A 247637-nucleotide genomic window follows, 5' to 3' on the forward strand; every position below is an offset into this window, starting at 1 on the left:
AGTGCCCTCTCCTTAATGCGAGCTGGAAAAAATTCAAGAAGTTCAAATTTTAAACAAATGAAACATTATTTGATGGGATGTGGGGAGAGTAAGTGAGTGAAAGCGAGAGAGATTAAGTGAGTGAGTGAGTGAATGAATGAGCGAGTGAGAGAGATGGAGTATGTGGTTGAATGAAAAAGTGAGTGAAAGCGAGATACAGTAAGTGAGTGTAAGACATAGAGAGAGTTAATGAATAGGAGAGAGAAAGTAAGAGAGAAATTGAGTGAGAGAGTGAGTCATACCAGCCCTGTCGAATAAAAAATAATGAAATGTTAAATTTGCCTAAAAAAATGCTTACATTTTTCTTTTATTAAGTATAATATAGAGAGATTTAGTGAGTGAGAGAAATAGAGTAAGTGGGTGAGTGAATAAGTGAGAGAGAGTAAGTGCGTGAGAGAGATTGAGTGATTGAATGAGTGAGCAATTGAAAGAGATAGAGTGGGTTAGTGACTGAGTGTGATTGATTGATTGATTGAGAGAGAGAGTGAGAGAGAGTGACAGAGAGAGAGAGAGAAAGTGAGACGAAAGAACTGCCCAGCTTAAACGATCTTAATTTTCGCGAATTTCTTCTAAAAGAAATGCTTAGTGAATGAATGGGGAGATAGTGATTGCGAGTGTGAGTTTCGCTGAGAGAGAGTGAGTAAGTAGTGATTGAGAGAGTGATTGAGTGAGAGAGTGAGCCATAGAAAGACCAAGAATTTAGACGTTAGACTACTAACAAACAATGAAATGTTAGATCAACTTACATTTTTGTTTTGTTAAGTATAATATACCTACTGCAAGTGAGAGAAAAAGAGGAAGAAGCAATGAAGAAAATGCTAAATAAAATTTAGTGAAAAAACTTATTTTTAAAGAGAAATTGACAGTATGAATATGTTGAAAATGTTTTTGAAACGTATGTATTTTTTTAACACCCTGTGTAATCCGATTTTTTCAGTAATCCGAATACCCCGTGCAGGGATTAGTTCGGATTACCGAGAGAGCACTGTTCTTAGTAGAACAATAGGTATATTAAGTTTTAAACATACATTTTAAAATGTGTAGATCAATAGGTTAGGAACATCAAGTAACGCTTTGACAAAAAGGAAATTTGCCTCTCCCTGCTTATATCCATGATTTTCTTTTGTAAAACCCATAGCTTTTATTATATAAAATAGTTTTAATCTACGTTTTAAAATGTGATATTCAATGCAGTGAGTGTGTTTCTCTTTTGTAAGGAGGATTGATTATGTTTAATTCAAGGCCAGAAATTTCCATGAATCTCGGACTAACTCGTTTAAAACAATTATGTTGAAATCGATAGAACAACACCGTCCCTTCTACTGTTCGATATTTGGACATTTTGGCCGATTCCAAACCCAACAGATTGATAACTGACACGCTTTGTTATTAATTAAATATAAAAATTGTTAAAATTTGTGTTGGGGGTCTGAATTAGCTTGGAGTATCTGGGTCAATTTTGAAAGGAATTTACAAAAATCTCTTTTAAAAAAATTTTAGAAAAGCCAGAATTCTAACTTTTCACTCTTGCACACCAGTTTTACAAATACTTTTTAATTGGCTTAAAATCGATTTTTCGATTAACACGACAATTCGCGTCCTTTTCCCTTATTTACAATGACCGTGTGCTACTTCTTGAAAGATAGCCTTGCCCATTTGGGGTTCCAGTTTTAATTGTTTTTGGCCCGTTTTTATGCCGAAACTGAAAGATTAAAATGTAATATCGGGGCTTATCTGAAATTAAAATGTTAATTTATGATGGTCGGTTTGTAAATGTTATTATAATTCTTTAAACTATAGTTTACTGCGCATTACTGTAGTTGTATATCCCAGCTCGAACTTTCCTTTATTTTTTAACCTTGAGAAATCAAACTTGTATTTTGTTTGGTTAAGTGAAAAAGGTGCAACTAAGCCACTGGAACCAGCTTAGTATATAATTAAAACGCTTTCTCCCTAATCCGAACGTCGGCAATCCGAATTGGGCAAAAATTCATGAAGTTGGAATTTTAAAGGAAATAAATGAAACATTATTTTGGGGAAAGGGGCAGTGTGTATGTGATAGAGTGAGTGAGTGAGTGTTGAGTGTGTGAGTGAATGAGTGGGTGAGTGAGTGAGTGATAGTGAGAATAAGAGAGTTGAGCATGTGAGCTATGAGTGAGTAGGTTAGTAAGTTAGAAAGAGCGAAAGAGAGAGTGAATGAGGGAGAGTATCAGAGAGAGAAAAAGAAAAGAGAGTGAGAGAGAGAGAGAAAGAGAAAGAATAAGTGAGTGAATGTGTTAGTGAAAGAGAAAGAGAGTAACGGAGTGTAATTGAGCGAGTGAGAGAGTAAATGAGTGAAAGAGATAGATTGGGTTTAAAGAAGTGAGTGAGTTATAGAGAGAATAAGAGAGCGAGAGAGAGAGAGAGAGAGGGGGGGGGAGTTGAGTATGTGAGGTATGAGTGAGTAGGTTAGTAAGTTAGTAAGAGCGAAAGAGGGAATGAGTGAGTGAGTGATAGGCAGAATAAGAGAGAGAGAGAGAGGGGTGGAGTTGAGTATGTGATCTATGAGTGAGTAGGTTAGTAAGTTAGTAAGAGCGAAAGAGAGAATGAGTGAGTGAGTGAGTGATAGGCAGAATAAGAAAGAGGGAGAGGAGGGGGAGTTGAGTATGTGATCTATGAGTGAGTAGGTTAGTAAGTTAGTGAGAGCGAAAGAGAGAATGAGTGAGTGAGTGGGTGAGTGAGTGAGTGATAGGCAGAATAAGAGAGAGGGGGGAGTTGAGTATGTGATATATGAGTGAGTAGGTTAGTAAGTTAGAAAGAGCGAAAGAGAGAGTGAGGGAGAGAGTGAATGAGGGAGAGAGAGAGTGAGTGATAGGCAGAATAAGAGAGAGGGGGGAGTTGAGTATGTGATCTATGAGTGAGTAGGTTAGTAAGTTTGTGAGAGCGAAAGAGAGAATGAGTGAGTGAGTGAGTGGGTGAGTGAGTGAGTGATAGGCAGAATAAGAGAGAGGGGGGAGTTGAGTATGTGATCTATGAGTGAGTAGGTTAGTAAGTTAGTAAGAGCGAAAGATTGATTGATTGATTGATACCGCTTTATTTACATAATCTCTCAAGATTTGGTCTCAAGGACCACTCTTACATCTAAAGAGAAATACAGATTTATTTTTACAATTACACTACTCAATCTTTTAGAAGTACATAAAACTAAAATATTCCTTGGTTTTACACTTTGACCAATTCATTGTATAATATTATATAATCTGTTTACATATTTATAATAAGGTGAACGAAAGATAACATAACAATAACTAAGTAAATTAAATTTTGCTTTTCAAAATAAAACATAAAATTTCTTCAGCATAAAGTGAAATAAGTTAACTTTCTTTTACAAGGTATTTACCACTACTTATTAACACAGGTATATTAAAATGTCTGACAGAATTATGATTTAAATTAAGCATAGTTTTAAATTGAATTAACTTTAATTTTAACATCTCTTATAACAGTAATTAAACTAACAATAATAATTAACATAATAAAAATAAAAGAACAGAGAGAAAAGAGACATTTTTTAAAAATTTTCTGACAATGTTACACATACTTTGAAAGTAGCCGAGCTTTTAATTGTTTTTTAAAACTTTCTATTTTATTGCATTTCTGGATGCAGTTTGGGAGTTTAGAGAACATTTTGGTACCTTTTACTATAAACGAATTACTAAAAGTTTTTGTTCTATATTTTTGTACATACATATGCCTGTCTTTATATCTAGTGTTAATATTATGTATTTCAGAAGTGAATTTAATGTTCTCATATATAAGCTGGGTAAAGAGAGAGTGAGGGAGAGAGTGAATGAGGGAGAGCATCAGAGAGAGAAAAATAAAAGAGAGTGAGAGAGAGAGAGAGAAAGAGATAGAATAAGTGAGTGAATGAGTTAGTGAGAGAGAAAGAGAGTAACAGAGTGTAACTGAGCGAGTGAGAGTGAGTATGAGAGAGAGAAAAAAGTTAATGAGAGAGAATAAGTGAGTGAAAGAAGTTGAGCAAGAGAGAGTGATTGAAAGAGATAGAAAGTGTGTGAGTAAAAGAGTGAGCTGTAGAGAGAGTAAGAGAGTTAATGAGAGTGAGAGAGAGTGTGAGTAAGCGAGTGAGACATAAAGAGAGAGTGAAGGAGAATGTGTGAGTGTGTGTGTGTGAGAGAGAGAGAGCGAGAGTGAGCGAGAGAGAAAGACAGAGTGAGTTGGTCAAAGTGCAAGTGATTGACGGAAGTGAATGAGCGTCGTGTTAAAAACCAAGACAAGCTTAGACTACTAAAAAATTAAATGGTAGATTCCACTACATTTTTTTGTGTTACAAATAATATACTTAGTGCAAGTGAGAGAAAAAGAGGAAGAAGCAATGATGATATATCGCTCCACGTTTTCTCTAGCTCATAGATGTATTTCTTGTAGTCAAAGTTTAAGACGTCAGACAGTAAAAACTATCGTTACACTAGATTTTGGGGTTTTTAGGTTTAAGGATGAGAAGTTTGTACAACTTGTTGAGGATGTTTTTGTACTTTTAGCTTTTGCGATAATGTCGTTCAACTATCTTTCTAAGTACTGAATACTGAATTATGTTCCTAACCCTTGCGCTAGGTGTTATTCTATTTAATAACAGTTTTATCTCAATTTATATTCTCCAGGAAAAGATAAAAAGCAGCCTTCAGTTTCAAATAGTTTCAAGGGGAAAAAAACTAAAACAATTTTGTGTAATTCCAGCAATACCAATAAGCATTAAACCCCTCTATCGCTGTGCGAAGGATAGAAAAATTAGGAAGTTAGGAAACGAGACATTGTGGCTGAAAGATGTTAACGACTATTATTACGCTAGTTCGTCGTTATTGACTAGAATTTAAATATCCTGAGGGTCCATTATCCCTCCTCCTGGAACTTGAGAAAAGGACAAGCACAAGGACTTTCGCACATACTTAGGAAAGAATGTCTTTACCGGGAGACTAGAGTGAAATCTCACGTCGAAAAATGTCAGAATAACAATTGAAATTGGCAAGAAGTGAAAATAAAAGGGCGGGTTTTCTTTTGTTCGATAAAAGTCATTATAATGCAAGGATTCGAACCCAGGACCGCAAATACGAGTCGGACGTCCTAACTATTCGGCCACCGCGGTCCGGTAATACAACAATATGTCCTGAAACGGACCACGTCATCGTCGTGTGCCCTAAAAACACGGAGAACAAGGAAATATATAAAACTGCGGAAAAATATTTCCCACAAATATTCACGGTATACTGGCGCACAGAAAAAAAGTTCTTCAACGAATCCACCTCCCTTCACTATTAAAAAATGAAATGTTGGGTGAATGAATGATAAGTGAGTGAGAGATTGAATGAGTAAGAAGGAGAACCACACGAAAGAAACAGACCACCTTAGACGATACGAATTTCTGAGAATTTCTTTTTTTCAGTGAATCCTTCACCTCCCTTCACTATTAAAAAATGAAATGTTGAGGTTTTTTCTTTTGTATAGCTTTCCTTCTTACTCATTCAATCTCTCACTCACTCACGCACTCAACATTTCATTTTCTAGTAGTGAAGGAAGGTGAAGGATTGACTAAACAAAATAAATTCTCAAAAATTCGTATTGTCTAAGCAGGTTTTTTCATTTCATTCAATCTCTCTCTCTCTCTCTCTCTCTCTCTCTCTCTCTCTCTCTCTCTCCTCCNCTCACCCTCACTCACTCCCTCTCTCTCTTCCCCCAAATAATTGTTCCTTTTCAGATTCCTTTAAAATTCTGACTTTTTGAAATTTTGTTCAGTTCAGATGACTGTAAAGTTCCAAGTACCGAAAGATTACCGGGAGAGAGCGTTAAAATTACACACTAAGCCTGTTCAAGGGGCTTAGTTCAGTAGACTTTTCGACTTACGCTTTGAATAAGGATTAGAGAAATAATTCAATCATTCAGTACTTGCAAAGACTATTGTGAATTGACATTATGGAAAAAGCTAAAAGTACATAAGCATCCTCAACAAGTTGTACAAACTGTTAATCATTAAACATAAAAAGTCACCAAAAAATCCAGTCTAACTATAGTTATTTCTGTCTGAAGTCTTAAACTTCGGCCACAAAAAAAGATTGTTTACGAAGAAAAGCTATTTTTGACTAGTCATTGTTTGACAATGTGACTATTTCATCGTAGGATATTAAAGGGAGTAGAGGTCAAATCGTTAGCTGTTTTACACTCGTCGTTACTCAATCTGATTTATCAGGCGGAATGCATCACATCATAAATAAATAAAATTATTTTGACAGCGCTGTGTTATTTTCAAACGTTACATAATCAATTAGGAAGCAAGCAATAATACTGACATTCTTCGAAACCGGGTCACAAAGGAAAACAAAATAGAACAATAAAATGGAGACGGGATTTTATTGAAATACAGGTGGAGGGACGACACGGGCATCGTCAAGATCTGATTTGCGAGGGTCGGGAACAAAACAGTGTGCACTCGCTATAAAATCATAACGTTATTTTGAGATGGGTTATTGCTGGTGGCCGGGGATTGAGTCATACACGGATTTATCAGTACCCCGGGTGCCCGCATTCCGCTTCTATTTTATCCGCCTATTTAATTCCCACTTCCTACCTAAGTTAGTTATCACTTTAGAGCTTTTCGCGGAGGAAAATTTGCAATTGGCAATCCGAATGTAATGGTTTTTCTGGCTTGCACAGTCAAACTGCTCCGTTTTTCTACTGATTCGACAAATTTCGATTTCAGCTTATTAGCTTTCTTCATATATGGGCGGAGTTAGCTTTAAAACCCTTCTTCATAATGCAAGTCGAGTTTCAAATGCGAAAAGTCTGCACAAGGCTCAAAACCCGAGGAGGCAACGGGGGAGTGCGCAGGCAGACTTAAGGGGTTGTAAAAAGGTTAAATTCTTATAGGGATGGTAGAAACAGATCCAATCAAATCTCTGCATTTGCTTCGGACAAGTTCACATCCACATGAGATCCGGAAGCCACACAAGACGAGAAGGATTCACTGATCAAAAGAAATTCCCAAAAATTTGTATTGTCTAAGCTGGTCTTTTCTTTCGAATGGCTCTCCTTCTTACTCATCCAATCTCTAACTCACTTACTCAACATTTCATTCAAAAAGGTGAAGGAATTCCTTTGGATCAGTGAACCATTCACCTTCTTCACTAATAAAAAATGAAATGTCGAGTGAGTGAGAGATTGAATGAGTAAGAAAGACAGGCATACGAAAGAAAAACAACTTAGACAGTACGAATTTTCGAGAATTTCTTTTGTTCAGTGAATCCTTCACCTCTCTTCACTATTAATAAATGAAATGTTGAGTGAATGAGTGAGTGGATGAGTGAGAGATTGAACGAGTAAAAAGGAAAACCATACAAAAGAAAAAAACAACTTGGACAATACGAATTTTCGAGAATTTCTTTTTTCAGTCAATCCTTCACCTCCCTTCACTATTAATAAATGAAATGTTGAGTGAATGAGTGAGTGAGTGGATGAGTGAGAGATTGAATGGTTAAAAAGGAGAACCATTCAAAAGAAAAAAACAACTTGGACAATACGAATTTTCGAGAATTTCTTTTTTCAGTCAATCCTTCACCTCCTTTCACTATTAATAAATGAAATGTTGAGTGAATGAGTGAGTGGGTGAGTGAGAGATTGAACGAGTAAGAAAGAGAGGCCTTTCTTTACTACCGATGCTGAAATCGCCCACAGTGATGGCTCGTCATTTGTTATCGATACCAATCATTTTAATCTCATTAGCGCTATCTTAACTCTTCCAGCTACACTTGCCTCCAGCTAGAGAATTTACTTGCTTTTTATGTACATCGCATTTCTATTTGGAACGGTACACTTTAGCAATGTTTTAAATGCTTTCATTGTTCCTTTTTTCATCTTATACATTTTGTTTTGATCTTGTCATTCTATTTTAATCATTTCGAGATCACACAAGACTTTTATTATAGTCTAAGTGACTTGCTCTCCCTCCCCCATCCTATAGTAACTTTCTGTGCTAGCAGTCAGACAATTGAGTTAACATTCAACATATCAATATTTCTATTACTTGGAAGTCAGTGAGGTAGATTCGAAGGATTAGGTAGTAGGTAGATGGAAGTGGATGGCGTGAGGCGCGTGACAAAAAGACTCCCAACAATACCTTCCCAGCCTGCTGATGGTACTGATGGTCGGGAGTAATATGTTAAGCATTAAGTAATGAAGGATTTGTTTTAAGAGAAGCTGTTTTAGTTGCTTTTCCTAGAATTGGTATCAGACTGATGTGCCTGTAGGAAGTAGGATGTGTGTTCTTTTAAGTTTGAGAATCATAGGGATGACGGAATTCCTGGGAAGATATTTAAGATTTGAGGTGTTAGCAGGTTGAATCAGGGAAATTTATTTGGTCTAAGGTGACATACAGCATACCGAAGTGGTATGGGATCTTGGGTTGCTTTTGCTACAAGGATAGCAGCAGATTGTGAAGAGAGGATTGCAGTGTCGTCCGCGAAGGTTGAGATGTGAGTGTTAGGGTGTAAAATGCGTAGAGGAATGATCCTAGGATACTTCCGTGCATAACGACTTGATTTAAAATTCACTTTAAATTTAAAGTTAACCTGCAACTATGTCATAACAAAAGATAAAATATCGCTAATGACCACAAGAAGAACCCTAGACAAATCTTGGGGACTAAAACCGAAAATTGCCCACTGGCTATACACGGCAGTAATAAGACCCAAAATAACCTATGGATCAGTTATCTGGTGGACTGGCTTATTGGCTCGACAACAACTAGCTACCTAAGCACTAGGCAGCCCACAAAGATTAGCAAAACCTATGTATCACATGGGCTAGAGAACAACCACTACAAGTGCACTAGAAACTCTGCTAAACTTATCTCCATTGGAAACTCATATAAAGAACAGCTAGGAAAACCTCATTTAGGCTCCTAAAACAATCCAATTGGATGGCAACTAAACAATTCGATCATTCAACTATGAACTTAGACACCCATTCTTAGATATGGGGATTGACTACATGATCGAGAGGAAAACTCAGATACAATGATATGGTATACAGATGGCTCTAAAACAAACAAAGGATTCGTATCGTGTGTTTTTTGTACAAACCCAAAAAACGAACAATCAAACTCATTAGGGAAGTACACTTCGCTTAAGCCTTCAATGCTTGTTCCCTATGAAAAAAGAGGTTACACTGGTACAAGAATCCTCATAAATCCGCATAACCAAGCAGCTATTAAAGCATTAACGTGTAAAAATATCACATCAAAACTTTCTCAACAAAGGAATTTTGGGTACGAAAAAGCAGACACACTGGCCATAGGAGGATCTGCAAGACCATACATAGACCCCGAACCTATACTTGGGATAACAAAAACAAATACAGAATCCTAGAGATCATCAAATCACAGACAGGATACAAATAAAACAAAAAAGAAGTGGTTAAAATCTTGGTGTGCTAGATACAGTAAACTAATGCTGAAAAAAATCTCACCATGACTGGAAATCTCTCTGCTGTAATTGGGGAGGGCAAGACTCAGAGGAAGTGATAGGACTATTTACCGGTCATGATTCCATCTGCAGTTTATGCACTGAGGAGGAGGAAACAGCCATCAAAAGTATATTCGAATGCGAAGCAACGGCTCATTGTAGACAACCTATGATATAAAAAACACACACCAGAGAATGAAAATGTAGCAGCGACAATCGATGATGTGAGAATAAGAAGGTAAATATCGCACGAACCAGGTAACTAGGAAGGTACAACAAGCCAGAGGCTGCAGTGCTTTGGAACAAAAATTCGTATTCATCATCATCAACGTATTGATGTGATGCCTGAAAATTCCTAGCCATTTTTCACCTTGAACCAGCGATCTGGTAGGAAGGACTTGTACTACATAAGTAATAAATATTTTGGATTTTCTGTGGAGATATTTCAGGATTTGATGGATTAGCAGGTCGAATCCAGGAGCTTTTCTATGCTTGAGGTGGCGCATCTGGAGGTGCATCAATCATTAATATGGTAATACTTTTTTGCATTTTTCAAATAACTTTTTCATGGCATAAATAAAACTTTTACTAATCAAAGTCGGCAGAATGGCGGTGTACATGTCCACTTATTTCTATTCTACTGCTAAAAAATCAATATATACGCTGTCAAACAATTTCTTTATAAGGGTTCACCAAACTTGATCAGCTTTGATGGCCAATCATGATCAAACGACATTTTATCGACTCTCAGAGGCCAAAGGATTTCGCAATATTTCTTTTTTCTTTAAGAATGAATAAATTAACCATATGTACAAGGGTTTTTTGTAATAATTGAATTGCCTAAGCACCAGAAGATTCTCCCTCTCTTCCCCATCCCTGTTTCTCACAGAATCACTCCATCACTCACCATTTTTATTTAGTAGTGAATGGGGGTGAGGGATTCACCGAACAAAAGAAATTCTCGAAAAATGGTATTGTCTAAGATAGTTTTTTCTTTCGTATGACTCACCTCCCTCTTATTCACTCACTCTCTCTCTCTCTCACACTCTCTCTCACACACACTCTCTCTCACACACACTCTCTCACTCACTCTCACACACACTCTCTCACTCACTCTCTCTCTCTCACACACACACACACACTCTCACTCTCTCTCACACTCTCACACTCTCTCTATCACTCATCTACTCACCACTTTTATTTAGCAGTGAAGGGAGGTGAGCGATTCACCGAACAAATGAAATTCTCGAAAATTGGTACTGTCTAAGATAGTCTTTTCTTTCGTATGACTCTCGTCCCTCTTATTAACTCTCTCTCTCTCTCTCTCTCTCTCTCTCTCTCTCTCACACACACACACACACACTCTCTCGCTCACTCTCACACACACACTCTCACTCACTCTCTCTCTCACACACACTCTCACTCTCTCTCTCTCTCTCTCTCTCTCTCTCTTACACACACACTCACACACTTACTCAACAGCTTATATTCGTTCAATTACTCAATCTCTTACTCACTCATTCAATTTCTCTCACTCACTGACTTTCTCAATATCTTTCTTTCACTCACGATCTCTGTCATTCTTTGTAGGTAAAAAACAGTGATAGATAAAATATATAAAGCAGCAGCATAGATGTAATATATAAAATGTATAAAGCTTGCAAAGAAAAAGTAAAGACGATGCTCTATATTATTGTTTAATCGAAACAGCTTTAAGAGTGAATATTTCGTCGCAGTCAAAACTGCTCGATTTCGCAATGTTTCTTGTTAGTACCTGTCATAAACGGCAACGGGGCCATTTAATTGGGTCAAAATAATATTTACCTGTTCCCTCAAAGGCATTCGTTAGGTCTGCAGTTAATTGGGTCAATTTACTTAAACCACGTCTCGTCACGAGATATTTGTTGAATGTTCTCGGAGGGGAGGCTCAACTCTTCAAGAGTCAGTGGCCTGCTTCTCAAAAAGAAGACCACGAGGTCACAACTCGTCTGTTCCTCTATCAATGAAGGAATGCTCACCAATTAATAAAGTTTGTCACGTCTTTAGATCAATGAATGTATAGAGCTACGAGTAAAAAAACGGCCGACACTAGAGGAAATCTCTTGACCACCGGAATTGCAATAGAGAGAGGGTATTTCAAGTCGTTTCAAACCGTCCTTTCACACCTGAAGGTTCTGTCACAAAAGAACACAAACAGAAAGTACAATCACTATTAAAATGCTAAAATATTAATTGCGAAAATGTGGAAACTATTCAATATTCAACAAGGTAACAAGGTACAATATGTTGTGCTGAACACTGCCACATTGGGATGAACTTACCTAAATTTAATACGCAATAAAAATTTGCAGGTGTATTACTGTGCAGTTAAAAAAGTAGAAATCACCACAATTAGCCAAAAGTGGCAGGCAAAAAACGACAACAAAATTTAAAACTTTTTTATTGAATAATGGTTCCTGTCTGGGTAACCGGATACATAGGTTGAAGGGTATCGAAAAAGCGGCTAAAGCCGGGACGTCCCAACCTCTCGACTTAACCACCTCGATCTTGAAGATAAAAATGCAATAAAAAACACGATTAAAAGAAAGTGCAGGGAAGGTGGGCAGGATCGGAAGAAGCCTCTCACGTATCAAGAGCACTATCGATGCCTTTGGAGGATGTGTCTCTATCTGGAAGGATCATCTTCATCCTATTAATAATAGCTCATGAAAGGTTGACACACTTTTGAAAAAGGTAGCTCGATGGGTCCCACTTAATTGAAGTCATTACTTAGATCCATGTAGAGAGAGTGAATGTGTACATTGAGGGCAGATTAAGTAAATTCACTGGCTGGAGGTGAATATCGATAGAAGAGTTTAGATAAGGCCCGGGAAATTGAAAGGCCGGGTATTGTTAACAGAAGCATAGCCATAGCACTGAGGGCAATTAATAAATTCCACTCTGACTCTATACATGGAGCAAAATGAACTCAAGATCACTTACTACTTCTGTATGCTAGATGCCACTTCAGGCCTAAAAAAGCACATTGATTCAACCTGCTGACCCAAATTCTGACTATGGCTCTCATTGAACTCTAACTCTAATTCTGGCCCCATCACAACTGACACTCGCTCTGACTTTTACTCAAATTCCGACTTTGGCTCTTATTGAACTCTAACTCTTGTTCTGACTCCATCTCAACTGACCATGACTGGCTCTGACTTTTACTCAGATTCCGACTATGGCTCTTATTGAGCTCTAACTCTAATTCTGACTCCATCACAACTGACACTGGATCTGACTCTTACTCAGATTCTGACTATGGCTCTTATTGAGCTCTTACTCTAGTTCTGTCTCCATCTCAACTGACCTGGCTCTGACTTTTACTCAGATTCCGACTATGGCTCTTATTGAGCTCTAACTCTAATTCTGACCCCATCACAACTGACCATGACTGGCTCCGACTTTAACTCAGATTCTGACTTCGCAGAAACTAACGGCAGAAATACGTGTCTAGGACGTGTTACGACTAAAATAATAGACACAGATTAGCAGCCCGTGCAGATATTGCCAGAAAGAAGAAGAAACAGCAGAACATGTCGTCTGTCGGTGCGAAGGCATATGATAGCTAAGTTACCTACTCCTGGGAGAGGAAAAGCCCCGGCCAGAAGGATACACACGGAAGAAAAAGCGTTGGGATCTGGTAAAAAGCCAACTAACCCACTGTAGACCTGGTCGCGGTGCGCAGGCCGTAAAAAGGCCGACTCCTTTTCTAATCTTTATCTTAATCAAATCGAAAACCCGCGATTCTCAGCATCACATCAACAGAATAAAATAAATAAACTATTTGATCCTTTTTTTAAGATGATTGAGTTGCTCAGTAGTTAGTAGTATCCAATGTTCTTCTGTGTTGAGCCTTAAACCGTCGGATATTTCGAAATTCAACCTTCTGTGCAATATTATAAACAATTTTTTTGACAGAACATGTGTTAACGGTCATTTATCATTTAGAACTAATAATGTAACGATTTATACGAAATATTTCACGCAAGGCGCCGTGGCTTAGTTGGTTAAAGCGCCTGTCTAGTAAACAGGAGATCGTGAGTTCGAATCTCGCCGGTGCCTATTTTTTTTTTTTTTTTTTAAATCAACGCCCATAGTTAATAAAATCTGAATGGTTATGTTTTAGCTTTGACTTTCGGATTTACACCACAATTTAAATTATATTTTTAAATGTCCAAAACAACATTCGGTCGATTTTTATTCCAATGAGAATAATTGAATTAAGTTGCCTCCTGTCCAAAATGCAATGCTCTGGCAATAATCCGAAAAAATACATGCATATGTAAAAAAAATTTCAATACAACAATTTTTTATTATTAAACACACAAAACGTTAAACCTGTTAGAATAGAGAACTATGTGTACTTTCAGTTCTTCTTATTATTTTTTAAATTTATGTAACATTTTCTTCATTGCTTCTTCCTCTTTTTCTCTCAATTTTAAGCAATGGATGCATTACACTTAACAGGGGAAAAACATAGAAGTTCATTTTTTAGTAGTGAAGAGAGGTAAGGGATACCATGAACAATAGAAATTTCCAAAAATTAATATAGTCTAAGCTAGTTTTGGTCTATCTTTGTACTCACACTCTCACTCGTTTTCTTTTAATCCCATTCTTAATCTTTCACTCACTTTCGTTTAATATCATTCTTAATCTATATTGCTCACNGATCGTGGGTTCGAATCCCGCTCGTGACATTGACTTTTTATCTCACTAAACACCTTTATTAATTGAAAGATTTTAATAAAAGTATTCATGGAACATTTAATTATTTCATACTTAATATTCTCTCTATCAAGTTCTCTCATTCTCTCCCTCTCACTCCCTCTCTCTCTCTCTCTCTCTCTCTCTCTCTCTCTCTCTCTCTCTCTCTCTCTCTCATTTCAGTCATTTTAGAAAAATCCACGGTACACAAGCATCTCTAGTTCATCTAACTGACTCTATTAGAAAAAACGATGATAATAGTCAAGTGACTGTGCTCACTGCTGTAGGTTTTAAACATGCTTTTAATAGTTTAAAACAAAAATTATTATCAGCCATTTGGAAATCTCTCAATTTCTCTGAGGGGACAATCCAACGGTTCGGAAATCAATCCATCGAAAAATGTTTACAAAGATGGGTAAAGTTGTAATGTCTAGTTGGATAACTATCAAACATAGAATTTCACAAGAAACCTCTTTGTCCTTTAGGCTGTTTATTGTGTTTATGTTACTTTATATGTAGTTCTATTAAATACTGTCAATATACATGTTTGCAGTCGATCATAACTTATTTAACTGTTAGTTGCACTTTGAGTGAGTAGAAATACTTTGATTAAATATAAAAAATATTTTTTTTTTTGCATTGTATAAATTCACTTTTTTCCACATCCAACATGTATTTGTTAAATTTAAACAATGTTTGTAAATCCCAGGGCCTGAAGATGATCGTTTTACTGAAACCTACGTCACACCAGACTGCATCTCACGATTTCCGAATAAAATTGTAAAATGTTTGTTTCTCGTTGAGTGTAAGAAAGGTCAAATTGACCATTGATCAGATATATCCTGAACCTGAAATATAATAGTTGTTCGCAACTAAAATTTCTCAAACTTAAAGATTTAATTTATTTCAATCTATCATGTAACGTTTTAAAATTTTAAAACTTCAAAAACCAAAATATCTATTTGTGAAATTTAAGTACAGGTCTCAGATTCATGATGGAGATACTAGGTTTGCAAACTATCATCTGCAAGTCGTTAAAAACAAAATCAAAACGTTTAATAGGACATTCTGTGTAAAAGGTGCAATAACTTTTCGAGAATCCCTATACACATAAAACTATATAAAAATATCAAAGATTTCCTGTATAGACTTACAAATCATATCTTATCTAGTTATGATTGATGTCTTAAATTTAACTATTTTGTTGTTTTGTCTTGTTTTAGTTTTTTTATTACTATTTAGTGAGTAGAAGTTTTATTTCTACATTTATATTAGCAATTTATAATTCATGATTTGTTCTGCATTGTATTGAAAAGTATTTTTGTTCACTTATTTAATTTTGTTAGTAATTTACTTTTTAATTGCTCAATTATTATGTAAATTAGAATATTTATTTCAAAAGCAATTTTAAGGAAATACCTACAAAGTTCAAAGTAAAATGAATCGGTGAAACATATTGGTCACAAAAATAAGGTTATTCGAAGTAATTGATGTTTAATAAATTAGAAGTAGAGTAAAATTAGTAACCATTGTATTTCACATTAGATGTAAGAATGGTACTTGAGACCAAATCTTTTGTGATTGATACATAAAGTGTTCATCATCATTATCATCATCATCTCTCTTGGTGTGTCAGGAAACTTGATTGGAAAGGTCATATTAATAACATATACAGGAAAGGCACAATATCAATGGTACAATGTAGGAGAATTGTCGGTAAAACATGGGGCCTCAAACCATGGGTAGCCAAATGGCTATATACTGCAATTATTCTACATAGATTATTGTTCGCAGCTGTAGTATGGTGGAAAGGTCTAGAAAATAAAGGGAATAGTAACAAATTAAAGTCATTTCAAAGACTAGGTTGTTTGATGATGACAGGAGCATTTTCAACTAGACCCACCCTAGCATTTGAAATCATAACCAATACCACATTTCTTCACATTGAGGTTAAGGTCAGAGCACTAATCAGCTGCTACAGATTATTTAGCGAAGGCAGCTAGAATCATAAGTGCAATAACATAGGTCACTCGAAAATCTTTCAACTATTGAGTAATGTTAACGGCCAATTATTAAGCATTAGTGATAAAAAGATTAAAACCCCTTCGGGGAAAAAGTACTTTCAGCTAGTCACCCTAGAATATAATTATAGTTTGGATGATGACCATCGCAACATAGACTGCTGGTTCACTTATCAAAGGTAAAGGGAGCGGTGCAGGAATCTACATACCTAAATTAGGAATCAACATCTCCTCCCCTCTTGATAATAACACCTCCATTTTTCAGGCGGAAATCTGGGCCATTGATGTGTGTTGTAGAACACTTATAGTAAATAAAATCAAGGAAAAAATTATTAGAATTTTTTCTGACAGTCCGGCTAGTCTTAGATCATTACAAAAAGATTTGTCAAACTCTAGACTGGTAAACCGTAGATCTTATCAATAGGATCTCTTCCAGGTTTGAGAATAAGGTGACCCTTATTTGGATACCAGCACATAAAGGACACCATGGCAATGAAAAGGCAGATGGCCTGGCCAAAGAAGGTTCTAATACTGCGTTTGTCGGGCCACAACCGGTATTACCTCACTCTATGAGCACAGCGAAAGAGAGTATTAATAACTGGGGCATGATACAATTCCTTAGGAAGTGGAATTTATCCCCTGGACACAGGCAATCGAAAGAGTTTGTTAAGGCGATCGAACCAGCAGAATCGAAATGGCTATTCTCTATCTCAAGGAAGGGAATTAGGAGGCTGATAGGTATCCTTACGGGCCACTGCCCACTGAGAAGGCACCTCTCCGTAATGGGTATTCTACCAGATCTTTTTTGACATTTTTGCGAAATAAAAGAAGAAACGGCAAGGCACTACCTCGCAGAGTGTGATAGGTATGCTAGGTCTAGATTTGAAATCTTTGAAGGAAGGACATCACCAAATCACTTCCCGAGATTAAATGGTCCAAAATCTTGGGGTTTGTGAACAAGTCCAAAATCCAAGAGATTTATGCTGTACACGTGAGCTGACCAAGTCCCAGACCTTTTAGGGATCAGGTACGAGTTTACCCAGGCATTTAACCCCTCGGGACTTGGTCGCCCACCCTATATANTTTCTCTCTCACTCAGTATCAACAAGACAAGTTAAAAATCAAAAACTTAAAGTATAAAGCCCATTTCTGCTTGATATGTAAATTAAGCACAAAGAATAATTAGTTTTTCAAAGATAATATAATTTATGTACCCTATAATATCATACAATTATTACGTTACATTGCTGTTTGCCTTTTTTGTTGTCTTTTGAAATTAGGTCGGATTTTTTTTTTTTACTCATTACTGTGCAATAACTAAACCTTGTAAAATACTACGTATAAATTAACTATTTTTTCTATTCTTATCTTATACTCATATATAATAACGTAGTAGATTATCATCTCTAAGTCTCTCGCAAGATAATGAAACAGGGTGTTTACAGCCTTTTTAAAGAATTTCAGTCCAGTACAAACCGGATTTTTCTTCCAGTACAATACAAGCTACATTTGTAAACGTACGACTGTCTTTTCTTTTACAAATAATTTTTTTTATACGGCTTATTTTTAATATATAAAAATCTCTTAAATGGCAACAATAAAATAACAAATAGTAAAACAATATTTTTTTAAAATTAAATATGTAATTACACTTTCAATGATTATCAGGTAAAATGAATATGCAGAATGCTTTATTTTTTGGTTAAACAATAAAGTGAAAGCTTTAGTTGATATAATTGTTGGTTATTTGGCTTTGACTTAAACAGAAAGATGACAATAAGTCGTCAACAATACCATGCATTTTTTGACTAATATATTAGCATTTTTATTATTCCTCCAAAGAAATGTATCTACTACATAATATGAATCATAGCAATTTCTGTGTCTTATTTCTAAAAAGTGCAACACATCCAGGTCTCAACTAATACCTTCATAGGAGAATAGGATTTTGTTTCTACTGTCTTCAAATGCTGAGAAATCCCAATTAAAACCTTACACAGTCAATTTTTATCATTAGATTTTTTTTACATAGATTGAAACAGTGTAAAAATTAATTTGCACACAGCATAGGTTTAGTGGATGATTTCAGGCTTTGAGAGCTTAAAATTGTTGTTTATCATTAACACAAAAATATGCCAACTTAACTATACACATAAAATAAAAACTCCATTGAACCTCAAAAATAAGAGGTTTTTATCCATCATTTGAAAAGCTTAAACTTATGACTATTTTATAGGGAAAAAAATCAGTTTATGTCCCTTTTGCTACCTTGGTTCTCCTAGTTTATAAATTAATTATTCAAAGCCCGTGGGACACATAATTAAATGAGACATCAGAGGCTGTTTCCTCTGGTAATTGTGGTTTAAATTGGCTTAAACAACTTGATATTGTAGACGCTTTGATCTCGTACACTGTGCTTCTGCATAACTATTTTCCACTCGAAAGCATAGCAAATTTATGGGAAATATTCTTAAGAAATAATCTATTGTATCTATGTATATGTGAATCTATCTAGGTATTCTAAAATTGGACAGGCTATTGCTTAAACATTGTTGCTGCATTTTAAATTATTTTGTAACTCTATGTATGAAACCTAAAATTTGATTAGTCTTATTAATTATTGAAGTGAAATGTCATGTTAGAATGCGTGATTCCAAGGTCTTTAAAGGTAGTTTGCCTGTCCAATTTTTGTACGGCGCAATTTAAAAGATTACGCTGTCCAAAATTATAACTAACAACTTTACATTTGCATATAGTGCCATGCCATATGAACACCATTCTACAAGATTATCTAAAGATTTTTGCAGAAGATCAGCATCATGAATGGAACTTGGAAGTACAGATCTTCAGGACATCAGAAAAGACGGAGAGCTGAGTAAAAATGAAGGGAAATATCATTAATAAATACTTTGAAAATGAATAGGCCGAGTAACAACCTTGAAGTACACCAGACAAGACTATTCTTTTGGATGTTACTGGATTCGTTTTCACAATTTTATCTATCATGCAAATAGGAGGTAAACCAGTCGAGGATAGAAACGTGTATTTCGAGGTTGTTGAGTTTTCAGATAAGTAGACAATGATCAATGCTTTGATTTGAAAACCATTAAAAAAGAAAGAAACTAATATTGAGATTGTAATGTTGACGTCACCGAGGTTAGAAATTTTACCACAATATAAGTCTTGTAGAGTATTACGGCAATCTAACAAATTTGAAAAATGCTTTTTTTTACATTCAATATGATGCCAACGATGTGTTTCCTTTAGAGTCTGGTCTTCAATGCACATATACACATACAAATTATGACACGATTTATATGTTGATGTTTTTGTCCTCTAATTTTTTTTTCTTCTTATTACCTGGTAAGGATTTGTAATGTTTAATTCAATATCACAATAATTATTGTATGGTAATTATTAACAATTAATAATTAACTAATTATTTCATGTACTCCGAGGTATTTGGTGGCATCTGAGAGGTCTTGCTTAGAGAGAAGAGAGGGCAATTTAAGTAAGATTGACATCATAGAAAGACTAAAATTGCCAATATGAAATTGACTTCAAATTTATTTTGCTTAAATATTAAACAGTACTAATAACACAAGGGACTATTATTAAGTGTATAAAAGTTTTACACAGATATTATACATCAAGATTAGTTTTATTTTATTATTATTATTTTTTTAACAAAGTTTATCAGGAAATTTAAAAAATGTTTAAAAAAAACAATAAGTATTTATTCTTAATATATACATAGGTAAGTTTACAGATAAATGAATGAATAATATTTAAACACTTCATTTTTATAAAAAATTAAATTTTATTTTTACGCTTTTAAACTACACAAGTATTTGCTTTTATATGGCATACATATCATGCTGACATACTGTTGAGTAGGTAACAGAGGCCGGTGCAAGTACCATAGAATGAGCACCATAACACTGAAACAAAAATTTCCTTTAATATAAATTCTATAATTTATGTCATTTTACTATTTTATGTCTCGAGAAGATTCATTTTTTTTTTTTTATGATATCGATTACATGAATGTTTTGTGTAATTTACAACCGGCAGGTCTCGAGAATCACCCACCTTTGGTGTCAGACCTTGCTCTTATCCGTCCAGCCATCGAGGTTTTTCTCCAGAGGTTTTCAACGGTCATTTCACCCTGCCCCCCATCACAATCAGTCTCCAATTCACACTCTACTCAAAGGCAACCGCAACAGAACCAGGATTTTGGTTGAACTCCTGAGCACGCATATGCACCGGATAAGAGTACAAACAGATGAAATACTGTGCAGATACTGCCAGGAATAAGAATTCAGAGAACACATTCTATGTTTTTGTGAGGGTTTGTGTAGGCATAGATTCTTGCAACTAGGAGAGGAAATGGAAGCAAGATCTGCGAGCAGGAGCCCCTAGCAAGGCTATGGAAGTTGATTAGCAATTTGAAGGTGGACAGTGAGTTATAAAAAAACTCACTCTTAAATACATTCTTTCCTATTACATACCGTTCACTCAGGAGTACTTATTATTCCGCCATCAATCCTCTCATGCTACATATTCATGCTAATAAAGACATTAACTTTCAACACACAATTGAGGACACAAAAATAACTACAATCCTCCTTACCAGCCACATATTTTTAATAGCGTAGCAAATGCATTACAAATTTTGCAGTTTTTTTCTCTACTTTTTAATTCTCTATTAAGAACAGAATTGCTATAAATGTCCTTACATTTCTTTCATAGGACAATTGTTATAAATAATAAATCCATATAGAATTAAAAATTTATTGTAAAACTTCTCTAGGATTGGAGTGTGAGTTTTCAACAAATTACTTTATTACTCTCAATTACTTTTGATGTATCACAGTTCTCCAAGATATCTCGCGCAAATGTTAAAAATTTATTTCATATTTACCTGGCTGTACTTTGCTCTAAGGGCACCTCTGTAACGATGCCTTGCCTTTTCACTTTGACATATACACAGTATTCTTGCAAAAGCTCTGTAAAACAAAAATCAATAAATTATCATCAAATAACAAAAAAAAAAAATTAGTTTTAGATGAAAATTCTCCATGCAACAATGCAGTTTCTAAAACATCTCACAAATTTGTAGTAATTTACCATGTACAATCACACATATTTACAATGTGAAATTTTTTGACATTTTCTTGCTAAAAATTTCCAATTATTACTTTATATTTATGATATTGGGAGGCTGTGGTGGCTGACTGGTTAAGGGTAAGGTATTTCTGAGTCAAATTATCATATTTCTGATTTTATGAATCATATTTTTTATTCTGGATTCAAAACAAATTCAAAATGGAGTTTTAATCGGTAATATGTAAAAGGTATTGTAAAGTGTTTTTCATATGCTTCAAGCTCAAAACTAGTCTGGGAATGCCTAAATTGTCTAATGATCCTAGGAAAACCCAAGGCTACCAAGCTGAGCAACTAGCCAAAAAAAGAGAGCGCCCTCTCATCATTGGGACCGGAACCGTCCAAACACCAGAGAGTGTGTTTAAAGTTGGAGCTGGAAAACTCAACAGTAGACCCTTCCAACTGGTCACAGAAATCTTTGAAAGAAAGGCAATCCTAAGTTTCAGGAAGGTATACTGATGGAATAAAGATGGAACAGGAGTAAAAGGGATGAATTACCAGAGCAAAACCCCTTGAACTGGTTCCAATACTATTCCATTCTGAGGTCCATGCAATCTCTGTGCACAGAAGTTGTGATAAAGAATAAAACTAAGTTTATTTATTTAGAATTCGTGAGATGCGGTCTGGTGTGATGTAGGTTTCAGAAAAACATGTTCTTTATCGTGCCAACATTTCGATCTTTATTGAGATCATCTTCAGGGCCTGGGATTTACAAACATTGTTTATATTTAACAAATACATGTAGGATGTGGAAAAAAGTGAATTTATACAATGCAAAATATATTTTTATATATATTGAATTATATTTTGCATTGTGTAAATTCACTTTTTCACATTCAAAATGTAATTGTTATATGTAAACAATGTTTGTAAATCCCAGGCCCTGAAGATGATCTCAATAAAGATCGAAATGTTGGCACGATAAAGAAAATGTTTTTCTGAAACCTACATCACACCAGACCGCATCTCACGATTTCCAAATAAATATTGATTAACGGTCACTAAACACCACACAAAATAAAACAAAGGAAGCATCTACAAACTTTTGGACAGTCATGCATCTATAAAACACTAAATATGTTTTTAGCTCCAAAAATTGGTCTGGGAATGCCTAAATTGTCTAATGGCCCTAGGAGAAAAACAAGGTTGCCTTTAGGTGTGTTCCTGAAGTTTATGAAGGCATAGAAGGATATGAACAGGCTGAACAATTAGCCATACAACCCTCTTACCCATGGGACCAGAACCAATACTGGGTGCACCAGAATGTGTGCTAAAGTTAGAATTGGAAAAATGGCTCAAGAAAGAAAAACTCAAACACTGGATAAAAGCACGAGGTAAGAGTCAAGCTGAGAGATTACCAGCAATCTTTAAAAAAGGAAGGCGATGGAACTCCTCCGATTTGAAGAACATTATATGCCCCTATACGATCCACTTCCTGTTAACTACCTCCTGATGTGTTATGATATAGTAACACATATAAAAGATCAAAAATTATTAAATCTATTGGTATAATTCATAATCTAAGTCCATCGTTTTTTTTTTTTTTTTTTTTTTTTTTTAACAAATCTTGGAACTAGATTTGATTGAAAAATGTGAATGAAAATAAAAAGGGATCCGGCGAGATGAAATTTTAGTCATTAAATCCAACCTAATATACCAGGAAAATTAATAATACGATAAAATTAAGCCTAATACACCAACTTGTGTAAGTAACCCACCATTAAAAATGGCAAAAAACCAAAGCACCAAGAATACACAGATTAAAATGATGAGAAACGACCAAACTATTACTCTATATAAGTATGAGCTATAGTAAAATTATGAAAGCTAAAAAAAAAGTTTAAATCTGTTGACATTCCCATTCAGTTTTTTAACAAATCTTAGACCTAGATTTGTTATGAAAAAATGCAAGTTATCATACAAGTAACTTTAGTCATTACACCCTTCATAATTAATCTGCAACATTAATAATACAAGCCAAATTTAATCTGACGCACCAATTTTATTTTTTTAGAAATATAAAATTACGTGACGGACCGGACTTTTTTTATAAACATTATATAGCTTCTTTCATCATGTATACAAAATATCAAAACAAACATTTTAAAAGTAAAATCACATTTATTATCACAAATGAACTAACATTAGTACAATATTAATATGGTATTTAACAAAAAAAACATGCCTGAGAGGCCAAGTGGTTTAAAGACAAACCAGTTCATCTGAAAATAACACTGTAAACATTTATAAGTATTTTTTTTTAAACCTACATAACAACAATGTATTAAGTACATACATTAAAACAATTTTCATTTTTTTGTGTTTTTTTTGTTGTAATAAAATGTCAAAAAAAAAGTAAAACGAACAATGTATAAAACGAAACAAGGCCTATATGAACAAAAGATTTATAAACCATGAGATTCAATTAATAATATTGATTGAATCATTAAAACTTGTATTATGAACTGATACAATAAGATTTTAAAAAATCTTTGAAATTGAGTAACTTTTTTTTAACAACAATGTATTAAGTACATGCATTAAAACAATTTTCATTTTTGATATATATATATATATATATATATATTGTAATAAAATGTCAAAAAAAGTAAAATGAACAATGTATAAAACGAAATAAGGCCTATATGAACAAAAGGTTTATAAACCATGAGATTCAATTATATAATATTGATGATTGAATAATTAAAACTTGTATTATGAACTGATACAATAAGATTTAAAAAAATCTTTGAAATTGAGTAACTTTTTTTAACAACAATGTATTAAGTACATACATTAAAACAATTTTCATTTTTGATATATATGTATATTATATATATTGTTGTAATAAAATGTCAAAAAAATGTAAAACAAACAATGTATAAAACGAAATAAGGCCTATATGAACGAAAGGTTTATAATCCATGAGATTCAATTATATAATACTGATTGAATCATTAAAACTTGGATTATGAACTGATACAATAAGATTTAAAAAAATCATTGAAATTGTTTTTTTTTTTTTTTTTTTCAAGTAAACAGAATACTTTTAAAGTTTTAAAATATACTTTGACAATATTTTAATAAAAAAATAGCCTTAGGACCATTTGACTTCTCACACATTTCATAAAATTGAGTGAGTTGACAATAAAAAAAATACATAGATGCGATGTCTATCGCAAGTCGAGTCCGCTACTGCTTGGAAGAAAGCCTGCACACTTCTTGCTACGGCAGTAACAGCGGGTTGAACTCAAATTCTCGCTCTGAGAGTTGTAGTGGTATGTGAGCTCCTCTCCTTTGCGAATGTTTCGCTTTGCAAATATACAAATCCTCGGGATTGTGTTGCCGGTGCGAACCGGTACGAGAATGCAGTTTGGATCGCAAGAGTGGTTCAGGTAGCGTCCGATGTTGCCGAAAAGCCTCGCGTCGACGCAAGTGTCGATGATGCAGTCTTCGCAATGCTCCCTGAGAGTGAGTATGTAGTTGTTCTTGTCTTTGGAAGCGAGCCTGTCCTCGGCTTCCTGATAACCGATCAACTCGCCTGTGTACTCGCATACAAACGTGCCCGCTTCGAGGCTCGCCTTAGTTATAACCCCTTTACCTTTGTTCCGTACGTCGACTATTTCCAGAGTCTTGCAAGGGCCTTTCTGTACGAGGAAGTTGTTGCAGCTGGGAGCGCATTCGCAAGTGTTCCAACCGCATTCGAATACGATGAGGTTCCCGAACATTTTCTCCTCGACGAGCCGGCCGTCTTTGTAGTTGGGCTTGAACTGGTCGACACAGATGCAAAAACTGCCCGCGTTGCATGTGCCGACCGACGTGCTAGGGCATGAGCATCTGGTCAGATAATAGTTGTTCATCTCTTCTGGATCTATGCCCCACCCCCGGACGCACTCTTTAACGTAGATGATCTTCTTATCCGGGTGGTTGTAATTGTCGACGACTGACATATTTTGAGTTTTAAGGCTTTGAGAGACTTGGAACTCTATCATGGCAAACTGTAAGGCTTAGAGTGATGGCAAAAGCGGAAAACGGGCCTAAGCGACTTGAGTGGAAATAGACAAAACTGTTATCACGACTGTTACCCGACAGGACGGCACTACAATAATTATTTGAACACTTTTCTCATCTTTTGAATAGACATTAGAAATTGTTTAGAACGACACCGGTTATAACGTACAAAATCTCCGATCCACTGAAATTTCATAAGGAAAAAACATAAGGAATTATGGATCCGTTTACAACGAAAAATCGGTTATAGCGGACGCCGGGCCGCACGCAAAAGTAACCCCAACTACTTAATGATTCTAGGAAAGATTATTCCCCCTTTTTTAACTCTAAATGTATTTTTCTTTTCTTTTTTAAAGGACAGGAACCACCAAGGGTTATTTTCGCCCAGAAACTTTGGCCTGGGGCATCAATCCAGCGCCATTCCGACAGGCAAAAAATTCCACCCAATTTGATTTCTATCGGATAAACGCCGTGTAGTTAGTATGTTTTTAAACTATTGTACTATTCAACGGATGGATTCGAAATCTCATGACCTAGTTTAGGACAAAGCTGTAGGTTTTATAAGCGTTACTTCAGGACTTTAAGCAGGGAGAGGCAAAGACGAGCCTTCCGTTTCAAACTGTGGTAGTTCAAAGTGCACCTCACGAAGGTCAACAACTGCTGAAATGTGAAACGAGTACTGAACTAAAACGTGATCAGAATACTGATTTTTTTCGTTTTTTAACGAGGGTCGTAACAGCAGGGGTCATATCAATCCTCAGGGTGCCGGTGTTTTTGAAAAAAAAGCCCATTTGTAAGTATGTCGGGTTCGAATGCAGGGCCGCTAGATTCGAACCCGGGATCTTTACCTTACAGTGATGAGCGCGGTGTCAACGCCTAAGCCGACACCCCGCAGAGTACTGTTGCAGGAATGAATGGAGAAGTCATCATCTAGGAATTTGTCTAGGATTTTACTCATTATAGACAATAGATTAATTGGACGGTAGAAGGATTGTTACGAGGTTTTTTAGGCTTTGGTATCACCTCGATTAGGAAAAATGTCTATTGGGTCAATTTTCATCAACTTTATGCGTATAATAATTATAGCACACAATCAAAGAGACAGAAAATACACTGACAGGCGAAAAAATCCACCCAATTTGATTTCTATTGGATGAACGCCGTGTAGTTAGTATTTTTTTAAATATTCTACGATTCAACGCATAGATTCAAAATCTCATGACCTCGTTTAGGATAAAGCTGTAGGTTTTATAGACACTACGTCAGGGTTTTAAGCAGGGAGAGGCAAAGACGAGCCTTCCGTTTCAAGCTGTGGAAGTTCAAAGTGCACTCCTCACGAAGGTCAACAACTGATGAATGTTAAGGAAGGAGAGCGTCTGAACTCAAAAGGGATCAGAATACTGTTGCTGCAATGAATGGACATGTCATTAAGTAGGAATTTGTCTAGGATTTTACTCATTATAGACAATAGACTAATTGGACGGTAGAAGGATTGTTATGAGGTTTTTTCGGCTGTGGTATCATCTCGATTAGGGAAAATTTCCATTGGGTCAATTTTGATCAACTTACGCCTATAGTAATTATAGCACACAATTAAGGAGACAGAAAATATAAAACAAAAGAGTTATTCCTGTTTAAAAGGCGTCATGTCTTTCTTCAGAACCTAATAAATTCCATTTTTCAACTTATGCCAATATCAATTTTAGTAGAAACAAAATTTGTCTGCAGAGACGGAATTGGACGGTAGACGGATTGTCATGAGGTTTTGTAGACTTTGGTATCATTTCTTTTCTTTTGACCTTATCACAGATACTCGGCCAAAGGTCATACAGGTGGCGGGAAGCAGAAAACCAGGGGAAGGGGACTTTATCAGTTTATGTCATTTTCTATTTTTACTGTGACCAACTCGGGGATATGGATAATAACCATTTACAAAGAAATCAACATGTAAAAGTTCACATCCCTTAGGTCACAGGGGCTAACGCGCCCGGTTTCCCCGCCTGTCCCGGACGAACCACCCCCGACGACCCTCGGCCCCACGCATCCCCAGCACCCTGCACAGCCACTAAATTTCCAACTTATACACTTTCAAAAATTTAAAAAGATATTTGTAGACGGGAATACTGCTGGATAAAACAATGGTGTTGAAATTGAACGGTTTTACTAGCTCTTTGAAAAAAATTAATTAGATGGAATTGATCGAGTGAAAGGGAATCCAAAAGACGCTCTCTTTGACTACCGTATTTTGTACAGTATAGAAAAATATGTTCTATATCCTCAATCACACCACATTCACTACAGTACGGATTAGGCCTTAGACCAGTCTTATGCAGATGCCATGCCCCGTTTTCAATTTTGAAAAAGTGGAAAAGAAGAATTTTCCGTTACAAACTTTTTTGCTCACTTTAGGGAACAAGGAACGGTAATGTTTGCCAACCTCCGCTGAGTTATACCAATCTTGCCATTTTTCCATAAATTTTCGATTATTAGTATTTTCAAAATCCCCTTTAGTTATTAGTACATTCAACTGCGTTCCTGCTATTGTGGCAGCTCTGGCCATTTCATCTACCTTCTGCAATCCCTGCATGCCCTCTGACCCAGCATATAAATATTTCTTTACCTCCCCTCATGAGAGTTTAGATTTTCTGGGCGATACCAGTCAGTATATATTCATATCTACTATTACTTATGCCGAAATTCCGAAGCTGGGAGACTGTACTCAAACTGTCTGTGAATATGCAAATCTTTGTGTAGTCTAAAGTCGCACTGTACTCTAAAGCGTTGGAAATAGCTAAAACTTCAGCAGTGTATACACTGAATAAACTTGGGAGACGAAACAGTTCACCATAATCTCTTTGGGGGTCATAAAATGCACATCCCGTGCCCCTCTTCGATTTTGAACCGTCCGTAAAAATTAAGGGGAAGGGGACTTTATCAGTTTATGTCATTTTCTACTTATACTGTGACCAACTCGGGGATATGGATAATAACCATTTACAAAGAAATAAACATGTAAAAGTTCACATCCCTTAGGAATTTTTAGGAATCCTTAGGAAAAATTTGGAAAATTTTCGTATATGTTAGCCCTAAACATTGATTCGATTACGTGAGGAGGTTAATTAGTGTAATCACTCCATACGTAACACTGAATTTTGTTACTAATTTCTTCGTAATCAATTTTAAATAAAGTTAAACTTCTGTACAAAGAATATATCTCAGAAACCGATGATAAAAATGACTAGGAGGGAGTCTTTTCTTCTGCAATTTGGTATCATCTCGATTAGGGAAAATTTCCATTTGGTCAAATTTCATCAACTTTATGCCTATAATACATACAGCACATGATTAAAGAAGCTGAAAATTCCATCTAATTAATTTTTTTCATTTTCTCCATAAAATAAAATTCTGCATTTATTTGTCTCATTGTTTTTCCAATAAATATTTGTTTATGCTGTTTTAAATATCAATTAGATCCTTAATCGAAAACAAGAATAAACGATTTTTCACTCTTTACTTTTTACGGAATTTAAAATGTTTATTCAGTCTCATTTGAATTCTGAAGCAATAAACTGTTTTTCTTAATTTCAATTTTTAAACCTGAAAATGCCTCTTAGTGCTGAGAATGTTGCGCGTGGTGTGGCACTTATCGATGATGGACGTTCCATCAGGTATGCGGCCAAAGCCATCGGAGTTCTCTACGAAACACTGCGAGACGCCGTTAGACGTTTTCGAAAAACTGCATCCTACCAAAGAAGGCCCTAGGGTAACAGAACCACAGGATGATCGTTTTTTGCTCTTGTGAAATTTGCGAAATTTCACCTTACTGTTGTTCAAGCGATTTATCACCTCCAGGAAGTTCGAGGTAACCAAATTTCTGAACGCACTGCTCGAAGAAGATGAAATCAGTATTGACTGATGGCTTTTCGCCCCGTAAGAGAACCAGAATCGACCAGACCACACGGAGTTGCACGGCTCGCATTTGCTCGAGAACGCACCCATTGGTCTTTGGTCAATTGGTCTGCTGTACTTTTTACAAATGAGTGTAAATTTGTTCTATGGTCTCCAGATGGACGTGAAAGAGTGTGGAGAAGGCGAAATGAAAGGTACGAAGTCTGTGATTTTTCCCAGAGCTGACCTTTTCAATGTAGCTCAGTGTTGGTGTGGGCGGGAATTTCAATGGAGAGTCGGACAGAGTTGGTTGTTGTTCGTGGAGGGTCTTTGACTGCTATGTGGATGAAATTTTGGAACATCATGCGTGTCGTATCCTCGATGAAATCAGCGACAATCCTATTCTAATGCACGATAGTGCCCGTCCACATGTCGCTCGCTTAGTATAAACGTACCTTCAACAGCATAACATCTTGGCCTCGCCTCCAGAGTTGAACCCCATCGAACATTTATGGGACAACCTCAAAAGACGAATAAGAGCACGTCCATCACCTCTTGGTGAAGAATTGGCTAACTTCCAGCAAAGGTACATTTCCAGAGTGGTAGAAGGAATGCCGAGGCGTCCTCGAGATGAAATTAAGGCAAGAGGAGGAAATATTCGATACGGAAATGCTAATTAAAAATCTAATTAAAACAAATTTTATCTGTGCGTCTTTTTCATTTTCCTTAGATGTAGATATATTAGTCGGGGTGTAATATACTGCTTCCTTTAAGAGTTATTGCAACCCCCCCACCGTTCTGTGCTCATAGTACACCGGTAAGTCCTATTTCATCAAGGGACTTGATTAGTAGGCCCGGTTTCAGCGGTTGAATTTCTTCTATGGTTACATTGTACGTCTCACAACACTTCCTCCTGCGGGCAAATGTAGCGGTTTGTTAATAGGTGTGTTGGTGTCTCCTCTGCTTATTTGCAGAATCTGCCGTCTTGGGTTATGCCAATCTTCTTTAAATGTGTGGAGATTATTGACATTCTTTAAATGTCCGTTTAGTTTGCAGTGTCCTGCTAAGAATCCTGTTAGGATTCGCAGTTTTTTCCTGATTTTTTTGATACATTCTATTACTTCTTTCCTTCCGAAATTTCTTAAGAGGATCTTGGATTGTTTGTGTCCAATGTGTGAGTTCCATTGCTCCGTAATATTCTGTTTATCCTTCTATCTGAGGTACTCATTGATATTGTGGGTTCCTATGCCACAGAAGGGTTCTGATCCTATCAGCGGTATAGCAGCCCATTTTCTTGCAAGGGTGTCCGCTTTCTCGTTGCCTTCTTCTCCCATGTGTCCTGGCACCCAGCAGAGGCTGGCTTTGTTCTGTGTACCTAATATGTTTAATTTGGTTTTGCAGTTCAACACCATCTTTGAACTAATGATGTTTGAGTTTAGTGTTTTGACGGCTGCTTGGCTATCTGACATGACAGCTGTTCTTGTTTTTGTACCCTTTAGTCAATCTGGAAGATACTGTATTTTCCCATGAGTTCCAGGACCGAATACTCCTGCCCCTGTACCTTCTTGTGTTCTAGATCCATCTGTGTACCAAAAGATGGTGCCATTCTTAAAGGAGGTGTTTTCCTCTCGTTTCCATTCTTTTTTGGTACCTAAGTCTATTTGAAAGTTTTGATTAACTTCAAACATCCTGTTCTTGGGGCCATGAGTATCGGATGGTCTTTCATTATTTTGTTGCTATCTCTCCATTTTAGTTTTATTCCTGTTGAAGGTTTCTCTTGTTCTGTCCTCATTATTATGTGGTGTAGGGGGATTAGTCCCAGTATCGTTTCATTTTCCTTAGCTATTTACATTTTTTTTTTTAACTTTTTTAGGCAAAGAATTATTAAGCGTTAAAAACGTGAAACTTTGATTAATATGTAAAAATATATACAAATCAAGTTATATTACATACAAGAGGATGGAATTTTTTGCCTGTCAGTGTATTTACTTTTTATTCATTTATTTATTTAATTCCTGTCGTATAGTAGATCATATTTTATTATTAAATTTGTTCCTGTCAAAAAGCTGAATAATTTGGCAATATTTTTTTGGTTGTCCCACCATTTTGTTGGTGGGTGGAAGAAGAAGAAATTGCTTCGAGCGCCTTTTCCTGTTTTTAATAACTTGATGGTTCTTCATTCCACCATGGAACTTTATTTTTCCTATAGGCGAGGATCTGTGGTGTTCGTCGAGAGTCTAAACCTTGAAATTGAAAGGTCAAAGGAAATAGGAATTTCTTTACCACTAAAAGCAGGTGGAGACCCAACCACACCCATCCCGTCTACATAAAATAGGGATTCGACCATCCAGTAAATGCCCATAAATCTCAACGGCGGATGGAACCACATCATACTGGCGTACACATTGGAATCTTCCGAAAGGGAACATATTTTTAAGGCTCTCAAGTACAAAATCCCTCTGCCTAACTCGATAAATCTAATCGAAATACATCGACGTTTTCGACTCCATCTACAAATTCATCTCCAAAAATGATATGTAATGCAATTCCGGGGGTTGCGGCACTGCGGGGACAAATCGGCTGGGGTACCGGTGGGAAATTCATCAAAGGGCCATCGCAGAAACTAACGGCAGGACTACTAAATCAAGGGCATGTTAGTACTAGAATAATAGTTGGCTTGCTAACTAGACCCTGCAAACTCCGTAGACATATAGACTCAAGAGCAGCCTGTGCAGATATTGCCAGGAAGAGGAGACAGCGGAACTTGTCATCTGTCGATGCGAAGGTTTATGTAGACTAAGACACTCCTGGGAGAGGAAAAGCCTGGGCCTGAAGGATAACTTAGAAGTATATGATTTTTTTAACTTTGTTAATTAAAATTTTATTCTTGTGTTTTTATTATTATTATTGACTAATGAATTTCTGACATGAAACAGTATGCTGCTGGGTCAAGCATTCCGAAGGTGAAACTATGTATAACTGAAACGGTTTTGCCTGCTTGAAGGTCTCTATGTCGAAATTAATCCTTCAAGAAATAAGTGGCAAAGTTTGCTTCATAGATAGTAAAGTATCGGAAAGGGCTGGAAGCTGAGGAAACTTAAAGTGTAATTGATTTGAGGCATAGAAGTTGAAGGACCTAATATGGCAAAACTGCATCAAAACCACGCTTCGTCGTTTCAACATTGATCCCTTGAAAACGTTTTTCACATATTGAAATGTTCAAGCTAACTGGTTGTAATTGAAATAAAACGAAACCTCTGCAGTGTTCCCAATTTGGAAAAAAGATGATTTGTACTCACCTTCTGAAATCTTTGCTCCAGCAGACGTAAATGACAGGGTTCATTCCAGAGTTGATCCATCCAAGCCAAGTAACTATAGCCGACACGAGTTCCTCTTCGTAAATGCAGTAAGTGCAAAATCCAGACAAGAGGTTGACGACGAAAAATGGAAGCCAGCAGATAATAAATACTCCCATGACTATGCCCAAAGTTTTGGCGGCTTTTTTCTCTTTGGCGAATTTGGACAGTTTCCTACTCAAGGAAAAGTTCTTTCCGAGATGGCGGCCTTGGACGAAATTCTCGTTATTTTTATTGTTGGGGTCTTTCTGGTTTTTAGAAGTGCCATTGAGGGACAAGGTTTTTTCTTCGTCCATGTCGTCAGACAGCTCCTTGTCGATGGTTTCACACCCGAGCCCCTTGCCGCGATGGATCCTGAGTGTCAGTTCCATTTCTCCCCTGGTGAAGTTCATCATGACCTGTTTGGTGCCCAATTTTAACGATCTCGTCTGTTCCACGGCGGCCCTATAGATCTTGTAGTAGGTGAAGACCATGACGAATAGAGGCAGATAGAAGGATATTGTGGAAGAGAATATCAAGTAGCCGAGATTGTCTGTGAAAGGGCATTTGGAGACCGGGACCGTTTCGGTCCTCACGGCTCGCCACCAGAGAATTGCCGGGAACGAGATTGCTCCCGAGCAGATCCAGATTCCGGCGATGAGTATGCAGGCGCGATGATCGCTCATTCGCGACGGATAGATAAAAGGATCAGTGATGGCCCAGTACCTGTCCAAAGATATGACGCAAAGGTTCAAAATGGAAGCCGTGCTGAACAGGACGTCCAAAGACCTCCAGACGTCGCACCAGTTGAGCCCGAAAAACCAATTGTGTTGGAACACTTCGTATATGGCCGAAAATGGCATCACCACCAGGCCGACGAGACAGTCGGCGAAAGCGAGGGAGGTGACGAAGTAATTGGTCGCGGTGTGCAAGTAACGCTCGCGGACGACTGCAGCGATGACGAGGCTGTTCCCGAAGACCGTGGCCATCGAGAAGAGCAAAAGGACCGACGCTAAAATCGCTTTGCTCTGACTCATCGAGGAGAACTTTTCCCATATCTCGCTCTCCGTCAAGTTGTCGGACGCGTTGATTTTATTCTCGAAATCGAAACCGGTCAAGTTCATCGTCAGAGTCGATGGACGATACACTCGAGTTCGACTCAACCGTTACTCCAACAGCTGAAACGTCAGACGGGCACACGGCGAGGGACCATCTCGCCCTCCGAAGACCTTCCGAGTGGGAGGACGCGGGTGGAAATTAAACCCACCGCTTCCCAGGACAAACGCATGCGTGCCACATCCATCTCATCCCATAATCGGGAGAAATGAACTCGTTCTCGCTTGAGAAAGCTTTTCCTCTGCCCCGTACACTAATATTATTATTAACACTCCCTTTGATGGCCGGTCGAACGGAAACGAGTGAGACGTCCTCTCCCGTGTCACTTTATACCGCATAACGGGTAAATTTGCATAATACTTCCATGCACAATCCACCCTGCTCAAATTGGACGCAACTGACCACTTGTTAAACAAACATGACCCGAAAATGTCATTTTCTTTGACAAAACAGCCTAGGGACAAAGGGTCAGAAATATATATATTTTTTTTTAATTTGCAAGCCTGACTGACCTTTTGCAAATGGCGGAACATGTACTGATATAGTGCGGATATATACCAGCCAGTTTATAATTTATTTTTTTAAGAAATCTTCAAATCTTTACTTAATTTTCTAATATGCAGTATTATTTTTACTTATTTCAAAGTATTTCCTCGTGGTATACAAGACTTCCCTTTTCCAAACTGAACGCCATGCCTGGGCGAGATTGTTAAGTTCATTTTCAAGACAACCCCTACTAAATCATTATCCAATCATGAACCCTTTTTGATATATTTCCCTTATTGTTGATTATTCGTTAAGTCGTTTCCGAGTCTTCGAGCCCATGCCATAGCTTCCTGTCCGTCACCAACCCCGTTCCACATGGTTGAATCCGTCACCTCCAGGATATCATCGATCTTGCCCTTTGTCGGCTCCTATTTCTTTTTCCTTCCACTTTCCCAAACAGCTTCTTCTCCAGGGTATCCTGTCTTCTCATTATGTGGCCAAAGTACTTTGCCTTTAATATTTTAGTGACCGGAAGTTTTTGAGTAGATCCAATGGTCGAAGCCCGTGATGAGCCGGATGTTGATGCAGCAGGAGTCGGTAGACTCGTTAGTTAGCGCGAAGGGGCTCTTGCAGTATGCAGCCTATGCTGTTGAGAGTACGCGAGATGATGCTGCGAGTACTCTTGCTGCTGTAGCTAGTGCTGACGGCTTTCTCCATTAATGAAAGTTGAGACCTCGTCGACGAGTCTAAAATAAGCAGGTTGAGCCCCGGTATAAACAGAGGTGGAAGGTGAAGACATTGTTGAAGCAGTGATGACACTTAGTGGATAACTTTTCATTCTCTCAAATGAGCAGTCCGACTTTATTTCCTGGAGTATGACTGGTTTGATTTTCCTGTAGTACAAGGCACTCTGAGAATTTTCCTACAGTTCAAAACGCTGTGCCGGCCACCTGAAGTTACCACGGTCCCCGCTAGGTGCCACCAGTTCTGGAATGGTCTGCCCTCCACTCTGCAGCCAATCAGAGTAGAATCATTATATAATCAGGGGCACTGCCCCACTGACTCCAGAGTCCAGAGTCCAGTCTCGTCTCCCCGACGAGTTCCCGACAATCACTAATTGAGCACCGACAGCGACAGCAAGGGGTATTCGCAGCATTAGCCGCGAACTCGCTTTTCAACACAGCCGACTTGGCTACTGGCCAACTGCTGCAACCAGAGTCCCTTCAACCGCTGCACAGTCAACACGGTCCCGGCCTCATCCATCGCCTCAATAATACAAAACAACACCAGCCCTTGTCAGGGCCACCAAACGTCTATCTTCCTTCGCTCAGCTTTCCTTATTTATTTACGGATCGAAATCCACTATAAAAAAGACATTTTACAATAACAAAAAATATAATAATATATGTAAAAATACAAATAATATATATAAAAAGAATAAGGACGTATATACATGGTAATAATATAAATGGTAAATATAAATGATAAATATATAAATACAATTAAAGAGTAAAAACTGAAAAACAAAAATGAAAGACATAATTACTAACCAAAAAAGGCAGAGAAAACAAAATAAAGCTGAAAGACAATTGAAACTACAATAATTAGGTACATATTTAATGAAAATAATGCTCTTTGTAAATATATAATAAGACTAGAGTGCGAGAATTAGTTGAACCAGTAAATGAAATAAATTGTAATAATTTTGTACATATGAAATATAAAAGCATTCAACTAAGGTTGTAGGATAAGGTTTTTCATAGATTGCACAGAACTATTGAAGAAGTCAATGCTATTGCAGATGTTGTTACTCTTGATCATCATTCTGTGTAGAGGAGAAGAGAGCATGTAGTTAGAGCTTTGGAATTCAATATAAAATAATTTATAGGTTTTAAAAGAGTACGAAGGGACATGTAGCTGTAGTTGAGAGAGGAGATAAGGACTATCAATGAGATTGTTTAATATTTAATTTAAATACAAAAACAATATCAAAGTAATCCCTTCTTAGTGCCAGTTCGAAAAGTTTAAATTCAGAGCGGATTCCAGGGTAGGCAGAATTCGGAGGAAGATAGAGTTTGTAGGAAAGTTTTTTTAAAAATTTGTTTTGTACAGATTGAAGAATTTTTTGATAATTTAGATAGAATGGGTTCCAAACAGGTGTAGCATATTCTAGTATGGGTTGTACAAAAGCTTTATAAAAATGGACAAAACATAGAGGATTTTTAAATTTATAGGTGTTCTGGATGATAAAACCTAGCATCTTCATAGATCTATTTTTTATTGAAGAAATATGTTGTTTAAACTTGAGCTTTTGATCAAAAAGTACACCAAGATCCTTTACGACCTCAACTCGCGTTAAAAGAGCATCATGGAGAGTATAGAGACAAATAAAAGGTTGTTTCTTATGAGATATTATGGTCCAGCTTTCGCAGCCATATGTTACTACTGGGAATACAATTGTTTTAACCATGAGGACCTTTGTTGTCGTACAATGTCTGCTCTTAACGTTTTTTTATAAAGATTTGCCTTTACACTCTTCCCAAGAAGTAGATGTCTTCTGATTTCTTGGCTGCAGTCAGCGACTTGCAATAATCTTTGTGCCTAGAACATCCACTTTTTCTCCCTCTATTTGCCAATTATTAATCAATATGGTCCTTATATTTTTTTTACTCCTTCCTGGCTCCACTTTTGGGGACTCGCAACATGTGTGAGAATTGAGCCCAGGGTATACTTTCACCAAAGAAACTCATTTTCAAATGGGGTTGTTACCAAATTCAGGGTCCTTGAGATCCAGTCCCGCCCCAGACCTTCCATTGATGAGTGCCATGTCAATTTTCATTATGGCCACCGTTCTCATTAGACGTCGAAAAAAAGTCCAAAGGTGACAGTGCGCATCGAACCATCACGGGATGTAATGGCCGAAAGTCTGAAGCCTTAACCTGTCTCCAAAAATCACAGGGATCCTCCAATATATCACTAAAATTAAAATGAATTAATAATTAAACTGTTCCACGAGCTCTCTGCAGCCTCGTTGTCTGAAATTCCCGCATGACCTTTGCCTTTATTCGTAATCCCAGTTTTTGTTTCCCAAAGTTTTGAGTTGATTTCGTACCTTTAGGTATTCCCCACTCCATTTTGGCCCCCTTTCGGATTTCAACTTTCGTCAGCTCATGATTTTCCTGGGAGATTTTCATTTATTTAATAAAGTATAGAATTATTTGCAGGTGTGTGTGTGGTATTGAGGTCTTTATTGATCAAGAATGGCTTTACATAAATTAGTATTTTTTTATTTGATTGGTTATGTGAAAAACTCCGAGGCATGTAAATTTTATTTTTGTCTAGTTTCTCTTGAGCCAAAAAGTTGATCTAACTCTCCAGAAAACTAAATATTTCAAATAGCAAGATACTCAACAATTTATATTTTTTCGAAGGTATTATGACCCTGAATTCAACGGTGCAAAGAGTTTTTTATCCTCAAGTTACGATTTTGGTATGGTCGCCTGGCAACACGAAGGTCGAGTCTCACCTGTCGCCTGAGTGAACGGGTATAGGACTTTTACCTTATGAAAAGCGTGCTGCATCGTGCCTCCTCTAGCTAATGAAAAGAAGGAAAAAACGAATCTGTCATATAAACTTCATATATTGCATCTGCAATTCTAAATTTTTTTTTTTTTTAATTGACAGCTGGAGATGAAAAGTTTGTCCTTTAACAACTCCAAAAGCAGATTACACCCCATGGTATGCATTTGGTGAGAATGTAAGGGGTGGTTTATTATGAGCTTCTTTCAGCCAAACTGCTAATTCTAGTGCATATTGGAACGAAGTCAGCAAATTGATCAAAATGACCGGCATTGGCTAATTGTGTGAATATTGTTTTCCACCAGAGCGTCAGAAATTGGTTGTGCAACCCTACCCACTGTATTTGCCCGGCCATTTCACTTTACCACTACAGAAAGCTCAATGCCTCAAAATCTGAGACGTACTGGGAGGACAGAATTACAAAATGGTTAATATATTGTTGAATAAATTTGTTTCCAAGTGCCTACAATTTTCATGGAATCTACCATTAAAAAACGCTATGGACCTATTTTACAGATCTATTCCAAAATGGTTTACATTTTTGATATGTAAAATAGTGGTTTTGAAAAAACTATTATACAAATTGTTTTCCAATAACAATTAAATGATCAATTTATTATTTACTGATTTATATAAGCCCCACTCTGCACATGGATGTATATACATATGGATGCCAAGCTAAGTGATCACTTCTCGCAGTCTACCAGCAATTTCAGTTTTTTGAAATTTATAATAAATTTCAAGCAGGCTTTGAGAATAATCACCGAACCCGGGTGGTGGCAATCTTATCCATCCAGCTGCCGAGGTTGGGATACAAGGGCTAACAACGCTAGGTCATTTCAGCACAATCAATTTCTAGATCCAACACCACTTACACTCTCATTTACCCTAAAATGCATGACGATAAGAGGGTTGATGGGTTTCTCAATATTCCACCATCAAAGGCCGATTATGCCAATAAATATATTCATTCTCGACACTTAATAGGTACTTAAAACTATCAGTACAATATGCAATAAAACAACCGTTTCCAGAATCCATACAGTGGATCCAAATACTCACTGCTGGGCTCAAGCACAATTCATTCCTACATGCTCCCTATGTAGAGCCAAGGAATGGCTCTGTAGACAATCAACCTTTCCCTATATGTGGGCTTTAGCCTAAAAGTGTGTCAACCTCGCACAGCCTATTCCTAATCAGGTGAGGATGACCCCCCTCTGCGAGTCACATCCTTCAAGGGCCTCCTATCAACAGTGTAATTTATTAATTGATAGTATATAAAACAATAATATTTTGATGGTCAAATGGAATAAATAAAATTGTAAAAATATAATTATATTAAATCAGAAATAAGGCCTCGTTCAGATGAGGCAACTAGTTGAATCCAGCGGCCCTGCATGGCTTTTTTTTCAAAAACACCGACACGCTGAGGGTTATATAACCACATAATTAAAATCCTCTCACAAAAAAAAATTATTATTAACTGAAATGCATATTTAAATATACTGGACCTCACCTCCTGTGTGATAAATTTTATTGGTTTTATGTTTATTATTATTGTTCTGTTCCTTATTTTCTACTCTTTTATACATGCAAATGCCGTTCAGTTAGCTAGTCAAAATTTGGCTCTTAGACCCCACAGTCGTCAGTTTGCTTATCACCGTTGCCCCTGGAATTTTGTTTCAACTCCCCTAACCTCCAAAATAAGTTTTCTTCCTAATATTAAAAACCTAAGGCAATAAAAAAAATAAAAAATACATTCAATGTTACCACTATATCATTACAAACATATTATTATTATAAAAATAGATAAGAAATTCATAACAAATTGTAAAATTAATAATATACAATAATAAACTACTTTAAAAAAAATTCATTTTAATGTACTTAGTCATTACACCATATGATAAATATAATAGCAAAAGTAAAAACAACATTGATTGAAAAAAAAAAGTCAACTATTTTAGTCTGTTCGTTAGAGGGACTTTGCTGGCGGCTGGATTAAGTAAATGCAACCATTTTTCTCCACCTGAAAATAAAAAAAATATACACATAACTAAATAATTATACTAATAATATTTTATAAGTGTGCTTTTGGAGTGGAATGGGAGCGGCTGCACATTTGTTCTCCACACTTTGCAGAGAGGCAAAAACATACAGACTGATTAGTCTAACATCCTTTCTACTCAAAACAGATGAGGGACTAATTGAAAATCACATAAACTTGCCGACCAAAACGTAAAATCGTGTGAACCAGCATTACATCAAATAACTATAAAAATAGAAGACTCACCAAACAACAGTAGAATAGAGTTAGAAGTTTTGTTGGATATTGAAGGATCATTTGATAATAAAGTAAAATCTCGGTGCTGGTCCCTTGAAAAAATCTTATTAAATCGTATAAAGCCAATGCATTTTAGTCCCCTCAGTGTAACATATTTTTTTCCGCCTTCAAGGTCGACAAAACATCTTTTAATTCGTGTTTAGCAATGAAATCCCAAATGTATTGACAGAGTGGTACAGGTTTCCTTATAAGGATGGACTGCAAGCTCCATGTCACATAGACCACAAGGGTCTATTGTGACCAGTGGTGGGTTGCGTCTAGAAAATAAAAAGGGCTCAACAAACTGCAAACAGGGACAACAGGGACTTAAAGCAAGCCCCTGAAAAACTAAACTGCATTTACCAAGAAAATAAAAATAGAAATACATGGCTTATGCTTCTCTAATGAAATGCTGAAGTTAAAAAATGAGGTTAAATACCTAAATATCTTTGATAAAAAATTCATTTGAAGCATATCAAAAACCAAACTATTGTTAATGAACCCAATAAGTCTAGGCAAAGCTTGGAGACTAAAGTCGAAAACAGCCTATTAGCTATGGCAATAAGACCCAAAATAACCTATGGATCATTAATCTGGTGGACCAAAACTCAGCAAAAACAAGCTACCCAAACATTAAGCAGCATACAATGGCAGATCCATCACAGGTGCAATGAAAACGACCCTGTCATTTCACTAGAATACTCCATTCGAAATGAACAGGTTTGACAAAGCTGAACTTGCTAACAGTTCTGTACCGACTACTGTCCAAAGAATCAGGGATGTCGGTATGCAACAAGTGCCTTATTTATAACACAGTTTTGGTTTTTTTACCCATCCACCTCCCCGCCGTACCTGAGGGAGACCCTATACCGGCGATATAACACGGTTGTCAAACCCATGCTATTACATGCGTGTCCTGTATGGAGTCTCACCTGCAAATCAAATATTCTAAAACTTCGAAGAATGCAGAACGTGTGACATCTTGCAGACGGACCAGGCTAGAGTAACTCCAAGAATAGACCGCAATTTCTTGGATCTACAACGCAGTGAAAACCCGCACAAAAATATTTTATTGTAAGCTCACCTCAAGCAAAAATCTTCTCTGCAGATCCATAGGAAAGTACGACACCCTGATTCAATGGAAGCATAAACATATAAAAGCTATTCTATGATAAATAATTTGTATATACATAATATATTGATTTGTCTTCATAGACAAATTTATTTATTCATCTCTTTATCTACTTATTTAATTATTGTTACTTTCCTATACATTTACATACTTACTTATTCCATATTTATTTATACATTTAATTAAAATTTATGTATGTATTTACTTATGTATATATAAATTATTTAATTCTATATATGTTTCATACAAGTTGTAAGGATTCCACTTAACTCTAAATTAAAAGTGTGAGCGGGTTTTTCTCTAATTTTCCATGCCAATTGTGTACTGTATACTGTACTGCCAGCAAAGAAAATGAAGTAAAAATGCCAAAATACATTTAGCTGAAGGTCATAAAGCACAGATGCTTTTAGCACTTCAATTTAAAAAGAGTCAGAATGCATACTGTGATGTTATAATCATTATTTTAATAAATGTTTAATTATTATTACACTCTATGTGAAATATTTATCCAAAGAGAAGCAAGGCATTTAGGCTCCAGAAGCAATCAAATCAGATGGGAACCAAATCTTCTGGCACATAATAATCAATAAAATCAGTTATTAAAAAATGGAGAGTGACTACATGATCCCGGAAACATTCTTTACAACATCCAATAAAGTCTCAAATGTCTACGGAGGAGAAGAAGAATTCAGGAGGAAATCAGGTACAATCAGTATATAGATGGCTTCAAAACAAATTAAGGAACCAGATCAGGGGTTATTACGTACAAGCCCAAAACATGAGCACTCAAATTCATTAGGGAAGTACACATTGGTCTTTCAAGCTAAACTAACAACGCTTGAGCCTTAGAAAATTTTAAAAGAGGTTAACTGACAAAAAATCCTCAAAATTATACAGTGAATGCATCCATAATCTCCAAAACCTGGGAAATCACAACAGCCTCATATTTTGAGTACCCAGGACTCAAAGGAATTTTGGGTAAAGAGAAGGCAAATACACTGGCAGAGGATCTGTAAGACCATAGGTCCCTGCACCTATATTTAAAATGACAAAAACAAAAATAGAATCCTCCGTCTCAGAATGGATAAAAAAGATAAAAGGAGTTATTAAACTCTAGAAGTGCTAAAACACAAGTGTATGTCAAAAGAACTCTCACCAAAACTAACAAAATCTCTGTCGGAGAGAGCTAAACTCAGAAGAGTGATGTACCGGTCACTGACATCTGAGAAACCATCTATATAACATGGGTACATTCAATGATGACCCTATTTGTAGGTTTTGCAATGAGGAGGAAGAAACAGCCACCCATAACATCTTCGAATGTGAACAGCTCAGTGGAGACATAACCTGGGATTCAAAGAAAACCAGGAAAAGTAACTATCTGTATGACAGTCAATGATGATTGCACTGAACTAAGGATCTAGGAAAAGATAAGCCAGAACACTGCAGTGCTTGGGAACACAAAACCCTGACTTGAAAGCATCCACATTCATCACCTCCACACTCATCACTTCTCATAACTGAATATGTATTTATTTGTTGTTTTGTTTTGGTTGTTTATCGGCTACAGCAAGTTAAGTTTGGGTGATAAGATCTTCTTAAGTTACCCGATATTTGTGTCAATTTGGTTTTTTAATAAACAGGCCCTGGTAATGGTGGAATAAACCACCAAAATCTTGGCACAGCTCAAAAAGTTATTTTTGCTCCGTATGACCTCCGAAGATCTTATCACCCAAACTTTGATAATTTTATTTAAAAATGATAGGTAGGAAATAAATTGACTTTTCCACAATAGGTAGAAAAGACAATTTATTTCATACCCATCGTATTATTACGGAGTTTCACAAAATCAGGATGGACACCATAAAAAAATTAAAAATTTTGTTTAAAATTTACAATAAGGGAAAATAGTGATTTACTTACATTGAATGGAAAACCCCGCAAGGGAGGAGAAAAAAGAAATTAATCAGTCTCGTCAATGGAAGTTATCGTCTTCTTCCATAAATTCATATGAAACTTCTGAGATGTCGTCTAGCAATATTAAATCTGATGATAGATCAAATCTGCTGCGATCTGGTTCCTCTAAGGAAACAAAAACAAAACAAAAAAATATATAGTGAAATAATGATGGAAAGGCAGCCTTTATTTTAAAATTATGTTTTTCCCATTGTTTTGGGAGAGAAAAATCTTTTTTATGTTAAACCCAGACCCTTTCAGAGTCCCAGTGTCGGTGCTCTAACCGTTGTGGCCACTGACACCCCCCCCCCCGTTAGCTAGATTTATATTCTGTCATAATTGACAGACATGAGTGGAAGAAAGTAGTACGTCCTTTTTTTTTTTTAAATAGTTTTATTAATGAATGAAGGTGCTAAGTGTTGATAGCAACATAACATATTGAATGGATGAAAGAGATTAAACGTCAAATTTAATTTAATTATGGAATGGAAGAAAACGTTATAGGCTTTCATTCACAAGAAATTACGTACATTGAGGACAAAAATGAGAATCAGGAATTAACAGAATGAAGCTGTAGTATTCATTCTACACTAAAAGTGACCTGCTAAAACCGAAAACAAAATAAAAAACATTTTCTTACATAGGAAAATAAATCTAAAAAACAGAAATGCGATACACATAGAAAAAAGAAAGGCCGCCATTTGTAGAGAAAAACTTGGTCTACTATGCATACAATTCTAAACTTTCGGCTACAAAGGAACCCAAAGAAGGTGTGCTTTGTCGAGACAAGAACGGTTTTCTATGAATCATACAGTAAACATTTTGGACGAGTTTTAAAACTTAACATCAACATAAGAAATGCCCCACTTTTTAAATGTACAACTAGGTAAGACGGCCAGAAGTTAAAAAGGTACCAAGAAACATAAATATACAGTATTACAAAAAAAGGACACAAACAAGTGTGCAAAGGCACTTACTTTTTTACTGTGTGCGTGTGTACGCAGAAAACAAACACTTTGAGTGAGTAGAAATACTTTGATTGAATATAAAATTTTTTGGATTGTATAAATTCACTTTTTTCCACATCCTACTTGTCCTACGTAAATTTAAACAATGTTTGTAAATCCCAGGCCCTGAAGATGATCTCAATAAAGAACGAAACGTTGGCAAGATAAAGAAAATGTTTTTTTGAAACCTACATCACACCAGACCGCATCTCACGATATCTGAATAATTACTTTCTTACTCTGAACCAGATTGTAAGAAAAAAAATTAATATCAAATTTCAAGTTGAAAAGTTGAAACCCCATCACCTGACCAAAGAGGTCAGAATTCAAACAAGCCACTTAAAATGAACAAAGATGTAAAAACGTATTGATCATACTGGCCAATTTCCTGTAGAAGAATTACATTATTCTAGAAACAGAAATCCCCTCAAAAAATATTTTTAAAATAACACTAATGGATAATGCACATTTATGGCTTTAACCCTCACACTATCAACAAAATTATCTACTATTACCCCTTCTAGGTTAAACAAATCCTCATGCTAAATCTTCGATGGAAAGCATATTTTCACCTTAAATTTTACCATCAAGCTGACTGATTCAAGAAGAAATACATCATTTTCTGTTATAAATAACAAATCAGCACTTAAATCAGAAGAATTGTTAATAAATGTAAAATCAATTATATTACATATTACAATTTTTCCATTCGTGATTTTTTTTTTTTTTTTTTTTTTTTTTTTTTTTTTTTTTTTTTTTTTTTTTTTTTTTTTTTTTTTTTTTTTTTTTTTTTTTTTTTTTTTTTTTTTTTTTTTTTTTTTTTTTTTTTTTTTTTTTTTTTTTTTTTTTTTTTTTTTTTTTTTTTTTTTTTTTTTTTTTTTTTTTTTTTTTTTTTTTTTTTTTTTTTTTTTTTTTTTTTTTTTTTTTTTTTTTTTTTTTTTTTTTTTTTTTTTTTTTTTTTTTTTTTTTTTTATTTGTACCCTATACATATTCGTATATATTACAAATGTGATTACAATACTTTTTTTTTCACACGGTCACAAAACTAACACTAACTGAAATTAATTAAGGTTTTTAGTTGAGATGAAAAAAAGCTAATGGCACGAGAGGGATTCGAACCCACAACCTTCGGCTAGATACGCCGCTGCTCTACCACCTGAGCTATCGTGACCTCATCTAAACTAAAAACCTTAATTAATTTCATGTATTAATTGGTCAAGCGGACCACGAAATTAGTGAATTAATGATTTAAAAATGAAGTACACTTCACTAAAGCTCTCCGTCACCATTTCAATTGTCGTCGAGAATCCAAACCGATTACACGAGATTTGAAAAATGGCAAAAGGAGGGAAAACTCATAAGGTGGGGTTGAGATGGGGAGTTGGTGTCCGAGTGGATCGAGGTCACGATAGCTCAGGTGGTAGAGCAGTGGCGTATCTAGCCGAAGGTCGTGGGTTCGAATCCCTCTTGTGCCATTAGCTTTTTTTCATCTCAACTAAAAACCTTAATTAATTTCATGTATTAATTGGTAAAGCGGACCACGAAATTAGTGAACTAACACTAACACTAGCGCTGTACTCGGAGGACACATGCTATGAGGAACCAGCCAATGCTGGCACTCAGTGTGAGGGATTAAGGGGCAAAGAGGTCCCAAGGCCATTGTCGACTAAGGCAATGCGGCGGATTCTCGGGATGGGAATGTGTAAAGAAGGCTCAGGTAGTAAGGTTAGGATGGGTCGAGAGGTTGGTATGAAAATTTTTGACTTCTTGATTCTTTGACAAAAGGACTGTTGAGGTCATTGTGGATAGTGAGGTTAGTGATGTAATAAGTAGCTGTGACAATTTGTCTAAGGTCTTTTGATTGGAAGGATTGTATTGGATGTTGGATGGCTTCGCAGAACCCCACAGTTCTACTCCGTTGTCCAAAGTGGTCACCGTATACAAATAAGATTAGTTTAGTTTTGACAGTCAAGGCAGATTGTGAGTAATTGAAAATGAATCTTGACCAATCTCTATTGTCTCCATTGTTATATACTCGCTTGACTTTATCTGCTTTATTTTTCATCCTTTTTTTTAAGATCTAACATTACTGAGAGATTCCGAGCATTTTCAGACCATGAGGAAATTTTGTTTCCAATACAAAACAATGCTTTCATGTCATCACAGAAGTGATAGCAAAACATTGCTGTCACTAAATTATGGTTTTTCTACAATGTCATTGTTTACAACGTTCAAGTTAAAGTTTGTTTTGCTCTCTTTACATCCTTCAAAATTTGGAATGTCTTCAAGACTAACCTTCATTTTGTTCAACAGAGAAAACAATTCTGTATAAAAAAATATGTCTCTTCTAGAACTTTGTTAAGATGAAGTTCTCCCATCAACCTTTGATTTTCTAACATGCTTGAGCAAGTCGTGCACATAACACTAATGTATAATCTACATATCTAAGATTGCCAGCAACAAAAACTTTCGGAAGAATTATTAAACTGTGTTCATACTCAACATTTTTTTCAACAGAACTTAATGTGTTTTTTGGTTACTAAAAAAGTAGCACATGCAGCAGTTTTGACAGTGGGGAGTCATCAACCGTTCATAAAAAAAAAATACACGGGAGCAAATGAAGCTCTTAAGTTTGACAGGCAGAGAGCAAAAACAATCGACAACGTAATATTAACAAATGCTAGGAATTAGTGCTGCAAAGAAGAAGCTGTGCCTGCTTGCAGATTTTAAACAACTTCTAACGCACAGTAGTGGTTATAATAAGTAGTTGTTTCAATACCTGAAGAACAAAATGTATACGCATATAGGGAGCCCTTTGGTATATAGGTTCATATAATATCCTTAATTTTGAGTGAATGTATTTATTAGTGTGAAAAATGTTTGGGTGTGTTTGTGATGAAATATTGTAGTATAGGTTATTTACTTTTATATATATTAGCAGTGTGAAGTCGCTGGCATAATATCAAAAACATGGTGACTACCCAAATTGTGTGAATGTATTCATTAGTATTACTAATAACATTATTGTAGTAATAATATAAAATATTAATTTTTAAGGAACGCTTTCTGTACGTCCAAGCCTTTATTTTATGCCATTTTTTAAATATAAAATTATAGTATCAAAGACTGATAACAAATTACACCAGATATCATAAAAGCAACTGTTTTCTATTACCACAAAAAAATAACTCATCTTCTTCATTGGTAAAATTATTACATTCACCAGATCCAGGAGGATATATGCCCAAAACGAAGCAGTTCAATTCTTCATGAGTTGGCAACAATTTGCTAGGAAGGATGTCTTGAAAATCATCTGAAAAATATATACCAATATTTAAATTTTTTTACAAAAATAATTCTTATAACAAATAATAATAATAATAATAATAAAATATATACACAGGGTTTCAGCTAGCAATAATAGAATCTCAGTACAACTTGATTGTCAGTGCTCAAGGTTAAGATGGTAATAACATACTGATGTCCTACTAACCTGTAACTAATGTAAAAAGATAATTTAATTTTAAACTAAATAAATTGAGTAGTGCATTAAATTTATCCATCAGTGTAGTATGAATGTGTATTTTAATTGACTTAGGACACTTTAATCGTGTGTTCAAAGGTTAAACGTCAAACAGAGAGGTAAACCCTGTATATATTATTTACAACATATAAACAGATTTAACAAAATAAAATAAAATGTTGCGCTTACCTATCAAATTGTTCTCTGGATATTTTAGGTCATCAATGATATCGTCATAATCGTCTCTAGCTAATTCCTTGACAGTAGATTTACAGGCAAGTTTCAGATTGGGGCTGTTCATAAGTTGCTGCTCTGAAGGTTTGATCGTATTTTTTACATCGAGAAGCGGCCTCTTTAACAACATTGGTCTGGTTACATCTGATTAAGTGAAAAAAAATGTATTTATCTTCAATAAATATGAATATCTTAAAAGACTTGCAATAACTGCTTGATTACAAGTTTAAGTAACTAAAAAATTAAATTAAATTTTCAAAATTAACAGTACAGTTTCTAAGTCCATGGGCTTAAATCCCATCTGTGACAGTGACCTTTTTATCCCAAATGTTTTGTTTAAAAATTAACATATATAATTAACAATTATTTCAAACAGGAAGACAAAAATCTAAGAAAAATTCTGGTCTCTTTACTGGTCACTGTCAAGTAAAATGGTACCTAAAGAAAATGAGCAAATTCTGAGCCAGATACTTGCCGACTCTGAATCGGAATATGTTCTTTGAACCTGGGGGAAACACTAACAGCCCAGCCCAGATTAAAATATTAAGGCAGGAAAAGGAGTAGACCTTTTTATGACCGGTGCACCGTGATTATTGGTATCTCCTCTGTTCTCTAGTTCTCGTCATTAAGCAGAGTTTTCACCAGGCCCCAAAGTTTTTGAAGGACTCGCGTGTTCCTCTCCCAGTAGGATTCTCAGCCTACATAAATCTTCGCACCGACAGATGACATGTTCCGTTGTCTTTTTTTCCTAGCAATGTCTGTGTAGTCTATACATATGCCTCTGGAGTCTGTAGTGTCCAACTATTATCCTAGTGCATCCTTGATGAACTTTTTGCTCTGTCCTGGGCTACTTGGGTACTGGGTGTCTTCATCAAACTTTCCTTGGCCATTTTACTGTCCTACTCGTTGCCCCTCTGCCCTGTGTTTTCCAACAACCACGTGGTTGTAGAAATCCTTCAACCTGCTGATGAGTTAAGGGCTCAAAATCCGGATCGATGGAAAACAACTTACTGTGAGTAGGAACTATTTAAAAAAAAAAAAAAAAACTGAACACCGCACTCACTCCATCGTTCATCATTTCTAAGAGGTAAATAGACTGGTGGTTTCCAATCATTTCGGTCTGTCTGGTGCATTTTGACTATTTGCCATGTTTAGAGCTGGGTTTGAAAAACTTGAGTAAGAAAAATAATGCAGGTTGTAATAATGGCTCGCCAACCTAGTAGGGAACAAACATTGAGAGTTCTGTTTAATTATAAAGGTCTTTGCCCACTAGAACGTATCATACTAGGACCGTAACCATACCGACACATGCAAACAAATATTCTTTACATCAGTTAGTATTAGAAAATGCCCACTACACTGTTCCGTCACCGGCCAACACGTGTAGGCCATGAACATTCAGTCAACAATCGGCTACCGAAAATATTTTGCAGGTGTCGGCCCGCGCCGTGTATGACATGTGACCATTGTGCGCATCCGGCCTACTGCGTTGCTGTCCTGTTCCACACAAGTTCTTTGCATTTGACAAAGAGATCTGTGTTTGTGTTCTATTGTATTGTGAGTGTTTGTGTCGTAATAAAAATGGACGATGAACAACTAATAGAATAGTTGTTGTTACTCGATTTCATAGAGTTTCGTGGATCCAGTAGCATCTAGTGTTTTTTTTTTCCTCTTCCTCGTCCAAAATAATGGCAATCATGGCCAATTCTCGTATAGATAATTTTCTAATAGCCATACTTTATTTAACAAATATCACTTCTCACACGAAAACAAAAGTTGACAAACGACGCTTTTTAAAAAAGAAATGTATGACAGCCAAAGCAGAGCGGCTACGAAACGTTTTTACATACGCGATACATACAGGTATAGAACGCGGTTCATCCGTTGCAGTGGGCATAGTAGCGACCGGAGCGTTTTTTTTTGTTTTTTGTTTTTTCGTGCCTGACACGATCCTAGTATGTTACGTTCTAGTGGGCAGAGACCTTAAGGTGGCGCACTGGCGGCCAGATTATGACCAACCATTGCAAGGAGGATGGTGACTGTCTCCAATGGAATTTGCCTTTCCTTCCCTAGTTGGTAAACCAATATAAAAGAGGATGATTGGAAAAGCAAAAATGCTCATTCAGTCGACTGTACAACTGAATCAAGACACATGACCAAGGCACAACGTCGATCGTCACGGGCCTAGACATGAAGAGATTGTCGGGTGTACAGGATGCAGCAGAAAAGGGACGAATTCAGTCAGTCAGCAATACTCAATCATTCAGCCAGATTCAGAAGGCTCAGTCAGTCAGCAATACTCAGTCATTCAGCCAGAGTCAGAGGACTCAAAAGTCGACACGGTTTTATACCTCATAAACAATAAAAAAAAATAAAACTAAAATAATAAAAAAATGAAACGTACTCTTTTTCACTGACGGTGTGTTGGCGTCGTACGCGTTTTCTTTATTTACCAATTTTCCAACCATTTTTGTTGATTATTTGAACGAATATGTTAAAAGTTGTCTTTGGAAAGCTTTTTTTTTACGGGCAAAACTGGATTCTGCGTTTGGAAAGAAAAATCGTTAATAGACAAATAGAATTAAAGTACAGAACACCAACGGCAAAAACCTGTTCAAACTTTAAGCTCCCTTCAATCATTGGCTGGTCGGAAGGTTCCAGAACTTCAGAACTTCTTCCAAAACAACTCCACCACCAGGCACCAACACTGTTCTGTATGACGCATCATTGAATTGTAAATATCTGGACGAATTTCAAAAACAAGATTTATAAAATTAAAATAAATCTCAAAAATCAACTTTAGAATAAATATTCTAAAGATGTTACCAAATGAAACATTTACTTTACGTTCATTAATTTTTATCTAGATGATTCTCCAAAAGCCCAAACAATATGACAAAGGAAAATATTTCTTCCTAGAAACTGTTTAAACTGATATATATTTCATATTAGATGTCATTTTTTAACTCCCGAATAATCTGGACTTTGGTATGGTCTGGGTGAAGAACAAATTTACACTCATTTGTAAAAAGTACAGCAGACCAATCGTCCAAAGACCAATGGGCGTGTTCTCGAGCAAATGCAAGCCCTGCAACTCTTGTGTGTTCTGGTCAATTCTCATCCTCTTAGGGGGCGAAAAGCCCAGTCAGTACTGATTTAATCTTCTTCAAACAGTGTGTTCAGAAATTTGGATGCATCCAACTTCCTGGAGCTGATAAATCGCTTGAACAACAGTAAGGTGCTTTGATAAATTCTCAAAGTCAAAAAACGGTCACCCTGTGGTTCTGTTACTCTAGAGGGTCCAGGTTCTCCAAAAGTCTAACGGCGTTTCGTAGGGCACTCCGATGGCATTAGCCGCATCCGGATGGAGCGTCCATCATGGATAAGTGCCACACCACGCACAACATCCTCCCCACTAAGCGGCATTTTTAAGTTTACAAATTGAAATTAAGAAAACAAAGATGAAAACTAAACAGTTTAATGTTTCAGAATTTAAATGAGACTGAATAAACATTTTAAGTGCCAAAAAAAGTAAACAGTGAAAAATTATTTATCCTGTTTTCGATTAAGGATTAAGTGTGTTTACCTGTAATTGATCTTTCCAAATTTAAAACAGCATAAACAAATATTTATTGGAAAAACAATGAGACAAATTAAGAGCAGAATTTTCTTTTATCGAGAAAAAAAAAATCCATTGGGTGGAATTTTTTACCTGTCAGTGTATTTATTTTTTTAAAAAGAAATTGTACATTTAAATACCACTTCATCTAGTACACACCATAAAATTATAATTATATCATAAATAAATTTAAAAAATACAAAATAAAAAACATGGAAAAGATCACAGCTAAGAGTAATAATGTGCTTCTGGATTATGATCTAAACATTGATTATTTAATGAAATGTTCTTATATATCCTTTGATCATCATGTTGTATGTAATTAAAAAAATATTTTCCATTTCACTTACCAACTGCTCGTCATTCTGTAAATATTTGTAACGCATTTCAAGCTCAGTTCTGTTTGCGTTATGTGATTTACAACTTTGTTTGCTAGACAAACCAGAACAATAGTTCCTTAATAAACAGATAACAGCAAATTTTCCACAGAACTGTTCTTTTTGAAGCCCATTAAGTCTTGTGCAGTGTTCGTATACGGTGTTTCTTCTTGTTGGACAATGAAAGTGTTATTATTATTATTACTCGTTTCACTTGGTAAGTTCTAACAAAAAACTTTCGTTGCTATTATATAAGCAAGGACCAAACTAAAATTAGATGCCAAACTGGTTTTTATTAAGACCAAATTAAAGTTAAAGCTATTGGAATTTCAACAGTCAAGCTAGAAACTTTATTAAAATTGATAGATCAATGAAAAGTTGACTTTTTGGATTTTTGATCTTAGAATTGTAGAAATAAAGCCCAGTTACCTCATGAATTAATTAAATATATCAAATTCAATATAAAGATAATAATTTGAATTTTAAACATGATTTCTATAAAAACTACCCTAATTTGCATTTGACAAATTGCTTGTTAAATGATAATAAAAAATACTCAATACTAGGAAATAACTCATGTTAAAAACAAAATATTAACACAAAAAATTCCCTTTTAGTTTTCTCAGCAGCCAATGGGAAACCTGTCAAAACAAAAGTAAAATGTAAATGCAATTGCCTTGATAAGGCGCCGATCTGCGCCAAAGATATCATGAATGACAAATTTACTTTCGAGAGTATATGTTCTATGCAATGCTATAACTGTGTAGAAAACAAATGTAAGTTATACATATATTTTTTTTTAAATAAATAAAAGTGATTTACATACAATTTATCTTTTCAGATTATTATTTTCTACATATGGGAGATTGCAAAAAGAAATGAATTTTATTCACACAGCAGAATTGTCATAATCATGCGAAACTTTTTGAAGACGGAGTTTGAGTGACTAGTTATTTAAAAATAAATAAAAAATAAAAAAACATACTGCAAATAACTCATTCTTAAAACACATTGATAAGTTTTATTGTTCTTAATTAACATTGTTGGTGATGTTTTTAACCTAAATAATATGTTTATCACTATGAATGGTGTATTTTATTTATATAAAATTTAAGACATTTATTGATTGAACCTCACTTGTACATTAGATTAATATATTTTCTATCTACACAATGCACCGTATATTTTTTTGAAAATTTTTATTTGGTTAAATTATCGACACAAATCGGTATTATATCACATTCTATTGAATAAAATTCCGTCTGCTCGATCTATTCTTTTTTTGGCTGTGCAATCTGATTTTCCAAAATTTCAGAGCGATCCTTGCAATTTTAACTCTATGAAAATATGTAGAATGCGATTCCAGACTTGATCCACTGGTTCTTCTCTTTGTCAATGCACGGAATCGTAAGCTCTGCTACCAATTTCTCCCTGCTTTCTGATGAATATAAAGGAACAGCAATCCTTGAAAACGAGTTGGAGTTGTATGACTAAAACAAATATAAAAAAATGTAATTTTATATTTTTTAAACAAATTATCTACAATATACAATATATTGGTGGGATTCGGAGGGATAATCCTCAAATATGCCATATAATTTACTCCAAAAATATTAAAATACGCAGGGTGAATGTCAGAGACATCACCAGACAAATAATTAACCATTCTTTTAATCTAGACATATTTTAATCTGCACATATTTATTTGAAAAGAAACATAACAGAAAAATTTCAGTCACAAAAAACCCATATAATTTCAAAAATTATACAAAATAAATAATTAGGCTTAATAAGTTCATGATCTGAATTAAAATTCATGAATAATCTGGATCTCTGTATGGTCAAGCGGATGAAAAAAAAATTTAATTATCTGCCAAGCTTTCAACCTATTTTAAGGTCATCAACAAGGCAAAATCTAAAAGAAGTCTAAAAATTGACGTGGTTGTTTTTTAATAAATGGTTTCAAATTTCTTTGAATATACTCGGTCCCCAACATTGCTAAGTAGTGTAACATTTCCATACAGAACACCAAGATCCATGATATTTGTGAGTAAAAAAGTGGTCTAAAAAGTTTTAGGTGTACCGATGAGCATCTAAAACTTTAAACTGAATTGAAATTAAAATCCAGCCTGCTATTTTAGAAGACCATTAGGTTTATTACGTTGTATACTTCAGAAAACTTAATTTTCCAGGAAAAGCAGAAGTCTTGGAAATAAGATGCCAATTATTTCAAGAGAATTCTATTGTATACCAATAAAATTTTAGGCTCTTGTTTTTCCTTCTCATGTTCTTGGTTGTCTAGTTTATTTTTACTTTTTAAGTAACCAAAAATATTTTTAGTTTCCAAAATTCTTCAAATACTCAAATTAGTGCAAAACCATCAAATATGCAAATTTATGCAATACTATTAATGTATAAAAATTTATGCTCTATTCTTCAAATATGCAAATTTATTCAATACTCTTCATATATGCAATTTTATACAGTATTCTTCAAATACGCAAATTTATGCAATACTATTTATATAAGCGTTTATGCAATATTATTCAAAAATGCAAATTCATTCAATACTCTTCATATATGCAATTTTCTGCAGTATTCTTCAAATACGCAAATGTCTGCTCTATTCTTCATTTAAGCAGTTATGCAATATTTTTCAAATACGCAAATTTCTGCCCTATTCTTCATTTAAGCATTTATGCAATATTCTTCAAATAGGCAAATTTCTGGTCTATTCTTCATTTAAGCAGTTATGCAATATTCTTCAAATAGGCAAATTTCTGCTATATTCTTCATTTAAGCATTTATGCAAATAGGCAAATTTCTGGTCTATTCTTCATTTAAGCATTTATGCAAATTTCTGGTCTATTCTTCATTTAAGCATTTATGCAAATTCTTCAAATAGGCAAATTTCTGCTCTATTCTTCATTTAAGCATTTATGCAATATTCTTCAAATTTCTGGTCTATTCTTCATTTAAGAAGTTATGCAATATTCTTCAAATAGGCAAATTTCTGCTATATTCTTCATTTAAGCATTTATGCAAATTCTTCAAATAGGCAAATTTCTGGTCTATTCTTCATTTAAGCATTTGTGCAAATTCTTCAAATAGGCAAATTTCTGCTCTATTCTTCATTTAAGCATTTATGCAAATTCTTCAAATAGGCAAATTTATGCAATACTATTTATATAAATGACTATGTAATGTTATTCAAAAATGCAAATTTATGCAATATTCTTCAAATATGCATGCAATATTTTTCAAGTAAACAAAAAATATGCAGAATAAAATTTGATCCTCTGTACTGCAGAAGTATGATTTTGGTAAATATCTGATCACCACTTACGATGCACCACCACGATCGTAAGTGTTAGCAAAAACAATATGCAATTGCATAAAAATCCAGGCTCTAATTGTAAGAATCCATTTGAATCCAATGAATTGACCAGAAACAACCAGTATTGGCTGATAATTGACCCTGCAGATTTTCATTTATTTTGAGTTCTTGAGAACAACTGAAAACATCGAGGAGTTCATATCGCACAAACACCTGAGAAGTTCTAAGAGGATGGAATATTACATGGCAGATAATAGTGGGTCAAAATGATTCATACATTGTTTACAAGTGCCTGAAATTTTTATTGAATTTACTATCAAAAACGCTTGGGTACAGCAGCAAGTATCTGGGTCCCCTGTTCCAATTTGTGAAGGAAACAGGGCCGTTTCATAGTGTATACTATATAGTACTGATAGAACCTAATGTGAGTGAATGTATTTATTAGCATAAAGTGCACTGAGGGGCCGATGGTGGAATATTGAGTACCACATCGACCCTCAATTAGATTAGTTATATGTGTAGAGGGTGAAGGAGAAATATCAGTACGGAGTGAATGGGATGTAAATAAGAAAGAATGTATTTAAGAGTGAGTGGATTTGGATTGAGACTGATTGCATTGGTGCTGATTGCGACAACCGTTGAGAGCCACTGGAGCTCAACATCAGAGGCTGGACAGATAAGACCGAGGTCTGACCACGGAATGCCAACACCTGGAGTGAGTGATTCTTGAAGCCTGCTGGTAATTTATTGTAAATTAGAAAAACTAGCGGACTAGTAGTGATAGAATCACGGAGAGTTGGGCTTATATAAATCAGTAATCAATAAAAAATGCTCCAGACTTATTCAACCCAATTCAATTATCTTTGTATAAAATCTTAGTTTAATTACTTATTAAACAAAAATAAATGAAATATTGTAGACCTTATAAATAAAAATATTAATATATATCAAATTGTCACCTCTATTTGCCAAGACAATACAAATGGCGGAGCTTGTGCAACACTTGGAGACTCTTCTGTGCATGCGATTAAATGGCTGTCCTTCATGAGAGCACCTTCCAAAAGTACACCGGTTATTGCTGCATTTCCTGTCAATAAATCACCTTTCGTTCTTTCCCAGTCGGTGATCAATTCCATTTTTTCAATTGAAACACGGGATTTTCTAAATTTTAATAAGTACGATGAGATTTAAACGATTAAATAGGTGTATTTACACTTAAATTAGGATTTTACCTTGCGGCTTGTTGTCTAATCGCCATTACAAATGATTCAACGTTGAATAAGTCGTTTAGATCGATTGGTTCGGTATTGATGCTGTTTAAATCTTCCACCATCGCTTGAATTTTCAAAGCTCTTCTGATCACACTTTTAAGATAATCTTTAGGGTTTGACGGACCACTCCAAATCTTATCCCACTCTTCAGGAACCTTGAATATTTTTATGTTAAGGAAATCATAAATCACAAGATATTAAGAAAAACGTGTTAATTTTTAAGGAATAGTTTGTTTCTGTAGCCATTTGGATTTTTATTAATTTTTAATTTGAAGTGATTTTATTAATAAATTGACACTTTTAACAATAAATAAAAAATCAAATAAAGCTTGTCCAACTTATGCAAAACATAGTCATTGTACAAAGATATACGAACAAGAAAATCTTTCATTTTGCCTTGTTTACCTGGTCTATCAAAATGGAGTTTGCCATATCCTTTGAACTTTTCGTTTGAAAAATGCCGACTTTTATTATTTTTGTCAGATCGACAAGTCCAGTGTGTATTGTTGAAATAAGATCGATTGCAAATGCATATTCTAAAGAGAAAAACGCTACAATCGGTTCATCGTTTGCATTGACTTCTGGTTTATCTCTATAAATCAACCCAAGACGCTGTGAAAATATATTATTCGAATAAATTTATATATCTGAAGAAAAAACAGAATGTATTCAGTTATCGCAAACCTGATTTATTTGTTTCCATAGCTTGACCAAAGAACTGATACTAGAAGAATATTTGCTCATGCCAATCGTATCTCCCACAACCAAGTTTTTGTCCAATTCTTTTAATAAAAAAACCGTGTTACTGCTAGTCACACGCTGCCAAATTCTCGCAACATTCTTTGGCAAACCAAAGTACTCGGGTTTATCTTCCTCAGGCAGTCTTCTTATTAAGCTAAGGTGTTCCTAAAATTTTAGGCAATTAAATTTATAAATTTAACTGTTTATAATAAGTCAAAAAGGTGATTTCAGAGAAAGAATTTTAAAGCTACTTGTGCCTGGAAATAGAATATGTACAAAGCAATGAATTGAGCAAGGGTGATTTCTTCAGGCGGTGCAATATCACCGGGAAATCATCTTTCGGATAGAACATGCAAGTTTAGATTTTAATTCATATAAAGTCATAAAATTAGGCAATATGCCATTGTCTTTTAAGTAGAGACTGTGGCTATTGAACACTGTGCCAAGGAGGTTAAAAGGCTAGGTATCGTAAACAAAAGAATAGTATGAAACAGCAAGGGCAATTACGACGGCAGTAGTAGGGTCCAGAGTCTTTTGGGATTGCATTAAGCCTAGTCCATACTAGGGTCAAAGTCGTGCATTTGTTGGCAACAGCCCTGATTCAATGTTGTGCATCTGTTTTGGGAGCTGCCCTGCCACAATAACACACATCTATACTATAGAGGCAGTTCCTTAGAAAATGCCACAGGAATTAGGCCTCGTGGGTGTTTCTCAGTCATTGTTATTATTAATTAAAAATAGAAATAAAAGAAATCGAAGATGGTGGATCCAAAAATTGTTTAGTAACAACATATTAAGGCTAGAAGGTGGAATGGGATTATCAGCTTTTTAAAGATGACACCTAAAATTTTGAAAATCATTTGCAAATGGCAAACACAAGATTTAGAAATTCAATTTCCTTACTCTGAAACTCGCAACCACACTTGTGACTGCCCCCCAGTACATAAGTCCACACTTGCAATATTGCACAACATTGTATCACTGACTCCTGTTTCAATGAGACTCAAAATCTTGTATCACGTAGACCTGCAATACATTCTAGATACAAGGGGACATGTTGCGGGCCTGAATCTCAACTCTCCTGATTCAAAGGAGATTCAGCCCCACATGTCCCTTTGTATCTGGGGTGCATTTGCAGGTCTAAGTGATACAAGATTTTGAGTTTCATTTAACAATGACATGGAACTTTTCAGTCCAAGTGTGAACTAGGCTTTAAGGTACTGTCAGACACCGGGGAAAACAACAAAATTGTCCTTGTTTGGGTTCCAAGACACACACAGGGCAGAGGGGCAACAAAGAAAGTTCGATGAAAAACTTATCGGCCCTGAACCCGGTTGTGGCATACCAAACTGCCAAAAGCGTGCCCAAGTCATCTATTCCAGGGGTCGGCAACCTGCGGCCCTTTGCAACTTTTTGCGCGGCCCGCCAAAGCCCAATATAATTTTAGGAAAAATTAACAAACTTAGAGCGTGAGCCGGTGACAAAAATGCGCGCTAACAGAAGCATAGTGGGAAACCTATTTTACTGCGCAAGATAAAATGGCTCAGCCGTGGGAAAGTTTTAAAAAGATTTTTCAAGTTGATAAACGAGATTGAAATGTTTTTGACAGAAAAAGGAAATAATATACCAGAATTATCAAATTTGAAATGGATAAGCGAGTTAGCTTTTTTTGTGGACATTACAACTTACCTCAATGAATTAAATATAACACTACAAGGCAAAGTAAAGTTAATCAACAAGCTATTTACAGAAATCAAAAGTTTTCAGCTTAAAATAAAATTGTTTATTTCTCAACTTGAAAAGAATAATTATTGTCATTTTCCTACTTTGCAATCGTTTTTAACCAAAAACGACAAACAGTGTCCTTCGAATATTTTTATTGTCACTAAAAGTACTGGATGAAAATTTTCGTCATCGGTTTCAAGATTTTTATGCGAAAGAAATGGACATATTAATATTTGAAAATCCTTTAAAATTTGATATTGTAAAAACACCAGAAAATTTACAACTAGAGTTAATTGATTTGCAATCTAACAATGTATATAAAAATAATTTTGATGAAAATAATTAAAATGCATTTTATTCAAATCTACCAGAAAACAAATTGCCAAAAATCAATTATTTGTATTTTTTCAAGCACCTATTTATGCGAACATTTTCAAGAATGAATTTCATAAAATCAAAATATAGAACAAGGTTGACAGATGAAAATTTACAAAACTTGTTGAGGATCTCAGTATCCCAAACACAACCAGACTTAAATGAATTATCAAACAATATTCAAGAACAAAAAGCGCATTGAATTTTAATGAATGAATAAAATGAAAGATAAACTATTTTCCTTAATATTTTATATATTTTATATTTACATATTTATACATATGTAATTGGAATTGTATTTTCTTTTTTTCCCTTTTAAGAATTGTAAAATTTTTGTTCTCTGACATTATTGTTATTATAGCATGTCAATAAAAAATAATTTTTTTCTATATTTATTTTTAATAATATTTATACTTGTATATGATATAAAAGCACTATTTAAGTTACATTTGATGAATGTGCGGCCCGCATAAAAAATTTTATTTTGAAAATGGCCCGCCGTCCGAAAAAGGTTGCCGACCCCTGATCTATTCAATGGGAATGTAGCCCAGAATGACGACTCTGACTCTGACTCGAACTCAAATTCTGACTATAGTTGTCATTGGACTCCAGTTCTGACTCCATCTCTACTGACACTGACTCGACGAAGTATGCTCTTGAGCTTCGACAGCAAACCCAGATGTCAGACCCTATCAAAGAATTGAGCCACATCAAGGAAAGCTTCCGAGCAGTACTGTTTCAGCTCAAGAGAGGAAGAGATCACGTCTACAACATGCTGGCATTGCTGGAATGCGGACTGCACAGGGCAGAGGGGAGTCAAGGAAACTTTGATGAGGAACCTATTGACCCTGAACACTTTTGTGGCATACCAAACTGCCAAAATGTGGATCCATCAGGCAATGGATTAAAATAAGTCCTCCGTTCAATGGGAAGGTAGCCCAGGATGACAACTCTAACCCTAACCCAGATTCTGACTATAGTGATCATTGAACTCTATCTCCAGTTGTGGCTCCATCTCAACTGACACTGACTAACTCAGATGCGACAAAGTTCATCAAAGATCATTGCAGAAAGTAACAGCACTACTATATCTAGGACTGGAATAATAGTTGGCTTGCTAACAAGTCACTGAACAAGGTAGGCATATAGACTCTGAATAGCAGCCTGTGCAGATATTGCTAGGAAGAATAAGATACAGTGGAACATGTACGCTGATGGTGCAAAGGCTACATGTACACTGAGATTACTACTCCTTGGAGAGGAAAAGCCTGAGCCTGAAGGATACATATGTCAGTCATCGAAAAAGCTTTGTGATCTGGCAAAATGAGACAACCATGGAGTTGCACAATAGAACAATACTGGTTATGGTGAAAATCACGCGCGCTTACCGTAACTATTAAGCACTTACTTTTATATCAGATGTGGATGGGATGACAATTCCAGGTGCTAAGGATGGACCATTGGAATGTATGACGTCTGAATTAAACAATGTAAGAAGATAAGCAGCTATGACTCGCAGGTCATAAATGTTATTAACCCGTCCACCGTATATTGCTGATTCAAATAGCCCGTGTATGTAATCCCATTGTTTATTTGTATCTTGCTCTAGAAACATAAGCAGATTAAATTATGCGTTAAAACATACATGTTATAATGTTAAACCTCTCAGGCGTTTCTTTATGACAGCTGTCGCAACGGATAAATCATTGTCATTGAATTCATAAAAGCTAGTCCACCCTTGTGGAATATAAGTCCGCCGTTCCTGTATAATTGCATGGAACCATGCGAGAACAAACATACTCTGGGAACCCAAAATCGATGATTCGAGTAGTTTGTTCGAATTCCACTCGTTGTAGGTGCGTTCAATATTTCTTTTCACTCCTGGTGGAGCTTCATACGTAATCTTCAACGACAAGCTCAACAACGCAAGTGAAAAGTTGCTATGCGCTTCTGTCACAAGCCACAATCTGAACTCGGGAACTGGTTTCAGGTCTTGGATCGCTTTTTCCAATGTAGGAAGCCAACTAGTTAATAGATGCAGGTTTTTCAAAATGATCCATTTCCCGGTTTTAGCAGCTTCAGAAAGACCACTTAATATTTCATTCTCTTGTCCTGGGCCAACTACCATCTGCAAATAAACCACAAGCATCATCACTTTAAATCATACCAATATTTAAAAAATAAATAAACTTACCTCTTTGCACACAATAGACCTATTTAATGCTAGTGCACTTAGTTCTTTTGAAGGATCATTGCCCGGTGATGTTATTATAAGGATAGGTTCAGAAGAAGCTGATTCAGGCAATAGATCGTACAACTGCAGTGTAGAAGGTGACAAAGAAGACAAGCCTAGAAAGCCAGATGCAAATTAGTTATAATTCATCTCATTATTCAATTTTAAAATTATATCAATGTCAGCTACCTAAACTGTTGAGAACAAAGTATATTAAGTTGGAATGCAATGTGTCTGGTCTCAAGGCCTGCAGGACGAGTATGAGTTGAAAAGGCGTGAGTTCACAATGATTCGGTTTCTGAGGTGAAGGCGTCGACATAAATTCCAGCCAGAATGTTTCAGTCCCAAGCTTCAATTTTTCATACAGGTTTGGTAACATTGCCTATAATCAAAGTAAAATTATAAGTAAAAGAAACTAAAAGAGTATACAAGTTTTTCATGATTTCCTTTGAATTATTTATTAGAGTTTTGGTCGTTATCGGTCATTTTTGCCCTATCACTGGGTTGGTCTGGCATACTGAAGATTTAAAAACGCGTTAAACAAACAGACCAACCAGTGAGGATAGACAAAAATGACCAGTACCGACCGAATTTCAGGTTTTATCACCCCATAGACAAATTCCCTAACCATCGACAAATCCATGCAGTTTTAATAGCAACAAAGAAATTAATATTTTCATAGATTTGGCCATCATCTATCATTTTTGGCCTATAGCTGGGTTGTTCTGACGTATTGGAGATTTCAAATTGCTGAAATGCGTCAAACAACAGACCAACCAGTGAGGATAGACAAAAATGATCAGTACCGACCGAATTTCAGGTTTTATCACCCCATAGACAAATTCCCTAACCATCGACAAATCCATGCAGTTTTAATAGCAACAAAGAAATTAATATTTTCATAGATTTGGCCATCATCTATCATTTTTGGCCTATTGCTGGGTTGTTCTGACGTATTGGAGATTTCAAATTGCTGAAATGCGTCAAACAACAGACCAACCAGTGAGGATAGACAAAAATGATCAGTAACGACCGAATTTCAGGTTTTATCACCCCATAGACAAATTCCCTAACCATCGATAAATTCATGCAGTTCTAGTAACAAAAGAAATTAGTCTTCATTTTTTATTGTTTTATTACCATAATTAACATTTCTATTTATATAGGAGGATTAAGTTTTTTACATCATGTAATACCAAAAGGATATTGTGACAGTTTGTAAAGAAAATGCATCTTGAACAGTTTACTGTAAATTACAAAATATTTTCTTTCTTGTGACTTCAAAACCCATAATCGTGGTGTGCTTATTGTATGAATTTAGGCTTGTAAAATTTGAACTGCATTTGTTTTAAAAAAAAAAAGTTCTTCTAGTCGATCAGGGTAGACCTTCTGTCTTGAATAACTACGGGGAAAAAATAAGGAGCTCGCGAGTCCAATGTAAGCAATAAAAACCATTCACTCTAGCTTATATCAACTTGAGATGATGTGAAGCTGAGCAATTAATCATAAATTGACTAGCATTAATGAGCGTCAGGCTCTAAACATTACGATACTGTACAGTAACAAAGGTCGTACCGATGGCTGTCACCAAGACCGCCATGACGCAAAAACCAATATTCTCCAACAAAAGGTGATACTTAAGTGAAGTATAGCAGGTATTGTGCACTACAAACTCCTTTGCCAGACTGTCACTGCAGAACTCTACTCAAGCCAATTGCAGAAAGTATTTCTTGCCCTGGCCCAGAAACAACCTGCTTTTGAGAACTGAAAAGGTGTAATTTTTCACCAGGACAATGCGAGAACTCAGCTATAATGACAAAATAAGTGATAATGAAGCTTGACTGGGAAGTCCTATCACATCCTTTGTTCTCCCCAGAGCCTCTTCTGTCTCTTTTTCTTAGAGATGGACAGTAATATGCACAGTCATAATTACCAACAGCTGGAAAATGAGCTGAACTGATTTTTTAAGTCCCGGGACCCAAAACTTTTATAAGAAAGGCATAACTGGATTAGTAACACATTGGAAAAAGGTTGTTGATGGGGACTTTCACCGAATATTCGGTTTTTGTTTGTATGACCTGGTGGATACAGGAACCATTTTTCATTGCATGTGACAATCTAGTCAAAAACTTCCTCTACTTTGTATTGGCAAATGTTTAGATTCTGAAGCTTGTTATCATCGGACAATTTATGAGGAGCCCATATACTCAGATGTATTCCAAGTCGATAAGCTCGAATCAAGTTGAATAGCTTCTCTCAATTCATTTCTAATTCAACACAGGTCATACCGTAGTTCATCTTCAATCCCCTCCTAGAAGCAAACTTTTTGAAGTGCATTCACTTATTGATACATCACCAAATGCAGTGCAAATTTTACAAACTGCCTCGGCCGCCCTAGCGCTTAAGCTAAAATTCACACACAAGCACACAATTTATAGGTTGTGCAGTCACAAGAAAGAATATGTTTTTTATAATTTACAAGGCACTGTTCAAGACATTTTTCTTTATGGACTAATGCATACTGATTAATGGTATTAAAACAATACCAATTGTAAAACAGCAAGAATTTTTCTTGTTACCTGATAGAAATATACTTTTGTATTAGGTTTGGGTGACATACATTTTATTTAAACAAATAATCACCTGTAACTTTGTAATGTATCGTATGCGGTCATTTTCGATCCACTTTGGCATTTCGGTTTTATGAAGTGGAGTTTCAATTGTAACATCGGAAACATTTCGGTCTGTGAATAATTCCCATTCCTAAAACAAAATGAAACATGGGAAATTGTACAAAAATCAAAGCATCGAGTGTAAAGCTGAAAAGTTACAGTTTACATTTTGTCCAAAGAGTTCAGGTAACGTAGCATGAACTAAATGAAGAGCGAAGGCTAATCTATCACCTTTAAACAACGATCGACTGATGTAATTATATACAGTAATTAAAAGATTCTGATATTTCTGTTTAATATCTAAATCCTGAAAAGAAAAAGAACAAAATAAACCTTATTAAATTTAAGCAAATTTTAATTCCCTTCATAAAAAGTTTAATGCATATGAATTATAATGAATAAAGGCAGATTAATACTACAAAAATTACTTACTGATGACGAAATGATGGACTTTTCAAACAGTTTCAAAAATGTCGCTACTGATATATAATACATGTTGTTTATTTTGGAAAGTCCGGAACAGGCGAAAAATAATTTCGTCCCATATTCAGACAAAGGCATGTAAACGTCGCACTCTTTAACCATGTCATTTTTAATGGCAGATGATTCCTCCAACGAATTCATAATTGCTGTGCTACTTTCCTTTGTGTTATTAAGCGAAGTGAGAAGTTCCTGCAAAAAAAATATATAATAACACTTAAAAAAAAACAAAAAAAACTAAGTATTAAAAACATGGTAAAAGGATTGTGCGTTAAGATGGGCCATGAGGCTATCGTCGTTTGGACGATGTGGAGGATTATAAGGATGGGACGTTGAGGAAAGAGTTTGGGCCAGTGGCTTCGGATGGAGGGAAAGTTTAACATAGAAATTGGATCCATCACAAATGGGATTTTCAGAACTTTATGAATCATTTGATTGGTGACGTAGAAGGGAGTGTTGAGGATATGGTGCAGAACTTTGGTTTGAAAGGATTCGTTGGATGTTGGAGGATTTGGTCAAGCCGTACAATTCAACTCTGTCCAAATTTCTTTTTTGGTCACTTTTTTTTAAAAGTTTCTTTTCAAGAAAAATGACCAGTTAAGGAAAAATGTTATGGTAAAGGAAAACATGACTTTATCTTGAAAACTTCTCTTTTTGTTGAAAAATGAATAAATAAATTTTAAAAAATGTATAAATTAAAAAAAATTTAAATGTATAAAAAAATTTAATGTGTACATAAAATTAAAAAAAAAGTGTAAATAAAATTAAAAAATGTATAAATAAAACATGAACTTATTAGAACAAACATAATGTAACTTTTATGTTGTTGACATTGTTTTTTACTATGTGGCTACAATAAAAACACATATTATTATTATTAAAGACCCTCTAAAAAAAAGCAGCAGTCAGAAAAGAAAAATAACTGACAATAATATTTTATAACTACTAAAGAAGGATTAGGTTATCTACTATATGTTTTGGCCAGACCCTTGTTCCAGGATGGGCCTCCTCAGTGAGAACTTGAACCAACGAATCCACATTGATCGTCACAGTTTCACTAGAGACAAAATCTTTCTTTGAGTCGCCATCCTGCTCAAACACAACACTTGGTATAGGGACTGCCAAGGTCGGTACATGGTCGGGGAGGATGCCAAAAGAATTGGAGAAAGATGATACATAGACCTGCTTCATATTAAAGTTAGAGTAAAAATATCCATTTGGTCAGTGGAGCCCCGGGTCGCCTGGAAGTCGGAGGATCTGGAGGGCAGCTTAAAGGCAAACTCTAAGGTTTTGTGATTGCGGCTATACATTAACTTGTTTGTTTATGTGTTTTGTCTCTGATCATAAATGTTACTTGTTGATTTTTTTGCTAGTTCAACTTAATCTGCCACCGAGTGCACTGGTCAGTAATGAGGTTCAGTTGTTGGATTGCTTCTATAACTAGGATAGGATTGGAGTGTGTAGAAAGTTGTGAGTTTGGATGTGTAGGTATGAAGATGGGACTAAGGATACTGCCTTGTGGGGCTCCAGCCTTAACAGGTTAGTAGTGACAGAAGAACATTCCCTGGCTGACCTGAAAGAAGCAGTCAGTCAAGTAGGATGTCTTTTAAGAAGAAGGTGAAAGGAAGTATGCTCTTGAGCTTCCACAACAAGGATGCCAGACCCTATCAAAGGCTTGAGCCTCATCAAGGAAAACACTCGAGTGTTAATGTTTCAGCTCAAGAGAGGAAGAGATGCATCTAAAACGGTGTGCTGGATTGTGGAGTGGTGCTTAAAAAAGCCAAATTGGTGAGGTAGAATGTTTTGTTCTTCTAGGATGGGAAGGATTCTTTTCAGAATGAGCTTTTCAAAGATTTTTCCTATGTAAAAGGCTTTTCAAGGGTTATGATTGCGATAGATAATTAGGTTTATGGGAACATTTTTGTAATGGAAAACATCTATTGTAAGGGAAAGTGAGTAGTTCTTAGGACGAATATGGCTTCTCTTTAGATCTGGTTTTATTTCTTTGTACCTCAGGAGAATGGTGAAACTTTCAAAAGTATCGAGTGCAGTTGCCATAAAGTATGCATTGCTTCTGATATGTTGACATACTAGTCTTTGTAGATTTTTAAGTTTGTTTTGTGTCGTCTTATGTATCGTATTTTTGTCAACTGTACTAGAGGTCCTATGTGACCAAGGGTCTGACCGTTGTATATAATTAAGACAACATCCTGAGGTTTAATCCCTGGACTAATGCCCAATACTTCCCAGTGGTAAAGTAATTTTCTTAGGAAATCAAATGGAATAATGACAAAAATTTCCAGTCAGAAAAGGATGTCCAGTTATTACAAGTATCTGTTCAGGGAAGTTCGATTTTATATATTTTTTAAATATGTAATATTACTTGATTTTGCAGTATGTCTCCTTGAGAAGAAGCTAACTCCTGTAGAACTTTTTCTTGCAAGAAATACAGCTTAGTTTTAAGTTGTTCCTCTTCCTGCAGTAATTCTACTCTTCGCTTTTCTAGCGTAGGCTTTTCCACTTTCAGAGCACAACTTATAAGCTTAATAAAACAACAAAATCATTAAATACAATAATGAAATACAGTAATACTTGAAATATTTGTTGATATCATTTTCATTTTTCATTTTTGTTGATTTGAAATTGTGATTTTTTTTTTAAAGAATTCAACAATTTAAAATGTCAGAAACGTATAACATCTAACAACAGGGCCCATTAAAATATTAATATTTTTTATAGGTTTCAGTTCCATCTTGATTAAAAAAGCCAATGTCATGGATGGGATTCGAACCCATGGCCTTCACTTACAATGTATAAATTTGACAATAAAAATATAATTGCACAAAAACCTATGCGTTGAGATGGAAAGATTGGTGTCTCGAAAATCGAAGTAAAGGTGGCTCAGGTGGTCAGAACATTGGGGTCTTTCGAAGACCGTGGGTTCGAATCTGATCCGCGACATTGACTTTTTATCTCAAATCTCATATTTAACATTAATATTATCTATTTAATTAACATTTTCAGAAAAAGTTGAGAGCTTGTTGCCACCATGCCTTCGCTTATGACACTATGTATTCTTATATAATATAATATTTTAAAAATATTACTTGTTGTGTAAGGCCTTCCATAGTTGCTCCAAAGTTAAGTATAGGAAACGATGCTTTTAATTTTTTACTTGCTTCAATTCCTATAGATCTGGATGTTAAAAACAGTTTAAAATTAGGGTGATAGTCGACTAATTTTTGGCCAATGTAAACCATTTTTCTGGGGCCTAAACAAAGTAAAAACCGTTTTTATTTTATATATACAACACCGTAAATATAATTTACCTTGCTGAACGAAATTGTTTCGTAAGACAGGTTCTAACACTGGGTGTATTTGCTCTATATCTTCAACAATCAGCGTTTTCCCAAACCTATCAAAAAACAAAACAATTAAAATATTTATTAGTGATTTTAATTGGTTATTATATTAGAAACTGGGCGTTTAATTCAAATAATTCATAGTAGAATATACCTCACGGATAATTCCAATTTTGTAAAGAACATTGGACTGTGCTGAGCAACAACATCGACTTGGTCTTTTCCAAAATGATGTTTCAGCCATGAGGTAGCTATTGACGCTGGATCTAAAAGAAACGGTGGCAGCATTGCCTGGAACGGATAAAAATATTAAAACTACAAATCTTAAACACCAAATTAACCTCGTACGTTTAAAATAATTAAGGCATTTTGATGGGAATACTCGTCGTCCGGAAGACCTTCTGACGACCATTGAAGCATTTCTCTCTCAGTGCTCATAAATTCAGTGACAGAGAAGTTTGCATTTGCTTTAACCAAATCCTTCCAGGTATTAATGAGATGCCTATATGTTAATAACAAAATATAATTTAAACTTGTACAAACTACAAGCAGAACGTTTTTTGTTCTATTACCATCTCAACTGTTTCGGTGTATCTGGCAGGTAGATTATAAAAGCAGCAGCTAGTAAACAATTCGGCGTCAATGTTTCCAGTGTCGTTGATAGATCAGATAACTAAACATTTAACAAATACAAATATGAATCATACAAAATTTCAACACATTGATTGGGAACTCTGACGCTAGAAATGCAATTAAAAAAATATTAAAAGAAAATGACAGCGTCAGTGGGCCGGATCAACAGAGAAGCTATCGTGTCGATAGGTGGCTCTCAGAGGATTTCACTCGAAGAAGAGTCAACCTCACCTGATTAAGAATAGGCCATGTGAAGTTGACACAGACACTTTTGCACCAAAGCCCACTGACTTGTCCGGCATGTATAGAAAAAGGTGTCCCACCTAATTAAGGAAACAATTCTTTAGCTCTGTATTAAGAACTTGTAGGAATGCCACCCAATTTAAGAATAGTGCTTGAGCATGGCTGAAAGTATTTGGGTATAATGTTCCGATTCTTGGAGGGAAAAGGGTCGTTTTACTGTATATAGAAATGTTAGTCTCAGATGCCAGTGGCCGGTTAATAGTCCTGTCACTCCTCTGAGTTTGGCCCTCTCTAAATGCAGCAGTGATTTGCCAGTCTTGGTGGGTTTTTTTTTTTCTTAGCATAAGTTTACTGTGTCTAGCACCCCTAGAGTTTATACACTTCTCTTTTTCTTTTATTTGGATCCAATTTGTGATGGAGGATTCTGAATTTGTTTTCCCAAGAATATAAGTTCAGGGCCCCGTATATGGTCTTGCAGAACCTCCTCTTGCCTGCGTGTCTGCTTTTTTGGTATCCAAAATTCCTGTGTCCTGGTATCCAAGATATCATCTGGTTATTGTGTGTTCCCCAGGGTTTTAGAAATTTTGGATGCATTCACTGACTAGTTTTTTATTTCGTGAGATGCAGTCTGGTGTGATGCAGGGTTCAGAAAAACATTTTCTTTATCGTGCCAACGTTTCGATCTTTATTGAGATCATCTTCAGGGCCTGGGATTTACAAATATTGTTTACATAAAACAATTACATTTTGGATGTGGAAAAGTGAATTTATATAATGCAAAATATATTTTTTATATTCAAAGTATTTCTACTCACTCAAAGTGTTTTCTTCTGTGTAATTGTGCCATTCTTGCGTGTCGTGTCGAGAGTGCCAGTGAGATTTTGCTATTTTGTGTCTATATACGTTGGGAAGGATGTCGGTATAGAAAAGACATTTTTGTATAAGGCGTCGGCTTCTTTGAGATGAAAAGAGCCAACGAAGGGAAAAAATGTGCTGGTAATGGTTCGGCCAGATTATCCTTTCAGGATTATATAGAAAGGGATAAATAGGAAAAGGAAAGCTAAATTGTTGCTATCGCTACCTCAACTTTACATCTCACCATCCCCTTCATACAACAATAAACACAGCCAAAGGGTTACTTCACAGAATGATTTCCTTAAGCCATGAATCCTTCTACCACAAAAACATAAAGATATACAAACAGATCCTCCACAACAATCTCTACCCTAAACACATAATTAACAGAATAATCAACAATTACAACTCAACAATAACACCATCCACTATTACTAATAATACTACGTTAAGTCTTTCGAATACAAACAAACCAGCATACATTTCCATACCATTTATCCAAGGCCTATCACATAAACGAAACTCATTTCTCTTGTCCGATAACTTTAAAATAGCTTTCAAAAATTATAAAACAATTTGAACACTTTTTTCCAAAAATTAAAGATCCCACACCAATAACAAATAAATCTGATGTAATCTACAAGATCAACTGTGTAAACTGTCCGGCAACTTACATCGGTCTTATATCCCAATATCTGTATAAGAGAGTAAAGCAACATATCTATGATTGCAAAAAACCAAGCAAAATCCTCCAGCACTCGCTACCCACCATCTTGAACACCAACACAATTTTGACTTCAAAAATCCAAAAGTATTACATACAGAACAAAACAAACATAGACGTAATTTCTTAGAAATGGTTTATATCAACTGAGATAAACACAGCATCAATTACAGAACAGATATATGTAAACTCAGTCGCAGCTACGCCAATATCATTAATCAAATTCAATACAGATAACATACCTATATCATCACATTACATTCCACACATCAAATATTTTTCACATAGTCTAATTTCCCAACAATTTAGCTTTCCTTTTCCTATTTTATCCCTTTCTGTATAATCCTGAAAGGATAATCTGACCGAACCATTACCAACACATTTTTTCCCTTCGTCGGCTCTTTTCACCTCAAAGAAGCCGACACCTTATACAAAAATGTCTTTTCTATTCCGACTTCCTTCCCCATCCCTTCAAAATCCAACATACATAAACACAAAATAGCAAAATCTCACTGGCACTCTCGACACGACACGCAAGATGGCACAATTACACAGAAGACAAATACTTTGAGTTAGTAGAAATACTTTGATTGAATATAAAAAATATATTTTGCATTGTATAAATTCACTTTTCCACATCCAAAATGTAATTGTTATATGTAAACAATGTTTGTAAATCCCAGGCCCTGAAGATGATCTCAATAAAGATCGAAACGTTGGCACGATAAAGAAAATGTTTTTCTGAAACCTACATCGCACAGACTGCATCTCACGATTTCTAAATAAATATCGATTAACCGTCACTGATCACCACACATCACTGACTAGTTTTGAGGTGATTTTTTACACCCTAATGCTTTAATAGCTGCTTGGTTATCCGATCTTATGATGATTTTTTGCCAGTATAACCCCTTTTAAACTTTCTTGTAAGATTTTCTAGGGAACAAGTTTTGTGTCTCTAGCATGTTGAGTAGTGTGAGTATTTATTAGCATGAATGTGTACTGTAAGAGGGTCAGTGGCAGAATATTGAGTACCCCATCAACCCTCAATTATTTATAAATATGTGTAAAGGTTGATTGATGAAGGAATACCAAGTGGTACCCACCATCACCCTGATTGGTATCTAAATAAGAAAAAATGTATTTAAGTGTGAATGGGTTTGGATTCAAGAACTGATTGTGTTGACGGCTGAAATTACATAGCTGTTGATAGCCCCTAGAGGCTAACCTTTGTGGCTGGTTGTTTAAGATTGAAGCATGTCCTCGCACTGTCAACACCTGGGGGTGATTCTCAAGGCCTACCTGCAATTTATTGTAAACTGCAAAGGCTGGAATCGCTGGTGGACTGCAGAAGTGATAGGTTCAACTATGTTCACGCATGTGCAGATTTGGGCTTATATAAATTAGTAATCAGTAATATAAAACACAGTAAAACAGCAATACAAAAATCAGATAAAAATATTGAATATCTATTATACTTGTTTTATCCAAATTTTGAATTCTTCGTCTAATTTAGTAACAAGTCCTTCAGCAGCTACAATAGTAGAGTGGGCGTTTTTGAGATGAACTTCTATTTCAGCTGCTTCCTTTGTTGATGAACTAAGTTGATCTTTTAACTTAGCAACAACTGCATCGACGCTATTCAGTCCTGTACCTAGTTCTTCAATTTGTAATTCTGCAGCTTCAAGATTTCTGCAAACTCGGGTAAAAAAACACCACGAAAAAACAGTTTTAAATTTATTTTATTTTTACCTCTGAAGCTTTGCTTGTTCTTTTTCCAGGGGTCTTATCTTCTGCAGAACCTTAGAATATTCTACATTTGCTTTCACCCAAGAAGCTAAAGGAGCTGCTGCGACTGAAGCCCTTTTAGCATTACGACTTTCAAACGAGGACGCATTACTTTTCAAAAGTTCCTCCACTGCATTTCTATTTTCAAACGTTATTTCACTTGCATTGAAAGACCTTGAAACACGGTCGAGTGAGAATTAATGTTCGCATGAAATGAGAAACAGATTCACGTCTGAATTTATACCTGATTTCTTCTTTGACACCCCGCTTTGCCAAAAACGTTTTCATGCTGTTCCATGAAGTATCCTGTATCCCCATTAAACGGAGAACGCCTTCCAAAATATCTCTGATGATGACTGGAGGGGCACGCAATGAACGTATTTCTGATAAAGATTCAGCTTTTATGTTTCCTACAGCTGCTTGAGCCTCTTTTATAAGTGGTTCAATGGATGCTAGCTCTTTATCTATTTCTGTTTTTCTGAAATCAAAATTTAAGTTCAGAATTTATTTTGTAAATGTATTTTTTATACAGAATACATATGACATTTAGGGGACCGTAGTGGCTAAGGGGTTAGGGTGTCCGACTCATATTTGCCACGCCAGCAGTCCTGGGTTTGATTTCTAGCAATCCCATGACTTTTTAAATGAAAATAATGAAAAAAAAAAGTATTGTAAAGTGGTTTCAGTCTTTGGCCGCGGCTCCCAATGGGTTAGTCGTTAAACCCTTCTTTATGACAGGAATTGCTTTACTTTTAGGACCACAGTGGCCGAGTGGTTAGGGTGTCCATCTTGTACTGCCATGCTAGCAGTCCTGCGTTCAAATCCTGGCATAGCCTATGACTTTTTAATTGAGAATATGAAAAAAATATTATAAAGTGGTTTGACCCCCTGTCCACAACACCTAACATGGTTGGGCATTAAGCAATATTGTATGACAGGAGTTACTTTATTTTACTATACTTAACATTCAAAGTTAAGTTTTGAATAAATCACCGTTTCAACGGTTAAATGGGAATGTTTCCCAGGACAGAGGCATAGTAGGACTGCTGCCTGGACACTACAGACTCCAGAGGAATTGATAAGATTTTTATTTAGTTTTAAACGTTTTTTATTACAAAGACACAGTTATACAACAGGTGACACACACCAGGAACACATCCAATAGACAAAAGAATGACTAACTTAAAAATGAACAAAGGCGTGCAGTGTTGCCAATTCACTGATCATATTGTGACAACAGAATTTACTTAACAGGAATGTAGACTCAGAGCTGCAGAAACAAGTCTGCGAAGGTATGCCAAAAAGAAGAAAAAACAGTGGAACATGTCTGGTGCCCTTAAATAAGCTCCAGGCTTTGGATCTGGTAAAAAGCCCTAAGCTTAACAGAGGCAGGATTTGAACTCAAAACTTTAGCAAATCAAATGCCTTAACCCCACAGTCACTGCGGTCTCGTTAAAGTAGAATTACATACATTACAAGAAAAAAGTAATTCACAATTGCATGAAAAAACATTGAATCATGTTTAACCTAACCATTCCAAACCCAAACCCTAACACAACCTAACCCAGCTAACCTAACCCAAGGGCTAATGGTATGGACACCATGCTATCACATTAGAATAATTGAATCTTTATGTGGTAAATTTGATCTTTAAGAACAAGATATCAAACAACAATTATTTTATATGATTATAAAAAAATATTTATATTTTATAAAATATTGTCAACTTGATTATACATTTTTTCCTTACCTAATTTGCAATTTTTTATTTTCCTCTTCTGTTTTAATCCTCAATTGCTCGATGTCATTTCTTTGTAAACTTGCATTAGCCATTGTTTCACTTATTTGGTCTAGAACCTGTTTACCTTTTGCTTGCTTTTCATCAAGGAGAACTTTCTGTTCATTTGCCTCAGTCTTAAGCTTCTTGACTATTTCTTGAGCTTCAACTATTTTAGAAATTCCAGCCTAAAATGAAATGAAATTCAATTATGTTTGTTTAATTAGAGAAGAAATTGTATCAGGAAAGATTTTACGTTTGATTAGGTGTTCCAAATTTATATTACCTGCAGCCTATTCTGCCTTTCTGACAGATTTGAGTTCTTTTCCAATTTTAATGCCATGTACAATTTAATCAAGTTAAAATATGACAAAGGAGTCGCCTTAACAACTTTCCTAGCAGATATGTGCAACTTCATTATTGTTTCGATAAGATCATTTTGCGCCGTATCTTTGTCAGACGGTCTTCTACCTCTAGGCATCACAGTAATAACAATTAATATTATTAAGAGTATTACACAGATAAGATTACCTGTTCAACAGTTCATCTGGAATAGCACGCATAGTTTCTAATGAAAAATGCTCTATCCAAATTTGATAACAATTTTTCAACAAAGCTGGATTGTTTTTTAACCATTCGTTGAAGCCAACATCATCATAATCGAAACACAATACAACATGAACATTTCGAGAAATACCTGAAAACTTTTTAAATTAAGTTCAAAGTTGGCTTATTTTTAAATCTTTGATACGATCGGAGTTGGAAATTAATTGAACAAATAAATTAAAACTCAGACAATTTTTGCACTTACGTTCTCTGAAATACTGAACAACCGATTGTTCATAATTATCCTCCATAATTATAGATTTTAAAGGGGCTGTGACATTTTCTATTTCTTCTGGTTGATACAACCCGAGAATCTGCAAAGAATTTTTTATAATGATTTATGAATGTTTGATTATTTTATTGTTAACAATATCAAGTACATAAAATGTTCCAAATAACTATGTATAGTTCATTTTACTTTCCCAAACAGACACTTCTAATAACTGGTCATTACAACAAATAGTCATGAACACTATATTTATAGATTTTTCATTGAAAAAGTTTCTTATAAGCAGAAGTAGATGGAAAAACAACTCCAACTTCCACGAAGATGACTCTTAAGTGAACTTGCAACAGTAATGTTTCAGGAATTCTATAATTTCAACTTTATCCATCAAATAAAGGCAAAACAATTAAATCTAATTTGACAGATTCATAAAAGAAAACTATAAAAGTAAAATAATAATACAATAATAACCATTTAATAAACAAAAAACAAAATGGGTTTTCACAAAAATTGGAAAGGCGGAGAGCAGGGCAGCATAACTTGTTGTTTGGGGTGGAGGATCTCAAATTTGGAGAAAAGAGTATTTAAAAAAATATATTTATTGTCTTTTATAACTTTATTATTTATCAAAATATTTATATTATTTATTTATAACATTTACTTTATTTATATTAATTTATCAAAAAAATTAAAAGAAAATTTGCTGCCCCAGAGGGTCGATAGCTTTTCAGAGGCTCCTGCATAAGTGTTAATAAGAGAAAATAATCCCATTCCAAAGTAGACTCTGCTTATGGGAAGTTCCACAGTATTTATGAGTAGCAAATATGTGTCAAGTTGCATAACATACCTCTCCTGATGAGACAAGACTATTCAGCATATTCAAGTAGGTTTGATCTAAAATTTGATAATCTTCAATTAAAAGAAGAACTTGTTCATCATTAATACCGCCAGCTTGCAGTACCTAAAAACAATTTTAATAAGTAAAACAGTAGTTTTATTATTATTTAAAAAAAAAAACTTACAGACTTCATATCGTTTTGAAAATTGGTAACACTATAATTTTCACCCAACTTGAGAAAGTATATCGTGCAATTTAACCTTTGTGCTATAATTTGTATTGCTGTTTTCCGGCCAGCTCCTGATTTAGCGGCTAGTAATATATGGCCGTTTTTTTCAGTGAGGGCACATTCAGTTTTAGCAGTCAGCCTCAATAAATCAGGAGTCAACAAAGTACTGAAATTGTCTCCACCTTAAGTATAAACGGATTAATTGTCATAATTTCTTTTCATTTATACCTGGAAAATTAGCACAATAAAAAAATTCTTACCCAATTGAAGGCTTGCTTGTTTAACCATATTTTTCCACTCCTTTGATTGTACGCGAAGTAATGAAGAAGTATCAGCTACATGACTATCATGTTTGTAACTTATAAAGTATATATCTGAAATTGTCGTCAGACAACACAAAATTCAAATATTAGATTGACAAAAAAAATTAAATACATTCAAATGAAACACTAACCATCCAAGTGGGATAGATTCATTTCAAATTTAAGCGTTAATACATTCTTCAATATTTCGTCAAATGTTTTTTGATCTTCTTCAAATAACTTATCCCTGAACAAACGTACGGCCTCATAAGCAATTGCCTGAAAATATAAATACATACTTTCCATGTAAAAAGATGTTTTGTAAATTCTATAAATATGGATGTTATAAAAGTAGAAGTTGATGCAATTTAGCTGTGCTTGCAAGTAGATCTAAGATATTTAAGTTCATCTAAGTAGGTCTTAGCCTAAGTAACAAATAAATAGATTAATGCTTGGAAATTTGCATTCTTAAGTTGTGTCTTATTTGGCGCGATACCGGTTCTGGATTCGATCTCCACAGAACTCATGGTTTTTAATGAATTAAAATATGAAAAATATATTTTAAAGTGGTTTGGATTCTTGTCCACAACACCGAACAGGTTGGACATCAAGCACTTCTTTATGACAGGAAATTCTTTACTTTTGGCACCACGGTGGCCAAGAAGCTAGGGCTTCTGACTTGTATTTCATGCTAGTGGTCCTAGGTCCGAATCCCGGCAACACCAATAGCTTTTTAATTGAAAATAATGTTTAAAAAAAGTTTTGTAAAGGGTTTGAGCTGTCTGGTAACCCAATAAGTTGGATATTAAGTCCTTCTTTACGACAGGAATTGCTTTACTTTTGGTATTTTTTCCAATAATCCATTTTTCATTGTAAGTTATTATTCTTTTGAGAAAAAACCCATAAATTGAGCTGACTTTTCCAAAATTATTTAAGTGTCTTGAAACGGGGTGCACTTGTATTTAATTTTTCCAGAAATCCGCTAATTTGATAGTTTTCTTCCACAGTAAGCTCGAGGACGTCTTCAGTTACACAATTTGAGTTTTAACATAACTAGTAAAGAAATGTTAAATACAAGATTAATAAGTTTAATTACCTCATAAACGTAATTATTAACACTCAAATCGTAGCGTAACAAGTTTGTGCACCACTTGGCAACGTCCCGTTGACAAAAGTTGTACCCATGAGGAGAGTTGTTGAATTCTTTGCAGATCTTAAAAAAAAAACATAAGCCGTAACATAAGTTATGAGAAGTATAGTCATATATTTACCGATTCATAGACTTCTAAAATTGCTGTTACTACTGGAACATTCGCAGCACTGAGGACTTTTTTCATTGAAGCAGTATAAATTCCCTGTAGTTCATTGCTTGTTGGATGCCTGAAAAAATAAATAATAAATAGATACATAAACGATTTACGAGTTGAATTAAATAAAAGTATTTACCTCAAGTTAAAAATATGATTGCCAGATGTAAATCTAGTTGACAAGTCACCGAGAGAAGTGACGGAATAGACAAAGATAATATTTTCCATTCCAATCCACTCATTCGAGCTATCGTAAAACCCATGGTGATCTGATATCTACCAATGAACATTACAATATTTTTAACAAATATTTATTGGATTAATAAAAATATTAACCTGTCTTAAAAATTCCGTCAAAACTTTGGTCCCATATTTGTCAGACTGAACGACGTTTATATCTGAAAAGTGAATTATAATTTTGTCAGCGCTCTTTGGCCTGTAAATTCTTCGAGAGCTGTTTGAGACAATTAAACAAATTTCGTTCAATTTCTGTAGGATATGGTGTGGCGAGATGTAGGCACTGCACTCGATAGTTATAACTTCTGTGTTATGTATTTCGGCAAAACAGTGATCCAAGAGTGTGCTGAAAACGACCAAAAATTACTACTTCCTAATTACTTGACGATTATACCTTGCCTTTTGCCACTTCCTACAGGTCCTATTAAAATAAACGACTGATTCGTATTCAGCCAGTTGAGTATCACATCTCTTGCATACTGCATCATCGGAGGAAACACTACGTTCAACGGTGTCCTTGAATATTCAACATAAGTTTTATATTCTTTTATAGTGTCACTGTTTCCATCGTAATAAAGATAAAAATCAGAACTGCCGTCCGATATATATTCATTAGTTAAATCCATCAGCTAAAAAAAATGATATATATTCTCAATAATATCTAGAATTTATGTACAAAAATAAATCAAATATAAACAAGATTTTTTAAAAATTATTTAGTGTTATAAAATAACCAAGTATACAGTATTTTTCAGGATAACAGTTGTTATAGAAGTAGATTTTCCAGTGGATTCGAAGGTTTTAGATCCCAACGGAGAGGATGATCAAAGTGTTGTAAGCCAGCCCACACCTTAGCATAAGTTAGGAATTTCAAACATACATTGTTAAATAACAATTTGACGGGTCACCCACCGATTAGGGAGCAAAGAGACATTTCCCATAAACCTTAAAATCATAAAAACGTGACAGACAAATAGCCACACTAAATAGCCAAAGTCAAGGAGTTATTTAGTGCAGAAAGGTTGTCGCAGACACAGTTCATTAAGCTGTGGACAACATAAAATTGGGGTTCACGCCAGCTGTGTGGGAGTGTATACTCTACTCCAGAAGTTTATCGACATGAGGCCAGGGAGCTGTGTAATGGAAACTCTTGAGTATTATAAATTATTGCACAGTCTCTCAGGTCAAGAAGGAAGTTGACTAAAAAATTTTGGTTTTCCTTTCCACACTTACCCTGGTTTTACCAGTATAAAAGACTTGAAAAGCAAAGTAAGTCTGTCAGGGGCTCACAGGGTCAGTCAAAGGCAGCGGCTGAGACATGACGTTGACTGTTCAGGGCCGAGACGAGTTAAATAGAACCAAAAGCCAGCCCGATGCAGAATGAGTCGATTGTCGGGTGTCTTTGATGCAGCATACAGGAGGGCGGACTCAGTCAGCCAGAGTTGGGGATGCAGTGAGAGCACCCAGTCAAACCAAGTATTCACTCAAACAGCCACACCCAGTTGAGGACTCGGTCATTGTGACAAGATGAAAAGAGTAGACTATCAAGGATCCAGGAAGCTGCAGGAAGAGGATTCTGAAAGAATGTGAAGGCTTTGGAAGCTGGAAGCAGCTTTGGGGTAAGTCCTCTTGTAAATAAGCTCATCCCCCAGTAGAGTTGCAGCTGACGTGCCTTGTTGTTTGTCTTTTTGTTTGTTTATTACAATATTAAGATGGGCCAGTGTAACAATAAATATTTATGAATACTGTCTGCTTTATTTTTTAAATAGTTAAGTGCATACACTGAATGTGCATGTCAAGTCTTATGATTTGACAATAAGCACACAGGGCATCAGTGCATGCTTACAACATGTCTTGACTTCTGTTCTGATGTAAAAAGGCAAGGGACCCTTCCAGCATATACTTTAAAATTACAATCTGTTATTCCATTTCAGTTAGTCAGATGTCAATCACTTCCAAGGTCACAAAATATGGAGTCTGTTATGTAATCCGAGTGATTATGTTCCTCATTTTCCATCTGTTTACATCCTTCCTTCAACTTCTTATGCCAGGCAAACAGTCGAGCCCTATACGCTTACACTGTGTCCGTACTTCGAACTGAGGAATCAATCTTTGAACAATTTCCACTGATTTTTGGGCATAAATAAGGGAGAAATTTAATAATAATAGAGTTGCATCTATTGCTCTGACGTGAGGAATACCGCTGAACAGGTCAAAAACCACACAATCACTGGCTATCAAGCGATAATCTAAAAACAGTCTTCACTTCAAAATTTCACTGTCAGAAACAGAGGACTCGTTTATATTCGATATACCAGTGTACATTTGTTTCAAGCACTTTAAATACTACATATTTCTTAGAAATAACAAACCATTTTTACAAACTTTTCCTTTATCCCTTGTGTTAAATTTCCAAAAAATGCGTTCAACAAACACGAACAAAATTCAGTTTTTGTCTTTATATTTTGTATGGTTTTAAGACAATTGAGAATCGTAGAATTGAGTGAGACATCATTTATGAATTCACCTTTTTCTGACAACCATTTAACAACTGAAAAATCAAACAAACAAAAAATTATCAAACAATTGTAAGAATTTTTGAGTTTTTCTTTAAAAGTTGATCTTGCATTATTGAAGGCCGGGTATGTTTTTATGGCACTTAACCAGAGACACCTTACGGTCTGGAAAATGTCTTCATTCATGTGGTCAATTTTAAAATTAAAAACTGATTGTTTGAGCTCCATAAAAATATACCTGACAAAGCAATAAGAAATAATCAAATGTTGAATTCTTAACCTTTATAAAAATATTCTTCCATATATTGCCTGATCAAATTATCTTCGTTGACGTCCTCATTGAGTTTTTCCAGCCAGGAATCGATCAATGTCTCTGACGTTAGGTCTTTTCCGCTGAGAAGAAATCATTATGATGATTTTATTGGCCTTGAGTGTATTAGGGAAGAAGCCAATAAAGACAAACGCAAAAATTGTCAAACTTTCAGCCTATTTAATGCCTTCATCACGACTACAATCTATAACTTAAATTAGAACAAATAGCATCAAAAGAATTTTTTTTTAGTATCCGTGTGGACCTCAGAGAAGAACCCAAGTGGGCCAAAAGCTTGATTACAATTTTTGAGTTTTTCTTGATTGACTTCATTTCCGATACTCAAACAATATATGAGAAAACATTACAAATAACTAACCCACTTGTCAAAAGGAAAGTTACCTTAACAAAATAATACCCATTCTGGAGATGGTAGCAGGTGATGCATAACTGAGATCGTGGGTTTCAAAAATGAAATGAACATTATCGCCAAATTGTATTCTCCAACCGGAAGGAAGTGTCAAGAGATGATTGTCATCAAGAACCGAATTCAGCGACTCAATCCACTCCGGATCGACATCGCCATCACAATGAATCCAACAGTTAATATCTAGTGTAGAAATAAAATACATTTCAAACAGACAGAAATTAAACAGCTTATTTAATTATAAAAGAATGTCTTATAATGGGAAAATGCTAAAAGAAAAGTCAAAAATATCCACTATAATCGAACAAAATTTAAGTAAACCTTGTGGTTCATTGTACACTTGTTGAGCTATTGATGTCAATACACCGTCACTCCACTGACGTGTGTCTGGATCGATCTGGCCCAGCAATTCATGCCGGGACATAGATTTGGGGCTAATAACATCATGCCGGATGACAACACTGAGTTTAGACAAAGTCTGAAATTAATGTAAGCATATTAAAAAAAGATGCTACTTTGGTAAAATGTAAAATAAAAAAATATAAAGGTATTTACTCACTGCTTTAACAATATTTATAATGGTTGACTTTCCTGAACCAGACGGACCTACTAAAACCACTCCCATTCTTTGCTGAAGTTGTTCAAACAGTTCAATGCACTTCCTAGCCTATATACAATTTTATTAGTTAAAATTCATCAAAGAAAACAAAAATCACTGGAACCAACCTGACGTTCATTGTACTTTAATTTCATATCGGCATACACCTCCAAAATCATTTTCCTGATCTCCTCATACCCGGTTGTTGTGAATTGTACGTTGGGGAAGACGTCTTTCACGAGTTGATCAAACCTAGCACTGTCTGTAAACGTGAGCTTGCACAAAGTGTTTAGTCGGACTGCCTGCACTGTCAATTCTTGTTCGATTTCTATATAAGAAAATTTAAAATGATTTTCTACAAAAACATGACACCAATTTTGTTTAAGGTATGAAACCCAAATTAGCTTTAGAATATATTATTGTGAGGCATGAATATAGCAAAACCAAGCAGACAAAAGGTTCAAAAGTGTAAGCCTTTTTATAATTGTTGAACTAAAGACACGCAAGTGAATAAGTAAATCATGCAGGTACATTTTGGCTTTTAGCTTAATAAAAGTGCAGTGCTCTTTCTCTTTAATCCAAATTTCGGCACTCTGAACATTCCAGTATTCTAAATTTGGAAAAAATCAAGAAGCCAGAATTTTAAAGGAGACAAATAATGCATTATTTTTGGGGAGGGGAGAGAGATAGAGAAAATAGAGAGAGGGGGTGAGAGAGAATGGAGGAGTGTGTAAGGAAAAAAGAAGAGAGAGAGAGAGAGAGAGAGAGAGAGAGAGAGAGAGAGAGAGAGAGAGAGAGAGAGAGAGAGAGAAATAAAAATAAAATAAAACTTAAAAATAAAAAGTTTTGTGTATGCAATAACAATAAAGTGTTGTTTTGAATTTTTGAACAATTAGTTTGGAATACTTATGTCTTATTACACATGAATTAAAACACGGACAACTATGTATGTGTACATATACACACAATAATTATACATGTTATTTATATATTGAGTCATTTTTACAAATTTGTTATGCGGGAAAACGTAACCCACGCGGTTAAAGAGGGATTAATCAAAAGTGAAATATAAAAACGCTATTCAGCCTAATTATCTACAAACTATTACAATGCAAAAAAAGCTAGCATGTTATTTGAAGCTGTTATGCCAAACAATTAATTACATTATCTTAATTTTCTTCAGTTAACCAAAATTGTTCAACTAATATTTCTGAGTGTCTGAGATGAAAATAAAGAAGAAATAAATGTCAGATAAACATTAAAAGATAGCCACCATATTCTGAATAATATTTTGCACATGTTTTTCATTGCGTTAATGATGACGCAATGGAAGTAAAGTGTACATACATCATCAGATCACTGATCTGGTCTGTCTGTCTAGATGGATTTTGTATTTAACTGCCTACAGTGGTTTCATTTGAGTAAAATTTTTGTTTCATTTTTTTTCCCATGTGAAAATGTAAATGGTAATACACTGCTACAGAAAAAAAAAGTGGCTCACTTTGAATTTATGATTTCTTTTTTTAATTTAGCAATGTTTCAGTCATTTTTTTACTTTTTTAAAATAATTTAATAACTATAATTAGATGGAAAGTATTTGTTTTTGTTATCGATTAAGAGAAAAAACCGCTTTATTCTTAATTTGATTTAAAGTCCTCTCAATGTACATCATCACAAAGGCATTTAATTATTTAAAAATGCCTTTTTTCACTATTGTGTTGGTGGCATGAAAGAAAACGATTATAAAAATACCCATGATCAGCGAGCAAATTTCCCATGCCATTGTGCAAGTTAAGAATGGAAGAAATTGGTGTTATACAGCACAAATTTTAGGATTGCTTGAAACGCCAGTCCGTCGTGCGTTCAGTGGTGCAGGGAGACTCCAAGTATGCCCAAGAGTCAGGGAACCAGCCGACGACCGATTTATCAGATTGGACACTGAGAAATCACTTTTCCATGGCTTTGGAAACATCTCAAAGGCTTCCAACCATATGGAATGTGTCCATTAGCATTGAAACAGTAAGACTTGTAGAAATGAGTCTACATCCCAGAAGGCCAGCAATAGTCCAGTGGTTACCAGAGTTCATCATTACTTTTTAAAAGGATAGTTCCTACTCACAGTAATTTGCTAGTCAAAGCAGTAACAAATCAATCTGGTTCAATTCCCAATGTTTGAAATTAAACCTAACCCCTAAATTCGTTCTTGCTAAATTAAATGTTAAGAACTGCTCAACTCTCTTACAAAGTAAATGCCAAAAAACCATTTTAAATAATAACTTACTGTGAGTAGGAACTGTCCTTTTAAAAAGTATTGAACACCACACTCACTCCATCATTTATCATTTCTATTAGTTTATAGAGTTCATCATTGGTACCGGTTAGAGTTTCCAAGGGAACATTAACATTGGACAGAAACTGAATGGATGAATGTATGTAATGTTTTCTAGCGAATCAGTTTTCTCTCCATTCACCAGATGGTCTTTAGTTCAAGTAGATGTAGAGTGCTACAGCCAATACCACATTGCCAGAAGGTCATTCGGAGATGGTTCAGTTATAGTGTGGACTTTATTTGGAGGCAAAAACAGCATAATACTTTTTTTTTTATTAGGCCGTCATAAAAAAATTTACGTGATACACATTCTTGAAGAATATGTCATGTCATTTAATCCTGCAATTGGAGAGCAATTCATGTTTATTACAGCGCAAGACAGCAAGTCGCCACCAGTGTTATGCAGTACCTTTGTGAGGTCAATATTTGCACTCAACGATGGCCTGCACATAATTTGAACCATGCTGAGGACTTTTGGGACAAGACCGGACATTGCATAAAAGAATTAGTTAATTATGAGCATGCTGAGAAGATTAGAGTGTATAATAAGAACAAAAGGATGGGGACCGTGGTAACTGAGTGGTTAAGGAGTCACACGCTGTATGGTCGTGGGTATGATTCCCAGTCACCTCTGGGCTTTTTTGCTTACAACAAAGGAGACTGGTGGTCACAATGAAAAATTGACACAGCACTCATCAATAGAAAGTCTGAAGTGGGATCAGATCTCAACGATCCTGATTTTGTTCTCGACTCCCTTCGAAAATGAGTTTATTTGATGGAAGAACCGACACACCTATGGGCTCATTGCAACATTGCAATGCACCCAAAAATGGAGCTAGAAAGAAGTACAATAAGCTATAGAGTTGCAGTGCTCAGGGGGAACTTCCCCAGTTCCTGGTATTCGCCACAGTAAAAAAAAAGAAAAAAGCAAGAGGAACCACATTTTTAAAAAGTAAAAAATAAAGTCATTCATAAAGGAGAGCTGAAATGTCTAACTAACCCGTTGGGTATACTGGACGAAGGCTCAAACCACTTTACACAATTTTTTTAACATTATTTTCAATTAAAAAGACAAACCAGGACCCGGTTGGGTGTCGCTGATGAAAAATCAAACCACTTTACAATACATTTTTCATACTATAATCAATCAAAAATCATGGGTTATGTTGGGATTTGAACCCAAGACCGCTAGCATGGCAAATACGAGTCGGACACCCTAACCACTCGGCCACCGCAGTCCTAAAAGTAAAGCAATTCCTGTCATAAAGGAAGAGGGGTTTTGGTGGTCGCAACTATTTAGGAGTTGACACGGCACTCATCACTGTAAGGTAAAGGTCTCAGGTTTGATTCCAGCAACCCTGAATATACATGGGCTTTTTTTTTTCAAAAGCACCAACACCCCAAGGGTTCATATAACCTCGTAGTTTAAATACCCTCNAAAGGTATTTCTATTTTCACACTAACCAAATGTTTTAACATATAACTGAATTATAAAATAGTATAGGTATTAATATTACTGAAAAGGCAAATATCAAAATTTCAAAGTGTGCCACTTTTCCAGAATATATAAATATAATAAAAGAGACTTGACTTAACCGAATCACACAGACACAATGAAGACTGCGAAATGCCAAAACACGTCTGTAAGCAGACCAAAATGGTAACAGTCAAATCACAGGAGGAAATCTCATGAACTAAAAATGTTATTCATATTTTAATGAATCATACAACTCTTGGCATAATTTGCATACATAATATATAAAAATGTTATACATAAAGATTAGATTAAGTTATTGGTTCAAATACTTATAAATTACAAATCAAATAGTTTTAATTTTAAATTTTAGTTTACTATTAAATTATTACAAAACACTTATATAAAATATAGCTAATATATGGTTTAGGCATTGACATGGCGCTCATCACTGTAAGGTAAAGGTCCAGAGTTCAAATCCAGCGACCCTGAATTCCAACCCAACATACTTACAAATGGGCTTTTTTTCAAAAACACCAACACCCCGAGGGTTGATATGAGGCTTATTTCCTTTGATTAATATGTTAATAAAAGAAAGTGAGTCAATTTTCGGTGTACCATAGGAAAATCAAGGTTGGTGCGTCTAATTATGACTCGGCACATTTTATTTTGTTAGTCTCGTACCAAAAAATAGGCGTCACTTTTCGACGCACCATTCGTTACAAATTAGTTTTAGTAGGTTGGAAGGAAAATAAACAAAACCAATGTTATTAAAACATTATTCAAACACAATGTAAAAATTTAAAAAAAAATCTTCACAAATTAATCTGATTAAGGTTTAAGAGTATTTTTAGATAGACTAGGCTACTGTGTTGCAGCAAAGAGAGGTCTGTTCGAACAATTATTATGATTTCGAACATTTTTGATTTGCTAACAAAAGAGATGGTTACATTTATTTAATTTTTTTTTTTACTTTACCAGAAAAAAGGAGATTGTTATATTTATTTAATTTTAATTAATTTGTGAAGATTTTTTTTAAATTTTTACATTGTGTTTGAATAATGTTTTAATAATATTGGTTTTGTTTATTTTCCTTCCAACCTACTAAAACTAATTTGTAACAAATGGTGCGTCGAAAAGTGACTCGCCTATTTTTTGGTACAAGACTAACAAAATAAAATGTGCCGAGTCATAATTAGACGCACCAACGTTGATTTTCCTATGGTGCACCGAAAATTGACTCACTTCCTTTTTTTAATGTTAAAATCAAAAGAAATTGGCCTTGAGTCAGATTTAAACGCACCAACGTTGATTTTCCTATGGTGCACCGAAAATTGACTCACTTCCTTTTTTTAATATTAAAATCAAAAGAAATTGGTCTTGAGTCAGATTTAAACGCGTCAAAAAAATGACTCACCCTGTATATAAAAAAGGGTAAATATATTACCTACCTTTTCGAATGTGCAAGGCACAAGCAGATATTTCATCCGGTGATTCAGAGGACTCTACTGAATCTTCAATTGGATGATCTGTAAAATAAAAATGTATACAAAGCATTTCTCACTCCCTAGAAATAGAACATAATGTGAATTTATCTATTAATGAATAATTTTGTATTAAAAAACAAATCAGGGATTAAGGCCAATTTTAAAGAAAAGAAAAACACTTGGTTGCTTCAATATACTTGTGTATTAGCATATTAATTTGAAGAAAAAGAAAGTTTTTCAAGCTTTTGGAGGATCCCCTGAGTATGCCCTTAATTCATCAAAAACTTGAACAAAGGAATATTTTTCTTTTACTACAAATTAATGTGCTAATGCATATTGAAACGAGGTTTTAAGTGTACTTTAATATGTATTATTGTTTTATGTTGTGTAACATACCTTGTTTTGATTCTTTAAAAAAATTGAACCAACTTTCACCAACAAATAGTTGTTGTCCGACGCACCCTAGAAATAAAACTTTTCAATAAATATTAATGAAGTACAAATTGATGAATGTTTCATTAATTAGTGGGCAAAATGGAACTGTTGTGTAAATTTTTAGAAGTCCACGTTGTTACAAAGAATTTAAATTATATTTGCCGATTTGTTATTTCTAAATATATTGAAATTTAGCATTTTTTCTTTTAATAGGATGAAAATAAGAAGAGGTTTAATTACAGTTCAGCACTAGTTTGTCTATTATTTATTTTTACATTTATCTCATCTTCAAACTGTGTTATTTAGTCCGATTCGGATATTTTGAATTGTTATATACTCACTTAGAAACTGGAAATGCCTTGAATGGTGGTTTGAAAATCCCTGCAAACTTGCCAAACAGCCAAATAAAATTTGTAGCATACAAATAATAAACACAAGTCAAACAAATATTAAACAAACAACAAATAATGCAATAAATTTAGATATGAAAACATTAGGCGATTTCATGGTTTTTGAAAGTTAGTGAAATCACAGCTGTAATATTGAAATAGGTTTTCCTCTTTACACCCTTTCTTATTTACATAATTTTTTTTTTAAATTGAAATTACTTGATTTCACAAAATAATAAACTTGAGAACCACACGGTTTCAACAGCTCTGAAAATTGAACTGCACACTCTTACAAAAATAAAGTAAGACAAATTTTATGGACACTCGGAAAAACTAGAGAATTCAAATTTATTATAAAAAAACTGTTTACATTAAAAAAATTACCACTGTTGTTTCAATTTAAAAAAACATTAAATTTTATTTAATATAAAGTATGTTGAAATACATTCGCACATTTACTGCTCAAATGCATGTATCTTAAGTCGATTAAGATTATTATAAACTTAATTATTATTATAAAAAGTGTGAATTACCTTAACTAAGAATAGGATTACTGCTCTAGCATTTTCTTACCCAATATTGCAAAATAGTTTAATAATAATTAGTTTCTCTTGTAAAATATCACATAATTAAAACTTAATAAATCCTAACAAACATAAATATTACTTTAAACCAATCTATTTTTGACAATAGGTGAAAAACAGATAAGTCAGTGGTACAAATACAGAAAAGTCCCGCATTCAAATAGATGCAATCTGGATGGTCATGAGTTGTACAGCAGATGAACATTTTTGGCATAAACTAGTATGTGTTCAAGTTTAAAACTTAAAACTGCTCTGCTGTAAAATTGGCTTTTGTTGTGAGTCTAGAGTGCACATTTTTATGTGTTTACATATTTTTTAAAAGCCAAATATTTTATGACATTTTGAAGGAACTTGAAACAATTTAATGTTACATATTGTTGGGTAATTTTTTATTTATTAATATTATCTTCATTTTATATATTTTTAGCAGATATTTTACTATATTATGGGATTTTTAAGATTTAACCATTTTAATTTGCAATTGTATGGCAATAAAATAGAAAGTAAACTGCTTGTCTAAGTTTGTAGCAATCTCAGCTCCAAACACAGTTAAAAATAAAAAACAGTCAAAAAAAATTTTTTTTAAAGGTCCAAGTGCACACAAATCCTTAAAAAAACCTTCACAGATTTGCGTCTTCTTCCTCAGCCTATAGTTAAAAGGAGCGGAATATTATTGCAAGATTTTCTACAAAATAAAGGGTGTTACATCAAAACTCGATTAACCCGCTATATCAATTGAAAATGCCAAAATCTAATGGAAAAAAAATACATTCAAGCATAATTGGGCTCGTAGAAACCAAAAATATGTCAGTTAGTGTATCAGTGTATTCGAATTGACAACAAAACCAGAACTGGTACCTGGAAAATTCGACAACAAAAAAAATAAAAAAGAGGATGAAATATGTACTGCTTAAAAATCCTAAACATCTTAAAAGGGACTTCAAGGACTTCAGGTTCAGAAATTAATTTAAACCCAAACAAAATGTCAAGTTTGATGGACTTAATCATCACCGTATCAATTTTTGTATTTATTTTTTATTTGGCTTTAAAACCGTAAACCATATGACCCTTGAGTGATGGTTGTCTTAGGGACTGCACCATGAACCGTCAGAAATGGAGAAACCCAACCACCCCACACACAGCAACCCCATAAAAATGCTTCTCCCCATTTTTCTTCAAATATTTGTTTGCACTGCTGAAAAGGGCTGACTGACTTCAAAGCATGTGATTTCAATTTTGAAAATTAAAATTATCATACCCCCAACAATTTTAAAAGAATGAAATTTGGTTTGGTATTTTTTATTCATTTATTTATTTTTTAATCATACCAAATTAATTTTATATTACATATTTCACTAAAAAAATAAATGCATATTTTGTCAAAAATAAAGATATTTATAAACATATTTTGACTTTTATAACACACCAAAATCTGTTCCCTTGTTATGACTTATCAACATTCTACACATGAAATTAAATATTTATTTGCACACATTAAAAAAAAGGTTAATGTCAAATTAAAGCATTTTCTTTTCCCACATCTAAATAGACATATATTACATTGACTATAATTATCAAACTTATTAACAATAATGATTGGGGGCATCAGTGGCCAGAACGGTTTTGGCATTGAGACGGTGCTCGTCACTGTAAGGTAAAGGTCCCGGGTTCGAATCCAATGATATGCAATGTACTTACAAATGGACTTTTTTTCAAAAACACCAACACCCCCACGGGGACCGCGGTAGCCGAGTGGTTTAGCATGAGAGACTCTCACGCCGCGGTCGTGGGTTCGATTCCCACCGTCGCCTCTGGCCCTTTTTTCACAATAACCCCCCCAAATTTGAACACATAAATATGAATTGTCATGGCTAATATGCATAGTTCATAACGCAAAAAAAAAAAAAAAAAAAAAAACCAACACCCCCTTAAAAATACCTAATAATGATTATTAAAAAAATGTGAAATATGATTGCATCATATTTATGCAGGAATGTCAAAAAGGAATTTGATTGAAATAGATAAGGAATTTGATAGACTATTTATTTATTTTTAACAAGGGTATTTGAAATACGAGGTTATATGAACCTCAGGGTGCCGGTGTTTTTGAAATATCAAGCCCATTTGTAAGTATGTTAGGTACGAATGCAGGGCCGCTGGATTCAAACCCGGGACTTTTACCTTACAGTGATGAGCGCCGTGTCAATGCCTAAACCGTTGTAGCCAACAACGCCTGTAGGCTAATTCTTTAAAATGAAATTATTTCAATATCGTAATTTACTGATAAGTAAAAAAAAAAAAAAAAAAAAAATCAACTGAATATTGATATTTAATCGCATAAAAAATTATATTAAACTGAAATCAACAATAAGCGTTTTCTTTCTCCATACTTTTCAATTATTAACTATAATTATTGACTTATTAACTAGAACTAGAATACAATGCAATATGCCTAGATTATAAAAAAAATAATCATAACAAAAATATAAAAAATATATACATATATGTTTACATATTTTTTATAACATTTTTATAACATAAAATCATGTGTGGTCATTAGATAAAAAAATTAATTATACACTTGTTTATACAAAAGGTTAGTGTATAATTAAAAAAAGCGTTTTCTTCCCCATGTTGCACTTGCAACTCATTGCATTTGTGAACATTTTGTACATTCCAACATTATAGCATAAATTAAATTATTCACAAAATACTGAATATTAATAAGCAATTAATTATTGAATAAAGAATAACTGATACAAAATATGGTAGCATATCTGAAGGGGAAAAAAGACGTTGAAAGCTTGATTTAGAACAAATGCAAAAAAATGGCTTACAATACTAAATACTAAAAATGTTATGCACTAATTTACTAAGCTTAAAAATAAAAAAGTAATAAAAGAAAAACATGCAAGTGGCTGTGGAGCTAGTTTTTGAATTTTCATTAATACTCACTGGAATCTGCAACTTGATTTAATGATAAAAAATTTCTTAAAGCGGTACCACAGCTTCCGACCACAGTTTTCATCGCTCTCAACCCCCAATCATAGTGTTGTTGTTGTGAAAGCAGTTTTCTGAAAAAAACAAAACAAAAAAACATTCTTCTTAGTCAAAAAAAAACCCTTGCTCAATAAATATACCGAATAAATATGTTTTTCGTTTAATACTTTGCCAGATTGAATAGGGTTACCAATTTAACACCGATTTCATCTGCCATTTGAAAGCCTTCACACAATAACATCACATTGGCTATGTCGACATCGTCCGGCTTTGACATGAGAACCGGTCGAAACAGTTGTTTCAAATTTTCCGGTAGCTTTTGCCTTCCGCCGTAGCCTTTTCCAGCTGGATTGAGGGTAATAAATATTCCAGAGTTATGGTTGACTTCAACCTGTAAAATTAAATTTACATTTCAAATAAGAATTGAGATTGTGTGTTCGACATTTTGTCATCAACGAAGCAAAAGTAATTGTTAAGTTACTTTTGAAATACCGTTTTATCGAGAAGGATTATAGAAGAGGAATGATTTCGCAATGACTCTTGAATAACGTGTATTTGCAATGATATCAACGACAATGTAGTTTCTTCTAAACGATTGAACTCGTCAAAGCATCCCCAAGCTCCGCATTTAACCAGTCCGACCATTATACGAGTTAACGATTTAACATCTAACCCCTAAAACAGTAAAAATATTTGAGTAAATAAATTAGCCAAAATTTTATTCTTTAAGGATTGAAGTTTTAGTTTTACCTCATCGCAATTAAAAACAAGAACTTGACGTCCTAATAATGCACCAAGAGCTTTAACTGATTCTGTTTTTCCAGTACCTGCTGGGCCGTATGGATTACCACCGAACCCCATGCTAACAGCCTTCGATAATAAACAGACAAATTACTCAATATAATCACCATAAACATATACACTCAAAGACAAAAAAAAACCGACATTTGCATTTTGTTATTTACTTCAAACTATTTTTTTTTTTTTATTTGTATTTATATTTATTTTAATGTAAACCAAATTAAACGAGATCAGAAATTCCTGAGTTTTAATAAAAAGTTATTTAATTATGATTTGAAAGAAAATTCACCAAAATAATGGAACAATTTATTACCTAGTTTTACTCTTAATAACAAGTATTACCTCTTCTGTACTCACAGAGGGTCGTTAGTCTCATAAGCATAGAGTAACGTACTAAGCTACCACATTTCAATTTGTCAAACAAAATCCCATTCTTCAACAAGGTATGAAGTTGTTCAACGCTTCCTGGAGATGGTGAACGATGTTTCACCCATCTCTTTATTATGTCCCGTATGTGGTAATCCCTACATCCTCCAAGCAATACGTGACAAGATACATGCGATCAAGCATTATCATACATTAACACGAAGTTACCTCCCGTGGAATGAATGGGACAAAAGCTTTCAGAAGAACTTCCTCAATGTATCTTAGTACAGTCAAAATTCTGTATGACAATCAGTTTGGTATGGGCCATCAATTCCACCCCATACCATAACTGACTGTCTTTGAGAATGCTGTGACTCATGTATGGCACATGAAACAAAGCATCTTCTCCATATCCTGATCGTCTGATTGTCACAAAACCAAACCGACACTCATCTGTGAAGAGAACAGCACACCCACTGTTCAAGTGTCCAAGCGAGAATCTACCTGATACCTCTCCAGTAGTAGAGAACCTTATTCAGGATGTCTAGAGAATAGCAATTCTCACAAAGCCTTCTGATGTTTTAAAGCTCACCCTTACATTACAGACTGTCTGGAATTGACTTGGAAGCCATTAAATGATAGTTCCATAATATGGTAAGAGCAATAAAACAATCGTCTCTAGTTGTCGTACAGAGTGCAGTACACCCAGGACTTGAGCTACGTTTGTTGTTGGCTAGCACATCTGCCCAGGTGAGATCTTCTTGACTTAAAACCATACTTTTAAGAAAAAAAAGATTAAAAAAATAAACATTTTATTCAAATTTATTTTTCATTATAAAAAAAAAAAAAAACTAACTCTACTCAACAAGTTGGCTCTGGAAAGTATGAAAAATACAAGTGTCCGTTTTTCTTTTTGTTTTTTTCTGTGTATTTTTACCTGTGTCAATGTCAAGTAACATTTATCTGTCAGAGCTGTATGAACGAGTTTCGTGTGAGCCCCTTGGTATTCGTAAGTATACTGAAACTCTGCATCCACCATCCTCACAACAATATCATTGTTTTCAAGGCAATAAAACCTAAAACAACTCCGTCAAAATATTTTGATTTACCAAGAGTTTAAGTACTAACCTTAATATTTTTTGCCAGCTCCAGTCATTTAACGAATCGACTTTCGAGAGGATTAATGATTCCAGTACTTGCAAGTAGTAAATAGTGTCTAACAACAAAGCTTTTAATTTCAACTGCAAAACGTACCCATCCTTGTCATTGCTGATGCTTCCTGACCATTCTAACAGTTGTTTTATATACTCATCTCTTTGTGCCTACATAAAAAAATATATATACGTAAGTTAAAAACTTTACATTCTGAAAAAATCATCTACCTTAACTATTGACTGCAAGTTGCTTAGTGCTTTTGTGTTAATAGCCTGTTCACAATTTTTTGTAAAAGTAATTCTTTCCGCAAGGCATAAAACTTGATATGGATATTTCAGAGGGTCAGGCTTTTTCAGACACTCGATAACTAGGAGTTTTAGTGTGGCTTGCACTTCAAGCGATAGGTTTTCCAACCACTCCTGAAAATGTTTTACTATAGACAACATAAAATAGTGTGAGATTTCTTCTGGTGGTTTAGAACCTGTACTGTGGTCACTGTTTCGTATGACAGGACAATTGAAAAAGACCATTCTACAGATTAAACAATGTGACAGATAAAAAAACTAAACTAACATTACAATAGTTTATTAATTTAGCTGTGACAATGAGATCTAAACTACCAAGTAACCAGAAAGTTTGTTCAGTTTTTAATTATTCACTGTTTTAATACTGTTAATTAACATTTCTATTTACACAGGAGTATTAAGTTTTTACATCATATCATCCAAGAGGATATTGTGTCGGTCCATAAAGAAAAAGTGACTTGAACAGTTCACTGTAAATTATAAAACATTTTCTTTCTTATGGCTTCAAAAGCGTGTATTTGTATGAATTTAAGCGCGCACTAGGTTGACCGAGACAGCTCATAAAATGTGCACAAAAGTGAGTGAGTGGTTCAAAAAATTTGCTTCTGGGAAGGAGTGGTTTGAAGATGAACCATGGTTTGATGTTCTGTCTTGAATGATGATAGATTAAGGGACACTATCGCACTTGATTCGAGTCAAAGTAAAAATACAATAAAAATAAATTGCAGTACTCTACGGTGCCTGCTGCAAGGTTAGTAGTTTGAAATTTAGATTACATTTTACTTGCATTAATTTCTGAAGAGATATGTCAGGCAATCAGAAAAGTTCATAGGGGTTTATAGGGCTTAATAATTGTCAAAATTATTTTAGATAAAAGTTATTCAGTCGGCATTCATTCTAACATGTAACTAGCCCAGTTATGCCTTTCTTATAAAAGTTTGGGTTCTCAGACTTAAAAAATAAATGGATTTAAAAAAGTAAATAAATAAACTGAGTATTGCACATACTCTCTTCTGTAATTTTTATATATGTGCCCGCTCCAGGCAGTTCTCAGAAAAACCAAATTTAATATATCAACTTTTTTAGATATATGTTATACTTGCGTAATTAATACTATACCTCAACATTTGCACTTATAGCGACAGGACTATTAAGCTGTACAGCTTCCCCTTGTGCCGAGAAAATTGTGGTTATATTATTGTTTTTTATTTCAACAGAATGTATACCAGCGAATATCTTCTTCAGGTGGTTCTGTATTACATTGTATTTACTAGCTTGTCCTAAAATCTCCAGGAGGTCATCGTCGTTGACGAAATAAAAACGCGGGAACCTTAGCCTCTTCTCCTGCACAGAAAGTGACAATGTTTAAACTCAGAAGTAATAAAACTAAATTTGAATTAAACCTACCTCAAGGTAGTTTTGTAAAGTCTTTTGACATTGGAGAAGACTTTGCAGCAGCTGTTGCAGCGTATGCGTTATATTATTTATCCTCGTCAATGAAATCACTCGAAAATGAGCTACGGAAAGGTTGTGCATAATGTACCGCCATTCTTTGTCGATCCGATCAAATCTCTTTTCCTCCAATGCCCCTGAACCAAAAATCGGCTCAAGATACGCCCACCTCAAAACATTTATTCGCTATTATTAAAGGTTTTAAGAAATTTACATTATTATAGATAATAATATTAATTGTTTCAACATTAAAAAAAAAACTTGTACTTACTTTCTTTGAACCTGGTTTAAATCATGTAGATTCATGTCTAGACTCGTAAGTCTTTCTTCTAAAACTGTAACTCTATCAGCAAATTGTGACACGTTTGTCGATCCTTTAATGGATTGTAAAAGGCATTGATTGTCACCAACCTTGAAAATGCAATAAGTCAAAACTTTGTTATTAATAGAAGTATGAAAGTTTTTTATACCTTATTTATAACACTTTTGAAGTCTTTAATCATATATAATTGTTGCCCTTTGGAGTCGGTGTGATTGTAAATGGTGAATTTAGCTTCAGCTTCCCAAGCATCTAACTCGTTTAGTCCTTGCCTTATTACAATTTCGTTTGCAGCCCGAGAATTAATATTCTATTTATAAAAAAAAACTTGTTTTTGTTAAGAATCCAGTAAATATTAAAAGAATAAATTTGTATTTAAAAATAAAGTGCGATTGTGGAAAATAGAATAAGAGGAAAAAGGACCAGTGCGTGTAAGTTAATATACCTGGAGAGTTGCAAGATTTGTTATAATATTTTGTCCATTGTACAAGAAGTCCCCATATTTTATTTGATCCAACGGCTTTGGTGAAGTGTTAAGGGTCATGAAAACTTCAGACCAATGCTGGTCGGTGAATGTTTCACCTCTGACGTATTGGAGAGATGGTAAAATTTCCTATTGTATACAACAAACATTTACACGTAATAAATTAATAGTTGAATAACAATTAGACAATTTGATCACCTTGTATTGATCGATGTCTTGTAAGATTTTGATGGTGACCGATGATCTGCTGGTATTCTTCAACTTGTCAATCCATTCTTCCAAGAACACATTGGTTTTTGAATGCGCCTTAGCTCTTATTACGATCCATTCTTCATCAGCAAGTTTTTTAAGCCCTATATAAATTCTAAGGAGTTAGTTTAAATGTACAAAGTTCGATCATAAACCATAAACTTGCCGTCGTTAAATTCTTCGAGTAGTGACCACATCTGTTCGCACTGAAGTATCTCTTTTTCAATTTCATTGTAGTCTATCGTTTCTGAGAGCTGTAATCCCAATTTTTCAAAATCTTCTCTGCAAATAGACAAAGCTTTATGAAAATGAACTCATGCAGCAAAAAAAAAAGAAGTTTGATACAGTTCACTTTAATAAATAATTCTTTAAAGTGATTAAAGGTAAATATTATTGAGGGGACCACAACAGTTGAGGCAACTCATCACTGTAAGGGTTTGGGTTCGAATCCAGTGCTCCTGAATTCAGAGAAAGAAAAAATCTTCATATTTATTTTTGCCAATTAACAAAATTTACAATTTTACAGATATGGTATTTATACATTATATTATGAACAGTAGATTTGTATTATATAACAATGGCATTCATCCAAAAGCTTAATGGCTTGTGCTGGGTGAGGTGATCAGTCATTCTTTCAAAATAACAACGCAGTGAACTACATATTATTATTTAAAGTTAAAATTGTTACACAAATATTATTTATAATATGTTTTTTTGAATGATTTTAGGTACATTTAATTACATATTGTTATTTAAAGTTCATATTGTTACATAAAATATTATTTATAATATGTTTTTTAATGATTTTAGGTCAGCAAAACTATATATTAATTTTGTTGGTATAACAGAATTTAATAGCAATATTAAATGGGTTTTCTATATCTTTGTAGACTGATGGAGGAATCAATCTTGGTTCTAGTGGAGAAGTTGTGGGCGATTGATAATTTATTATTCCAATCTTTATAAAATTTAATAAGTAAAATTATGAACTTTAAAATCTTTATACAAAAGAATGGTGGAGTACAATCTAGGTTTTTTTTAAATTATTTTAATTATTGTATTAATTGTTGTAAGTAATCGTCTTTTAGTAGATAAATTTGCATTACCCCATGCTACCACACCATAAGAGAAAATCGACTGCACAAGTGCTAGATAAACTTGTTTTATGGTATTGATATCAATTATATCTCTTAATAATCAAAATTTATAAAATAATGACTGGATTCTTTTTATTATAGATGTTATATGCTCTTCCCAACTTAGGTTTTTGTCTATGATTAATCCTAAATATTTAATTGAACAAACTTGTTTAATTTCAAAGCAGTTAGAGCAATTTTTGAACGTGCAATCACCGTTATGTATTATTAAATTATTATTATTTATATTGCTCTCGTTTTGGATACTAAATATAATTAATTTAGTTTTTTTTTCTGTGTTCAATAAAAGTTTATTTGTATGATACCAGCTTCATATTTTATTTATATTTCCAAAGGCTTTTATCATTAATTGTTCACTTGTTTCATCCTCAATTAGTAAGATGGTGTCATCACCGAATCCAGTAATTGTGCAGTCTACGTTAAGGTCAAAAATATCTTTATATAGATCAGAAAAAATAATGGTCCCAGGACTGTGCCCTGGGGAATACCATGGTTTGATTTAATTTGGGGGGGGGGATAATGAATTATTTATTTTAACTACTCGCATTCTATCCATAAAATAACTTTTGAACAATTTTAAAGCTAAACCACTTATGCCTTTTTTCTCAAGTTTGTTGAATAATATTTCATGGTCTATTGAATCAAATGCCTTGCTAATGTCCAAGAAAACCCCCATCAATTTTTTTGCTTTAACCAGTTTTTCATAAATATTATTTATTACAAAGTATATTGCATCTGAAGTACTTTTATTATGTGTGAAACCAAATTGGTTTTCTGCAAAAAAGTTTTGCTGATCTAAGAGGCCTTTAATTCTTATGTACAGATACTTTTCTAATAACTTTGAAAGAGATAGGTCGATAGTTTTCAATACATTTTTTATTACCACTTTTGAAAATCGGCACAATTAATGATTTTTTGAAAATTGAAGGATAAACCCCTTGATTAATGCTCAGATTGAATATATATTCAAGGGGGACGACTATGAATAAACTATACATTTTAATTATTTCGTTGTTCACATTGCTAACATAAAATGAATTGGATGGCTTTAGTTAAACACAATCTTGTCAAACAATGTCAAACATATAAAAACACAATCTTGCTGAAGGTGAAAACACAAATCACTGGTTTTAAATTGACACCAGTATGAGACTTTTTTAAATATATTTTTATAGGTTTTAACGAGCTATGTCGCCTTGTAGAGAAAATATTTGTATTAATTTTGTTTAATTGAAAAGCTCATGATAAGGAAAGAATTTAGTTTTGCAACCTATAGAATTTGCACTGTTATTATATTTTACAAATGCCATAATATTTGGTCCATTGCGCTGCACTTTATTATTAAATTTCTCACTTATGAAGGCATAAAAGTTTATCAAAGATTGACCACTCAGTTTGAGAAACAAACATTGTCCACGGCTCGGCCGTTTGCTGGCATAAGAACTGGTAGAAAATAAGGAACATGATCACCATCTTCTGACCAGCATTACAGAAGAAAATACGCAATTTTGTGACATGAAACAGAACTAGAGATATTTGCTGGTCTGACAAGAGCTTTCAACTTGTATTGAAATTATAAGACCTAAAAGAGGCTATTCAAACCTTTGTTAAGTAGCAAAATTATTTATTTTCTAAGTGTCTATTGACACACTTTACATTCAGGAATCTGACCGTCCATCTACTTGTAAAGTAATTTCCGGGTTAATGCCCTCCCCATTGGGTGTTGTGGACAAGGGTCAAACCATTTTACAATACCTTTTTCATACTATAATCTATTAACAAAACATGGGCTCTGTCAGGATTCGAACCCAGAACCGGTAACGTGGCAAATACGAGTCGATGCACTAAGCACTCAGCCATCGTGGTCCCCCTAATCTACTTGTGTTGTTATTAATTTATTAAGATTATTGTTACATAATAATAACAAATGATAATTAAAGAATTGTACAAACCCCAATTTAGACTTTTTCTCCAACAGTTTAAACCACTTTTCCTTTCTTTCCCTAATCGTTGCAATATTGGCGATGAAATATTCGTCACTCACCCCAGGTTCGAGAAGCTTATTTTCATCCGGTTTCAACTCTTGCCAATGAAGAACGAATCTCTCCATTTCATCATTTAAAATTTCCTCTTCTGAGTGTAAAGTCAATTTCAGTGTTTCTGCCTAATGAAAGAAAAGTAGAATTGTTTGTTTGTTTTAAGCAGTATTTTGTTATAGTTGTGTTAGTTTGTAATAACTGCCTCAGTAGATCTAGAGGTTGTTACTGAAAGCTAGGAAATAATGATTTTTGTGTTTTGCATCTCAATGAATGGGAGTTTCAACAAATGTGTGTAAATAATAGTAGATGTTATATATTCAGTATTTTTCTGAATGGTAACTGATGCAGATAAAAATTAGTTTACCTTTTTTGAAATGATAAGGTTATAGTTTGTAATTATAAGTTTAAAATTAGCCCATGAAGTTTTAATTTCTTCAACAGTTGTAATATTTTCTTTAGTCCATGAACGAAGAAGCTTATTTTTTTCGTCCAACTCCTCCAACATGTTTGAAATCTGAATGCAAATAAATAATTAACTAGAAAAAATTGTTATTTTAAGGTGAGGTAGTATTAAATATAGTTTATTCACCTCGTCACTTTCGACGAAGATTTTTTGATAATTGTAGTGTGCTTCTGTGATTTCTTCCACTTTTTGTGGCTGGTGTTGCAAAACTGTTTGGGCCTTTGTGTGAAACGCTTCAATATGAGAAACGTCCTTCAGAATAGAAGCCCGGAGCCAGACTGACAAACTACCCCAATACCTCCGGTTCTGGCTTTCTATCGTGTTCCTCAATCCGTCGATGCTCACACAAAATGGGCCTATTTTTTTCAAACTACAGAAAATACAGTTTACCATCAAGGTTCTTGAAAAATTGAATTAATTAGCTTACCTTGGCAATGTTGCAATCTGCTGTCCAAAGTACTTGGACGCTCTGAAATTACGCACCCAATCGTCGGATTTCAACAAATTCGACTCCATGTACGAATCGATGTTTTCACTGCTTAAAGCCACCCATTTGTACCAGATGCTAGTGAATTCTTGCAATCTATGAAAATTATTTTCAGCATCTGCAAATACCTTTAAGAACTTGGCTCCAGTGCTGGAATTTTTGAAATTTCAATTTTTCTTTGAAATAATAAGAAAAATATTGTAAAAAATATATTTACGCACTGATCAATTATAGACGGGTAAATATTTGTATCACCGATTCCTTGTATTTGATACGGTATGCTCAAAAGACCTTTAAGTTGCTTGTAGAAAGTTCTCCTGACTTGATAAAGGCTCGGACGATACTCAACTCTGTGATTCCTGTAAATAAAAATGAATCTGTACAATTGCTTACTTGAAAATAAGTCTCAAATAATACAAGTTTATGGAGTTTATTATCACAGTAAGGTAAAGGCCGGCCCTGGGTTTGAATTCAGGGCCACTGGATTCAAACCCGACATACTTACAGATGTAAATTTTTTTAAAAACACTAACACCCCAAGGTTTAATATAACCCCCCAGTTGAAATACTCTCATAAAATTTTTATTCACCTATATACTAGTTCTAGATGGAACTCTGGCATTACACTATTTAGCTTTATTAGAGTTAATTGATACTGATATTCAAGCGCTTTATAAATCTGGTAATCAATGTGAGCACACCAGTGTTTAGTACTTGTAAACTGGAACATAAATATGGGAAAACATTACAAAAGTCATGCTAAGTTGCAAAAATCAATTAGTACATAAAATAACATTTGACTACATCAATAATGATTTACACGATTGACGTGTTATGTTGAACTATGTTACCTCTTCTTCTACTTCGTGAACAGCGCTTCTTATTTCTCTCATGATAGTTTTCCATAGATCCTTTTGTTTTATTAAATCGGCATTCATTAAGATAACAATCTGAAAAATATAAATATTTTTTTAAATAAATCAACATTTTTAAAAATTCATTCAATTGATTTAAAAAAGAAATAAAAACAGTACAGAAGAGTCCTGCTAGTTGTAGAGACAGGTTTATAAGCTCAAGCTTATATAAATCCAAATTCAAAAATCCTGCTAGGTGGAACTGATAGGGCTGAGCCCTGTTAAGATTGGCTGAATAACTTTTCTTTTGTATTACATATAATTTGAGTATACATAGACATATATAAAACTATTTACATTGAGGGGAGCAAATAATCAATATTATTCTTACTGATTTTCACTGCCTTCTCCTCAGAAAGGAGGTCACCATTTACTGTAAGCAGTATAAAACGCCTTCTGGGTTTTACGGATGGTTCTGTTGGAAAAGGCTTGGGCAAGACTATTAGGGTGAAGGGAGAGTGTACTTGGTAAATTTTTGGATAAATGGATTTAAATCATTGTGGAGTATTTGTGACATAATATGGAAGGACTTTTAACTGAAAGGATTGGAGACGTTGGTATTGGAAGGTTTAGCACTGGCCCACAGTTCTATGTGGTCCAAATCGGTTGTAGTATTAATTTGTAGATTATGAGTTTTTCGTCGATAACTTGGTTTATATAAGTTTGTAGGGTTGTCCGTAGCACCTCTTTAAGTTTTGTCGATTCAGACATGTATGCTGATTCCATGTTAAATGTGACTCTAGGTAAAACTTAAGGTTACGAAAGCAGTCGGATTGCTTTGGAGTATAAATGGATGTGCTTTCTTTTATTTCCATTTCCATTGTTTACACCAATGTGCTGTGCATATGCATGCAGATCTCCCGAATCAATCTCAGGATCGGAGACGAGGATACAGCTATGCCATTGGCAAAATATGCAAGGAGGGAGAACATCTGCAGTATAAAACATATATAGGATTGGTCTGACCGCACTGCCCTGCGGTACTCCCACGGGAAGAGAGCAGTACTCATAATAATCTGATCCTTGTTGAACTTGAAAGAATCGCTTTGTTAAATAAGAGCGGAGGATTAATTAAGAGGGTATTTGGAAGAATATACTTTAATGTGCAGTAGACCCTTGTGGCTTGTGCCACATCAACAAAGGCTCCCATATAATATTCTGACAAACTGAAGATCTGGGAGAAAGCTAAAGAAGTTTAATGTTAACAAGCCCTTAAAGGAAATTTTTTTAAAATAATTTGGACATAGTAGACTGACTAATAATGAAGATGCGAACAGTAAAGCAGGTCAGATAGACACACCAGAGCAGGTGAGGTATACACATGTTAAAGTTTGATAAAGCAGGACAGGGGTGATAATGTAGTTTTATCTCAATATCATTATTATTCTCGCCAAATTTAGTGTTTACTAATAATTTTAATGGAAACCCACTACTAAATATGGCGACTAGCCGATACACATCTAACAGGCCAAAAGAACGTTGGCCAAATCAGAAAGGACCAAATTACAGGTTCATCACCTATAAGAGCATATAATTTTAGTATGAACGTGCAGCAAAAATAAGTGAGTAAAGTTTGGAGTAGTCAACTCCACATTAACTGACCAATAATGAAAAAAAATTATATTTTCTACAAAAAAAAAAAAAAAAAAATCGAAATCTGTTTGGATAGGACATTCAGATTAGCGGGCCTCCATTGTACTTTATTTCTAAAAGCTACAAAATAATTTTATCTACCTTTGATAATATGAATTTGTGATATTTAACCAATTTATTGTTTTGCAAGGATAGCTTATCAGCTACACTTTGCAGTTTTTTAATATAATCAGCTAGTAATTTTCCACTACCCCAGTTGACTTTGGTTTGAGATTGAACAAGTCGTGAAAACTCTCGTGCTGCACCTAGCATCATTGCTCTTTGAGAGTTCACCATTCTGTCGGCGATCGTGTTGTGAAAAGTGGCGATCTATAAGCATATGGAGTTATACAGTTCGTATGATGTTAGTATTAAATAATAATAATACAAACCTGGTTTAAAGCTTTGGCTTGATCCATGAAATGGCTGGCTTGCGCAGCTCCTTCCATAAGTTCATTGCTTACAGGTAACCCAAGCATGTATAACTGTCGTGACTCACGAATTAACAAAAGAAGCGTCGGAGAAAATGTAACTTGCATAAGCTTGCCTTGCTCGAATTGAACCACTGGTTCATCTGTTTTAATACTAAAAGTAAAGAAAACAATTATTTAATGAATATAAAAAACAATGTTTACACAAAAATAGTTCAAAAAGTTTGTCTTATTATTATTTATTTATTTTATTTCAAAGCAGAAAAGACAATTTGTCTACTTGCATTCACACTTGAATCTACTAGGTCGGACTGTGACTGCAGGCAACTTACTTATCTAATGTCTCACATTGAAACAGACTTGTCAGAGCTGTTTATCTGTCAGTAATGGTTGTTCCATTGTGATTTGCATGAATTTGTAAAGATTTTTTTCAAAGCTTTTTTTTAGTTTCTTTTTAGTTCCTCTGGGTGCAAGAGATTTTGTCAGACACTATTTAAAAAATCTTGCAAATTTAGTGGGTAAGTGGAAGAGGAGGAAGAAAGAGAAGGAGAAGGAGACGGGGAGGGAGAAAGAAAGAAAGAAAAAGAGAGAGAGAGAGAGAGAGAGAGAGAGAGAGAGAGAGAGAGAGAGAGAAAGAAAGAAAGAAAGAAAGAAAGAAAGAAAGAAAGAAAGAAATAGAGAGAGAGAGAGAGAGAGAGAGAGAGAGAGAGTGATGTAGTTGCTGAGTGAGTGAGTGAGTTTGTGGAAAGTGCCTTAACTATTATTGTCACCAACACTCTCATCAGTCAAGTGTTACTATTGGACGGTTACAGCCCTTAGAAATGTTAGGACTGAGTTGGTCTTCAAGGAAATTTGAGATCACCTGTAAAAAACTTAAATATGTCAATCTGTAGGCATATTTAAGATTATTTTTCCCTGATGATGACCTTAAAATAGGTCTAAAGCTTGGCCGTAAAAAATGAATTTGCTTTCTTCTTCAAGAACAAACCATGATGCAGAGTGATCGTGATTCGTGAATTCTATTCTTCTAGGAAGTAAGGCCATAGGTCGTCCGTCGAACGCAACACTGCTGGGATCAAGTCGCAGGTCAAAACAAAACAAACATACACACACGATTAAGTCGGTTCCAGTGTGAGAGGGTTGATTAGATTCCCTAGGTTGGGAATGTATGTGCAAATACATTCAAAAACCAGACGTAGTCGGTGCCAGTGTGAGAACAGACTTGAGGTCAACCAATGACTTTTACATACCCTAAACTTCTTTTTTGAGTTTTTCTCGTCCACTCATCAAATAAAGAATCTTCATAAGATTTGATAGACTTGTATATATCTTTCTTAATTGCGAGAAATTCATCATAGCCTTTAATATCATCAAATATAGAATTTGTTATTTGTGATATATCTGATATCTGTAATAGTTTGTTTCTTTATTCAAAATTTCTTTATGTTCATTGATTGACAAAGAGCTAATAATAAGATAAACTAACCTTAGTTAAAACTTGACGAACGTAATAAATATTTTTCACAAGTTCTGGAGTGTCAGCAACCTCTAATGAATGTTCCAGAGGCTTTGGCTTCAATGAAGAAAAATAATACAATATTCGCTGCAGCATGTCTTGCCGTTCAGCATGCAAAAAACTTTTGACTGTAGGCCTTTCCAAGAGGCGATCATAGTGTCTTAATTCTTGATACAACTGAAATTTACAAGTCAAAGATGAAATTTTAAAAACAAAATTTTTAGCTTAATAGCTAAGTAGTCTACAAAACTATACTTGAGGGATGTTAGTCCCAATTTCTTGGAAAAGAGACTGCAACTTGAATGCCCCTTTTTGTTCTGCTGATGCAATTTTGACATAAAAGCTTTCCACTGCTGCGTTCCATATTGGTTCGGTAAAATAATTGAAATAGTATGGCCTGATTCCTAAAAACACATCAATTAGTTACCTATAGCTTCATAATTCTCTATTGTTAAACAATTTAACATGGATATCCTGTTCCTTACAAACCTATGTAACGCCTATGATCTACTTATTTTTCTGATCCCAAAGCCCCGTAAAACTATTTAACTCAATTTTTATTACTCGGTAAGCGTTTATACCTATACTAGGAAAACATCCTCAAAATTCTAAAAAGAATCCTTCCCATCCTAAAAGAACAAAACACTATCCCATCTCACCAGTTGGCGTCACCGAAGGCACCACTCCTCAATCCAGCAATGCTACCATGTTGTAGACGAAATCTCTTCATTTCTTGAGATGAAACAGATCTTTGGGTGTTTTCCTTGATGTAGTGACATTGATAGGGTCCAACATCTCAGCTGTGGAAGCTCACAAGCATCCTCCCCCATTATCTACTTCCTCATATTTTGATTATACCTGTATAACTGCTTCTTTCAGAACAACCAGGGAACGTTCTTCTCTGACAACAAACCTGTAATGGCTGGAGTCCTACAGGGCAGTATCCTTGGTCCCATACTATATTCAGTGTACATGGTTGAGTACTGTACCCATCCCAACACATTCATTCACACTTTTGCAGATATTGCTACCCTATCCTCCAATAAATATCTTGTCGCTTCACATCGCTCCTTACAGGCTTTATACCTACATCTCTTTCTGTAGTTAACAAAAAAGCATATTGACAAAACAATCCACATATAAGACTAAAAAAGCAGGAACTGACTAGATGTTATAAAATCCTCTCATGACTACTATACAAACGATCAAAAATGACACTTCACAACAAAAGACTAATATATGAGACAATAATTAAACCATTTACGGACATACGGCATTGAGCAGTGATATTCCAAACATTCCAACTGTCATTTTCCTCAGATTTCCCCTTCCAAAATCCTCTGAAACATCATCTGTAAACGCTCCTTTCTGACCAATCACACAATTCACGATGATCTTTAGATTCCTTTAGTGAAAGATGTTCTTCAAATTCTGAATCATAAAATTCCACAAATCTCTTTCATTTCACCCTAATCCATTAGTTTTAACCCTAATCCATGAACTATCCCTAATAATCCCACAAGGAGATTGGGACAACCTGTTGGGCAGCGAGAGTAGCACATAGCACTAGAAGTGTAACATGTGTTGTAAAAAGAAGAAAAAATGGATATGGTAGCGTTGGACACACATATTTTTGTACAGATCAATGAATTTGCGTTACCAAAGAAAGCTCATGGTAAAAGTTCCGTTAGGTTAGATTAGATCAGATAGGGTTAGATTTAGGGACCATGCCTCAATGTTTTTCCATGAAGCTGAGAAAATATCTAAGTGCAAAGTGTAAATTTAAATTTATTTTTGTTGACATTTTTAATCTTCATCATATAAAAATAGCAAAAAACTTATTTAGGTAAATAAAAATTAAACCATTACCTTTAAAGGGGTGGAAATATGAATCTGTGGCAAGGTCAACCTTTTCACTTTTTGTAAATAAACTTGTTAGTTGGGCATGGAGCTGTATGACGTTTTGCAACTTAAAAAAAATATATATACATAATTAATTAACACTTTTTATATAAAAAAAATTTATTACAATCCCAATGCTTAATGTCTAGATAAAAATACATTGTCCTACCTCTAAAAGCCGTTTATGAAATCCTTTTAAATATTCTGGCAAATATGGACCACTTGTCCACGGATGATCAGTAAAATGTGGCCAAAAGAAGCCGGTAAATTTTTCACACGCAGCTATCATTTTATGACAGAGGATTATGTGCTAAAAGTGCCAAATATTGAAAATGAAAATGATCAAATGAAATTATCGCCTTGACTTACTCTTTTAAGAGTATCCTCGCCTTCAACAGTCAGTGCATGAAAAAATTCTTTATCACCCGTCTTTTCCTGAATTGAAGTAACTATACTGTTCCCTGAAATGTTAACAAAGTAAAATGTATTCAAATAAAATATCCAAACTATTTTTTGTACCGATAAGGTCTAGAATGACTTTCATCTTATCTTCTGGGTAAATCCATTCCTCAAATTTCCAAATATCATCCATAGCATTAAACATGTTGTCTATGGCTTCATCGGCTTCTGTAATTATCGAATAATTCAATCCCCTGTAAAATAAATTTTTTTAAACAATTCGTTTATTGAAATTAAAACTCTTATAAAATTTTCAGAATACTTTAGACTTGTGTTCAGTTGATTCAAAGCGTCGACGATGGTAGCTTTGACAGACGGCTTGACTTGCTTCCTATTGATGATGGTAACATTATTCCAAAAAGCGATTTCATCATCAATTGTTAGCACCTCTGCATATAATTTTCATTAATGTTTTGTAATTAATGCAGTTTTATAAATAGATTTACCTGTGGTATTTTCACTTGTCCAATCTTTTTGAAAAAAACTCTTGTGCAGAGTATGCTCAAGTTCTTTTACTTGTTTTAAAATTATAGGATTAACATTTAACTTATTGTTCTAAAACAAAAATAGAAAAGGTTATATTTTAAGGCTCATATGTAAAATAGCTTGCAGTAAGGCTGTTGCCAGCCGTCGTGTTTTTTCTATATCGCATTTTTTAATTTTTTTAATTTTAACCTCCATTTTGATGTTCATCCCTTCCATACTTGGTTAAAATGTCATAAGTGAATTACAATAAACATAATACTTAAATGATTATCTAACCTAAGCTTGGCGGGTCTCAATATACTGCTGAGACCCCCAGCCCTTTGACTACACGCTAACATTACATACAACGTAATCTGTTTTTCACCTTGAGCCCTCCATTCATACAAATCGAGCATTCACTATCCTAACTTAACCTAATTGGTTCGACAGATCTGTGTATGTGTTCATACACATTTAACCACTCATGCAGATAAATACATTTACACAATTGGGTAGTCACTAGGGTTTTTTGATATTAAACCAGTGACTACCCCCTATCACACTGCATATATATACATAGAACTAAACCTAGACTACTTTGGTGTGTTTGTGGGTACTCAGTATACCATACAGGCCATGTCCATATATATTTAATTAACCTAGACTGCTGTGTTGTGTTTAAAAGTACTTGATATTCCACACACTTAACCACTCATGCAAATAAATACATTCACACAATTGAGTCATGAGGGTTGCATTATGCAGTGGTTATCCACTATCAGACTGCAACTATATATACATTTAAAAAAAACTGGATAACCTAGACTACCCTTGTGTGTCTGAGTATTCGATATTCTACTACAGACAATGTCCATACTTAACCACTCATGAAAATAAATACATTCACACAATCTGGTAGTCATCAGAATTATGATATAACATCAGTAATTACCCCCCCCCCATCACACTGCAACTATGTATATATATAAAACCGAATAGCCCAGACTACTTTAATGTGTCTGAATATTCAATATTCTACCATAGATGGTGTCCATACTTAACCACCCATGCAAATAAATACATTCACACAATCCGGTAGTCATCGGGTTTGATATTTATTACGTCAGTAATTCTAGTAGACTACTTTGTTGTGTTTGTGGGTACTCGATATTCCATCACAAACAGACCCAAACATTATTCACCGCTAAATGCTAATTATAACCATACCTGTGCTTTAAAAGCGGTTACAGGTTACACCTTATTCTTTGGGATACTAAGTTGATATCTATTAATATGTATTTTACAAATACTCGTGTACCCCATAAAGGCCATCTCTATTGTTTGACTTTGGCAAGAATTTGCTCATATGTCAGTCTGGTATGGCCCATCCAGGTGGGTCAATATGACTCTTAAAGTCAAATTAAAAATAAAACCCAGTGTTATGTGTTGAGTTTTTGTAATACAAAAAAAAAAAGGAAAAGAAACAAATAAAACCTACAACAATGGGGAGTCTGTTGCAAAATGACTAATTTTTCTAATCTAAATATTTATAACAGTTTTGTTTACTTACGTTGCAAATTAAAGGGGCATACAATCTTTGCAATGAATAGTACAGTGTTTTCAATGGTGCACTCATCATAGAAGCCACCAAAATATTCTGATGATAGTTTTTTTCTGTGATCACTTCTGGATATACTTTAAAAAACGCGAAGAAGTTTTCGGTATTCACTGGGCAGTCAGATAGCATCGTCTGAAAATTGAAATTCGCCTTGGAGACAGAATGTAAAAATGTATTATTGTGTCGTTTACCTTTTCAGACAGCTTCAATTTCCCATTGTCGTTGACGGCAATTATCGCCATGATTTTAGATGAATCGAGAAACTTGTTCAAGTCATCGATCTCATAGTGGGATTTTACAAATTCAGGAGTGACATTTAGATGAAAATAATTAGCTGAAAAAAAGAAATCCCATGCTGTTTTAAACAACATAAATTGGTAAGCATAATATAATAAGTAATGAAGAGAGAGAGGAAACAATATTACAATAATTTTCTTTTTTCGTGTAATGATCAATTAAAAAACCATGTTATGCTAGGATTCAAACACAGAAATGCCATTACGGTAAATATAAACCAGATGACCTAACGACTCAGCCACTGATCCCCTTAAAAACTACATAAATGTATAAATTGCATTCTTAAAGAAAACAGTTGATAATGGACATTAAAAAATTGGGAGAGGTCTGAAGTCATGCCTTGGCCTCGTTACAGAGAGGGTGTAGACATACTGCCTGATTTAAGAACGGTTGTCGGGCATAGTAGTAAGTTTCTGTGTCTGCTGTTCCACTTATTAGAATACGTGGGTTTTTTAAATTTTTATTGTATATAGATCTGTTTTATGTGTTTCAGCTGAGTGCATGTATTTATTAGTGTGAGTTGTGAGGGGCAGATGGTAAACTAAAGCGTACACAGTCAGTGCGCGCACGTGTGTGTTTGTGTGTGTGTGTGTGTGTGCGTGCGTGCGTGCGTGCGTGCGTGCGTGCGTGCGTGTGTGTGTGTGTGTGTGTGTGTGTGTGTGTGTGTGTGTGTGTGTGTGTGTGTTTAGGGTCAATGGTGGAATATTTATGAAAGTAGTTCATCAACCTTAACTTAGATTAGCTTATTACTCCATCGACTAATCAGAAATAGTGCAATGCGTGAATGTATTTATTTGTGCGATTCTTTTATAGGGGGGGGGGTGAACTCCACTCAGGTATAGACCAGCACATTTGGAAGTAACAACCCTTCGGGGTGAAAGTCCAATTTGAAAAAGTTACCTAATATTTATACATATGTTGTTAATGGCTAAAAGAAACTTTGTGTGACTTCTCCAGTTTCATCGGAGGAATAGGCATACCAAAATGATCAGAAACAACAAAATTAAAATAAGCTGCCAGGGTAAATTTAAACTCCCAAGAAACCTAGCATAATTTCTGAGTTTACATGTCTAATTTGTGCCTAAAATAAAGTATTATTTGAAATAGTCATTACAAACAATTAAGTTTATTTGTAAAATATAGTAAAAATGTAATATAGTAAATCATTTAAAGAGCTTAAATATAAACCCAAAACTTGGTCGGTATTATCATATCTGCCTATCCTCACTGGGCAGACAGACCAAAATGATCAGTAATGACTAAATTAAAACAAGCTTCCTAGCTTAAATTTTTAATTGCCAATAGCATAATTTCTAAATTATTCATAATTCTTTTGGTCTGCCTACCCAGCGAGGATAAGATTAGTAACAGGAGTAGTTTAAACGAATATGAATTGACTTTTGTTGTACAAACTGTGGAATTCAAATTCAACTTAAATTGTGAGTTTTTTCATATCATCCTGATCATTTTGGTCTGCCTATGCCGCGTTGGTCTTTTTGTAATACCTAAATGTGCCTAGCAGACCAACCCAGTGATGATAGGCAGACCAAAATGATTGGTAAAGATCAAATTTCAGGTTGATTAATTAATTTAATTTAATTTATATCCCACATTTTGACCGACAAACATCAATTCATACACCTTCGAATTGCTTAGGTTATTAGTCTTTTGCACGGAGAAGAAGTTGAGAAACTGAGTTGAGACCGGAAGAAATTGAGTTGTCTCTGGGAAACCATGGCTTTCTTGTTGGAATCAGTGAAGGATTTATCATTACTTATGAGTGTCCCAAATAATAGACTTATATGGCATATGAGTCTCGTTTTCTTTGGCACCAATTGTTTTGTAATTGATTTCCTCCTGTGGTCTGTGGGGTGATAAATCTGTAATTTGATCCTTACAGATCACCCACTTGTGTACATACATGTGCAGAACCTAACAGATTTTTTGTGGCAAGCCACAAGAATTACCCACTTTGGTGGCCCGAGTTCAGACCTTGGTCTTATTCATACCACTATTGATGTTAGGATCAAAAGGCAATTGACTACAAGGTCATTTCAGTCCCCAAAGCATCCAGTTTTAACCTAAACACACTCTTATCACTCATTCTTAAATACCTTCCCTCCCACTTACATACCTTTCACTCAAATAGGGTGATGGAATATAAGATATTCCTCAATCAACCTTTATCATGCATGAAGGCAACTGTACTTATATTAACTAGTTTGATTGAGGGTCGAGGGAGTACATTATTCTTCCATCAACACTCTTGTGCTAGATACACATTCACGCATATAAATACATTCTCATGAAACAGTTAAAACATCTAACACTAAATTTAGTATGTGTACAATAAAATTACCTATAGTAAGCAAAAGACCTATATGTACAGAACTACCTGTTTTCTCCAGAAATTGGAATAGGGGACCCAAATATTCACTTTTGTAATTTAACATAATTCTTATATCAGGCGGTATTCCTACTTGTTCCCTATACGAAGCCAAGGAATGGCTCCCTTCAATTATGTTGGACTCATTGTGCAACCTTTCTATGCTGGGCTTTTAAGCGAGCTTTGGCCCAAAGGTAATTTCCCTATGTCAACCTCGTCTGGCCAATTCGGAGTCTGGTTAGGATGATCCTTTTACAGTTTAGATTCTTCAGGGGCCACCTACCAATCGTGCTCTTAACATGTAAGAGCTTCTTGGACAACCCAGTCCACTGATGCTGCCACCTTTCTTAATCGAATTCTTTATTGCTCATATAAGGTCAGCAGGTTCGATTACAATAGTAAGGTCTGTAGTGTGAGCTTTTGCCACCTTGTCTGCACATTCCTTCCAGTCCAAAACGTCCAGCTACCCAACACAACTGCTACCAATTTTCTAAGGGGTTCCAACCCATTGTATCTTTCGAATAAAAGTAAGAGAAGAGCTTAGATCCCACAGTAGGTAGGACGGCTTCTCCCCGGACTGCACGAGTCTAAGGGCTTTGGCACAAAAGTATGTATCGACGTCATATGGCCAATTTTGAGTCTCCTTAGTATGATCCTTTTGTAGTTTAGATTCTCCGGGGACCACCTACTAGTGGCTTGACATATAAGAGCTTCTTGGATGACCCAGTGTAACTTTTCTATACCATATTCTTTATTGTTCATTTAGCATCAGCGGGTCGGTCGTGATAGTATGGACTGGAGTGAGAGCCGTTCTCATCTGCACGTATTCCAGCCCATGTCCAATTTACCCAGACTAATAGTACTGATTTTCCAAGGGATTCCAACTCAGTATATCTTTCTAACAAAACCACGAGAGGATCCACAGATAATCTTGTCCCTTAGGGCCCACAGTGCACGTGAGGTAGGATAAGTTCTTTCCAGATTGAACTAGTAAGGATGTGTTAGATCGCATACACCCCAGCGGTGTACATGATGATGATGAAGGTGGGGTTAAGACTAGGAGATGGAGTTAGTGTTCCCAAAGCACTGCAGCCTTCTGGCTTATTGCACTTTCCTAGTTCTTTAGTTCAGCCTATCAATCCGATCCTTCTTTTAAAGAGTACTAGCTCATTGACTATTGTTGCTACGATTCCTTTACTTGGGTTTTCTTTGTATCCCAGGTTATGTCCCCATTGAGCTGTTTGCATTCGAAGATAACATGAGTGTATGTTTAATCCTCCTCATTGCATAATCTACAATTTATCATTGAATATGCCCACATTGCGTAGATGTTTTCACAGATGACAGTGACCAGTAGACCCATCACACCTCTGTGTTTATCGGATACACTCTTCCGCTGTACACAAGCCACACCTTCTCCGATCTTAGAATCCGTGAAGACGAGGCATATATCAGGACACCCCGACCTTAATAACATAGGGAGTGTAGTCTTCGTTTATGTAAAACAAAGAACTGGATATAAAAAAAAGAAGCTAGTTTTGTTATTAAACAGGAATTTGTCTGAAAACTTGATATTTACAACGGGCCTACAAGTTATGACTTTTTAGCCTTAAATGACACTGTATTACCTAAACATCAATTATATATATTTTTTTTAAATGTTAAAACTGACGTTGAAGGTAGTTTTGTCACAAACAAAGAGAATTAATAAAACGAATGGCGGACTCTTCGAGATTCCCTAAAATAAACGTCAAATTTTATTTATATGGAAAATTCGAATCATTCGACAACACGAATTGTTTTCTATTTTATTTTCTATTGAACAGTGAACGATGCTTTTTGAAATGAATTATAAACTACACAGGCAGATGTAAAATACGACAGAGTAAATGTTCATGCAATTTTATAAGAAGTTAAAGAACAATTTGTTCAAACTTGTCACTCAAACAAAAATTAATTACCGGCGCTAATTATGATGTAATCTTTTCTTATGTCGACGTCCATCGTCTCTCGTTGAAATTCATTAAATTAATATGAAAAATAAATTAATCCAACTTGAGACATCTGGGCCAATTTGAGACACTCGCGATCGAAGTCGGTCGGAGCATTTCTTCCGTTTTTGTTTTGTTTGGCCAAACAGTCGGTTGCCAACGGTGACGTCGAGTGTGAATAGAATTTTTAATTTCCTCGGATTGATTTTTAAATTTTTATTTTATTTTTCGAGATTTTATAGATTAACGCTTTGAGTTTTGCCAAACCCGTTGAAATATAATTTGGGCTTGCATGGCCACCGTTTGTAAAAATGGCAGCCACCGTCGGCCACCGGTGCATCTTCCGAGACAAAAGTCAGTGGCTTTATGATTAAAGAGCCCCCCCCCCTTTTTTATAAAAGTGGAAAAGCGTTAAAAATTTAAGGGTGATTAGAGATGATAAAACCCTACGATAAAATTTGAAAGAAAAAAAACATTTTGTCCTTATAAAAAGAAAATCTGTACAAAAATATTTTTCTTAAACATACCAACAAACGATCTCACATCTCCCCCAATCCAACCAAGACATTGCTTCAAAATTCAAAGAATATCATAATATTTATTTTATTTTGTTTAAGAATTTAAGTCTTGTACAAAATAGAATTGGGTACATAGTTTGAATAATAATAATAAGGTGCTCCTTATACAGAGAAAGGTTGTTCAATGTGTCTCACGTAATAGAGGTGTGTCATGCCTTGGCTCCTTACAGAGAAGGTGTAGGCATGCTACGGGATTTAAGAATCGTTCTCGAGCCAGACTCCTTAACGACTCAGCCACCTCCCCTTAAAAATCTACATAAAGGTGAAAATTACTTTTTNTCCGTTACTCGGTGAATTTGGTCTATTGTTGAGTGTCTTGTTCTGAATCCAAATTGGTGGTCAGGAATGATTTTCTTTTTTTCAACGATGTGTTTTATTCATTTTAATAATAACTTTTCGAAGAGTTTAGCCACTGTTGGTAGTAGCGATATTGGTCTATATGATTTGACCTCGTTCGCCGGTTTTCCTGTTTTTTTGATCATAATGACTTCTGCGAATTTCCAGATGCTGGGAACATATTTTAGTCTGATTGCAGCATTAAATAGGTATGTTAGTTTAACTATACCCTTTTTTGGCAATTGTTTTAGTATTTTTCCAGTGATAAGGTCATATCCTGGAGTCTTTTTAGCAGGTAAATTTTTAATTTCTCGTGCTACTTCTTTAGGTGAAACTAGCTTTATATTTTCTTCCTGTGGCGTGGTTGTTACTTCAAGTAAGCTGCTATTGATGATTTCATTTGGTTTGATGATTTCAGCAAGGTAACTAGCAAACAATTCGGCTTTTTCTCTGCTATCTCTCGCCCAAGTACCATCCTCTTTTTTTAATGGAGGAATTTGGGCGATTGGTCTTTTAATTTTTTTATGGCCTTCTACAGCGAGTAGTCAGTGGCTTCGCCTGGAGTTAGGTCTTTTAGATAATTTGTGATTGACTCGTCATGTAGTTTTATAAAAGTGTAAATCACATTCTTAAAGAAAAACTTTTCAGACAGCTTCAAGTTACCATTGTCATTGACAGCAATTATTGCCATGATTTTAGATGAATTGAGAAATTTGTTCAAGTCATCGATTTCATAGTGGGATTTTACAAATTCAGGAGTGACATTTAGATGAAAATAATCAGCTGAAAAAAGAAACCCCATAAGTAATGAAATTCCCGACATACATGGTTTCGTGAGAGAGAGGGAACGATTTTACAATAATTTTCTTTTTTCATATAATGATCAATTAAAAAACCATGTTATGCCAGGATTCAAACCTAGAAATGCCATTATGGCAAATATGAACCAGACGATCTAACAACTCAGCCACCGTGGTCCCCTTAAAAACTACATAAATGTATACATTTCTATTTCTCAAAGAAAACAGTTGATAATTGACATTAAAAAAATTGGGGGAGGTCTGAAGACTTGGTTCCTTACAGAGATGGTGTAGGCATGCCGCCGGATTTGAGAACGGTTCTCAGGCATTGTAGTAAGTTTCTGTGTCTCCTGTTCCACTTTTTAGAATACATTTTTTTTATTGTATACAGATCTGTTTTATGTGTTTTGCCTAAGTGTGTAGAGTAGTATTTATTAGTGTGAGTGGTGAGGAGCTGTTGGTAAAATAAAGCGTATACAGTCAGCATGAGTGTGTTTAGGGTCGATGGCGGAATATTTATGAAAGTATTCCATCAGCCTTTGAAAATATTTTATAATTGAATACATTTTTTTATGATGAATCATAATGAATTGAGGATGCCTTAACTGGTACTCTTTAGGAAGGGGGTCGTGTTCAATGACCATGGCTGTTATTTTATTTACTTATTTGATCATTCAGATATACAAAGTACAACATGCAATACAGTTTACAATGATAAATACTAATTTGTCCATATGAAAAAACTAAAATTAATTATAAATTTATAACCTTTAAATTAAAGAAGGCAACTACACTAGTTTTTTTTTCAAAATGTAAAAAAGTAAAAGTGAATGTAAACTAATATTNAGAGAGAGAGAGAGAGAGAGAGAGAGAGAGAGAGAGAGAGAGAGAGAGAGAGAGAGAGAGAGGGTGTGTGAGTGAGAGTGAGTGTGAGTGAGTGAGAGAGAGAGGCTGAGAGAGTGTGTGTGTGTGTTGTGTGTGAGTGAGTGAGAGTGAGAGTGGCTGAGTGAGTGTGAGTGAGTGTGTGTGTGTGAGAGAGAGAGTGAGAGAGAAACGGAGAGAGAGATTGGCTGGGTGAATGAGAGAGTGAATTGAGAGTGGGTGATTGAGAGTGTGTGTATGAGTGAGTGAGTGAGTGAGTGAGAGTGAGAGTGGCTGAGTGAGTGTAAGTGAGAGAGAGAGAGAGAGTGAGAGAGAAAGAGAGAGAGAGAGAGATTGGCTGGGTGAATGAGAGAGTGAATTGAGAGTGGGTGAGTGAGTGAGGCGTAAACCACTCAAAAGAAAAGACCAACTTAGAAAATACAAATTTTCCATAATTTGTTTTGTTCAGTGAATCCCTTATCTCCCTTCACTATTAAAAAGTAAAAATAAGGAAGAAGCAGTAAAGAAAATGTTCGATAAATATTCATAAACATTGACAGTGTGTATTCATTATGTATTCATCATAGCTATGTATTTTTTTTAACACCCTTTCTAATCGGAATACCCTTTCCTTTTTCCCATAAATATCGGAATAGGGTACCCAAAAACCCACTCTCGTACCCGTGGACTGCCTTTATCTCGGGTGCCATGGCTACTCGCTCTTTCTAAGGGGCCAAGGCATAGCGACACACTGAGTAATCTTTACAAACTGGACACCTGCGTGGCGTTTGCCCCAAGACCGATATCCGTTCGTAAATCGGGTATGGCCAATCCTCAAACGTGTGGGTGAGCACGATCCCTTTCTTAAGTTTCATTCCATCGGCGCGCCATCGCTTGACGCGCAAGGTTTCTCGGACGATCGTCTGCACGTTCCCTATTCCCTCCAGACAAAAAAAAAATTTCCCTGCTTCTGGGGCACATTGGCAGAAATGCATTTTCACCTCAGAAAGTCAGAAAAAAGGTCAATATTGACTTGAAACGTCGGGAAAATAAGTTTTAAGTTTTTAATAAGTTAAGCTCCACTTAGACACACTCCTGGCCTATTCCCATCGAAATCTATTTTGAGTTTAATTTAATTTTTTTTTTTGTGCACTTATTATTAAATTTGTGCTTAACTATAGTTGATCATTTAAATTAGTTTTATTATTACGTATTTCTATAATTTAAAAAAAAATTATAAATATCGGAATGACCATCGTCATATGGTTTAAAACCAGTTGTCCCCTGCCAATTCAATCTCAGTAGAAAATGGCTTCTCAGGAAAAATAATAAAGATTTTTGTTTTTCCTTTTCAAAAAATACATAAACTTAGAAATCCACTGAATAACGGACAATTAATCTGCTCAAAAATAGCTTTTAATGTATAATTTTGATATGTATTACCAGACTGGGCTGTTTGGTGAAATAGATCAAGTTGCCAGTTGTCTAAGCTCACTTGTTTTCTGTCTGAGAGCCTGCTTCTCGTCGTGACGCGCGTCATTCCGCAACGAGACTGCAAAGTCAAGACATCTTGATTTCGCAAGTGGGGTAATTTAAAAAAAAATTGTTTATTGTGAAATTGTTTTATTAAGCTGAACTGTCTATAGTGGAGAAATAGGTAAGTTTTTAATTTTTTTTATAGAAAATTTTCAATTTTATTGGGTTGTCCGGAAAATAATGCAGGATTTTGGTATTAAACAAAAAAAAAGAAACTAGTTACTTTAAAGCAATGTTCTTTAATCAAAATAATTTCCCATACNTAAACAAACAATATCATTTGGAAGAGGATTAATAAGTGTTGACATTCATACAAATGAGTAATCCTGTAAACGTAAACAGAATATTTTATATAGATTTATTTTAATCAAAACTTAAAATCCTGCATTATTTTCCGGACAACCCGATAGTTTTAAATTTTAATTAGCTCCAGTTACTTGACATTTTTTCCTATAAATTTTTTTCCGAGATCTGGTGACTGGTCTCCCACCCTGAAAGTGCACTAACTTTAATTAAGGCTGTTGGCTCATTTTTCGGGGTTCCCTAGACCTTTCCCAAGCGGCTAGACAGTACGTCTGTCCTATTTTTTCAAAGGCCTATTTTCTGGCCCTCGTTGTTTTTCTGGATGAGATGTTGAATCCTTTGATTGTTTTACAACTGGTGAATTAATCCGGTGTGAGGTTCCTCAATTTATTTGTCCAGTTTTGTTTTTACCATGTTTTAGGGCTAATTTGCAGTTTCTGGTACAAAGGGTGTGAGGGCCTGTTGCCTTCAAATCCCCTCGTCATGGGTCGTTCATCCGGCCAGATAGCATAATTTTCACGTTTAATCACTCAACGAACCCCTTTTACTTTAATTTTCTTATAATTAAGTTTTAATCATCAATCTCTAAAAATAAAATAAAAAAGATAATTTATTAGGCTTATGAATGGTAGAAAAAAATTTACTAGTCGATAAGCATTATTCTTTTTAAATTAAATTTGCCCAGAATAAATTAAAAAAAAAAACTTAAGAAATTTAGCACAGTCTTCGTGATGTGGAAAGACTGGCATAAATTTATTAATATGTGCGCTAGAATTGATGGGATGTTGGTCTGCCTGCGGGTCGGTGGACTGCTGTACCGGCATAGGGTCCGTCTTCACTCCCTCGTTTGTTGAACTGTTCAAACGCGTTACGGAAGTTAACAGTTCCCCACTGAAGATGACGAAACGCGTTTGAGCAATTCAATAAACCCACCATGAATCTATAGGCTGTCTTTTAAATATGAAATTTTTGTCCGCCATTGTTTGCAAAGGTTTTTATGTCTCAAATATCGAGCTATGTTCTTCTGTTATTAATAATTTTTTTAAATAAAATGAAATGTTGATTTTGCCACATTTCTACGATCCAGGGCCGTTTTCAAGTCATAAAACTTATATATTGTTGATTTTTTTTTCATTAAACTTTTTTCAGATGAAACAGTAAAATCGTAATTTTTAAAAATTCAATTGTTAACATTTTAAAAACGTGAAAGGATAGTTTTTTCTGTTATTAATAAAAATTTTTAAATAAAATAAAATTTTGATTTCGCCACATTTGTACGATCCTGGGCCGTTTGCAAGTCATAAAACATATATTGTGGAAATTTTTTTTTTTTAACCATTTTCAGATGAAACTGTAAAACGGTAATTTTTAAAAATTCAATTGTTAACATTTTAAAAACGTGATAGGATAGTTTTTTCTGTAATTAATAAATTTTTTTAAATAAAATAAAATTTTGTTTTTGCCACATTTCTATTGTACTATACTGGTCCATTTTCAAGTCATAAACCACATATTTCGGAAAATTTAATTTTTTTTATAAATTAAAACTTTTTCAGGGGAAACTGTAAAATCGTAATTTTTAAAAATTCAATTGTTCCCTTTTATTTTTAAATATCAAATTTTGACAGCTGTTTTTCAAGTTTACTTTCTGGGCTGTCTTTTAATATTAAATTTTTGTCTGCCACTGTTTGCAAAGGTAACAGTCTCAGTATGTCAGTAATGTCTCAAATATCGAGCTATGTTTTTCTGTTATTAATAATTTTTTTTAAATAAAATGAAATTTTGATTTTGCTACATTTCTACGATCCTGGGCCGTTTTCACGTCATAAAACTTACATATTGCGGGAAATTTTTTTTTTTAAATAAAAACTTTTTCAGATGAAACAGTAAAATCGTAATTTTTAAAAATTCAATTGTTCCCTTTTATTTTTAAATATCAAATTTTTACTCAGCTGTTTTTCAAGTTTACTCTCTGGGCTGTCTTTTAAATATTAAATTTTTGTCTGCCACTGTTTGCAAAGGTTTTTATGTCTCAAATATCGAGCTGTTTTTCTGTTATTAATAATTTATTTAAATAAAATGAAATTTTGATTTTGCCACATTTCTACGATCCTGGGACGTTTTCAATTCATAAAACTTACATACTGTGGATTTTTTTTTTCATTATCCTTTTTTTCAGATGAAACAGTAAAATCGTAATTTTTAAAAATTCAATTGTTAACATTTTAAAAACGTGATAGGATAGTTTTTCTATAATTAATAAAAAAATTTTAAATAAGATAAAATTTTGATTTTACCACATTTCTACGATCCTAGGCCGTTTGCAAATCATTAAACTGATATATTGTGCAAAATTTAAATTTTTTTAAATTAAAACTTTTTCAGGTGAAACAGTAAAATCGTAATTTTTAAAAATTCAATTGTTAACATTTTAAAAACGTGATAGGATAGTTTTTGTTATTAATAATTTTTTAAAAATAAAACGAAATTTTGATTTTGCCACATTTCTACGATCCTGGGACGTTTTCAAGTCATAAAACTTACATATTGTGGAAAATTTAATTTTTTTTATCCATTTTCAGATGAAACTGTAAAATCGAAATTTTTAAAAATTTAATTGTTAACATTTTAAAAACGTGATAGGATAGTTTTTCTATAATTAATAAAAAATTTTAAATAAAATAAAATTTGGTTTTTGCCACATTTCTACGATACTGGTCCATTTTCAAGTCATAAAACACACATTTCGGAAAATTTAATTTTTTTTATAAATTAAAACTTTTTCAGGGGAAACTGTAAAATCGTAATTTTTGAAAATTCAATTGTTAACATTTTAAAAAGATGATAGGATAGTTTTTTCTGTAATTAATAAAAATTTCTAAATAAAATAAAATTTTGTTTTTGCCACATTTCTACTATACTGGTCCATTTTCAAGTCATTAACCACATATTTCGGAAAATTTAATTTTTTTTATAAATTAAAACTTTTCAGGGAAACTGTAAAATCGTAATTTTTAAAAATTCAATTGTTCCCTTTTATTTTTAAATATCAAGTTTTTACTCAGCTGTTTTTCAAGTTTACTCTCTGGGCTGTCTTTTAAATATTAAATTTTTGTCTGCCACTGTTTGCAAAGGTTTTTATGTCTCAAATGTCGAGCTATGTTTTTCTGTTATTAATAATTTTTTTAAATAAAATGAAATTTTTATGTTGCCACATTTCTACGATCCTGGGACGTTTTGAAGTAATGAAACATATATTGTGGAAAATTTAATTTTTTTTACCTTTTTCAGATGAAACTGTAAAATCAAAATTTTTAAAAATTCAATTGTTAACATTTTAAAAACTTGATAGGATAGTTTTTTCTGTTATTAATTTTTGTTTTTAATAAAATGAAATTTTGATTTCGCCACATTTGTACCATCCAGGGCCGTTTTGAAGTCATGAAACATATATTGTGGAAAATTTAATTTTTTTACCTTTTTCAGATGAAACTGTAAAATCGAAATTTTTAAAAATTTAATTGTTAACATTTTAGAAACGTGATAGGATAGTTTTTTCTGCAATTAATAAAAAAATTTAAATAAAATAAAATTTTGATTTTGCAACATTTCTACGATCCTGGTGCATTTTCAAGTCATAAAACTTATATATTGTGGATTTTTTTTCATTAAACAGTTTTCAGATGAAACTGTAAAATCATAATGTTTAAAAATTCAATTGTTCTCTTTTTTTTTAAATATCAAATTTTTACTCGGCTGTTTTTCAAGTTTCAAGTCTAGGTCATTTCCCCCCCCCCTTGTAAAGTGTAAATTTTTTTTTTTAACAAAAACCTTTAAGTTTAATAAGGTCTAAAAGAAATTTTTCATGTTGTTTAAGCTATAAAACCATTTAATATTGCAATTATGGTCATTTATCTCCTGTGGTATTTTCAATCTTAATAATTTTCGTTTTAATCTTCACATAAAATCTTTCTACTTTTTGTGACAGTATTCAATTTTAAAAACATATGATTTAATTTGTAAAAAATCTGTTGGTCTAGGACCTGGAGGATAATTTTTCAGTCTTTATCCTAATTTATTGAGATTATCAACTATAGAAAACAAATATTTATTTCATGAGAAATGTTCGTTATTTAATTTGCATTAGACAAGGATAAATGAAAAAAAATCTATATTTTCTTAAGGATTTATTATAATTCTTCATAAAATTACACTGCCCAAAGTAATTTTTGCTATATTTTATTTCTTTGCTTTATCTTACTATAGCTTTCTTGTTTCAAAGCCTAAAAATATTGAACGTTTTGACAATTTTTATTAAAAAACCTAACTTCTTTTTTTTTGTTTTAAGCTACTGAGGGAGGAGAGCTAAGATCGAGGACTTTCTTTTATAAGCATGTGATTTGGTTTCAACGTTCCTCTTCTCTAGGAAATTTCATTTCCTTTGGAATTTGAAATTCGGTGTTATTTATTTAGGGGTGAGTTTAGTTAATAAGTTGTACATTTTCACGCTTAAACTTAAAAACTTTTGCATTTGCATTTTACGATTAGTCGTAATTCAATTTTTTTTACACATTTTATTTCATTGATAACTAAGAGCTTAACTGTACATTTAAAAATTAAAAAAGAAAAAATGTTGCAAACTTAGATTTACAAAATCATTAATTTCTCAACGAATCTCCTTAAAATCTCTTGAAAGCTACTTAAAAATCTTTTTTTGTTCTCAAGAATTAAACCTTGCCGAATTTAAAAGCTTTACTGCTATTTTTATTTTTGTTCTATTTTTTAACATGATTAGCCATATGATAAAAAAAAAATCTAGAAACAAAGGAAGAAAAGACAAAATAGTAGTTTTTAAAATTCAGCTGTCTGTTATTTTTTTCTCAAGAACAAAAAGTGATTTCAAACAGCTTTCAAGAAAACTGTATATTTATTTTTTTCCCTATTAAGATTAATTATTAGCTGGAATATTCTACTAGCCAGGAGGTAGTTTTAATATTTTTGTTTTGTTTACTTTTGTAACATTTTTATGTTAAAAGCACTTTTCAATTAACTTAAACTAGGTTTAGTATTTTGTCTTCGTTTTATTTTTGAAATTTTAAAATTTTGTACTCACCTATATATGAGTATAACGGTTTCTTTTATAGAAATTATCTTTTTGCCTAGGAAACCGTCCTTTTAAGGAAATTTGAATCGAATTTTTAAAAATATTTTGGACGAATTTAACAGATGAATTTGAAAACGTTCATCAAGGTTGTGACTGAACTTAGCTTAGCTGAATATGCTCTTCTTTCTGTGGTTCCATGGAATGTTTGAACACGAAAACCCCCTCAAAAATTCCAGTAATTTATTACATTTCTTTGCTGTGGTGTAACATTTTTCACTTTTTAAAGAGACGTCGTGGAAGTCATTACTTTCCTTCAAGAAAGAATTTGAGAAAATACCTGGACAGATCCAGCAGTTTATTTAGCATATTTAACTCATAAAAACCCCTTTTTTTTATAGAATATTTTATTAGTTTTTCATAATAATAATAATTATTATTTTTTAATATTTGAAGGAAATTGTTGGCAAAAACTTGGGTTTTGAGTGTGAGAGAATGAATTTGAACGGAGGGCATAAGGCCAATTTTCTCAAATTTAGAAAATATATACCTAAGTTAGATTTTTTTGAAGTGTAGGATGGTTAGAGACACTAGCGAACCCTGGTTCTCGTTTTAAACGTTTGCCTGTACTTCGTAAGTTCATAACGGTCTTGTCCTCGATTGAGCATGTGCCTGGAAGCAGCTTCACGTGTTCTTAGAAAATTTATTATTTGCTCGTGATAAATTAATTAATTCTTGATGTTTCTTCTGATGAATAGCTAGATGTTCCAAACCCTGCCATGGACGGTACGTTTTATTTTATATTATACTAGAGACTTTCAGGTTAAAACAACTTTTGTAACCTTTAACTGTTTCACCCATTTTTAACGAAAAAACGTGTTTAAATTTTGCCTTTAAATTTTTAAAATTTGCCTTCTTATTTTTGGAATTTATTAAAATTGTCGATATACCTTGAAGTTGGTTTTAAAGAAATTTCAGTACTTAAGTATTTTTTACTTCTCAACTAGTTTTCGTGTTTGCCGGCAATAAAAGTATGTCTATGTCTGTACATTTGAGCGAGAGATTGAACGAGAGTCTGGGCGAGATTCTGAGAGAAAAGAGAGAGTGAGTGAGCGTGACGGGGTGAGAGATAGAGTGAGGGGGAGTGTATCTTTTAGGCACTCCTGCTTCTGATATGTTTATTGGAAATAAAAATGTCTATAAGTGAGTGTGTGTGTGTGTGTGTGTGTGAGAGAGAAAGTGAGAGAAGATTAGTGGTTAACATTCTTTAGCTAGAGTTGTTATATAAACATTTTTTTTGTCTTTTGAGAGAGTTGTTTCAATATTCCGAATTTTTTTAATATCTCACGTTGTAGGCTGATTTTCATTGGCTTAAAAATCAGGTATTGAAGGAGCCCTAAACCCCACCTCGATGCTGTCCACTAGCGACCTCTGTCTGTCCTCTAGGCTTTTCAAACTTCCTTCTTGCCATAACGTACTTTGACTTCTCCAGAAGCACGTGCCCAGTAGCCATTTCCTTAAGGAAATCTTGATTTGTGATATTTCTGACCGTGTTTTTAAATTCAGATGGTAGCTAGATACTGTAGAACTCACTATCATTCATAAAAGGTACGTAAATAAGCTTTAAACCAGTTTTAACAGAACGCTCAGTTCTTTAGGTTACAATAGTATCTTGTCCTCATTTTAATTTTTAACGATTTTTAATTACACTTATTTGGTTTTGAATAATTATCAATATTTGTAAATACTTTTGATTTTCTTCTCAGCCAGTTTTTGTCTTAACGCATTTTCTGTCCCAACCATTCCGACATTCCTCTCAAAGCGCACGCGTACAGAAGCAATTTTCTTCTGGAGTTTAAATCTGCCAAATTTGAAACAGTTTTCTTGGATAAATTTAGCAGATTGTTTAAAAAAATCTACTTACTCAAAGTATTATTTTATTAACTATAATAAATATGTTTTTGTTTAAAGACCATTGTATTTGTATAAAATGGTAAAACTGTGACGCTCATAGTTTACTCATTTACCTCAATTTGACATTATGTGAAAGTCGTGAGCGTGACTGATTTTTTTTTTTTTGCTAAGATCTGTTTAAATATTCCGAATTTTAAATATTTAAATATTTTGAATCAGTAAATAAATATTTAACGTAAGTTAAGTTTGGAAGGCCGATTTCCTTCGACTTAAAAGGCAGTTGTCGAAGGAGCCCTAAACCCCACCCGATGCTGACCACTAGCGACCTCTGTCTGTCCTCTTGGCTTTTCAAACTTCCGTCCTGCCATAACGTATTTTGACTTTGCCAGAACCACGTGCCCCTTAGCCATTTTCTTAAGGAAGTTTCGATCAGTACATTTCGGACAGGTTTTTGTAATTCTGATGATTACTTATATATTTTAGAGCTCACCAACACTCATAAAAGGTACGTAAATAAGTAAACTTCAACCAGTTTTAACAGAACTCTTAGATCTTTAGGTTAAAATAGCATCTTTTCTTCATTTTACTTTTTAAACCTTTTTAATTTGATTTATTTGATTTTGGTTTAAAAGAATTAACAATAATTAATAGAAATGATAAAGGTGGGTGTGTAGTTTAATCTCTTTTAAAAACAGTTCTATAATATAACTTTGACTATTTAATAATTTGTGAATACTTTTAAATTTTTTCTCAGCTAGCTTTACCCTTAACCTTCTTTCTTCTTAAAGGGCATGTTTGCTGAGGAGTCCTTTTTATTTATTATATCTGACAAATTTGAAATAATTTTCCTAGACAAATTCAGCAGATCGATTTTTTTTAAATCGGCATTTTATTTGTATAAAATGATCAGTTTACAATAGTTTTGTCGATAATCATCAATGCCCCAACGGTTAATAAGCACTTTGAGATGAGCTTCCCCCATTTCAAACTAAAAAAAAGAGTTGGTGTTTTACTAATTTTTGACGAACAATCATCGGTTTAGGTTAAAGTAGCTTTTCTTCATTATCATCCAAATTTATTCAAATTTTCCCATATTTGATTTTTTTAAAAGATGTCATGGTTTAATTTATGCGTGAGAGGGTGAGAGAGAGAAAATGAGTGATAGACATTCTTTAAGTTAGAGTGGTTTTCTTTTTTTTTCTTTTTATTATTGTGTGTTACGCGAATATTTTGATGTATGTAATTGCTAATATTGGGNGGTTGAAGCGCCATGCTCGGAAGCCATTTCGTTCTTTTTTTTTGTTTAATACCAAAATCCTGCATTATTTTCCGGACAACCCAATATTTTGTTGGTGGAGTGTAAAAATTCAATTTAGTCAAGTTTTTTCTATGAATTTCATTGAAATAACCCCCAAAACGAAACAGGAAAATTTCACGATGTTTGGTTGAAGCGCCATGCTCGGAAGCCATTTCGTTCTTTGACAGGTTAGCTGCCGAAGTTTTTGTAGTCGACTGACTCAAAATTTTTAGTTTGTTTCCCACCAAATTCGGCACGTGGTATCTTGGACCAAAGGGTAAATTACACTATTTTATTTTTAAAAATAATAACCATCCAAACGTTAGTTAACTCGAAAGCCAAAACTATTTGTTACAATGAGGCCCAAATTAATTTTTTCCGAGTTTGTCAGGCGCTTAATCCGTCCTGATAAACTTCACTAGCGAACTCTTTCCTCTGATCAATCCTTTCAAAACCTTGGACTTGTCAGAACGTACTTGACTTTGCCAGCAGCACGTCCCCGGCAGCCATTTTGTTCTGAAGTTAAAACGTTTTCCCTTGTCATGTGAATATTTTTAATTCTCAACATTTTATATTCTGGTGATTAGCTGGATTTTCTACAACTCATACAGTACCGGTACGTTTAAATTTCTAATATTGTTTTAGATTAAAAGCACAAATGAATTTTAACGAACAAATCCGATAACTTGAGTGTGAAAATACTATCTTGTCTTCATTTTATTTTTGAAACCTTTTTATAATTACATTTATTTAATTTTGTTTTAAAAGAAAAACTCCACTATTTATTTGAATGCTATTAACTTTCTCCTCTAACGTACTTTATTCTCGAAGAGCATGTGCGGAGGAAGTCATGTTCTTCTGGCCAAATTTGCAACCGTTTTCGTGGACAAATTCAACAGATAGTTTTAAAAATCCACCTACTTATAAAGTATTATTTTATTAACTTAATAAATATGTTTTTCATTAAAGAGAATTGTATTTGTATAAAATGGTAAAACTGACGCTCCATAGTTTGTTTACTCATTTACCTCAATTTGACTTTATTTGAAAGTCGTGAGCGTGACTGACTGATTTTCTTTTGCTAAGATATGTTTAAATATTCCGAATTTTAAATATTTAAATGTTTTGAATCAATAAACAAATATTTAACGTAAGTTAAGTTTGGAAGGTTGGTTTTCTTAGATTCAAAAGGCAGTTTTGAAAGGAGCCCTAAATCGTACCGGATAATCACCACTAGCGAACTCTTTCTGTCCTCATTCCTTTTTTAAACCTTGGTCTAGTCATAACGGTCTTGTCCTCGACAGAGCACGTGCCTGGAAGCAACTTTACGTTCATGTTAGAAAAGATATTATTGGACTCATGAATTATCTATAAATTCTTGATGTTTCTTCTAATGATTAGCTAGTGATAGCACAACACTGCCATGGACGGTACGTTTTATTTTCTATTATATTAAGAACTTTTAGGCTAAAATAACTTTGCGAACTTCCCTCTTTTAATCTAAGGTAAATGGTTGGTGTTTTACAATTTTAAGAAATAATAAGTTTAGGGTTACTTGTGTTAATTATTTTTGGTATTTATTATAATTTTAGATATTCTGGTGTAAATATGTGTGAGAGAGTGAGCGAGTAGGAAACAGCAAATGAACGATTGACGTTTTTTTTGTTAGATTTTAAAAAAAAATAATCCTTTTTGTTTTTATCTTTAGGTTTGTTTTAATATTCCAAATTTTACGTATTTAACATCCCACCGTAGAAGGCCTATTCTTTTTGACTCCAAAGGCAGTTGTGGAAGGATCCCTAAACCCCACCCGATACTCTCCACACTGGCGACCTCTGTCTGTCCTCTAGGCTTTTCAAACTTCCGTCTTGCCATAACGTATTTCGCCTTTGCTGGAGCACGTGCCCGGCCATTTTGTTCTGAAGTTAAAACGTTTACCCATGTCATGTGAATATGGTTTAATTCTCAACATTTTTTATTCTGGTGATTAGCTGGACTCATGGACGGTACGTTTAAATTTCTGATATTGTTTTAGATGAAAAGCTCAAATATATTGTCTTCATTTTATTTTTGAAACCTTTTTATAATTACATTTATTTAATTTTGTTTTAAAAGAAAAACTCCACTATTTATTTGAATGCTATTAACTTTCTCCTCTAACGTACTTTATTCTCGAAGAGCATGTGCGGAGGAAGTCATGTTCTTCTGGCCAAATTTGCAACCGTTTTCGTGGACAAATTCAACAGATAGTTTTAAAAATCCACCTACTTATAAAGTATTATTTTATTAACTTAATAAATATGTTTTTCATTAAAGAGAATTGTATTTGTATAAAATGGTAAAACTGACGCTCCATAGTTTGTTTACTCATTTACCTCAATTTGACTTTATTTGAAAGTCGTGAGCGTGACTGACTGATTTTCTTTTGCTAAGATATGTTTAAATATTCCGAATTTTAAATATTTAAATGTTTTGAATCAATAAACAAATATTTAACGTAAGTTAAGTTTGGAAGGTTGGTTTTCTTAGATTCAAAAGGCAGTTTTGAAAGGAGCCCTAAATCGTACCGGATAATCACCACTAGCGAACTCTTTCTGTCCTCATTCCTTTTTTAAACCTTGGTCTAGTCATAACGGTCTTGTCCTCGACAGAGCACGTGCCTGGAAGCAACTTTACGTTCATGTTAGAAAAGTTATTATTGGACTCATGAATTATCTATAAATTTTTGATGTTTCTTCTAATGATTAGCTAGTGATAGCACAACACTGCCATGGACGGTACGTTTTATTTTATATTATATTAAGAACTTTTAGGCTAAAATAACTTTGCGAACTTCCCTCTTTTAATCTAAGGTAAATGGTTGGTGTTTTACAATTTTAAGAAATAATAAGTTTAGGGTTACTTGTGTTAATTATTTTTGGTATTTATTATAATTTTAGATATTCTGGTGTAAATATGTGTGAGAGAGTGAGCGAGTAGGAAACAGCAAATGAACGATTGACGTTTTTTTTGTTAGATTTTAAAAAAAAATAATCCTTTTTGTTTTTATCTTTAGGTTTGTTTTAATATTCCAAATTTTACATATTTAACATCCCACCGTAGAAGGCCTATTCTTTTTGACTCCAAAGGCAGTTGTGGAAGGATCCCTAAACCCCACCCGATACTCTCCACACTGGCGACCTCTGTCTGTCCTCTAGGCTTTTCAAACTTCCGTCTTGCCATAACGTATTTTGCCTTTGCTGGAGCACGTGCCCGGCCATTTTGTTCTGAAGTTAAAACGTTTACCCATGTCATGTGAATATGGTTTAATTCTCAACATTTTTTATTCTGGTGATTAGCTGGACTCATGGACGGTACGTTTAAATTTCTGATATTGTTTTAGATGAAAAGCTCAAATGTATTTTAACGAACAAATCCGAAAAACTGAGTTAAAAATAGTACCTTGTCTTCATTTTATTTTTGAAACTTTTTTAATTACATTTATTTAATTTTGTTTTAAAAGAAAAATTCCACTATTTATTTGAATGCTATTTTCGCCTATAACGTACTTTATTCTCAAAGAGCACGTGCGAGGAAGTAATTTTCTTCTTGAATTTATATCTGCCAAATTTAAAACAGTTTCTTGGACCAATTCAGCAGTTTAAAAAAACGACCTACTCATAAAGTATTATTTTATAAACTATCAAGAATTTTTTTTTTAAAGACCATTTTACAGTTTACTCAAAAACCTCAATTCGACCTTATTTGAAATGTGTGTAGGCTAATTGACTTTCAATGGCTAAGGGTTAAAAAATATTCTTAATTTTTAATATTTGAGCTTGCCGTTGTAGGCTGACACGGGCACGTGCTTGGAAACCATTTTTCTTTAAGACAAGTTAGGGGTTTTTGGTTTTGTGTGCGTGAGAATGTCGAGTAGCAGAGTTAGGTGGTTTGCCGCCAAATTTGACATCTGGTTTTACTTATACTTTTACAATCGAAGTAGTCCTAAATTTCACCGGATAATCACCACTAGCGAACTCTGCACTCATTCCTCTTTTAACATAGGTTTGGTCATAACCGTCCTGCCTCGGCAACAGCACGTGCCCGGAAGCCATTTTGCTTAGGAAATTTTGATCAGTGATATTTATGATATTTCTGGTTTTTGTAATTGTGATGATTAGCTAGGTACTCTAGAGCTCACTGTCGGTCATTGAAGGTACGTAAAAAGCAATTAACTTGAACTAAACATTTCAAAGATAGCGTTAAAATAGTCGCATGTCAGTCAATTTTATTTTAAATTATACACCTATTAGAGTTTTTTTAAAAGAATTATCAAAATTATTTTATAATATTTTGACATTTTTATCAACTAGCCATTGCTGATCCATCGGCCGATTTTGAAAAATTTATGTTAATATAACATGACAATTTCTCGGTCAAATTCGACTGAATTGGAAAAAAATAATGGCCCTCTGTAAAACCAGTTTCGAATTGTTATATGCGCCCTAAATTATTGTTTTGACTAGTTTGTCAGGGGCTTAATTTGGGCATATAACCGCCACTAGCTTTTCCTGTCATCATTTCCTTGTTTAAACTTTGGCTTGGTCTTAACGGTCTTGTCTTCGCGAGAGCACGTGCCGAGCCATTTTGTTCTGAAGTGAATATTGTTTAATTTTGAACGTCTTTCTTATATTCTGATGATTAGCGAAGATACTCTGAAACTCATGAACGGTACGTTTATCTCATTTAATATTAAACTTTCAGGAACTCACCGTTTGCCTTCGTTTTAAAAGAAATTCCAGTCTAAATCTATCGGCATTCCATTAAATATCTTCTCTAACGTACTTTTTTCTCAAAGAGCACGTGCGAGGAAGTCATGTTTTTCTAGAACTTATATCTGCCAAATTTGAAACAGTTTTCTTGGATAAATTTAGCAGATTGTTTAAAAAATCTACTTACTCAAAGTATTATTTTATTAACAATAATAAATATGTTTTTGTTTAAGGAGCATTGTATTTGTAGAAAATGGTAAAACTGACGCTCAACAGTTTACTCATTTACCTTAACTTGACTTTTTGAAAGGTGTGAGAATCACTGACTTTCTTTAGCTAAGAGATAGATATTTAAATATTCCGAATTTTAAATATTTAACAGCAAAAAAGTTGAATAATCACTAACATCCGTTTGGAAGGCTGGTTTTCGTAGATTCAAAAGGCAGTTTTGGAAGGAGCCCCTAAATCGTACCGAATAATCACCACTAGCGAACTCTTTCTGTCCTCATTCCTTTTTTAAACCTTGGTCTAGTCATAACGGTCTTGTCCTCGACAGAGCACGTGCCTGGAAGCAACTTTACGTTCATGTTAGAAAAGTTATTATTGTCTCATGCATGAATTATCTATAAATTTTTGATGTTTCTTCTAATGAATAGCTAGCTGTTTCACAACCCTGCCCATGGAAGGTACGTTTTGTTTTATATTATATTAAAAACTTTTAGGTAAAAACAACTTTGGGAGCTTCCCCCATTTTTAACTAAGGGAAAATGGTGATGTTTTAGAACTTTTTCTCGGTAGAATTTGGTTTCAATCTGCATGAGAGAGTCTGTGAGAGATAATCAGTGACATTCTTTAGTTACAGTTGGTTTTTAAAAAATTTTTTTTTTGCCTTTTAGATTTGTTTCAATATTCCAGATTTTAAATATTAACATCTCACCGTTGAAGGCCGATTTTTTTCGACTCAAAAGGCCGTTGTCGAAGGAACCCTACACCCCACCCGATGCTGACCACTAGCGACCTCTGTCTGTCCTCTAGGCTTTTCAAACTTCCGTCTTGCCATAACGTATTTTGACTTTGACTGAGCACGTGCTCGGAAGCCATTTTCTTAAGGAAGTTTTGATTTGTGATATTTCTGGCAGGTTTTTGTAATTCTGATGATTAATTAGATATTCTAGAATTCACTAACAGTCATAAAAGGTACGTCAATAAGTAAATTTCAACCAGTTTTAACAACGCTTAGATGTTTAGGTTAATGTAGTATCTTTGTCTTAATTTAATTTTTTTTTAACTTTTTAATTACTATTTCCTAAAAACTGTTTAATTACACTTATGTTTAAAATAATTATTAATATTTGTGAATACTTTTAATTTTCTTCTCAACCAGCTTTTGTCTTAATACACTTTTCTGTCCCAACCATTCCTACTTTATTCAAAGAGCACGTGTACAGGAAGCCATATTCTTATGGAACTTACAACTGCCAAATTTGAAAGTTTTGTTGGACAAATTCAGCAGATAGTTTTAAAAATCCACCTCCTCATAAAGTATTATTTTATTAACTATAATAAATATGTTTTTGCTTAAAGAGCATTGTATTTGTATAAAATGGTAAAACCGACGCTCCTTAGTTTACTCATTTACCTCAATTTGACTTTATTTGAAAGTCGTGAGCGTGACTGACTGATTTTCTTTTTCTAAGATATGTTTAAATATTCCAAATTTTAAATATTTAACATGTTTGAATCTATAAATAAATGCTTAACAAATCGCCATTTTGAAGGCGGGTTTTCTTAGATTTAAAAGGCAGTTTTGGAAGGAGCCCTAAATCGTACCGGATAATCACCACTAGCGAACTCTTTTTCTGTCCTCATTCCTTTTTTTTTAAACCTAGGCTAGTCATAACGTTCTTGTCTCTGCGCGAGCACATGCTGGTCGTCATTTTGTTCTGAAGGTTTATCTTTATTCTGAGCTTTAGCTAGACACTGAGCCACGAACGGGGTACGTTTTGCTATTAATATTTTTAAAATATTGTTATACATCCAGTTTTCTGGTTAAAAACCATTTCGACATCATTGTAAACGAGCAATTAAATAGTCATTTTAGATTAAGATAGGGGCCAATAATAGTGTTACTTTCCATATTTACTTTATACATTTTATTTTATCTATAAAGTTTACCAGTGGAATTTGATTTTTTAATTTTAGTAAGCAACTAGATATGTTTGGCTAAATGTCCTGTTGAGTGTAATAAAATTGTTGTAGGGTTGGTCATTTTGACTTTAGTGTTTCCAACCGTGGTCGAAGGTCATTTTTCATAAATAATTTTAAATCTATTTGCGCTAATATTGTGATTGATTTAATTACTGATGTTTGTGAAAAACGAAATTCCCTCAACTAAATAAAAAATTACAATGTCGTCTTTTTCTATTGAACGTGGTTGGTAGCCATTTTGTTCTTTGACAGGCAGCGGTTGAAGTTGCGTGAGGATAGTCGAGTTTAGTCAACAATTGTTAGTTGGTTTGCCACCAAATTCGGCACGTGGTTTTTACATGATTTTACTTCCATAATATGGAAGTACCCTAAAATCCTACCGGATGCTGACCACTAGCGACCTCTGTCTGTCCTCTAGGCTTTTCAAACTTCCGTCCTGCCATAACGTATTGTGCCTTTGCCAGGAGCACGTGCTCCGAAGCCATTTTCTTAAGGAAGTGCTATTTCAGTGCTATTTATTTTCAGTGCTATTTCTATCAGGTTTTTGTAATTATGATGATTAATTAGATATTCTAGAGCTCACTATCAGCCATAAAAGGTACGTAAATAACCTTATTTCAACCAGTTTTAACAGAACGCTTAGATCTTTAGGTTAAAATAGCATCTTGTCTTCATTTTGTTTTTTAAAACTTATTTTTTTATTTATTTTGGTTTAAAAGAATTAACAATAATTAATAGAAATGATAAAGATGGGTGTGTAGTTTAATCNTTGTACAGTTTACTCAAAAACTTCAATTGAATTCAACCTCAACTGAATTTATCTGGCGTGTGAGAGGGACTGTTTGATTTCAATAGCTACGTGTTATTAAAATATTCCGAATTTTTAATATTTTTCTCACTGTTGTAGTCTGATATGAGGACTTGCTTGGAAGTCATTTTCTTTAGGACAGGTCAGCTGCTTGAGTTTTTGTGTGCTTGAGAATGGTCGAGTTTATTAAGCATTTTTAGTTGGTTTGCCGTCAAATTTGACTCTTGGTTTTCCTTACTATTTCCATTATCTGACCGGATAATCTCCAATAGCGAACTGCACTAATTCCTCTTTTAACTTTACGCTTGGTCATAATTGTTTTGCCTCAGCAATAGCACGTGCCCAGAAGCCATTTTCTTAAGGAAATTTTGATCAGTGCTATGACTGGTTGTTGTAATTCTGATGATTAATTAGATATTCTAGATAGAGCTCACTATCATACATTGAATGTACGTAACAAGCAATTGGCTTAAACAGAGTTGTGTTAAATAGTCACGTGTTATTATTCATTTTTAATTATACACATCAAAAAAAATTTCTCTATTCTATTCTAGAACTCTACCTATTCATAAAGTTAGTGAACTGCTGTTTTGGAAAATCTTCCAATTTTCTAAATTAATCCCTTTCCAGGACAAATTCCAGGTAATTTGAAAGCAACACATGAATACATTTCTCATAGTTTTGCTTTTGAAATTTTGTAATCTGGTTGTAAAATTGGTTTCTCAAAAAAATATCAGTAAAAATTAAATGTTCTTGAAGTAAGGCTTTTTGTCCATCGTCTCAATTTTGGATACGTGCCATTTTGGACGTACTAAATATTAAATGCTTTTTGTGGGTAGAACTAGGTTTGTTGCTACATTTGAATATATCCACTCATCTAAAAAATCTCTTCTTTTAGATTATTTTTGCTTATAATTTTCATTTGTTAAGCTGCCTTCCATGATCCCGCAATTGCTTGATAGGGTTTAAGGTGATTGGGGTAGTGTCCATGCCTGGAATAAGTACGAATATTTTCTTAGAAGCTCTAATGGCGTGGTTACGATAATATCTGATACTGGATTTCCTAGATTCTCCTACCCCAGCTTTTTTAGTTTTCTCTTCTATGTATGTACAATTGTACGTAAGTAAAAATGGCTGAATTCGAAACCCAACGAAAATGGGTTCTGATTTCAATTCGGAAAAAAAAAAAATTGTGCCAGTTAAATAACTGATAAAGAGGAGAGTTTAATGAATATCGCGGCGATGTCTCAGATTGGCTTCGGAATCGTGCCAAACTTGAAGCGTTCGCGCTACAGCTGTGTTCAACACCGGCCGACCGGAAGTCAATGAAGCCACCAGAGTGCCCGTTGACAAATCTTTTTGTGGTTCCTTCAACAGAGGAGCAAAGAAATGAAGTATTTCTGGTCCGATTGCTAAAAAATTTCCCACCGAAACTGAAAAATTGCAAGGAATTGAAGATTGGTTATGGTAACAACATATCCAAAATGAACATATTTTTGTGCAAAATGCGTTTTTAATTAATTTTCTTTTCATTGTTTTTAAAAAGAAGGATTATCCGAGATTTTCAATTAACTGAGGTAGGTCTGGTCCCTACATGTTGATCGAGAGTCTACCCAATTTAAAAGAAATCTCTAGTAACATGCTATATTTATACTCAACTTGTAAAATAAAACTTTATTCCCTTGGGCAATACCGTACAGTTAGTTTTCATATAAAGTATCTTTGCTTGTAAATTGAAAAGGGATTTTTTTTTTCAGACGTACACATGAAGGTGAGAAAGCTCGACGCTTTCCCTGAGGGGAAAGAGTGCTGTCTTTGCCACTCGAGTGAAGCTGACGAAAGTACACTTGGTTGGATATATACTATGTTGATAAGTGGATGCCGATCAGTTGATGATGAGGACTTTTCGGATATTACAGTTCACTTCTTTTGTCTGGTGAAATTTCCCTTCATTAGTTCTTATAGGTGTCTTTAAATATTCTGGCCTTATGACTGAAATTAAAAAATATTTTACAGTTAATGGCATCCAGACTTAGACCAAGAGGGAGTGAAAGACACGGTCTCATGGGATTTTTGCCTCAGGACATTTACAAAGAAATCCAACGTGGAGAATCACTGGTAAGTCTCATACACGCAAAGAAAACCGGAGACTTGTTATTTTGTAGTTTATTCCAAACTATATAATTACAACATACTTTTTTAATGTAAAGCAAGTTAAACATGATCGTAAAATTCATGAGTTTTAATAAAAAATATTTAATTATGATGGTTTGAAAGAAATTCACCGAAATATTTTTTCTCTTAATAATACATACTTCCTTCTCTGGTATCACATAGGGGGTCTTAAGTTTTCTAGGCATTGAGTCTGATTTTGTCTTCTCATTCTTCTGTTTTCAACTATTTGCTGTTCAACTTTTATTGGAGGTGGTGAACAATGTCTTTATCATGTTCCATAAGTGTTCTAGGGGATTCATGTCAAGAGAATCTGCTGGGCTGCGCATCTACATCCTCTAATTAATGGGTGGAAACTCGAGCAACAGTTAAGCATCGTTATCATGCATTAACATGAAGTTGTCTCCTATAAATGGAATGAACGAGACAGCTTTCAGAACTTCCTCAATGAACAGTCAAATATCCGTTCAAGACGATAATCAGTTCAGTATGGGCATGGATGTCTGTTCCACCCCCATACCCATAACTGATCTTTGAAAAGGCTGTGACATGAGGCACACATCTTGAGTCAAGGAGTTAAATGACTTGCACCCATTTGTGATGAGAACAGAATTGTTCAAGGGTCGATGCTGATTATATATGACTCTCCAATAATGGAGAACCTGGTGTGGAATGTCCAGAGATATTGAGAGGCCTTTTTCTCAAGCCTTTTGATGAATTGTGTTGGAGCTCACACGTTCAGATTTGGAGTTCGCTATGAAGGAAGCAGTTATTTTTGACGATTGCGTAGTGTAGTAAAATCAATAAAACAATTGTCTCTATTTAATAGGCTTCGTGGTCGAATGCTACCTTTTCTTCGATCTAAATTTCCGGTAGCCCTATACGCTATAGACCATCATTGTAGAGCACGGCACACCCAGGGCTTTGGCTAGTACATCATTGGCTAAAGCATCTGCCTAGGCAAGATCTCAATTTAAAACCATGCTTTTAAGGAAAAAATCTTTATACCTAGTTATTACTATGGAAAATAAACAGTGTCCGGTTTTTGTTTTTTTAGCGTACATATATAAATCTGGTTTAAATTAAAATAATTAAATATATATATTTGTGATCTTGCAATATTTTTTGTTTTGCTCAGAAATGTACATATTGTAAGAAAACGGGAGCTACAGTCAACTGCTGCGTAAAAGATTGCACTGTCAAATTTCATTTTACCTGTGGCATCAAGAATCATTCGATGCACAATTACAAACACATCAAGTAATATATTCACAATTTATTAATTATTATGGTATATTAATTGAGTTTTTTTCCAGGTCTTATTGTGTAAGACACAGGCCTAAACAATATCTGCCGGAATCTATGAAAACTTCATTGTCGGACACAGATAACGATTGTATTCTGTGTTACGACTCTATATCTGCAAATGATGAGATGACTTTTATTTGGCCTACTTGTTGCAAACCTACTGCATTACTACACAGGCAATGCCTTCAGGTGAGTTTATTATAAATCCTTAAGTTTGGAACTTTTTTATTTTTTTTATTTTATTTTTTTAGCGAATGGCACTTAATTCGGGTTTCTATTTCAAATGCCCGTTTTGCAGCAATAGGAGAGAGTTTTGCCATACTGTGAAAGAACGAGGTGTCTACATTCCTCTACAGTAAGACGATAAAAATAACTTGTTTATTTAAAAAAAAGTTCTAATTTTTCACATTTATGTAGGGCTGCTTCATGGGAAAGAGAGCCAAATGCTTATCAGGAATTGAACAGTAGTTTAAAATGTGAAGCAGAGCGTTGCCTCTGTGATAAAGGGCGAGAATTCAAAAAGAAAAATTCGTAAGTTTCAAGTATAAAAAACTTATTACTTTAAATTAATAATTGATGTTTTTCTGTTTTTTTAGACGATGGGAATTGATTCCATGCGCTTCGTGTGGTGGAAACGGCATTCATTTGGAATGCGCTAATTTATGGACAGACAGAAAATACAACCGCAATACTATCAACACGTATTGGGATTGTTTTATGTGCTGCCGGTTAGCAAAAGGTTAGTGATTGTTTTCCTTATATTTTTTATTTTTTGCAAATATAAATTGGACTGTTCTATTATTTTTAACAAGTTTCTATTGCCACTTCATTAAAATAACAGCTTAAAAAAAATAATGAATATATTCTTAATATATGGATGATAAGGTTTAATTTAACATTACTTATAATGTAATATATGTATATATATTATATAATTTCCCATGCAATATACAATTTCTCTTTTATTTATTATCTTTGGGAGGATTTGATAAAACTGAAATCTAAGCTTTTGTGTTTTTATTGGCAATACTGTAATATTTCTGTCAATTGCATGCTAATTCTGATTTAATGATTCAAAACCGTTGTGGCTTTGCCTTATCTGTATAGACTCTTGCATCTCTGTTGACCCTGTCATGGTGCCCTTGTTGGACAGATTCAAACTAGAGCTCCCGACAATGGTGAACCACTATGAAAGAGCTCTGATGCGAAAAATCTTGTGTATCAAGAGCACTGTCAATAGGGAGGGAGGATCTGACTCGTAGAATAAGGATCATCCTTGCCCGATTTTTTGAAGTTGATACATGGGCACTATTGGGGGGGGGGTCAAAGTCGGCGTTGCTGTCTGGTATGCTGAGACCTGTCCCACTTAGTTGAAGTCATTCCATGGTATATAGAGAGGAAATAGGAATGTTACTGCTGTTTTTGATAGGTCTTCTGTCAACCCTTTCATGGTGCTTTTGTTGGAGATACGAACTGGAGCGTCTCCACAAAACTGTGGTTCTTGTCTATGTACTTGAACACATGGAAGATAACGAAAAGGCAGTCTGTCTTTGGCTTGGCATCACAACCTCGGACTTAACTCCCACCACATTCAAGCCCCCTGACTCTAAAAAATGCAATAAAAAACATGATTAAAAAGAAAGTGGCAGTGTCTGCAGAGAAGCTGTTGATTATCCAGAGTACTGTTGATGTCGGCGCTTGGAGGGACTGACACATAAAAGAAGTCATCTTCATCTGATTAAGAATAGGTTATGTAAGGTTGACACACTTACTTTTGGGCCGAAGCCCCGCGAATGTGTCTGCATTGTAACGAAAGGTTCGATGTGCCCTAGGTGATTGGAAGCTGATTCCTTGGCTCCGTATATAGGCAATAAGATAAGAAAGGTGGTTGATTACTGCTGTTTGTAACAGGTCTTCTGTCGACTTTCTCTATATATTTGTTTCTTGTTGAGAGAAATGAGGTGGAGAGTCTGCAAAACTTGTTGTCTAATCTACCTGAACACATGGAGGGTATCAAAAAGGCAGACTAGGTGGCTACGGTCCCTATCCCAACTTCTGGACTCACTGTGATCCGTCCCCCTGAGGCTAAAAAATGCAATAAAAAACATGATTAGTAGAAAGTGGCAGCATCAACATAGCTCTCACATATTAAAAGCACGTATTGGCCAAGGGAGGAACTGACTCATAGAAGTCATCTTCATCTGATTAAGACAGGCTGTGAGGATGACTTTTTGCATCCAGCATGCACTGAAAGGTTGCTCAATGCGTCCCATCGAATTGAAGGGTGTCCTTGGCTCGATATAGAGGAGGTAGGATCCACATTATGTGAGAATTAGTGTATTCTGTAATTGTAATTTACTTACCACTTCCTTCCTGTACAAATTGCTGCACAAAGCTGAGGCCCAATTCTTTCTGTCCTCGTGGTACTTTTTCGACAAGACATCCAGTGGATTTGGTCGAATACAGTAAAATGTGTTAGTGTATTCTATGAGAGATTAATGGTTTTTATTAAATTAGGAATTGATTAATTTTTTATCTTAACCAAAACAACTCACTCCTCTAGATGGTTAGTGCAAACAGGGACAATGATGGACTATTGAGTACACAATTGACTCTCAATTAGGTTAGTTATATAAATATGTATAAAAGGAGGGATATAAACTACTCCACCCTGAGTGAACGGTATGTAAATAAGAAAGAATGTATTTAAGAATGAGAGTGGAAATTGGTTTGTATTATTGCGTTGGGGGCTGAAATTACCTAATTGTTGACAGCCCGAAGAGCCCAACCTCGGTGGCTGGAAGGATAAGACCCGAGGTCTGACCCCGGACAATGCTTGGGAGGTGGGTGATTCTTGAGTCTGCCAGTAATTTGTTGTAAATTACAAACGCTGCAAATTGCTGGTGGACTGCAAGAAGTGATAGGCTCAACTCTGTATACTCCTGTATGGTACATGCTTATCCAGATTTTGGGCTTGTATAAATCAGCAATCAGTAATTCTGATTTAGGTTTTAAAAATTCATCCAATGTCTAAAATTTAAAATACAGTCGAACTTTCCCAAACGGACACTTCCAATAACCGGACAACATTATATTCAGATTTAAAAGTACGAAAATTCTAATAACGGATACGGGAGAGTACATTTATAGATTATTCACATTCCCTAGTTTTGTGGGAAGTTCGACTGTACCGACAACAAAAAGAGAAAAGAAAAAAGGAAATAATAAACATTTATAAATTTTTAGATTTTGATCTATCTATTGAAAAATTTATTCATGAGGGGAAAATGTAAGTAATTTTATTGTATTTTGGATTGCTTCTTAACAGTTGCATTAAAGTAATGAAAAAGGTTTGGAGGATTTTTTTTTCCCTTAAAAGGCATTTAAAATAAAATTTATTTCTAGTGGTGTTTGCTGACATTAGAAATTACTTTAAAAACAAATACTTAGTTCATGACTTGTTTTTAGCCAAATTATTATTCTCTATAATGAACTTTTTATACTAACTGCTTAGAACTAGAACAGCTCTAACCTATTTTTATTTTTGCTCAATAGTTAGTTATGTAAAATTTAAAATAGTTTAACTATGGATGCTATGAATCTGCATGTTTTGCATGCTTAAGGTCGCTGGAACAATTATCAGAGATGGTACTTTAAAAAACCCTTAATAGCATGCTTAAGGTCGCTGGAACTATTATCAGAGGTGGTAGTTTAAAAAAACCTTAATAGCATGCTTAACTTAAGGTCGCTGGAACTATATCAGAGATGATAGTTCAACAAACCTTAATAGCATGCTTAAGGTCGCTGGAATGTATCAAAGATGATAGTTCAACAAACCTTAATAGCATGCTTAAGGTCACTGGAACTATTATCAGAGGTGGTAGTTCAAAACCTTAATAGCATGCTTAAGGTCACTGGAATGTATCAAAGATGATAGTTCAAAAAACCTTAATAGCATGCTTAAGGTCGCTGGAACTATATCAAGATGATAGTTTAAAAAACCTTAATAGCATGCTTAAGTTTCTATAACCATATGGTCCATCTTACTTGTCCTTCAATTTTGCAGCAAATTTAACAGACAAATTGTATGCATTGAGCAGAACAACGTCAAGTTTGGAATTCACAGGTGTGTTTCTCGCCATGGTACTTTTTTTTTTACTTTAATTGTGCTTTGTTGACATTTCGTAATGCCTAGTGCCTATTTCTCTTTATTGTGTTCATTCATTTGTCCCTGTCATAATCCAAATCCCATTGTAACATGAGAGGAGTGTTTTTGTTCTGTCCTAAAAACAGTTGACCGGGGGTAAACTGTGGAGGAGTTCTATGCTGAATTTAATGCAAGTTGAAGTTATTGCATACCCTCGAACTATCCGGCTTGATTTTCCCCATAATATGCTATTAAGGGCGCCTTTAAATCATTTAGCACTCTTTCTGCTTTGCTGGGATTAGGGTAGTGTCTGATTAGGTAAAAATAGCAGCGTTATGTGAAATCACCTTGCCCCCATATCCAAAATTCGGAAATATTCGAGTTGAAAGCTGTTTGATGATGGTTCATCAGTGGTGTTACATAAGGCCTCAGCATAATGAATCTTTTTTTTTTTTTTTTTTTGCATGCTTTTACAACTTGTTATATATGGCCTGCAAATTTTGCATGCTAATGGTCACAAGAACCTAAAAACATTTTTTCATTTTTAAGGGAAGCTTTGAACTGTTTGAAAATCAATTTTTTATCTTATAAAAAAGAGAACTCTTCCTGGACAAAAATACACCATATGAACTTATGTTCATTAATAATTATCAAATTATTTTATTATTATTAATTATAAATGTATTTATATTTTATTTTAACAAATATGCACATTTATACTCACATGAGCAAAATTTGCCAACTTTGAAAATGCATATTTTCTCAGCCTTTTAATTTTCAGACCTGCGCTAGGTCTCATTTCTTAGAAAATTTTATACTGAACAAGATGGCTTTTTAAATGGTTTTAAATTAAATTTATTAATAATTATTAATTAATTAAATTTAGCATTATGTTATGCTCTACAACTTTTGCTCCAAGGACTTTTTTAAAAAAACTAAACAGGGAGCGGAAATGGGATGCGGAATGCTTCTGCTGTCAATAACTACTCGTTTATGTCATCACGAAAATTCAACTTTTCCTCCCCATTTTGCAGGTGTTGTGGCAGTTTGGTTTCAAATAACACATTGAAACAATAGGTTTATGTATGATAAAATCGGGAGAGTCAGTTTTTTTCCATGAGCATGTAATTTTCAAAAAAAAATGAGACCTAGCGCAGATCTATGACACTTTAAAAGGCTGAGAAAGTATGCATTTCCAAAGTTGATCATTTTTCGTGCAAAAACGAGATAGATTTTTTTTATGGGCAGTGTATTTATGTTATTCATATTTTGCATACCAAAAATAGGTTTTTGTTTGAAAAACTAAAATGTTTATTACCTTATCTTTAAAAAAAATCATAATGTAAGTACACATTGAGTAAAGGAAAAAAATCAAAAACAAATAATGTAAAAAACATTTTTTGTCCCTGTTATTGCTGAGTTTTTGCATGTCTGCATGAACCACATCTGCTAAACTCCTTTGTATTATTTGGAAAAGATTACTGATTAAATCCTGAGGAATTCTTTCCCATTTATCAAGAACAGCCTTTCCAACTTTCTTAGGGTGTTAAGACCTATGTTTTGCGTCTTATCACGTAAATCGGTCCAAAATCAATAAGACCCTTTCTGCGACCCACCTGAAATTTGACAGGAATATCAGGATGATGAGCTTGCTCTGTACTTAGATATTCATGATGTGAAAAACAGTAAAAATGAGAATACGCAGATACAGAAAGATTGGAAAAGCGGTAAATGAAAAAATTAAAATTAAAATTGTAGTCACATTTTGCCAAAGACGACCTTTCAAAGTGATGTGAACCTCTTATAAAAATTTATTATAAATGTTTCATGCTTACTTACAATGGCATGAACTATAACTGCTTCCATTCTGAAAAGTAATTTGAAAATTGATTGAAACTTTTTTTTTTAAACATTTGTTATATTTTCAAATTATCATCTAATATGCTTAATGTCTAGAATTCTTTAAAAACTTTGCCCTGAAAGTAACATTAGTACTTGACATTTCGTGCTTTGCGAGTTGCTAAATGAAGCATTATAGCTGGGTGAACTCCGCATGCTTAAAAAATGTTTTGCTCATTGAATTAGACGAAAATAGAAGTCAAATAATAATATTATTGTGACCTAATAACCAGAATAAAGATAAATAAATTGATCTAGTCCTGCCATAAGTTCTGTTACAAGAAAAAGGGCCATTAGGGAATAGAGAAATTTGATAATTTGAAAAAGAAATTTATTTTAAAAAATCCAATATTTTTTAAGATTGAAATAAAATAATATTACTCGAAATGACCACCTTTTGCCTTCACACAAGCTTTTAGTCTTCGGGGCCAATAATCATCTATGGCAGTACGCAACACGTCTTGAGGAAATTTCTCAACTGCTTTTAGCAAAGTGGACTTGAGGCTCTCTAAATTGGCGTGTTTCCTGTGGCAAGCCATAAGCTCAAGATGGGACCACACCTTGTAGTCCAGAGGATTCAAATCTGGGCTTCCCGAGGGCCAATCTGAAGCCTTAATGAATTCTGGAAAATTCTCCTCCAGCCACTGCTGAGTTGTTCGGGCCTTGTGCGCAGGAGCTGAGTCCTGTTGGAAATCCAATGAGTTCCAGAAAAAAGAGTAGTACTTACAGGCTTTACTACTTTCTCAAGGATGCCTTCTTGGTAATTTTTTGCCCTTGTTTTGACTCCTTGCTCACAAAAATGGAGTTTTGTGGTGCCATCGTAGCAAACTCCCCACCACACCATTGAAGCAGGATGATGGCCTCTTTCTACCCTTCCGATTTTTTCCTGAGCTTCTAGAGAACTTCTAGCATAAACCTTGTCATTTTGACGGTTAAATTTTTCCTCGATGGTAAAAATTTTTTCATTGGTAAACAAGATGTTTCGATGAACTCCATCGGTGTACCGGGTCAACAATGCCTTGGCTCTTTTGACTCTAATTTTTTTTAAAGATACTGTAAGCCTTTGTCCTGTCATTCTACGGTAAGCACTCATCGAAAGATCATCTTTTATGATGCGAGACATTGATCGGGAAGAAAACCCAATTCTCTGGGCAATATTTTTTGTTTTCTTAGCGGATTTCTTCGAATTCGGTTTTCAACTGCTTTGATGGCATTTTTCGTCCTCACAGAGCGAGGACGGCCGGACCTTGGTTTGTCTTTAATAGATAGAGTATCTTTGAAGCGATTTATGGTGCGCCACACAAACATTCGATTTATTCCTAACGATTTCAGCGTCTTGAAAATCTCTGATTTTGATTTACCTGCCTTGGGCAGTGCGATGATGGCATGACGATTTTGTTCAAGGGTGCGTTCCATCTTGACGTTATTAATTCTCAATAAAACTGAGTAAAAGAATTTAGCATTATATCAAAGGTAAACAATAGGCAAGAGAGCAAGGTTCGCCAGGCTTTGTTTGGGATTATTTTCAAGGTGAATGATTGTAACAGAAGTTATGGCAGGTACATTTAAAGTGGAGTAGCAAGGTGTTCTGACAACGCCATATTTTGTGCATTGTTACTATATTGATGTCAGTGTATCTAATTAAGTTAATGTTTGTTGTTAATGTTCTTCCATTTAGGTGGCAATGGTGAACAAGAAGCACATGCACAACTGTCAAACACATCCCATCAGTGAGTTTTTCATTCTAGTTATCTCTTAGAACGTTTGTACTATTTAAATGTTTGGTTAGGGTTACTGTAATTGATGATGACTCGGATGACACTGATGATGATGTACTCATCGTGGAGAACGAAAAGGAAGAACACCCAGTACCTTTGCGTACTGACTCTATAGGACAAGGACAAACGGAAACTGTTCAGGTGGACCCTTCAATTCCCATTACTATTCCAATTCCAGTTCCAGTTCCAATTCCAATTTATCTACCCTATGAATTCAATATTGTGAGTGTATTTTCTCTTGTGTTCTATACTTTTGAAAAAAGTTTATTGTAGTAATGAATTAAATATTTTTCTACTGAAGGTGGAACCTCATGGATTGGGAAGTAGTGTCAGTCAAAGACCTGATAACAGCAGTATGCCTGGATGCAGTACTGCCAGAAGTACACCTGGATGCAGCAGTAGAAGATTATCGTTGAGCGAGAAGTTTAACAATTTATTAAAAAGTTCAGTTCATTCACGCAGACTTCAAGTTGATATGGTGAGGTTGCACAACGAAACAATTTTGTCCTTCAAATATGTGTACAAGAGTGCTTTTGTGTACTTACTTATAAAGTGCTTAAATTCTGCTATGAAATTACAAAAAGTTTAAACAAAATGTTATACTATATTAATTTGGTTTTTTGTAAATAGGACTTGGAGTATGTATTACCAGGAAGTAGTACTGTAAAAAAACTTGAAAGTGGTACGGCTATCAGAGGTCCTGGGTTAAGTAGTATTTTCAAGAGACTTGCATGTCGTCATTTGAACAGAGGGCCTGGAGGTAGTTCTGCGATAAGAGGGACTGGAGGTAGTTCTGCGATAAGAGGGCCTGGAGGTAGTTCTGCGATCAGAGGGCCTGGAGGTAGTTCTGTCATCAGTGCGCTTGGAGGCGGTGTTGGTATCAGAAGGCCAGCAGGTAGTTCTGCGATCAGAGGGCCTGGAGGTAGTTCTGCGATCAGAGGGCCTGGAGGTAGTTCTGTCATCAGTGCGCTTGGAGGCGGTGTTGGTATNGTGTGCGTCGAGACGGATATCCCTACGGCCTGGCCGGATCAAAGAAAATCAACGAAGGCGATCGCGGACCCACTCAACTTCAGAGAAGGTGCTCCACATTCCTAGAAGCGGGGATTTTCAAGCGCCTGGAAAAGAAGAATATCTGGACACTGGTTCCCAGGAAAGTTTAGTTTTAAGGAATGTTTATTTAGATTTTATGATAATTTAGGTTCCTTTAGTGTGTAAGTTTATTAAAATCTTACGCCGAGAATTTGCCGGCTTCGCTCCGTGGAGACGGGCGGGGTTACTTAATGAATGATGTACTTACTTGGTAGATCCAAATAAAATAAGTGATAAAGTCATTATTATGGACAGGGCACGTGTAATGGAGTTGATAGAGGAACTTAAGCAACATCCGTATGTTGATCCAGATGTAATAGTCATTGACTAAAGAGAATATAGGCAGTATTCCAGCCCAGTTCCACTTGCATTTAGTCAATATTTACCATCCTTGGGTGAATTTGTTCATTTTTATGTATATAATTTGCAATGGTTTATAGTTTTTATAAGGTTTATGTAAAACGCTTTTATGTTTTATAATGTATTTTTAGACATTTAGTTCTGATAAGCTCTTTTATTTATTAATGTGAAACAGTTTTACTATGTTTTTACTTTTGTTTATATATGTTTGATAAATATATATCATGTTATATGTTTATAAATGAATTATGTTTACCCATTCCAATAATTCGAACTATTTACAAAAATGTATCTTCCTGTAGTCAGCTTTTTCAGCACAAGAGAAGTTGAAGTCCTGTAGTTTGATCGCCTCTGATCATCCTGGTCTGCCTATTGCTAGAATTGGGCAGATCAGGATGATTGGAGACGATTAGGTTACACTGTTCATCGATTTGCTTAACCCGATGAGAGGAATTGAACAAGCCACAGGGAAAGTGAAAGTTCAGGTGTAATTTTTCGAGCTTTATCTGCAAGAAGTTGTCCGAATTCTAGAAGCCTGAACAGATGGAATTTTACGAAATTTTGGAAATATTTGGAGGATGAAGAAATTTAATTGTCTTTCTCAAATAAAAGTTTATTGAGATTACTATGGATTTCATTAATTTATATTTTTTACCTTAGTCCTGACAGTTGTAATGCTTTATTTAACAATAATTACATATTTTTTAAAAAATTAGGCAGCAATGGAGAAGAAAAATTATAGGGGTTTTTTAGTTGAGATGAAAAAAAGTCAATGGCACGAGAGGGATTCGAACCNTTATTTATCATAAAATGGTTAACTTAAAATAAAAGTCAATTTGTTGATGTTAAAAAGGGTCATTTTGAAGTTACTAAAAGAGCCAATTTGAAGTAAAAAAAATTGAGGTTTAAAAGAGGTTAATTTTAAGTTAAAAAAGGCGCATTTGACGAAAAATACTATAACGACAGGATTGTATTGCAACCTTGTCAAGAAATCTAAAAATTCTGAGTTTATTCGTGCGGCTTTTATTTATTCTGCAACACCTGTATGTACATATTTCTTGTCAAATTCTTCCAATGTAATTTGATTGAGAGACAGTTGTAGATTTTGGATTCTTGTTAGAATTACTGTCATCTTAGTATTTGAGGCTACTGACTGACAACCACTCCAATTTTTTTTTTATTCCTTTCATTTTGTCAGCCTTTTTGAAAGATTCTTAGTGGAAGTTGTCGAAGCAGGATCTTTATTTATTTATATATATATTTTGAGTCTATAATTGGAGTTTAGTGTTTAATCATATATTTTTACGTAATATTACTGTAAATAAATTTTTTAAAGGGGCAACCGACAGCTTGGTCATTTAGCCCGAGCACTTTTGAAATACAACATACACACACACAAATAAAACATTCACACTTATATACATTCATTCTATTTAGTAGATGGAGTAAATCAATATTCCTCCATCAACCTGCATACAATAACGAACTAATATAATTGAGGTCAATTGGATACTTTTGTAAATATTCTGCCATCAACATAAGTCCCATTCACAGCTCGAGGGGCGATGGGGATGCTATTCCACCATCAGCCCCTCCCCATTCACTCTAATAAATACACTCACTCATACAAAACATATTTTAATGGCTATAATAAAAAATTCCCAGTAACCCAAAAAGTGGAACAGGAGACCCTAAAACTCACTACCATGTCCGGGAACTATAATCCAGCGGCATGCATACCCACTCTCTGTATGGAGCCAAGTCATGACATGCCTGTATCATGTGGGACACATCGAGCAACTATTATTATTATTAATTTTTAAGGGCGTTTTAACATGTCACTCCCTAACATCCAAACCTTCTATCTTAGGTTAGCTATATCCTTCTGAATGCTATAAACCTCTGATTCCAAACATTCACTCATAAACTAAATTATTGCCAACCAAAGCCTTATTTTATCCTTTTAAAATTCTTAATTTGGAAGGTCAAATGTATGCAAAAGTCCCATTTTAAATTACATATAAAATTTATTCCTATTTTTTAATTAGAATTTTGAATTTTTGTTCCATAATTTAAACATTTCCTAGTCTTGTATGGCCAATAATAATAATAATAATAATAATAATAATGGAGAGTCAGACTAGCAACAATCTCAGTATGAGTATAGGCTTATCGGGATTTTGGGCATTGCAGTTTATTACTCCGCAATTTGTATTGTCTTCTATTTCATTTTACCGCTCCGGCAGCCTCAAAAATTCCTGAAAAAAAAAATGAAATCTTGCACACACGACTATCATTCAAACATTAGCAGACAAGCATTCAATGGTATAACGATTTGTGAAAAGGCGTTTTTTGTTTGTTTTTCAACTGTTGTATGTTTTTCTCATTATAAACTCCAATAAATTTGAGAAAGCTGAAAAGTGCTCTTCGAAAGAAACACTGGGGGTCCAGTAACTTCTTTAAATCACTCGAAAGGTTGGGCCTTTGCCTAAAGGGTTGCAAAGTGCGACAGTCGACCAAAATATGTTTTACTGTCAGAATGATACATACGTTCTCCACTTCGCATACATTGAGGACAAGTTGGTAGATCTATTAAAAAAAAAAGGCCTATTAAAAACCTATTGTTGATTATGACCTATTCGCAGTCTAGAGAGAATCACAAGTTCTTTCTTCTCTTCTAGTTCCTCAGTTAGCCATTTATGTACAACTGGCTTAATTTCTTTCATACTATCTCTACAGACATTCCATCTTCATTTGATAATGTTTTTAACATAAACTACTATGTCATCTGGGCGGAGAGGAAATTGATCTGTTCTTTGCGGATGGTTTGCAGCGTTCCTTGCCTGTTGATCAGCTTTTTCATTTCCAGAAATGCCGGCATGACTAGGGACCCAAACAAATACCACATGTTTGTTAAGTGTTTTGATTTCATAGAGATATTTGTGAATTTCATATATTATTATTATTGTAACTAAAATAAATAAAAATGATGTTTTAATATTAAGTAGAGGTTTGCATTTATGTGTTTTTCAGATAATTCTCCACATTTTTTCTATTTTCTGTGATTTATATTTTAAGTGTAAAATATGATTTTAATGAATCATATATTATTTATTGTTATTATTATTATTATATTAATTTTTAAGGGCGTTTCAAAGGCTAAAGTAATAATTTCACACTTAGCATTTAAACCTTCCAGCTTAGGTTAGCTATATCCTTTCTGAGTACTATAAAGCTCTGACTCCAAAATATTCACTCATAAACTAATCTATTCTATCGCTATCCAAAGCTTTAATTGATCCTTTTAAAATACAGTTGGAAGGCCAAATGTGTGCAAAAAATCCATTTTAATGTTATTATTATTATTATGTTGTAAATAAAACAAATATAAGCGTTGTTTTAATATTGAGTAGAGGTATGTACTTTTTAGATAATTCTCCAGGTGGGGGATTTCTGAAAATAAATGTGTTGTGTTATTAATGAGTAGGGATGTGTATATTTGTATTTATGTAATTCAGATAATTCTCTGGGGGGGGGGGTATATACTTATATATTACGCAGGGTGGGCGACCAAGACCCGAGGGGTTAAATGCCTGGATGCCTGGGTAGACTCATACCCGATCCCTAAAAGGTCCGGGACTTGGTCGGCTCACGTGTCCTGCATAAATCTCTTGGACTTGTTCACAAACCCCATGATTTTGGACCAGTTTATCTCGAGGAGTAATTTGGTGATGTCCGCTCAAATTTTTTTTTTCAAATCTGAACCTAGCATCACACTCTGTGAGGTAGTGCCTTGCCGTTTCTTCTTTTATTTTGCAGAAACGGCAAAAGGGATCTGGTAGAATACCCATTATGGAGAGGTGTCTTCTCAGTGGGCAGTGGCCCGTCAGGACACCTATCAGCCTCCTAATTCCCTTCCTTGAGATAGGGAATAGCCATTTCGATTCTGCTGGTTTGATCACCTTAATGAACTCTTTCGATTGCCTGTGTCCGGATAAATTCCACTTCCTAAGGAATTGTATCATGCCCCAGTTAACCCATGAGGTAATACCGGTTGTGGCCTGACAAATGCAGTTTTAGAACCTTCTCTGGCCAGGCCATCTGCCTTTTCATTTCCATGGTGTCCTTTATGTGCTGGTATCCAAATAAGGGTTACCTTGTTCTCAAACCTGGAAGAGATCCTATTGATAAGATCTACAGTTTCCTCCACCAGTCTTGAGGTTGACAAATCTTTTTGTAATGACCTAAGACTAGCCTGACTCTCAGAAAAATTCTAATATCCTTTCCCTTAATTTTATTTTCCATATATACTTATACACATTTTGAGTGTATATCTTGAGTTGAATGTTTAATCATATGTTTGTATTAGATCTGTATATTTGTATTTATGTAATTAAGATAATTATCTTTGTGGAATCTATATTTATATACATTTTGGGCGTATAATTTGAGCTTAATGTTGAAATCATATATTTGTATTAGATCTATATATTTGTATTTATGTAATTAAGATAATTGTATAGATGAGAAAATATATTTATATATATTTTGAGCGTATAATTTGGGTTTAATGTTTAATCATATATTTGTTTTATTTATTATTATTTTAAAAAAATAAATAAATGAACTTGTCAGTTTTAATATTGTGTGGAGGGTTGAACCGCGAGCAGTGTCCTGGGCGGTTTTGGTGGGGATGATGATGCCGAAGTGGGGGCTCCGGGTGTCGCAGTCGTTCAATCCGTCCGCCCTGCTTTCAGTGCTTTCCTGCCAGCCGTTCGGCCCGTCGGTGTTCAGTTTTGTACCTTTTCATTTGGTTTCCTGTCATATCCAATAAAAAGGGGAGCCCCTTCCGAAAAAGACCATAAAACCGCCTGTCATGCCTTAGTACTCACCGACTTGCAGTATTTCTTCCTCCGGGCCGGACTCGCAAGCAAATGTATTACCTCTGCGTATTCGTAGGATGTGCATGGTGATTTATGGTTCAGAAGAATCAGTGTGTAGAAAAAGTGATGGAGTTGCGACTGCACAGTCCCGTCGGAGCGGAAGCGGTCGTCTACCAATGGCCTCTGACCTCGGGACGTGGACCTGTAAGTATATTTCATTACAACAAATATAGATATAATAATAAATTAAAAAACAGACACAAAAGAAAGTTGAATGAATAAAACACAACCATAACAGACTTCTGAAACGACACATCCCGTCTGGAAGGAAGTGCTCTCCCATCGTCTTCTCAAGACTATATCCGGTTATTCTGGTATTTCTTTTCCAGTAACATAAAACAGGCTCTTCTTCTAGTTTCACTTTAAAGAATACAAACAAAACTTTATTAGTCGGTTAGTTTTAGTTTTTAGTAGTCTGATTTCTTTTATTTTGGTGATTTTTTTTTATCAACCGTCGCGGGCTCAGTTCTGTCTTTGTCGCAACGTCTCAACTGTCAACGCTCCTGCAATCCGAAGTTTTACTTCTTCTTTCATCTTTAAGAAGTATTTCTCTCTCGTTTTACTTCTGCTACTTGAAAAAAAAAAAGTTAAAAAAAAACAACATTCTAGGATGGCTTTTTAATTTTATTTCACAACAGTCTTAGCCGTTTCGTAATAAGAGGACAGGATGGACTGATGTGCCAATTTTATCACTTTCAGCATCTCTTATGGTCTCATCGATCTCGTTCACTATCTACGTACGCACCTTTTTTTAATCTACTAGTTATTTTTAAAAAAATATTTATCATTCCTCGTCCATCGAAAGATATTTAAAAAAAGATCCTGTTTAAAATGTACTGCATTGTTTTTAAATAATAGGATAACGGCCATCTATATATCGAACAAGAGTTTTGACAGTTTGTCCTTGTGTTTAAAATTGTCTGTCATTCCAATTTCCACCCTTCACTTATTTAGCACAAAATATCACCGATTCGACTGTTAATGTTAAAATCCATACGGATTCGTATTTGTTCAGCTAATTCTAATTAAATGAACGTCGGTCGTCAGCCCTGACTCTGCAGAACAAAAGTGCCACGATCGACTGTTTTGTTGTTCCAACTCGGTCTGCACGTTTCTGTTTCATCACCGTGTGTGTCAGGCTTGTAACCGACTAAAATACATCAAATTTTGTACAGGCACTTGTCGCGAAATGAAAAACGAAATAAAATATTCATACAATTCTTTTATAGTTTTATAATTCGACTTTTTTAAATAACAACATCAACATCAAACACGGCGGCCAGTCAGGTTAGGCTTTACTTTAAACATGCGAGTGTATACAGCCCCAATAAACAAACAAATTCGGATTCAACATGAGTTCACCGGCTCGTACTCCCACACCCAACAGCTACTTTAACACAGCCAGTCATGCTACTTTACTTAGCATTTCTTAAAACATGCGCGTGTATATGGTCCCAATAAACAAATTCGGGGTCAACATGAGTTCACCGACTCGTAGTCCCACACCCAATGCCTACTTTAACACAGCTAGTCATGCTTCTTTACTTAACTTTACTTAAAACATGGGGGTTTATATGGTCCCAATACACAAACAAATTCGGGGTCAACATGAGTTAACCGACTCGTAGTCCAACACCCAGTACCTACTTTAACACAGCTAGACATGCTTTTTTACTTCACTTTACTTAAAACATGGGGGTTTATATCGTCCCAATAAACAAACAAATTCGGGGTCAACATGAGTTCACCGACTAGTAGTCCCACACCCAATGCCTACTTTAACACGGCTAGTCATGCTTCTTTACTTAAAACATGGGGGTTTATATCGTCCCAATAAACAAACAAATTCGGGTTCAACATGAGTTCACCGACTCGTAGTCCAACACCCAATACCTACTTTAACACAGCCAGTCATGCTTCTTTATTAACTTTACTTAAAAAATGCGAGTGTATATGGTCTCAGTAAACAAATTCGGGGTCAACATGAGTTCACCGACTAGTAGTCCCACACCCAATGCCTACTTTAACACGGCTAGTCATGCTTCTTTACTTAACTTTACTTAAAACATGAGTTTATATGGTCCCAATAAACAAACAAATTCGGGTTCAACATGAGTTCACCGGCTCGTAGTCCAACACCCTACACCTACTTCAACAAAGCTAGTCATGCTAGTATACTTAAAACCCGCGAATGTAGACGGACCCCGCAAACCAACATCCGTCTTTTGTAATGTTTAATTTTTTCAAATTGTAACTTTAATTAGTTTTGAACGAGTCTAAAAAGTGAATGAAAAAAGTAATTATGAAACCCCTTTAGTTGACCGCCCACTATGTTATCTGGTGGTTAGAATTGTTAACGATCATAGATTTACTTTTTTTTAATTTTTGGGGCCGGCAAACGACATTGGTCATCACCAGTCCTCTCTTTCTTAGCTTTTCTTTTCTTATCTTTGTCGCGTATTAAGCTTACTAATTTCTTCACTGTTTATCGTCGTTATAATGCTTTATGATATACTGGTAACCAATTCTCTCTTTTCTTTATCCTATTGCCAACCGATCCTACCCCAGGGCCTGTGAATTGTGGATAAAACAACTCAAATAACAAACACAAATACTCAGAAACAAGACAAAAGCATGGTAGGCTGCTTAGCATTCACACTACCCAAAAAACGTTTTTCGGGTACCCGATATTCCTCGTCGTAATGGGGATAAACCCTGCCATTCATGATAATAAATTTCATTCACACTACCCCGGAATACTAGATATTCCTAGGGGTAATTGAGAGGATAGTCCCTCGATTCACGCAAATAAATACATTCGTTCCTCTAAATATCACATATGACATACACGAAGATTTAAAGATCTATATCAATTAACAATATCTATCGCCTTTAGATATTGGATAGGCGATCTGTCGTATTTCTTTCTTTGCAGTCTGTTATTATGTGCATTACCGTGATAAGCTTTCCACACAACGGGCACCTACTTGGTCTCACCAACATAAGTCCGAGTGTGATTTTGGGATGACCTATGCGACTTAAGTTTTGTTTTATTTCTGTTTCAGGATAAGCATGACAGCGCTCTTGAAATTGTCGAGACAATAAGGTGAGTTTTAAAGTCTAAAAACATTTTTCTGTACGCAAGTGAATGATTTAGAGCTTTTTTCTCTCGTGAGTCCGCTTATCGATTTCCCAGGGCGGAGATCGTTGAACTGTTGAATAACGTTATCGATTTATTTATGACACTAATTCGATAAGGACATTTATAATAAGGTTTTTTACCCTAAGAGAAGAGATGTCGATTTTAAATAAAACAGCCGGCATTCTCAACTCACTGGTTTAATATTTTGTCTTATCCTGTGTGCACATGTGCCCATTAAACATTACTGTGGTGTATTTTTCAACATCTTTTGGTACGCCACTTTTTATTTATTTTTTTATTTTTTATTTTACTCTTTTTGAATCTATTTATTTTATTCACCTGAATTGTACAATAAAATTACAAGTTGCCCTATTGAGGAGATGCAGTACAATTTATTCGATTTTATACCAGCAGTTCTGATGCTTTAGGAAATATTAAACTTTTATGAATGAATAATCAATCAATTTTTTCTTCAAAATTACAATATTTTCGATCATAAGCTCTTTAAAATAAAAATGAAAAAAAATTATATATACACATAGCATACCCTTGTTCCTACTTTTACATTTCTGTCGTCATGGCAAGGATTCATGCCCGAGATCAATGGCATCTGAGATGATAATTGATGATTAACGGGAGTAAATTATGTTAAAACAGATTTCTTTGAATTTTCTTTAACAGACGATTGACAAAAATGAAGCAATGACCGAACAATAATTATTTACAGTTAGGGGACCGCGGTGGCTGAGTGGTTAGGTCGTCCGACTCGTATCTATAGATGGAAAAAAACCGCTCTTTTTAATAGTCGGATCAAAACTGCTTTCTTTAAGGATCGTCTCGAGAGGAGAGCGGAGAGTGGCTGGAGGAGTAAAAGTGGTAAAGTCACTTGTCAAGTTATTGAGTGGTGGTAAAACAAAATTCAAAATTGAGCTGCGATCGCTGAAAAGTTGGTATCTGAGTGGATATCAGAGCTACCGGCCTTTTTTATTCAGAGTGGTTCATCGGTCGCTCAGTTGTGAGCTCAGTGAGTTAATTCTTGACCAGCTTGCGAGCCCCATCACTAGTTCTGACCCACCGTACGTTACACCCATTTTTGACCCCCTCCTTATGGCATGTAATTAATACAGTTCAGTTTTCACTTACCACCGACTTGAGAGGATCAGTGATGATTAGTTGACTGATTTATTTATTTATTTTTCTTTTTTTGGAGGGGGGCGAATAAAGATTTTACAAAACGTTTCTTCCACTGCGACCTATATACATGTATCGTGGAAAGTGCACTTTTTCCTCTAAGACTAAGCGTTTTCCTCTGTTCCTCTTCGCTCACCTCTTTTGGTGTAACCTAACGCTTCACATTCATATATGTGCCGATGTCTATGGTTCCTCCTGGCAGAGTTGGCATGTTTCTTTCCCTGCTCTGCACATCGTCTTTAGGTGTTAGTTACGAGGGCACTGGCCGGTATGGATGTCAATAATTTTCTTCAAATCATGCTTGATGAGAGGAGTTCCTTCGCTTTTATTTTTGAGAGATTTATAAATCTCTTGGCTTGCCTACCTGGTGTTTTTGTCCAGTGCTTGAGTTTTTCAAGCCGATTTTCCAGTTCCAACTTAAGCACACAGTCCCAAGTGTGGGAGGACTGCCCCTTTTTTCGATAATTGATCAGCCTCTTAATGTCCTATATCTTCATGTCCCTGAACTGACTTTAAAAATAATTTTGTTGTGTTTTCCTAAATCCATTAGGCAATCCAGGCATTCCTAAACAAGTTTCGAGCTGAAAGCATACCTATTTAGTTTCAGACTGACTGGGAGTGTGTAAAGTTGTGCACCTTTCATAATAGTTGTGGTTCTCGTTCCATGGGTGAAGGTCTGCCAATTTTTTTTTTTTTTTTGGCTAGTTGGTCAGCCTGTCCTTCCTTACCTTCAAGTACCGGAACCCACTTTTAAAGTAATCCTGTTGTGTTTTCCTAGATTCTTTAGGCAATCCAGGAATTCCCAGATAATTTTGGGGCTGAAAGCATACTTATTTTCAACTTCCGACTGTCCGAGAGTCATGTGCAGCTTTCTTTTTTTTTCTTATCAACTCGAGTGGACAGAGTTGCGTTGCGCGGACCTCAGCTTGGAAAATTGATAGTATTAGTCCAAGAAGTTTGTTCTTCTTGCTAGGGTATAGTCCGTCCCTTGTATCCCTACACCTACTCTCTGTTCTTCGACCCATCTGTGTACCAAATTAGGGCCCCTTTTGCTCGAAATATATATTTTTTTTTTGGGGGGGGGGGGCTTTGCACGACTTGGCCCGTGGGAATCAGCTTCTGTAACTCTGTAAAATGGAGTACGACCGGGTTTCCTCATTGATCGTATCGACGCTCCGCCTTCTAAGGCGTCAAAACACTTCGCCTTCAGGGACGAAAGGCGGGACTCGGAAGGGTGGAGGCGGTGGGCGGAGGGTAGTCAACCCCCTGGTTATTGATTTAAACCCTGCGCCGATTCAGTGGGTCAGGTCGGCCAAGCACATCGGCCCTGTCAATTTGCAAAGGGCGAAAACCATTCCGACACGATGACAGGCGCCCTGTCAAAACAACAACAGAAAACAGTCTCGACTCTCGGCCAAATTTCACGGTTCTCCAAATTTTTCTATGCTAATTCAGTGATACTGTTTAAAATGAATAGCAAACGGCATCCCATAAATGGGAACTAAAACTCGGGACGTTTTTAAACGCACTTTAACATATCTCATTTTCACTGCCATGTGATTAAAAAAAAAATCGTAAGATATTGTTAAGTGTGGTACCGTTCTTGCTGTGGAACTCCATAATGGTGGTTTTTTTAATAAATAAATATAAGCCTTTATTTCCAGCAGGTTTATTTACATGGGAAGCTTTTCAATTATTTTATAATCATCTTCAGCCTGTAACATCATAAAACAATGTCATTTTCTTTCCCCTTCTTAATTCAGTTTTATGTACAACTCACCCCTTTACGCTTTACGCTCCATAATTTAATCCAAGGAGAATCCAGAGCAGTAGTAGCTCACAGGTTCAGAAATGGTCAACCATCGACAATGATAGAACATGTCAACGAACAATGGAACTGAGTGAGGAGTTAAATGCCATAATAGTCATGTCAATCGATGCCACTATGCCAAAATACAACTTCATCAAGCGCAAGGTATACAAGGGAAGAGTGGGCCAAAGGAATACCTCTGATATATACTGGTATACTGACGGCTCAAAATCGGATAGCGGCACGAGAGCTAGAGTCCTCGAGATGAATCCGAAGACAGAACTGGCTTTAAACTTAAGTAAAGGGTCCACTGTTTTCCACTCTAAAATCATAGCAATTGAAAACTGCGCCTGAGAAATAAAAAGACTTTCCATTCCAGGAAGAGATCCTTTTTGTATGAAAGTAAAGTGGTATTTAAGGCCTTAGTATCATGCGAGGTAAAGGCAAAAAGTGTAGGGAATTGATGGAAGCCCTGGCATAAGTCAATAACTCCAATGACCTGGCTCTGGCATGAGTCCCTGGGCATTCGGGGCATAGAAACATTGAAAAGGTGGACACGTTGACCAAAAATGTAGCCAATATTAATTCTCTAGGCCTCGAACTCTATTGTGGCGTAGCATCATTCCACAAAAAAATTACACATCCAAAAATGTATCCTTAACGATTCCAAGTTACAGAAGAGACGCAAGGCTTAGAAAGTGGGAGTGTAACGGCAACAGAACATTATTTTGGTTGGACACCTGACAGGGCATTGCCGTCTAAGAAGACACATTCACCGGATAGGAGTACAGACAAAACAAACATTGAGCTGAAACTGCTAGTAAGAATAGGAGACCGCAGAGGAAAAGACGCAAGCGAGATACTACACGAAGGAGCCGCTGGCAAGGCTGTGGAGGTTGATTAACAACCCGAGCTGGTCAGAGAGTTATAAAATTAGTGATACACAATAGATTTTACTCATGTTGAGAAGCTTTGTGGACACCTCTTTTTTCCCTATTCCTATCACCTATGTAGTGTGTTTTATGTAGATGTTAACTTGCAAGCCGGATCCTTACAAAGGAAAGACTAGGATATCGCAACTTTTTATATTTTGTTCTGCTTAAGATGTTCGTTAGATGAGTGAAGTGTGACGCGGAAGTTAAATATAAACGTTTAATAGTTTATTTAGCGTTTTAATTGTAGTGGCGATGAAAAGTGTTTTATTGTGTAGAATTCGTGCGGCCGCCGGCCAAGGACCATCTACTCTTCTGGACAATGACCTATAAACGGAATTTCAGTTTTCCCTCTCCCTGTACCCGGCCACATCCCTCTTTCTCTTTGCTCTCTTCCTCTGGGTCCACGATCCCGAAAAGCCCCCACTATCGGACAGGAGTGCTCAATCAAGGGAGAGGAGACGAAACCCGTCGGGCAAGTTGCGATGCCTGTGTATCGGCGGATTAATAGATGATCATGATCGACCAGAAAGCGTTTTCGTACAGACCGACCAATAAAAAATATAAGAAACACAAAAACATAGATAAAACGTATTGACATATTGTGTCTAGTTTGGCGAGGTGATAGAACTGTAGCTCCCATGATCGTCTCCGCTCCGGTTCGGCCTATTCTCAAATGCCAATACGCCTCTGAGGGACAAAACCCAGCGAGAATAGGCGGACCGGAATGGTCGGAGACTGTCAAGGTACAAAAAATACTTTCAGAGTGCACAAACTGATCGGTTCGTAGTTAGTAGATGGGGCTCGCGGGATGATCAAAAGAGTTAACTTACTTTACTAAGCGATGAACCGCTTTGAAAAAAAAGAAGCGGTACCTCTTATATCCCCACCACAACAATTCCAACCCTTCAGCGATTTTCAGCCAATCATCTTTTACTTAAAAAAGGATCAAGGATTGAAGGATACTAAGGTATTAAGATTAGTACAAGATGGGGAATTCCTCAACACTCCTCCTAATCATCCTCACCGACTCATTAAAAACTTTTGCAATTTAAAAAGTGAGAATTTGTTCTGTTTTCTCAGTTTGAAGGAACAAGTCGAGAATCGACCAAGTCTTCCTAGTCACTTTGTCTGTTTAAAGCGAGCGATGAACCGCTCTGAAAAAAAAAAAAAAAATCAGTGGTAGCTCGTATATGTCCACCACTTATGTACCAACCCTTCAGCCGTTGGCGGTTTACAGCTCTTCGTTCCTACCGCTAAGAGCAAAGAAAAATTTGGTTAGCGCGAGCGGTGATCTACGAAAAAGAGCTGATTCATTTCACTGAGTGAGCGGGTTTGATCCACCCCTTAAAAAAAAAGTTTTTCCCATCTCCAGTTCGTATAACATGGAACTATTCAAAATATGAAAGGGTCTTGATGGCAGTTTAATTTTTCATAATCACAATTATGTTTGTATGGTGTATTAACCACTGGAAAGTTGGATCAAAACAATCCTTGATCTCAACGACCGCCTGTCGTGCTTGCTATTGACCTCCGTTCTCGTTATCGGCTCCAATTTTTATTCTCCACTTACTGTTAGGTAGGACCTGCAAAGATCTCAGTTTTTAAACTGAGGGGGTTTAAATGTCCGAGAGTTTAAATGGCGTTGATTCGGGGGTGGGGAATCGGTCCGGGAGGGGTCGAACGAGGCACTATGGCCAGTCTTCCTCTGGGTTTTTTCCCCTTATCCTAGGCCGTACTTTTCTGAACTAGATTCACATGCGAAAATACAGTTATCGTGATACTCATAGGGCGAAGAGAAGAGTCACAAAGAGAGAAAAAACTCCCGGCCATTCCTGTGCTGTTATATAACGGAGCTTGGTTTCTCCGAGTTCCGATTGAACGAAACCTTGAATTTCAATTAGTGACGAATCGGGCTCGGTTGGATCATCGCGTGTTTACCCAGGTTTTTTTAAAAGGTTGAATATACATCTGCCTGGTTTATTAGATTATGTTTTGTCGCAATAGACCGAGCCGATAAGAAATCCCTTTATAAAATAATAGGCAGATGTTGCCACATGGTATGATAAATAATTACATACAACCTCCTCCTACTTTGATAATCCACTCTTAATTATCCTTATCTCATCAAATATAAACGTATCTGCCCCGTATTACAAATGTTTTTGATCTAAAAAGTAGCTGACAACCGTGAGATAAGAAATTAAATATTAAATTAGTGCAAAATTAAGCTCAGTGCACTTATTTATTCTACTGCAGTTCAAACGGGACAAAAACAGTGCTCAGTGAATCACTCTTAAACAAAACCGCCAAGGAGTCCGAGGATCCACGATATCTCCAGTATTGTGCCGAACTATCCTAGAAAGGCAAGCTTCCGACCCATAATCCGTCCTATGTTGGGGAAAAATAGCATAGGTCATTGGAGCGGAGTCGACGCTCTGAGTCCGAAATACCAGGACAAGATATCACGGGGAATCAATCCTATTGACAGTATCGTCCATAATTCTTCCAAAGAGACCAGTCCGACCAAATTCAGTCTTTAAGTACAAGGGTGTTCACTACTATCATGTATGGATACAATAACTGTTAAAGGGCTCAGTATAATACATATCTATCGTGTATAGTCACTTTGAACAGGAAATATTTGCATCCTTTCAATCATGAAGGACCCGCCCTTTGATCGGGGCGACCAAGTAACACTTGTATTCTCCAAATGGCAACGAGCAAGTGCTTGGTAGAGGAATTTTATGGCTAACATTTTTAAGCCCAAGTTTTTGGACTTTTTTTAACAGCTTCAAGGTGGTCACGAAAATCGACCGACGTTCTCAATGGGGTGGCCATTGATTTTGTAAACAAACAAGTCATTCGCGACTTTTTTCTTGGAAAGTCTGATCTTACAATTATTTTCATCCAATTGGGTCCAGATCCTGCTGCAGGAAGCTATATTGCTCAAATGAGGAAGCCTGGCGAAAGATTTTTAGGAGCTAAGTTTGAAAATGAGTTTTAAATACTAACGTCATTGAAGGCTTATACAGATTGTCGTAATAGAAATGCCAACCCATAAAATACAAAAATATAGGACGAGTTTAACTTCTCCCCCCTCTATATTTTTTATTGGGGTGTTTTTGCGAAAAACTCCGAGAGACGTAAGCTTTATTTTTTGTTTCTCACGAGCTAAAGTGTTTTGGAGTTAATGATGGTTGTTGGTCTGGTTGTGTGAACCGGCAAAGGATTATTTCTTATTGGGTCCGTCTTCACTCTCGGGTTTAGACCGGATAAGTGCCCCTATGCCGGTTCAGCATAAAGTTTTGTTCCTGGGAAGGAGGGATACGATTACGACGCTTAACTATTTCAAATTTCTTAGTGTAAACTGAGTTATGTTAACGTAGAAGAGGCGTTCGGGGTCGACTGTCGGAATGGGAATCTGTGAGATTTTATCTGTATTTGTCTGTCATACTTTGTCCGGTGATGAATTCTGTCCTGTGAGCCGTTCTGGCCGTTTTCGCTTATCTGTTTCAAATGGCAGCATATTCATAGCAATGTTCATTTTCTTCCGCAATAATCACATACGCAGAGCTCGTCATCTTTCGTCAAAACTGGTCGTTCGAATTGAAAATAGAAAACCAGACGAACCCAATGAGCGTGGAAACAAATCCGATTTTCCTTGGTAATAAATTACTTACGCACTTTAAAAAGTAGGCCACAGTGTTTATCCAGTGCTTAAAACATTCTAAGGTTTTTCCCTTCTTCTTTCCAACACTCAGCATTGTAACATCAACATACGATCGTGTATATAAAGAAAAAATCTGAACAGTGAGCCGGCACCGTTGTAGGACATTGCTTAAAACAGGTCTTTTTTAAAATACAAGTTTAAATTTTTTTGAGTTTCAACCGCCCATTGATTTTTTTTCAGTCTAATTTCTACCAGCAATCGGGATAAAAATGTTACATTCGCTGGCAATGTTGGAACTGAGTCTTATTAAAAAAAATGTCAATTTGTGGCATCTTTAAGATTGTTTTTCCCTGATGATGACCTTAAAATAGGTCGAAAGTTTAGCAGATAAGCAACTGCAATTGTTTTTTCATCCAGACCATACCGAGATCCAGATTATTCGTGGGCCAAAAAGTTTTGGTCGGACTTCCAGTTAGAAGGTCGTTCCTGACATAAATTTGCGAATTTTTTTTTAAATAAGACGATATTCATTCATTTTTATTCTCTCATTCTGTCTCTCGTTCGCTCACTCACACTATCTCTCTCTCTCTCTCTTTCTCGTTCGCTCACTCACACTATCTCTCTCTCTCTCTCTTTCTCTTTCTTTTCTTTCTCGTTCGCTCATTCTCCCTCTTTTTTCTCTCTCTCTCTGCCGCTCACTTACACACTCTCTTTCTCTCTCTCTCTCTCTCTCTCTCTCTCTCTCTCTCTCTCTGCCGCTTACTTACACACTCTCTTTCTCTCTCTACCGCCCAATCTCTCTCTCGTTCGCTCAGTCACTCTCTCTCCATCTCTCCCTCCTTCATTGGCTCATCCCCTCCGTCTTTCTCTGTCTCTCTACCACTCACTCACTCACTCTTTACCCTCTCTCTTTCTCTCGTTCGCTCATTCTCCCTCCCCCCTCTCACTCCTTCTCTCTTCGTTCGCTTAATCACTCTCCGATTTCCTACGCTCACTCACTCTCGCTCTCGAAGATGAATGTATGCCGGAGGTCGGTCTCTCTATGAGACCAGGTGTCGTTGTGCCGAAAAGGAAGACGGGCGTCCGTCCTCGTGGTCCCCATGCCGTCCTATCCTGTATCCTGTCCCGGGCTGGCTGTTAACAGGTAAGAATGGCGGTTTACAGGTGTGTACCGTGGTGGGGACCCTCGTGTGTACTCGCGGCAACGCCGTCCACAACGGCGGGGTTGCCAGACTTTTATAACGGTCTCTCGTCTTCACCCACAATTGTCTTTTTTCTCTCTCCTCACTCGTCTCTTATTAACCGCCGTTTCTCCCTTTAATCCGATCCTCGGGGGGGGGGAGTTGATCCCGGTCGGGGCGGGACGGTCCGTCCGGCATGCGAAGTCGCCCTGCGGAATCGAGGGGGACGAGCCACAACACCCCAGACCAGACGTGGCGGGTCCGGCAGAAAGAATTTATTCAGCGGCCCCTTGCGAAATCCCTCACGAAGACCAAGGCATATCCCGAAGAAAACGAATCGTACCTAGGCCGATTTCATAAGTCGTGTGTGTATCGCACACATTAAAAAACAAGAAAAAATAAAATTGATAACGAGTGATTTTCTTTTTCTACATCATGTCATTGAAATTTGACAAGGAAAAATATTTTGTTTTGAGCTTGGATCGCATCGCAGCTCATTGGATTCGATTGATGACGGAGTCGAGCACTCCAAGGGTGTGAGAAGCCCCACCTGCCTCGGAGGGCCACACCGCTTTTATTGCAACTGCAATCCTGGCCCGCTTTCTCGCTTTACAACCAGGGGCATTTTATATTTTCTGTTTATTTCTCCTTTTGGCCAGGCGGAAACACGAAATAAATGAGTTTTCCCCCGGGGGAAAAAAGAAAACCTTTGCCTTTTAATAACTCCTGGCGAACGGGTTCGATTGGATAGATTGGGGTCGAGGACATCGCTCCTTCTGGCTCCGAATCCTCAGCTATAACGAGTCGGTACGACCTTTTGAAATATTCGATCAAACTCGCAGAATCCCAACGCGGAAGGCAAATCTAGGAGTATTTACGGCAGATCGAATGGGTTGTATAATTTTTTTTAGCACAACTTAGAATAGAATTAAGGGATTCGTGGCCTCGGAGGTGGCGGTCTGCTATTCTCGTTACATCACGGGTTAAATTTACGTTCGGGACGTCTATTATTTACGTAGGTTCTTGGCGGGAGTCGGCCACCTCGTTCACTTTCGACAGCGTTGAAAACAGATTCGCAAAAAATCAAACTGTGTATTGATATATTTTCCAAAAGAGCGATTTAAATAAAACGAAAAGAAGCCGTTTAAAAGTGTTCTTACCATGATAACATATCAGTACGTATTATCCTCGAGTGTTGTGCCCACCCACCTTCAACGTACGTTTCAAAGTAACTTCACTAGGTTCTAGTGATAAATCGATTTTTCTAAGAAAGGTTTACTTTAACTTCCAGTTTTCATTAATTGTTGATGTTTTGTTGCTGATGTTGAAAAAATGTTCTAACCCGGGATAATTTGGAATTTCAACGACACCTACAAAACATCAAACAATGGAAAGTTTTATTTACATCGTTCGATCACAATTGAAACTCGCTTGTGTAGACTCGTCAGGTGAATCGAGATTTATTTTCTTATAGAGCCCGTTTCGATTTTGGTTTTGATTCAGTCGAATTCAGTTAAAGAGGGGGCCCGTCGTGTCTCGCGACCTTGGCTCTGGCATTGACAATCAACGTCTGCTCAAGCGTCGAAAAATGGTCAAAAACTCGGCCCTCAATCGCTTCCACGCTGGTATCACACTGGAACACATACAACTTACACGTCCGACGTGAGCTCTCGCATTGGAACAAACTTGCCGTGGCCGTAAGTAGCGAACGAGAAGGAGAGAGAGAGCTAGGGCTAGGAGTGAGTGAATGAGCGAGCGAACCAAGAAAGTGAGTGAGAGTGAATGAACGAGAGAGGGAGTTATTGAGAGAGCGAGAGAGACATAGTGAGCGAGCGATCAGAGAAAAAGTGTGTGAGAGAGAGTGAGCGTGAGCGAACGAGAGAGATAGAGAGAGGGGGGAGAGAGCTTTTTATTTTTTTTAAACGTGGGTATTTCAACTACGAGGTTATATGGATCCTCAGGGTGCCGGTGTTTTTGAAGAAAAAATTCCATTTGTAGGTATGTCGGGTTCGAATGCAGGGCCGCTGGATTCGAACCCGGGACCTTTTACCTTAAAGATAAGCGCCGTGTCAACGCCTAAACCGTTGCCGACACCAACTTCGGTAGTGGTTGTTCGAATTTTGAAGTTTCTTTAGATATTTTAAAATGAGTTTATGGAATTAAAAGAATTACCTAGGCTACTCAGGAAAAGTCCTAACAACTTCAAGGCCGTCGCATCCTAAGGGACCAGAAATCGAGGGAAGTGAAAATTCTGTTGAAAACGGTCGGACGAGCCAAACACATGACCATGCCCTTGTCTATCATGCCCGTTTAATCCGTTGGCAAAACAATCCAAAATAATATGGATTTTTACAGCGAAATGGTGCGAATAGTCCTAGCCCAACATGGAGTCATGGGCTCTAAAAACATCTAGCCCAGAAGAGGATATATTTACAGGACCAGCGGTAAAATAATTACATATGGAATGTGCAAACATATTTTTTAAAAAAATTTTCAAGAATATATATATAAAAAATATAAATAAATTATGTGTAGAGATTAGTGACCGTTAATCGATAGTTATTCATATATCGTGAGATGCGGTCGGGTGTGATGTAGGTTTCAGAAAAACATTTTCTTTATCATGCCAACGTTTCGATCTTTTATTGAGATCATCTTCAGGGCCTGGGATTTACAAACAATGTTTACATTTGACAAATACATACTTTTCCACATCCTAAATGTAAACATTGTTTGTAAATCCCAGGCCCTGAAGATGATCTCAAAAGATCGAAACGTTGGCACGTTAGAGAAAATGTTTTTCTGAAACCTACATCACACCCGACCGCATCTCACGATATCTGAATAACTATAAATAAATTATATTGAGTTTTTTAAGTTTTATAAAAAGATTATGTAAGCTGCAATCCAATAAAAATATTCTATTCTTCTTAGAAGCGAGGCCATAGGTCGTCCGGTTCACTGGAATCAGGCGGATGATTACATTCCCTAGTTTGGGATTGTTTCCGAAGTTGGGCGTATACGGACATGGAAAAATCGGATGTAGTCGGTTCCAGTGTGAAAGCAGCCCACACGTCCGACTTCGCGGAAATACACAGCTTGTACATTATTTAACCAAGCATTTATTAACTTGTTCAGGAAGAGCGCGATATTTTCGAGTCAAAACTTCTGTTAAATATTTTTTTTTTTTTTTTAACCGGCTGTTTGTCGTCGCCGAAGGACAACTATTTAATCGCGTTGCTTCCAAGGACGGTCACAACTATTTTGAGAACAGACTGTTTTTTAACTCGCGAGTACATCACTCATCCTTTCCGTTCGATGTTCTCCATTTCTCGATAGGACTAGAATTGACAAGAAGCGTCGGATTTTAAAGGGACGAACTAACCTTAGTATAGTATGTATGTAGATCTCAATTTTTGTAAATTATGGTTGTACTCGCAGATTTGTCGTTTACAACTATCCGGATCTCGAGCATTAAACGCTCATGACCAGTTTGAAGGAGTTACAAAAATCTCTCGACATAAATTGTAAGAGCGAACCCGCCGACACACCTCCAAATGTGTTGTAATTCACGTTTTTATCACGTTCAAAATTGAGCGGCATTAAAAACCATCTTCTCATTGGAATGTGGAACGGCAGGTTCGCTCTTACAATTCATGTCGAGAGATATTTGTAACCCCTTCAACCTGACGCTGTACAAAAAGTTAAATAACCCTTTTCCCGGTTAAATATTGAATGGAATGAGCCACGTATAAGGCCAGATGGTCTGCCCATTGACGAAAAATACCGTAAGTGTTTTGTTTTTATAGATAAAAACAGATTTTCCTTATCTGATAAGAGTTGAATTGGAATTTAAATTGTAATTATTGGGTTATTTCCGACGAGGCTCTTTGTCTTATGTGTCCACTTACCAAAACAGTGGAAGATAGGACGATTTTCCCTTTCTGGTAGGAGAGAGAGAGAGAGAGGGAGAGGGTGAGTGAGTGAATAAGTGAGAGTGAGAGACAGTGAGTAAGTGAGTGAATAAGTCAGAGTGAGAGGGAGGGAGTGAGTGAATAAGCGCGAGAGAGAGGAGTGAGAGTGTGGGGGAGGGAGAGAGAGTGAGTGAGTGAGCGAGCGAGAGAGCGTGAGAGTAGGAAGAGGTGTCTAACTCGTTCTGATTCCGATGCGATGAGCATTATGTGAGTTTTAAATATTTTTATTTTTTAATTCCCATTAGAAAATAGAGTCGTGAGAACGACGTTTTCAGGCCGTGGAATTATCTGTTGACAAATAGCCGTGAGAGATAACAAACGTCGGGCAAATATGCGATATGGCGTAGTTGATGTCAATAAAAACAGAATCCGGTATTTCTCTCCTTGCCGACGCCCTCGCGACAATCTTTGATTATTTTTACCATTGGATTAATTTCTTTACAATTCGAAACGAAGTGATTTATTTACAATGAAAGTTGTAAAAACACGAATCTGAACTGGGTCAACATGAAAAGCCTTGGGAAAAACACGGAACCAATGTCTCTTGTGACTGTTCGATCAGGGATCTGGCCGAATCCGGTTAAAGATTCTTATTTACTCGTATGCTTTACTGTGAGATTTAGTCGAGTCGAGTTGTATTGTTGTTTTTTTACCCACGGCCGGGTTGGAACTGTCGTCTGAAAAGGACAACAAAAGCCGTAAGACAGAACAGATCTCTCTTCGTATCTCAGTTTTATATTTGTTATGGCTGTTTTGGGTATTCGAAACGAAAACGAGGTCGTCCGCCGAGTATCAAGGACTCGGGGGCAATGTTTGCGGGATAAACAAGAATAAATTTAGTCGGTGTCAACAGCCTAAAAAAGGAGAGGCTTCCGGTTTTTCGGCCACGCGGATTCCAATTTTCACAGTTGCGACGATGAAATCCGCCTCCCGGCTGTTCTATTCTTATCGGAGGGCGTGCACATCACTTCAAGGCTGCTCATTGAGTCACAAGTCTTATCTTCAACATGACGTGGGCCGGTTCTATTAAATGTCCCTATAACAATTTCTTCCTTGTTCAGACGGTTGGTAACAATTTTACGGTGTAGAATTGATCAACTTCATGCCTCATCCGTCAACGCTTTTATAAACGCTGCTTAGGTTGATGCGCATAGTCATAAGACAAATTATGTTCGTTTTTCGTTGAATCGACAATAGTCGGATTTCAATTACTCACCCCTTATTACCTTACCTTGACCCCCTACTTTAGAGTGAGGTGGCAATGAGTTCTCTGAAGGGGGATAGACGGGTGTCCCACAAGGGAGCATTCTTGGCCCCATCCTTTGTATCATTTATTCTGCTGACCTAGCTATAAACCCCAATTCAACATCATCACCTACGCGGACGATACCGCAATTTTGTCTATCTAGAATCTTATCTAAAGTCCAACATACGAGAACACCTTGAGCTTACCGAAAACTGGTGCAAAACGTGGAGGCCAAGACGGAATGAAGAAAAATGTATGATGCCTCCGAGACCTCTTTGCCAAGAACTAGCTCTCAGAAGGGCAAGAAAGATATTTAGTGCCAGAATACAAATTTTCGTGAAAATCAAAAAATATTTTCTCTCTCATATTTTTCACCACCCATATAATAACCTTGAATACATGTACAACAAGGGCAGTGATCCGTAGGCTAATGGTGAATTAATGGTTAACTAATGGCTGATGGTTTTTCACCAAAAAATGTTTCATCGAAATCGGTCTAGTCCTGTAAGAATTGAAAAGGAGACAAAAGGAGTCGACTGTATTACATGGTCATCGTAGGAGTACAACTTTCTCAAGTAGGTAGAACATAGCTTTGTTTTTCTACTAGCGCAGAAGAGAAAGCTGATCTAGCTCACAAGAACGACAACTTTTAAATTGTAAAAACATCTCAGCCCACTCGCTTTCAAAATATCCATTAATTCCTCAAAATCATAGCCTTCCTTACAATCATCACCAATGTTGACGCTAAACATAATCCTTCGTTTTTAAAAAATTGTTAAAAAAATTTAAAATCTCTCATATTTCAAGCCAGCGCAACGTAGCCGTTTGCGTCCACTGTGGTGGGACTATTTTGATCGATTTTGTTATGTTCGAACTGTACCTTGAGAGTACAGTTTACATCTGCTCGTAGATAAGGAACAGGTGCGGTCGGGTTAACACAATGGAGGATCAATTAGAAGGGGCCGAACGTGTACGAGGGGTAAACGTTTCAAAAATTCTATATATTAGCTTGACAGTGTCAGTGCTGTGAAAAAGACTTCACTTTCCGGAAACGTTCCCTTTTGAATTGGCGATTGTGCTCGGATCGAAAACGGCTTTAAACGGAAAGCGTCTTATGCCGATCGAAAACACAAATTAATATTTTACCTTTTTTTTTCAATGAACCTTTCGATTTTGTTCCTGTGACTTTGACCAGTTTAAGCTTTCTTCTTCATATGATCCAATTATACCTTTCATAGATACTATTTAACAATAATTTTCTAATCTCATGTACAGTTTTGTCTTCATAAGTTATTTTAGCCAAGGGGCTGACATTTACACCACACAACACGTGCAGTTTAAAGATGGGGCTCGCGAGCTGATCAAAAGGGTTAAATCACTTTATTGGTCGAACGATGAACCGCCTTGAAAAAAGACAATGATTCCGATACTGACCCTTCAACGATTGCCGCAAAATTTTTGCTTCAGGTTTTACCACCACTGAGTGAGATAAGTGATTTCAATAAGTTTGTCGCTCCAGCCTCGAGCCGCTCTCAGCTCCAAACGCTCTCCACTTCAGAGCATATAATTGTTTATATTTCTTTGATTTTTGTTTTAATTACTCGTTCACAAGAAAAAACTAATAAAATTACAGGGTCGTTTATCGTGTTATGCGACCGAAATGACGAACTCTTCAATCTTCTTCGTTTAATTCTTCATTTTTAATTGAAATTTATTATAGGCAATAATAAAAAACTAGAAAGGTTTGATAATTCGTGAATTCTTTCATAAAACAACCCTGCAAATCAGACGATCAACGTTCACAATGGCAGACCGAAATGCGAAAAACTCTACAGGAGCGCCTGCGGTGAGCTGCGAAAAATAGCTGCTTCATTTCACTGAGTGAACGGCTTTGATCATAAAAAGAGCGATTTTGCCCATCGTCAACTTTTTTATTTTTCCCAACTTCATCGAAACCACAAATAAAACCGCAAAGGAGGGCAACGAACTAGTTCGACTAATCGTACTCTTTTGTCATACTGGTTAAAAGTGACTAGTTTTTTAAAAAATAATCGGTGAAACGTGTGTTGACAAATTTTGATTGAATTTCAATCAATTCTGACATTCTTTCAGTTGTTCCAAGCAGTTTACTGAATAACAAAATAAATAAATAGTTATTAATAATAAAAAATAAATAGTTATTTATAAGGCAAACGTTAGAATACCGAGGATTCCTTGACATATATTTGCATAAAACATCTTCGGCATGTTTAATAAAGAAATTAAGCCATCGACATTTTCAAGGTCGATGGATGTGATTTAAACGAATCGAAGGAATAAGTTAAACGAAAATTTATACTGCCACACGTAAAAATTAAAACGAGTGGATCGATGGTTGGTTACAAACCGAAGAAGCAGTTGTGCAGCCGTCTGTCAAGTCGCATCTTCCGAATCCCATGTTGTAATGGCAATTAAACGACATCATTGGCATATCCTCTTGCAAGGTCGGTCGGTGTTAGCTAAACGGACGACAAAAGACCACCGACATAATCTCCTTTCTCAGAAGGTTCACGGCTATCGGTTTTGTTTTTGCAAAGCTGGACCGACCGGATACAGGAATTGGCTGTAAACAGTGGACACCGAGGAGAACCTTGACTTTGATTCGGGGAGAAATCGATTATTTTCGCAAAATCGGCCACGGCGGGATTGAACCGTTGACCGTCTACAACCATCTCCGGGCCCTTATCGTAACTGACCCCATTCGGCGTATCGGGGCGGCCGTTTAGAAAACACACACACACACACACACACAAAAAAGACGTTTCTTACAAAAAGGGGGATCGCGTTCCGTGTTTTCCCTCCATGGGGTCGACGCTGAATACAATCGCAGGATGACAAAAAACATAATCTAGATCCAATTTGGATATAAAAAGAAGGAATTCACCCATCTTTATTGTTTTCCCAACAGGGATTCTTGGTCCCTGCATACCGTTTATACTGACCTTCACCACCAGTGCGGGTGGCACCGTAAATTTTCCTTCTAACTCGAACCCCTGATATCAAAGGAGGACAAGACTGCATGAGGAAAAAGGTACCCCCAGACTGTATATCTACAACAAGTAACTGACTTTAATTTAACTTAGGCCTTACTACATGTTGTCTTACTGACATTACTTTAGACTTGGAAGAGAAGACAGCTCAACAGAACGCTTGTACCACTACGAACCGAAACCTGTTTTGACCGTCAAAACTCAACACTACATGACATTACTGCAACCATGAACGGAATGGAACTGTGGGATTCAGTCAAGCCATTCAATATCCAGCGCATCCAAATTCTTCCAACCAAAAGTCCTCAGAGGAACTGTATAAGCTCCTTAATAAGTTAGAGATTAGAAAAGCCCATAGGACCTGCGAATTGCGACCACTATCGGTCTATTGTGCATCTCCATTTTCGCCTAGAGCTCCTCATTAAGCTTAAGGTTGTTTACTAGATCCCAAAGTTTTTCAAAGACTCACGTGTGTATCCTTCAGGTTCGCGTTCTTCTTCTCCCAGGGAATCTCAACGTGCAGCCTTCGCACCAAGAGAGGACATGTTCCGCTGCTTCTTCTCCCAGGCAATATATGCACAGTTTACTCTGAGTCTGTACACCTCCAGAGTCTGCAGTTTGTCTAGTTAGCAGTCACATATTTTTCAAGTCATAACACGCACTTGATTGGTAGTTCTGCCTAGTACTACTTACTACTTGCCTACTTACTTTTTTACTTTACTATCCACCAATACCTCAATCTTTTATCAACGAATAGCTGGCATCCCGAGACCCCGCCACGAGATTCTCATGTGTGCCCACCGGCTGCAGGGCTAGCCATAGTGTCATTTTATGCGACAGTCTCAAACCGAAAAAAGCGATAAATTTGGTTTTTCTGACAAAACTATCTAGTTACTAGTTTCTACTAAGTTTGAGGAGTGACGAAATACCGACAAGCTATATAGCGTTGCTCAACTACCACAGAACGACCTTTTTCTCTGTAACTATAAAAACGACAAGATTGACCTGAAATGCAACAGAAAAAAGTGACTATCTTGAAATCGGAGAAGTTTGTAAAACAAAATTCTTGAGATATATGTTTAAAGATGAAACAATCGGACCTGCTAGCAAAGTTAAGAGAAAAAATTATCATTATCCTCCTGGATTATCGGATTTTTGTTCTTGGGTTTCTGTAATAGAGGCACGACCTGGGTGCATAAAAAATCGTGATGCCGACCAGAAATTACAACCGGCCCGGCCGGTGGATAAAAATCAAGTCGCGAGCTTGGAAATAGGCGAACGAGGGAGGTCATTAAACCCTGGCCGGTGATGTAACGCCTTCGGCTTCCTCCGAGGCTAACCCTCTTCGACCCGTGGACTTTCTTCGTCCCAAAAACACGTTCACTCCCGCCTTCTGCCAGAGAAAATAAACAACGGATAGGTAAAGAACAATCGTCGAAGGGGGCCCCATTAACGAACCTGAAATCGCACGCAGACCCCTTAGATCCGTACGAACTATGGACATTGTGTAACACCGTCCTCTTGGAATGTTTTCCGTTTTTCCATTGGCGCTTTCTACCTTTCCATGTACGTGCCTGCAACGGAGCTCTGTGATAAGTTCTCTTGTATTGAAGACACAAAACTAACTACATTAAAGATGGGAAAAAAAGGCTCTTTTTTTAAGGATTGGATCAAAACCGCGGTGAAATGAACCAGCTCTTTTTCATGGCTTACAGCTAGCGCCCACAAATTTATCTTGTCATAATTGCAAATGTAAACTTTGGCGTGCAAAGGTTGATTGTCTGAATTACAGGGTTGTTATATGAAAGAAATTACCAACGGTTAAATCATTTTCTTTTATTATCAATAATGAATTTCAGTTAAAAGAATAAACAATTGAACGAATGGTTCGTCATTTCGTTCATATAATAATAATCCTGTCATTTTATTACACTTTTCTTGTGAACTAATGAATAAAACAAAAATAAAAAATAACCATAATATACATAACAAATAAATATTTTTATTGAGCATAAAATAAAAAGAACGTAACATATATTTTTATTAAGCCGAGATCATCTGAAATTTCTTGTAACTTAATATAGCCTGTAAATATATAAATAAATAATATCTATAAAATAATGCTCAAAGCCGGGAAGTGGGATCACGGAGTGTGAAAATTGAATGGGCGAGGACGCTTGAAAAGGCAGACTCCGGACGACCTGGAGAATTGAATCAGGAAAGCGGTTAGAGTTGAGACAATTTGGAACCTGTGAGCAGCCGGAGCTGAGACAATTTGAAACTGAAAGCGGTTGGAGCAGAGAGCATTTGGAACTGAAATAAGTTGGAGCTGAGAGGGGCTGGAGCGGAAACTGTGTAAAGCCACTTGTCAAATTACAGAATGGTGGTTAAGAGTAATTCAAAATTGAGCAGCACTCACTGAAGGGTTGATTTTTGAGTAGTAGGAATGTGAGTTACCCTTCTTTTTTTCAGAGTGGTTCAACGCTCGTTCTCTCTCTCTCTCTCTCTCTCTCTCTCTCTCTCTCTCTCTCTATCTATCTATCTNATTTTGCTCTACCTCTTTCTCTATCTATCTATGTAAATATCTTTCTCTTTCTGCATGCCATTTTTTTCTTTTAATTTTTATCACTCTTCTCTCTCTCACTCACTCACTCACTCACTCTCACTCTCTCTCTCACTCTCTCTCTCTCTCACTCATTCACTCACTCACTCACTCACTCACTCACTCACTCTCTCTCTCTCTCTCTCTCTCTCTCTCTCTCTTCCTCTTTATCTTTCTCTCTTTCTATCTCTCTATCTATCTATTTATGTAAATTGATAACGGCAGTAAGGAAGTTTAGATAAAACAAAATTTCGAAGTTTAAAAATTAGATGGGATAGAAAATTGATAAAAGTTTCGAATAAACTGTGTAAAAGATGTGTTGGCCATAGACTAAAAACTACGAGTCAGAGTATTTTCATTCGCACTGTTTGTACATCCGGTCGAACCGATACCAGGGTCGGAATAATTTATTATTTTGTTCTCGATCCTATCTTACTTTCCCTCGGCCGGTGGAACCTTTTGGGCTTTAAATAACTTATTTGAACTCGGTTTACCCTCTTTGACGGTGTTATATTTAGTTTACGCCGCTGGCACGTGCGTAGACAGATGTTGCGTTCTGGGGTTGGTCGGCATGGATCTAAATCGACAGAATTAGCCATCGCGAAGCCTCGAAGACTGTACCTCGGGCGTATCTTCTGTTTTGAAACGAAATCAGTCGTATTAGAAAAACCACTTTTTGGTACACAAACAACCGGCGGTTCCTAAATTCTTAGCCTTCTGTCAAAGGCATCGTAAATATTTCAAACGGCTTTAAAGAAGTCGCTGACTGTACGCCAGAGGCAAAAAAAGAAACTAAATTTGTCGAAATAGGAGAAAAAAAAATTGTTGAAGTTGTACAATAGTTTTCTGACACGATGTACACACAGCCCACTGGCAGTGACACGGCAACAAAAGGGTCATAAAACAAAACTGTAGAAAACCGGAACCGATTTGTACAATTTATGGTAGAATCCCACCCTAAACTGGCATTCCTCCGCTCTACATCCACCCAACAGAAACTATTATTTATAGTCCGGGAAAGACATGATTTTTCTGCCCTCAATGAAAACTTTACTATTTCCATAAAATAATATACAGTTCATACAGGTTTTTCAAACGTACTAAAAATGAACAGTCAACATTACATTATTTTATATACAGTCCAGTGAACAAAGGTCAATAGCTACATGTCAAATTAAGCAAAAAAAATTCTTATTGCTCGATATATTTCACTTTTCAGGTAGTAAATGTAAACCGTTCACGACTTTTCTCCATTAATTCCACCATATCTCATAACATGAAACATAAAAAATTGCCTAGGATTCATGCGTTTGTTTAATTGTAACCTTAAGGGAACAAAGAAAAAAATCAGAACAAACTTTTACTATTTTCTAAGGTTATTTTTTCGAAGTTTAAGTAAGATTTTCTTCGCCAGTAAAAAAAACGAAATAACAATATAATCATATGATCTAAAAATAATTATTGTAATAGAAACTAAAAAAGGAAATAAAATGCAGTAAAATTAGGAAATAATCAGGCTTGCATTCTTCAAGAAGGTGGACAATTTGAACATTTTTTGAACATTGGACATTTTTTCAATTTGTTGTAGCTTTTTTTTCTTATGGTCAATTTGATACTAAAGAGTCTTGGTGGAAGTTACTAATCCACCTAACCTGTCCCTAAATTTACTTACTAACCATTTTTAACCTAACCTATTCCAATTTTTCTTCAAAATTGAAGAAATTATTTTCGATCTTTCGAAATTTCATAACATCTATAGAAATAGCATTAAAATTCCGTAAGATTCGTCTGTTTGTTTTATTGTAACCTTAAGGGTAGAATGTAAATAAATCCCTTACGATTTTCCTAAATTTTTGTACAAAGTTTAAGTAAGGATTTTTTTGGATCTGTAAATACTGACACATATAGCGCTTAAAGAAATGTTGCCTCTACAAAAGATGTATGCAGTTAATTTTTCAAAGGTCAGTTAACACCCATTAAAAATTAACGATTAATTGGTAAAATAGTGTTTTGTCGGTTATACTCCGTTAAAAAAATATTCCTTAAGAATTTGAAACTTCTATTAAAAAATAATGGTACTAATACTAATAGTAAACAAAAATTAAAATGCAGTAAATTCAGAAAAAATTGTCAGGCTTGCATTCTTCAAGAAAGTGGACATTTTGAACATTTAATTTAATTTTTTGTATCTTTTTGTTTTTGCTTATGTTGTATTTTGTAATAAAGAGTCTCAATAAAAAATGTGGCCGAGGACAGTAACCCAACTGTACCTTTTACCTAGCGTTAATCTAACCCTAACTCAACCTTACATCACGTAACCTTACTTAACCCTAATCCAAATCATACCTAACTCAACCCCTAGCCTAACTTTATCCAGTCCCTAAATCTACCTACTTGTTACTAACCGTTCTTAACCTCACCCAGTTAATCTTCAAAATTGAAAACATTATTTTCGATCATTCGATTCTTGTTCTTGAAATTGATTAAAGTTCTTGTATAAAGTTGTATAAAGTAAGATTTTCTTGGTTCTGTTAATACTGATTGATTTATAGAAAAGTTGCCTGTGTACAACGCATGGTCTTAAATTTTCAAAGATCAATTATAAACAATGTAAAACTATGTTTAATTGCTAAAATTTTTATTTCTCTTTTACAAACTGGGAAAAAAATTCATTACGAATGTGAAATTGTAATTGAAAATTTTTGAAAGCTGTACAAAGTAAACAAAAAAGGTCCTTCGGTGCAGAATAGAACATTAAAAACACAAAGAGCTTCTAAAAATTCAAATTAAATGTTCCAATATTTCCACGCTCTTTGATAATGCAAGCCAAAGAAGGTGGGATAGTATAAACATATAATATAATACAATTAATTAAGGTTTTTAGTTGAGATAAAAATATATAATTGTAATATATTAATTGGTCAAGCTGACCACGAAATTAGTGAATATAATATAATCTGTTCAAAATCTTACTTTTTTTCGATCTGAGGTAGAATTCACTTCAAAAATAGAGTGAAAATTGTAAGAAAACATACGTTTTTTATTTTTTAAATCTGATAACCTTAGTTTGCACCACGATCAAGAAGCACTCAGATCTTCAAGTGGAAATAATTTCACTTGGATTATGATGTGCTTTTAAGAACCGAAAAAAAATTAACAGTATTGGCCCCCAATGAGAATCCTGGGGCATACTACAGTTAACATGGATGGAGCAGATTGGATTAGCTCTTCTCCAAATTTCACTATAAAAGATCTCCCCGAAAGAAAGGAATCCACCATCGACCGTTTTCAAAATTATTCTGCATATACTAGCCGTTATTAGAGGATAACATCCTTAAACGAAAGCTAAACGCAGGATAGTGTAGGGATAAAAGCGGTGGCCTCAGTACCATCCGGTCCATGAGCCTTTTTAGGCGGCAGTGCCTTGTCAGGAGTCCAACCAGAATCCTAATTCTGTTACGGTTACCTTCCAGTAATTGGTTTATAAGTCTTACAGATGGCCCTTCTATGAATCTTGGTGTGCCTCATGCCTGGGGTGTTGTTACACCAGGTTTTGGACTCATTAAGGGTCCATTTTTGGCAAGGTGCTAGGCCACAATAGGGTTCCGGCCTAGAAAGTACATATTGACTCCTCTTTTGGCCAACATACCCTTCTGCCCATTGCCCCTATGTACTGCCCAGGGACCCATGCCAGCGTCAGGTTATTGGTGTTACTGACTTATGCCAGGGTTTCCATACAATTCCATACGCAAGCAAACGCATCTGCTATTAATATTGTTGAAAAACTACGAAAACTGGGCGATATTGGATAGAGGCGTAACGTTTTACCGATCTTATCAATCGACATACGTCTCAGTTCGGCTTCAAAAATTCGTCTCCATTGTCCGCCTTTCTTTTTTTCCGGTTTGTTTCTTTCCACTAAGAGTGAAACCGGCTGGGTGAATAACCTTATATTCGTGGTCAACGCCAAGAGAGAGACAGGGACTGTATCTCTAGCGAACCGGTTGGGGTGAGCAACCGTTCCAAATCCCTCGTTCTCTTAATAATTCCACTTCAGCATCGGTCACGGATTCCGAAAGATTTCGAAACTAAGACGCACTCGCGAGTTTCGTTCGTTTCTCAACGGCCCAGAATACAATGCACGGCGTTGTGCGACAGCGAGACAAGTCGCAGGCTGCCGGAAATCGGCTCGATTTGACAACAAACAACGGTTTAAAAGCCGACTAGCTTTTTGTTTTTTCTTATGTTCAATTTTGTACTAAAGAGTATTGGTAAACAAAACTTGTCCGAAGTCAGTAACCAAATTGTACATAACCTAACCATAATTCTACCTAACATCACCTAAACTAACCTTAACCCTACACAACGTAATCTATGTATATATCGTAATCTATCTAAATATCGATTTTTCGGAATTTCATTACATTAACAGAAATAACATTAAAAATTCCATAAAATTCTTGTGTTTTTTCCAACCTTATGGGAATAAAGCGAAAATCAGTTAGAACAGAAATTTTTTCTATTTTCCAAAGTTCTTGTGCCAAAATTTAAGTAAGCTTTTCATAGCTCTGTAAAAAAATTAATTAATGATATAATATAAAATTAATGATGTAACAAAACGTAAACAAAACCTAAAATGCTGTAAATTCAGGAAACGATGTCAGGCTTGCATCCTTCAAGAAGGTGAGCCTTTGGAACATTTTTTAATTTTTTAAATTTTGTAATAAAGAGTCCTGATAAATAAATTTGGTCGAAGTCAGTAACGCAACCGTACATAACCTAACCTTAACTCTAACCTACACTACGATACGTAACCTTACATCACCTAACATAACCTTAAACGTAACCCGAACCATACTAGCATAACCCTACACAACGTAAACCCAAACCTTAACCTGTACTTAAATCTACCCAGTTACTAATCTTTCTTCATTTAACCTAACCCAATTAATCCTCACAATTGAAGACATTGTTTTCAATCTTTCGAAATCATTCATTACATCAATAGAAATAGAATTAAAAAATTCCATGTTTCGTGCGTTTGTTTCATTGTTACCTTAAGGGAACAAAGTGGAAAATAAGGTAGAACATAAAACTTTTACGATTTTCCAAAGTTCTTGCCTAAAGTTTAAGTAAGCTTTTCTTGGCTCAGTAAGTATTGACAGATAAGGAGGTCATGGAAAAGTTGCCTCTACTAATGGTTTGTAAAAACGTATACTTAGTTTTTCAAAGGTCGGTTAAAGTATTCACGTCTGTTCACGGGACACCCTGTATACAGAAAAACTTCACAGGCTCCGGATTAACATAGTTAGAACTAGTTCCTGTACCAAACAGTTAACTCTTCGTTTTGATTTCATTATTGTCTAGAAATAAAGTAAATTTAAAAACAAAAGACCCAACACAGAGTCTTGTAGCACGACCATTGACATTTCAGAGAAGATATAGTTAACAGTTACACACTGATAATTGGAGAGATAACTTATATCAATCAATCCAGTAGAAAATTTTTCTTTACAAGAAGTTCACGTCGGACATGGTCAAAAGTCTATCTCAGATCAAAAAATATATCAAAGATATCCCAATCAGGCAAATACTTTGTAATAGATACTTTACAACATACTTGTTCTGAGGTTTTAATCTTTATGGTATCTTTAGCCCTATAAAGTGTTAAGGCGTGTTGATGTACTAATGTTAATTTTTTTTTTCCAGATGGGTTCTTGAGGACTTCCCCGAGTTGAAACTGCCACTCGAGAACAACATCCTTACCAACTTCGACACTAAAAGGTAAACTTGTCCCATTCAACGAATGTATAGACAGTGGAAAAGGTCCGTCGTAAAACATCTCTTGACGTCTCGTCAACGTAGGCCGTAAAGCCCGTGGGCAGGCCACCCTAAATAAAATGTTTCCCTTTTGACCGACGACCACTCCCTGCCGAAACACGGCCAATTTTCAACGTTTTCTCTTTTCGAATTGTTTTATTGTTTAGGCCTCTATTTGTCAAAAGTGCTGCACTGAACTATTAAGTAATTGTCTGCTTTTGATTTGAATCTGTTGTCTGTTCTCAAGCGAGTCGATTGTCACGTAGGATATAGAGGAAAACAAACCCGATATTGTTGGCTCAGCCCTTTAGCTCGATCAACCGTTCAAAACATTTCGACCTAAATAAACTGCTTTGTCTTTTTTCCGGTTGTTTGTATAGTTTAGAGATGGGAAAACCTCTCTTTTCAAGGATCTGATCATACCTCGGTCAGTAAAGTGAGATGAACTCTTTTGATCACCTCGCGCCATCTCTAGTATAGTTGTTTTCCCCCTTCCGATTAGTGGGAAGAACAGGTCTGGAGAAGACGCGCGCGCGTCGGCCCATTGGCCATCTGCGATCGTTCTTCACATCTGTTTTAGTCCGGCCTAAGTACCTCCGGTCTGGTCTGCATTGTTTAGCGTCCTGCGTCCCAAATCCAGCAAGTTTTCAATCTTCCCTTGAATTCGTTCAATCGTTCTTGCGAAGGTTTAGTTAGGGTGCATGGTGATGCATTTTTCGACCGACCATAGGAAAAATAATTCATTATCAAGTAATTTCTCTCTAGCCATGGCCGTAGTTGTAACGTATGACAAATCGTCCGTTGAACGGAGACTCAGACTGAGGTATGACCCATTGGGTGACCTACTGAGGATGGGCCGAAATAAGGAAATAATTCTGCCATCTAATACTTTTTTTCATTCTGAACTGGCATTGGGTCCTGCTTCACTCGCGGGTTTGTTGAACTACTCAAACGTTTTTCGGCATTGCGCCATCTTCAGTAAGGAACTCCTTCGAGTAGTTCAACAAACCCGCGAGTGAAGTCGGATCCAATTAGTGACTCAATGCCGGTTCAGCATGAGTTCACGGACACCCAGCATCAACTTTTCCGTTTGTTCAACCGTCTAAATCAAATTTCTCAGTGCCACTCCGGAAAAAACTTAAACCACCGTACTATTGTTAGATTTCTTCCTATGGATTGGCTGATAAACCTGTAATATCTAAGGTTTTTACCTATCATTTTGTACCGCCTATGACAGAGATTACGCAGACACATTGAAGATGGCGAAATGGCGACGATATAGCCAGCGAGGATAGGTTTAAAAATCGGTAACGACCAAATTTCATCGTAATACCGCTTTTCCCACTCTACTTTCTTCTAAATGGAGTTTGGAAAATTGAGAAAATTTCCCCAGAGGCCATTTAAGAGTATTGTTTTTCCTATTGTACGTCGACAAAATGCTACTGTATTGATGAAACACTTATTTTTTCGACGTGTGGGACTTTGACGGTTTGACCCGGCTAAAGATAGACGAGTTGAACGTGAGAGTTTGTAAAACACGAACCCGAACTGGTTCTCCCGCAGAAGTTCCCATGGAAAAGACACGGACTGGCAATAGAGGAAACACAACGAGCGGAGGTTTAACTACTGACTGTATTGATATTTGTTCTGACCAGTTTTTGCGTGCGATAAAGTCCTTGGTGAGAGGCCGTGACTGCAATGAAAATCACCAAACTATTTTTAGACGAGTTACAAATCGGTGCAGCGGCCGATAGACAAGAACCTGCCAATGTAGCAAACGGATGTTTTTTGCTGATGCCTTACCATGCTTATTGTTATCTGCTCTTAGTTTATCTGTACAATCTCGAAATAAGGAGAAAGAGAGAGCGGAAAGATCTTTATAATCACTTTTACCCATGTTTTTCCGCCAAAGGCTGATAAAATAATGTGCTGATATGTTAAAAAGCTCTTTTATTTTATATTGTAGTGGAAATACCGAGTGCCATTAGTGTTACTCAAGGAAAAAACAAAATTACCAAACATAAATGAAGGCTGCTAAACCAAAACGTTAAATATCTCAAAACAATTGAATGAGGGTTGATATAATAATAAAGAAATAATTTTTTTGTAATTTTATATTATAACAAACGCGTCTCACAGACGAAACCAGCCTATTGACAATCCTAAATCTCAGGTGGAAGATTCTTCTTAGTAAGTCTTGGTTAGACAGCATTGTTTTGTTGTTCCTACTACTGCGCGTTTGTTATGGTTGCCAATTTTCGTTAGGGGAGGTTTAACCCAATAGATCATTGTTAATGATATATTAATCGTTCAAGGCTCGGCAAAATCATTTTCCAGTCAAGTTCCACGCTTCGCGCGCCGGTCAGGTCGGATTGCCGTGACTCGGCACCCTTCTGACCTGGTATCGACCCTCCCCCGGGTCTGGCCTCGTAGTCGTACGAAGACCCTCCCCCCTGGAAAATCGATACCGGCCGCCCACTCCGGCTCCCCATCCCCGGAAGACGCCGAATGATCACGCTTCGGATTTTAAAATAACCAACAAATACATCCTCACCAACTGAATTTCTACCGGATTTTTTCCTGTAATAGATCGTTGAATTATTTCCATGTTGATAGTATGTTGTGATAGTTTACAAGAGATACCATCGGTGGACCTTACGCTGGCGAATTATAAGCATATTCTCAATATTCTTGAGATTTATGTCGAATCCGGGATTTGTTAAAATTTTATTGTACTTGTTTCGTACGTATTTTGGCGAGTTGCAAATTCGAAAGGAATAGGCTCTCCAGAAGGCAGTTGAAACAAAACTATTGGGGATTGTGATTGTGTGGAGAATTATGTGAATTAACTTGGTTTTATGTTTCAGTTTCGACAGCATGAAGAGCCTCTGTGATCGTTTCAACAGGGCAATCGACAGCATGGTCGCTTTGGTAAGCGGAATTTTAACACTAAACTAGTTTATACCGTGAGGTGGAGGTTTTTCCAGCTTTAAGATGAGCAGATGTCTGCTTTCAAGACGCACCTGGATGCTGTGAGACGGCCCTCTTTTATTTCGATTAGACTGTTTATACCAGAGGTTTTTCCTTCGTCCCTTTGCATCCATTTTTCCCCCCAAAGGACGTTGAGCTGGAAAGGATGCGGAAGGACGAAGTGTACCGGGCGCAATTTCGACCCCCTAGGAGAATGTTATAGACGAGAACCCTTTTGTGATAAATATCGATCCACGCCACGGTTGCTAAGAGCAAAGGGTGTATTATTATCACGTGACATGCGAATTATTTCAATGCGACGTCCGGAACCTATTCCGGTTGTTTTCCTAACACGTGTTATCGACTGGTTTTGGCCGTCATTTCTTGTTTTACGTTTTTATGATACGACCCAGTGCCAAAAGTTACCAAAACCATTTAGCGTAATATCGTGAATTGTCTTCTGAGGTGTTTCTTCTCGGCAGTCAAATTTGACTTTTTTTTTGGGGGGGGGGGAGGTCGATATGTCGTAAATTAGTCGATAACGCAATATTTTTAGAGTCAGTGTGATTCACCTTTTTAGTAGTTAACAACCCTCGTTGATTTTAGGTCCTGTAAGACAGGAGTTTGAAATTTGGACCGACGATCCCCCCCCCCGACCTACCCAGACTATAATACACCAAAGATACAAGACCTAACCATTAAGATGGCGAAATACCGAAAATCTCACAGACCACCTAGCAACAGGCAGACCAAATGTCATGTTCATCACCTCGCCGACTTACTTTACTTTACACTTCTTACTAGCCTTTCAAGGATCTAGTGCTTTTGTAGGGCCCCAATACATCCTGTAGATTTGTGACATCACCTCCAACATCCCTCGCGTCCGTAGGACTCTTTGTAGCCACTTTGTGTAAGTATTTATGTACTTTACGGGGTGTTTAAACCTCAACATACACGTATTTGCCACCTTCCCCTTTCGAATCCCCTTGGAATTTTATTTGTAGCTAATTTGGGGAAAAAAATATAAAGTGATGTTGACCCTTCGTCCGCGATACCCAACAGGTTGGAGGACTTTTAAGTACTACTGTGCGTCCTGCAAGTCGACTCTCCTTCGCACCGTCCGTAGAAATTGACCTAGTAAACGTCTCGCCTCGCCTTGCTTATAAACCTGGCGTCTGATTGTGTGTTATAAACTAAAACGTGCAACTGACAGAATAATCGACTTGAAATAAATGGAAATGCCAACTTCTTTCCCTGGCGTCTGACTCTCGTCTTTTTTTTTGCTGGGAAATTTTCGAAATGATGGTATATTACAAACTAAGATGGTTTTTATTTGTTATACTGACAGAATATCGTCATGAAATAAATAAAATAATTCAGCTCTTTCTCTCGTTCGCAGAACTTGAACTAGTAAGCTTCTCCCCTGGCCCTGCTCGTCGTCTGACTGTCACCTTTTTCCTTAAATGTAGAAATTTTCGATATAGCGGCATATTACAAAATCATTTGGGAAAGTCCGAATGTAAATTTAACGCTTATTCATCCAACAATGTTTTTTTTTTTAATATTATTTTTATTGTATATTGAAAGGAAAAGAAATGTTTTTCACGGGAAGTTTCCCACCGGTCGGATCGGCCCAAGGGCGTTTGTGGACAGATTTGCTCACAACGCTTCCTGGTCTCGTCGTTCAACCTCGCTACTAGAAAACAGGGAAATTCTAGGCCTATAAATACACCGAGGACGTCGGGCTGTCACCGATAAACCTGAATTACTAGGAAAAGTGGCGATGGTAACGTAAACCTCGGCATACCCGTGATCTAACTTTATTAGGGCGCAGTTGAAGGAAAAAAAAACTCTCCTTGCTCTAATTCCATATTCATTGAGGCGATGTTCAACAATGAATGCGAGTAGAATCCTAGTTCCTTCCTTAAAGTCTAATCCCAAAAAAGGCATGGGATTCGAAACAATCTTGAAAATTAACAAACTTTTACACCGGGAAAGGAAATTTTTAAATTAAATTTCGATGATGCGTCGGAACCATCCTCTCGAAAATTGTAAGGCGGAGCGGAACTGCGCGGACCGCGGAAGCCCCAGCCTCGGGCACACCACACCGCGCTTGTTTACAAACACATCGGCCCTTCTATATTTAGTCGGCCGGTTCCAAGTATTGATCTGTCTGGCCCAGATAAGCCAAGCTTGCCACCCACGCAATCCGAACCAGCCCTTCCCTCACCCGGCTCACTGAAATAGCTTCTCCCGAGGGGTGGGATGCCACCGAGTTCCAGAACAGAACTTAAATGTTACTAAAAACAAATAATATTGTTTACTTCCCGAACTTTTCTCTTGAAAAAAAAAGTCTACTTTATTTACAAAAATACCAATTATGTTTCAAGACGTTAGCTAGTTATATCGAGAAAGAACCGTGATATTGTTCGACCAAGGTTAATATCTGTCAAGTCAATAGTTCCAGGTTGCTACTGCCATTCATTAGATAACAAAACTGCTTTTGTTTGACTTATGAAGTTAAAACGGGTGATATTTGAATAGCCGAACTGGTTCACTACTAGATAAACTTAAAAAAATAGCTAGGGAAGGATCCGGATAGATCAGATAGATGGCAGGACGACTGAGCCGTCAGCAAAAGACTAATGTTGTAAGGAAAAGAGAAATGTCGGCGATGTATATTGTGAACAGGAAGGGCTCTAGGATACTGCCCAGGGGGACACCCGCTTTAATGGGAATAAAAAAGAAAACGCAACCCCCTGAGCCATGTGGTATTACTCTGTCAGATAGGATTTTAATTTTAAAAGGTATGCCTTTGCACTTCAACGGCAAACCAAAGTGCCATACCCTATCGACATCTGAGCAATAATGTTTCTTCTCAAGAGAGGATGATACACAGTCACAACGGATGCACCTGTTGTATAGTGTAGAGAAACGAGCGGAAACGAAACTAGTAGGATGTTAGCAGTTTCAGCTAGAAGGAGAAAAAGAAAAAACTAGTACATTTGACTAAATATTTACATATATACAGATTGCAACCTGAATCTTTTTTCATTTGTGTTAGAAGTGCGAAAGATATTGGTACATTAGCATTACTGTTGCTTTTCTCGGGAGATTTTTTTAGGATCCGGTTGGAGATTCCATTCAGGCTTGGAACTGTTCTGTTTTGTCTTGATTTGATTACTTGCAGTATCTCTGTGGGTGTGATAGCTTACAGTCTGAGGAGGTAACATGCGTTTCACTAACATACTTGGTAACTGTCTCATGTACATGCCTGGATAAGTATTTAGGACCTTGTTGGATCGTCAGTTTATGTACCGATTCGAAATACGCACCCATGGTGTTCACCTTGTCTTTATCTGAGACGCTTGCGATTCCATTGGATATTAGTGGTAATTGTACTGACTCTTTCTTTGACCTTGCACGTTTCACTACTCTCTAGAGAGAGTTATTATTGGGTTTGACGGACTTGAGATAATTGGTCCAACTTTTGTTTCTCCACCCGTCGACTAACTTTTGAACTATGTTTTGCATTTTGTACAACAGCCTTTTCAGTTGATTTGTTCTGTGCCTTTGATACAGATGGCGCACTCTGTTTTTTATAGTAATGATTTTTTTAATTCCTAATGGAAGCTCTCCTATTGGGTGTGTGGGCACTTTTTGTGGTATACTCTGTTTGGCTGCGGATATAAGGGTATTCGTGAAGTTTGATAGTTCGGATTCGAGTGATCTGTGGTTGACACTGTTGGGGGAGGTTGATTTTATTATTGAGTATGTTACGAAATTTTTTCCAGTTGGCTTTATCATAGCAAAATCTGGCTTTCTTAAGATTGGTTTGTATTGGAAGGATAGCTTTAGAAGGACAGGGTTATGGTCGGAGTTTAGAAGCGAAAGACTGTAAGGGGTCGAGTATCTCTGCAGGTTTTTTATTATGAAGAAATTAAGGACACTGGGGATTCTAGGTGAGGGTGGAAAGAAGGTAGGGGCGTCTGGGTAGGACAAAATGACGTTATTTAGTGTGGAGTAATCGTATAGGTTGTTGCCAACTGAATTGTTGTAAGCGCAGTTCCATGCAACGTGCTTGGCGTTGAAATCTCCTAGAAGTATTACTGACGACTGGATGTTCAAAAGCGCCGAAATGTCCGATAGTATTTAGCGTTTTCTAGGGGTCTTGTAACAGTTAATAATAGCTATTTTTTAAATTATTATTTAATGTAATAATCACTCCTACAGATTCTAAGGAGTGGAGCGGTGGAAGTGGTATTGGCTCGTGTTTCCAGTCGGTCTTTATTAGAATTGCGACTCCCCCGCCTTGGGATGTGCGATCGTTTCTGTACATATTATAGTTGGCTACTATTAAACTGTCTGAGGGAGTTAGTTTAGTTTCAACAAGGCCACAAATGTCCACTTGCAGTCTAGCAGACAATGAGTTAATTCAACGATTTTGTTTTTAAAAGAAATACAATTCCAGGGTATTAGGTTCCAAGAAGAAAAGTTGTTAGTATAGTTACAAACTTTAGTTAAAGAGTCAGGTGCACTCTTAAATTGAGAAAGTGGTTTTTTATTACAATTGCTAGTTTTTGAATGTTAAACATGCCCTTCATTTCTTTTAACAGTGTGACAAGGTTGGTTCCTTCGTCTTCGCTTGTTCTTGGTCGTTGGACGATTCGGAGTAGATTGTTGGGCCAGATCGGTGTGTTGGTCTCGGGCTGTATTGTTGATGGGTTAATGGAGGGAAATTGCTCAGGATGCAACTGAAATCTGTGTTGGTTTGCTCTCTGCATGGATCTCTGCTTCGTGGATTTGGCTTGGAGGTATTTAAAGTAAGGGCATTCAGTGTCAGAGGCTCGGTGATTTTCGCCATAGTTGGCGCATTTTGGACAAATGTTCTTGGCCTTGTCGGGACAGTCTTTCGTTTCGTGCCCCTTAGCGCAAATTGGGCATTTTGGATTCTGATGACAGTAGGTGGAAAGGTGACCATAGTTTTGACACTTGAAGTATCTTAGGATTCTTCCTTTGGTTCTGTACTTTTGCCATTGTACCCTGCAATAGTAGACGGCTTTGACAGCGGTGATTTCCTGTGTGAGCGTTCCCTTTCTGAAGTTAACGACGAAAGTTGGGAGAGGTTCATTGTCCCTTCTTTTCCGAAACTGCTGCACTTTGTTAGGTTTCAGGCCCTTATTGTCAAGATCGGTATGAATTTGTTCTGTTAAGGTGGCAGGGAGGTAGAGTACCATGCGTGGTCCAGATTCATGCTTCAGAGGGTACGTGTGAAATTCCACTCTGGATTTGGCTTAGTATTCCATAAAGAATTGGTGGTCTTCTTCGAATTGAGTGTAAATGATTACTCGTCTTTTTTCATTTTCAGTTCGACTTTTCCCAATAAATTGGGTTTTAGCTCTTCCATTTTCTTGTTGAGGTTCTTGAATTGCATTTTCATTACTATTGGAGGCATTTTGTTGTTTCATTTTGTTGCGTTTTTGATACAGGAGTGTTCTCTGCCGAGGGTTGTGATTCGCCTTCAGAGTCAGACAGAGGTGTATATTTATTAAAAGTGTTCAGTTTGTAGGGTCTATCTGTGTTGGTCGCGAGTTCGGACCTCTTCCTTTTGGCTGGTCTGCCAGTTTTGTTGCGAACCGGTATAAAGTCTTCAGCGTCTGCGGCCTGGTCCTGGGTGTTTATATTTGACGTAGGGTCCTTATTATTATTATTATTATTATTATTATTATTATTATTATTTGTTGCCATGGTTACGGCGTTTTTGTCGGGGAAGGAGGGCGGTGGCTGAGTCTGGTGGGGAGTCCCCTCCAGCTCGGTGAGCACAGGAATACCGAGGCCAACACCGACACATACTCACCTGATAAGAGTTGTAGAATTTTTGATCGGTAATTGAGGGCCTTTCTTTAATTAGTAGGAGCCACCCTGCACAGTACAGGAGCAGCAGCACTAAATTACCGTCCGATTGTCAGTTAGTTTACTACTGCCAAATTACGAGAAAGTTAGTGGGAAGAACACCGATTTATGATCGTAAATGTCTACAGATAGCGGAGACGATACGTCTATGACCGCTGCCAGTTGATAACTGACAGTTTCTGCTATTGTAGGTTTGTTGGGTTTTGGGATTATTTCAGTTACGGAATATTTCCACTGTATTGGGAAGTATATTTTTCTTAATGCAGAGTCGTATTTGAATGGTAGAGCAGACCTTTTTTAACAATGTATCACATAAATAAAAGAACATACATACATATTCATAATTACAGGTCAAATCTGACTGTCCGTAGTCTGATTTTCAATTGTAGCCAAGATATTTCACTTTTCGTGTCATTTCAACCTTTCAAGACTTTTTTCCATAAAGCGTACATATTTAATAAAATATTAATCCTACTTAGCACTTGGCTTAAGTACCGCCTTGAAAATATGGGACTGGAAACATTTACTGTTCAAATCGGCATAAACAAATGCTGATTTAAACGTAAAATTTGGAGTAGCACAGGGCTGCCAGTTAGGTTCCTTATTATTTTCCATTTTTAATGTTCTTTTCCTTATATATAGAGTCGTAGTAATCTCACTTAACACGGACACTATCCTTCTGAGAAGTACTCTTTCATTGTTCGCAGAAATTGAACTAGTGTCTCGCCTTGCTTGTAACACTGCTTCTAACTGTTTGTTATAAATTAAGATGGTTTTTAGAATGTGCAACTGACAGAATATCGACTTGAAATAAATGAAAATCCTTCTCATCCTTCGGACAAATTGAACTGATAAGCGTCTCGCCCTGCTTATAACCCTGGCGTCTGACTCGCCTTTTTTATTTTTTCCTGGAGAAATTTTCGAACTGACGGTATATTACCAACTAAGAGGGTTTTTACGTTGTAATACTGACAGCTCGTTCGCAGAACTTGAAGTAATAAGCGACTCGCCTCGCCCTGCTTATATCCTGTCGCCCTTTCTCTTTCATGGGAAATTTTGGAAATGACGGCATATTACAATCTCATTTTTGAAATTTCGAATTTAAATTTAACGCTTATTCTCTTAATTATTTTTTTGGTGAATTGAAAATTGAATTAAGTGAGGTTTCTGTGTCCAAATGAAAGGAAAAAATAAATATGAGAAATAACAAGGGACTTAAATTACAGCCCTGTGCTACTCCAGGTTATACGTTTATTAATTTAGGCAAAAGCTTTAATTTTCACTTGCATAAATTTATAAACGTAAAATCTGAAGTAGCATAGGGCTATCATTTAAGTCCGTTATTATTTCTCAGATTTATTGTTTTCCCTTTCTTATGGATTCGGAGGCGTCAGGGTCCAGACAAAACGTTTAGTTGATGTCTATGCAAATAATTATGAAACCACATGGGATCCATGGAAGCCTATAATTATTTTTCTTTATCCCATTGCTGCCTGGATAAATTACAATTGTTTGTTATGAGTGAAAGCATTTGGTGGGAAATTTGTTAACGGGGATAATAGACCAAAGTGTCAAAAATTGATAGGAATAGTGTACTGATGGCATATGGGATGGTAATTAATCACCTCAGAATGGAGAGCCGGATTTTACCAGGAGTTGTAACGTTCTCATTTGTATGGAAATTATAGTTCAGGGTATATTTTGGATTTTATTTTTTTTTGTAAATGTATTTGACAAAATATTGCTGGGAAGATGTAACGTCCTTGGGATAAGACTGTCTTTTCATCTCGTTCTTCTTATCTCATCCGTATGCGATGATTAGCAACATCCTGGGACGGTGAAGTAAAGAGTCTTCCAAATCTTTTAACTTGACCGTTCCTGGTTGTGACCCCAAGAGGGCGAACCGTGGCCAACCACCTCCAATCGGCAAAACAGGTTTTGCCCTCTTCTCGCCGACAGTTGTTTTTCGCCGGGTTCGATTTCCATCGCCATGTTGCCGTAGCTTGCGAAAAAATGCCCGCAACGAGCCTTGAATAATTGTTTTTCTATTCTGCTTTGTGATTGTCGGGGTAGCACTGTTCCCCCAGCCTGACCACAAATAGTCAAACGCCCCGGCCAGTAAGCACGTTGTGGATATTACAAGGAATCTGTTCACCGATGCGATATCGCTGGTTTATTCTCGGATTTCAAGGCAAAGCGATAATGGATAGCCTTGTTTTAGATCTATTACTCAGCGATTATCCCATATTTAACAAAAAAAAAAGTGATATCTTCACTACATGAAAAGCCTTTGTCATTTGATAGCCTTAGCGGTTTGTAAATCGGCCGATTTTTTAGGAGAAAAATTCAAGGTGTCAAAATCCACTGTATTTTTAGGATTTTTTTTTAAAACGGAAGGATACTGTTTGAGCGAGAAGCCCCTCATTTTTGACTTCAGGGTGGTCGTCAAACCCTCCCTAGCCGAGCGGACCCGTGAATCAATAAAGGAGGGGCTTACAACCCGGAGTTTCCGAAGGGGATATAAGACTCTGATCGATAAACACACCTCCTAGCCTTTAAAACTGTTTATCCCGAGATATTTCTCACTTAAGAAAGGATAGAGACAAAATTCATTAATAATACAAGGTGACTATACTAAAGAACCAAAATTGGACAAAATATCTACACTAAACACAGACAAAAGAAAAAAAGTACAACAGTACAGAAGTTGTGAGTCCCACCTTTAACCTAATAAAAAGCACACAAAAAAAATCAACAATTCAACGTAAAAATCAAACAAAAGAGGCAAAACATACAAACAACAAAAGCGGAAAAAACACGTTGAATTTTTCTTTTTTGTTGCTATGTAGGCATAGAAAAACGTCTTATGTATTGTTTTTTAATTTTGTCTGTTTACTGTAGGTATTGTCCTATTTTGCTGCTTTGGTTGTTTGCTATGCCTATTGTCTCTATTTTTCTTTATATTTGTGATTTTTTTTATTAAGCTGAGAAATAAATTTTGCCCAGGACAAAAAATTGACCCTCCCCATTTTTCACACAGTCGCCACTTTTTTCCCATTCAGCATAAAATATCTCCTTTTTGTTTCGATGCAATTAATCGAATGGTATACCGAAGGAAAGCTTATAAAACGAAGTTGTTTTGAAATTTGCCAAGCTCTACCGAGAATTTTATCAACGAGGTTGCAAAATTTTTTTACTAATTTTAAATTTAGCAGTTTTTGAAAGATTTACTTTTTTATCAAAAATTTTTTATCAATAAAGTTCTAGAAGGGTGGCTTGTTAAAGAAAATTTAACGCTCTTTTCAACGCTTTTTTCGGATTAAGCCCAAAAATTAATAGTTCAAGATCTACTAGTAGATTTATGAAAACTGTAGCTAGTTGAAGAAAACATAAAATGCTGAATAACTGCGAAAGGGTTGATAATCGGACCTTGGTTCATACGAACTTTTTTCTTGCATTTGAGATGTAGAAGCGACTGACGAACTTAGTCGAACGAGTATAACTCTATATTTTCAAAAAAATAAAACATAGATACATCAATTACTATTTTGCTAATACCATGATTGTTTTTTCAAATTCCTGTGGAGGCTGAGGCATGAATAAAAAAAATCTAATAAGCTTTATCACAAATTTGACAAATTGACACTAGAAGATATGTCAAAACTGCAATTTCAGCATTTTTTCATAGTTTACACTGAGAAAAATGATCTGCATCTTTCTTTCAATCAAAAAATTTAAAGTTTTTCCCTGTTTCGCCCCTATTCACGAGGCAGTGGCGATTTTGTGCCAATTTTAAATTCATGGGAGAGATGAAGAGAAAGATTCGTAGTTTCCGAGTTATATTGTTGTGTATATATTGTTCCGTTATCGCGTTAATGGCCGCCTGATAAGACGTCGTGTTATCAGCCGTTTCGAACCCTTTCTGCCCCTTGAAAGGCTGATGACACGGTTGAACTGAGCGCCTTTGCTAATCGTGGTGCCCGGAGAAAAAAAAAATACACTGGATTTTACCACCGATAACACTCACTTTTAACGGACTAGAAGATTGATTTGAAGAAGAGATTTCAGTTGAACTCGAATTAATTTAAATTATCCATTTAACAAGCGAGTATTCTTTCTATTCTCGCTCGGTAGAGGTCGGATTTCCTCTGGGAACGTGACCCTACATAATCTAACCCCGCCCTAACCGTAACTCTGACCTTGCCTGTACCCAACTTTACATAGCCTGAGGGCTTCGCTTGGGCAGGAGGGTTAGGATGGCTCCAGATATTTGTTGACAGAAGGAATGTATAGGGCATGTTAGTCGTATGTGACAATCCTCTGAGAACTTAACCCTACATAATCAAACCTATCCCTAACCTTAACACTAACCTAACTTTACATAACCTGTCCGTAACCCTAACTGTGCATAGGAAATCAGTTATAAGGTGAATTTAGAAGAATGGAAAACAATCATTTTATTAATATAATCTATTTGTATCCTGTACATATGGAAATACATATTAGAAATCTGTGCGTATATGAATTTTTTCTCCGGGTCATAAAATTGACAATATGGCCAGCACTGTACCAGGAGGACGCTGGTTAAGAGAAACCTGAGAGGATTGTAGGGAACCTGTATCATTGGAGGGTTCTCTTCGCTCGGGCAGTAGTAGGGTTAAGATGGATCCAGAGGTTCGTTAACAAAAGGAATGAAAGGTATGCTAATCGTTCCTTACAAATCTCTGGGAATCTAACCCTACATAATCTAACCTGTCCTTAACATAACTCTACCTAACCTTACATAACCTTTTTTAACCCTAACCCTATATAGGAAATAAGTTATAAGGTGAATTTGAAAGAATAGAAAACAATCATTTGATATATAAATAATCTATTTGTAGCCTGAATATATATTAAAATTATGAGCCTATATGTTTTTTCTCCCGGTGACAACATTGACAATATGACCAGCACTGGGCCCGGAGGAATCTGTTTAAGTGGAACTTAAAGAAATAGGGGTGGAGGTCTAGTCGCTTGGGCAGTAGGGTTAGGATGGATTCCGAGGTTTGTTGATTCTAACCCTTCGAAATCTAACCTGTCCCTAACCTTAACTCAAACTTTCATAACCTGTCGTAATTCAAAGATAGGGGATTTAGGAAGCGGGATTATTTTCGTTGACAGTTTAGGTATTTGTGGATAGTGAGGTTTGTGGCGTAATAAGGATCTTGTACAATCCGTCTGAGGATTTTCGACTGGAAGGATTAGATGCTGGATATTGGATGGCTCGGAAGAACCATGAAGTATCAGTAATGTTTTATGTAGAGCTAGTTCATTGATGGTAACAGTCTTCGTAGTTGTCCAAGTGTGGGATTCTACGTGAGTCTGTCCAGGTATAGCTCCTACATTAATTTCGTAGCTCCTTGTTGTACAGATATGACACCCGATTGTTTGGGACAGGTAACTTGGCCCAATACCCTGTTCGTACCGACCCTTTAAATAGTCATGCAGTAACGAGGATCTGTTCGAATTTTAGGATGTTTTTCCAAATCTCACGAATTCCCGATGATTGATAGCCGTGGGATAGACTGAAAAGGATCTGTCTTGTTTTTCGTCGGACGAATCTCACAGTCCCGTCAATTCTTGTGATCCTTCGACTATACGAAGTTGTACCGTGAAGTGTGTCGAAAAAAGAAAATGTTTATGTTAAATTTGTTTTTGTAAGTAGCAAACGGAAGTATGCCGATTGGCCTCGAGTTATACAACTGGTCTCTAATAAGGAAGGATATTCTTGTCTCCGAGGTTATGGATTAACGACAATCCTTGTGCCAAACGAGATATATAAAACATGGTAGTACAGTGATAATCAACACGAAGGACATCAAACATACCTTTACACATTTAAAACATGTCAATGGTATCCAATGTATGTCACTAGTTTTTTCAGATAGACCAAAGGGAAATAGTGCATGAAGGTGACTGTACGCATAGCGTCCGCAGTTTCATTGTTATGATTCTAATTATGACATGAGCTTTGATGAATCTTGCGATAAGCCCTGTTGCTTTTCTGAAGCTAATGTGCACCTGAATGGAAAATAAAAGCCGACCGTGTTGAATTGAATAGACCTGTCTGAGAGGAGGGGGGGTCTTTTCTCATTTAAATTTGCTCTGACCACCCCTCGGTGTCACGCACCTTGCTCCAAATTCCAGCTCCAGCCGTAACCCTTCACCGGGCCTGTTGCGTTCCGGCCGGCTTGAGTGAATCAGTGAACCCATGCAAGGCTACGACGTTCAACCGTAGGAGTCGACTACTTTCAAAATAATCCATTCGTCTATTAATAAATTGCCCCGGCGAAGATGTTCGTCCCTAAGCTGGTTAAACCTATTTGAAAACGACATGTGAACTTTCAGTGATTTTATATCAATATGACGTCATGAAAGGGGGGGGGTTGACAAACAAGAGGGTGAATCATGCTGAATGAATTATCAGCGCTTAGTAAGGATCTCAGACTCCATCTGAGGACTTTTGACTGTAAGAACCAAAATCTTTCGAGTCGCTTGTTCCATGTGAGAAAGTGTAGCCCAAGGACTACATCAGTTTGTGGGAGAGTGCCCAAGGGATGTGGCACGGGGTTTCTGGTCGAGATCTGAGAGCAGGTCTCTGGGTGAGAGCAAAGGATTGCGTTATCATCCGCATAGTGCGGTGTATGATTGCTCTTAAGGTACTTCCTTGGGGTACCCCTGCATCTGTGGGATAACCAGCTGGTTAGGGGTTGATATATAAGTAGAGAGAGAGAGAGAGAGAGAGAGAGAGAGAGAGAGAGAGAGAGAGCATGATGGCTTGAAAGTATCTGTCGGTTAAGTATGATGTTAGGATCAAGTTGTAGCTAAAAGAAAGGACTTCCAGAAGATACCTCTACTTAAATGGAAACCTAAACTATAGGTCAAACTGTCTTATTATATCTCAAGGTTACGGACTGTCATAATTTGTTTTGAAAAAGGACTCTTGGAAATTGAAACTTTGATGCTCGAATATCGTCGAGTCGTTGGGTCGGGTTGTAAAACCTGGTACATTCGGTCCTGGGGGTCTGCAGCAGCGTTTCGCTTAGTATCAAGGATCTTGACCTAGACGGGTGTCATAAACCTCGCCCTTCTGGATTCGTAACTTGACAATCATGCAAGAGTTTGAACATCCTCGTCCTTCTGGTCAAAAAAAGAAACGGTTTTGCATCGGGAAAACATTCTTCTCCCATTTTAAACGTTTCATACTGAACCGGTTGCACAACCTCAGAGTCAAGGTCCAGGATAGTAGACTCGTCGGGTTGACTCAGAAGGATTTTTTTCAGGGAGAATCGTCAGTCATGGACAAATTAAATCTCACAGAATGCCGTTTGTGATTCACTATATCGTGACGCCTTAATTGAGAATTATTTCCACTTAAAGAATGAATCAGGGCTCACCGTTTCTTCTGTCATTTGTACTACAATCTGTGGAATAACCCTCGTCGTTATCCGTTATTCAGGAATTCCCTCCGTTGCACAAAGAAAATCTAAGTCAATCGTCGACTTTTCGAAGAAGTAGATTCTTCTAAGCATTGATAAAAATCAATTGTTTACGTTTATGAGACGATGTTTCATGTTGCGGAATTCGGGAAAGTGTTTATCTCATACTATAGAAGAGAATATCTGTTCTCCCTGGCAATCTCATTTGTTTTTATTCAGACAAAACACACAACTTGATCTTTCATTTCAGTTTTGTAATCGATAAACAAACTTGTAATATATGTGAGGGAAAAGTCTGTTTTTACTGTATAATTATCCTGTTTTGATCGAATACAATAGCCTAAGTTTAATCCTTGATTGAATTAATTTTATTTGTTTTAAAAAAGTTTTTTAATTGGTGGAATTATTACTATAATTTATTTTGAACCACTTGAAGTTTGTTGATATTGGATAGGTATGGAAAGAAACTCCATGTGGATCCTGGGAGGTGGTATAAGAATTTAAAATGTGAACAAGTTTAAATTCTTGATTTGAAAGAAAAAATATGTATAAAATAATTGGGCTCTTAGAAAGTCATATATATGGCAATCAATTTCAATTAAAATTGAAAACAAATGGTTCTTGTTTTGTTTTTATATTTTTTAAAGTGTAAAATAATTGAGATGTTAAAAACAATTTTTCCAATTTGTCAAATTAAAAAAAAGATTATTTTGATTAATTTATATTCTTTTTAATTTAATTTTCATAAACTTTCGTACGGGTTTTAAGAGTCCGATTATTTTATATTAAAAAACCAACTAAAAACACTCAAATATACAGGAATTGTACTTTAAATGATTATTTCATACTATCTACGTTTTTAAAATGCATAAAAAAAAGGATTAATTTGGAATTAAAAGCAGTTAATTTGATATTAAAAAGCTTAATTTGAAGTTAAAAATGGCTTCTTTGAAATTAAAAAGGATCTATTTTAAGTTAATTAGGTCAATTTGAATTGGAAAAGATATTAATTTGAAATTGAAATGAGTTTATTTGTTGTTAAAGAAGGTTAATTTGAAATTAAAAAAGGTTAATTTGAAAACGTTAATTTGTAGTTACAAAAGGTAAGTTAAAATTAAAGTGTTAATTTTTAATTAAAATAGGGTACTTTTAAATTTAAAAGTTAATTTGAAAATAAAAGGTTTATTTAAAATTAAAAAAGGTTAATTTGAAATTAAAAAGTTTTAATTGATGTTAAAAAAAGGTTAATTTGAAATTAAAAAGTTTTAATTGATGTTAAAAAAAGGTTACTTTGAAATTAAAAAGGATCCATTCGAAGATAAAATGTTTAATTTGATATTATAAGGGATAAATTTGAATTGTAAAAAAAATTAATTTGAAATTAAAAAGAGTTAATTTCTAGTTAAAGAGTGTAATTTGAAAAGATTAATTTTTAGTTAAAAATGGTTTCTTTGAAATTGAAATGATTAACTTGAAATTAAAAAGCATTAATTTTAAATTTAAAAAGGGTACTATAAAATTAAAATCGTTCAAATCGAAGTTAAAAAATGGTTACTTCAAAATTAAAAAGGATCCATTTGAAGTTTTTATGGTTAATTTCCAGTTATAATGGGTCAATTTGAAATGGAAAAAAGATAATTTGAAATTAAAAACGGTAATTGATAGTCAAAAATGATTTCTTTGAAATTGATAGGGTTAGATTGAAATTAAAAAGCGTTAATTTTAATTTAAAAAAAGGGTACTTTTAAATTAAAAAGTTTAAATCGATATTAAAAAATGGTTACTTCGAATGGTTACTTTTAAATTAAAATCAGTTAATTTGTAGCTAAAAGGGGTAAATTGGATGTCAAAAATGGTTATTCCGATGTTCCGATTCATTGATAAGCAAGGGAAAAAAGGGTTAAAAATTTAATTTAGTGTCGAGCGTAATACTTAGATGGATTAACGTCTTAAATCAATTAACATAAATTCATTCATTTGGATGGTTAATTTTTCACTTCAATTCAGTGTAGAAACGCTGGATTGCTGAACACTGAGATGTGTTCCATCTCGACCTCGCTTTCATTGACTCTGGTGGTAATTGTCTATGTATGTATTTGAGGGCATTTTTGGTGAAATCATCATAGGATGGCAGGGGCAGAGTGGTGTTAGGGAACGTGTGATGAATGAATCGAGAGGAAAAAAAACTGTTTTGCTGTCAGCAGCTCCGCCGGAACTGAAACGGATCGATAGCAGCGTGATTGGCCGGCGTGGAAGCCAGCTCCTCTTATCGACCCTTCGTCGAGAAACCTTGACCGCAATCGCATTCCTTCATCTGCTCTCGGGGCTCCGAAGATCTGGAAACACAGACCTCGAGTATCGGACAAAAAGTCAAGAGAAGATGCAATTGTATTATACAACAGACTATCAAAATCTTACCGGACTTCAATGGTACTTATTTTCTATACATACTGTTCCCACCCGGTAACATGTTAAAATTTGGCAGGGCATTTTCCCCTAGTTATTAGTGTTTTATTTTTGAAAAAAATTATATTGGTGAATATAGCGTCAGGGAGAGAAACTCTCCAGTGTTCTCTATGGGGGGGAGGAAATCCGACCAAGACAATTGGAAATAATCCATGATGATCGAGATAACGGACTTGTCCGTTTCCCGTTTGTGGACGTTCAAGGACGTCAATGGACTTTCTTTACTCGTCCGGGCCTTAAAAAATGATCGTTGTCGATCTGCTTCTGTCTGGATAGGCTGGGGTTTCAGATGATCCCAGTATCCGGGTGAGGGCTGGCATCCATGGGACATTCTTATGATAAGGTGCCCAAGGGAGTGATGCAAGTGTCTGGGGGCTCTTTTCGTGACGGCGGGCGCTATGGGACCTTCCACTTCTCAGTGTCCTAACCTGATGATGTCTAGGTTTTCAGCCCTCACAGGAGTTTTGGGTAACGAAAAGGCAACTTACAAACTCAGAGGAATGCTAGGACTATACACCGATCACTGGCATCTGAAAAACATCTACATAACATGGGTATATTGATTATTTACAGGTTATGTAATAAGGAGGAAGAAACTACCACCCATCTTCGAATGTGAAACAACCCCGAAATGGAAACATAATCAAGGACACCAAAAAGACCCGGAAAAAACCCAGAAATAACAGTCAGTGGTAAGAGACGGGTTAGGCCAGGTTGAGGTCATGGTTAGGTTGGGTTGGGTTATGTTTAGTGACTGGTTAGGACAGTTTTCGGTTATGATTAGGGTCGGGTTAGATTAGGTTGGATTATGATTAAGGAATTGTTAAGATAGCTTAGGGTTATGGTTAGGGACGAGTTAGGAGAGTTTAGGGTTATGATTAGGGTCGGGTTAGATTAGGTTGGATTATGATTAAGGATTGATTAGGATAGCTTAGGGTTATGGTTAGGGTCTAGTTAGGAGAGGTTAGGGTTATGATTAGGGACAGGTTACATTTTGTGAGTTACGTTTAGTGACTGGTTAGGTTAGTTTAGGATTATGATTAGGGTCGGGTTAGATTAGGTTGGATTATGATTAACGAATTGTTAAGATAGCTCAGGGTTGTGGTTAGGGACGAGTTAGGAGATTTTAGGGTTATGATTAGGGTCGGGTTAGATTAGGTTGGATTATGATTAACGAATTGTTAAGATAGCTTAGGGTTATGGTTAGGGACGAGTTAGGAGAGGTTAGGGTTATGATTAGGGACAGGTTACATTTTGTGAGTTACGTTTAGTGACTGGTTAGGTTAGTTTAGGATTATGGTTATGGACGGGATAGTCTAGGTTAAATTTATGATTAGTGATATATTTATGGTTAGGAGAAATAACCGATTTGTAGCCAGGGCAGTCAATGACCTGGTAGACTCTCAGGAAAAGGATCGATTCGAATGTACTGAACTAAGGCTGCAGTGCTTGGGGAACAACCAAAACTTCCTAGTCTCCATATTCATCATCATCGTCATTACCAACAGAACCGTCGAAAAGCCTCTATCAACACAGATGACAGAGTAAATTTTTCGTTTCCTCGGTGGTAACAATTTCTAAAAGCTTTTTATCGTTATTTTATTGGTATCATGCGTTTTTCGTCTTTCTTTCATATATTATTCATTTCTATTTTTTATCGTGACATGCTCGTCTTATTGATTTTTTTTAGATGCCTTGGAAGGTGATCTCTCCGGAGGTCGAGAAATGTGTAGATTAAGTAAAAATAATAATAATAATAATAATTAATGGAAATATTCAAACTCTAGTCGGCATGGGATTAAAATGAAAAATGTCCCATGCAAGGATTTCAAGGGTATAGACAGAAATAGACTGGCCAGCAGGTTTGCCATAGGAAACATGTATCTAAATGCCACGAAACAAAAAATATAGACTATATAGAAAAAGTTATTCAGATATCGTGAGATGCGGTCGGGTGTGATGTAGGTTTCAGAAAAACATTTTCTTTATCGTGCCAACGTTTCGATCTTTTATTGAGATCANATAATCCCAGGCCCTGAAGATGATCTCAATAAAAGATCGAAACGTTGGCACGATAAAGAAAATGTTTTTCTGAAACCTACATCACACCCGACCGCATCTCACAATATCTGAATAACTATCGATTAACGGTCACTAATCTCTACACATATATAGAAAAATTTGACCTAAAATAAACATCTATGTACAGCGTATGAAATAATTATTTCCGGTTTCTGTTGCTACACTACAGTTACACTTTTCCACCGACGAGCTTATTTAAAATAAGGACAATACGAAAAACGTTAGAACAATATAGCATAGGTGTGTGTTCTATATCTAGCCATTTGTTGTACGGTCAAGCCCAACGGCAAGTGGGGAAAAAATGGGTCGTCGACTCTCAAAATAGAATCCGCTATGTTTGTCCTTTTGCGTTTGTGTTTGGAAAAGACACATAATTTAAACTAGGAAAAACCAGGAATAAAGTTTGTAAGCTTCCTGCAGTGACAAAATGGAAAATAAACTTGCCTGTTTAGCTACATCAACCAGTCAAAAATATTAAAACTTTTTATTTGTGCTTGCCCGAAAAAGCGAGTTTAGATTTAAATTGACGGTATTCGGTCGGGATTGATTTTGTAAGTTTGACCCATTGTCCAAGAGAGGGTGTGGGGGCGGCGATTGATCAGAGGAAATCCCTCCTCTCTCTCTCGCACATTCACTCTATCTTTTTTTTCCCCATCATCTCTTTCTTACTTTTTCTCACTCACTTCCTTTACTTCTTTCTCATTCACTCACACTCTCTCACTCGCATTCTCACATTCACTCTCTCTTTTTATTCCCTTCACCTCTCTCCCTCTCCCTCTCTCTTTCTCTCCGTACACCGTAATATTAGAACTTCAAAAGGAAAAAACACATTCGTCGTTCTTTTGAGTAAAACGGACATTCGATTATTCAATTTATTTTTACGACGATTATGCCACATAGGGGTGGCACATATGCCGCAGCCGAGTAATTAACAGCCCAGTTCAAACTCCGTGTACAGTCGTCCGGCTCTTTGTGTGGATGACAATAATTCAAAGGATTAAATTTTTTTTCGTGTTTCTTATTTCCATTGTTTTCTTGCATCACTGAGTCCGCGTGACTCATTTTGTAAACGGGGGCAAGGATTTATTTTCCCTTCTGTCAAATATAATTAGAACAACTGGATTTAATTTTTAAATCGGCCGTCTTCCTCAATCAAACTGCTGAAATAAATTTTCCATTTATATTTTAACTGCCTTCCGTTCTATATACAGGCTGATTGATTATCTTGAAGCGATGCAGGTAGCCGTTAATCGTGCCAAAAATTCGTGTACTTCAGCAGAAATTGTCATGTCCAGCATGTCTTTAACAGTTGAGGAATACTTAGTGGTCGCGGCCACCCTTGCAAGCTCTCCATGTATTGTCCTACTTGACCATCAGCGGGTATTTGCTGAAAACAAAAGTCAGCTTGTTAATAAGTTTGCAAACTCGTCTCCTGCGATGCTTGTGTGGGCCATTTCCTTCACCGGGATTAATATTATGACCTCTACTGTGGACCCGCTTAAGTAAACAGCTTATGTCTCGATTCTTCGACGCACCTTCTGCAAATTTGTTTGGTTCTTCTTTACATCTAGAGGATTGCACCATATCGGAACAGAATACATTCGAAACGAGAGAGTGGTATTTGAATAAAATTTACTTTAGATAGGTTACGACGTAATCTTTTTGGGAATCACCGAAACCGACCATACACAACACGCGTACAGATTTTGGTTTGTTTATGTGTAATGGATTGGAAATGGGTAATTGAACTTTCGTGTCAGGCTGTGGACCGGCTGCCATCGGAGATTTTTCTTTGTCTGTTCCGCCATTTCGATAATTTCCAAGACGCAGCTTTTGGCGGGGCGATTCTCTCCCGATTGAGCGCCCACGGCGAACTTTCAAAATAGAAAATAATGCCGAAAAAGGACACAACCGAACCGAGCCATTTACGTATTGCTAGAGCAGGTCCCGTTATAACTTGTTCGATTTATCAGAGATTAAATTACGAAGCATCGCGACATTGGCAAGCTTAATCCTTTATGGCCTAATGAACTTCAGCAATTTTGTTAAAACGTTAGCGGAAAATCCCCGCTGTTTGAGTGATAGAGATTTTAGATTCGCGCCAAATAAATCAGTGTTGCCAATACAAAGGCGGAAACGCGGGATTTTCTCCTAACCTTAAACGACGTGCTAAAGTTGGCATTGGTCTTAACGAACATTGGGCAAGAATGGGTTAATTAATAAAGTGGATATGCAAAATTTTATGTTTGGCTAATGTAGCAGTCGATATAGGATGAAGAAGTGGGATGAAGAGTCATGTTAGGAAAACACATTCCAAGATATAGATTTTAGATTGACACCAAAAAATACTCAGTGCTGCCAGTTCGTTTTAACATTTGATTTTTAGAATGGCGCCAAAAAACTCAGTGTTGCCAGAAGATTCCACGATGGGATTTTAGTTAGACGCCACAAAACTCAGTGTTGCTAAACACATACAATGTTTTTTTTTTTTTTAAACACCCCGTGGGTTGATATAACCGCTGCTCTTGTCAAATTGCACATCTTTTGAAGGTGTCCCTGCTGTTCTCTTGTTTGTTAAGGGGGAAAATAACCCTTATATCCTTTAACTGTAAAGAACAAACATGATAATTTTTTTCTGCATATGCATTGTTTAGAAACTGACACGCAAATATACGGAAAGATCGGATTACGAGGGATTTATACGTTCCCCATTTCAGTAACAATGCACAATTTACATTGCAAAAACATTGTTAAAGCAATGTGTCGAAACGGGCCATTGAAGGTTACCCGAAGCCGGAAACCGGCATTCGGGAACGGATTGCTGAAAGGAAAATTCGATTGTTTCCTCTCGTCGTCCGGTTTGTGAAAAAAAGTGCTGAACCCGGTCTGAAGTTATAGCGGAAATTCGTACGGTTTTAACGACCTGAACGAAAACTAGCCTAAATAACTACTGATTGGAATTAGTTTGATAGTTTTTCTGATTTCGGCCCAAAAACTTCGTAGCTGTCCAAAACATCTGTTCAATGTTAGAGACACCACGTCAGAGGGATGATCGGTAGTAGAGAGCTTGAGCAGTAGGATTAGAATGGTTGAAGGAGATGTTCTTGACAGTCATAGAAGCCTTCGTAGTTGTCCATGACGTCTGTTGAGTACCGTTTTATGGACTTAACGTCAGCCTTTTGTCTTTTGTAATTAATTACTTAACCATGAAGATGTCCATAGCGCCTGTTTATAAACGTGGACTGGGTTGTTTGTGTAACATGTAATTTGGATGTATTTCTTTCGTCCAGTATCATTTTCCAAATTTTGCATCATACTTCGATGAGCTTCTGATTATGGATGGTTGTAAGTATCGGCTTATCAGCAATATAAATAGGATGAAACCAAGAATGATCCCTTGTGGGACGCTGGCTTAGATCGGCCTAATCTCAAAGAACTCATTGGTCTTGTTCAAGCCATGTCCAAAGTTGATCAAGGTGAAAATTGATTCTAGAGGTTCAACGCCTTTTTTAAATATACGATTCAGTTAAAACCTGATTCTTTTTGTAATAAAATAGATACCCCTTGGGAAGGACTTGACTGCGATACGCTTCCAGTTGGCGATGGATTGTTCCACTGTCCACAAAAGCCAAAAATGCACATACGTGGCTGGTTATGTTTAGAACGGGGAGGCGTGCGCGAACTGGGTCGTCGTCGGAGCCGGCTTATTCTTGTTTTAAATTTAGAATACGAACCCCTCCGCCCTGTTGGGATGGGTTTTAAAGCTTGAAGTAAAAAGGTAAAAACCCCTTCTTAAGGTCGACGAACCCGACGAGACGTTTTAAACCCCGGGCCGTCTCTCCTCGCCACTCTCTCATAACGGTCACGGATTTGATTTTCAAAGCGAACGGAGAAGAAAACGAAAGCGAGTTCGCCTCGTCTAATTTTTTTTCCAACTTCGGTTCGAAGTTTGTGCAGCTGATTTTTAGAAATTGGCAGATTCAGAAAGTAATAGGACTAGAATAATAGTAGGATTAGCAGATGCAAACATAGATATTGCCTGGAAGAGGGAAATCATGGTGGATTTACATGTCCTTAACCCTTCATGACCAGTGTTGTCGTAGAGCATGACAATCTTTAACAATTTTGTTAAAAGTTTAGCGGGAAATCCCTTGAGTTTGGTGATAGACTTTTGGACTGGCACCAAATAAATCAATGATGCAAATACACTGGCAGAAACACTGCACACGAGATTTCCTGCAAACCTTAAACAAAATTGCTATGTTGGCATTGCTCTGAAGCAACGTTGTGCAAGAAACGATTAAACATCAATCAATAAAAAAATAGTGTTTGGCCATTTTAACAATTCGATACAAGATGCAGTGGTGGGGTGAAAAGCCAAGTTTGACATTTTTAGAATGGCGCCAAAAAAACTCACTGTTGGTAGAATAGTGGAAGATGTAGAGTTTATATTGACGCCAAAAAATTTCAGTGTTGCCAGAAGATTGCAAGATTGAGATTTTATATTGGCGCCAAGAAAATCAGTGTTGCCAATACTCGGGTTAAAACATTGAAGGAAAAACACTGCACCCGCCCTAAACTAATGGTAAGACCTGGTAAGATTGAGCAAATTTTCTAAATTAGGTATTCCCGTGAGGCAACTTGGAGCAAGAAAGGGTTAAAAATTTGTTATATAATAAAATATACATAATAATAAAATTTAAAATATATAGTAAAATAATAAAAAGCCCTAAGCTTAATAAGGAGCTCTAGAAAATTATGGAACAATAGATCAATAAGCGTCACGGTGTGTAGGTCGTAACCTTTGAAAACTTAACCTTTAAGTGCTCAATCGGATTTAAGTCCAGAGTAAGTGCCATTCCATTGTCTCCATTTCATACCTATCTATTATTCCAAGGTGAACCAGGTCTTGCATCGAAATGAAATGCTTGGTCCTCATTTCAGCTACAACCGCTATGAGAGCAGCTTCAGGACGTATCGCTAAGTTTTTCTTCCACACTATGATTAAAGAACATAATACTGGCAAATGCATTGCTACAGCTAGACAAGATAAAATTCAAGAGAGTGAGCTATATACCAGTCATCAGCATCTTGAATTTACACATTCTATGATAACGCCATGAGGACGAAGACATCGAATACGAAGTAAGTGCTCGATGGAGACATAACCTAGGGTACTCGGGGAAAAGAGCAATGACATTCAATGACTTCTTATGAGAAGGACCTAGTCAATTGTACTGAACCAAGGAACTAGGAAAAATACAATAAGCCAAAACTTGTCCCTGAAATATCTTGGCGTCTTCGTCACTTAATCGATGATTCCTGATAATCCTCTCTTGACCACTCGTTCTTTCCATATCTCCAGCTCAACCAAATATTGTTCACCCCAAACATTTCTATATTTAGGTCAAACACAGGACTTAAGAGACAATTTAACAGAAGACTTTGAAGACTAAGAACGACTACGAACCCTTAGAATTTGATCACCATAACACCTTCAGCCTTTAATCTTGGCTAGCGCAAAGATGACGAAGAAACTGCAGCCAATATCTTCAAAAATTGTTGACTCTTCTACGTCTGAAAAGAAGGATCTAGGATTGAACTAAATTAACGAACTATAACTCGCAAAAGATTGCGAATACCTAGGCCTGTTGCAGTTGAAAAAGTGGGACTTTGTTTTTTCCCCGTATGGAGGAAACACTCCAGACGTCTGTTTGGACAAGAGAGCTGATCCTCTGAAACTCCGCTCGCGATCTGATCAAAAAGTTAACTCACTTAATTGAGCGAGCGATGTACGACTCTGAAAAAAAGAAGAGTGGTAGCTCTTATAACAACGCACCACCTCAATACCAACCCTTCAGCGATTGCTCAATTTTGAATTTTGTCGTAACCTGCGCTCAATAACTTGACAAGTGACATCAAACCGTTTGCCCCAGATCCAAACGCTCCCCGCTTCCAAACGCTCTCAGCTCGAGCCGAGCCCCTCTTCCAAACGCTCTCACCTCGAGTCGAGCCACGCTTCCAAACGCTCTCAGCTCGAGCCGAGCCCCTCTTCCAAACGCTCTCACCTCGAGTCGAGCCCCGCTTCCAAACACTCTCAGCTCGAGCCGAGCCCCGCTTCCAAACGCTCTCAGCTCGAGCCGAGCCCCGCTTCCAAACGCTCTCAGCTCGAGCCGAGCCCCGCTTCCAAACGCTCTCACCTCGAGTCGAGCCCCGCTTCCAAACGCTCTCACCTCGAGTCGAGCTCCGCTTCCAAACGCTCTCAACAAGAACCGATTCATTTCACTGATTGAGCAGCTTTGATCCGATCCAATTGAGACGTGATTCTGACCTAACGGAAGACTTTTCTGGGGGTCCGGGAAAGAGAGGCTACCCTCTCGGCCAAAATAAACGCCGTCCGAGGTCAAGGGCACCGGTTCACGGCCCACGTCTCCCCCCCTCCCGGCACAACTACAAATTTTTGGCGTACTCAGAATTGGAGGGTGAATGATAGGTAGATAGATAGATCTCTTAGGAGCGACTTGAAGATTTTTTGACACATTACGCTTTTATAATTGGGCTAATTATACTTATCGTATAGTTCTAGTCTAGAAATCTGAGGTCAAATCTCATTTATCGAGGGCTGCAAGATTATGCATAAAGCGTTCAGATGTCCGCCTCGGGTCTGAAATATTCCAAACCCTCTTTTAATCTTTTTGTGCCAGGAGTCTTTGAAGACAAAACTTTTCCTTAGGACGAAGAGGGGTGGTCGGGCCGAGTGTGGGAATCGGCGCGGATTCGTCCGAGACTGAATAAGTTCATTGTGCCCAACCCTTTGACGGGGGGAGTCCCCGACCCCATTCGGATCTCAGTCACATCCCCTGTTAAAAAGATTCAATTCAACCTGACTGCATGACGGCGCCTCACGTTAAATTATGGGCCCAGGCCTTTCGGTGATGAGAGCGGAGGGAACCCGAGACGTTCACGTTTTCCAAGCCCTCGGCGGTACGAGCATCCGGCCGTAACACTTAAACAAATGTCTGTAAACTCGGTTTGTAAATTATCTCGGACTGGAGTTGTCGAGGGAATAAAAATCTATTTTCTTTCAATTTGAAGCATGGATCCATGGGCACACAGAAATGGTGCTGGTTTTGGTCTGCCAGACCCATCTCGTCGTATTTATTTCATTCAATCGATTAACTTCTTTCTCTATCTAACACTTTGAATTGCTGTTTTGTGAACATTTTCGGTATTCTAAACGTCTAGGGCAGGAAGACAAAATTGATCGGAAACTTCTAGCTTAAACTAGAAGAACTCTAAGTTGAATGTCCAAAAAACAGTGCAATAGGTTTTTTAAAATTATTGGAAAGGTTGGTAGTTTTTGTTTATGATGCCGACCGGGTACTACCTTTCTTGCGTCAAATTAATTGTTTTTCTCAATAATTAACTTCAAATTAACTTTTTCTTAAAAGCATTAGACCAAAAGCTTAGATGGTTTGAAGTGCATGTAAAGTAAAATTCATGTATGTGTTATTTAATTTTTTTTTTTTTAATGTAAAATAACTTGGCTCTTAAAAACGATATCAAAATTAATTACAATTAACATTTAAAATTATATCAAATGAAATATAAAAATAAATATTCAATTTTTTCGTTTAATATGAGTTTTTTATTATAAAATAATTGGGCTCTTAAAATCTACACGAAATGTAATTACAATTAAAATTAAGAACTATACAAAATAATAAAAAACTAAAGGATTCTTCTTGTAATTCTTTAATTAACTTCAAATCAGCTTTTTTATATTTTTAGTTGAACCTTTTTATAGCAAACGAACATTTTTTAACTTCAACCCTTTTAATTTACTTTAATTTACACCTTTTAACTTCAACAGTTTTTTAAATTTTAAACTGACCCCTTTTTTATATTTTTAGTTGAACCTTTTTATAGCAAACGAACATTTTTTAACTTCAACCCTTTTAATTTACTTTAATTTACACCTTTTAACTTCAACAGTTTTTTAAATTTTAAACTGACCCCTTTTTTATATTTTTAGTTGAACCTTTTTATAGCAANTTTTTCCCCTTTAAATTTACCCTTTTTAACTTCAAATTCACCTTTTTAAACGTTTCATTGAACCTTTTTGACCTTTGGTTTTTACTTCAAATTGACCCTTCTAACTTCAAATCACCTTTTTTTACCTTAAATTGATCCTTTTTTTAACCTCAAATTAATATTTTTTAACCTTTAAATTGATCCTGTTATGTCCTTTTTAACTTCAATTAAAATGTGATGAAATATCATACAAAATAAAATTCATGTGTATTTAAGTTTTTTTTTTCGTTCGTTTTTTAAATATAAAATAATTGGGATGTTAGAATCCGTAAAACAAACGAAAAAAGACTCAAATATACAAGGTTTTTACATTGTATGAGTGTAATTCGTTACACTTTTAATTCAGAATTATGCAAAAATAAATCCTGATTTTAATTTGAGATGGTTTTTAAAATATAGAATCATTGGCATTATATTAATTATCATAGGAGTGTTAATTACAATTAAAATGGAAAATTGTATAAAATTAAATATTAAAATTATTCGTTTAATTTGAAATTACCCTTTTTGTGCACCAAATGAACTTTTCTTAATGTAACATTAACCCTTTTAAATTTCAAGCTAAACTTTGCTAAATCCAAATCAACCCTTTTTGTAGAGCATTAAAAAACCTACCTGGTAGTATAATCATGTATAATATAAATTCCTGTATATTTGAGCTTTTTACAAGGTATAAAATAATTGGAATATTAAGTGTGCGATTAACAAGAAGAATCATTTCTTTTTATATTTAGTTTTGTATAATTTTTAATTTAATCGTAATTAATTGTCTTCTTCGGTCTTCTAAGAGCTCAATTATTTTAGTTTATTATTTTTTTCAAGCAGGTTTGGCTTTTGTCTAGTCGTGCTTATGTTCTATACTATTTCCTAGGTTTTCGATGTTGTAATGAAAATGTTGATTTGAAATGAATAAGCGGGGAAATAAATTTGACGGGGAAAAGGGTTTTCCTAATCCAGCAGGATTTGTTCCTGCCCTCCCTCAATTGGGGAATTTTTCATTCAACCCTTTCGTTTGTTTTTCAACGTATTTTTACGTCCTTTAGCTCCAGGCGAATCGATCGCTCCTGTAAATGAACTTTTTCCACTATTTTAATTATAAATCGTCGGACATTTTTGTCGAGTCCCTCGCCCGGTTATTTCGGCACGCATTTAACGGCTGTTTATTTTGGTTGGGGATGGGTCAAAGTTTCATTAACGAGGTTTAAATGGATGTCAAGGGCAGATATTCGCTCCTTTCGCTACGAGCAGTCGGTCCGATTAGATAACAAATTCGGGTTTGGTCGGAATTTTTTTTTCTCCTTCAAAATTTTACAGTTCGATCTGGCGATCCAAAGCCGGTTCGCTTCACGCAGGCTTATGCCTAATTATTTATGTTTGTAGATAAAAACTACTGTACAACCACTCGTATCAACCCCTTTGCTCAATTGTCTGTTGCACCTGGCAATAATTGCGAGTGGTGAGCTCTAGATACCTTTTGATCTCCCCCTACCAAAGAGATATGACTATGAAGAACTAAGAAGAGAAAGGATGTTGTTGGGAAGGAGGATCGAGTTAATTGTGGGGTCAACAGCATCTGTCGGCCTTGTAAAAGCCCTACCTTCACCTCGTTTCCATCATGTACAAAATTCTCAAAACCCTCTTCAAAATCCAACTCCTAATCTAAATAGCGATTTAAATTGATGAGAGATATTGAAAAAAAAATTCCTGTGGAGCATTTTGCCTTTAAAGTTCGAACTTGAAAAATTGACTTGAATGAAAGCTTCAAAGTATTTTTTAGCAAGAATTAATTGACGCTAATAGATGGAAACCCAATGAATATGGCGAAATGCCGAAACGCAAAACCTTTTTAAAACTTCAAATTGAACGTCTTTAAACATCAACCTGGTCTTTTTTATCTTTAAATCAAACTTTTTTTAACTTCAAATTGACCCGTTTTAACTTCTAATCAACATTTTTTAACTTCAAACTGACCCGTTTTAACTTGTAATCAACATTTTTTAACTTCAAATTGTCACGTTTTAACTTGTAATCAACATTTTTTAACTTCAAACTGACCCGTTTTAACTTGTAATCAACATTTTTTAACTTCAAATTGACCCGTTTTAACTTCTAATCAACATTTTTTAACTTCCAATTGACACGTTTTAACTTGTAATCAACATTTTTTAACTTCACATTGACCCGTTTTAACTTCTAATCAACATTTTTTAACATCAAATTGACCTTTTTTAACTGTAAATTGACTTCTTTTAGCTTCAAATTGACCCCTTAAAACTTCAATTAAACCTTTTTTTATATCAAATTATCCTTTTTTTAATCTTCAAATGGGCCCTTTTTGACTTCAAATTGACCCCTTAAAACTTCAATTAAACCTTTTTTTATATCAAATTATCCTTTTTTTAATCTTCAAATGGGCCCTTTTTGACTTCAAATCGACTTTTTAAACCTCAAATTGACAGTATTTTTGTTACTTTAAATTGACTGTTTTACTTCAAATTGACCCATTTTAAGTTGAAATTAACCTATTTTTAAATCTCAAATTGGCCATTTTTCACTTCAAATTCACCTTTTTAAAACGTTTAATTGGCCCCTTTTCAACTTCAAGCCAACCTTTTTTTTTTCGCTTTTCATCGACCCTTTGTAACATCGAATTGACCATTTTTAAACTTTAAATTGGCCCCTTTTAACTTCAACCCAACCTTTTTTAACCTCTTGACCATTTTTTCAATTTAGTTAAACCTTTTTCAAAATTAAATTGACCGTTTTTAAACTTTAAATTGGCCCTTTTTTACTTCAAATTAATCTTTTTTTAATTCAAATTGATCCTTTAGAAAGTGAATGTGTATGAAGAAAAATGTGCCGGGTTTTTTTTTTAATTTTTTTTTATGTTATCTTACTTAAAAAGGACGATTGACTTATGAAATGACTTATTTTTAGCAAGGGTTATTAATTGTCGTTAATAGATGGAAAACTTATCAATATGGCAAATTCCGAAAGGAATAAGAAATCCCTCACGAAATAGACGTTTTATTGAAAAGAAACCCAGTTCAAAAGTGCGTTTTCCAATCGAAAAATCGTTAGATTTCAACCGGATCGAACGACCAAGGTACTCGATCGGAAAGGGGGTAAGCCACCCCCCCCTGTTCTACCCCATTGCAAAACATTGCAGCGTTAATTGATCAACGAGTTGTTCTTTTTCGATATCGAACCTAAGCAGGTCTATCAAGTATCAATTTACTGCTTGAAAACTAGAAAAAAAATCTTGAAAAGGTTATTTTAATACGATAGCATTGAAACGTTGTCGTCGCTAATTCTACTGTGTGGTCTATTCTATTTTTCGTATGATGTGTACAATTGGTTATATGAGAAAATGAGGGCCAATTTGTGTACAGAATGACGTTCAAAACCTTGTCTTGTTTTATTCCATGGCGTCGAATGAAAGAGGTGTGGGGTTTGGAAAGAAAAATCAATACGCCTAGGTCTTTTTATTCAGTCCCCTTGTGACATTGGCGAATCGTTCGTTTGAAGAAATTTACCTTATTAACCTTGAATTTGGATAAATAAGTTGGAAACGACCATCTGATAACCTTCGATCATCCACCTGTCCGACAGATGTTTAATGGATCAAAGGAAGAACCTTTTTGCATAATGGCACAACGACGTCATACTTCTGCTGGTTTGACTACTACCTCATTTGTAAGGACACGATTGTAAAATGTTTTTTTTTTTTCTGTTTAAGAGCAAAGGCACTTCCTTGAGCCAGAAGATGGCGCAGAAAAATCCGTCTCGAGGTCTTCTAAGGCACATCCTCCAGCAAGTATACAATCAAGCCGTTTACGATCCGGAAAAGTTGAACCAGTACGAGCCGTTCTCGCCCGAGGTAAATTTTCAACGTGAACCGCACTTTTAAACGTTTTTAATCTGTTGGTTTTGTGTTTTTAGGTGTACGGAGAGACGTCTTTCGATTTGGTCTGTCAGATGATCGATCAGATCAACATCTCGAAAGACGACATTTTCATCGACTTGGGATCCGGAGTCGGCCAGGTCGTCCTCCAGATGGCGGCGGCCACACCTTGCAAAATATGTCTCGGGGTCGAAAAGGCGGACGTGCCGTCCAAGTACGCCGAGGTAAATCATCCGGCCATATTTAAATTTAAAAAAAAAATCTAAAATTTTTTATTCCCAGGGTATGAACAAGAACTTCCGCAAGTGGATGGGCTGGTACGGTAAGAAATTCGGCGAGTACAAGCTCATCAAAGGTGACTTCTTAACGGAAGAGCACAGGGAGAAGATCATCTCGGCGTCCATAGTCTTCGTCAACAACTTCGCCTTCGGACCGACCGTTGACCACATGCTCAAAGAGAGGTTCGCAGACCTCAAAGACGGAGCGAGGATCGTCTCCTCCAAGTCCTTCTGCCCGCTCAATTTCAGGATCACGGACCGGAATCTTTCAGGTAAACGTTTTCTCATCACATTATTTTACTAGTCAGCTTGTTAACTTACGAAGTTTTGACATAGAAGACCTCTTGGCAATAATTTATCCTCGTTTTTAGCAGGTTGTTAACGGAAAGTATAAGTAATCAATGGCTGTTTCATCCTGTACAATGGTCTTTTCACTCCCATTTTAGAGACTTGCACTAGATAATCTTCGTCAAGCCTTGCGGGTAGGCGGAAATCAAGTCTTCCCAAATTACTAAGTAGTTTTCACTAGGCAACGCCACTACCTCAACAATGCTTCAGACTTCCAAGCAGTACAAGTAAGCAGGGCATCAGCCTCCTTAGATGATTAGAGCAGACTCGTCGACGAGATCTCATCCATCCTAATGAAGCAAGCCTCCCAACGTTGTCTACATCACCGGCAATGCTCACAGCCGACATGGCTAGCAGCCTATCTCTGCTATATGTCTGCCTATATCTCGGAAGTCCACGGCGTTTATTATAGTGCATTTTGCAGACCCCCTTCAACATCATGTTATCTCATCTTTATTTCCTTACAAATCGTAGTCACATGCCCGCCAGACTGGACCAGTCCATCAAACGTTATAAGTTCAGAACACTAATAACCTTTTTTTGACTTGAAGATTACAATTTACTAGGAAATGCAATGTTACAATTTACTTGAAGACATAAGATTTTATGTACTTTGAAATTTACAAGATTACAAGAGAGCGTAGAGAGCGGGGTGGATGAAAACCAACTGGAGGCAGTTCCTTCAATTCTTAACTAAAGACAGTTTTAATTGGGACTTTTGAAGTGGCCCATTTTTTCTTGAGTGATGTTGACTTCCAGGAAAGCTGTTTGCAGTGAGTTAATGAGCCAGATGGAGTGAGAGGTGTATTCGAGCTGTTAAGGCTGTCGCTCTGGCTTGGTGGTAAGTCTTTATCGACCATCTCTAGCCTAAGCAAATATAAGCCTAAGCTTATATAAAGGAGTGCTGTTCGGGAGTCTTAAGCATTGTTGTAGTGACATAACAGGCTCAACTTCACACGGCACCAGACAAGTCCGGACTGGGCAGACAGCCTTTATTTGGGGGGGGGGGTTATATTGGCCCTGAGAAAAGCCGGTGTTTTTTGGAGATGTTGAGCGCTGTGTACTTCCAGGAAGGCTATGTGCAGTGAATTGATGAGCCAGATAGAGTGAGCGATGTATTCCAGCTGTGAAGCCTGTCGCTCTGGCTAGTAATAAGACCTGTCAACGAATCTCTAGCCTAAGGTCAAGTCTCTGCTTATATATAGTAGTGCTGCTCGGAAGTCTGAAGCATTGTTGAAGTTCTGGTGCAAACTTTAGCTAAGTCACCACACTTCCTAATAAAGAAACAAAAAGGTTCGGAAGAAGAGAAGAGATATGGCCTGACTTAGCGGTTTCTTACAGAAAGACATCCGAACTAAGTTCTGACTTAAGCCTAGTTAGTCGATAAACCCCTATCCTAAACCTATCGATAAATTGTGTTGTGAGACATGAAAGGGGTAAATAACTATCATAGTACATGTAGAGCACAGTGATATTCAAAATGCCCAGTGTCAAACAGTCCCGCCTTACTATGATTATTCCGAACTCGTATCCCTGTCTCCCGATCGATCCTTTGTTCGGCACTTATTCCTCTTTTCTGCCCGGCCAGGATTTTGTGAATGCCGATGAAACGTGGAGCGCACGCGTCGATGGGAGGAAGAGGACCGAGCGGCGGGGGCCGGGCGAGGACGCCAGGTCATTCAACCACGCCAAAAAATTGATTTCTCCCGCAAGTGAAACGGTAAAGAGTTGGGCCGGGAGCCGAGAGAGCGCAGACCCTCGCCCGCCGCCTCCGCCACCGCCACCTCCATCGGCCCTTCCGCCTCCTCATCACCCGTCAATCGTACGAAATCCCCCTCCCCACATAAAATGCGAATTCGACATTTTGTGACATTGCAAGTTTAGGTCAAAATAGGTTCTTTTACCAAGAAACAATGCCGATATTCCTTTTTCTCGGTCAGGGGATATAGGAGGAAAGAAAAATTGCCCCAGGCAGATACAACCGGAAAATCTCAATTTTTTAAATTACCTTTTGAGCTAATTTTCTACGTAGTGTTCAAAAATTTTGGTGTTAAAAAAGTATTTCTAAATACTTCTTTATCTAAAATGTATCTGCAAAAAATTGACCTAAAAAATTGAGGCAGGGGCTTTTAGTGTGTCCCGCATGCAGTGCAACTTAGCAAAGTAAGCTAAAATAATTTTTTAGCAAGAAACAAAATCGATATTCGTTTTTCTCACCCCCCCAAAAACCCCGAATACTAATTTTTAGGAAAATCGAAAATTCAATTTTTCCCCTGAAAAAAAGAAATTCTGCTTGCGTTTTTTTTGAAAACCCACAAAATGTCATAACTTTGAAACGACCCACGGATCCAAGGGAAACGTTACATTAGTTTTAGCACTCCATAAACTAATGGGACAAACCTGGTTTCCATGAAAAAATCAGAACCTGAGATATAAAATAAAACATTTGAGATGTTTTTGTCCGTTCTATCCTTGTTCTTCTCAATGATGATGGCATAAAATCTATACATTGTCGACATACGTTGAAAGTAGGAACATTCAGCTTTCCAACGGTAGTAATAAGTCCATTATATTTAGTGGTCTGATTGACCAATTACGACTTTCAATTAATTAATTTTTCATTTCAACCAAAACCTTACATAAAAAGATTAATTAATTTAAAGGTTGTAATAAGGTTGAAATTGGAACTTTTTATTTGGACCTACTTTACTGAGTGCGTCTTTTGGTTTTTGCACCTTTTTACATATCTAATCTCATTTAATACGATTCTTTGTACTATTTTCTTTTTCTAGGGTGTAAAAATCGATTGATATACAACAAACTCTAAATACATTCACAAGAAAGGCATAAAATCCTATTTCAAAACTGTTTTTGTAAATTTCAAAAAATAAAATCTAACTTTGAGACGCCCCGACTTTGTTTTTCTCACTGATAATGACATAATATCAAAACTTCGTTGATACAGGCTGAAAGTGGACATATTCAGCTTTCAGACGGTTGTAATAAAGTTGATTTTGCATAAAATCCAGGGTAGTTACGAATTTTTTAAGAGGAACACCGGTTATCGGAGAACAAAAATTGACTCGGGCTGATGGAGTAAAAATATGTTTATTTTTTTGTTTACTTTAAAAATGCTTATTTAAGGACTTTAAATGGTGCTTAAAACGAATCAGAATTTTTTTAAATAATTTTTTTCTGGCGTATTTCCGTTTTTATAACTTTTTATATATTTAATTAGTTTTATTGCGATCCTGCATGGTATTTTCTTATCGTACGTACAAAAACAAATCGACTGACGTGTAATTAACTTGAAAATGCGCGCAGTAGAAAGTGAGAAATGCAAAATTTCATTGAAATCTGGGCCCAATTGGCCCATCCTCACCTCAACTTCAACAAGTAAATAAACCGTAGAACATAGAAATATGAAATAATTTTTTTTTTTCAACTCATTGCAGATATCGGCACAATCATGCACGTTTCCGAGATGACACCCTTAAGAGGATCTGTATCATGGACAGGAAAACCCGTCTCCTATTATTTGCATGTTATTGACAGAACTAAGGTGAGCCAAGTTGACCAATATTAAAGTTTATAACGCTGATTTTTTTTTCTCGTGTTTAATACCGCTTATATTTACTTAAAATAAACATTAACATGTTAACAACCACTTGTGAAAAACATAAACAAACCCATACTTGCTAAATAATTGAATCTTTTTTGTCCGCAAAAGAACAGTGAGCCAAGGCCGATGACCATGATGAGCTTGTCCTCGGCTCTCTCTCCATATCAGTCTGACATATGTACTGGCGTGGCTGAATTATCATTCATATTATTAAATTATCAAATTATTTTTATATATATTTATAGAGAGAGAAGCAATACCCTACTATCAAAATTTACAGTATTTTTTTTGTTAATAAGTGATATCAGATATGATAACATTCGCTCTAATTATTTTTAAAGCATCCGTGCACATCTATAAAAAAAAAATTAAACAAAGGACAAGTTGTTTCTTTTGTGCTAACTGTTCCATTGCATAATGCAGTGTTTTTGATAAATGGACACAAGTTAATACAACATGCGAGAACAGTTTTCTTCCATGATGTGCAATTTTAATTTTGAAATCATAATAGATACCGCCAATTTATAAAGTTCTGGATGGAGCCAACTTAAAGGTAATATAATGTCTATATGTAGTAAACCGAATTCTCATTCCTTTTTATATTACAAATTGATTTCACTTGTACGTTGACTTAAAGCCTTTTATAACATTGTGCCAAATTTGAAGGAAAAACGTACATACAACTAACTCTTTACAAAATTTATAAAAAAATTGACCCAATTTATTATTTGCCTAATATAATGTAAATTTTTGTTTTTTCTAGCGAAAATAGTAAATAACTTTTAATTAAGGCGTTATTTCTTTTTAGCTGGAAAGGTATTTCCAACGGCTGAAGAACCCGAAAACTAAGGTAAGAAATATTTATATATATGCACGCCAAATTATTAGTCCTCAGTTAATTTTACAAAAGTAGCCTATAGACAATTTTTTTTTTATCTATCACATAATTATCCAATTTGGATTTACCAATAACTCCAACATAACAACCACGCATATATTTAATATGATAAATACATTTAAAAAGTGCAGTGTTTGCTTTGAATTTCCGGAACCAGCGGTTCTATTCTGTTATCAGATAAAATAAGTGGAGAAATATTTAACATGGGCATGTTTTTGGGCTTGATATAATTTAGGGTTAGGTTAGGTTATAGTTGGGGTCGTGTTTAGTAAGGTTAGGTTCGGTAGGGTTAAGTTAAGGTTAGAGTTAGAGTACATAGTCAGTTCCAGTGCGAAAGCTCAAGCCGTACGACTAGGTTTTTCTCAGTCATCTATTGTTGAAACCAGCAGTTGATTCTGTTGTCAGATAAAATATGTGAAGAAATAAATAATCTTTTTCAACATGGTTATTTATTGGACTTGATAATAGTTACGGTTAGTTTGGTAGGATTTGGTAAGGTAAAGTATGGTTAAATTAAAGTTAGGTTAGGTTATAGTTGGGAACGGGCAGGTTATGTTCGCTTTGGTCAGGTAGGGTTAAGTTAAGGTTAGGTTAGGTAGGGCTAAGTTAAGGTTAGTTAGAGTTAGAGCACATAGTCTTTTCCAGTGCGAGAGTTAAAGTTGTACGGCTAGGTTTTCCTCAGTTATCTATTGTTGGAACCAGTAATTCAATTCTGTTCTCAGATAAAATATGTGGAGAAATAAACTCACCCTTTTAACCTGGATATGTTTTTGGGTTGGCTATGCTTTAGGGTTAGGTTAAGTAAGGTTAGGTTAGGTTATAGTTAAGGGCGTGTTAAGTTTTGTTGAATTTGGTAAGGTTAGGTTCGGTACGGTTAAGTTAAGGTTAGGTTAGAGTTAGAGTACATGGTCGGTTCCAGTGCGAGAGTTCAAGTCGTACGACTTGGTTTTCTCGCAGTTATCTATTGTTGAAACCAGCAGGTCAATTCTGTTGGCAGATAAAATATGTGAAGAAATAAAATAATCTTTTTAACATGGATATTTTTTGGGCTTGTTATAATTAGGGCTAGTTTGAGTTAGGTAAGATTAGGTAAGGCATAGTTATGTTAGAGTTTGGGACGGGTTAGGATATGTTGGATTTGGTAAGGTTATTTTAGAGTTAGAGTACATAGTCCAATGCGAGAGCTCAAGTCGTAAGTTTTTCTCAGTCGTACGTAATAGGTTTCAATGTCAGACCTTCCTACTGAGGGACAAACGGCGTCAATATGCTGGTTCCGATGTGACAGCTCAAGTCATCGTACTAGTATCTTTCCTCAGTTAGCAATTATCTTCCCACCCTTCCATATTCTTGAAACCAGAAGATAAGTTCTGTTGGCAGATAAAATATGTAGAGAAATAAAATAAACTTTTTAACGTAGATATGTTTTTGGGGCTTGATGTAAGTTAGGGTTAGGTTATGTTAGATTGGGTATGGTTAGGTTAGATAGGGTTAAGTTAGAGTTAGGGACGCGTTAGGTTTTGTTGGGTTAGATTACACATGTAATGTTTTTCTGTGAAGCGGTAAAAATATGTGGGTTTTAATTAATTAAAATGACTTATTGCCGTTGTTAACTTCGATTTGAAATTGAGAATCTCAATAGCCCACGGCGGAGGATGAAGGTTATTAGTTACGACTTCTTGAACCATTATGGCAGTGTATAATGACTAGAGAATGGGTACGGGGATGTTTCGCAATTGTGAGTTGGGAGAAGGATGTTCCGATTTGTACTTGAATGTGATTTTCGGACGATACATGAATGCCCCGAGTTTCCAAAACCCAAAACCCACGCTCGATCAAAAGACGAGCTGTCTATCACCCTGTTGGTACCGCCTTCTTTTTGGTTCAACATTTTACCAACCCCTCCCCACCGATTTTTTTTCCAACGACCCGGAAGACGTTTTTATGCGAGGCACTTCCAAAACAAAGATTACGTGAGTGGGGTTTTCCTACAAAAGCAAGGGACCGTGGGTATTTCACGCACAGAGGACAGAGCATCGAGGGAGTACACACGAAACTATGGCGATCTCTTCATCTAAATCTTCTTCATTTCCCAGGCCTTAGGTGCTCATGATCACTCGATTAAGTCGCTTCTAGTGTAAAGGAGCTAAACATTCCCTAGTCGGTTCCAGCGTCAACGAATCCGCCAAGTCTGTTCCAATGTGAGAGCTCCAATCGTACGACTAGCTTTTCCTCAGCGTACATAGTCTTTTCGTGACAGACGAGCCTGTTGAGAGACAAGTCGATTCCACAATGAGAGCCCACGTCGAACAAATAGGTTGCCCATAGTTGGCGTTGTACCTCATCTGTTTCACAGTGAGACCGGTCTATTGATTGCCCAACGATCCAACAGGTCGATTACAGTGCGACAGTTCACCGTCGTACGACGAGCTTTTGAACGTAATCGATTTCAATGTGAGACCGGACTATTGATGGACCAACGATCCAACAGGTCGATTCCAGTACGAGAACTCACCGTCGTACAACGAGCTTGTACTGTCGTACGTAATCGGCTCCCGTTTGAGTCTAGCCTATTGAAGGACAAACGGCTTCAACAATTCGATTCCAGTGCGAGAGCTTACCGTCGTGCGACGAGCTTGAACGTAATCGGTTTCAACGTGAGACCGGTCTATTGATGGCCCAACGACCCCAATAACTCGATAGCAATGTAACAGTTGACGTCGTACCTTATTCTAGGTATACCAAATCAGATTATAAAACAAAGTCAACATAAACAAGCCCGTAATGGCCGGTGGTAGTACTTGTCTAACGCGGAAAAAAGAAAGGGAGGAAAAATCTGTAATTTGACACAGCTAAAAATTCATAGTGCGAAGGGGTGGGGAGGTCGTGACCCCCCCCCCAGATTAGGGATGCACTTTTTTCTCCCCCATATCGATTATATGGCCTACGTGCATCCTGACACGTTGTCTACCCCTAGCTATCCAAATTACTTTACTCGGTGCGATTGCTTTATAAAATTATGAATTTTTCTTGTCGAAAAAAAGAGGAAATTTTTCGAATAAATTGACAGTGTTTTAGGGATTTTTTAATGGAGTATTTCGAGGCATTTTCGAATGAAGAGCAGAAAAAATCTAATTTATTCAGCTTTGCACTTGTTCAATTAACCAAAGGATTATTTGATTGGTTAATGAAATAAAAACGATCCATCGGGATGAAATGTACTATTTAGTCGGCCTTGTCCAACAGCGCAGCTCTTGCAAGTTCACGTGGATCCTTCGGCCATTGGCGGTAGTGCAGAAGTTTCTTCCAAGTTCTAAGTTTCAATTCCGCATATCTTTCTGTTTTGAAGTTTCGAAAAGGCGTCTAACCACCCTCGTAGTTGTGAAGGGAAGGCTTTTGGGACCCTCGCAACCCTCCACCCCCTCGTCCCTTTCATCCCCTCCGTAAATCGTCTCCCCTGGCTCCGTCCAAATTGCATTCCACCCTCGTCCATTCGTCGTTCCGGTTCGGCTTCCCCGTGTCTTCGGCCATACGAGGACGAGGATTTTCCTCAAAATTTCTCTACGGAAATTAAACGTCTCGATATCCCCGAAAACTTTTTGGATTTAGATGCCGCCGAGAAACAGGGTGAGTACTCGAACTATTCCTCATTCTCATCCGTTGTTTAAACGTTTACTACGACGGGACCGTAAACAGTAAACAATCCGGCTTTTATTTTTCCTGACAGATTTTTTTCTTTTTATTTTTATTGTTTGTAGTCGTTCGGTTTACGCGTTTTTAACGTTTATTTTTATTGGATTCGAGTTAGCTTTACCTCAGGGGCAAAAAAAAAAACCTTTTCGTCCTTCACAATGAAAAGGAATCACGTGAGCCTGGAAGGCACCTTGCTCCTTTCGACGACCACCTGCCCCTTCGACAAATTTTCTTTCCGTAAATTCCTACAACACATTGATTTTTCGTTCATTTACAAACAAAAAACCGTAATTCGGCCTGTGTCTCATATTTGTATAATGTTAATTAGAAATAGAAAAAACTCCCAACCTAAAATATTTCAACTTTTCCATCGGACTATGTCAATTTCTAGATTTTCCTCGTTTCGGTTCGTTTCTACTTAACCTGGAAAGTTCTCAGTCTTGAGGCTTTGACTGTTTATTTTCAACTAAAATAAAAATGCACGCATTTATCACCTATTAATATACATTTACATTAATATACATTTTTAAACAAATCTAGTTGTTTTCATTTGCATACTTATATCGTTCGTCACTGTAGTTACAGTGACTCACGAAATTGTTCAAATAGCCTATGCTTAACGATATATCACACGTTTCTATAATTTTATATAAGTTAAATTGCAACTACATTGTTGCAGATATTATTTTGTTGTAGAATTAAAGAACTAAAAATTTACTTTTTCTAAACATTTCATCAATATTATGAAATTACGATTAGTTAACTTTTGATATTTGGTATAGACCCCTCACGCATTGATTACAGCGCAGATCCGTCTTGGCATAATTTGTACCAACTTGTCACATAGTTGTGGTGTGATTTGATTTCATTGGACACAGTGTTTTCCCACATTTGGTGTGTGTCGCGTACTGAAGCATTAACATCGGTCTCTTCGGCTGGGCCCAGAGGTTCTCTATACGGTTTAAATCTGGATATTGTGCTGGCCATTCTGACAAATTAAACCTATTTTTGTCATACGAGCGGTATGTTTAGGATCATTGGTCCTGCTGGAAAAGAATGTCCATTTGACGTTTATTGAGCTTTCTAAGGCGTCCTATCGAACTACGCTTTAAAATCACAACATTGACTGAAGATATTCTCCCCTTCTATTTTCTCAATGAAGCCAACCCCTTTTGTCGTGAAGCATCCCCATAACATTATACTTCCATGCCCGAATTGTTTGGATTGTTGGTTTAACATGTCTCGCCCTTAATTTTTCATTTCGCCCTTTTCACATCCACTCTTTGCCATCAGACCCAAATATATTAATTTTCATTTCGTCATCAATCATGCCATACAATATTTGGCCAATGATTTTCTGTGTGTTGGGCATATTTTTTGGTGAATCTTAGTTTCATGCCTATTTGTTAACTGTGTTTCTGTGACATTTGCCCTTCCTCGTAAGCCAGTTTCTCTCAAGACACGGCAAACTCCTTCAGCACTGATGTCGATATCAAACCACCTAAGCGTCCGTTGTATTTGAACGGCATTATCCAACTATCTGAACGAATTGAATGAATAATACTGTGCTTGAAGGCATCGGAGAGTTTTGGCTTACGACCTGCTTTATCCTTTTCAATCCCTCCACATGAGTTGTATTCATTTTTCGAATGTTATTGATAGTCCTTACTGATCATCTGTATTTGTTACTCAAAGAACGGGGGGATGCTCCTTTTTGGGAAGCTCATCCAGAATTGCTTTCCGAATATTTTCTGACATCCGCTTCACTGTAAAATCATTACAATTCAAATATCGTATTACATTCTTAGATACTGCAGAAATTTTTAATTGTTACTTGAGAAACAACATATCGGATCAGGATGAATTTTTGTTAATTCTGCGAACCTTTGATCAGTTTCATGAATCACTGTATGTATTATTATTGTTTTTTATGCTTCTTTCTTATTTTTATTGTGACAAGTATATGAAAATTCATACCTGTGTACTTGTTTCTTTTATACTTATGTGGGACTATTTTCGAAAAACGTTGTTGCTTGCAGTATGGCCAGATTGTACTATTTTCAAAATGGTTGTAAGATCGTTACTTTGTTGAACCGATATATTTGCTTTATTCTTGTGTTTTTAACATGAACTGAGTAACATGCGTAATTGTTATTTTATATTCAGTATTTCATCATTGAAGCTGTTTTCCCAACTTACTATTTGGTTTCAAAACCACACATTATTTGCTAAAATGAAGTAAAAAAATATTTGTGTGTGTGTTCACAACGTTCAGAGAATTAACTATTTGTTATGCTTTTCTGTCATATTTTTATTGTGATGAGTATATAAAAATTCATACACGTGTACTTGTTTTTATTATACTTATGTAGGACTATTTTTGACAAAACGCTGTTTGCTTGTGGCTAAATGTTTCAAACAAAATGTCTCTGAACACATTATTTGTCATTTATTTCTCCACAATAATAAATAGTAAATAAATGGTTTTCATTGATAGAACTAGGTTTTTGTTACATTCGGATATATCCACTCATTTAAAATCTCTTCTTTTAGATTATTTTTGCTTATAATATTCATTTTTTAAGCTGCCTTCCGATAGGGTTTAAATCAGATGATTTAGAGTGGTGTTCAAAGCTGCCTGGGCGCTTTATACACTAGATATTCTTGAGTTTTCTGAACCATGTGTTTGGGGGTCGTTGTCTTGTTGGAAGAAATGCTCTCAATTTATTTAATAGTGCTTTCCTTTAAATTCTGTTTTGTAACATCAACGTAGACCTATGGTTCATGATAACCAATGATTATATATAAATTGCCAACTCCTATATAGCCCATGCAGACCCCAAACCACCTCCATGTTTAACTGTCGGCATTCTTTAATTTCAAGTCATTCCTGTGGTTTACGCCACACTTTCTTCCATCAGCCCCTGAGAGTTTAAATTTACTTTCATCGGTGAAATTAACACTCCCAAAATGTATCAGGCTCTTTTGCAAACTGGAGGTGCTTTTCCATATACTTTTTACTTATATAGGGAATACTGGGATTGCGTTCGTGCATGCCTTGTTTTTTAATAGTATTTTTGTTTTGTTTGGGGCATAACTGAAATATTGTAATATTGATACAGAATACATACAATTTCAGAGACAATGGACGGATTGGTGGTCACTTCTTTGAGAATGGCACGCTTTTGCATGATGTTTAATTTTTCTGGCTAGCCTAAATGCAGTCTATTTTCTTGGTCTTATTAAATACTTTTCTTATTTCATGAAATGATCTTCCTTCATTAGATAATTGAACAATTACTTCCTGAGTGGACTTCAGTATTTCCATATTGAAGGCAAATATTGTACTAACTAAGCAAAACATGATTGCTATTAACATAATACTGCACAAAGTAAACAGAATCATGCTGTAGACAATTGAAAACAAAATTGTTTGCTTAGATGTCTGGAAACTTTATTTTGCTTCTCGATTAGCATATTCAAAGTTATTATGAAAACAAAGAACTTAAAAAATATATAATTTATTTTTTAATGTACAAAAGGCTTTAAATAATTTATTAAGATTTACAAAAATAATGTTTTATATCCAATTAATATGTATTGGATGTATGTACAATTTATAGTAATTTGGGGCTCATATTTACACTATAATTTATTTAAACATTAATTACACAAATACACAGATTAAACAAATCCCTTAAGTAAAGCATTCATATGAAAAAGTTTCTTGGCTTATTTTTAATAATTAAGCTAATGCAAAAAAAGTTAGTTTATTCGTTTGCTTACTTTTTCATTGCATCAGTGTTGTAAATTTTGAAAAATCCGGTAACTCTGCTACATACTATTTGTGAATAACTGCCTTATTTTGATAGAAATTCTTATATGAAAATTGACAAAACGTTTTTGTTTCTGTTGGGTCAAAGTACGGCTAGATATGAACATTAGACTTAAAAATTTTCAAAATCGCTTTAAAACCACTGTGTTTCCTTGAACTTGTGTATTTCTTTTATTTTTGATTATTTTTAAATGACTCGAACTGAGTGACATGTGGCTGTTCTATACTCTATATTATCATCGGAGAAAATGCTTTTATTTTCATAAAGCTATAAACAAGGCTGTTTTCCCATTTCTTTCACATTTTTAGCCTAAACACCCTAGCATATTCGTAAAGATGAATTTTGTAAGTATTTGATTAACTGGTTCGTGTAAAGGTATGTTCAACTGATTGGCAGAGAGGCAATGTGAATTTAAAAAAAAAAAAAAATATCCAAAATTTTATTTAAAAATTCTTGATATATAAAAGATTGGATTGGCCTCAAGAAAGATGTTTTCAAATATGGGGAAGGGGCGATTTTCAGTAATAATAAGCGTTGCTCGACCTGTATTTGTACCTTAGTTGAACTGATAGTTTATCCTGAGCAGAATTGTGCGAGCAGTTTCTACTGAATAAAATGTTCCACTTTTCCACCTTTCCATTTGATTGGTGAAGTTATATACCAGGTTTGAGTGTGTTTGATCGTCTTGGCCTGTCTATCCTCGCCGGGTTGGTCTGTTCGCAAAATGCCTAAGACAGACCCAGTGAGGATAGACAGTCTTGATCGGTAAGGATTAAATCATAATAGGGTCCTGTGAATCAGGGTTGCGGTCATAGTGATTCATGAGACATTATTACATACAGTAAAGGTTGGTTGATTGAATAGAATATATTATTAAATCATAAGACAGACAACAAGAGGAAATCTCACTGTTAAAAATTTCTTGCCATTGTCAATTTAACATATTGGAGAAGTGAATATTTTTACATCGCCTGTATACATTATTGTCGATAAAGGATTAACTGTTATTTTTGGGGAGTTTGTGCTCTTCTTGAATTGTGATAAATACTTTAAAGACAACTTTCTAGGAAAAGGTCAGTTTCCTGGGTTGTTTGTATGTAAACAAAAACAAAGGTCACGCCAGTTAATCTTCATCTTTTTTCCGGCATTTTAAGGTGATTTAATTTTTCTAGGGCATAGGGAGGAGGAAGTGCAGTCCCCCTAGTAGATACGTCTCGTCTCAAATGAAGAGTGCAAGAATAATTGCCACTCAAGTTTCGAGAAAACAACAATTGGGACGAACTTTATCCAAGGTACAAATTTGATGTGACCCCTTTCTCCTCTTCCTCCTCAACATCCGATCGCGGGTGAAAGATGAAGGCGAAATTTTGCATGCGGGGGTTGTTGTACGCCCCTGGTCTAGAATCACTTACCTTATTTTGTTTTATCTAATGACCCCAATGTACCCTAATTTTGTTCTATCCGTTCCTTGACATCCTTCTGCTAGGAGAATGGATGTCTTCTGCTTAATTGTATCTTAGGCTTGTTGTGACTAACTATGGCGCCCTGTGTTCCTTGTTTTTGTTCATATTCATCGATCATTAAGTATAAATGTAAGAGACTTTCTCAGTTTAGGAAACTTCATCTTTATAATTATTTTAATAACATGTTATTTTTGTGTTTTTGATACATTAAACTTGAAATATTGTGTAGAAAAGTGTTTTTTTTTTTAATGTTTATGCTTAACATGGTTTATTGCCACAAGATGTGCCCTTCAAAATGAGTAAAACATGACACATTTGTTTTACTTTAAAAAAAACTTGGCTTTCTAAAAATATATATTAAATATTCAAGTTAATTATTTGGATTTCAGGCTTTAAAAAAATCATTGAACAATCACTTCTTGAAAACTTTCTTTCTTAGTGTTAGTGTTGATCATGACTAATGACCACTTATGTAAAAAATGCCCTTGACTATTTTTGTGGGATGAATTTTTTGAATAATGAAACACTTTTACTCTAATTATAAGTGTGCTGGGCATTGTGTTATTTTTAAATTAGTTATGTCAGGAAACCACTGCTTTTCACTCTAGTTTCCTCTCTATTTGTTATTGTTTCACAGCTTGCTCTTTTCTCTCCAATCTTAAGCTAAAGTATAGAAGAAAAAGTCTGGAAAAGTTGATAAATTTAATTTTGCTTTCTTATGTGATTAATAAAGTGTAAACAAAGCATGTTTAACAACATTTTGTGTTGTCTTGTTAAAGATTAAATCGAGCCCAAATATTTGTACAACGAAAGTTCTCTGATCTAGAAACTTGTTTGCCAATGAAAAACATTGAAATCCTGGATCAGCTTGTAAAAAAATGTTCTGTTGGTGTTAATATGATATTAACAATAAATAATATTTAAAAAATATTCAAAATGTAATATAATGTAATAAAAAAATATGTTTAACTGAATTTAGGAAAGTTTTTATAGTTTTTTGTTTTGTATTTGTTTAGAGCGCCAATGTTAGTAATGGGAATGATGAGACGACCGAGAATCCAGTAGGAAGAAGATCGGCTGCTAGGAATAACAACAAAGCGATTGAATGGAGTTCAGAAGAGGATGTGACGTCTGATAGCAGCGAAACGCCTAGAGTGACGACGAGAAAGGCCTGGTCTGATTATTGCACCAAAGGCCGGTCGTCACAAAGTGATGAGGACAACAATAACAGTAAGTCAATCTTGCCGTTTAAGTAAAAAGACAAAACACATAAAATCAAGTGTTTCCGATAGATAAAGGACGCAATCGTACTGGAAAAAAGAAATTGCGAAGGAAATTACCCCGATCTGGCAAAAACACCCCAGTCTATTCGGCCCCTCCGATGAGAGCCATGGCTCCAGCGAAACGCACCAAGGCAAAGACAAAGAAAGGAAAGCAGAAGAAAACAATCAAAATCAGTGGATTGGATCTCCTTCACAATGAAACATTGCTCAGTACTTCTCCACAAGGTAACGATTATTTTCTATAAGACAGGCCCTAGATGATAAATTGCACAATATTTGTGACTGTTTAGGGTTTGAGATCATTGATTGAACAAAATTTTGAGCGTTTTAATTTTTATTGCACCATATTTTTCATTGTACCGAGTAGGATTAATATTGTGCAATATTTTTAATCTTACACAATAACTGCAGCTAAGTCTAACATCTGACAACACTAGATCTTGTTATTGCTTAAAATATTGACGCTTATGTGCTGTCAATATTATTGCGTGATAAATTGGGATCAAGATGTCATTCAATACTATTGCACAATAAAAAATATTGTGCAATATTTTGTAGATCAAGAGTCCAAGTGGTAAGAATCATTCCTTCTAACCAATTCAGCCTCAACCAACAATCCAGTTATTAACACCATCTCCTTCACTCTAGAGAATCTCGGTGTGGCCCAGGCTTTTGATATGAAAGAAAGAAAAAGTTATTTCTTTATCCTGGAATCTTTTTTAACTAATAGATGCTTCAGTTCAGAAATATTATACCAATATAAGCCTGTGTCACACAAGGGAACATTGGTCCTGGCTTTTGTCCCATTAATTGAATGGCTTTCCTATGATGATACTAGGAAGTCAGAGGTCTTTTTGTTCCCTAAGCACTGCAGCCTTCTAGCTTATTGTACTGTCCTTGTTCCTTAGTTCAGTGCAATCGATTCGACCCTTTTTGTCTCCTAATGACTGTCAGTGCTACAATCCTCTCCTGGGTTTTCTTTGTATCGCTGGTTTTGTCTCCATTCTGGTAAGCATTCAACGATGATACAGGTGGCTATTTCTTCCTCCTCATTGCATAACCTACAAATGGGGTCATCATGGCTTTCCTTCTGTACCACAGCAATTTAGTGTTCATACTCAAATCATATTCGAACGTCCAACAGACAAGGACACCTTTAGTTTATATATAACTGAGCAAAAGGTGGATAACAAAACTAAATAAACAACAGTGTGAACTACCAAGAGTCACTAGACCAATATAAGCCAAGACCAATAAAGTAGTATTCTCGTTCTTATACCATTTATCGACTGACTTTACTCTGCATAAACACAATCTTTACTACAGCGATTTTATTTTCTAAGTCGAATCATATCCAAGCAACCTGCAATGTCCAGGGGCACTTTGAGCTTACAGGGCAAAATGTAGAGAATAAAACTAAATAGGCAACAATGTGATCTACTGATTTCTGCAAATAGTCAAGACCCAGACCTCGAATTTCCACACAAGATTTAAAAGACAACTTAATAGAAGTCTTGGACAACTTAAGAAGACTTTTAGGAAATCTGTTTTGACTGTAAAAAATTCGACTAAATTTTGATAGAACTCTGGGTGTTCTTCAAGATATCCAATATCCAACACATCCTATCAAAATTCCTCACATGAATTTGTATAGCTTATTATAATAATCTCTGATCAAATCTTATGACGTGGAATCCCCTAAAAAAACATACACCAATTTGTAATATGTAATAAATGTATATAAATGATTTCTTGATTAAAAATAAGCTTTATATTAAATGTAACTTATTTGTATTTATTTTACCAGCTAATGGGAAGAAGCCGCCCCCTGCCCCTGGGTGTGTGGATCAACAGCTTACATCGCTCTTGGCTGCTGGAACAAGTTTACCTGTTCACGAAGAACTCGAGATACCTAAAGCACCTGCCAATACGCCGTATTCTCTTCAGATACTTCTAGACTTATACAAGGATCAGATGATGCAGATGATCGACACAATGAAAAAACCAGATTTCAAGGAAAACGTTCAGTCCCAAGTCGCCATAGAAAAGGAGCGCAATCAAAAACTTACATGCAGAGCCGCTCAGTTGGATAAACAAATTAAAGTCTTGATTGATGACAGCGTTGCCCTTTTGAAAGTCCGTATGAATGAATTGGGCATAAATGCTTCGACGCCCGCCGACTTGTTATGCAAAGCGAAAGAGATAGTCATGAGGCATAAAGAACTACAAGCGCAGGCGAGCAAATTACAGATTCAGGTGGCCAACTTGGAAGAAAACAATGCTAGACTCTTCAATGACAGGCATCAGGAGCTTTCAGAGACAGCTCGAAAAGCAGGAATCACAACTCCCTTGACTCAAGAACACTTACTCCAGGAAATCTTATCAACAATGACACAACGAAAGAAACTACATTCTCAAGTTAATAAACTTGAAACAGAGCTGACCTCATTGCAACAACGAACTCATACAAATGTAATTTAATGTTGTTTTTTTTTCATTAACTTAATAAAACGTACTAAGTTTTTTAACCTTAAATTTTATTTTCAGAAGGAATCAAAACCGTCTAATGACAAATTGCCTAATGCGGCGAAGCAGAGTAGAAAAAGTCGTGATCACCGTTGTCGTTCTCAAGATTGGCCTGATGTTCCGGATGTGGAAAAGATCGAAGAAGAAAATCCTGAACTTCTTGCGAAAAAGATTTTGGCTACTGGAAGAAAGATAGAAGAAGGGAGGTTTAAGGATTCGCCTAAAACTAAGGATCTACACCCAATACCGATATCACCCAAGCCCAAGGAGCTACCGCCAGTTCCTATATCGCCGAGACCTAAGGACCTCCTCCCAGTGCCCATATCGAGACCGCCTCAGGTAAAAATATGATTTAAAAGTAATAATTTATGAGTTGAAAAGTTCTACTTTTTGTGTTGAATAAAATGATTAAATTTCTAGACTATAGTATAAAAATTTATTTACTTTTTAGCAAATAAGAAGTTCATCTGGTAAGGTGCAGACTCATCCGCATTCGCATCATGCACAACAGCTACAGTTACAGCAACAATCACAAGTTTTGTATCACCACCATCAACAGCAGCAACAGTTACAACAATTGCATCACCATCACCACGTTCATCAACCGAACCAGCTGACCCAGCAGCCGCACCAACAGCCTACTACGAGCAATGCGGGATTCACGTCAAACCGTGCCCAAGAGCCGCCCCGAGTAGCAAACTTTGAAGACCGCCTCAAGAGCATTATAACGACCGTTTTGAACGAAGACCAACATGCGAGAACACAAGCGGGCGCCAAAGAAAAAGAAAGGGAACGGGAGCGTGAAAGAGAGAGGGAACAGAAGGAAAGAGATAGGGAACGAGAAAGGGAACGGGAAAAAGATCGCGAAAAGGAGAGGAAAAGTACACCAGCATTTGTACCACCGTTACCGACACATCAAGCTCAGCCTGATTACACCCAGGTAGACTATTAATTTATTACATCGACACTTCAAGCTTTTTTTTTTATTTTTTAAATTTACCTATTTCTATGCATTTTTCATTAACCTTGTTCAATTTTCCTATTAGTATTCCCCATCATTTTACCTATCCTCAATCAATGCATCATTCATTTGGGGCACAATCTATTAATTTATATGTTCTTTATTATAGTTTCTAAAATATTTTAAGTTATTTTGTTTTGTTAAATTGGTAAAAAAAATTTTGCTGCTAAGGGAGCCCCAACCTTATTTGAGAACTCTTTCCACCTTAAAAACTATGTAGGCTCTAGCTTTCAATAGTTGATACTGTTATAGCTGTATAAATATTTTCTTAAATTGTTCCATTATTTTTATTTTCATTAATTTTTTTACATTAACCACTTAAAGTAACCGAAATTATTGTTTTTAACAGGTTTCTCCCGCGAAACTTGCTCTTAGACGGCATTTATCACAAGAAAAACTGGCTGCCTCACAGCATCCTCCCATCCCTTCAAACAGCAGCGGTATAGTAGGCACGAGAACAATCGGTGACCTGGTTAATGGAGAAATTGAAAGGACATTGGAGATTTCAAATCAAGTAAGACTTAAGAAACACTATTACACTATTTTTTCTTTATCATTATTGCAGGGAGTATTATTTAAATATATACTAATAAAGAATTCTGAATGATGGCTAACCCTAAAATTCCTTTGATTTTTGTTTATTTTAACCTCGCTTTATTTATTTATTTTTTATATTTATTTATTCAGTTTCATTAGTGTATAGTTTTCAAATATTTCAAGTATTTATCTTACCAATTTTAGAATGTAATGCATGCAAACTTCTTTGCGTAGACATTTTATGTTTAAAAAAACACTTCCTTGGTAGAATGTATTGGCAGAAATGTTGTTCCCTTGTTTCTGTAACAAACGCTGAACAGAAATTACTTCACCAATTTTAACTAACAGACGAAAACCACTTTCAGCAATACAGAAACTTTGAGCAGTCACGCAAGGTCAAGGTTACCAGGCCCATTTTTTCCTTCGCGCTTGTTTATATTTACTGGTCGAGGGCATTACAGGATCCAAACTTTTATAATATTATTTAACTTCGTGCTTAATGCAAATAAAAAAAAGGTGTCCTACGAGGGAGCACTTTTGGTCTCACATTGTCTACCATTTATACTGACTTGGTAATCAAGTGGGCACTGACTAGTGAGCTTAAAGCAGATCCTATTTTCTGTATAAGTTTTGCAGTCACTGCTTCTCATGTAAGTCTTGGTAAATTTCTAACTCAGTTTTATATTATAATCAAGTGGGCAGTGCCAACAATTTCTGACTCAGTTTTTCCCATTTTTTAAACACTCAAGAGAGCAGTGCCAATAGATTTCTGATTCCCGTTTTCCTCTTTTTTTTTTTTTTTTTTTTTTTTAAATCAAGAGGGCAGTGTCAACAGATTTCTGACTCAGTGTTTCCCTTTTTTAAATCAAGAGGGCAGTGTCAACAGATTTCTGACTCAGTGTTTCCCATTTGTATGATCACATGGGCAGTGCCAACAGGTTTCTGACTCAGTGTTTCCCATTTGTATGATCACATGGGCAGTGCCAACAGGTTTCTGACTCAGTTTTTCCCATTTGTATGATCACATGGGCAGTGCCCACAGATTTCTGATTCAGTTTTTCCCATTTGTATGATCACATGGACAGTGCCAACAAATTTCTGACTCAGTTTTCCCCCTTTTTTTTAGTAATCAAGGAGCCAGTGTCAACAGATTTCTGACTCAGTTTTTCCCATTTGTTTGATCATGTGGGCACTGCCAACATGTTTATGATTCAGTTTTTCCCATTAAAAAAATGATAAGTGAGCAGTGCGAACAGATTTCTGACTCAGTTTTTCCTTGAGTTGAAAAGGATACGAAGTGGGCTGTGGCTAATACCACTTTTCCGACAAGCTGTACTATTTTCCATTTTCTAGCTAATGCTTTACCTGCCGCACTGCTTAGTTAGTAGGTTTCTGATTCAGTCCCCCCCCCTCAAAATTCTTTCTGCCCAACAGAGAGGTAGATTTTCCTGATAGAGATATTGAGGAACTTACTTGTTTTGCATCTGATAAATTCATACGGTGTCATTTCTTTCTCCATCCATTTTCCCCCCCATGGCTTTTGAATGTGCTGCTTTACGGTTCTGCCCTCATCAATCTTACCTGATTTTATTTTCCCAGGAGTTGGCATTATTCCACATAAAGGCCAACTCTGGGTTTAAAAAAAAAATAAATAAATAAAAATAAAAAGCTGTGTAGAAAAACAACTTACGACCACTCGAACGTTAATGTATAAAGTCTAGAATTTATTCTTAGAAACTGCTTGTTATGAGATTTGTATCTTTTTTGTGGTTGGTAAAGTAATCCTGTTCAGCAATTTACATGTATATAATTAAATTTGTCTTATATTAAAACGATGGATGTCAACCTTGCAGGCCTTAAAATAAATTAAATTTTCCATATAAACATCAAAAAATCAATTCATTTTTAAACAATTAACATTAAATTAAATAATAAAAAATTATTAAATAACTCTTCTTGTACATTAGTATTTTCATGCAAACTTATATATTTGTATATATAGAGAAAAAAATAGTTTTTAATTATCAACAGCTGGCAAAATTAATCTATATATATTTTGCACAATTTAAGTTTTTTTCTCTTTTATTAATGATGCATGTATGTATCATTTGGTTTCAGTGTTGTTCCCAATATCAATATGAAGTTATTCATGCTGGTAGGCACACCCAGGAAAAAAAAGTCCTGAGTAAACATTTTTACCAGTGTTTACTTATAATTAAAGCTAGTTAGTTAACAATTTTTTAACGAGTTTTTATATTTGGAGGGTTGCAGGTTTAGTTACAAAATAATTCACAGTAGTATTAATAAATAATGTAGAATTTCCTGAATCAAAATCTTACGAGAAAAATGCGAGACAAATTTTTCCACAAATTTTTATTATGGAATTTAAAAAACAAACTAATATTGCAAATTTGATCTTGGTCGGTTTTCACGACTCAGCCATTAGCTGAATATTGAATTTGTCAACAGCATTTTGCAATTAACCGTATTAAATATTTTTAGAGCATCATTAATGCTGCAGTAGACATGAGTACAACTCCTTCTCATAGCTCTGTCTTGAACATGCACGTACCTGCAAGACCTGAAAGGGTTTCCCCTCCAGTGCCTCAAGGATATTCTCATGCAAGACATCCTTTGCCACATCATGTATGTTGGGAATCGGTGGTTAATCTAAAAAAAAGAATTGTTTTTTTTTTAGTATTTGTTTTAAACCGTGATGTATATTTAGGTTGCTACACCGAATAGTTCGAGCAGATACACACCTGTTCAACTTCCACGCGCCGAGTTGAAGCCATACCACGAGTCTTATTTCTCCGATGTCAAACCTTATCCTCGAGAAGAGCCAGTCGAAGGGTATGAAATTTACATTATTATTATTATTATTATTTTCTTAATGTTTTTAATTAATGTGTGTATTTAACAGGCTTGCAGCTACTCTCCACGCCAGGATTTTAAACGGAGAGGAAGTCAAACAGGAAGATCTGTCGTTACCGCATTATGAAAACCCTATGCTTGAAATAAAGACAGAACCGGGGAACACGCTGAGGAAGCGCCCGAGTCCTCATATATTTTCCCCTGTGAAAAGGCAACATTTGGATCCGGATTTGCCGCCTTGCTCGACTCTCCTATCTCCCCACCGACCCGAAGAAGGTTTGTGACAGTTTCTTCAATTAAATTTAAAAATGCCCAAGTTAAATAAAATAATAGTGTAAAATATGAACTTATCCATGTTATCGTTCTAGGCTTGGAGAAGTGGCAAGACAAGATCAGTTCCGGATTCGATCGGCTGGTGGCGTTCGCGTCGACAGAGCTCGATAAACGCAGGAGGAGCACCGAAGGTGGAGTCAGTTGCAACACGAGCCCCGATTCGGGAATCGGTCATTGTGAGTCATCTCTTATTAAGGATGGAAAAAAAAATAGGGGGCCGCCACAGTTATATAGACATGTAACACCAGAAAGGGATTCTCCTCCTGTTTTAGAATTACCACATGGGCCCCCAAGGACTCCATCGCCTTCTTCGCCCCCACCACCACTTCTCCCACTTGATGGACCTTATTCTCCGGTACCAGCTTTAAGTCCCCCATCACTGCCACTCCGTTACCAAAGATCGTCGGATCACCGCCATTTCAAGAAGAACTTTCTAATGTTTAATAATAATTTGTGCAATTAAGACTACATAACATTTAAATTAAGAGTATGATGCAAATTATTATTCAAATGTTTTTTGAATGTGTGTGTAAATGAATTTTGTGTAAATCCAAAATTGCCTTTGGGTTAAAAATTAAAAGTTTTCCAATGTGAAAAATGAATTTATTGTCAGTAGCAATATTTAAAATTTGATGTATAGGTGTTTTCAACAACTTTTGACCATAAGTTTTAAACTATGATACTTTTTAAGATCTCCAAAAAAAAAATTTTTTTTAATTGCAAACGGTCATTGCTACTACATACTAATAATTGTTTGCATGGAAACTGCTAAGGATGTGTGTACATTTTTTTTAAACACTTATGTATATTTTGAATAATAAATTATATACTTAGCAGTTTTGTACCAAACAATTCATGTAGATACTAGATAAATTAAATATTCCTATTTATTTGGTGTTTAAAGACATTTCAAATTTTGTGTTCATCAGATTTTAAGGGAATAACTCTTCAGATGTTTTTCATCGTTGATGCTTCTTTATCATTATCAATCACTTGTTTTATTTCTTTTTTTTTATCCTTCCAAATTCTTACCATCCATTTCTTTATCCTCTTTTTGTACCATACCACTGAGCATTTTGTAATAGTGGGGTTACACATTGATTGTTTTGATAACCATTTGTGATTAATAACTGTAATGGAGTGTTCTCTATTACAATATATATTTTGTATAACTAATATGTTAACTTTTTAATAGTTACCAATTTAATATTTTATGTTCAGTTATGTTGTTAATTGGATTTACGATTATTATTGAACTCTTGATAGTACAACATTGATTCTGAGTTTGCTTTAATCCCTCCATCATTTTTTAGATTTAATGTATAAATAATTGTACATTTTTTAGATACTATTTTGTATAGACTATAATATCGCTGACTTATCTTTTTAACACTGCCATATACTCTGTGTTCTATATTTAAGATGTATGGAAATTCTGTCGTATAAAATTAAAGTCATGTCTTTTGTATAACAACTCTTTTTTTTGTCTTCTTTTTTTCTAAATATTCTGTACAGTTTATATTGTTTCCTCAAAAACATTAATAAAAATAAATAAATTGGGCTCTCGAAGCCTTGTTCTTTCAATTTTTACATTGACATTGCTGGCCAAGGAATTGTTTAATTGCAAATTGTTCAATAATTGTAACTTTACTGTTATTTCATTTATGATGAAAATAAAACTGTTCTAAAAAGTGCTTTTTACAATTTATTCAAAATTGATTTATTTGTAAAGAAAAACGTATCACCATCTAAATCTTACCATATTCTAGTTTCCCTCCAAGTAATAACATTGTTTTTAGAATTCAATACATAATATAGCTATTTAATAAACATTGCACTTTAATATACAATATAGCTATATAATAAATTTTATTAAACTGAATACACTGTGACGAACTAACAATTTGTGTATTAAGTCATTTTTGGAAGTGCCAACTTGATGGAAAGGCCATCTAGATCTCCCACCACCTGTTGATGTACTAACTATTTGATATAGTTATTACACTTCAAACATACAATGCAGCTGTATAATAAATTGTATTAATCTTGAATACACTGATACGAACGAACAACTATTGACATATTTAGTGGTTTTTGCTAGTGCCATCTTGATAGAAAGCTGTCTAGATCTCATACCACCTGTTGATTACCATTTAATATAGTTTATTACACTTTAACAAATGTTGCAGCTGTGTAATAAATTGTATTAATCTTGAATACACTGATATGAACCAACAACTATTTACATACTTAGTGGTTTTTGCAAGTACCATCTTGATCAAAAGGCTGTCTAGATCTCACACCACCTGTTGATTACTATTTATTATAGTTTATTACACTTTAATATACAATGCAGCTGTATAATAAATTGTATTAATCTTGAATACACTGATACAAACCAACTATTTACATTTTTAGTGGTTTTTGCACGTGTCATCTCTATAGAAATGCCATCTAAATCTCCCACCACTTTTTTCCCTCTTTTTTTTTGGGCGAACAATATTTTTGTATTATTATCCTCCATGGACTGCTTTTATTATTTGTTTTTATTTTTTTTATTGCCTTTTTAATTATTATTATTTTATTTATTTTTTTGTTATAAATGTTTTTTTTTAATTATATAAATTAAGGTGGATGGGGTCAAGACCCAAGGAAGGCCGCCTAGTGCCTCAGGGGTTAGGGCACAGGGAGGTTAGGTAAGCAAGTCTTGCTTTTCTTTTTCTTTTTTCTCTCGCAGGCCAAGTTAGGGATGTGCTTGGGCTGTGGTCATCCAAGTCTGGGTTTGTCCATGCAATCTTTAGTTCCCCCTGCGCCCCTCCACCATGTCACCCCGGCCAAGCCCAAGGAGAAGACCTCCTTCCCCTCAACAAATTTTTGGTTTAATATTAATATTACTATTATTTGCCAGTAATAATCATTATCACTATTATTGCCATTATTCATTTTTCATTATAAGCATTATTATTACTATTTTATAGTTTTTTCATTTTTATTTGTCTTTTGTTATGTTGTTTTATATTATCTTATATAAATTCTTCTTGTTGTTAAATTTTGTCATATATATTCAGTTGTTTTAATTTTTTTTTTTTTTTTTTTTTTTGCTGATTGCCTCCCATGACAAGTTCTTATCTATCTCTGGCGGGGCAGATTTACAGTTGTACAGTTACAGGTTCATGAATTGTATTCTTTGCTAGAGGATGTTGAGTATTATATTTTACACTGATGTAAAAATTTAATACAAGGTCTCTTCGTCGCATTTGTAGACTGGGTTCACCACATTCAGCTAAAATGCTGGCTATAGGGCTGCTTATAAATGCCCCTATACTTATTCCTAGAGCTTTATTATGTACAGTTTCCAGCATTTGTGTCACACTCCTTTTAGCTGACTCATATGCTATAGTGCCATAATCTATTCTTGATCTTATGGATGATTTGTAAAATTTGATCATTGTATGTCTATCTGCTCCCCACATAGTGTTGCCCAGGATGTATATCTGTTAATTATTCAGAAATGGTGAGATGCGGTCTGGTGTGATGTAGGTTTCAGAAAAACATTTTCTTTATCGTGCCAACGTTTCGATCTTTATTGAGATCATCTTCAGGGCTCAATAAAGATCGAAACGTTGGCACGATAAAGAAAATGTTTTTCTGAAACCTACATCACACCAAACCGCATCTCACGATTTCTGAATAATTATCGATTAACGGTCACTAATCAACACACATATATCTGTTAATTTATTCCACTTCTCTCTTACTCATTTAATGTATGATTTCCAATTTAATTTTCTGTCAAATAAGACTCCTAGGAATCTAATTACGGGGATATTATTTATTAATTGTTTATAATAAAGTTTGGGTTCTCTGAAAATAGTTGCATGTGACTTTTGAGGCGATATTTTAAAGCCAGTTTTTTCGAACCATTTTTCGATCCATGTTAGAGTTATTTGTAAGAGTTTTTCAGCTCTATTGCTATTTTTGTCTGTTGTGAATAATGCTAGATCTTCGATGAATAATGCAAACTTGATTTGCAACTCATTCTTATCATGAAAGTTTATGGTCATTTATCACAATTAAAAATAAAGTGGGACTTAAGACGCACCATTGTGGGACTCCATTGACAAGGGGAAAGGTGTCAGAGTAGTCATTACCAACCCTTGCTCTAAATGTTCTGTTATTTAAGAAACTTTTAATGTACATTAACATTTTGCCATTTATTCCATTATTGTGTAATATTTGTACTATTCTATGCTTCCATGTGCTTTCAAAGGCTTTTGCGATGTCTAAACATATTGCGACTAAATATTCTCTATTTCTTCCTTTTCTAGAAGGGCTACAGGTATATCCTGTTTGATAAAGAAGCGTGTAAATTCTAAATACCACACTAGGCGCTTGTTTACCATTCTTTCCATAATTTTTCCTAGGCAACTAGTTAATAATATTGGCCTATAGCTTTCTGTAGACGTTTTGTCTTTTCCTGGTTTAATTATTGGAATTATTTCAGCTTCGTTCCAGTTTGAGGGAAATTTTTCTTCTAAGTATATTCTATTATAGAGTTTTAATAGCTGTTGTTTAAACTGTCTGGGAGACTTTTGTAACATTTCATAGTGGATGTCATCAGGTTCCTCAGGATGTCCCCTTGACTCTTTTCAATGTATATTCTAGTTCTTTCATAGTAAAAGGGAGGTCTAGGAGCTCATTAAGTACTACTATAGGAACTATATCATTTTTTCTTCTTTGATTTTTTAAATGAAAAATGGTCTATCAGAAAAACTATTATCTGAGATTGAAGAAAATTGTTTACCTATAGCATTTGCTATTTTGTTGGAGCTTGTTTTTTTACAGATTGACTTTAGTTTACTCCCACCACCTGTTGATTTTTTGATTGACCTGTTGAAGTTTATTACACTTTATCATCAAATAGCTATGTAATACATTTTATTGAACTTGAATACAGTGTCACGAACCAACAATTATGTGTCGTCGTTTTTGCAAGTGCCATCTTGATAGAAGGTCTATCTAGATCACACACCACCTTCGTGGTCGGTCGGGGGGGGGGTAGTTTTTGACTGCTGATCGTCATCGGTGAAGGGGCCCTTGGGGTTCCTGTTTTGTCGTTTCCGCCAGAAGGTGGCGATGTAAGGCTCTCTCCAGAGTGTTTAGGAGGAAGCTTTGAAGATTTGGATGGCTGAACAACCACCGTTTTTTTACCCCCGATCTCCTAGGGGGTATATGGGAGGAGGTGGTTTTGTCTGAATTGCCACCTCCGTTACTTTCCGGTAGGTCATCTGTTTAACAGCTTTTACGTTGCGAGCTTCAAAATAATTCATGCCCTTTTCCGCTTTAGTTGATGAATCTCTCTTTTTTCTTTTAGAATAGGGCATGCGTTCGATCTTGCATGATGTGGTCCATCACAGTTGACACCATCGGTGGTTGTCTGCAAGGCTGCCCTTCGTGAAGTGCTAAGCCACTTGAACATATACTTTTCTGATCTACACCGCATTGCCGTGTGACCGAATCCTAAACATTTAAAACAGCGCATTGGCGCTGGAACGGACGGACTGGAATCAGGTAGATCGCTCTTACCTCAACTGGAAGTTTAGGGCTGTCAAACGTTAGGGTAAAAGAGGGTGTGTTTATTATAGCCTTTTCTGTTTTCCACTTCATTCGTTTGACGTCTATCAGCCCTTGCCCTCTTAGTTCGTCCTTAATTTCCTCTTCAGGGCATATTATTCGATCTTTTGCCGTTATTACACTTTGGGAGGTGTTTAGTTTTCTGTGCAGAGTCGTTCTGACGGCAATCTCACCAATGTGGTATGTTGCTTTAACTATCATTGCCTGTAGAGAGTCAGTGACTTCCACACATAGGGATCCGGCTGCTAACTTTTTAACGTTTTTTAGTTCTCCAAACCGCTTCTTTATTGTACGACGTTACATTAGAAGAATCTTCTGTAAAGGCCCCGGTCTCCTTTCTTATTACCCAGAATAGTACAAAACTATCTGTTTTTTTTTTTTTAAGATCTGACGCTTTTTCATATTCTCTCCTATTTTTTTTTTTTTCGCTTCATAATCGACGGCTCGAATGGCTGTGTTTGCGCAATGGACATGGCTGTAAATGTGGTAACCATTTCCGATTGCCTTGCAGTTTCCATGCAGTGGTGCTGCTTGCTCCACCGTCCACAGCTGGGCCCGAGGGAATAACGCCGGAGGTGGCCTCGGCCCCCGACATCACCGGCATATCGCTTTCCGGAACCACGGCGTACTTTTTCGTATTTTTGGTAGCTGGGTGAGTTTAGATCAGAAGGCACCTATCCTTAATGACCCTAGCAGTTCTGTTGGGCTGCCACTGAGCTGGAACGGCACACCTCCCCCTACCTAAGACCACTGGGTCGCCCAGGATGGGAGAAAAGAATAGATTAGTGTTTGTAAGGGGCAGTTATGGAAAGTGGAGAGTACGATCGGGAGGTTAGAGATAAATGGGGAGTTAACGATTGCTACCATGTATGGCAGGGGAAAACATGCTAGTCACGACATCAACTGTTATTTAATAATCAATGTAGCTATTCAATATAGTGTATTACACTTAATTATATAAGCCAACAATTATAACCTATTAAAGTATTTATGCAAGTGCCATCTTGATACCATACCATCCAGCTCTGACAAAGCATTCTAATGACTACATCGCCTATTATTTAATACCCAATATAGCTATTTAATGTAGTTTATTACACTTTAATACATTAATGAATAATTATGATCTATTAACAATGTTAATGCAAATGCCGTCTTGATTGGAATGTTGTCTAGCTCTGACAAAACACAAAACATTCTAGTCGCTCACTACATCACCTATTATTTAATGTACAATATAGCTATTTAGTATAGTTTATTACACTTTAATACATAAGCCAACAATTATATTAATGTGTTTATGTAAGTGCCATCTTGATTGGGATGCCGTCTAGATTTCACTGAACATTCTAGTCATCACACCAACTGTTTATTACTATTTATAGGTAGAGAGCTAGGTATTACAATATAGATATTTATATTACACATTAACATTGTAGTTATACAAAAAACTATTCAATTGGTATTATTACACTTTAATAACTAATCACCAATAATAACCTATTGCTTTTTCCAAACGCCATCTCGATCGAAATTCCACCTTGATCATTCGTGATCATCATATGTCAATCCGATACTTCTTACTCTTATGCTTTTCATTTTTAAAGTAGGCATACTTGGAAGGCGTCAAATTGAACGAGGACTTACTTCAATGAACACCCACACGTTTTGAAGGTCATAAAATGATTGAGAGTATAAGCACTTATCGTTTATATGAGAAATGCGTGTATTTCACTTTGAATTTGTCTTCGATGACCGTTAGTCGATGTAACTATACTTCTTACAAACTCTTCCTCTTCTGCTATTCCCCCCTTTTCATATTAAATTTCAAGGCCTTATTATCTTCTAGGCCACGGGAATAAATAAGCAATGCTTTCAAATCCCTTTTCAAGCAGTTGTAAGTGCGAAAAAAGCCCTAATTGGAATGTATCACCGAAATGCATTCTAACCGGAGGTCAAAGACATCGATCCCGCCCCTCGGGGCACAAATACCCACACCCGGGCCATCACGGAGTTGTTGACCAGCGAACATCAAATTTGTCTTCTGGACCGGGCAAACTGGAATGAAAAAGTATGAAATATGCTTTGACTACTAGAACAATCAATCAGTCATTCCTCTAGAACTTTATTGTCCTTATAAAACCTTTTGTTATTGCCGATTTTCAATAATGAAAAAAATTATGAAATAAACTAGATGAAATAAAATAGCTCGATGATCTTTTTGAAGAAACGTCAAAGATCTGACACGGAAGACGTTCATATCAGGACATTCTATGAACAATTGGTAAAACTGAATGAGCCCCGAAAAAAACTTCAGACGGATGCAAACTGTGTTAATAGGTCAGTGATGATGAAGCCATTCTGTAACCAGATCGAATTTGAAAATTGAAATCTGAATTGGCTGAATTTATTTAACAGTCTCATTTTCAACTTCCATGTCGCGGTTTAACGATGTTCCGTTAATGGATTGCAATCTTTTCAGCCATAAATAACATGAAACGGTTCCAAAGGCTCCAGATCAACCATTATTTATAAAGTCGGGTTTTGAACGGCGTAGGCGACTGCCAGTTGGGACATTTATCTGTCTTAAAATATACATAAAAATTTTGGAATGCTTTGTCGCTCCACCTTATATTGGGGAAAAAATTATGTACTTAAGTGAAACAGTTTTGAAGAAAGAGATTTTAAATTGGCGCCAAAATAATCAATGTTGCCATTACACCGGCAGAAACACTGCACCCGCCATAATCTCATGGTATTTCCTAACCTAACAAAATTGCTAAAGTTGGTCTTGCCTGCAACAGGTAAGAAAGAGTTACTTTAAAAATTGTATTTGAAAATTGTTATCTGTTAGACAAATATAACAATTGATACGGGATGCAGTGGTGGTGTAAAACCAAAAGGTTGGAGAATAAACGGTTCTATCCCGGTATCGCCAAGAGAAAATTAATTACACGACATGTGTTTATAAGTCTCCGTTTTTGGATCAAATAATGGATTTTGTAAATATATTTGTTTTAAACAATAAACTACAACCTTTTTCGCAAATAAGGAAACTGGTACCATGGGGATCCTAGCTTTAGAAGTGCTTCAAGTAATTTTTGGAACATTACGAATTAAGAGGTCTTGGGTGTATGTCAAATACGTTCTTCGATAAATAACACAGACCTAATCCACTCCTATAACTTAACATGACCTAACTTTACCATTCCAAACCTAGCCTAATTCTAATCTTTATCTAATCCTTATCTGAAACTAACCATACCTAACCTAACCCTAACCATTTCTAACCTAATTTAACTCTCCCTTAGCTAACCCTCTCTAGACTAACCATTCTTAACATAACTTTACCTAAACTGATCACTTCTATCTAGACCTAATCCATTCCTAATCTAACCTAACTTGACCTAACCCGTACCATTCACAACCTAACCTAACTCTAATCCTAATTAACTTAACCATTCCTTATATGAAACTAACCATTCCTAACCTTAGGAATCTCGCTAACCTAACCCTCTCTTACCTTACCATTTCTAACCTAATGTAACTTTCCCTTAGCTCACCCTTTATAAACTAACCATTCTTAATTTAACCTTACCTTAACTAATCACTTCTATCCTAATCCTTCCTTACCTAACCAATTCTAAACTAACCTTACATAACCTAACCCTCCATAACCTAACCAGTCTTAAACTAACCCTACATAACATAACATAACCCTCCCTAAACTAACCATTCCTAACCTAACCCTCCCTAACCTAACCTGTCCTAAACAAACTCTGCATAACCTAACCCAACCCATGAGCATTAAGCCAAATCGATCACGCGAAAATTATCACGTAAAAGTTTGTATATCCAGCAGACAAACATATCCACATTTATACGTAGAAACGAAGGTATTTATTTGTTATAATTTGTGCGTATATGCTTTTTATTTTCAAACTTATTAATACCACAGAGTACAACGTTTTAAAACTAACATTTGATGTGTCATTTTTCCAACATCCGTCGGAATAAATTAGCTTGCACTTTTTGAATTATATTAAAATCGGTTCGATTGTAGGAAAAGAAGGTGCTCCAAACAAGAACATAACTGTTGTACTGATGTTTTCGGTAGGAGGATTCGAGAAGGGGAAAGATGATTTTAAGATGAATCAGACACCCGTCTTGCATTCTCTCTTTCTCCGCCTTTCCGGACGATCAGGAATTGCTGCATATCAACGAAGCCATGGGAATATATTTAAAACAGCAATCAATATTGATCTTAAAACAACACTCACAACCTCAATGGGACGTATCCTCGGGCAGCCTTACCCATATATGCTAAAACAGGTGTCCTCAAATTACGGCCCGCCGGTTTATATTATATTTATTGCCAGTACATATATCAAATGGGCATCGAAATAGCCGATAGGCGTAGATTTGCCAATACACACTTATACGGTATCATAAGTAAAAGTATTCGTAAATTCGGTTTCAGCTGTTTCTCTGTTTTATTTTTAACCTCATTATTTGAATTTTTTAAGACAGTTATGAACATAAAAGTTATATATGCAAATACATAAAACTATACGCAGTTTAAAANGGACACGTGAGCCGACCAAGTCCCGGACCTTTTAGGGATGGGGTACGAGTAGGCATTTAACCCCTCGGGTCTTGGTCGCCCACCCTGCATAATATATATATATATATAGGTTCGGAATGGCTAGGTTAGGAACGGTGAGGTTAGGATTGGTTAGGAATTAGGGACAGTTAGGACGACCTCACGTTGGCTACATAAACAAAATAAGTCGGACACGATCTTAAAGAATATTCAGGAGAGTATATTATAAGCAAAAACATCGGCTTGTTCAAGGAAGTCTTTGAGTACACTGAAAATTTAATTTCACTATAGACCGAATTTATGAAAATGGTAACGATTATGTAAATAGTTCCCTAGAAAAAGTTAAACAGAGTTTTATAGAAAATTTATTTTCTAAAATACCAGAAGTGTAGAAAAAATCCATGTTGCCTATATAATGTTAAATGTTTCAACTTGGCAGAAATAATGACATGATTACATTAATTATGGATTTTTTATGGTTACAACAAATTAAACTTTCTTCCCTGTCAAATTGAGAGTTGTTACGATTT

At 35.7% G+C, this 247637-nt stretch overlaps 6 protein-coding genes and 1 non-coding gene across 14 annotated transcripts; 3 read left to right on the top strand and 4 right to left on the bottom strand.

Moving 5' to 3' along the window:
- Window positions 1-13575: 13575 nt before the first annotated feature.
- Trnat-agu lies at window positions 13576-13649 on the top strand. Its single transcript has one exon. It is a non-coding gene; the product is annotated as a tRNA-Thr (tRNA).
- Window positions 13650-20068: 6419 nt separating this feature from the next.
- On the bottom strand, window positions 20069-33930 carry LOC106673159 (dopamine receptor 2). Its single transcript, XM_014405173.2, has 3 exons — window positions 32677-33930; window positions 21237-21321; window positions 20069-20253 (listed from the first exon to the last, which is right to left on the bottom strand). Exons 1-3 carry the CDS (start codon window positions 33834-33836, stop codon window positions 20170-20172), a joined length of 1329 nt encoding a protein of 442 aa, XP_014260659.1. The 5' UTR covers window positions 33837-33930; the 3' UTR covers window positions 20069-20169.
- Window positions 24497-25557, bottom strand: LOC106673172 (probable histone-lysine N-methyltransferase set-23). The gene has a single exon (XM_014405194.2). The coding sequence runs from the start codon at window positions 25468-25470 to the stop codon at window positions 24652-24654; it is 819 nt and encodes a 272-aa protein (XP_014260680.1). The 5' UTR covers window positions 25471-25557; the 3' UTR covers window positions 24497-24651.
- Window positions 33931-39751: 5821 nt separating the features above from the next.
- LOC106673165 lies at window positions 39752-50762 on the bottom strand. Of its 2 annotated transcripts, XM_014405182.2 has the most exons (6): window positions 50679-50762; window positions 50473-50610; window positions 48024-48212; window positions 47487-47624; window positions 43272-43430; window positions 39752-39922 (listed from the first exon to the last, which is right to left on the bottom strand). In XM_014405182.2, exons 2-5 carry the CDS (start codon window positions 50534-50536, stop codon window positions 43324-43326), a joined length of 498 nt encoding a protein of 165 aa, XP_014260668.1. In that variant the 5' UTR covers window positions 50537-50610; window positions 50679-50762; the 3' UTR covers window positions 39752-39922; window positions 43272-43323. The 2 variants fall into 2 exon arrangements, with proteins under 2 accessions (XP_014260668.1, XP_024083907.1); XM_024228139.1 differs by having other exon boundaries at window positions 50473-50691.
- Window positions 50763-53062: 2300 nt separating this feature from the next.
- Window positions 53063-114756, bottom strand: LOC106673164 (cytoplasmic dynein 2 heavy chain 1). Its single transcript, XM_024228138.1, has 77 exons — window positions 114433-114756; window positions 109980-110122; window positions 109741-109920; window positions 108152-108260; window positions 107968-108094; window positions 107766-107899; window positions 107616-107707; window positions 107416-107556; window positions 107214-107313; window positions 105600-105748; window positions 105315-105521; window positions 105079-105236; window positions 103790-103982; window positions 103500-103727; window positions 101703-101801; window positions 101442-101572; window positions 101073-101210; window positions 100792-101001; window positions 100491-100734; window positions 100266-100415; window positions 99815-100026; window positions 96872-96987; window positions 96655-96809; window positions 96418-96585; window positions 96124-96282; window positions 95925-96064; window positions 95609-95822; window positions 95321-95545; window positions 94124-94315; window positions 93870-94063; window positions 93679-93817; window positions 92325-92444; window positions 92067-92249; window positions 91742-91965; window positions 91530-91648; window positions 87563-87628; window positions 87131-87208; window positions 82005-82204; window positions 81838-81945; window positions 81600-81756; window positions 81254-81461; window positions 80822-80934; window positions 80398-80576; window positions 78425-78654; window positions 78125-78371; window positions 77928-78064; window positions 77753-77861; window positions 77578-77694; window positions 76634-76760; window positions 76440-76553; window positions 76135-76361; window positions 75960-76073; window positions 75092-75200; window positions 74812-74977; window positions 74567-74753; window positions 74254-74468; window positions 72748-72981; window positions 72468-72677; window positions 72194-72407; window positions 68833-68933; window positions 68609-68762; window positions 68415-68551; window positions 68228-68313; window positions 68006-68169; window positions 67282-67440; window positions 64851-65090; window positions 64585-64725; window positions 64390-64509; window positions 61936-62128; window positions 61708-61862; window positions 61176-61641; window positions 60922-61118; window positions 57357-57578; window positions 57078-57284; window positions 56634-56827; window positions 56361-56562; window positions 53063-53554 (listed from the first exon to the last, which is right to left on the bottom strand). Exons 1-77 carry the CDS (start codon window positions 114473-114475, stop codon window positions 53402-53404), a joined length of 12693 nt encoding a protein of 4230 aa, XP_024083906.1. The 5' UTR covers window positions 114476-114756; the 3' UTR covers window positions 53063-53401.
- Window positions 114757-124636: 9880 nt separating this feature from the next.
- Window positions 124637-147847, top strand: LOC106671080. Its single transcript, XM_024228137.1, has 13 exons — window positions 124637-124763; window positions 136713-136891; window positions 136972-137073; window positions 138266-138387; window positions 138444-138624; window positions 138687-138790; window positions 138853-138966; window positions 139032-139174; window positions 146160-146211; window positions 146271-146481; window positions 146561-146737; window positions 146890-147244; window positions 147840-147847. Exons 1-13 carry the CDS (start codon window positions 124757-124759, stop codon window positions 147845-147847), a joined length of 1755 nt encoding a protein of 584 aa, XP_024083905.1. The 5' UTR covers window positions 124637-124756.
- Window positions 147848-152455: 4608 nt separating this feature from the next.
- Window positions 152456-238439, top strand: LOC106671086 (histone-lysine N-methyltransferase, H3 lysine-79 specific-like). Of its 7 annotated transcripts, none has more exons than XM_014401898.2 (21): window positions 152456-152795; window positions 155717-155757; window positions 181141-181215; window positions 184119-184182; window positions 213997-214137; window positions 214200-214385; window positions 214444-214711; window positions 218243-218349; window positions 219218-219259; window positions 228006-228125; window positions 229313-229526; window positions 229577-229804; window positions 231387-232051; window positions 232127-232444; window positions 232557-233045; window positions 233476-233640; window positions 236166-236309; window positions 236392-236516; window positions 236587-236813; window positions 236906-237046; window positions 237143-238439. In XM_014401898.2, coding segments are annotated over exons 1-21 (3873 nt in total). In that variant the 5' UTR covers window positions 152456-152684; the 3' UTR covers window positions 237145-238439. The 7 variants fall into 7 exon arrangements, with proteins under 7 accessions (XP_014257384.1, XP_014257383.1, XP_014257378.1 ...); XM_014401897.1 differs by having other exon boundaries at window positions 237119-237211; XM_014401892.2 differs by having other exon boundaries at window positions 236906-238439.
- The last annotated feature ends 9198 nt before the right edge of the window (window positions 238440-247637 follow it).

Source organism: Cimex lectularius, unplaced genomic scaffold, assembly GCF_000648675.2.
Source record: "Cimex lectularius strain Harlan isolate CLEC.00 unplaced genomic scaffold, Clec_2.1 scaffold201, whole genome shotgun sequence".
Taxonomy (NCBI): domain Eukaryota; kingdom Metazoa; phylum Arthropoda; class Insecta; order Hemiptera; family Cimicidae; genus Cimex; species Cimex lectularius.

Bases quoted from the DNA above. Each gene is read 5' to 3' on its own strand.
- LOC106673164 (XM_024228138.1), bottom strand. From the start codon at position 114,475: ATGGACGTCGACATAAGAAAAGATTACATCATAATTAGCGCCG. The intron at 100,735-100,791 runs GTAAGCTAATTA...TATTTTCTGTAG, and splicing joins CAGATTGCAACATTGCCAAG to TTTGAAAAAAATAGGCCCAT. The intron at 74,469-74,566 runs GTAATATAAATT...ATTTCATTTTAG, and splicing joins AAAGGCAGAATAGGCTGCAG to GCTGGAATTTCTAAAATAGT.
- LOC106671080 (XM_024228137.1), top strand. The intron at 139,175-146,159 runs GTTAGTGATTGT...TCTTCCATTTAG, and splicing joins GTGCTGCCGGTTAGCAAAAG to GTGGCAATGGTGAACAAGAA. The intron at 146,482-146,560 runs GTGAGTGTATTT...TTTCTACTGAAG, and splicing joins TACCCTATGAATTCAATATT to GTGGAACCTCATGGATTGGG.
- LOC106673172 (XM_014405194.2), bottom strand. From the start codon at position 25,470: ATGATAGAGTTCCAAGTCTCTCAAAGCCTTAAAACTCAAAATATGTCA.
- LOC106671086 (XM_014401892.2), top strand. From the start codon at position 152,685: ATGGTTCAGAAGAATCAGTGTGTAGAAAAAGTGATGGAGTTGCGACTG. The intron at 232,445-232,556 runs GTAAAAATATGA...TTTACTTTTTAG, and splicing joins CCATATCGAGACCGCCTCAG to CAAATAAGAAGTTCATCTGG. The intron at 236,310-236,391 runs GTATGTTGGGAA...ATGTATATTTAG, and splicing joins GACATCCTTTGCCACATCAT to GTTGCTACACCGAATAGTTC.
- LOC106673159 (XM_014405173.2), bottom strand. From the start codon at position 33,836: ATGAACTTGACCGGTTTCGATTTCGAGAATAAAATCAACGCGTCCGAC. The intron at 21,322-32,676 runs GTGAGTACAAAT...TTTGTTTTACAG, and splicing joins TGGAGCAAAGATTTCAGAAG to AGCTTTTGCAAGAATACTGT. The intron at 20,254-21,236 runs GTAAATATGAAA...TTTTTGTTTCAG, and splicing joins TTAGAGCAAAGTACAGCCAG to TGTTATGGTGCTCATTCTAT.
- LOC106673165 (XM_014405182.2), bottom strand. From the start codon at position 50,536: ATGGTTGGAAAATTGGTAAATAAAGAAAACGCGTACGACGCCAACACA. The intron at 48,213-50,472 runs GTACGTTTCATT...TCACTTAATCAG, and splicing joins CACACCGTCAGTGAAAAAGA to ATGTAACCAGACCAATGTTG. The intron at 43,431-47,486 runs GTAATAGAAAAC...TTGTTTCCTTAG, and splicing joins AGATGAGTTATTTTTTTGTG to AGGAACCAGATCGCAGCAGA.